The sequence below is a fragment of the Dermacentor silvarum genome, chromosome 3, assembly GCF_013339745.2.
Source record: "Dermacentor silvarum isolate Dsil-2018 chromosome 3, BIME_Dsil_1.4, whole genome shotgun sequence".
Classification (NCBI taxonomy): domain Eukaryota; kingdom Metazoa; phylum Arthropoda; class Arachnida; order Ixodida; family Ixodidae; genus Dermacentor; species Dermacentor silvarum.
In genome coordinates this window covers 217,748,436-217,988,435 of record NC_051156.1, presented here as the reverse complement: position 1 = coordinate 217,988,435, position 240,000 = coordinate 217,748,436, and the positions used below count along the sequence as shown (strand labels likewise).

The 240,000-nt window shown below is 46.2% G+C and overlaps 2 protein-coding genes and 1 pseudogene across 5 annotated transcripts; 2 read left to right on the top strand and 1 right to left on the bottom strand.

Moving 5' to 3' along the window:
• The window catches only part of LOC119446674 (lachesin-like), a 107,740-nt pseudogene extending 93,999 nt beyond the window's left edge, over positions 1 to 13,741 (top strand).
• A 25,445-nt stretch (positions 13,742 to 39,186) lies between these two features.
• On the top strand, positions 39,187 to 184,586 carry LOC119446670 (high affinity nerve growth factor receptor). Its single transcript, XM_037711166.2, has 15 exons — positions 39,187 to 40,089; positions 136,853 to 136,927; positions 143,440 to 143,511; positions 148,721 to 148,789; positions 152,489 to 152,658; positions 170,335 to 170,643; positions 171,105 to 171,302; positions 171,938 to 172,048; positions 173,002 to 173,090; positions 175,201 to 175,483; positions 177,100 to 177,406; positions 178,211 to 178,301; positions 178,401 to 178,547; positions 179,072 to 179,230; positions 182,038 to 184,586. The coding sequence occupies exons 1-15, from the start codon at positions 39,758 to 39,760 to the stop codon at positions 182,221 to 182,223; spliced, it is 2,598 nt and encodes an 865-aa protein (XP_037567094.1). The 5' UTR covers positions 39,187 to 39,757; the 3' UTR covers positions 182,224 to 184,586.
• Positions 184,587 to 192,292: 7,706 nt separating this feature from the next.
• Positions 192,293 to 220,586, bottom strand: LOC119446669 (tyrosine-protein kinase CSK). Of its 4 annotated transcripts, none has more exons than XM_037711162.2 (13): positions 220,433 to 220,586; positions 219,596 to 219,713; positions 216,879 to 216,989; positions 215,702 to 215,802; positions 213,273 to 213,492; positions 212,273 to 212,438; positions 210,509 to 210,605; positions 208,039 to 208,200; positions 206,604 to 206,703; positions 205,568 to 205,663; positions 202,536 to 202,622; positions 201,924 to 202,058; positions 192,293 to 197,887 (listed from the first exon to the last, which is right to left on the bottom strand). In XM_037711162.2, exons 2-13 carry the CDS (start codon positions 219,623 to 219,625, stop codon positions 197,837 to 197,839), a joined length of 1,356 nt encoding a protein of 451 aa, XP_037567090.1. In that variant the 5' UTR covers positions 219,626 to 219,713; positions 220,433 to 220,586; the 3' UTR covers positions 192,293 to 197,836. The 4 variants fall into 4 exon arrangements, with proteins under 4 accessions (XP_037567090.1, XP_037567092.1, XP_037567091.1 ...); XM_037711164.2 differs by lacking the exon at positions 220,433 to 220,586 and adding an exon at positions 220,242 to 220,387; XM_037711163.2 differs by lacking the exon at positions 220,433 to 220,586 and adding an exon at positions 220,164 to 220,383.
• Positions 220,587 to 240,000: the final 19,414 nt, after the last annotated feature.

Genomic DNA, 240,000 nt, shown 5'->3' with positions numbered 1-240,000 from the left:
AAATGCATCCGCGGACTTTTCTTTCCTCCTCATTTATATGCCTTGTGCCCCGTGTGCGCGCGCGCTTTCTGCGTATTGCTCTTTAATTGGCGACTCTTCCATTATGCTCATTTTATGAGAAGTCATGCTGGTATTCATATTGCCAAATGCGCCCATTTGTTCACCGCAGAGCATAAACCGGGACTTTTTTTTTTTTTTTTACTCAGTCGTTGGCTGATGGTGAACTCGCTTACGCACCCACCTTCCCGCGTTCGTCAATAACTGGGTGAGAACAGTGATCAGAACCTCCCTCAGTAATGACCTCCCTCGGTGGCAGTCAATTTTATTTCTTTCGATACGGTGGAGCGATATCGCTCGCCGTTTGAAGCTTCGTTTGCCACGAGGAACCGCAAAAAGCTTGCCCCCCTTGGTAATGTTGTTCGGACATCCAACAGCACAGCAAGTCGGCATCGTGCTGGAGCCGAGCGCGTCTTGAAAAATGTAAAAAGCCTACGCTCACGCACAGCGCACATGTGTCCCGGTGTTTCTGCGCTCACTAATGGCGCCGTTTTCCCGCGATAACGAAAGCCGCGCTGGTTATTCGTCACGTGTCAAGCCTCGTCCAATGAGAGAGCGGAAAACGGCGAAGAAGTCAGGAGATGGGTAGAGGGTGGGGAGGAAATTCCGCTTTCCTATTCGAACAATGGTTTGCGCTACTTTTGGAACATACAGGGACCTTACGGCAGCCGCGCGCGGAGGCGAAGTTGGACAAAAAATCTGCAGTTGCTGGGAAGCCTGTTAAGCAGCCAGGGATCTTTGAATGCTATCGCGTTCCATTCCTAAAGGCGCAGCTTAAGCGTTCTCAATTTTTTTTATTGCAATAGCAATTATATGGACACTTCAAGCAGATTTCTGCCGTCGGCGTCGCCGTCGCCGTGAGTTTCCCTATAAAGTCTAAGGGCGATAAAATCGTCGCCGCGCGCCGTATGTGCCAGTGAAAGCGTGCGTGGGACGCGCGCTATCACGGAGAGCGAACGCACGGCGGAAAGCAAACGCGACTTCCCTGGCGCGAAACGCCGTGGTGGTATGGGAGGGAGGGAGGGAGGGGGGGGGCGACGCTTTGCTGCGGCACCAAATGCGTATCTTGCAACCGGCCGCAAGGGGAACTGGCGACGCAATCTCCCACGCGAAATGAGCAAAGCGCGAAGGCAGCGCGGGAGAGAGAGAGAGGGGGGGGGGGGGCGGCTTCTACTCTGCCAACAAATGCGTTCATGTACTGTGCGCTTTGCGCTTGGTTATATGTTTGCGCCGGTACGGGCTGCCGGTGTTGTCGCGCGCGCCGTATCTGGCAAGCGATCTCCACACGGCTCAGACCTTTGTATGCGCTGTGCATTCGGCCGCTCAGTTTCCGTTGAAGCGATAGACCGCACAAACCTTCGCTCCCTGCTGCGGCTGCGCTTGCTCACGCCAGCGTTTTAGGGGCGAAGCTCCTTATAGCGGCACCCGTTCGTCCCCGTCGTAGTAGGTAGCCACGTCTAGTTTTATGAATTGCTCAATAGATGGCGTTGTGTGTCCGTATATGTATGTATACCCATATATACATATATATGTATACGTATAGTATAACCGGAAGCCGACTTCCGCTTCCGGTTCCGCTTCCGTTTCCACTTCCGGTTCCGCTTCCGGAAGCCAGCTTCCGGCTTTCGGAGAACGCTTCCGGCGTTTTATGAAAAAAAATTCCGAAAGTTGTGTCCGTAGCGCGGAATCGAACCAGGGACCCCTCGCTTCCGAACGCGCGGCACTCACCACTACGCCACGAAGCGCACATAGACACACGCACCACGATGGCAATAAATACCCAACATTAACGAAAGGCCGCGTTTCTAGCGCGTTTATAACGCGTTTGTGCTAGCGCGTTACGGCACGTGTAAGAAGCTGGTGTAAGACGCTGTGGCCTCTCCGCCTTACCTTCAACGCGTTTCGAACGCGCTGCCCAAGGCGGTGGCAAGTCAAGTTCAAGTCGAGGAGCGTTTATGAATACGGGGGGTATACTCTCTCAGCAGTCATGTGATGGCGTCGGCAAACGCGGTGCACGTTCCGGCATGTGTAAATGGCTGCGTAAGACGCCGTGGCCGCTCCCCCTTACTAGAGAGTACTGCACGTTTCTAACGCGTTTGTGCTAGCGTCCCCTTAAGCGGGAGATCCGATGATTCCCTCCGGAGCTTCGCCCACTCATCACCATTCACCCCGTGGATATGCTGTGATTTTTTTTACAGTGGTTGTCTGCGGTCATCGAGTTTGATCGAGTTTGATCTGCGGTCATCGAGTTTGGTCAGTGCGCACAAGCAATGTTTGCTTGTGCGCACTGACACCATGCTTGTTAATTCATTTAGTAAGCGAATGTGTCCAAGTTTATGCAGGCGATAACACTACTATCCTTACTCCGTATATATCTCTCTACTAATTTGCTATCGCAATTGATGCTTCGCCTTTCGGGCGAAACTGTGACATTTTTTTTAACTTTACGAGCATATCATTTTCAACAAGATATTGCCTTACAAATGCAACAATTTGCGACCCTTATGCCTGTGCTGAAATACGTATTGCCTCACTGTGTTTGGAAAGCTATACCTCCGTGGGAATACAAAAAGAGAATGCATGATGAATAATGCCACAAGTAAGAAGGTTAGGCGTAAGTAAGAAGGCAAAAGTGAGAAGGTTAGTCAAATCCACGTCATATTCCTCAGTCCCGTGATAGGTGAACGTTCGCAACACTCCTTCTATTAAGCTTTATTGAAAACTTTATGAAAGTAAAATAAGCACCACGTGTCTCGATGACAAACAAAGGGCACCGCCACCAATTGGCACCTCCACGCTGCGGCGGGCTTCTCCCTCCATATTTTTATTTCCCTCGGCGCGCCCCTTATCAGGCGAGCATCCGCTGGAGCTTCGTCGACGGAGGGGAATCAGCCGGTGCGTAGGCGGAGAGCGCCGCCGCCGCCGCCGGCGTCGACACGAACGGGTGTAAATAAGCGGCAGCCGTACAACTGGGTGCAAAGTGAAAAGGACATAATCCTTCGATCCACTTACGGTGCGGACCGAAGACAAGGAAGCGCTACAAGCAAGGAACTAAAGCACATTGTGTGCGAAACCGGTGCGGGAGGAAGCGAATACAAAAAATAACAAAGCGGGATGAGGTATCGGGAGACAAGCGCCGAGGAGAGCCGATTTCTTGACAGGGGCTCGACCGGCTTACACTGGCGGCCCCCGACACTCCGGATGCCGCTTTCTTCCCAGAATGCGCTTGGAAACAGCGGCCGATCCCCAGTGCTAAGAGACAATAAAATAAAAGGAAAAAAAAAAAACCGAGGGTTTCTTGGTTGGGGGGGGGGGGGGGGGAGAAAAACCTGCTGAGCTTGGGGCTGCCGTAATAGATTGCTTGCTCACCCGTTCGCCAGAAGACCCGGTGCAGGTTTCACGGTGTTTTGACCTCGGGATCACACTGAGGCTTACGCGAGATCGAGCCTCTACAGGCGGAAGGCGTCACTGTCGGTCCCTCTCTCTACTCTGCCTTACGATCGCTCTCTCTCTCTCTCTCTTTTTCTTCGCTACATTTCTTTGTAATAGGTAGCCCCGGAATCGTCTCGTTGAAAAGTGAGCGCCGGAGAAAGGAAAATTGGTTGTGTTTGCGCGGGGTCTCCGAGCGATATTGGAGCACCGCTTAGACAGCACCTGCAGCGTCGGCGTCGTGAGTTGCTCAGTGGTTGATGCCTTGTGGCCAAATTGCTGCCGGAATCATCGTTATCAGGCATAGTGAAAGAGTCGAGTATACTACAAAGAAGCTTAAGGGGGTGCGGCAAATGCGTATAATTGCCCTTTAAGCTTGCTCTTTAGTCGCATTTACCCAATGACCACAATTTTCTTGTCTCTTATTATTCGTGTTTTAATCCTGCCTATTACCCACCCGAATGTGTTTGAAATACCGCACTAACAGGACATGAACTGACAGACACCTGTAGTTATCACAGAAGTGAAAACTCCCGATGTTGCGAGTGACGTCCTTAATGTAAGGTCATCTTGTTTACTGCTGTGCATATTCCCACCACGCAGTTCAAACCTACGAAGGCGAGTTCTTGACCGTGACCCGGGTGAGCCGGGTGCACATGGGCGCCTACCTGTGCATCGCCAACAACAACGTGCCCTCGCCCGTCAGCCGAAGGATCATGCTGCACGTGCACTGTAAGTTGGCCCTCTCGTAGTGAGCCACTACGATTTTTTTATTTCATTTTTTTTTTTCAGAATGGCAATCTTCTACTAAAGGCAGACTAATTTCCGAACCCATGTGGCCTAACATTTCGATGCCGCTGAAAGATGCACGGCTCCGTCTAGTTGCGCCATCTGGACACTACAATGACGGGCAGGCAATTGGTGAAATACTCATAAAAAAAAGAAAGAAGCCGACAAGTTTGCACTCGGTCGTGCAAAGCTTAGCCACAGCGAAAGTGTCAATCCTCAAGTCTTACTGGCTGCTACTGCTAGATATTAACTTGGTTGCTGCTAGGTCTTAACTTGGTTTAACGTAACTACGCATGTAGGGAAGGTATTCTCGAGTGATCATTTTCGGAGGTTCCTTCCCTTTCGCGACATTTCGCGTGACCAGCGCTGGACGCGTCGGCGCCTACGAGCGACAGCGTTCCTGGCATGCCACAAACGCAGGCAGGCAGGCAGGCAGGCAGGAGCCGTGTCTGTGTCGGGCGAAGCGAGCGCGCACCTGCGCCGGCGGTTACTAGGCAACGAGAGGTGACGTCATCACTACTGCTTCGGCGCATGCGCGGCTAGGCAACGCGGGCGGCGTCGGCAGCAGCTCTGCGCGTTTCCTCGTCGGTGCTGCTACAATTTCGTTCTCTATCTCACTCTCATTTTCTCTTTTCCTCCCCCGAGCATTGCGGGCGCCGCGCGCATGCTCTCCTTCCCTCTCCTTAACGTCCAATGTCAAGGCAACATGTGCACGCACGGAGAGGAGGCGAGGCACTCGCCGCTCGGCGAGGTGGTTGCTAGGCAACGCAGTGACGTCGTAGCTCGGCGAGGTTTTGCGACAGCAGGCGCCACTTTTTACGGTTAGCTAAAACAGCTTCGCTGCTAAAGTCAGATGTCAATTTAGCCCAACCCAACCGTATGCAGTCCAACCCAATAAAATTGGGTTGCAGTGCATACGGCAGGCATTACCAAATCCTGACAGGGAGCTTACCACTGTCGTTGAAAAGAAAAGTGTACGATCATTGCATTCTACCGGTGCTAACATATGGGACAGAAACTTGGAGGTTAACAAAGAAGCTCGAGAACAAGTTGAGGACCGCACAAAGAGCGATGGAACGAAAAATGTTAGGACTAACGTTAAGAGACAGGAAGAGAGCGGTGTGGATCAGAGAACAAACGGGTATAGCCGATATTCTAGTTGACATTAAGCAGAAGAAATGGAGCTGGGCAGGTCATGTAATGCGCAGGATGGATAACCGGTGGACCATTAGGGTTACAGAATGGATACCAAGAGAAGGGAAGCGCAGTCGAGGTCGGCAGAAAACCAGATGGGATGATGAAGTTAGGAAATTTGCAGGCGCAAGTTGGAATACGCTAGCGCAAGACAGGGGTAATTGGAGATCGCAGGGAGAGGCCTTCGTCCTGCAGTGAACATAAACTATAGGCTGATGATGATGATGATGATGATGATGATGATGAAATTTAGCGCGCTGCAAAGGCCTGTCCAAAAGCTCTGCGATAGACCGATGTCTTCACATAGCGCCCCCGCTCATAAACACTCGTCGCGATGGCTCATCGGCCATGTCGATCTGCTGCTGAGAACGAGGTTGCGGGTTCGATTCTCGGCCGCTATTCGTTGCGGGCAGGTTAAAGCATTGCGGGCAGGTTAAAGAACTCCTGGTAGCCAAACCAAATTTGTAGTGCCTAACCACGGCGTCTATTGTATCCCACATGTTTCTCTGGGCGTTAAACGGTATTCACCCACCCCTGAATGAGTGAATTAATTAATTAATTAATTAAATAAATATTTGGGTAAATAATTAATGCTTAATGAATAATTAATTATTAACTAATTAGCTATTTGCAGAATACTTCATACATATGCCCGTACGTTCATGTAACAAATTATTTAAATACTATACACCATATGCCCCGTAACAACAATCTCATATGGTCATATAGAAGCCTGTATACAAACCCGTATAGTTCAATGTAAAGCCAAACTATCATTGTGGCACGGAAACCATGGAAGCGTTTTAGTCGGGCGTGCCTTCTCGGCTGCACAGAAGCGCGCGCACGTTGGACAGGAAACAGAAGTGCTCACGGTGACCGCGGCGCTGGCGCAGTTCCACCGGTGATCTGGATCCCGCTGCAGCTCGTGGGCGCTACCGCAGCGGGCAAACGTGACGCTGGACTGCCACAGCGAGGCGTACCCTCCGGCCGTCAACTACTGGGCCAAGGACAGCCACAAGATCTTCCTGGACAACGACAAGTACTCACTGAGCGTGCGCAAAGGCGGCTACAAGGCCCACATGCAGCTCACCGTCAGGCAGCTGCGCGAGAAGGACTTCGGCGCGTACCGCTGCCTCTCCGAGAACCTGCTCGGCTCCACCGAAGGCTCGGTCAAGCTCTACGGTGCGTTACCTGAAAGGAGTTTAAAAAAAAATCGCTGGAGTGGAAATGATGTCCCGAAGATAAAGCCTGCACCGCAGCCATCTTAGGAGGAGCACGATAAAACACTAGCTTATGGTGAAGAAGCGCTTTTCTCATACTTTTACGAGTTAATCATTTACCAGACAGATAGAAGGCTTACTTTACCAGAGAGACACTTATCTGCGTGTGTCTCTATATTACCGATTTTAGTGTGAAATCTGAACATCCCTGGAAAATTTTATTGGGGACATCGTAATCAATACTCAGAAGTTACTAATTTCGTTGGGGACAACCAGCTTTTAATTTTCTAATTAGCCTAGCATCACACTAACCGAGACAAATCACTTAATCTGTAAGTGGACATCACCCGACAAGGCTCTATAGTTCAGAGGTGAAGGAGGGGCAAGCATTGGCTTCACCTCTCCTGGTAAGAATATACGAGAGCTTCCACTCCAACAATTTTTTTCTAAACTTCCTTGGTTACCTGCTTGGTTACCTGTCACTTACGGAACCGATTGTCGTTTATTCGCGACTTGCGTCACAAGAGGCTTAAAACTGCTTCTGAGTGAGGTGATCCGCAAGCAGTGCTCTCACTGGAGAGCAGAGGAGCCCCAGCCCAACTTTCAGTCTTTGTGACAGGTCTCTGTTGGTTTCATATAAAAGAACCCAGTTCGGATACTCTGGCCTCTGAAAGCAATGTTGCAACATTGTTCCTTGAGGCAAGCACGGAGTTTGGACGAGGCGTTGGAAATACTGAGGGGACAAACTACCCTGTGTCTTAGTTCTTCTGCATCCATGTCCTATCCTATCCACCATTTTATGAATCGAAAAAATTGCGCTACCGATTAAATTTGATTGAGACAATGGCTAGTCATTATATATATATATATATATATATATATATATATATATATATATATATATATATATATATCCCCTCAGTCACGGCGTACACCGCGCACGCAGTGGTGTCAAGGAATAGATCTCTTATAGTAAAAAGCGAAGCTGTGTCACTATAGACGGCTTTGGTGAAGGCACTACCGTGTTTGACGGACGTGAAGCGGTTTGGTAGCAGCTGACTTCAGCGAATAATTAAATTGTGTATGTAATTCGAGCGGTTTACTAAATTTATTTTATGAAGAAACGTAGTATGACTATCACTAAGCAGATATTCGATAACCTACCATAATATGCACAAGGAGTCCTTCCACTACCTAGATTTGCTGCGTACCTTGGTGTAAGAAAGTCTATCATAATTCGTGTAATATATATAATATAGCATCGCGCACAATGAGTTCGATTGACTTCGGCAACTAGTACCGGTGTAAGGTCGTGTAACCAATATATTGCTGAAACCGGTGGCTGAAACATATTGCTGAAACTGTGGCTTAAACATGTTGATTTCATATTGCTGAAACAATATGAAACTAATGGTCTCCAATAACCGATATTAACCGGTAACCGGTAATTCCGATTCCGGTGACCAATATGACAACCAACAGTTCCTGCACTTGCTGCATGCGAAAATATTAGGAGCCCCAGAATATATTTACTCGATGGCATGCAGCAGAGGCCCTTAAATTTTTGAAAATGCCTCTAAATAAGCTGAACCTACAATCAAGCAGATTTACCCTAAGCGCAATAAGCCGCAACAAGAAAAGAATGGGTGATGACTATTGTAGACATAAATTAGAAGAAATAATGATTTAACAATGTTTTATAAGATTTTCCCCGTCGATTAAATCGGTTTCGATAAAAGCTTATGTGGCCATGACACTTTATGAATAAAAAAAAATGCTTCATGTATTCGACTTCTTGCGTTCAGAATTTCGCTGTATCAAGCCTACTCATTTTTCCATTCCTCGCAGAGCTTTCACCGCATTCACGGCAACAGCAAAGTTTGGATTCTCAACAAGCGGATAGGCACCCCTACGGCCGCAGTTCCTACCATGGTGAGCAACTTCGTTTTCTTTCTTTTTTTTTTTTTTCATGCATTTAATATGCTTCGCTGAAAGGCCTAGCCAGGAGAACACACTTTGCCAGCCCTAGTTGTACGCTCATCTTTATGGTGATGTCAGATCTGTCCGCACACTTCGTTTAAGAGCAGTAAGAGTATAAAGTCGGAAGCTTCTCTGCTTCCCCCCGTAACTAGTATGTGAACAAAGCAAGGCGGTCAAAGGTTACAATACAATAAGCACCACGTTTACTACTTGTTTATTGCGTGTTTACACCAAGAAATATGCACATGAAACTGAAAGGGAAACAAACATTCCGCAATTAAAATGTCCATGCTGCTTATTGAAACTGTAAAATTAATTTTAATAGCCGGTCACCCATTACGATACCCGCGTTCGATGGAGACAGTAAATGCAAGAAGATTAGCTGAATGAACCTCGCTGTTTTATATAAACATGTAATTAAGAGCCTTGCTACAGCTCAGCGAGAAAAATAATGGAAATTGACATACAGGACATACAGGAGTTTTTGTTGGTAACAGCCACGTGAAGCCCAACAGACAATGAAGCCAAGGAAAGCGTAGCTGAAGTTGGTTCATTTTCCAGTTTAAATTGAAACATATATAAGTTTGAGGCAATTAAAAGTGGGTGAAAAGATAACTTACCACACGTGGGAGCCGTACCCATGACCTCCGGCCGCATTGGGCGTGCGATGCTGTGTTGTGTTTCGTACGGCCCACTTTCTTCTCCTTCTTTCTCCCTTGGCAACAAGGGTACTCCCCAAGGCTCTGTCTTGTCCCCTCTTCTATTTAACGTCACCCTCTTCCCGCTGGCACGTGCACTACGCACTATCCCAGCTCTGTCTCATGCTTTCTACGCCGATGACATCACCCTATGGGTGACCACCGGCAATCTTGGCGACATGGAGACCACTCTCCAGGCGGGCGTGGACGCGGTGGCGACTCACGCCCGGTCTGTCGGGTTGAGCTGCTCCCCGGCCAAATCGGAGCTTTTGCTCTTTCTGCCTCGGGGGATGGCCCCCCTGTCGCCTTCTCCACTCACAGTCTCCCTTGACGGCACACCCATTCCCCTCGTCTCTACTCTCCGCATTCTCGGACTCTTTCTTCAGTCCAATGGCAAGCACACCACCCTCATCACTCGACTCACAAACACTGTACACCAGACCATCCGCCTAATACGCCGCATTGCCAACCGTCACCACGGCATGCGCGAACACGACCTCCGCCGCCTAGTCCAGGCCTTCGTTCTCAGCCGCTTCATCTATTCTCTTCCGTATATTTTCCTTTCACGCACCGAGGAAGACAAAGTCAACAGCCTCATTCGTCAGGCATATAAGTCGGCCCTGTATCTTCCCACATCTACTTCAACGGCTCGGTTACTGTCGATGAGCGTCCACAACTCCCTTACAGAGCTGACGGAGGCCCATCGCACGGCCCAGCTCCTCCGTCTCTCCCGCACTCGGCCTGGTCGCGCACTTCTCTCTACCCTTAAACTCTCCCCTCTTAGCCCTCTTCCCACCTCACTGCCCATCCCTTCCCACGTCTACTCCCTGCTAAGCGTTAATCCCCTCCCTAAGAATATGCACCCTGAACACCACCCGTCCCGTAGAGCAGCGCGAGCCTCCGCGCTCTGGCGTCAGTACGAACGGCAACCCGCCGTGGCTTACGTGGATGCCGCCCCGTACCGCCACTACCCAGCCCATGCCCTTGCAGTCACTGACAACTCTTTTCGACCCACTCTTACTGCCTCAGTATACACTTCGACCTCGGTCGAGGCCGAAGAGGCAGCTATTGCCCTTGCCATCACGCAAACCTCCGCGGAATACATTTTCAGTGATTCCAAGCCTGCAGTCTACAACTACGCGGTTGGACGGGTGGCATCCCCGGCCTCCGGTATCTTGCGTTCCGACACTGTTCCCTCTCGCCCAATCCAAATCATCTGGGTGCCCGCTCACGCGGCCCATCCTGGCAACGAGGCGGCCAATTCCATCGCTCGCGATTCGACTGACCGAGCAAGCCCGCCCCCGCCGGGAATGGATACGCGCGATGCGCTCCTCACGTACCACGATATCACCTTGCACTACCGCCTATCTCGTCTCACCTTCCCCCCACCGCACAAATCCCTTTCCCAGCACCACCAACACTTGTGGCGCCACCTTTAGGCCCACACCTTTCTTACTCCTGCACGTCTTGCCCTCTTCCACCCCGGGACGTACTCGCCGGCCTGCCGCTTATGTGACAGCTCCCGCGCCGATTACGATCACATCTTATTCTCCTGCCCGGCACACTTGCCCCCTGCCTCTTGGCACCTAACCAGTCCGCAGCAGTGGGAGGCTGCTTTGTCCAGCACCGAGCCGGATCTCCAACTCCGGCTGGTGACCTGGGCAGAGGACGTCGCGACTAGGCACGGCCTGGACGCCACAACCGGCAGCCTGAAGAGGCCGCCCACAACGCTGCTTTTTAATTTTCATTACTTCGGGCCTTCTGAATAAAAGTTTTCCACCACCACCACCTGTGTTGTGTTAAAAGGAGTGGCGATCGCCATTCTTAGGTTTCTAAATGTCTATCTCAATAAGAACCTGGTCGCCATGTATTATTCTTTTTTTTTTTTTTTTTTACTGACATCTGCGAAAACTTCGCTTTGGTTTAGTCAATGTTGAGATGTGTGTAAGCGGGATGACGGGGTTTGGAGGACAGGCGCTATAGGTCAGGCTTTCGCCGCGTTTGCATCAGTCCCCTAAGGTTGTCTGAAAAAAAAAATGCTTCAAAATATCTGCTTCTTTTACTTTAATTTCAATGAAAAAATAGAAGGCAACGGTCTTTGAAGCAAACGTGATCTACGAGATGTGTTTTGTTAGAGGCGCACACTACCTATAATTTAATGAGACGTTCAACTTTATAGCTCCCAGCTCAGATGATGGTTGCGTCAAGTGGTGCGCTCATCTGGCGCGTGTCTCAACGTGTAGTTATGGAAAACGTCAATGTGAGATCACTTTGTTCGTGGAGTCTTATTTCTGAAGGGCCAGAATACAATGGCGACCGGGGTCTAGAATTGCGAACAGATGCACTGTCGTTCCTAGATGCGTATTTTTTTTTCCCCCCTCGAGTGCCTGCGTTCTTCTCTTGGCACTTAATTCTCAACTCAACAATGCATGTCGCCTCGGATAAAGTCGCCACATAGGAAAAGAAGACTATCCATTGTACAGTGAATTTCGTTGTATTTTTTGTCGCCGTAAGTTTGTGAAAGATCACCTGTAGTCACGAATGCATGCTTAATGTCATTCGTTGTCGTTTTTTTTATTATTATTGACATGATAGGCGGAGTTATGGGCGCACAATGACGCGCCGGCGGCTCTTTGGCTCTTGCACATGCGGGGCAGTTATATATTAAGTTTTGTGTACTTTTGCGTAAGTTTTCGTAATGTCGTGGTGTTGTTTTGATTGCTATGTGATAACGTCGTTGTGTGTAAAATAAGTGTTCTGCTTTTTCTCCTAAGAAAACTATGCCATTCTGTCAATCGCCCTTCTATAGATTCTTGAAGCTCTAGGTATTTTTTCTTTCTATCTTTCTTTAGATGGGAAATATTTTGCATCCGAAGACGGCTTTTCTGAGGACGAGGACTCCCAGGATGGTATATCACAAGGCAAGTACGAGAGCGAAAATGTTTATCTTAGTAGCGGCTGGAAAGCTCGTCATTATAAGACGCAAAAGAGACAGTGCTCGAGTAAGCCTACAAAGTGAATAACCTCTACGAGCTGAAAAGTGGGATAAATTAAACCCAGCGTTTCAGGCCAATCCGGATACTTTCTCGGTGGTTAAACGGCCAGCAACTGGGAATGCAGCTTTTTAGCACTACACCGCCATTCCGCATACCATGAAAAAGGCTGTTGTTGAAGTTGTGCCACATACAGAGTACACCATACACCATATTCGGACTTTATTAGGCCCACTTAATTCTAGACCATTGTCTTAGGTGAAGATACTAGAACCGTTTCCTAGTGAGTCGTACGCTGAGAAAGAAGCGGAGGAATTGCTACACTTCTTGAAATCAAACTTGCGTGACCATAGTGTCCAGTGGAAGGCGTGATAAACAGCGTCGCTTGTGCGCATTGCTAGATCTCCCTGGTTCCCTTAATTAAGCCTGCGCATTGCGTGGAAGCTGTTCTTTTTCAAACGAAGTTGGTATTGCCTTACAAGTGTCGGCGGCGGTGGTGGTGGTGGTGGTGTCACGTTAATCCCTATCGAAAACATGTCGAATACTCGCCTCTCGTTCACTTGGTATATACCAAAATTGGCATGGAACGGTACGAATGTATGACTAACATGACTGATAGGTCATGGCATCAATAACATCACATGCTCGTCATTTAGGCCACAATTAACGGTAATAAAAAATCACCGCAGCTTCACTGACTTAGCGTCGCGAATACTGATGAAACAGGGGAGCTGGTGGCTTCAACTTGGCTTTTACTTCCCGATGAGTCTCTTCTTACTGTTGCCGCGACGCCGCCTCCCTCACTCGAAATTCGAGGTCTTCGGATCTTCGCCGTCGCTTAGCCTTGGCTTCCCTTGCTCGGAACTCTGGGTGGGCACGTCGTCGCTGGGCCCACGCTCGAGCAGCTCCCCATCGTCTCTCCTGCCGCGCCGCTTTTTCTTCCGGAGACAGTTGCTTCTGCGTCCTCGCCATACTCGTCGCCGAACGTCGGAATGCTCTGCGCCGACAGTACACGCGTTTATACTACAGCTAGACATTTTCTGTAGTAGAGTCGGCAGGAGTAGGCCACATCTAAAGGCAGGATTTGTCCAGAGAAATGACAAAATAATCACACACTCACTGTAGAGCTTCGCAATGGGAGGCCTCAATACTGCGACATACCTAGCCCCCTCACTCCCTCTGCTCAAAGGCTAATTCGCTATCCTCCTTTTTTACCAAATTAAATTTATTTTGTCTCTCTGTATCGTCTATACCTCAACTGAAAACGCTCGCATGTGTTCTTTTTCTTTTTATTGCAGACACAAGCGGCGGCATTTCTGTCTTCGACGGCGCCCGTGCGAGGCTCGTGGTCGTTCTACTGGTGCTCCTGTGCGCGAACTGAAAGAGAACGGTGTGCGTGCAAGCTGCGCGAGAGGCCCCGAGGATAGCTGTGAGCTATGTCGTCGTCGGTGCGTGGACACTATAGAGACGACGACGCTGTGTGGCGACATCTTTTGTTTTAGAGTTTATTAAAAAATATATGGAGGTGTGTTCTCTCTTGTTATCAAAGCGCGCTGTTCGCGACTCATGCGGACTGGTTCGATTTGCTGTGGAGACTCAGAAAACTGACATTGAGAAATCACTTTCAGTGTTTATTGTGCAGTTCTAATCATTTCTCGAGTCGTGACTATTTATTTATTTATTTATTTATTTATTTATTTATTTATTTATTTATTTATTTATTTATTTATTTATTTATAGTTAGACTAAACCAACACGGGGCTGCGTGCCCCCATCGCATCTTGGTGAGTATTGCGGCCGTCTTTGCTCTCGTATTCTGCACATAGGGACGGTGGCATCAAAGAATCAGTACTGTGGACTGGGCCCGTTTTCTGGAATAAATATGCGCCGGGTTTAATTTATACCAATGTAAATTGGGGAAGAGACGCTGTCTAAAACAGCACCGTGTCGTCCCTAGCACCCGTTGGCTGCGCCAGGAGCGTCGCCTCAGTGACATGATTTAACTGTTCGATGCAGCCGTACACGCGGTTTATTTAACCGTTGACAAGGGTATCTTATGTCCTACGAACCATGCGGCTGACGCATCTGGTGTAGCTCGAGGCCGAAGCATCGCGACGGCGCGATCGCACAAATTCGCAACAGAGCCGCGACGACGAGCCACTACGCGTCCTGTGCCGTTCCGGCAGCGATGGCGTTACTGTTCATCTTCTGGAACGGCTCCGTGCGCGCATACCCTTATCGTGAAATTCAGAGGTTTTACGTGTCGTAATCACGATCTGATTGTGAAGCACGCCGTAGTAAGATACTCCGGTTTAATTTTTACCACCCGTGTTCTTTAACGTGCACATATAATGCACGGTACAAAGGCGTTTTTTCCATTTCGCTGCCCTCGAAATCCAGCCGCAGAGGCCGGGATTTCATCCCGCGACATTGTGCTACCCAGCGCAAAGCCGCTTTTCAACCACGGCGGGTTAGTCTTATCGTTCTGGCTTTCGAGCAGTTTTGTGTGGTACCGAAAAAAAAAAACCACAGAAACACTCGCGCCACAGCGACGAATCTGCCACGTTTCGTACAGCTGTACGTGGCGTGACCACGGCGTCGAGCGACGCGCCTGGAACCACCCATAACACGACTGGGTGCCTTTGTGATCAAGACGTTTCGCGGTTCACACCAGTGTAAATTGATCTCTGTGAAAATGTGTTCCAGCAACCAGGCCTAGCAAGTTCGAATGGTAAGCCTTCATTTCTATGAACCATATACCTTGTTTGAAAGGCCAGTTGAGCCCTGAAGCGTCACTGGCGCCTTTACAGCTTTTCGAGCTGATTAACAGTGAGGTGTGCGCACGTGTGTGCACGTGTGATGGGAAGCGAAGGACAACAAGCCCTAATAAATGGGAGGGCGAACCTTTTGCCAATATTGCCAAAAGTACCATTCGTCGTGTCTGTTCAATGATGAAGCGTTCCCCCATCATACGCTGCGCAAATTATGGTTTTTGTGCCATCTTTGCGGCGAGCGCAGGCATCTATTGATCGCCGGGAGAAGCAGTGAAGGCTGTATTACAGTTGACGCGGTGTGTGATTATTTATGTTCTGATAAGCGACAGCGAAGTTATGTATTAATCCTGCTTTGTGGCACTCTTTTTTAGTATTCGTTTTTATCAGAGTTTTTTTCTCAGTGTGGTTCTTCTGCATATTTTAGCGAGAAGCCCTCACTTAGGATGAATGTTCACTTGCGTGCCGTAACAAGCACTTGTGCAGTGACTCATTCTTCCATCTATAAATATAAATACGTATTTGGTGCCGCAGCTAAACGTCGCCTCCCTTCCCTCCCTCCCGTCCCCCCACAGCCTTTCGCGCGACGGAAAAAGTAGCGTTTGCTCTCTATATATGGAAAGGAGGAAGGAGACGCTTAATTCTGCAGCCCTTCAGGGAGCACGGCGCAGGACGCGCGTTTGCTCTCCGACGTGCGTTCGCTCCCCGTGAAAGCGCGCGTCCCTCGCCCCCTTTCACTCGCACATACAGCGTCCCGAGCGCGGCGACGATTTCATCGCCATTGACGTCATACGGAACCTCACGGCAACGGCGACGACGACGGTGACGACGACGGCGACGGCAGAAATCTGCTTTGGAGTGTCCATATAATTGCTATCGCAATAACATGTCGCAGTTTCACCCGAAAGGCGAAACATCAATTGCGATAGCAAATTAGTAGAGTAAGGAGTAATTAGTAGAGTACGGAGTAAGGATAGTAGTTTTATTAGCTGTATAAACTTGGACATGCAGCAGCACCAGCAACACGCAGAACTGTTGTCGACGCCGTCGGCGTTTTGCCCGCGTTCGCTCCGAACGCGCGCGGCGTTGGTGACTGTTGCCGGTGCCTCTGGGGGTGGCTCGGAGATTTTTGACGAGATCAGAACGGGACACTCGTCGAGCAGCGTCCGAAGTCTCGCCTCGCAACGTTTCTATATAAATACGCATTTGGTACCGCAGCTAAACGTCGATTCCCCTCCCTCCTTCCCTCCCGTCCCCCCACAACCTTTCGCGCGACGGAATAAATCGCGTTTGCTCTCTATATATATGGTGATTGTAAAGGAGGAAATATACGCTTAATTCTGCAGCCCTTCAGGGAGTACGGCGCAGAAGGTGCATTTGTTCTTCGCCGTGCGTTCGCTCCCCGTGAAAGCGTGCGTCCCTCGCGCGCTTTCACTCGCACATACAGCATACGGCGCGCGGCGACGATTTCATCGCCGTTGACGTCATACGGAACCTCACGGCGGTGAAGGTGACGCCGACGCCGATGGTAGAAATCCGCTTTGAGTGTCCATATAATTGCTATCGCAATAAAATGATTAATGTGACTTTAGGTGACAGGAAAGTAGCAGTATAGATCAGATCAACCGCCGGCAGCGGATATGAATTTTTATGCATAGAGCAGGAAGTGCAGTGAGCAGGTCCTGTAATGAATGGAAAATGTAACCGGTAATCTATGGTGACAGTGGATTGGGTGGTGTGACGAGATTAGAAAATTTGCAGGCATACGATGTAGTCAGTTCACACAGGCCGGATGCAATGGCAGGTGGCTGGGAGAGACCTTGGTCCTGCAGCTGGTTTAAAATAGGATAATGAATATATATAGAAAAGAAAAACAAGAGAGCCAGGAAAAATGGTTCGACCAGCCTCGTTTTAAGTCTTTCTTTTCACAAGAGCTACGCCTATAAAATCCACCAGCTATCGCACTGATGTTTATTGCTAGCGAACGTAACGGAATATAGAAGATGCGCGAGCATGTTATTGGACGCTGTTTCTACGTATTGAAGAAGCGTTATTGTTAAGCTCGCGGGTCACACATGGAATGTTGGTATGCGTGCTAGCAGCAGTGAACACATTTTCTCAGGGTTCTTAAGTTAAACCTTAGCCTCGTACTAAGTTGTGCCCAAATAGATCGTTCTCGTTTTTTAACATAATTTTATTGCGAGAAGTAAAAAAAAAATAAAGGCAGTGCTTTGTTATCATGATTTGTACCTTAAGCAGGTGCATGCTTAAGTCTACAAAAACAGCCGTTCAATTCGTTACAAAAGCCGTGTGATTATCAGCAAAGTTCAGAAAGCGCTCGCAATAGCCGCAGCTTTAACAGCGAGTGACATGCGTTCAGAAAATACAAGAACTTAAGAAGAGCGATGAATTGCGTTAGTGGATGTGCATTCATTTTCGTTGTGCTATGTGCTGGAAGACACTAACAGGGACGAAACGAACACTGGTTGTAAAGAGGACACGAAGTGGGGCGGGGATATATAGGCGAAATACAGAAAGGCTTGTGTAATTCGATATAAGCGCACTTCAAAGAACATTTAGAAGAGCGATGAATTAGGTTAGTTGGTGTGCATTCATCTTCCTTGCTGGAAGACGCTAACAGGGACGAAATGAACACAGGTTGTAAAGAGGACATGAAGTGACATGGGGGTGTAGCGCAAGGAAAATTAACACGAACTTAAATCACCTTTTTGGCGGCGACTGCTTCTGTTGGGGCTCATTTTGCAAACAAAAGAAAAAATAATAAAGCACGACATAATAAACAGTTTAGAGAGACGAGTCACTCATTGGAGGTTCATATTTCGCACAACTAATCGAAATCACAAAGATTCCAGATACTCGTAGAGCGAATGACAAGCGCCTGATTACTTCGCTGCGTCGCGTTATTATTGCGATAGAAATTATATGGACACTTCAACCGGATTTCTGCCGTCGCCGTCGTCGTCGCCGTCGCCGTCGCCGTGAGGTTCCGTAGAGATAAAATCTTCACCGCGTGCAGTATGCCCGCACGGAAGCGTGCGGGGACGCGCGCTATCACGGAGAGCGAACGCACTCAATCTCTCTCCCACGCGCAAGCAACGAAGCGGGAAGCGAGCGCCGGAGGGAGCGGGGGGGGGGGGGGGGGGCACTTCTACTGTGCCAACAACCACGCTCGTCGCTCGACCGCACGGTCTCTTATCTCTCCCACGCGCAAGCAAGGAAGCGGGAAGCCAGCGCCGGAGGGAGCGGGGGGGGGGGGGGGGGGGGGCGCACTTTTCCTCTGCCAGCAACCGCGCTCGTCGCTCGCCGCACCGTCTCTTATCTCCACACGGCTCTGACCTTTATGCACTGTGCATTCGCCGCTCAGTTTCCGTTGAAGCGATAGACCGCACGTACCTTCGCCCGCTGCTTGCTGCCAGCGTTTTGACAGTCGTTGTCTGCAGTCATTCAGTGTGATCTATTCATGTTTGTTTGTGCGCCCTCACACCACGCTTGTTCATTCAGTTAGTAATAGTCGGGCCAAATTTTCCAACGCACGCTACACATGTAATGCTGCCCGGATCGGCAGTGCAGCGCTACAGGTGTGTCCCTTCGCACGCGCGCTGCCCACGGGAAGCGCTTCTCATCAACACCACCGTTTCACACGCGCCTTCTCGTGGTCATCGAGTCTCTCTTCATGTCGGTCTACTTACGCCGCAGCACACCTGCTTACTTAATCAGCTCATGTTTACTACAATTCATATTGCTACCAAAGCCGCTCACCTTACATCGTATGACATTGCTGTGTTGCTATCGCATTCATTGCTTCGCCCTTAGGGCGAAACTGTGACATTTTTTCTTTCTTCTTGGAAACTAAGACTGTTCTCCCACATCAGCCTTGCGTGGGGCGCACTGTGGCCGCATGTGGAATGGTAGGCAATTGACTTAGGCCTTATACATTCGTTTGAAAATCCACTTCCAGTGTGAAGTAAGCTTCCATTGCTTATGATGAGCGCTCCAAAATCAAATGATAAGCGTTCATTATTCAGTGCTGCCGCAAGTTATCCGCATGATAATCTCATACAATACGACTAAGGGGACAGGAGGTTGAGGGCAAAGTGGCGTGGTAGAAACGCACATTCGCAACAAAATATTGTTCTTGCAACTTGACGCCTACTTTGGTACACATATCTGGACACTTTTATTGCACAGACAGCACAGTAGACAGAGCAAATAGGCACGAACACTGAAGGGGAGTAGCCGTTTGGCCGTCTGTGTGCCTTTCTTAGGGCACTGCGGCCTGCCAGTGAATGGTTCTGCGCATTTCAATTTAGACGTTGGTTGTTTGGTGCTATAACGGTAAGTCGGCTTCGAGAGCTGTGCTTTTGGTCACTGAAAGCAATCACAACATCAGTGCCGTACTACCTAATTAAGAAGGGGAGCTGTTTCTGCATTCACAGAACTGACTTAGGATGGCATCGTCTCCAAGATACGCACAATGCATGAACTGTTTCATGATATGCGCGGAGTACTAGTGCATGTCAGGCCTAGTCTTACAAGCATGCCTGGGTTACAAGTATCCCGCAGTGGCGAATATTCAGCTGGGGAGTTATTCTAGTTGTTTCGGCGTAGGGTAGCAAACCGGATCTTCCCATCTGGTTAACCTCCCTGCCTTTGCCCTTTCTTCTGTCTCCCTCTCTCTTCGCGCCGACACCCTTATATTCGCGTGTGTTCTTTGCGGCAGGTGACGTGCGCGTGTGCAAGCCGTTTTTAACGCTCTAACGCCGGATGGGGCGCTAGTCAACGTATTGCAGGCATAAAGAGGGAAAGACACCATTTAAGTGGTTCGGTGCAAGGGCAGCTTTTAAAGGCGGAACCTCTGTGTTAGAACCCTTTTTATGTGTTACTTTTGAATTGTTTTGACCACCCTGTGGTTTTTTAACGAGGGCTCAATGATCAGTACACGCGCATATTTTTTAATTACGCCCTCATTAGAATGAAGCCACAGCAGATAATCGAGCTCGGACCCTTGTTCTTAGTGGCAGAACGGCATACAGTGCCATCATGGCTGGTGGAAGATAACAAGGGGTTAAATGTAGCATAAAGTACGATATAAATTTATCAATAAAGGTAACTCGTAAACAACTGTACATGAAGGTGTCGTAAGGCATCGTAAAATAATTAACGTCAGAGGTGGTGCTATGTCAGCACGAAGCGACAACAAGGTTCTCGTCACCGTCCTCGCACGTGGCAGCAATGCTCTTTGCACGCATGGTCGTGGTGCTAATGTTTTGAGGCAATGTTAGCCTTAAAGGCCAGTCGGAACTTGTGCCTCCCGTGCCAAATTATCGTGGACACTACGCTACCTAGCACTGACAAAGTACCGCTCTATGAAAACTTTCACCGCTGGCCGAGAGACCTGGCATCTCTAAATATAAAATGAAAAATAAAAAATAGAAGATGCTTAAGCTTCGCCTTCAAGAGTGGAGTGCGATAGCGTTCAAAGATCTCTAACTGCTTCTCAAGTTTCCCAGCAACTTCAGCTTATGCAACCGTAATGTTTACCGGGAAACCATGTCGGCGAACGCTATGCACGAAGGCGAGCTTTCTGGTAGAAACGCGGCCTTTCTCGTGGGCCGATCCCGGAGGTCGTTCACAGTCGCGCAAAAAAAAAAAAAAGCATCATTTTCAGGTTTCTGTTATTGTTTCGCAATTTTAATATTTCAGTCTGAGAATATCTAACATAAAATGCATGCGCTGTCGGTGTTTTGTTTCATGACATTTGTTTGGGGGCTCTCATTCTCAAAATTCCGAGGAATAACTTTGTCAAGAATGTAAGACAAGGTATGAGCAACTTTAGTGATAGAAGGGTGTGACAATATAACCCGCATATATCGCATGCCATAGAGCAAGGCGTGGAATATACATATACCTAAATATATACAGTAATTGTCACTCACGGGATGCCGACGCCGGCGCCGACGCCGACACGGGATTTTCTGCGATACGAGGTCCTTAACGCTGTCGCGTTAAAAAAAAGAAGAGAAACATATCGTTGCACGCGAAGAAGCGCGAGGTCCCTTTGCCAATACGATGTTTCCTGTAGTTTGTTGTTTGCTTAGTGTTTGTAGTGACTGTCGGGCCTATGACGGTGCACATTCAAACACCATTTGTGCTTTGGAGGCGTCTGCACCAAGGCAACGGAGAGAGAGAGAGAGAGAATAAACTTTATTGTACGAAGCGTGGTTGGTGTGGTTATTCTCGGGTGGAGCCCTCTTGTAGAGCCCCACTGGCCGCGGCGGCTCGCCGGGCCTGGTCCAGGGTCGCCAGTTGGCTTCCCAGTGCCAGCTCGGAAAGTCGTGCCTCCCAAGACCACGTTGTGAGTGTCTGTGATGAGCTCACCAGCCTGGATACTGCCTCGGCTGGGCGTTCCGTACACTGGTATGTAATGTGTGTCAGTGTGGCTGTGTGGTCGTTGCACCAGGGGCATACACTGGTTGTGTATACCTCTGGAAACATCGCGTGCAACCTTGATATGTGCGGGTAAGTGTTGGTTTGAAGGCGGCGCCAGTCCCTGGCTTGTTGGCTGCTTAACTTGGGATGTGGAGGAGCGTACTTTCGTCTGGTCAGGCGTTGGTCCTCCAAAATCTGCCTGCTCGTGATGGGATCTTCATGGTGGTTTGTGAGGGGCCTCGAAGGGTCTTCTGTGGCTCGGCCAGCAAGTCCGCGAGCTACACAGTCGGCCTCCTCGTTGCCTTCGAGGCCTGTGTGCCCTGGGCACCAGACGATCCCATGGTCCTCAGTCAGCGTGGGGCCCAGGATATCGGTGACGCACCTGGGAAGTGTGCCTCTAATATATAACCGACAGGCGGCCTGTGAATCCGTCAGGATATATGCGGAGCGACCTCTTCGTTCTGCTTCTTTGATTGCGAGGGCTATGGCTGCTGCCTCTGCGGTGGCGCTTGATCTGGTGCGTATAGATGCGCAGGCCACCACTTTCTTTTGGTTAGCTACTGCCGTTGCGTATGCCGGTTGTCTGGGGCCTTGTGGTGTTGTGGAGTAAAGGCTAGCGTCGGTGAAATAGGTATCAGGATCGTTCCTTCTCTGGAGGAGTTTTCGTGCTCGTGCTTGCCGGCGCTTTTGGTTGTACAGCGGATGCATGTTTTTGGGGACCGGTTCCACGATGATGCGAGCCCGTAGGTGCATCGGTACGATGACTGTGTCGTCTCCGCAGTATTGGGGGGTGAGCGGGTATCCCAATCTTTGCAGTAGTTTTCTGCCCTGGTGTGTGGTGTTGAGTCGTTCTCTTTGTGCGATTAGCGTTGCGGCTGCCAGTTCTTCATATGTGTTATTTATGCCTATCGACATGAGCCTGTCTGTGCTCGTGTAATTCGGAAGTTGGAGTGCAGCTTTGTATGCGATTCTTATGAGCTTGTCGATGTTTTCTATTTCGGTCTTGCGTGTAGCTTGGAAGGGCAGAGCGAAGGTGATTCGGGTGAGGACGAAGGCCTGTACGAGGCGAAGGCAACGATGGCGAAGGCAACGATGTCGAAGGCAACGGAAGGAGTCGGTAAGACATAATGCACAAAAAATTGGCATGATCTCCGTACCGCTTACTCCGAGTGTTTCGACTCTCGAAAACGTGCGAAAATATTGGTCATCACGAGACTGCTAGCGCCATCTCCTTGACGCGGGGTGCGATGTGGCGAAGCCTTTCCTCAGCGTTCCGCTTGTGTGCGGCAGGGGGCGCGACGATACCGGCAGCGTCAAATCGGCTTCCCTGCATTGATTGCGTGCACATACTTGGCAGATGTTTTCTCGTCGTTTAGAGTGACGTAAGAGCGTTTGTTATGCAAATAGCTCAGTGTGGAGTCGTGATTGCGTCGATAATTCTTTTCTTTGATCAGGATTTAATCTTTTCTCATCGTTTCCTGCCTCTTGCTTCCTTACGTTCCTTCCTTCATATTCTTCTCCTGCCGACTTAATGATTCCCTGGACTTAGGAGCAGCAAACACAGCCTATTGTTCTGTTGTGAACAATGAGTTACATCTTTGAAGTTTTCGGTCTTTCTATTTAGGTTATCACTCAAAAAACTCCCGCAGTGTTCTTGAGAAATCAAAAGCAAAATATATAAATGAAGATGCTATGGATATGGATTACAGGCGATATATGTTTGCGGAGACACATAGGAGCGGATAGAAGTTCCATCCTAATCTGCAGGCTCACCACATCGTCCCTATATTCCGCTCCATGCTTTTCATTACTGTTTCATTTTTTCCCATAGTTCGCAGAGGCCTTTCAGCGCACAACAATGTCAGTGGTCATTTATTTTACTCATCCTTAGGTTTCTAGCCATAGACTCGAACAAATTCGAACTGCTCTTCCCCATTGTTTTCGTTTTTACTTCTCCTGCTTCGCTGTCATCTTGAGAGAAATCTTTCCATACGAGGTGGAAGTACATAACTGCAATCGAATACATTTTTCCCGCATATCCTGTACAACAAGACTCACATTTGTTCTAGGACAATACAGCAACCTATTTGTACCACTGGTGCTGCTCAAAATATTGATCAAAATAAAAAAAAGAGAAAAAAAGAACCGCTTCGCTCATAATGCGAAGCTCTGACGGGATAGGTGGCGCAATATTATACTCAGTAAGTCTTGACCTCCTGTTTCGTTTTGTACCAGCTTCAGTAAACATTCGCACATGCGTGCGAGCAATCTGCTTTCAGAAATCTGTCTTCAATCTCGCCTTCCTTAAGGAAATTGACATTTCCAGTTAGTAGAGAACAAGCGAGGCACGGATTCTGTTTGCGTATTTTCCCTATCCTGTACTTTGCCTCCTACACCACGCTTTGTAATAATTCTTTCAGCTTGGTTCCGGTTTATAGATCAGCTGCAGAACACGGCGTCAGCCAATCATAACTCTCCGAATGCATTATTCTGAAGCGCAATAATGTGCGTCGTGTATCTTGCCCAGTGTCGTGCGGTATCGGTTGAAGTAAACATTAGCAGATGCGCCTGGAGCAATCTCCTGTCGAGAAGAAGCAGAAAAGTTCTTTCGTTTGTTGTGTGGTCAATCCACCATAGTGGGTATGCGCCTCGACCACTTAGGTCAACAACAACAACAACAACAACAACAACAACAACAACAACAACAACAACAACAACAACAACAACAACAACAACAACAACAACAACAACAACAACAACAACAACAACAACAACAACAACAACAACAACAACAACAACAACAACAACAACAACAAGAGTGGCACTCGTCGATGCAGTTGGAGGACATGGCATTATCCTTCCTCCTCTTTTCTATCCTACTTTTAGAGCTTTACCGCTAGCTTGATTAAAGCTCTTTAACCTCTGCTTCTTGATAGGTAAGGTGTAGAACGCTTTCTCAGCCACTCATATAGGCCATTTTCACGGCGATGCCATGGGTGCCGCCATGTTTGATTGCGTGGTGACGCGTCAATTGCTTGCTTCAGCTATCTCCGTTCTCTCCGTGTTTACAACGAATGTGCATGGCGCCCGGTGCAGCTCAGCAAACCAGCTCAGATTTCGGCAAATATCGCTGACGGCGACTAGGCGTGCGACACGAAGCTTTGGCCACAGTTTCAGAGGACATGTAAGGGCTTTTAGAAGTCATTAGGCCTTGTGCAAACTATGCGAGCAGCGTATACGGCGCTTGTACTAGATGCGGCCGTGGCTAGAGATGTATTTCAAGCTATACAAAATTTCAACTTATGAATTAAGTCAGGACGAGTGTGTCTTGCTCTTCGTTGTTGATTTGGCAAACACTCTGAAGCAGTGGCTTCTCATCCTTGTGACCCAGTAACGTTCCTCCGGAGGTGCGGTCACTATCTGATCGTTTATTTTCTGCTTGATCGATCGCGGGTGTGCTCAGGTGCGATAGACTTGTTCTTGATGCGCACAAGCCTTGGAATGTAGATGTTCCGCACTTTGTGATAGCTTGTGGCAAAGACGTATTAGCGCTAGTCACTGGCTTACTCTGTGGACCATCACGAAACGTTCAGCTTCGAACATTTGTGCGCTGTCGTTGTAGTCACCGTCACCCATGGTTCGGCGCATTGATTCAAGAGTGCGCCCATTCAGTTATTCCCGATACGTCGGTGATAGAGTGGGCGTAAGTTAGCGTCTGAGTTGGGCTAGATGTGTGTAGATAACGTGCAAGAAACTTACTATGCCGGGAAGCAGGGCTACTCTCTTTGTAACATGGTATAGAGCGCTATATATAGCGCTGGGAAAGATTGAGAAAGCAGTAAAATGTGGAAGCAGCATGAAATCATTGAGAAGAAAAAAAACTTGGCATAGGACAAGGCAAGATGTATGCATTGATAGATAAGCAGGGAAATATCATCACCAATTTCGATGATATAGTAAATGCCGCGGAAGAATTCTATACTGATCTGTACAGTACCCAGAGCAGCCACGCTACCTTCAATCGAAATAGTGATGAACAGGATACACAGGCTCCGTCTATAACTAGAGATGAAGTTAGAAGGGCCCTGCAAAACATGACCCGGGGAAAAACAGCTTGACAAGATTGAATAACAGTCGATTTAATCAAAGATGGAGGAAACATCATGCTTGAAAAGCCTGCGGCCTTTTATACGCTATGCCTCACGACTTCAAGTGGACCAGAGAACTGGAAGAATGGCCACATTATACTAATCCATAAGAAGAGAGACGCTAAAGAATTGAATAATTATAGGCCTATTAGCTTGCTTCCAGTATTGCATAAATTATTCACCAAGATAATTTCCAATAGAATCAGGGTAACACTTGACTTCAGTCAACCAAGAGAACAGGCTGGCTTTCCCAGGCAGGGATATTCTACAATGGATCATACCCATGTCATCAATCAGGTAATCAAGAAATTTGCGGAGTACATTCAACCTCTATATATGGCTTTCATAGATTATGAAAATGCATTTCATTCAGTATAGATACCAGCAGTCATAGATGAATTGCGTAATCAAGGAATACAGGAGGCATACATGAATATATTGGGAAATATCTACAAAGATTCCACAGCTACATTGTTTCTCCACAAGAAAAGTAGAAAGTTACCCATCAAGAAAAGGCTCATACAAGGAGACGCAATCTCTCCAATGCTATTCACTACATGCTTAGGAAAAGTGTTCAATCTAATAGACTTGGAAGGCTTAGGAGTGAGGATCAACCACGAATGTATCAGCAAAGTTCGTTTGCAGATGACAATGTCCTGTTCAGCAACACTGGGGACGAATTACAACAAATAATTGAGGACCTTAACCGAGAAAGTGTAAGAGTGGGGTTGAAGATTAATATGCAGACGACAAAAGTAATGCTCAATAGCCTGGCAAGAGAACAATAATTCAGGATCGCCAGTCAGCCTCTAGAGTCTGTAAAGGAGTAGGTTTATATAGGGACCCTAATCTCACAAGGGACCCTAATCATGAGAAGGAAATTTACCGAAGAGTAAAAGTGGGTTGGATTGCGTATGGCAGGCATTGCCAAATCCTGACTGGGAGTTTACCACTGTCGTTGAAAAGAAAAGTGTACAATCATTGCATTCTACTGGTGCTAGCACATGGCGCAGAAACTTGGAGGTTAGCAAAGAATCTCGAGAACAAGTTAAGGACCGCACAAAGAGCAATGTAACGAAAAATGTTAGGCCTAATGTTAAGAGACAGGAAGGGGACACTGTGGATCAGAGAGCGAGCGGAGATAGCCGATATTCTAATAGATATTAAGAAAAAAATGGTGTGGCTTAGCTTGGTTAACCCTGGTTGATAGCGAAACTGCCCTGACTAGGTCCATTTTCGAGCTGTGGCCGAGTTGTGGTTTCGCAATGATATACAGACATGTTTGCAATAAATAGAGCGTTTATTCATCATTTTTATGTCTATGAAGACACTGCAGTGATAAGTAAAGTTGTGAGACTTGGTTGCAACTCGCAGCCGGGCCCAACTCTACTCGGGCATTGGCGGCAATGCCTCCTTTCAAAGCTCCGTAAAGGCCTAAATATAGTCCGACGTAGTGTGAACGCGCGTACACGTTATGTCACGTTGGCGAGAACAACAGCGGCTATAGTTCGACCGATGGTTCGACGTACTGGCGCCGATAGCATCTGGCTATAAACGCGCCTTAATGCTCTCTTGTGATTCGACCTCTAGCTCTCAGGGTGAAAACTGTGAGTCGCCGACGGCTGCCCGAGGTATAGCGTAATGAAGCTTTCGCTTCAAAAATGTAACTGGGCAGGCCATGTGATGCGTAGGGTAGATAACCGATAGACCATTAGAGTTACAGAAGGGGTGCCAAGAGAAGGGAAGCGCAGTCGAAGATGGCAGAAAACTAGGTGGGATGATGAAATTAGGAAATTTGCAGGTGGAAATTGAAATCAGCTAGCTCAAGACAGGGGTGATTGGGGATCGCAGGGAGAGGCCTTCGCCCTGCAGTGAACATAAATATAGGCCGCGGCGGCGGCGGCGGCGGCTACTGCTGCTGCTGCTGCTGCTGCTGCTGCTGCTGCTGCTGCTGCTGCTGCTGCTGATGATGATGATGATGATGATGATGATGATGGAGCGCTACTGAGCGTTGCGGGATTGAAGGTCTTTTTTTGGAGGTTAGCAGTGCAACGCTGGCAGATGAGTCATTTTTTTGTATCTTCGAGGAAGGGCATGCATCGCGAAGGACCAGACACACAGGCAGTTCTTATGTAGCAGTGGTCCAAGAACTTGGCCACGCCGATTCATTTCATTCCTTATCATTCCAGTCACTGTTTGTCTTTTTTAAAGCTCAGATTTATATGTCTAGGCGAAATCATATATGGCTAGGCGAAAGCGCCTGTCTACAGAAAACTACCATCATCAGCATTGGCTCGAGCGTCGCCGCCTTTTTCCGCAGCTGGCTCGTTGGCACCCCTCGGGTTGCGCTCGTGGTCGTGCACGGCATGCGCTCGTGCCACTGCTCCCGCGTTCGTCGTCATCTTCTTCCACAGCTGGCTGCGTTATAGCGCTCATCATTCCAGCGTAGAATTTCACTTCTCTTCTGTCGTCGTAATGGGGAGGCCGCGTTTACGGGGGTATGAGCCATTGCTTATGGGGGTATGAGCCATTCATTGTCTTACGTAATATACAGATTTAATTTCGAAGCAATTTAATTTCGAAGAATGTCAAGCGGCAATGGGCGGGTGAATGCTGCGAACCATGCCGCTGAGTAAACTCGAGACATCGAACGCAAGCGACAACGGCGTACTGCGCCCATACCGTCAGTGACGTCGTTTTTTTCGTCGGAGCCGAACGTGTGTGTAACCTTATAATTGAGAAATACTCAGGAGTAACCTAATGATAAACACCGGGGCCGCATGTTTCAGCTTCGCTGGTTAAACATCTTCACGGAGTGGAAGGGCCGAAGAATTTCTTACAGCGAAGCTGTTAAGGGCTCACTCTTCGATGGTCGTGTCCGGCAATAGAAAAAAAAATCTCATTGGTCGTATGCTGTATGTGCGAGTGAAAGCGCGCGAGGGCGAGGTACGCGCGCTTTCACGGGGAGCGAACGCACGGCGGAGAGCAAACGCGACTTCCCAGTGGAAGGGGAGCGGTGGCCGAGGCACCCATCGAGACTGTGCGTGTGCGTGCCCGCTCTCCCACTGCGTCGCATGCGCGCAGCCCTGCCGGCCTCTGCCACCTGTGGCGCCGAGTCCTTCTGGGCTCTCACCCGCCTCTCCCCTAACAGTGTCGACAACGGCGTTTAGCCGTTCCTTCACGTAGTCAGCGTTTTGACAGCGGTTGTGTGCGGTCACGCAAACAACGCGCACAACTGTTGTCGACGGCGGAGGCGTTTTGCCCGCGTTCGCACCGAACGCGCGCGGCATTGGTGACGTGTTTATGAAGAACGTGCCAACCTTTGCCGTACACCCTACGGCGGTGTACCATAGCGACTATATAAGGCCATGGTCCCTGTGGTCACTAAATAAATGAAAACCTCTGGATCATTTATATTTCTCATTCTGTAATAGTTCAAATAACCAATTACACCACTAAGTCTTAATAGTCATAATTGGAAATACATAATTCCTACCATTTTACAGCTTCGCTGGTCTTACATCTCCACCTCAGTGGAAGGGCTCACAGTTTTTTTTTATTTATATTTTTCCAAAAGAGAGATATGGAGTGTACCGTATTGAACCTCTTCAGTTGGAATCACTTTAATGCCACCTACATAACAATTCGCATCATTGTAGACGCCGCAACATGTCGCTAGACTGCTGTCACAGCAAAAGTGCACGCTGATTCAAACGAAGCTGTAGATGGTTAATGGAACGTTAATGGCAGACCGTATTAAAAGCGTGTATTCACGTGGGGCGACGTGGAGTGATCCCTCATCAAAACGAATTTAGACATCGTACAGAATAACAGAATATCTGTAGACCACTTTGCATTGTTACAGACGGCCTTTTGGCTATATAAATTATCTTTGCTGTTTGTATACACTACACAAAAGCCGAGCCTGTGGTCCCCACTGACTGCTTCGGAGAGGAGTTAGTTAGTGAAAAAGCCATCCCTAATAAAGGCCCCTAATGCCCCATTACATAATCTAGCATATGAACGTATGTGGTTTATACGTCAGTGTACATGTGGGCCGTATGGGACATAAATGTTTTATTTAATTTGAATGTGAGAACGTTAGTGATATCATGTGTATCGCTGTATGGTTTTCCTGTAGATAGGGTTTAGAGGGACTATGTGGTTTCACCAAGAATTGCATGAGTTTAGAAAAATATATTTAGGGATGTCTAAAGAAATCTTATAAAAATTTTGAGGAAATTAAAGGAATTAGTAAAATATCATATTGTTATAAAGTTTAGCAAAGAAATCGTCTTAAATAAGAAGGGAAGTCCTCAATGGTTGAGCAGACATCTTAAAGATGATGATGACAATGATGTTGCTGTTCACGATGATGATGACGATGACCCAAAAGAAAAGGGCCACCTACCCACTCAGTGGAATTGGCCAAGAATCGGGCGGATTTCAGAAATGTGTTGAGAGGTTTAATGCTATAAATATCTAATTAGATTGTGAAAGTATACTCCTCATTATTCCTTTTCGTCTTCTTCTTCGACATCTTACTCGAGTGGTCTCTCGGAATAAAACGCTGAATCAGCTAACGTCTCACAACACAAGTGATTCGTTGAAAGGCCCTGCTCGTAGCTTTTGGCAGGCGCCTATTTCTTACAGAGTTGTCCACTGCAAACACTACTTGCCTCTCTTTGGTTTTCTCATACGTCTCATCTCAATGTGTTTGGGTAGACGGGATATACGCCATAGAGGGCTGCTGCTGGTGGCAGGGCTGTGTGAATACGAAGAAAAGGGTTAAGGAACCACGACTCGGTCAATACTTCCCCGTCGACTAAAGGCGCAGCAGATGCTTCGCATCCCGTCCGGATATATAAAGATGGAGCGGGCACACCACCTATCTGCTTCGTATTCGACGACAGTGATTGAACACTCCTCATCGGTCTCGTCTCCGAGAGTCCAGGCAGATAGCTTGGTAAGCCTGGCCGTTTTGTTTAGGACTGGCTGGGCTAGAGGCTTTATTCAAGTTCTCAACTCTTCACAGGGCCACGGCATGCTGCGTATACAAATACCGAACAAGGAGAATGTGTTTTAGTGTGATTCCATCAAAAGATGGCTTTTTACAGCGTAAGGTGTTATGGGCTCATTCCAATAGCCGTTTCGGTTCGCGATGGTGTCCGCCGCCGCCGCCACCGCGGCGTGAGATTGTAACCGCTATCGCCGGAAATGCGAGAAAAGTACCTGGTTCTCGCCAGGATCGAGCCCGCGCCCGCTGCTTGGGAGTCAGATACTCTACCACTGAGCCACGCAAGCGTTTGCTATCGGGCAGCGGAAAAATGCCCTATAAACGCGCCCTAGGCAGGCGCGCAGGAGCAGACGACCCGAGCCTCCGACAGTATGGTGGCGCCATCTAGGCAAGGCGCCTGCAAACGCAGCGTGCGCAGGCGCAGACGACGAGTTGCGATTCAGACGAGGCACGCATTTAACGTGATCCCGAGCTGCCAGAGCCTCTGCCAGTATGCTGGCGCCATCTAGTTAAGGTGCCTGCAAACGCAGCGTGCCCGACATGTAAGTTGCATATAGCAATTGCATGCTGCATGTAACTAGACCTGGTTCACTCAAGCAGGCCAGGTGACTATTTGTCACCAGCCCGTTTTGAAGATTCCAGTAAACAATCATGATCATCATCAACAACAACAACGTACAGTGCCACGGGTCAAGGGATGTGAGATGTGCGCCACGTATTCTGGATACCTCTTCGGTACACGTTACGGCGTCTCCTTGCAAGGTACGAATCGCTGCTGAAGAAGCGAATCGTAGAGGTATGTGCGCAGCTACAAGCAGGCTTGATCCGGCTCAACAGACTGCTGTGCAGAGAGCATTACAAGCCGCAGCTCGCCGTCGACGGAAGGCGGACAGCTCAGATCGTTCTCGTCAAAACGAGGCGAAGCAACTTCACCGCGAAGACCCTGTTGTGCGTGGTGCCAAAATTGGAGTTACCCTTGAGCCGATGCACTCGCCTGTATGCATGGATGTACGCACATCTGGCTACCGGTACAAGGAATTGGCGCATCTCATTTATTCCGCTATACCGCGAAGACCATGTTGTGCGTGGTGCCAAAATTGGAGTTACCCTTGAGCCGATGCACTCGCCTGTATGCATGGATGTACGCACATCTGGCTACCGGTACAAGGAATTGGCGCATCTCATTTATTTCCGCTATACTCAGTCTAGCAAAAGATGGACTGACTGAGCCGATCATTAGAAGACGCACTTCAGCGAAAGGCAGCATGGGATTAATGGAATGTTATCCTGTACCGTAGCAATCAATTAGTGTAAATATGACTACCCCCCCCCCCCCCACACACACACACATACACACACTTCTCTCTTTTCAGGCATTGAGCTCCAATCTGCCTATCCAAACATATTGCCGAACGCAGAAATCTCCTCATTAGGTAACAACCAGACAGGTTTGTAATTAGTGTCCGTCATATAGCCCAAGCGAAGTTATCGTGCCAATTACGACTCGCGCTAGCAAACACCCACCTTAGACTGATCGCTTCAACAAAACCGTGCATACAATCATTGAAATTGAATCAAAATCTCTACGTTGCCTAAAGGAAACGAATTCAGTATTTTAAACATGGAACTATCTTGCATCAGTTTTACATAAAAAGCAATTTGATAACTGTAATAAAAAGTTTAATAACTTTATTTCTTTGTAGTTTGGGATAGAAACTTTGTGGTACCCTAAAAGCGCGTGTTTAATGATTAATTTAATGGCAGTGGTCCTTAAGCCTCAAAAAGATCCTAGTTCATTTGCTAACATATACATTCCAAAAGCGAGATTATTCAACCTTGAGCGGTCCCAAAAGTGATACTAAGGAACTAACTCCGCTCATTAATTGTAAGCTCACTGTGTGTTTTATTTGACGCGAGTTTGTACCGCTCTGCACCCGACTTCAAGGGCCTTTCTTTGACGTTACTCCGTGATTTATTTCCTGCCCTTTCCTTAGTGAACTTATGTGACTAGTCTTTATGTTTCAGTATTAATTACGTCACCCTTTTTGCGAGCTGTCTATAGTGCAATTATGCGACTTGACTAGTTTGAGTGTGTTTTATGTGATTTTTCTATTCCTGGTGGCCTTACGATGGGTGTATTTCTTTGTGAAGAGGAGTGGCCGGCGCGACCCAAAGGCGCCAACATCCCCTGAATATCAAGTATTAAAAACGTTCTTGCACTGAAACGTTTTACCCAGCGTAGTATGGGAATATCTCGCATCTTTACATGCAGTAGTACGTTTATCTCGGCGAAATAGCCACATCTAGGGGATCCGGATAATGAGATCAAAGTCAGCAGAAGGATTAAAATGAGTGGAAGCGCATTCGGTAGGCAGCCCGAAATCGTTAACTGCGGCTTACCATTATTTGTAAAAGGGCAACTATAGTAATAATGAACAGCTCCAGTATACGATTACAAGACCCGCGGTGTCTGTTCCCTAGTACTCTTCCGCCGTCGTGCTAATTTTTGTGTATAATTATCTGGTTAATTAGAGAATACAAATATACACGACTTTAGTTTTTTTTATTTAAGGGTGTGAATGTCGAAGGTGGAGCTGCTCACCGTGTCCCCTGCGTGTTTATTATTTTTTAGGGGGCATTTTATTGGTAGCGTACGTAATACAAAACGTGCCGTGTGATTATTCAATCTCGCGCCGCGACACCAGCAGTCCCAAAAATGATCCTAAGAAACTAACTCCGCTCATTGCTCCGCTCATTGCACAGATTCTCGCTAGCTTTTTTCAATACGACAAGCGTAGCATTAATGCTTCATGACATGCCGATATCAATATCTAAATACTTGAATTTGTTATTATTTTCCTCACGAAGTGAATTTATTGCCTCTCAATTACCTGCGCATTATACTCACAGGTCTGCATTTAAGTCACTTGCCGAAGGACGAGAAAAATGTACTGTGCAATTACGTTTCAGCTGAAGCGCTGCTTACTCGATTTTCTTTACGAACGTCGCCTGGAGAGTGCCCACTTCTGTGCAGTGAAGGTTGTGCCTCGAACTGCGAACTAGAAATCCATCTTCCTAATTCGATCAAAATGGTACCTTTGAGTGCAGAGATTTATTCCACTTTTGACGTGATTGGTGCTTTATAAACCTGCTTGTAATTCCTGATTTCGCCTTGTGCTAATTTTGTTGTTTGTAATATTTTACGTTCTTTTGTAGTTAATGAGACCTGCATCTTTCTTTTCTCTTTCTTTTTCTTTTTGTTCCTGGCATGAATGTTTTCTTCCTACTTGAGCGCTCTATTTCTTGTCGCTGCTTTACTTTAGTCTTTGTAGCCTGTCATCTTGCTGTTTATTCCTCCTTTACCTGTATTCTCCCTATATTCAACTTACTTTTCTACCCCCTTCTTTCTAAAGACTAGGCAATCGTTCTGCCTCTTTCGATGGCAGTCGCCAGCTTGCTTCTTCTCTTATTTCCCTCTCTGTCGATTGTATATGTATGTTTTCACATTGATTAACGATAATGTTTTTTTTTATTTATTGAATACTGTCAACCCTCGAGTGGGAGTCACAACAGGGAGGACACACACACAGTTAAAGAAACAATAATCTATACAAAGCAGTGGACATAATAAAATAATAATCAATCATGTTTATTTAACGTGCCCAGGAACAACACTAAGCTCCGAGTGCTGGCGCACGCGTACATTACAAACCAAAAAATAAATGAATAAAAATAAAAATTGTGAAAAGAAGTAATAATAATAATCAATCAGTCAATCAATCAATCAATCAATCAATCAATCATTTATTTATCGTGCCCAGGAACAACCGTGAGGTCTGGGTGCTGGCGCACGTATACATAGAAAAAGAAATACAGCAGGGGAGTATCAGTGAAAAAAAAACAATGAATAAAAAATATCAATCTTGAAAAGAAAAGTGTACATACATGTAACCGAAGGCGCAAAATGCATACATAATAAAATGGAGAAGGGAAGTTGAACAATATGGTGAAACTAAGACACAACAACGGAAAGCTGAGAGCAGAACAAAAACAGAGAGTTGTGAAAAATATCAAGGTCATGAAAGTGGGCGTTATAAAGACTCTGTATTCTATGGACGGTTGAGTGTTGGTGGTGACAGGCAGCAACATGGAAAGGTCTGTGTTCTCTGGTGATTTTGCGCGGAATACGAAATGTGATACAACTGAGGAGTTCGGGGCACATGAGGATACCGTGAAGGAGTTTGAAAAGGAAAAGCAGGTCAGCACGATTACGGCGGCAGCGAAGTAAGGGCAATGGCAATAATCCAACAGTGCTAGAGCAGGGCCCAGAGTCCGTGTTTGCAAAGCGGTGATGATATATGCTTAGAAACTTTTTCTGGACCCGATCTATAATGTCACTGTTGGGTCTAGAAATGTCATTCCAGACGACCGACGCGTATTCGAGCTGAGGAAGACAGATTGTTGTGTACAACTTGCGGAACGGTGTAGGAGAATTGAATTCTCTCGACAGTCTGCAAACAGAGCCAAGAGTGCGCATGCCCCGCATTGCAACGCGTTTATTGTGAGCTGAAAAGTGTAAGGTTGTATCAAAAAGTACACCAAGATCATTGATCTCACGGACCTTACACAATGGTACAGAATCTACTGAATAAGAAAAAGAGATGCTTGCTGTTTTGCGGGTGAAAGTCATGACTTTGGTCTTAGCAGCATTCAAGGTGAGGTTATTATCTGTGCACCATTTAGAAAAAGAAAGCAGGTCAGACTGCAGGATGCGACAGTCATCAACAGTGTGAATTGCCTTAAAGATCTTTATGTCATCAGCATATAGGAGGAATGAAGAATGTCGAATGGCGGAAAGAACGTCATTAATAAAAATTAAAAAAAGGAGTGGTCCTAACACTGATCCTTGAGGAACGCCGCTGGTTACCATGTACGATGAAGACGTTTGGCCGTTGACGTTAACAAAACATGATCTACCAATAAGATAACTCCGCAATAGATTTACAATTGACGAGTCAACACCAAAGTGCGTAAGCTTGATGAGAAGCAGTGAGTGGCTTACCACATCAAAAGCTTTACTGAGGTCGCAATATATGGTGTCTACTTGCCCCCTTTGAAGTACCGGCGCGGAGATATGTGTCATGAAGCTTGCGAGATTTGTGATAGTAGAGCGGCCGGTGAGGAATCCATGCTGATTCGGAATCAATGTGTTCTTCACAGTACAAGACAATACGTTGTGAAGAGCAAGCTCAAAAACCTTAGACGTGGCACAGAGAAGAGAAATCGGGCGATAATTTGAGACATCGGTTTTACAGCCAGACTTAAATACAGGAAAAACACGAGCAGTTTTCCACATGTGAGGGAAGGTGGAAGTATTCAGAGAGCTATTAAATATAGATGTCAATACTGGGGCAAATATACCGCTGTACGCTTTTAAGATTGCGGAAGGGATGCCATCAGGACCGCAAGATAGGGAAGGCTTCAAGCGCTTAAGGCATTCGATGATCAGCTTTGCATCAAACAACACAGGACTAGATGTAGGAGCCGTTGTGTGCTGCTGACTGACACCAGCGTTGAAACCTGAAGGCTTATATAAGGAAGAGAAATGGGCAGCAAAACAATCCGCTACTGCTTGGACTTCTACTCCACCAGAGTCGAGCAGGCGAAAACACTCTCCGCGATTACTGGTACGCTTGCGGATATACTTCCAAAATTCCGCCGGCCAGTCGGAGGCGCTCTTCTCCAAGAATGCAATATATGCATCATGATCCCGCTTATAGAGGCTTTTGCAGAGAGTTCGAAAAAAGCGGAATTCTTCTCTCCACTCATTAGGCACAGGAATTCTGGATTTACGGTGCGCGCGATCTTTATGCTTTAGGGCAGTTATAAGTTCAGATGAGAACCAATTGGGATATTTAGAGTGCCTAGGACTGTACTGAGGAATGTATTGGCGCATACCGCTCAAAACAAGCTCTGTAAACTGATCTATTTGGTCCTCAACATTAGTTTTATCTGTGACCAGGGACCAATATCTGGTGGACAAGAAGTCGTATAAGTCAACATAATCACCCCGCTTGAAAGCAAATCGAGAAGATTCATTAATGCCAGTCGAAAAGCTCTGCTTCAAGGCTGACACAGAGGCAGTTATCTTAAGTGAGGGATGAAACTTATCGGGACGGACAAGGGAAATGTCAGAACAGGAAAGATCTATAGCTTGAGCATTAGAGAGGCAAAGGTCTAAAACGTTGCCACAGGAATTGGCGATCAAATTGTGCTGCTGAAGAGAACAGAAGGACATAAAGTCTAACAACAGGCTGCATTTGTTCTCTATGTAATGATTATAATGAGAATATGTAAGCGTGGTCCAATCAATTCCTGGTGTGTTAAAATCACCAAGAAGGATTACTCTGTGTTTGCGATGGGAGGATAAAACATTTTCAATAGAAGAGATGACCTGATCAGATAATAATAATAATAATAATAATAATAATAATAATAATAATAATAATAATAATAATAATAATAATAATAATAATAATAATAATAATAATAATAATAATAATCATTGCATTCGTGGTAATACATATCAACAGCGTGTACAAAAGCATGGACACCATCTGAAGCAACAGACCTTGGCAAGTGGTTCCGTAAATCGATTGCACATGGAACAAAAAGGAGAATCCTAATGCGTCACTACGGGTATTATACGGCTGAACAACTTAATCATGATTTATTCGCGGATTCTGTCTTCCTGGAGGGCGTACACATTTGTTTTGATCAATTTGAATTTGACCTTCGATTATGTGTTACAATCTTATTATTCGGTACTTCTATCTGCGTACTTCCAATAGGTCTAAAGTGCAAAACTGTAGCATTTGTTCCAGATTACTGGAACATATAAAACGCACGGCTAGTGTCTGAACTCCTTCTAACTTCCATTTCTTTTGATTAGAACTGCAGTCTACCAAAGCGTTCTAATACCGGTCTGACGATCATAATTTTACCATTGCATTCGCTTCTCCAAATTGTACTGGGAAAAACAATCTGCACGACAAATTGCTAAGCCCCAGCGACAAGTTATTCGATATATCAGTTGATTTAATACATTAATGGTTATATGATTAGATAATTGAAGATAAAGTTATCAAAGAAACATTACAGAAGAACGCGAAAGTATGCACCGATATTTTATTAGTTTTGTTTAACATACAAAGGAGACTTCATCATTATCTGTGGTCAATGTTCTCGAAATGTCAATAAAAAGTATAAGGCACTTTTTTGAGGGGCATAGTTCACAAATTATGGACTAGACTCACTTATGGGAGCTACAATATTAGTTCATTTTACACGTTTGATAAGCGCATAAATTCGCGCCCTCGTGCGTTTTTCCGGCCATACTGCTTGACATCCAACATAGAATAATCACGTGGAGAATAGTCGTTGCACCAAATTTATTTATCTGAACATGAAGAAGTGTATACGGCCGAGTACACTGTTTATACAGTCGCCAAAGGGAGCACTTGACTTGTATTCAAATGGGTCTATTGTTGTTGTATCTGTGCTAAAAAAATTCCTCGAACCGTACCTATGGGCGTGATCTCTACAGAGAAACTAAAGACAAACATCGCGCATTTGTTGAGAGCTTCGCTGATTATTCTGACTGATGAAGTAATGAAAAATACCCCCCGCGCTCCCCCCCCCCCTTTTTTTTTGTGATGTCTGTTGACGTCGTGAAATTTGTCTAGAACCTAGCCCACGTTGGTTTAACCATAATATCGTACCAGGGCGTCTACTATATCGCATGTCAGAATAATGTCACACCTCGCTTGTCATGTTCCCTACTTGTCCACGGCGCAAACACGGCCTTTCCGGTGGTTCCTGCATCAACGACGACAATATATGGTGGTTCATCATCCGGTAGACGACGTAGACGACAATGTTCGGAACAAAACAACGAGAGAGATCGGCCGCAACGGACGAATGCTCGCGCACAACAGCGAGCAAGAGAAACGACCTGGACACATCGCTCTGTGGATGGGCAATCGCTCGTAAAACGTGTCAACGAAGACGTGCGTCCTATATAGAGAAGCAGGGAGCACTCCGCGCTCCTCCGTGGGATACATCTCCTTCCTTTGAGTGGCACGGGTAGATAGGCACGCCGCAAAGAGAGCCCCAAAGACGCGCGCGCGTGCGCGCGCCTTCTCCTCATCTTCATGCTCTGCCGCCGACCGACGTTCCACAGGCTGTCTCCATAGCAACGGCCTCTCTTCCGCTCCGCCGCGAGCTCATCCGCTCTCGACATCTCTTGTCAGCTCAGGGAAGCGCTAGTTGCGGATACGGGCGCAGGCGTCGCTACCTGACTGCCCCTCGGCACCGCTCGTCTCCCACCTCTCCGGCCTTTGCGCGCCTCTCCCCTCTTCCGCACTGGTGTAGGCAGCGCTTGGCGAGCGCGCGCGCTCTCATCAGAGCTGACGTCCCGTCGCAACGACCGACCGGCGTGCTGCTGCCGCCGAGCTCCCAACCGAGAGACACCGACGTCCGCGTCGTCCCGCTTGTTTCGGATGTGATTCGCCGCGAGAAAGAGGCACTACCTCGCTCCCTAAAAGAGGGTGCGATCGTTCCGTGTTTCCACTTCCGTCGTCGTTTAAAATCGGCGGCGATGGCGGTCGGCCGTCACCACCGCCCGTTCATCTGTGCCGACGCCGCTGGCTCGGGTGCCCAAGCACGGGCCAGGTAAGCCCACGGCGCGGACTCCTCAGCGCCTCGGGGTCGAGCGAGAAGACGCGGCGCGATCCTTTCCTCGTTCGTGTCATCTAGGGACGTGACACTCGAGAAACACCCGTCGTCATTCGGAAAGTGTGTGTTTCGGGCTGTGCGCCGGACTCGCAACTCTCTGACAGCGCGGAGGACATGACTACCTCAGAGACGAAGGATACTCCGGCCGGTTAGGCACGTTGTCCGGAGGATACCGCGCCCGACGAGCGAACGGCGGCGCGCCGCCCTGGGACGCGATGCGGGCCGGCCTGCTCGCCGCCGTTGTGGTCGCCGCCGGTGTGCTGTGCTGTTGTTGTTCTGGCGGTATTGGACGTGTGGCGGCCGTGCCTCGCTTCCAGGGCAGCGTGCCGTCGGCTTCTTCGCACGGCGGCGACCCTCAGGGCTCCGCGCAGCCGGCCGGCCTGGCCGCCAACGCCACCCGGCGCCTGCTGCCACCCGAGCAGTTCTGTCAGAGCCTGGGCTGCTCCTGTCACCTGGAACAGAGGCTGGCCTGTCAGCTGGAGAGCGACCGCATCGCCGCCATACCGCGACTGCTCACGCAGGATCGCGCCGACAAGATCACAGACATGTGAGTTGACGCGTCCTGCTTGGCTCTGCGGAGCAGTGTATACCTCTTTCAGCACGCGACGTCACCGGTCTTTGTAGCGTCCACGTGAACCGCATTTCAATTCGGGGCTACAACCAAAGTGATTTTCTTTGGGTGAGAAAAAAAAGTCGAGAGGCTTGTGCTCTGGAATGGTTCGATGGCTGATCTAGACAGAGTGATACTAGCGGTGAAACATGATGGATGAAAACAACCAGCGACCGCAAAATATTTAGTAAGGCTAACGTATCGGCTTCCAACACAGGGCTCATAGTGCGATTAAGAAGCGACGAAACATTCGCTTAAGTATGCCGTATTACGTAGCGTACACTGGTGGCATATTACTATCGTTTTGGTTGCGTGCCCGCGTGACGCAGTCTGGATGCATACAGACTCTAGATAAAGACGCATCTTAGATTATTTGATTATTTTCTTTATCAATCACACGTGCATATACCCAGTTGATATCATACCCTGGCAAAACGCCGTGTTCAACAAGCGCGCTCGATGACACTTGTTGCTTCTTAACGTCTCGGTGCTGCTTGAACCGCCTCTCGAACTATTCGCTTTCGCCGATGTAAACATACGGACAGTTCATGGATTGAATCGCATACACCACACCAAATAACTTCTGTTAATTTAGTTTGTCCATTAGAGGAATCCTACATGAGCTCGTGCCGAAGCTATCGGTTGGTCGTACGGGCATGTCTGCAGTTTAAGAGGGGCGTAGGACGCAAACTTTCGGTTCACTTATGTCTTGGACGTAAGGAATAGAAGCCCTCTTTCTAGTTGAGCAAAGAGTATTTGTGCTAAGGAAATGCGCGGGTCTGTAGCAGCAATGATGTTACGATGTTATGGTACACCTTGCGGTTCACTTCACAGCTTTGAATCTTAAAGGGAGCTCATTATGAATCAATTAGAGAGATCGCATGGTTTCATCTCTCTGACAATGGGGTCACAGAAATAAGAAATGAATGCTCTTTATCTTTTGTGTTGCTGATTCGGTCCATGTGCACGACGCTAACATCTTCTTTGGGCGCCATTATCGGCAAGCAATTTTATTGAAAGGCTAGTAATAGCTGCGCGGAATGCGTGCAACCGTTTACCATAGCTGAAATGATTATACGCAGTAAAATCGTAAATTAAGGTAAATCAGATTCCAAGGAGAATACGGACGCAGTGAGAGAAAACGAGGCCACAGACAACGTCACTGAACATTCCTAGCCTAGCAAGCTCACACTGAGGACGCGACAAGGACCTGACAGACGCTTAATAAAATAATCAGCATGTTTACATGCGCCGAAGTTCTTGCTGCATCGACGTCAAGCTCCCATGAGTCAGCTGTCCGAAGTCCATTTTGTTTAGCCCCCTTGCCCGCTTGCCGTACGTCCTTGAATGCAGCAGAGACTGGCCAGCCAGCGCGGACATGTGGTTATCGTCGCATGCCTCTGCGCAGTCGCGATACAGAACCGCTGAGGCGCCCCGCAGGCATTCCTCACTGATTACGGTTCTTGTGGCCTTTAGCGAATTGTGCATAGAGAAAGGCATCAATTGACCAGTGCATTGCAATGACGGCTATTAAGCGCGACCGCTCCGTTATTGCATTGTGAGAGCAGACTTCTAAGGGCAGCGGAACTCTCACTAACCAGCGCAGACCGGCCATCGCCCGCGTCGCTGATAGCTCGGTGGAGGACGAGAGTGTCTGGCAGGCAGTGTGACGCGGAAAACAAAGGCCAGCAGGAGATACAAAAGCGGTTGCTCTTACTTTATTAGTGGTCTCAAAAAAAAGCCTAAAGGTGAAACAAAATGGAACACATCTAGGTCTCAACTTTCACTTCGGTGTCGGCGCATCTATATGTTTACACCACGCGACGCCGGAATCGAAGTCTATGTTCCACGTCGTTTCAGTTTAATGCCAAGGGGCATAGGAAGAACATTTAACAACGCGTGCGCCTCGCATTAAGTGATTCATACGTATCCTGCAGGTCCAAGAAGAAGAGGTGCGAAAAGTCATACTGCGAAAGTGCACCTTGTTTGACTGCGTCTTATAGTGATGTCTATATATATAAATGACGCTGAACTCGGGCTGCTTAAGCGAGCAAACGTACTTATATGCCCATATAAACAAAAAAAAAATGAACGAGCAAGCAAATAAGCGAACAATTTCTAAAATTCTAAAACAAAGCAACGCATCAAAATAAAGCTGCAGAGCTGTTTCATCGAAGTAGCAGTTTTGCAAAATTAAAATGCATCATATTAATAATGCCACTTCGGTATTCTCTATAAATTACATGACGCCTGTTTAGGAATCCGAACTCAGAAAACGAAGTGAACAAAAATAAAAACGCAGACATCTGCAAGGATCAAGTGCTCCTTAACCTGCTACGTACACATCACAGCCGTCAACAATAAAGCCTTCAAATCTATGGAGCCTGTCTAAACACACCAATTGCCAAAGCACGCGTGAACTACGATATATATAGTATACATATCTCAATGGAACGCTGATTAAGCGATTTTAAAAGCTATCAGAAGTGTTTTGGCATCATTATTTCCGAGGCCATAAACGCGATCATTGTTGTCGCGAATTGTAATTTCGCTATAGCGTCGCACATGAGTTTCCGCAGCGGGAATTCCACTGGAATGTTACCTTGTTTCGTTGGCAATCCAGGCATTCCATGAGCATATTGCATGGCGCAAGCATGTTGTTTAGTCTCTGATTTACGTTGGGTTGCTGGGTTGCGCGAGTTTGTGCGTACTCCGGTCTGGCTTGAAGTTGAAGGGCCTGTAACAAGGTTTTTTTTTATTATTATTCTTATGATTCGCTCAGGCTGCCACTCGGCATAAATTCAGAATGAAATTAAATGTAAACATGTAGGCCCACTCCATGCCGATACTGCAAAAGCGATACATATAGAATGTGTTGCCCATGAGCCTGTGTTCATAACTTTCAGGTTAGTCGCTTCTCAACGTCACACCCCGAAGTACAACTTTTGCGGACTGTGGTTGTCCCAGGACACGTCCTAAGTAGATGGCGGACAACATGTCGACGAAACTGTTTTTCTCTATTTTGTTCCTGTGCATCATGATAGCATAAATTGGTAAGTTGCACGTTGCTGTTAATATTTTCCCCATCTACAGTGCATGCTAAGGGATCCTATTTATTTAGTTTTGTTCAATAGAAGCTATACGTATATAGTTGTATAGGAGCGTTATTCGCTTGGCTATAAAGCCATGGAGCCAAGAGTTTAACGCTTCCATACAACTATATAGCTTCTATGGCAACTGTGGAGCCGAAGTTTTCTGCGGTAAATGCATTTGGGGGGCCACTGTGTGGTAGCGTTGCTACTTTACTAAGGATACTTTCTGAAAAGTATTTTTAAGTTTTTTTTTCTCACGTTGGTTTGCGCTGTCCGCAAGATTCATTTACGTCCTTAAATTACCGAGGACGATGCCATTGTGAAGTAGGAGGAGGAACAGAAGGAAAGAAAGGTAGGGAGGTCATCCAGAAGCACGTCTGGTTTGCTACCCTACACGGGGGGAAGGGGTGAATTTTCTATTGAATTTAAGAGGGAAGTTACGACATGCGTCTGCTCCACCCAACTCCAATGTAGAGTCTATTTATTTTCACCTGTCTGCCCTTTGGTCTGGAGAGGTAAGCGGTTTTCTCGTGGTACAGACAAAACACGCTTCTTACCCTAGTTGCGCCACAGCCCTTTACCGAGGACTACTGCTACCGGCATGCTTTGCGGCAGCGGTGGCGCAGTAAAACTCGTCGTGAAATCGGTCTATTAACTTTCTTCAGCTCAGGTGCAAATCGAGGTCCGAATTCGCAAGGCTTTTGGCTCGTAAGTGTTATTTGCCATTGGCCGGTCACCTTAGTTAAAGTATGTCCAACATTCGGATTGGCCGTAATTTTCTCATAGGAACATTTCTAGCGTAAGAGCTTTTCGTGAATACGGTCCATGACCGACATTACGATCGGCTGGGATCTGCTCTTAGGAACAGTTTCATTGATAAAAACTTTTTGGGGGGGAATACGGGCTCGGGTCGGTGGAAAACATAATTCATAGAAGCACTTCACTTCACCTTCTGTGACATAATTGTAGCATGTGTAGAAATTTGTTTGACAAATATGGCTACCAGAATATTGCAAATAAACAATATGAGTTTTTTAGGAGGGAGAGAGAAACAGACGAAAGAAGAGGGAAAGGTAGAAAGGTAAACTAAAACTGAAAATCCTGTTTGCTACCATACTCGCATTCTGCGGCGCCCTTAAGCTACAACAGTATTACTTCTAAGGCGATGTATGAAGCACTCTGATTCTGTATGACATTGAAACTGTGCAAAATACTGAATTCGTCATTCACTTATTATTTGTTATACGTCTGCTCTAATGAATTTGAAAGTCCCTCTCCACTGTTTTCTGCGTTCCACTTTCATGCCATCTTTTGCCAACTCGATCGTATCAGGCAGCTTACTCTTTTGCAAAGATCTCGTCCCGGTGCTTTCGATTGCGTCACAGCGTATGAACGCCGCCATTGACCACTTTTCTTGCACAGTACAATCGCAGGGCAGTGAAACAAGAGTTTCCTTGGCCTTTAACAACCGCATGTAATTGGCTTTCGCCTTCTTTGCTCTCGTTTGCGATCACGGTCAGCGAGCTAGCGTTAATGAGCAGTCTGCGTTTTGCATAAGGGTGGCGAAGGACAGCTATGTGAGTGCCGGCCCAGGTAATTAGAAAAGTCGCAGCGTGGTTACGAATACCTGGCTGGTCGCCGCAGGCGTCGCGTGTGCTGCACCGCGGAACCACTCGTGTACCGCGCAGTGTTCTTGCAAGGGACAAGCTGAAGAACGCGTCGTCAAGAAGTTGCAGCGGGGCTGACGTCAATTTCGATGCTGGTGAAAATGGTGTTCATCCGCTGGGAGGGACGTTCACGCATGCATTTCAGGGCGTAATTATAGTTCTTATGATAAGCTCTACCGGTGCGAGCTCTCTCGAAATAAATGGCTAGTACTCGCGAGAAAACTTTTCGGGTAAGAAGCGGAGCGTAAATGTAGTGGTCTGCAACTCTGGTGTGCTTGAACAGGCGCCTTTCTTTGCGCCATGCCTCGCAGCGCTCTATTTGGTTTCAAACATGCAGCTTGTCTATAGGTTTGCTTACATGAACCCGATTCGAGTGCTTTGAACCCGAACTTCGGCTGACACAGCACGACCCGGACAGCTCGACACGATCACATTTAACGAAAGTGTTTCTCGAGGGCCAAGGGACAATGCCACACAGCTTCGAGATGACCCAACCGATCATACGAAGTTGTTTCCGGTTCCAAGTCGCTTGGCGGCACACCTACAACTCGACCCACACAACCCGATCCCACTCGACTTGATCGAACACACATGGACCTTGTCAGCGCCTGCACTAAAGTAAGCCTATATATACACCATGCAGGCCTATAGGTGGAAAGTCCGAACAGTTGCTAATTCTGATTGTACGGTGTTTACATATGTTGATCCATCAAGCAAATTCCAGACGAGAAGACGACTCAATCCACTTTTGTCAAGTTGACTTCAACGACATTTATGACGAGGGCGTTGGAAAATCTTAAAAGAGACAAATGAAAACCGCACGTTCGACAAAAGTCCTTTCAGGGCCACCATTGGAGACTCATTACACGGCCGCGCAGATGACACGAAGATAAGATAACAGACAGGCAAAATCCGCTTTCTTCCGCAGGGCGCGTGCGCGAACGGATCCCTCGTGGTTCGCAACACTCAAAATGTCATCATTGCGGAACCACCGGAACGGATCGGAAGTCAGCGTTCGTGGTAAACACTTAGAGGAGCGTGTCCACTCTCCAGGGGCGAGTAATGGGCGCTTCAAACCAACGGGGCCGTTGCACGTGTTTCCGCGCAGTCAGCGTTCCATCCAGCCGCGCTGCGTGCCTTCCACCGCTGAGTGTGCCAAGAGTGCTTGCACTCCCTCCCCACCCCCTTCCATTCCTGCTGCTTTATTTCTCTCTTTCTTCTTCTCTTCAGCCCGAGGGTCCCGGCAGGCCGTAAACCGCTATCTACGGCTACAGCACGTGCCGCTGCACAAGAAAAGCATCCAACGCTGCTGCGCCCAGCAATTTCTTTTTTTTTTGTATTCTGTGTTTTCAAGTTTTTTGCTGTCCGCAGAGTGTACCTTAGCCGCAAGCATAGCCCGAGAAATAGCGCTTGATTTTTCAGTGATCGCTACAGTGTTCGTCACGTGTTTCGGTCTCGGCCCCGGCAATATTCTCCTCCTCCACGGCTTCTTTCCTCCGTTCTGTTTTGTTATCTCCTTTGTGGCATCCGAGATAAAGCGAATGCTTTTGGTGTTGCGGCAGAGACGTCTGCCGTGTCGTAATGCATGATGCCATTACCGTCGGCAGGAGCGCAGTGTGCGCCCAGGCGCTCGTTCCTCTTTTCCTCTTGAACTGAGTCTGCTGTGAAGGCACGCTTCGCATTAACTTCTTCGCCCGACGCGAACACGCAGTCGATGTTGACACTTCATGCATTGATTTCGTTCTCGTAAGGGCTGACGAAACTATAACGAAACTATACGTATAACTAAATTTGTCAGTGAGCGAAGTTTATTCATATCTGCTGAGCTTAACAAAACGCAGTCAAATGCTAAGTGCTGTATGAAAATTCGCACTTCGCACTAGCCTCTTTACAAAGCAGATGTGACGAAATCTACACTTCTCACACATAAACTTTCTGAATGATAAAATCTTCAAGGGTTGTAACTCAAACAACAACGTTCCCTGCAATAATGCTCGTTGCGCTCTTTTTCTTTGCCTGATATACTCACAGAGCACATATTTCACACCCTTTTTGTCAGTTCCATTAAGGCTATAAACTGAGGCATTAAACTTACATTACATCGGCCCCTTACTGCTCCGAACGTCTGATTGATTTATAGCAGTGGTTTCGACGACGCTCCGGTCTAACGCAGTAAGTGCGGTCAGCAGTGCGCCAAGAAGCACTTCGTCCTTTTTATCGACTCCCGCCTACACTGGCCCATCGGGGCGGACGAACACTTGGTCGGATAGGGATTGAAACTTTGCTATTACTGTTGCTATACGCTGAACGTGTGTGCGCGCCCAATCTAATCCTTTTCACCGCTGCCGAAACGGTCAATACGTGCGACCATGCGAGAAGAAAATGTATATTCGAGTGTTGCCGTTCCTCCCATGATATCGAGCTATAGGAGCAGATATAGAGTAAACACTGCCCTTCCGGTTATGGGCGGTCAATCTGATTCGCGGAAGAAAAATATTTCGTCCTCCTGGGGAGCCTCCAGCCAAATGACATCGGTCAGGCACATTATCGATTTATTTCTAGTCGGGGCGTCACAGGCCACTACAAGTAGCATTTTCACAATAGCATTTCCCATTACCAACCAAATGAGGCCCCTTTGTGTTCGTGCAGTTCGTTTATAGATTCAATGGAGCGTACATTTTTAGGCCGTTGGTACAATGATTGAAGAGTTTTGTTATGACCGAATACGATATCTGAAAACGCCCATTCATGGTGGGGGTGCGACTGAAAGCAAATTCAAATGGAAAGGCGCGACTGAAAGCAAATTCACTTGGAAAGGTGTGACAAGCAGGCAGAACAACGTTTTTTCTTTGATTTGCGGTTTTATGTATTCATGCTTCCGCAATGAACGCATGTCGACATGTCGAGATTTTCATTTTTATCAAGATGTATGCGTTCGGCATCATTTACGAGAGAGCCAATTTCGAGACACCCACGTATTTTATTAGTCGCAATTCATGGGGCATTGCGAAAGCCAGAAGTGTGTCGCTTTTCAGCGATCTATGTTTTTGGCGGATAGCATGGCGACAGTTTGAGAACTGCTACCATTCGTGACGGAATATCTACGTAAGGTCAACTGCGCGCAATGCGCAGAGGACACTGAGTCTCAGGCGCTGCTCTCTTTGGTTTCAATGATCCAGGGTACGGTGCCCTAGATCATTGAAACGAAAGAGAGCAGCGCCTGAGAGCAGCGCCTGAGTTATAGTTCAATTTTCTGCTAGAGCAGCTTTGCATCCGAACACCATAACGGTGCGAGACCTCTTTCCTCTCGTCTTCACTATCTCCGCCCCGGCAAACGCGGACGACGACAGCACGGGTATTTCACGTGGGCGGGTTTAAAAGTAGCCCACCAGTGTCAGGTCTGGACAGAAGTGGCTCGAGTTGAACGATTCGGGTCAAGTGGGCTTTGCCCGTATGACGGGCCACTGGGAGTTTATAAAAGCTTGTCGTTTGCGTCAGCAGAAAGCAGGATGCAGGCTGCATAGGCTCAAGCGCTGCGTTCGATTTGTTTTCGGCGTTCTATGCTCAACAGTTTTAACAGTTACCCTTCCAGGGTATCCTTACACTTCTGTCTTAATGCAGCACTTGCATACGCCTGGCTTCCGAAGCGCGCGTAAGACGCTTGGAATCTGGTTAATTTGAGTGCAGTAAGTAGAATCCGCTGCAAGAGCATTTATCACACGGCCGTTCGCGAATCACAGGATAACCCCTAGAAGGTTCAAGGGGGTAGGCCGGGACTGCTTCAGAGACCTATCAGCTACGAGCGTTGTCTGGGTCTGAAAGAGGAAGAAGAGCGTCTGTCGTGACATTTGCGCAATGTCTTCGTAAATGTTCATTCACAACATTGACATCAATTAAAAAGACTACATATGTGCACCGTAACCGACATGCTACATCCAGCGCCCTCATTTGAACGAGACTTAGTAATCGTCGATTCCGGCATGAATTATTTCGTCTATCACCGCTCGTGGAACACTACTGGCGCGTTGTACAATCGCGTGAGGCGCAATGTGCCTAAAACGTAATTCTTGCCTAAAACGGAATTCTGGCGGCTGCAAACGCAATTGCAACTTAAAGAGGTTTCTGCTAGATGTATGTTTATGTTTTGCACTTTTGCGAAGAGAGAGAGGAGAGAACGAAACGATGGGAAAAGAAGAGAGGTCAACCAGGTGAGCATCCGGTTTGCTACCGTTAGGAAACGGGGGAACAAAAAACGAAAGAGGGAGAGAATGAGCACTGCGCGCACAGCACGACTACAATCGGTCGCTGAAGCCGGTGTTCCTCGAAAACACCAGTAGCGCACGTTTTCTGCGCCATTCGGGGATGTGGCCAAGGTCCAAGAATTTTCATTTCAGAAATTGTTTTACTAGTGACCAGTCAGTTTAGTGCGGCCTGTAAAGAGGTGCGCTTGACATCGTAGTGAGGGAAAGTGCACAACAAATGTTAGTTTCGTCAGAACCCCAGGTGCTCCACATTAGCATATCGGCTATTCCGAGACGGAAAGAATATGCGTTCGGAAATGTCACACCAAGGCATAGGCAGTCGGGCAGGGTTGCATGGCCGCAAGAAAGGCTAGTTAGCACTTGGAGCCGTAACAAAGGATCCATGGTACGTAAGCAGCAATTAGATATGCTCGGAAGGCTCCAGAGAGCTTGTGTCGTTATGCGAGCAAGCAAACGCAGTTTTCTTGCAGCGTTCGTCCTTGTCAGGGGAGTTGAAATAGTCTGGGTGCTTCGGTGGGCAGTCCGAGCAGTACGGGCAGTCTTGTCAACGAGGCCATTACCGACAATGCCGCAATGACCCGGAAGCCACTGAAAGTTGACATCGGGTCCTTTTTGCAGAACAATTGCAGAACATGATGCTACCCTTTCTCTTATTTCAAATATCATCTGCTCATATGTACTGTGACATAAAGGCCTCAAGGGTGTCCCAGAGCCACTGTTTGGACTTGCGATATTAAACAAGTGATAACTACTGCTCTAGAAGATACTTGAGAGCAACTAGGAATGGATCGTGTGCGGAGACGGCATCAGGCTGTGTCAGCGTCGCCTAAAGAATGCAGCTCTGCGAGAATCTATCGCTGGGAGCCGCTATTTCAGATAAGAGGGGGCCCTTTTGTGTCAGATGACTGAAGGACGGCAGTTGTCTCCTTTGGCGGTACGGAAGGAAAAAGAGGTTCGCACGTCGTATTTCGACAAAAGTAGGAGGAAGAACTATGGGGGCAACAAAGCAACAAGATGTTTTCCTTTCCAGAAGTTTCTCTTCTGCTGTATACGTACGTAAGTTAGTGAATATACTATTTTGTCCACAACAGAAGCTATCATGACTTTTTTTAAATCTTTCGATGTGTCTCTACTTCCATCCAGAGAGCGCAGTGAAACTGGATACGTCCCACAATCATGGTAGCTGTTTTAATTAGTTACGAGGTCGTTTTCTAAATGTTTTTTTTTTCAACTCTGATAAAGCCCTAGAAATAATCATACAGAATCGTGGAGCAAGTATATTTTTATAACCTGATATTGCTGTTATCGCAAACGTCACTTCAATTTTTGATTATGTAAGCGACATAACCATGGCAAATTTATCCATAATAGTACGACGCACGATACGGCGCGGGGAAATTAACTCTTCGTGGTGCTTTTATCACCTGCATCACAAAGGCACTTATGTCGGATAGGTGGGTGGCCTAGAGGACCGCTGTGTTTCCCTGCAATCACTGCTGGTTTTGGCCAGGAAATTCGGAGCTCTTACAGTAGTTGTAGATCCTGCTCGTCGCAGCGAATTTTAACGCGTTTAGGGCCCCGTGTCGCAGAAAATCCGGCGTCGTTAACCGGCGTGTGGTCGCGGGTGGCGGAGAAAATCATCCAACCATATCACGCAGGCCATCCACGTGGTGCAAGGTTTTGGTGAACAAAAATTGAATTTCTCTCAGTGAAATCCGTCAGAAAAATGGTAAAGTACGACTTTACCATTCAGCATCGGATTCGCCGTCGGATTGTTTATCAGTCGGCGTCGGATTGCAATTTGAATGTACGAGAAAACCTAATTCTGCTACGAGGAAACTCACACGTTTATTTCTACCAGACCTGCGCGCGTCGGGGCAATAGCAAGCAGTTCATAAAATAATTAAAAAAGGTGCTAGGGCCTTCACATTTTAATATAAGGCCACTTATATTGCCCCTGGAAAAACGTCTTTCCAGCAATTCATTTCAGTTTAAAGGTGAAGCCGACTTTAAGGGGATCAGTGTAAGCTTGGTCTTTGTAAGCTGGCTTTCCCACGTTCAGTGTTGTAGTGAATGAAGCCTACTTGCCGTATGCGAACGATGCGATGCGAACGGGTCCCGATAACGCTATCGCGTTCTACTCTTAAAGGCGAAGCTTAAGCGTCCTCCAAGTTTTTATTTTTTCTTCCAAGACGCTTTCTTTCTTTTTCTCTTCCTCGTATTTGGCGAAAGAATCATCCTTCAGGATTAGCATTCGCAAATCTGTGTTCCTTTCTCTTCGGAATGACCAGAAGCCCCGAATGTGAAGTACCTGGGTGCAAAGAGATTTGTTTCGCATCCTCTTTGTGAATGTTCTCCTTACATCGTGCAAAGAACAGCGCTCTCTATACCACGTCCGAGAAACTTGACAACCGCCTTCTTACGTACGAGAAACAGAATACCGGGAGCCTGGTCTCAGCCGACGTTAGCCTGAGTTGCTTTAAAAGCACTGGTGTGTTTTTAAAAGCATCGTGCCTATAGAGACAGAATGTAGTCATCATTACGCGCCTATATCATGTTTCTGCGGGCAGATTCTTTTACTACTTTTTTTTCCTTATCTTTTGTACTCTTTTCCTCTTCCCCCAGTGCTGGGTAAGCAACTGGGCAGTTAATCTCGTTAACCTTGCGGCCTTTAATCTCTTATTTTGTTTCTCTCACTTTAGAAAATATTAAAAAAATATTCTTCAATCAATCAGGTAATCTTAAAGCGAAACCAACAGGTGGCTCCAAGTTAACAGGTTTGAAAAGCGATATTACTAGCAGTGAACGTACGCGTTCATTTTGTAGACAATTCGGCTACACTAAAATCGACCAAAAGGAGGCGCTAACCAAACCACACGCCTACAACTGTTTAAAACCAGTTTCCGAAATGAGAGACAACCTTGGTACCATCAGTTAACAGGGGAAATGGCTTCCTCGCTTGGCTTCGAGCTCTGCGTAAGGTTGCTATAGCAACGAGGTAATCATAGCGACAAGTCGGGACAACGCGCCATAAAAACGAGCCGTTGCAAAAGCCAGGCGAGGAACAGCTATCGCTGCTCTGAGTGGCACCGATATTCTTCTTGTGTGGTTCTCTATAATTTTCTTTCTTCGTTTTCATCGGGTTACAGTCAGTTTCTCGGTCCAAGTTCTCTCTTTTCTCGGTCCAAGTTTGCTGAATCTTCGGGCTATGCACATTGACTTGCGGTCAAGGCAGTAAAGGACGATCAATCTAGAGGACTAACTTCAAGATTACATGCATTGTTTTGTGAAAGTGTATGGGTTCTTCCCTTTTTTACCGTTTTATCTCATTTAACAGCGCACATTTGTTGGCTACAATACGAAAAGTCGATTCGCCGGCAGTTTCACGTACCGGTTAGATTACAAAGAGTATCAAGAACACCCTGATTGTGCTCTCCTACTCCTGATAAAGTTTGTCTCGTACGTTCGACTGACGGGTTTACGAGTGTCGTCTTTGTTAATTAAGAACGGGAGTGGCAGTCAAAGCCTGCAACTGTGCTGCGCGAACTGAGGGGCAATAGTTGAGTGGTGGACAGATTGCACAATCACTGCTACACCGGTGCACTCGGAGAGAACGTGTAATGAGCGGCTCGCTCTGCGACGTGTGTTTGCCATCGTAAAACTCGGATGACTGAAGCCGTTTGGCGCTGACGCCATACCAGGGGGCACATTGTTTAATCGAGCGAGCGACGAATTACGTCTTGCTAAGCTCATTGCACTTGGGCCCGTAAAGAAATGAACGTATTACCGCTGGTCAGTCGGCTGTTAGACTGCTGGTTGCACGGAGCGCTCTCAGATTACCGGGATGCAGGGTCTCTAACCTGCGTTCTCGCATTAAATGAATGAATGAATGAACGATTTTTTTTGGCTATGGTAGATTTAGCTAATCCTGCTTTGCCAATCGTCGCCGTCTTACTACAAGTGAATTTAAGTGGTCCAAATAGATAGTCTAGGGAGCCTACATGCAACGTTGCATGTAGGCTCCCTAAGCTAGTTTTCTATTCTTCGCCATCTGGTGTTCTCCTCCGATATGCGCCGCTCCTTCCTAGCGTATGCTGACTCTGATCAGCATATGATTTAGTTAACCGAACACCGGGGCTCGGATTCTAAGTATTAAATGAACTATTCCCAGGGCGCCACATAAACGGTGCAATGCTTGCTTTCCTGTGAGACTTCGCTATCAACGACATACCTTTTTTCGCGAGACACTTCGAAGCTTGCCAGACACATCGTCCACTCCGCCTGTTATCGTTTCACATTGTCGATGGTATAGAGTACGAAATTGCGATAGTTGGTTTGTGGATATCATGATGAAGAGCATAGACGAGACAAGAAAGACTGAATAGGAAGGAACACACGTGTTGTGTTACAGTGCATCTGTTCAGTCTTGTCGTCTGCCCTGTTCCCCATGATCATTATCTTCTTTCGCCGACTATTCGACTATTTCCTAATTCGGCCATTGTTTCTGAAAATATTATTTTTCACTTAGAATCGTCATTGGCCAATTCTTCTCTCAAATTGTTGGCGTTAGCGTCTTTCACGACTTGACTCTCCACGTTTTCTTAGACCTCATTTCGTTTCATCTTTCCCCAAATCATTGTTCAGTGCCTTCTCGCCGATGCAACTCTCGCCTCTCTTCATCACGTGAGAAGACCGTCCAAGTCTTCCCTTATCGAACTTGGCCCTGAAGTTCGCGACCTGACCCTTTCATCTAAGACGGTTGCTACGGGGTCGTGCACATATTCCATGGTCACTTTGTGCTTCAGTCTGAGTTTCTGGGTCCAATCGAAACTTGATTCAAAGACTTCTTCGTCAGTATTGTTATTGATTCGTATCGCTTCACCAAACGCTTGAGCACTTCTAGCTTTACAAGTGACTAGCTTCTCCGGCAACATAGGTTGAACAAGTGCCCGTAAGAAGCCCGTAATAGGTTCACATTTTATAATGACTCCTCTTATAAAGATGGTCTTGTTTATGGCGACGCTCCTTGGTCCTCTCGGTCATGCTCTGCGGCAACGCAGACCGCAGGGATGCCGGGGTGGGCGACCGACGTGGACGCTGCAGAAGCGGGCCCTCCGCGATAGCGCCCTTATCAGCCGTGCCGAGAACAAAAGACGCAGCAGCGGTAGCTGCAGGCTGCGCTGCCGCCCGACAACAGCCCCGGCGGGCTTCGCTCGCGACAACACGGCCGGCCACGCGCGCCGGCCGCCGCCGCCGCCGCCGAAGCCAAGGGCGCCCCGTGGCGCAGTATCCGCCTCGACACTGCTGCGAGCAGTGCGCGGCGGCTGCCGGTCGCATCACACGCAGTTAGACGCCTGGGCAGCTTTAGTTACACGTACGTAAACACTTTGGGTACGTGTTTCGAATCAACAGCTGTAAAACTCCTTTCTCGGTTACTCCGGGCCCTTCAGGGAACACTACGTGTCGAAAGCTTGCGTCTGAAGACTTCTCTCTCTCTCTCTCTTTTTTTTTTTTTTTTTGAGGAACTTCTTTGTTGAAACAAACGTGCTAAAAACATAAAATATGCTATGGGGGAACAATTGCCGTCCAAGTACCCCAGGTTGAAGTCGCCTGCTGCGATACTACCGCCAGCACTTTGTCTATGTTATACGCTCAATTTTGTACTCGTAGGCTTGTGCAGTATGGGTAACAATTAAGTCTTTATCGGCCTCCTAGAGAGAAAAACTGAAGGGGACCAACTGTGTTGGCTCATTAGCTGTAGCATTCTGCTGCTGAGCGCGAGGTTGCGGGTTCGGTTCCCTACCGTGGCAGCGGCATTCCGATGAGGACGCAATGCAAAAATTCTCATATATCCAGCTTCGGGCGCGCGATAAGAATCGCACTGGTCGTTGAAATCAATACTTAGTACCCTACAACTGTGTCTTCCATGGCTAAATTACGGTTTGGAGACGAAAATTCACTGTTTTAAGAAAAACAAGACGTGCTGTAAGATTAATAACAGTGAATAGCCTATCTATGCATGTATTGTACTCGCACAAGGAGGAACGCCGTGGAATAAGAAATTGAAGGTTCATTTTCAAAGAAATGAAAGCGAGATGGGGACGAGGATGCAAAAGCAGAAAACGCCACTTCGCGGTCTATTCTTGAATCCCTGTTTTCAAGATGATCCCATTCCTTTATTCCAAGCTCGCACGTGCTGTATAAAACGAAGATTGCCTAGCAGAACAAAAGGGCAATGTGCTATATGCTTTTCCCCGTTTGTACGCGACGTTTTGTCAAAAATTCGCTCAACTTGGTCTTACTAAACGCGAAAACATGTTACGAATCGCGAACAATTCTTCTCGCTCTGTTAGTTGAGGCTTTTGTAGAGTATCTATGTATTACTTATGATACTTGACGAGATATGCTGCAAAGACGCGCGAGCGGAGAAAACACGAGACAAACAAAATATGACAACGCGAACGCCTTAACAGCATGCGCACAAATGTCTAATAATATCTTTAGTATTACAGTATGAACCGACTCTATAGGATAGAAGGGTGCCTTGTTGATCAGGTAGCTGTAAACACGCGGCTGTCGGATGTTAACAGTTGACAAATATGTTACGTGGTATTTTACAGGCTGTGGCCGTTTTAAACTTCCATTGACATGACTCACACGGAAACATATACTTGGGAGGCTTAGTTTACGCTCGCGCTCTTTCACCCTCTTTTTCTCCTTCGATTCCCTTAACCGCAGTTTAATACACTGCACTGGAGTAGGATGCTCGTCGGGGTGACCTATACCTACATTTCCCTCCTTGCTCTCTCTTTTTTTCTTGCATTCAGTCAAGCCCGACGTCTCTCAAAGCACATGCGTTTGTGCCTCCAGTGTGAGAAAGTGGGTCCCGTCTTGAAAGTGCGTTACACGCATGCTAAGCCTAAATGCTAAACTCGGAGAACGCAACCTATCTAAGCCACCTGAAGCCATCCAAGAAGAACTCGCAAAAAGAAACGTCGACTCAGATGGGAAAATTATCAAAGCAATATACAGCAATTTTATATAGACAATAGCGCACTGGTGCTGACGTATATATTCGTAACAGACACGCATTCGTGTTTGTTTACTGGCTGGAAGCAGTTCTTACGTTCGTGCGATCAGGCGCATTGCTGCAAGGCCCCCACAGTATACCACTCAAACTGGTCGAGTTGCCCGTCAAACTTCCGGGAGTGAAAGAACGAGCATGAATCTAGAAAGAACAAGTGGAAGCTTTCTTTGTGGGTTCCTCGTCGTGCGGACAATGCGCTTGGCGATAAAACAGCAAAACAAGACCACGCGCACACCACAGGACCGACGTTCTTGAGCGAGCACACCATTACTGTGGTAGAAAAGGATGCAACCCGAGGCTTTCGGAAAGCGGCTCTTATCAAGCGTGCCAGCCAACGCACTCGGCATGCACCCGTGCCACAAAGGGACCGGGCACCTTCCGCGTATCGGCGCGACCTTGCGTTCCGGCCAGTTTCCCTCGACCGCCCCGGTAGTTCGCTGTTGTGGGACAACAACCCCTCTGCCGACGCCACCGCTGTGGTCTCGCGGCTTCGGGGGGCGCCGTTCGCCCTCGCCTTTACGTGTGAGTCGCCGACGCCTGCTTCCGAGGAGCAAAAATAACTGCTGCGCAAACTGTGCCTCTTCTTTTTCGGGAGCTGCCAAACTTTGTGTGTGTGTGTCGAAGGGCTCTCAGCTTCGAAGCTCCGACGAGAAAACCGTAACAATGCGGCAGCTGAACGTATTATTCATGCTCTTGTATCTTTTTCACATTCTCGTTAGTCTCCTCCTTCTCGTCATCGCTGTCATCGTCATCGTCGTCACTACCCTGACAGTTGTCATGAAAGCTTCGTGCCTAGCAATAATTACTAAAGACCTGACGTACTCCAGTTTCCTCTGCCACACCTTCTCTGTGGGAAAACAATATATCGGGTGGAACAGTTGATTTAAGTATCCTCAAAAGCGGTGCTCGGGAGGAGAGATTGCCGGCAACTTTTGCAAGGCTAGGTCCACCTGCAGTAAGCAACATACCCCCCCCCCCCCCCTCGTGAAATTGTGTGAATTGAAAGAGGATATGGTGGGGCGATGCGAAAACCGTGACGTCGGAGTACATCGATCGCTTCTTGACAGCAAATTGGTAATGGAACTTCAGTATGCTTATTTTTCATTCTCGCAGTACTTCGCACGTATAGTGGCTTAACTCCCCCCCCCCCCTTTTTTTTTTTTTTGAAGTTGCCGTATGACCATTCTCCGATGTGAACATAATATACAATACAGTAATTTATTTCTGTATATTGCACATACACTATTCAAGGAAACCAGGGAAACGGCTGGGAAACTTGACGGGTCCAGGTTTCTTACAGTGCGACCATTGACGATAGGCAGCAATAAAAATATAGTGTAAAATGCAAATATATACGCGCACATATGTGCATGTACAGAGACATTAGATCATTCATTGCGTGGTTATCATGAAGGCGATCCGAGCCATATGTTCCTTTCTCTCTTTTTTTTTTCTTTTTTGTACCTCCGTTTTTTGTGCAGTGCAATTCAGAGTAACCAAATTCATCACATTGGCTTTCTGAACACTCTTCTATAATGCAGATTATTGCATTATTTGGTATGTACACATATACACGCAAGGACACGAAGAAAATAGGGAATGGGCAAGGTGACAACTGCCACTGAGAGGGGCACAACGCCTGCCTACTCTTTCAGGAGGAGGGACTAGAGGAAATGAAAATAGGATGAAAGAAATGAGGAATTAAAGAAATGACGGATGAATGAATGAATTAAAAACTTCATTTCGTGAGCTTTTCAGCGCATGCGCCGAATGGAAGTGGTTCCCACTTTACGGGAATGCATATACTGTTCTCGCCACCTGGCTTCTGGTTACGAGCCAAAGCTGGTCTTCCAGGGCGAGGCTGGACAGAAAGATCTTCGATGGCTCTCTAAGGCGTTGGATCGGTAGGGGGATCATGTTGGGGTTATGATTGGTGAGGAGCGGTGGGTGTTGTTGGAAATGACGGAGACACAGACAGAACAAAACAAAACTGCAAACAATGTCTATAAGCGGGAGGCTAAGTCAGTATCCTTCAGAAATGTTAGCAGGGATCGATTGGCCTGGCCACGTCGAGCAGCGCACCCCCTTGGAAACAGGCAATCGTCAAGGGTGGCACATTGCAGTCCAATAAGTCTATATACCTTAATTAGCAATGCGCGCTGCGCAACGAATGCGGGACACTCTAAAACGAGATGTTCAAGTGTCTCACAAGGAGCCAAAAAACGTACACGACGGGCTGTCCACACGTCCTTGTCGGTATAGGCGTTCGCGCACCAACACAGATCCAACCCTTAACTTATATAACAGTGCTCTTGCACGACGGGGCAAGCCTCTACCACGAACACGCGGAGGGAACGATCCGTCTGCAACACGCTGGTCTGGGTGCTGTTTCTATAAGATGCTATTTCACACATTATCGCGGACAGAAAAGTTGCGACCAGGAGGATTTAAACGCGGTCGCCTTAAATCCGTATCGATAGCTATATCGTTTTTCTCGCGCGAACAAAGTCACAAATTTGATTACTAGAGATCATCGCACCATCACAATGCGGAAAAAAATGTGGAAAAAATGCACAAAGGCTTGTTTATACTTACATTCTGGTGCACGTTAATCGGTCCTAGGGTTTCAAGATTAATTGGAAGTCCTCCACTTTATCTCCCCTCATGAATCAGTTGTCTTGTGGTGTTAAGCACCACCAAAAGAAATAAAATGATATAAAAGAAAGCGTGAACGCTATAACAGAAAAAAAAACTCAAGAACGTGGGTGTACGGTTGCCAGATCATTGACGCCACCAATTTTCGAATAAGAGAGACCGCGTAATTGCAATTAACGACGCTGTCATTTCACCGATGTGTCCTACAGACTTCTGTAGAAATGCACAATTTGGGTTTCGATTTTCCGCTACCCTGCACATAGTAGCCTAATTTCCCAAGCATTGCAGAAGGGACCGACGTTTTGCTGCAGTGCACACATTCTTCGAAAGGAAATGTACATGTCTGCACGTGTATATGTAGGTTTATTGTTAGAGCCATGAGAGGAAGCGGCCATCGTGGCCATCGTAATGCATTGCTTGCCGCGATTTTGACTCAACGACTGCTTTACGAGCGCCGGGAGCATCGTTGTTGACGTGATCTACTTCAAGGATTTGCTCGAGGCTTTCCATAAACATCGGTGTTTTCCGTCAAAACTATACTCAGAGCTGTTTCGTTGGCTCGACGCTGTGCAAATCATTAAAAAAAGAAAATGATGCAAACAATAGGTGGCAACCATGAACCTCCCCATCCCGTTCTTAATTCAAACCGCACTTGTGTCTGAAATAACGGCATTATGTGTTTAGTTTTCTGCTATCGTGCGATTCTATTCCCTGGACAGCAATCCTGAGCAATAACCAGCAGTGCGAAGTTTGCCAGCTGTTGGCGCAAAAGCAGTTAAAGACAGGAGATATGAATTTTGTTGCTCATTTTTGCCCTTGTGCGTGGATGATTACATTGCTGAACGTTTCCATCTAAAAGTGGGGGGTGGCTGTCATCTCATTCTTATGACGCCCGAGCGACCCTTAGTAACAATGTTCAACAGCTTGTCCTCATTGAAACCGGCGGCAAATTCACAAAGCGTTTCGTTCGTAAATGCTCTTTTTCCATTGGTTGGACGCCTTCGATAATATTCCCTTATACACATCCCTTGTGCACTTCCGAGTCCTATAAATCCTTCGCCCTGTCACATACAAAGGACAACAAGAACTGCAGCTGTCGCCAGTATGGCTAGCGATTCAATTAGGCCCAGCTGTGAGCCTGAAAACGTTGGCCGCCTGCTCGCCAGAGGATCCGTCCACAGCCCACGTGGTGGAGCCGATGCTACACGAATAACGTGCCTAGTTCTGCGAACTGCGTCATTGTGTTATCCATTATGTTATCTACGCCGAAAAACTGCATGCGTAGATACTTCAAACTTCAGCATAATGAACCAAGCAGCCCAGCGACAAGTTTTATCAAACTGCGTTGTGACGGTGAAGCGATCCTTCGAAGAGGGCTTACTCCCGGCGTCTGTGAAGAAAGTGCGCGTGGAATCTTGTGCGTCTGTGACCGCTTATTCTGAGTTTCTTAAGTGGCGTGCCCTTGTATACGTGCGGTTTCAGACACCATGCAATGTTTCACGTGAAGCATACTGGAGAGAAATATAGCGCTCTAATATTTGTGTGAGTCGGCGACATGGTCGTTTGCTCAAGATGGAAATGAGGGTGAGTGCATGGATTTGTCTTGACCTTGTTCTGTTTCTCATGACAATCATCGCACGACAGCGATAATCTTGGTTTAATTTATGAGTGCCCTTATTAGACTTTTGTCAGAACTTTGAAGACAACTGAATTTGTTTAGAATATTAAAAAACATATTTTACCCGCTTTTATTGCTATTTTGCTAAGCTTGTCCAATTTGAGCGGTATAAATAATTTAAACGGAAAGCTTTTTATGATGTGCTGACAGTTTTGTACCGAGTGAACGGTGTGCACGGTTTCAACATGTAATTACTGCTATTTTGGCGGATAAGTGTATAGCAAGATATGGTTCCAAATAACTATAAAAGAAGCCTCATGTGAAACAACGGCGACATAAAGCTTGAAGTAAAATCCATGCACTTCATGACTCAAATCGTGACTGAGCAATTGCAGCCCTAAACTGTTTGTGTACTGATAATGTTCGCAGAAAACTTTATTCATTTAGTGAACTTCCTGAGCTCTGGCAGGCGTAGTTTGAGGTGCCCTGAAGGGATATAGTGAATGTCCATCTCGGCTCCTAGACTTGAAAATGCGGCTCGTAGGTTTGGCTCCAACCTGAAATCAAGTCCGGCGACCGGCTTGTGCCACGCAGTATCATAATAGCCGCCATGTCTAATGTCTTGCAATGAATTTATATTTTCTTTTCAATGCAGAGACGACTTCGCGTTTATCGCCAGCGCCCAGAAGCTTCACGAGTCTATATTGTCATCGCAATTTTAATAATGTCAATTTTAGAAATCTATAACAGATTGGAAAGAAGGAAGGAATCTTCGAAGCGACTTCGTGTTTTTGCATTACGATGCTATGTAAGTGAAGATTGAGAACCTAAAGTTTAATAACCTTTTCAAGAAGAACATTATTTGCGGCCGCTGAAGCTCTTTCAATTTACTTTTTCAGGCATTGTTTCTTCTCACAAGCACGAACACTGACAATAAAGCGCCTTTGTTGTGCTTGACTTGAAAAGGAAAGCTTTCTGGTCTTGCAGAACTCTTGAATTTTTCAACAAGTTTTACGTTACGAGCTTTGTGTTAAGCGTAATGAGCTATCAATTATTCAAGTCTACCGAACTGTACTGACTCACAGATGACTTCACTGTTACATATAATTCACTGGCCATTGCAAGGGCTACATCTGCTGGGGCTGTTTCAACTGCTTAACAAGGCGCTGGAACGTTGGTTACTCAAGATTTTCCTCTGAACTTTTCTGTGGAAGCACGACTGTCGCAAAAAAAGAATGGTGCATCCGATCGAACAAGTGGAAACCCGGCGAGAAACGGCATTTCATAAGCTACTGTACCGTACATATTTCTTGTAATATTTTTTTACGCAACAACTTCTTTCGCCGTACTATGACATGGCGGTTTCTTAAAGAATCTGCAGCGTGACTGCCGTCACCAATTTGACAGAATCCAATTCATTTAAAAAGTGGGATTTAATTATACGAGAGCTATATAAAGAATCATCGCTCTTCGTAGCGTCGTACCGATTTGTCTGCCTTTGTCACGACGCAGCCGAGCAGAATTTTGAAAACCTCCACGCTCTCTGTTTCTTTCCTGTTTCCTCCTTTTCTTCTTCATCGTGCGCGCCATCTTCAATTTCTAGACCGGTATTTGCTGGCTGCTTTCATATATATATATATATATATTAACGCAAGACCGCTCTTTGCAAGCCGGGATCTTCCATCAACTTCTTGTCAGAATCCTTGGGGTGTGCGGTTATTCGAAATTTCTAACGCGAAGCAAGTACACTTCTTTTTGATCATAGTATTCGATTTCAGAATTTGATAATAGAGTCCTTCGAAGATTCTATTATAGCCTATTATGCACGAGCTTACTACAATTACGAAAGACTATAAAAATATAGAAAATATCCACGTGCGTGTGCTCCACAGGCCGCCTGAAGTGTATGTCGCAAGTCAGCCAAGAATAGTGCGCGAACTCTCACTTTTCGATAATCTCATAACTGCTGCGCTGAGTACGCTGCCTGTATGGAACGAAATAACATTTATGTGTACTACTTTTGCGATGTTTATTTATTTGTCTTTGCTTTCAGAAGGAAAGAAAGAAAAGTAAGAACATACCTGGCATTTGATTAGATTAGAAAATTTTGCTATTCAAGCACCTCTTCAGGACCTGCAAGGGAAAGTGGTCACCACCAGCGGACATTTGGATTGTCTTACCCTTTTAAATTGGCACACTATATTTAGCGCGAGGTCTCCTGGAAAGCATCATCAAATAAAAAACATCTGCGTCCGCACTCTGAGGCTTCAGATACTCGAGTCAGATTTGTAAGTCGTTCAAGTCCTTAAGCGACTTCAAAGATGCCACACAATCGTTGTGGAACACACCTAGTTTGTAGCACACACGTCTGCATCGACTGTACCCCTCCCCTGTCTTCTACTTCGACCTCCACCTGGACTATCCCGACCCGAAACAATTGTATTTTGCCGATTGTGGCTTGGCGTCGCATTTACGAAGTCATTTGCTTTCCGCATCGGATGGGAGGATAGTGCTGCGTGTGACCACTGCGGCGACGAGGAAACTATCGAACACGTACTTTTATCATTGTCCTCGATACAGCGCACATATAGGCAGTCACTCGCGACCGGGCTGGCGCGTCTTGACGACCGGCCGCTTTCGGAGCAGACAGTCCTGGAATGACGGCCTACACAGTCATCACACAAGTCAGTCAAGGTACCCTTGAAGTTTTTGCGTTCGAGTGGTCTATCTGACAGACCCCTCGCTCTCACGGACGTTTCCAAACTCCTCTATTCTTTTTTTTTCTGACTGTTTTTTTTTTCACCAATATTCTTTCCGTCGTTCATTTCCCCTTAACCTTCCCCCAGTGAAGGGTAGCACACCACAATGTTTTGGGGTAACCTCCATGCCTTTCCCACCCCGTTTCTCTCTCTCTCTCTCTCTCTCTCTTTACTGTTAAATCAAATACGTTGCCTTCTTTTTTATCGGTGTGCTTCTGAAGTCACTCCATTTTGCACAGAAGAAAACTCGCGAACAGACACCTGCATGGTTACTCGTTACTGTGTGTGCTGGTCACTGGTGTACTCGTATGTTGCTTACGTGTGCATGCGTCATTCGTAATGCCACCCTCACGATCTGGACTATAGAAGGCTAGGCGCATGGTCAGGCAAACGTATACCATCATTCATTAAAGAATATTTCTCTATCTCTCGCCAATAGTATTTACCAACAAAACTTTGGTTGGCGCTAGTTGGTACATAGTATTTTAAGGTGAAAAGGTACATAGCATTTAAGGCGAGCTACCCCAAAATAATTTTTTGCAGTTTTTTAACCTTAGGCTCCAGGTCCGAGAAAGACATGTGTGTTGGGCTTACTAACCACGCGCAAAAAAGGAACTCTTGGCATTTGAGTCGGCTCATTCCAAAGTAGTAAAAAGAGGAATTGCGTCCTCGTATGGAATGGGCTTTTAAAAAATCGTGTGTGCATTAGATGCAGGATAGCTTTGACGATCACGTGCGCCGACTTTTGGCAGCAGGTTTCCTCTATGTCGCTCCTGACAGCAGTTGCCGAGGCCCTGATTCAGAAAGAAAAAAAAAACGTAAAGAGGACGGCCGCTGAACGTGAAACGTTTAGGCCTATGGTAGTACCTTATCTTCACAAGGTCACTCATCAACTCAAGAGAGTTGCTAGCAAGCATGGCGTCCCCCTGGCGTTTTCTGCGCCGAACAGGCTTGCTAAGCTGTGCTCCCGCACTTGCTGTGACAGCAGGCGTGGATGCCAAATCAGGCACGGGATCTTCTACATGCCATGCACCTCCGGTGTGGTTGATGCCTTCCCTCTCTCATGTGGAAAGAATTACATCGGGCAGACAGGGCGATGTATCAATGAGCGACTTAGGGAACATGCGCAAAAAGGTAACTAATAATGCAGACGAAGGGGCACATCTTGTTTCCCATCTTAATTCTTGCCGATTGCACAATTGTGCATCGCGATATTATGAGACGTCGATTCTCGGCAGAAGCACAAATGAACACGCGCGGCTGGCCCTGGAAGTTTTCGACATAAAGAAAAAAGCAGATGGCTATCAGGGATACTTCCTTGTCCCTATACTCGGCCGAATATAATTTAATTTCTTGTGCTCACGCCTTCCGGAACTGGCGCTGGTGTGACATGCGTTTATATATGTCATGTGTTGCGTGCGCATTCGTGGTTAAGGATATATATATATATATATATATATATATATATATATATATATATATATATATATATAGATGCGTTGTCGTAAGAAGGATAAAGCAGTTAGTCTGCGCCAGTGCTTGTCTCGCCTCTTCTTTGTGGTTTGTCCTGGGTGTTTGCGCTGTAATTTTTTTCACCTTAAAATAGTATTTACCGTCTCAAATCACGCCACCAAACCACCTCTTAACGCAACATATGTCAAATTATCGCAACGAGTGTTCCAAGGTTTCCTCACAGCACAACCTTTATCTCAAACAAGATTGCTCGGCTTTTGTTTATTTATTTATTTATTTATTTATTTATTTATTTATTTATTTATTTATTTATTTATTTATTTATTTATTTATTTATTTATTTATTTATTTATTTATTCTTTTCGACGAGTCTCTGTCTCGTCAACGCAACAAATAATATGACGAACGGAACGTAAACGTGGGAAACTCTCATTAGAGGTGGCACGTCACGGCAGAGTTCATGCTAGCGACGGACTTAACCAGTTTTCACCACCGCACGAAAATATCTTGGTGTCTATGAATTCCTGGGGCCCCTAAATGCGAACGAAGTATATTCATGCCGTTGCGGAGTATTCTCGGGTATTGCATCTCCCGTGGCCAGACACTTTTACGGCAAGAATGAGAAAAGCGCATAACCGTCTGGACGTTCCGTCGTATATATCCTGTAGATGGTGCCGGCTATAGCATTAACCCTTCCTGCCAAACTTACATAACCGCGCGTCGATCCTCCACTCTGGCATTTTCTTTTGAGGGGCCCGCTCAAACAGTGAGCGGATGCGTTTCGTCATACTGGGCGGGTGATTGTAATGGCGGTAGTGCATTGTCTATGCTTTGTGAGAGCCATAATGAGAAGTGACGAATATAAATGGGCACAAGTGAGTCTCCTCGACACGAGAACTTTGGGCGGAGCTTTAATAGCCCGGAATTCTTGTGGTCCGTTGGTGCTTTCTCTTAAAATTAGGCGCGTGAATTCACCGCTTGCTGCACCAGTTGCGCTTACTCGAGCGCAACAACAAAGTTTATTCGGTTATTTTTTTCGTTTTTTAGATGGATTCTGCTCTTTAAAACTGTGGTTTCTTCCGGTTCCTGTTACTATTATTTTTTATTGAAATAATTAATAGGAAAGGTGGGCGCCATTATGGCGGCACCGGCTACTCCTTGTCACTAAGCGAAGGAAACAAATATGCACAAAAAGAGTGAATAGTGTCACAAAATATGGCACTCAGTAGAACGACAGATGTATAAATACAATACAGTCCAACAGTGCATGAATCACAAAGTTTTGTGTATGAAATCAGTACACATGTGCATCTGTAAAGTCAAATATTTTGAATGGCCAGAACACAGAACACAAGTAATTACAAATAGTGTAAAAAACACGATCACCACATAACTCAATTTAGAAACAGAACAACATATTTATATAATTAATTTAGATTATTAGGATAAACTGGAATTTGATATTTCCCCAAAATGATTGTGTCTTCGAAAAACATTTTCAAAGCAAGAAGTGCTCTCTTCGGAACTCCTGCTGCTGGCCATTTACCAAGTATCCTTTTTAGAGTGAATGATCTTTTATGTAAAAGAAGCAAATTTGCTTGCATTACCCTTCGTGGTGAATCATATTATGTGCACTGGACGAAGAGAAGACGTACATCTTCGTCTGGATGACCACAAGAACACTGCGGACAAGAGGCGCTTTTTATCCTATATATATATATATATATATATATATATATATATATATATATATATATATATATATATATATATATATATATATATATATATAAGAAAAGTGTCGCGTAAATGCATTACCAAGCCGCAGGTGGTACTGTTATATTTCCTTAGTTCCTATAATCCTAAATATTATTTGGCTGGCATCTTTTTTCTTAAGTTCTTAAAATCTTTTATTACAAAATTTCTTAAAATCTAAAAGAACCAGCTAGCAAGACAGGCACTTGCATACTCCTCGCATCTCGTGCGAGCTGATATTCTAGCGCGTGCAGTTGCGTCTCCCCTTGCGTTCGACAGCTTTTGGTATGCCTTTTGGCATGCCACTTTTCCTCACCTTTTAGGCTAGGGTAACAAACCGGGCTCCCGTCTGGTAGACCTCCACGCTTTTCCTATCTTTCGTCCCTTGCTCTCCCTTCAAAGGGGGCTTTTCTTCACTATATGGCAATAACAACACCCCACACCAATCTCTAGCCGTGATTTAACGCGTCGCGCAAGGTTCCTATAGCTCAACTAGAGCATCGGGTACGTTAATCTAGCTCATCGGCATCACAGGAAAGGGCACTGTGTGCTGAGCCCTGTGTGTCTAGAGTGTGAGCAATACAGTCAAATGCTTGAACACTTGCTCTTAGAATATCCAAATGCCAACATTTGTCGCCCTGCGCTGCTGAGCAAGTTCCAGCAACTTGATTTTGTTTAAACTGCGCTCGACGATTTTTTTCTTCTTTGAGTGTCTCGCTGCTACTCGCTACGAAGCTCACAAAAGTGTACTGAGCTGGAATTGTTCTGAACTACAGGTCTCTAGACTCGTCTGTATTGTGTATATTGTATTGTTGTGATATGCGTTCTTTTTCTTTTCCCTATTTCTTTTTCCCACCTCCTTTCTCTTCTTTTTCCCTTCTTACTCTTTTATTAGACAAGTAGGCATGGCGTCTTTTTCAGGACACAATTGCTAGCCAACGTCTTTCTCAGTGTGTGATGCTTATATGTTTGCATGAATAATGATAATCAATCAATCAATCAATCAATCAATCAATCAATCATTTATTTATCGTGCCTAGGAACAACAGTGAGGTCTAGGTGCTGGCGCACGTGTACATAGAAAAAGAAATACAGCAGGGGAGTATTAGTAAAAAAAAACAATGAATAAAAGATAACAGTCTTGAAAAGAAAAGTGTACATACATGTAACCGATGGTGCAAAATGCATACGTAATAAAAAAGGACAAAGGAAGTTGAACAATATGTGAAACTAAGACACAACAACGGAAAGCTCAGAGCAGAACAAAGACATAGAGTTGTGAAAATATCAAGGTCATGAAAGTGGGCATTATATAGACTCTGTATTCTATAGACGGTTGAGTGTTGGTGGTGACAGGCAGCAACATAGAAAGGTCTGTGTTCTCTGGTGATCTTGCGCGGAATACGAAATGTGATACAACTGAGGAGTTCGGGGCACATGAGGATACCGTGAAGGAGTTTGAAAAGGAAAAGCAGGTCAGCACGATTACGTCGGCAGCGAAGTAAGGGCAATGGCAATAATCCAACAGTGCTAGAGCAGGGCCCAGAGTCCGTGTTAGCAAAGCGGTGATGATATATGCTTAGAAAGTTTTTCTGGACCCGATCTATAATGTCACTGTTGGATCTATAAATGCCATTCCAGACGACCGACGCGTATTCGAGTTGAGGAAGACAGATTGTTGTGTACAACTTACGGAACGGTGTAGGAGAACTGAATTCTCTCGACAGTCTGCAAACAGAGCCAAGAGTGCGCATGCCCCGCATTGCAACGCGTTTATTGTGAGCTGAAAAGTGTAAGGTTGTATCAAAAAGTACACCGAGATCATTGATCTCACGGACCTTACACAAAGGTACAGAATCTACTGAATAAGAAAAAGAAATGCTTGCTGTTTTGCGGGTGAAAGTCATGACTTCGGCCTTAGCAGCATTCAAGGTGAGGTTATTATGTGTGCACCATTTAGAAAAAGAAAGCAGGTCAGACTGCAGGATGCGACAGTCATCAACAGTGTGAATTGCCTTAAAAATCTTTATGTCATCGGCATACAGGAGGAATGAAGAATGCCGAATGGCGGAAAGAACGTCATTAATAAAAATTAAAAAGAGGAGTGGTCCTAACACTGATCCTTGAGGAACGCCGCTGGTTACCATGTACGAAGAAGACGTTTGGCCGTTGACGTTAACAAAACATGATCTACCAATAAGATAACTCCGCAAGAGATTTACAATTGACGAGTCAACACCAAAGTGCGTAAGCTTGATGAGAAGCAGGGAGTGGCTTACCACATCAAAAGCTTTACTGAGGCCGCAATATATGGTGTCTACTTGCCCCCTTTGAAGTACCAGCGCGGAGATATGTGTCATGAAGCTTGCGAGATTTGTGATAGTGGTGAGGAATCCATGCTGATTCGGAATCAATGTGTTCTTCACAGTACAAGACAATACGTTGTGAAGAGCAAGCTCAAAAACCTTAGGCGTGGCACAGAGAAGAGAAATCGGGCGATAATTTGAGACATCGGTTTACAGCCAGACGTAAATACAGGAAAAACACGAACGGTTTTTCACATGTGAGGGAAGGTGGAAGTATTCAGAGAACTGTTAAATATATATGTCAATACTGTGGCAAATATACCGCCGTACGCTTTTAAGATTGCGGAAGGGATGCCATCAGGACCGCAAGATAGGGAACGCTTCAAGCGCTTAAGGCATTCGATGATCAGCTTTGCATCAAACAACACAGGACTAGATGTAGGAGCCGTTGTGTGCTGCTGACTGACACCAGCGTTGAAATCTGAAGATTGATATAAGCAAGAGAAATGGGCAGCAGAACAATCCACGACTGCTTGGACTTCTACTCCACTAGAGTCGAGCAGGCGAAAACAGTATCCGCGATTACTGGTACGCTTGCGGATATACTTCCAAAATTCCGCCGGCCGGTCGGAGGTGCTCTTCTCCAAGAATGCAATATATGCGTCATGTTGGATTATAGAGGCGTTTGCAGAGAGTTCGAAAAAGCGGAATTCATCTCTTCACTCATTAGGCACAGGAATTCTGGATTTACGGTGCGCGCGATCTTTATGCTTTAAGGCAGTTATAAGTTCAGATGAGAACCAATGGGGATATTAGAGCGCCTAGGACTGTACTGAGGAATCTATTGGCGCATACCGCTCAAAACAAGCTGCGTGAACTGAGCTCCGAAGGCTGACACAGAGGCAGTTATCTAAAGTGAGGGGTGAAACTTATCGGGATGGACAAGGGAAATGTCAGAACGGGAAACATCTATAGCTTGAGCATTAGAGAGGCAAAGGTCTTAAACGTTGCCACACGAATTGGCAATCAAATTGTGCTTCTGAAGAGAACAGAAGGACATAAAGTCTAACAACAGGCTGCATTTGTTCTCTATGTAATGATTATAATGAGAATATGTAAGCGTGTTCCAATCAATTCCTGATGTGTTAAAATCACCAAGAAGGATTACTCTGTGTTTGCGATGGGAGGATAAGACACTTTCAATAGAAGATATGACCTGATCAAACGAAGCAGGAGAAACATTCGGTGGAACGTAGAAGGTTCCGATTAACAATTTTTCACAGCGCGCTAGGCTGACTTCAAGCCAAATAGATTCCTGTACACTTTCTATGTCGCTGCGCCTGACATGTCAGTGAGCTGTCAACGGCAATAAGTACGCCACAACCTTTTTGTTTAACTCCACTGAAGTCCCGGTCACTGCGAAAGACGTTATAATGTGGCGAAAAAAAATTCTGAGGAGCAAATTTCACTGCAGAGACAAGTTTCGGAAATAACAAAAATAGGAAAGGAAGACGAAATGACATTGGCGAAAAATTCACGTGCCTTGGTGCGAGGTCCACGAACTTTTTGGTAGAAAATGTCCAGATTACACACCAATAATAATAATAATAATAATAATAATAATAATAATAATAATAATAATAATAATAATAATAATAATAATAATAATAATAATAATAATAATAATAATAATAATAATAAGCAAAAACAACACCTGAAGCAACACTATGCATCTCTCTATCTGCTCCTGCAGCATCTGCGTTCGTTTCGGCAGCTATGCGAGAACGCCGCAGGAATTCGGCTTCCGGTGCACCGTGTTTGCGCTGCGCTTCTACCTCGGCGGAAGGTACACATTTTGGCGGCATCTGGCCAATGTACTAACTTAAACAGATCTAGCCAAGCGTTTATAAACAGCCAAGAGGAGCCCGGCGTCTTCGCTGCTTTCTCAGTCTGCATGCTCACTGGCTGCATGCGAACAAGGAACTCAAGTCACGTATCCACATGAGTCTGCGTGAACGACGACGTCGAGACTCTGTCAATTTCTAAGGCAACACTTAGTATACACGACGTGTATCCTTACAATGTACTCCTTGCATCCTCGGCCGGATTGGGGGTGCTTGAATGCAATCGTTAGTGTACCGCTGTCGTTGTAGTGTGATAGGTGGCAGCAACATCAAGCCGCAGCTGTGCGACTTGCTTTTTCTTCTTTGTCCTCAAAAAAGGTATGTGTTTACAACAATAGCGACTACGACGACAACAACACTACAACAAAAGTGAACGATTATGTACAGCCAGCACGTTATCGCGCTGTGTATATATATATTTTTTCATTGCTGTTGCTCAGAGATATCTGATGTGAAAAAAAAGTAAGTCATCAGTGTCCTAATCAGCGGTGATGCTACAAAGCGGACACCGTGACATGTATATACACTGTGGGTGGGTAGCGTGACAGAAAACATCACCGCATAAAACATGCTTCGTCAAGTTTTGTTGGCCTTACCGAAATGAACAAGCGCAACTGCATTCGCCCACCCACGCACGCACGCACATTTACACTTGCCAGGAAATTTCTGCGAAAGAAAGAAGTTTCCCGATTTCTTCAGATTTTTTTTTTGTTTTTTTATCCACGACTGCCTGCGCTGCTCGAGGCTACGAATGCGAAGGGGGCCTGCGAAATGTCCACGCGCTTTATAGCTTCCCATTATGTCGCAGTTATAGTAAACAACAACAGCGCAGTCTAGGCAAGCGTCATTTGGTTGACAGAAGCTTCTAATTAGGTTGCCGGGTAAACCCTCGCAACTGCGCTATCATGGCTGGCATATTGGCTTGACTGGATGCTTAGCAAAGCGCTCGCGGTTGGGCGAGCCGCGCAATATTGAACGCGCCGCCTGTCCGGTCGGTGTTGCGTTACGACGGGTATTTTGTGTCTCTGGAGCTTTTGTTATCGGCGCGCTGTCAAGTTCTGAATTCCAGCAGGCCGTGCGGCGGCCTCTCCGAGGCCACTCATGGCGGTGCAAGCGCGCGTGTGGTCGTCGGGGAAGTTTGCTCGCCGAGTTTGCTGCTCCCCGAAAGCTTGTTTACCGAGGAGCAACGCAGCCGACGTGCGCACACTTAACTCGTCGATGCGTTATGGTCAGCGTCGCCCTTTAACAAACACACTCTGCCCTTTCAGAGGTTTCGTAAGTTATGCGCCAATCATTTTTGGTCGTTCTAGTATACTATGTAAAATCATTCGTAAGTACAAAATTGATTGATTGATTGATTGATTGATTGATTGATTGATTGATTGACATACTGGCGACGTGTCCACAATAGTAACTTGTAAATTAAGCTGACAATATATGTACTAATGACATGGATGGCATCCATTGTAGAATGTAACTTCCTGAAGCCAGCCTGTTCTCTTGGTTGATTGAAGTCAAGTGTTGCCCAGATTCTATTGGAAATTATCTTGGTGAATATTTTATACAATACTGAAAGCAAGCTAAAGGGCCTATAATTTTTTTCAATTCCTTAACGTCTCCCTTCTTGTGGAGAGAGAGAGAAACAACTTTATTGAAATAAAGATTGTAGATTGGTATAATTTTGGCATTCTTTCAGTTCTCTGGTACACTTGAGTTCTCTTGAGCACACTTGAGTACACTTCCAGTTCTCTGGTACATCAATAAGATAATCGAGAAATTTGCGGAGTGCAATCAACCTCTTTATATAGCTTTCATAGACTATGAAAAGGCACTTGATTCAGTAGAGATACTAGCAGTCATAGAGGCATTGCGTAATCAAGGAGTGCAGGAGGCATACGTGAATATCTTGGCAAATATCTGCAAAGATTCCACAGCTACCTTGGTTCTCCACTAGAAAAGTAGAAAGTTACCTATCAAGAAAGGCGTCCGGCAACGAGCCACCATCTCTCCAATGCTATTCACTGCATGCTTGTAATACTTAAATACTTAAATACTTAAGCTATTAGACTAGGAAGGCTTAGGAGTGAGGATCAACGGAGAATATCTCAGCAACCTTCGATTTGCAGATGACATTGTCCTGTTCAGCAACAATGGGGACAAATTACAGCAAGTGATTGAGGACCTTAACCGAGAAAGTGTAAGAGTGGGGTTGAAGATTATTATGCAGAAGACAGATAATGCTCAATAGCCTGGCAAGAGAACATAAATTCAGGATCGCCAGTCAGCCTTTAGAGCCTGTAAAGGAGTACGTTTATCTAGGTCAATTAATCACAGGGGACCCTGATCATGAGACTAAAATTTACAGAAGAATAAAATTGGGTTGGAGTGCATACCGCAGGCATTACCAAATCCTGACTGGGAGCTTACCACTGTCGTTTAAAAGAAAAGTGTACAATCATTGCATTCTAGCGGTGCTAACATAGGGGGCAGAAACTTGGAAGTTAACAAAGAAGCTCGAGAACAAGTTAAGGACCACACAAAGAGCGATGGAACGAAAAAATGTCAGGCCTAACGTTAGGAGACAGGAAGAGAGCGGTGTGGATCAGAGAAGAAACGGGGATAGCCGATATTCTAGTTGACATTAAGCGGAAGAAATGGAGCTGGGCAGGCCATGTAATGCGTAGGATGGATAACCGATGGACCATTCGAGTTACAGAATGGATACCAAGAGAAAGGAAGCGCAGTCGAGGACGGCAGAAAAGTAGGTGGGGTGATAAAGTTAGGAAATTTGCAAGCGAAAATTGGAATCAGCTAGCGCAAGACAGGGGTAATTGGAGATCACAGGAAGAGGCCTTCGTCCTGCAGTGGACATAAAAATAGGCTGATGATGATGACGATATGTACTAAACTGCATTCTATCTGATGAAACAATTTTCTTAAGAAATTAAGCACAGCCGGCTATAGCTTGTTGATGTAGCGCTCGGCAAAGTAATGGATTTAGTCGTACCTTCTCCGATGATAATGCAGCACTCAGAACAAAGCTGATAAAATTACGTAAAAGGCAACTGACACTTTGTCATGCCCATGGAAGAGTGTTAGCAGTAATAAAAGTGTGACTGTCCAATGGCAAGTTCAGTACACCGGAGTACATTGGTCCTTCAAAGCGGGCTGTTTCACGTCAAAACGTGTGCCTCGTACCTTCTTTTCTCGTTTTCGTTGTTTCCCGAATACCCGAGAGGGAACGCGGCGGCGCAGCTGCGACGCGCTGTCACTCCCGGAGGTTTGCAGTGACAGCCATCTAGCCGGGTAGCGCAATAACTGCGCTCCCTTTTCCGCGTCCTCAGGCCTGCACGGTCAGATTCTCCGATTTCTCGGATCTCGATGTAACGTCAATAACGGCGGGCACTGCTCCCACTTCGCAAAGAAGGGACGCCAACAAACGCGCAAACACTCGTGGGGTGGACGGCTTCCGTCGAAATGGCGTGTTTGGTGCCGGGAACGCTGGCGTGTCTTTGTCGTATGCATTGCGGAGTAGATAGAGAATAACATACAAAGTTTACAATAGGTTGTTTGCCAAAAGGGAGTTAGGTAGGTTACCCTACAATGGAGAATTTGGGGGACCTCGGAGATGAAGCAACGGGGATTTCTTGGTGATTCGGAGACAGAGAAACAGAGAGAGATAGATATAAAGAGGTTGTTATGTAAACAATGTCGATCTATATCGCTCGTGCACCGTCATATTTAGCTTCTCTTCAAAGAGAGAGATAGATAAATGAGATGCGAAAGACAAGGAGGTTAACCGGAAGGTAGATGTCCAGTTAGCTACCGTGCACTAGGGAAGGGGTAAGGGGAGACAGAAAGATAAAGGAAAGATGCACACACGTAGAAAGAGAGGGAGATGAAAGAAAAAAAGGAAGAACACACACACGCATGAAGGAACTTCAGCAGCGCCTTCGTCGCCTTCTAGTATGAAGACCGCATTAGCCGGCATTCTAAGATCGTCTGCTCAGAAAGCGGCCAGTCGTTGAGGCGTGCCAACGCCTTCACAAGCAACTGTCTCTAGGAGCTGTAGCGGGGACAATGACACAGAATATGTTCGATTGTTTCCTCTCTGCCGAAGCTATCAGAGGCAGCACTGTCAGCCATTCCGATGTGGCAAGCAAATGCATTCGTGAAAGATACTCCAAGCCACAGTCGGCAGAGAACAGATGTCTCGATTCGGAACAGTCCAGATTGAATGCGTAGTCGGAGGGATGGGTCCAAGCGGTGCAGTCGAGTATGCCGGGAACCTGGCGTGTTCCACATGGATCGTGTGGCATCACGCGCGAGTATGCGAAGCTTTGTTGCTGCGTCGGTTCTCGATAGTGGGATGCGTTCCTTTACGTCATTTTCGTGTGCCCTCCTCGCAGCTTCATCGGCCTGTTCGTTGCCCATGATGCCACAGTGGCCTGGGAGCCACTGAAAAGTGATGTCAGGTCCTTTTTCTGCTAGTTGTTTATATAGCTGCCTTACTTCCAGCACAAGTTGGTCTTATGGTCCACGACGTAAAGCGGATAGCAGACAATGCAGGGCTCCCTTCGAATCGGTAAATATGCTCCATCTTCGTGGTAGATCTTCATGAATCATGCGAAGTGCGCTGTGAAGTGCAGTAAGCTCCGCAGCAGTCGACGTTGTCCGGTGGGTGGTTTTAAACTGTATGGTCAGGGCTTTTTCGGGGACGATCACAGCTCCTGTATACGTCTACCGTTGTCGAGCCATCTGTGTAAATGTGAAGGTGGTCCTTGTATGTCTCGTGCAGCATGAGTAGAGATAGCTGCTTGAGAGCTGGCGACGAGAATCCTGCTTTCGTTCGAATTCCTGCTACCGAGAGTCGAACTTGTGGGCGAGCCAAACACCAAGGAGGTGATAGCAGCCTCTCGGCAGGCGTATAATCTCTAGGGAGGCAGTCACGGTACGCCGATATCTCCTTGCAAAAGGAGGCACTGTGCTGGTCTTTCGGCAATGCGGCGAGGTGGAGGAAAGCGGCGCGGGCAATGTGCTTGATGTGTGCTCTGAGCACTTCTAGCTTCTCTTCAAAATTCAGCATGCGCTAGCATTGGTGACTTCATGCATCATCTTGAGGTGAAGTTGAACTCTCAACGTAATTTAATAACATATTTAGCATACTCGTATACTTACAATAGTAACATACTCATATATTTACAATAGTAAGATATTCCAATAGATTCGCACTTGTTCCCGGTAATAGAATGAAGTTTGATGAGAGCTACAAGGTGTGATTCACGAGTCTCGGCGGCCTTGTCAATATATTTCGCAACGTAGACCAAGTCCTGATTCTTATAGACTGAAAACTTTTTAACGAAGGAGCATGTGCTCCATGGGCGAACCCCATGTGAAGCCTCCCTTTGCTGGCCTCACGTTAACGCATGGAATATCTCTCGATAACGAAATATACACTCTTCTTGTAACTTCAAGCTACAAAGAGAGAGAGAGAGATAGCAACGGAGGTGAAAAAAAGCTAGGTCTTTCAAATCACTTACTACGTCAAGAACTTCAGCCAAGTATGGTTTTTGTCCATCATGTCCATATAGAAACAAGAAAAAGCATTGAATGGCATCTGTCATGTAGCTGCCTTTGTATTTTCTTCAGTTTTTAGTTTCGCGTTGAATTTCAAACATATTAAGCTAGAGATTCTTGGGATGAGGAGAGAGAGAGTAGATACAGGGAGGTTAACCAAAAGATATTTCCGCTTGGCTACCCTGTATACTGGGGAAGGGGAAAGGGGTACGAAAGATCGGAGAGAATGAACGATCTAGAACTGTCTGTGTGAGTGCTGTCACACAGTCTGTGAAGGCGCCACATAGTCATATAGATTGATAATGTCTCGTGGTGACATCTAAAGTCACACATTGCACACTTTTGGAGTGTCAAACCATTCTATGTTAACCAGAAGATCTGCGCAAAGTGAACGAGCACTCGGTCAGTTCAACGTGCACAGCCTGCGCGCTGTCGCCTCTCCATCCACGGTTAGCGCAGTTCTCGTGCACTGCATTTGTATCTTTTCTTCCTCTGAATACGTTGGGAGAGACATTACGGGGACAGGTTTGAACGTATAGGCGCACAGACTTCGAGAGTGCTCCGCCTCTCAGCTCCAATCGTCCCTGACTGCGGTTACATTAAAAAACACTTTTCGCAGCGGGCCACTTTATGTCATTCTTCTCGCACTTGCGACACTCTCGAAGTGTCGCGACCTAGCGGGTTCACTGTCCCGATGAAAGATGATGACGTCATCATCAAAGTGCAATGCACGGGTGATGACGCTTACTTACACCAAATGCGCTTCTCCAGAATTGGTGTCGAAATAATTTTTTTCTATCTGTCTTCGTATACCTGCTGACCGGTTCGCACCGCTCTACGACTTCAAAGTTAAAATTTGAGAAAAAAAATGCAAAAAAATAACAGTGGTGCTGTAGGTGCAGGAGCGCCTTATCATCATGTGGTTCGGACGCTTGTTTTGAGCTTGTTTTTTATTGAACTGAGGGCTGTTCCCTGTGTTGTATGCGTGATTCCACTGTTCGCTTCACTTTGCTGAGTGCTTGTAGCATTTGCCTTACGGGCATATGAGCCTTTGATGATGATAGTTTTCTGTCGACGTTATGCCACGAAGAAATCCCGGAATCCTAGCCATAGGCAGATTCGTTGTAAAACAGAAAAAAAAATAGGAAGTGTCAGAGTCGTATAACTAGGTCGCTTGGCTGGAGGAACTTCAGTAGTGCCTTCGTCGCCTTATGCTATGAAGACCGTATCAGCGGGAACTCCAAAATTATCGAAGGAAGATTTGCTTGATGGGAAATTTGCGTTATCTGATGCTTCTAGTGCTTTTCAAGGAGATGAAGAAAAAAAATTGAACGGGGGAATGCACTCCAGCGTACCGCCTGTGTTGTTCCTGTCGTGTTCGTTTGTAAAACAACGAAGTATGCCCTCAATGCCGCAGAGTCTGTTCTCGGTATACCTCAAGCACGAGCTCAGCGAGCTTCATTGGCAGTAATATAACGGTCGCCCTGTTGTGGCTTTTGGAAAGCAATTACTCACACCAGTCCTCATACATGACCAAGCGGACGTCGTGGGTATTAACTGTAAGATGCCTTCTGCGCAGTTTTGCGTGCATCTAGCCGTCCCATACGATGTAAGCTGTAGTGAGGAACGTGCGGCACGGGCCGGATAGACATTATTTATGGCTTCAGGCTGTCAGTAAACGTCCGTTCGATACTCTCTCAATGAATGCTTGTCCAAGTACGCAGCTGAAAATGCGTGCTTGAATTGATTGATTGATTGATTGATTGATTGATTGATTGATTGATTGATTGATTGATTGAGTGAGTGAGTGAGTGAGTGAGTGAGTGAGTGAGTGAGTGAGTGAGTGAGTGAGTGAGTGAGTGAGTGAGTGAGTGAGTGAGTGAGTGAGTGAGTGAGTGAGTGAGTGAGTGAGTGAGTGAGTGAGTGAGTGAGTGAGTGAGTGAGTGAGTGAGTGAGTGAGTGAGTGAGTGAGTGAGTGAGTGAGTGAGTGTGTTGGGGCAAAGAATTAACACCATATACTTGACCCATTTTCTCGGATAAAGTTGCATAGAGTTTTATTTAGAGCAACGACAACAACAACACCGCGACACATGCCAACCCAAATTGTTAAATTATTAACCGCCTTCACTTGCTATGACATCTTCTGCATGAAAGCGCGGAAAACATTAACGTTCAGGCAGCCGCTGCGTGTTGTAAAGGCGGACACAAGCTGTTCAAGATTACAGTTATTATTGCCGGCTGAGGCAACCACTCAGCTTCTGTTCTTCGACGAAAGAAGCAAATTAAAATTGATGTACGCAGTAACGAAGCTTCATTTGAGCAGCGGTTAGCCCTTGATATCCAGTGTTGACACATAGCTGCAGTCGCTAGGCTGTTGGCAAACGCGTGAAATGCCTTGTTCTTACCACTACTTTGGTTAAACACGGCAACTCTCTTGCTGAGACCTTGACACTTGGGGAATTCCGCGCTTCGCAAAGAAAAGGAACGCTCTGCCTCTCAGCACATTAGCCTTTGGATGACTGAAAGAAAATTAAAAACCTGCGAACCGCTTAGAGCGCGTCGTGACGGTATGGTAGGAATTTCCTGAGTAGTCGCTCTCGCTTCGAAGAGTTTCGAATGAATTCGCTGAGAGGTGGGAAAGCCACGTGGGAATGATCGTTTCTTGATTCATTGTGTTATGTCTCGCTATGTTACCATTGTGTCCGCAAGGTTTCAATTAAAGTCACTTTTTAGTAACTTCACCCTCTGTGAGGAGAGTCTAGGCAATATAACCGAACTATTCAAACCCCCAGTAATTCATAAGCATGTATGTTAAGCAGCTAATCGACGATCGTAGCGTAGCTATTTGCCCACAAATGTTGAGAACATTAAGCTTCTAAACTTTTCCCCTCTATAGATCTTCAAAAACTGTCAATGTGAGGACGTTGATTGAGATGTTAATTTTTGTTATCCAGCGACACACATATATACTTCATGAGAATACCGTTGCTGATGAAGACAGAGGTCCGAACGGCTGGCTGAGTACAAATATTGACATCGAATGTACTGAACATGTCGTGTTAACTAGAAGTAAAATATGAATAAACGGGCAGCAAGTGAAACAACTGCATGTATTAGTTTAATACTGACACTTTTTGTATTTTGTTTATGGCATAACATAATTATCACGACTGCACTGTCGATTCTTGTCTTTGCGACATATCTAACAACAAACAGTAATTTTCAAGCGCGTTTATTTAATTAAAGCTCTTCTTTTTTAGCGGGTTGTAACCTAATATAACGTCCTTGTCGATGTTGTCGCAGAATTAAAAGTAAACAACTGGAGTTGCTGTCTCTCCCGGAAAATAAATAAATAAATAGAAAATGACAAAAAAAAAAACATGAGTTGTCTTTGGACGACTGAACAATCAGTTAACGACTTGTAACCAACTTATTGATGACTCAGAACATATATACTGGTCTTTGATGGCTGCAGTCTTCTATTTCTTTGTCCTCCAGAGATATAACATTGCCTGATCAAAAATGCACTTTCCTTTTATTAGTATATACAAACATACGGTCGGTCGTAACGACAGTTGCACCTCACGATTCATTGCCACCAGTATTGTTATGACGTACGACCACGTAGTATTCGTGGCGCCTTTCACGTTGCGCGCGTCGCGTGTGCCTGAATATGCGCTTTTCGACCCAACAAATCCGTGGCTGTCGGCAAACTTGGCAGCTTCTTTCCTTTCCAGTTGATATTAAAGGCACTATATAGTTGCCCTGTCCTATAAGCTGGAACATTCGATCATTTCCACTAATGGCGCACGAGATCAACTGACCAACGTTCTCTATAAGCTGCCGCCAAAATTCTCTCACATTGAAGAGCACGCGCTATGAAAACTCAAATCGAGATGGGTAGAGCACCGCCGTCGTGTCCCTGGCCATCATAGGCAAGGCACGTAGACCATTGTCACAAGAAATGGTATTGGCATTTTTCGGGAACTCTTTCGAAATATAGGTTATACGGTGCCATTTCAGGACGCGTGGAGAGATAAGAAGCTTATGGAACGCGTCGAAAGTGAATCAGAGTGCAAACGTTTCTTTTTTTTTTAAATAGGATTATCTTTTAGCGTCTGACATCCAGCGGTCGAAAGGAGAGCGAGAAATGCTCGGGGTTCTTCGGATAGCGAATGGCAGTATTTCACGGACGACCGGCTCCGCGAAAAGCTGTACTTTCGGGTAATGCAGAAAAGCGTGCTCGCGAGCAGTTTCCGGGTGCTACTTAGTATGTAGATAGAAATAAACATAATTATCCTTCGTCCCTGAAAGGCAGGGCTGTCGCCATCTTTCTGAGCATGTGGTTATCACGCGGACCTACATCATGCACTGAAGGTTTTCATGTGGTACTCAACTTTCGGAAGAAACATCGGCCTTTGTGTGACACATTGTGACAATATACAACTGGGAGGTTTTTCGCGTGCGTGTAGACTTACTTTTTATATTTGTTTTTGCTCATATTTTAATAATATTACTCTGTTTTCGTTGCGATGTCCATGGCAGACACCTGCGTCTGGCACTGATCAGGCAATTTCTGGTACTTTTTTTTCTGTAGCTGCCAACTACATAAAAAAGGGGGCATGTACATATGTGATGTGCAACGATAAGAATTCTAACAAATTCTAATAATAAAAAAGGGTGGGTTAACAAGTTCGTTGGCGTGAGTAACTGCTTATCCCGTTTACAAGTGTTCTCGTGTCTGTTAACGTGATATGCTCACTCACATTTGGCACAGAATCTTAAGTCCTCGGTCCCACTGGAGATGTGGCACACTTACAGTATGGGCCATGCTACAATATCTTGGCGCAACCGATGGGTCCAGTGCATGTCCACTGGACCATGACTGATGCATGCTGCTCTGTTAACGATGAGCATTCATCGCACTGCTATATTTATCATATTCATCCTAGATCCCTGTTTTGCACCTTCTTCTCCTTCCTCATTGCGGAGTAGCAATTTAGAGCGCGCAGGCTGGTTGGTTGGTTAACTGGGGCAACCCATTCTGGGGATAGGCCATGAATCGGGCGGGGCTAGGGTTCATAAAGGTAATATTAAATTCGAGAAAAATGAATTGAAACAAAATTTGTGATTGGAAATTGTGAAATTAAAGATTAAATGATATAGATGTGAAGTATATAATAACTACATATTACAGTAGATAAATATGTGAATAAAAAAGAGAAAAATAAAATTTTAGCATGAAATTATTTCTGCCGACCTCTCTGCCTTTATTTCTAACAATAAAATCCTCTTTCTATTCACATTTGGCCACATTTGGAGAAAATGTACTCTGTCCGTTAGAAGTCACAGGAATAGGAGTTGAACAAAGGACAAACAGTCCAACTTGCAAAGAGGAGTTGTCAGCACCACTTTGTTTTCAGAGTGTGCAACACGGCCCACACGCGTCCCGATTTCGTTTGAACTATCGAACTCCGACTGGCTACGTTTTCTTCGAAGAGATTTCGAAAGGCAGGAGGAGGAGTAGAGAAAGAGAGAAGGCGGGGATGTTAACCAGAAATGCGTCTGGTTGGCTACCCTACTCTGGAGGACGGGAAAGAGGGAATAGAAAGATGAGATAGAGAGAAGAGGGGGTAGGAAGGACACGGTGAGCTCGCGCACGCACGCGGGTGGCCTGAGCAATTCAAAGGCGTTCACATAGCCCAGTCGCCCTCAAGAAAGACAACAGTGTCTTTACAGCTTTGTGGGCCGACGAGCGATGGGGACGGTCTTCAAGTAGCACCTGCACTGACAACGGCCGATCGTCCAGTCGTCGCTATGCGATAGATAATGTTTGTCTTTCCGACTGAAATCGATCTAAGTTACACAATAAATGTTCGATGTTCTCTTCGCTGCCGCAGACGTCGCACGCAGCAATTTCGGTCATTCCAATCAAAGCACAGTACGCCTTCGTGAAAGCCACTCCCAACCTCAGCCGGTACAGAAGCGATATCTCTCGTCGGTGAATCCCGGGTGGAGGTCGGAGTTGGAGCGAAGGGTTAAGTTCGTTGAGCCTGGTGCGCCTTATATTTGGGGTGTTCCACTCGGCTAAAGATAGCTTGCGTGCCAGTTAACCAAGCTGCCTTGTAGCGTCTGTCCTGGAAAGAGGAATGGGAACGTTGTGTTGTACTTGATGTGATTCTCGGGCAGCTTTGTCTGCGTGATCGTTTCCACTGATCCCGCAATATCCAGGTAGCCACTGGAAAATAATTTCGTGGCCTTTCTGTTTGGTGTCGTGGTTCAGTTTGACAATTTCGTACGTTAGCCGTTCGTGAGCTCCACGTCGGAGAACTGACTGCACACTGTGTAAAGCCGGTCTCTAGTCGGAAAACACGGCCCATGTACCAGGACTCTCTGCGTCAATAAATTGAAGTGCACTGCGCAAAGCCGTGAACTCTGCAGCCGTGGACGTTGTGACATGTGACGTCTTGAATCGAAGTGTTATTTCTCTCGTCGGTATAAACACAGCACCGCCAGAACTGGTCGATGTAATCGATCCGTCCGTATAGACGTGCACGTGACTACTGTATCTCTGGTACAACAGGAGTAAACTCAATTGGTTTAGTGCAGACGGTGATAGATCCGACTTTTTCTGAAGTCCTGAATTTCTGAGTTGTACTTCAGGATGGCACAAACACCATGGAGGAGGCACCGGCCTGGCCGCAGGTGCGTACCCCGATGTAAGTGAGGCACGATATGCACTGACAGCTGTGCTATATGACGTGCGGGGTCTTCCCACGGTGAATGCGGCGAGGTGGTGGCAAGGAGTCCGGGCAATGTGTCTGACATGTGCACGCATTGTCTTGATGGCGATGTGCGTTGTGATGGAATGATCTTGAGCAATGGCAATAGTTTCAGCCGTTGACGCACTGCGTGGTACTCCAAGGCATATCCTAAGAGCTTCCGCCTGAATGCTCCGAATTGTACGCGAATTAGGTTTGCAGGTGTTGGATATAACAGGTAGGCTGTACCGGAGGAACCCAACAAACAACACCCTGTATAGCTGGAACATGGATTGTGTGGACACACCCCAGTTCTTTCCTGCAAGGAACTTGAACAGATGACAAATAGCCATCAGGCGCTTTTTCACGTGGTTGACGTGAGCAGTCCAGGACAGATCTCTGTGAATCACAACTCCCAAGAACCTGTGACTCCTGCTGAACGATATCACTTGTCGGTTGACTGATATGCCGTATGCAGACATTGGCTTCCGCGTAAATGCCACCACTGCGCACTTTTCCCACCTCACCTCCAGTCCTTGTTTACGAAGGTAGCATGATGTCGATGAGGCCGCCTTCTGAAGCCGAGCGCGAAGCTGAAGCCGTGTCACCCCCGACGTCCAGATACAGATGTTGTCGGCGTAGATAGAGAGTCGGACGGTGCTTGGCAGGTTCTCGATTAGTCCAATAAGTGTCAGATTAAAGAGCGTCGGGCTTAGTACTCCGCCTTGAGGGACTCCGCGGCTACTGTACTGTGGTGTTGGGCCATCCCCGGTGAGCACGTAGAATGATCTCATCTGGAGGTAGCTGCGAACCCAGAGATATGTCTTGTCACGAAGTCCTAATTACTTCTAGCGCTTTAAGGATGGCTTCATGGGTGACGTTGTCGTAAGCCCCTTTAACGTCTAGAAACAAGGCATCAGACAAGCGTTTACAGGCATTCTGTAACTCGACGTACGTTACCAAGTCGACAACGTTGTCTATAGACGAACGGCCGCGCCTGAATCCTGTCGACGTGTCTGGGTAAATTTCATAGTGCTCTAGGTACCACTCCAGTCGCGTTAGAACCATCCGTTCCGTGACTTTTCCTACACAACTTGCAAGCGCGATCGGACGGTATGACGAAATGTCCGAAGGCGACTTGTCAGCTTTGAGGAGGGAATTCGAAAGGGAATTTCTATGCATGTCGCGGTGGTCATTTGGCCTTCCTTCTTTCGGATCACAAATGATCTTGCCGTAGAGCGCCTGCCGCGGCTGTGGGAGATAACCACGCATGAACGCAACTGGCGAGTACGCACATCAGACCCTCATCAGACCAGTGCCGCCGCATGACCTACAGCCAACCAAAAAATTAAGCAAGCTCATACTACTACATGACATTCTCACCAGACGTTAGCGCGTGAATAATTGGCTCAGAGCGACATAGCTATTGCAACTTGCAACACAACGTCCACCACATCAGTGCTGCTACCGCCGCTCTTGCAGTGGCGCAGACAACGAGATTGGTTGTCTGTGGGTTTCGTCACGTTTGATTTCTGGCCGACTGTACCTAACCTAACGCATTTCCGGTCCCCTAAGGTTCGTCTGGTTTCCGGTTCACATGAATCTCCGACGCCGCGGTGACCGCATGCGGAGAGCGCTGATACAAGTCGGCGTACAACATATCGCTTCTCTCTTGCTGCTCGTCGTCGACCAAGCGCGCAGGGATTTAGCGTCCGTGGCGTGATACCCGATGAGAACCGCCGCTGAGCACACGTTGGCGACCTTATACGGGGCGTCGTTAAGGCGCGCATCTATTACCCTGCTCGATGAAGTGTGGGCACTGCGGCATGATAAGGAGGTGGCGAAGGGCGCGGAGAGAGTCGGGTCGTTTCGTGTGTCAGACGCTCGTATAACGGCGTCTCTTCTTCCGACAACTACCGGCCCCTACTCTTCCGCGATGCAGCGGGCCGTATGCAGGAGACGCCGACGCAGACGCCTTCCTCATGCACGCCTGGTCACAGAGCCACTAAACCGCACGCCTATCCTCGAACGCCTGGTCACGCGGTCGTAGAGAACCGTGTCGCCACCGCACGGATAGGCTTAACAGCATTTTAGCACCGAAGGGGTTCACTGAACTCCGTAGGGATGCGAGCCCGATGTCTTCTTTTTTTTTTGTGGTTGCTTTTATCTGTTTCTTACGCTCATTTCTTCCCGTCGCGTGATTCGCGGAAGACGGCTCGAACAGTAGTAAATAAAACTGTTCCAGGCAGCAGTAATCAATGGCGTATTACGCCCCAAAGCAATCGCAAGCTTCCGGAGACGTTAAAGAGGAGATGCAGTAGATTTTTGCGTATATGATAAATTTGACCATATGCGACACGGGCGAGGCCTGTGTTTGAAGAGAATTAAAAGGCGCAAACGATGGGACGAATGGTGCAGACGACAGAGATAGCTATGTGCTGCTGGGTCTACACTGTTCGTGCCGCCTTTTGCGCTGTCCGATTCTCTTCAATATGCACCAACAAGCCCAGTTCGGCACACACATTCGAGATTATTAAGCAGACTTAGGAATAAGCCACAATATCAGCACAGTTTCGTATAGGCTATCTCACTGCCGTTTCTGAAAGATATTTAGCAAAGGCACCTTAATTAAGCCTCGGTAATTTGAATGGTGTCTTTGAACAAACTTGCGTGCTCTGGTCAAGGAGTGCATGTTGACGTTGATATTGCAGTGAATTCTTTAATATTATGCGGTTGTTTGTTAGTCTCCCTTACAATGCCGCCACTGGCTGTAATCTAGCGCGTGTAATACTTGGCAACTATGAGGCCTTAGCAGTTAGGAAGAATTTCTCAATTATCCACTCTCACTCAGGTCGCGTGGGATGTGCGGGTGCATGGATGCAAAGCCATCCCGTATACAATAAGACTGGTATGCATGTACAGTCTCAGCGCACCGAAGTCGTGACTATGGACTCTACCACCTACACTCCTACGGCTGATTTACATGGGCGATCATTGACTTTCCAGGGTTGTCACTCACGGTGACCGGCATCAACTGAACAATATAAACCATCAGTATGAAATCAGACCGCTGGAAATGGCTCTCTATTCTTGCCACAATTGAGACGTCCTCCATTGAAGGCATAAGCTTTTCTATGGCCAAGAAAACAAAATGCCTTGTCACCTGGAAATGTATCCTCCTCTAAGTCGCTGTGGCTGGTGATTCAGGCTACTAGGACTGTATGCGTTTTCATCTCTTGTGTCAGAATGCAAGCTGATACATTGGGGAAAAAAACGTGACTGATGGGTAACGGTAGGTTTCATGAAGGTCAACTGATACAGTTATAGGCAGGTAAAATAGAGTCTACAGAAACTTGGTTGTTAACAAAGAAGCTATAGAACAAGTTAAGAACCGCGCAAAGAGTGATGGAATGAAAAATTTTAGGCGCTATACGTTAAGAGACAGGAACAGAGCGGTGTGAATCAGAAAGCTAACGGGGATAGCCGATATTCTAGTTGACATTATGAGGAAAAAATGGAGTTGGGCAGGCCATGCAATGCCGTAGGGTAGATAGCTGGTGGACCATTAGAGGTTGCAGAATGGGCACCAGGGTAGGGAAGCGCAGTCGAGGACGACAGAAAATTAGTTGGGGTGATGAAGCTAGGAAATTTGTCGGCGCAAGTTGGAATCAAATAGCACAAGACAAGGGTAATTGGAGATCGCTAGGAAGGACCTTCATCCTGCAGTGGACCTAAAACTCGGCTGCTGCTGCTGAAATAAAGAAGCGTGTTTTACTTTTATGCATATATCTGTCATCACCATTCTTTACTCAACAAGCATAATAAGTCGCCTTCGTTTTCTGTGACATCGCTGCTTGTACGTATCGCATGGTAAATTCGCCTGAATTAGAGTTTTCGTTTCGGCATAGCTTGTGAACATTGCAGTGCGCAAACATAAAAAATTGCACGACAACAAAGTTTTGACCTTTGCGGTGGATAAACATTAATATTTCATGAGGGTATACGTTGCATAGCATGAAAGTAAACAAAAGAGCGAAACGCGGTAGCATTCAAAGATCCGTGGCTGCTTGTCAGGCTTTTTTCTCGTATATTCAAATTACAATTCGACGCTGTCATATCTGTAAGTTGTGGTTAAGTCGTACGTTACGATTTTTCTGACGGATTTTACTTTGAGAAATTCATTTTATTTTTCTTTTTTTTTCTTTTTTTTCACTAACGCCTCGTGCCGCGCGAAGGGCCTGTCCGGTCGGGGTGGTTTGAGATGATGTGGTTCGGCATGGTTATTTCCGCCAACGACGCCGGCGCTTACGCCGACGCCGACGCCGGATTTTCTGCGACATGGGACCCTTAACGCTATCGCGTTAAAATTGTAACCATCGCCGTTAGTTGTGAGGCATTTAATTGACCACTTAACTAAAGCTTCGCTTTGCATAGATTCCAACTAGTGCGTAGGATCTGCATCACTTTTGTTTCGATCTTCTATTGGCAGCTATATACCAGTGACTAAACATGTCGTTTACGTTAATTTTGTCCCGCTCCGAGTACTGGCTCTAAATCAGGCTACTCCTGAAGCAATAATCAATGGCACAAGTGGTAAAGAGAGTTCATAGTTAGGCCGGAAGGCCCGTCAACTAATGAATGTCCTTCAATTCACGCATATGAATAAAAAGACCATGCCACCACAATTATGTAAATCTACATTGCGGAACTGTCAGCTTGCAGTGACTGTGGAAAACTAAACTTCGCGCGCTCGCGTAAACAAAAGCTTCATTTTCAACGTTTCATCTTCTTCCGTGCATATACTCGGCGACGCGTAGAGCTGCTGGGCACGCCGTGCATAAACACAAGAACACATCTCTCTAAAAAATAAATAAAATGAATGTCTGCCTGAAGAATGATACTTTTACATCGCAACACAACGATACAACTAGCAGAAGGGCTCGTCTAAGTGGTTGTATCGAGTGATTTATCAGGCGCTTCTCTTTAGGGGAAAAACATTATTTCAAGACCAGCTTAGCGTAATCAGAACCTAGCAGAGAATGACAGATGGTCGGTGTGCCTCTATGCATGAAAAATGGCCCGAGTCAGTTCTGCGACCTATTTCTTGATGTCACTTCGCTCGGATTTCAGTAATATTTTTATGTGACAGACTTCTAGTTACCTCTCTTTTATGCAAATATCTCCTTTCCCTTTCTTTTATTTTTTGTACGCTTAATGTATTTTTTTTTGCATATTGCGTTCGTGAATAAAAAGTTCGGCCTGCAACTTTCAAATATTCTTAACACACGTACATACCGGACAGTCGTTACTTTCTTTTCCTTCCCATGCATGCTGCTGACGCAAGTACTATCGATGTGGATTGAAATGCCAACAAATTACATCAATAAGAGGACACAAACTTTATGTTCGGTAGGATCGTTTGTCATTGACCAGCACGTCTCCAGACAGCTCCTTCACCGCTGTCAGTGGTCACTGCCCCCTAACCCTAAACCCTAGTGTACGTATTTTTCTGAGACATAACGTGCAAGGGCTGCTTGGGCTCTTATCGCGATTTAATTTATCGAAAAATAAATTATACGAACGCTCGAGACACAGAAAGATCGCCGCTGTCGCCGTTGGCAGCGCCTTTGTTGTAATGTCGCGCTCGACGGCGCTTGCGTGGCTCTTCAAAATCGGCCCGCGGGCGGTGGGAACAGGGCCTCCAAAGATTCGGAGTGTGCTTTGCTACAAAAAAAAAAAAGAATGAAAGAAAGAAGAAAGAAAAGCACGCTATCTTTGTCTGCTGGGCTAATGTATGTATGTACTTCTCCTTGCAGAACGGCCAGTAAACGTCGAGCTAGCGTTATCGAATATTTCACTGGTTCACTGGGCGCTGCTGACTAACGCCAACGCTTTTTCCCGTTCATCTCATCTCGTCTCCATCAAGGTGCAATAGCGACTCTCATCGTAACGCCAGCGTTTCGAGACACCTGGTAGCTGACAGGGCGACGTTCCTTCTGCGCAGAAGCAGTTGCCTTTGCGTGCTGCGCCGCGCCAACATGTCGCACACGCGTATCGTTGGAACACCGTCCGAGGAGCCCAAGCAGTGCGCTTAAACCTTGCTGTCACTTTCACTGCGCAGCCCTTCAGGCAAAACTGGGATTTTTTTTTTTCACGCAGACACTATTTCACGTTTGTGCGTTCATCAAAATCGACAAGTGACGTCAATTAGGCTTTGGGAAAAAACGGGGAATGAGCTCATTCCTAGCGCACGTTCAACAGTTGCTATGACAGCGTTCTTATATCTAGCGAATTGCAGCGAATACATTTGAGGATTAAAATTGAATTAACGGGGATTTATATCCCAAAGCCATAAATCTGCCAATGAGAGACACCGTAGTAGAAAGATTGTGGAGGGTAGCGTGGGTCGAAGGGTATTTTGGCTCAACGGGACTTTGCCCGCTTGTAACATTTCGGCGTGATAAGCTGAAAATAAATATAATACAGGCGCCCGCATTAGCACCCCGGTGTTATCTTCATGTGAAACGCTAATGATGTGAAAAGCAAATGTATTCTGTGATAAGATCTTGTGGGCGAATACATCGAAAAAATTATGGTAGTTTCAGGATAGAAGCTAAGTTCTCACATGTCGAGTACAGTCTGATTTCAATTCAGCCAGGTTCAACATATTCCCTAATGTTACTAATTCAAGAAATTTATTAGCGAACATTAGGGAAATAAATAGATAATTAGTGCTTATCGCGTGTTTTCTGACGTCAGCTAACGGTAATGCCAGCCTGCTCCTCGCTTTCTCTTTCCTGTCAAATGTATACGTTTTCAAATAAATAAATGAACAAATAAATAAAGGTAATATTCTAAAAAAATGAAATAAGAACTCTTCAAACAATGAAATTCTGGTGTTTTACGTGCCAAAAGCACGACATGATTATGAGGCCCGCCATAGTGGGGAACTCCGGATAATTCCGATCCCCTTGAGTTCTTTAACGTGCCCCCAATGTAAGGTACATGGGCGTTTTCGCATTTCGCCCCCATCGAAATGCTGCCGCCGCGGCCTCGATTGGATCCCGCGACTTTGGGCTTAGCAAATAACTCTTACCTCGGCTGCACTGGTTTTAAATATGTTTTAGAGTTATCGATGAGAGAGAGAGAGAGATCCCTAGGCTCAGAGTAGGGTTTCAGGGTGCGTCAATACAACTGTTGGTGTACGATACGCAGCATTTCCGGAATATTTTCCAATTTTGACACCACGTTGATATTCTGCATCATTTTGCAAAATTTCGGCATGTGTCATAATAACTTGATGTAACACCATCAACTAACGTGCATTTCGCCCCCATCGAACAACCGCAGCAAATAACTGGTCAATGATCCCTAGGCTCAGAGTTGGTCAATACAATGCATTTTGTTTGAATGTATATTGTGAATAACAAAGCAATCGATCGATTGGTCAATCAATCAATCTCAAAAAAGAGAGGAGAATAAGATGGTAAGGCAGGCAGGTTAACCAAGACCTATGCCAAGACTGTGCCCGCCAAGCCACACTACACTAAGGCAAGGAGAAAGGGGCAAATTACAGATACCGGGGAAAAAAACAGAGGGAAACAAAGTAGAAAGGGGTAATCAGTTTGAACACACTCGAAGAAGAATGATCACTGACGGTTATGGCTGAGAAACCACGCGTGCCTTCGTTCTGGCGCCCGCCCCTTCGAAAATGCGCTCCATTTGTCAGAATCGCTGCCGATCGAGTAACCGCTGCCGAAAACCATATCGTGTTTACCACGACGCGCAAGCCCTCGGGCATGTGCCCTATTCCCAGCGTCCTGTAGGTCGTAAATTGGTCGGCACGTCTTCGCTGGAGACCTCCAGCGGAGCGATGATTTGGGCTCGGGGAGAATAGCGCATTCGTTGTTCCGGAGCGTTCGATTGGTCACGTTTCGAGTCAGATATGACCCGCACGTGGGACGATCACACGCCGCCGCTCGATGCCGTGGCTATATTTATATCGTCACGCGGATATTGCAGCTCGGGGGTCGACCACGCCATAAAGGAGATGACAACAGTTTAACGTCTAGTCGACCTTGGAGCGAATCCTGTGTTTAAAAAAAGAAGCTTGCGCGTTTATAACGCTTTTGTGGAAATAAATTACAATTGGGGAAGATTTTATTGGTGGTTTAGCCCTGCAAGCACTTGCTCTAATACTTACAAGAGAATACCAGCCCGTGTTCTGCGCTTTTGATGAGAGGTTCTCGGTAACGTGATTAAACAACCTCTTCACACTGATACATGTTTTATACGTAAATAGCCGTATAGCTTGCCCCATTTGTTGCTACCTCGCGGCTCTTATCCACACGCCCGTCATTGGATGAGGATCGAGTGTAATTTCCCATACGTTCACATTTATGCATATTTATATATCGCTCATGCTCAGTAAAAAAAAAAAAAAAAAAAAGGATGCCATGAACCACCCGCTTGGGAAGTGCCAAAACATTGCTGTTCTGACAGCGATCTAGAATTCCGACTAGCCATTGGACTTTATATAACAGAAACATGCCTGACACTTCAAGCGCCATTCAGATCGATTGTCGGCTTGCTACAGATAACGATAACCATTGTTTGTACTCCGTTTGACTCAGCCGACCAAGCGCCTGCTATATTTGTGCGCCTCGCTGAAATATCCCGGCTCATATGGCTATCCAATCGTGTGGGTGACGGGTAATCCCGTCGAGTCGGGATTTAACGTGGTGAAATAAAACAAGACACCGACTGCAATACATTTGGAAGGTTAAAATTTCGGCTGTCACACGGGAGCCTTGCCCACAAGGCTCCATTGCGGGAGGCCGAGACGTTAACCTTACTAAATATGTTGTCGGTGTGCTTCTTTATTTTATTATATGACTACTAGAGAAAAAAAAAGGGAGATATGACATAAAGGGGCACCTTACATTCTGATTGTCGCTTAGTGCTTCGCCAACTTCTTAAAATGGAGGATGTTCTACATGTTTACCGAGCGTATGAACGCTGACGACAACGACTCTGCCGGATTCGGTTGGGCGGAAATTCTGGCTTGTTGATTATGTGGAGAGGCATAAAACGCAGACGTGCAAGCTTTCTGTTTGGTGATGTCACAACTCGTGCGTTATCATTACATACGATACATGTTAATAAGTGTTACGTGTTACACTCGTAGCAATATTAGTAGGAGTACGTACTAGTTTCTTCGGTGCTCAAAAAAATTACGGCGGAAGCCATCCTCTATGACTGTCAATGCGAAGCATTTCTCCCCTGCATGTGGCGCAAAGCCCGAATGAATTCACTTCCTCCCGGGAAAACGCTCACTCGAGTACCACCACATGCGTGGGCTACGACACCCTGACGACGTATACGACCGGAACCAAAGGCGTTCACAGCCGCTACACGCCAGGCCAAATTCGTCTTCCACGGTGTGCTTTTGAAAGTACGTCTCTGTGTCCCGCAAGTGATGGTCCTGGAATGGGCACCGCTTGGCATCGTTGGCCTGTTCAGCGGTCGTTCGCTTGGCGTGCTGCTGTTCTTCGACCGTGCGTCGCTTCCCTTGTTGCTTGCGCTCCATGACCGCGCGTATATTTTCAGCCCGTCACTTCGCCTCCCGCTTCGCTACTTCGGTATCCATCGCATATCTTTGTAGTCTCTGCGGAGTCTTTGCACCCTTCCACTCCGCTTCCGCTTGATACTTTCGAGGGATCATTGTCGCAACTGCAAGTAGAGGCTTATACGCGTACCATAGCGCAGCTAGTGTAACCAAGCCACGTCTATCTGTGGCGTGGACACCCGAACCGGCGAATGGAGCAAGGAGAGGAGGCGCCAAACCAGTAGCGGTGTGCGAGCGGGCGCGTGGGAGAGCGCGCGCATGCGCGTGGACTAAGGAGGGTCCAAGCCAATAGCGGCCAGCGAGCGGGTCTATGGGGGTGCCCGCGCATCGGCGACAAACTCTGTGACCTTGGACGGCCTCGCGTTTGCCCTTGGCTCCGACTATACTCCATTATATACATTGCAGTCAACGCTGTGGGAGCTACGCAAGAAATTCGGTCAAGAAAAGTTATCACTGCTCGCGTTTTGTCTATGCTTCGTTGGTCGTTCCGTCCATGCTTCGCTGCGCGCCAAAAGCGTTCGCTCGCGCTAGCATGCAGGTGAGGTTCCTCGCGACGGGTTGCAAATAAAAAAAAACCCCGAAAAGAACAAAAATAAATAAATATAAGAATGATCTAAAACAACGCATTAGCAGCCGTTATGCAGTTCCCGAGGTAACGGCTCTCGCGCGAAAGGGTCCCTGTTCAGTTAGTTTGCACATACCTCATCGCGGACGCCATCTTTGAGTACTAGCAGGTCGAGAAGCGGCGTAAGCAAGAAACATGACAGCACGACAGGTGCGTCTTGCGTCGAACGTCAAAGCGATAACAGTGATAAAGCAGTGAAAAACAGTCGCCGTCAAAAAGCAAAACAGTGTGCGCGTATTAATACGGTGCACTGACGTCATCGTAGCCGCCAATGTTTAGGTACTAGAACGGTGAGCGCTCCCTCCGGGACGTCACGTGAAAACTATCTCACAATTGTGGTCAAAAAAACTTGCAGTGGCTTAGCTAGGCTATGCCAGGATATACGTAGCGTGATCTAAGGTTCAGGTGGTTATTCTTAGCTTCCCTGGTTGTCTAGGATTAGCTTGATTATCATGCTTACTGCTGCTTCAATAACACACACACGGTATACGCCTTGACGTCATTGACGGCGTCTTGTTGTTGCTGCTGCTGAGATGGTCGGGCACGTCGCTCAGCCTCCTGGCGACGCCGCTTTCCGAGACGTTCCTCCCTTTGCTCCGGTGTCTCCGCAGCACGTTTAGCCTTCTTCTGTTCGTTCTTCCTACGCTCAACCGCTGATTGCCAGGCAACTACTTCGGGATACGATGAGTTAAGCTTCTCCGCCCTTCTGCGCCGCTGAGCAGCAATTTCGCTCTACTTCTCCATGGCTATACCACACTGGCAAACGCCCCGCTATATGTATACCCCACTGATACCTCTGCATATGCGCACAAGATGAGAGGCTCTATCAAGCGGCTCCGGCGCAGCGTCAGATTTGGCTACTGTGCAACGGAGGCGCACAGCTGGGCTCACACCGGCGTCAGTGCGTCTGCCTAGACTATGACGTCACTCCTCTGGAATGCGCAGACCGGCGAGGCGCGCGCGGCGGCTCCGGCGCGCCAGCGGTGCGCCGTGTGACATCACTGCTCCTTGCGCATGCGCAGCACGGCTCTCCAGGAGCCACGCGAAACTGCTCAACCTCGGCCAGTGTAGCTCACGCTACAAAACATTGGACTATATTCAAGTGGGAACGAAGCCACTGCAAGAAGTTTCACTAGCCTGCAGAGCGTTGAGTGCTATGTATGGAACGGAGTATAGGCAAATAAATGCTTCGCATTATGAAGGTGAAGGTGTGACTGAGTGATGGAGCTCTAGGTCGAAGTGAGCTTCAACGTGAACATTTTATATATATATATATATATATATATATATATATATAAAAAAATGTTCACGTTGAAGCTCACTTCGACCTAGAGCTTCATCACTCAGTCACACCTTCACCTTCATAGCCATCAACAATGCAGCAGATTCGTTTACTCTGTCTCTTTTTCTCGTTTGGAACAACACATAAAGAAAGTACCAGTCCGACGCTGTAGATGTGCTTTAAAGTCGAAATAAAATTTAATTAAAGCTTAAATAAAGCCGAACCGTAAGACTTCGCTATTGAGAGCAAAGCGTTCGCATGATATGTCCAGTTCAATACATCAATTTATTCTTCGGAGAAATTGCAAATGTATGGTGAGTTTGGGCTGATCGAAAAACAGAAGCTAACATGGCTGTTCGTTTGCTCCGTGCAATGGTTGCGCGAAGCTCGCTCTGGCCTCGATTAAATGTAAGGACGCTGCGACCGCGTGGCGTGTATCATCCGCAGGCGAATGCGCAGAAAGTTGACGACATCATTTCCTATCACAGAAAAAGCAGCAGCGATGGTCGAGGCCGCGAAGCTCGCAATTTCACGCAAATGTACCAGCCGAACCTCGTTCCGCATCAACTCTGCACGTCTACACTCTTTCCTTGCGTTCCGAGAAGCCTGAGAAGCAGATGCTAGTCCTACAGGGAGAGTGAAAGAAGTGATAAGGCAACTGGCAAGGAGGCAAAACATGGTTGCCTACTCTGCAATGGGGGAGCGAGAAATTAGATTTAAGGATCAGTAGAAAGATTTACGAAAAGTGCACAGAATGCACGCGAACACCCGCACAAGCGTTCATCGTTCAGTCCGTTACAGGCAGTCATATAAGCTGGTGGACCTCAAAAAGCGCAAGATTCGTACGGTTACGAGAGTATGGGTTTACTTACAATGCGTAAGATGAAAATACGTGCGAAAGGCAGCGGCAGGAAAAATGTTCGTTTTTGTGGAAAAAAAAAACTGTACTTCATCTGTTTTCCTATTTTCTTTGCTAAGGTACACATAGAGTCAACACTTTCCACCTGTCACTTCTGCTTGGCACAGAATGCCTTGAACCATGCAATGCATAACGTTCGCGTGTGCTCGCAGGCCCGGTTTATGTCCTTCAATGAGCAGGTCCGAGTCAGCCCGGGCCCGCGGCTTCAAGCCCGATTCCGGCCTCACCGAAAAACGCTTCGAACGGCCCGGCTCGGGCTTTCGGGTCGGCCCATGCCCGTGCAGTGCTCTATTTTCTATCACTTACAAGAGCTGATTTGATTAAAGCTCGAAGCCAGTAGGGCAGGCGCCAATCGTCACCGCCAACTCTCATGCTACATCCATTTAGCGCGCGCTGAAACGGACAGTCCACTTAGTGGACCCTGACAAAATCCCCCCCCCCCCCCTCTCCTGGACTCAATGTCACCCTCGGTGACAAAGGACCTTTGACCGAGGTCACATGCTTCGTAAGCGCAGAAAGCGACACGTGCGTTGTAGCAGTTTTTCAGGTCGACAGGCGTCAGTCACCGATTGTATAGTCTATATGTGCACCTGCGGATGAAGACCACCATCAAGCTATCGCTAAAGGGCGTGAAATTATGTTTCAGTGGCTGCCTGAACATCCAAGCATTGCTGGCATGTCCAGGTATGTCCGACGAAGCCACCCGGTCTGCTCATCTGGAAGGCCGACCAGCCCAATCCCTTATGCAAGACTGCCGCTGCAGGAAAGCTTCATATCGCGGCTAAAGCTATGACACACAAATATTGGTCTTCTCTTAAACTCCCGAAGTGTCATCCTCACAAAATTGGCCAATTATTTAAGCTACAAGTGCCATCAAGCATTTCCCGCTCTGAGGCGACAGTGTTGTGCCGCCTCTGGCCCGGGGTGGCATTTACAAAGGCATACTCGTTCCGCATAGGAATGGGGGATACACCCATGTGCGACTCTTGTGGAACCAGGGAAACGATTGAGCACGTCTTATGTCTCTGTCCCCAGTTCAACGTCGAGCGTGAAGCTCTCCGGACAGCATTGAACCGGCTGCACTCTAGACCATTTTCGGAAATGAAGATCCTTGGACCATGGCCGTATGCGTCGATGGCGCAGAAATCCAGGAAAGCGTTGTTGCACTACCTCAAATCAACAGGTGCTGGCGACCGTGTGCAGACTTCGTGCGAAGCTTCAAATGTGCGCGAAACTGTGCTATCTCTATCTCCTTTCTCTCTCTTTTCATCCCTATACCCCCTTCCCCCAGTGCAGGGGAGCAAACCGGACGTGCGTCTCGTTAACCTCCCTGTCTATCCTCTCTTCTATTTCTCTCTCTCTCTCTCCGGATGAAGCACACTCAGTGTCTTTTCCTTTCTTTTCTTTCCTTTCTTTCTTTCCTTCTTTCCCTTAACCCCTTCATCGCACGTAGGATAGCAAACCGGACGTTCATCTTGTTGACAACTCTGGCTTTCGATCGTTCCCCTTGTTTTATTTCTTTCTGTGTCTGTTGTAGAGTGTTGGTTTATCAGATAGTCAATCCGGAAGCAAATAATGTGTTGCCAAAAGAAAGGAACCTTACAAATACATTATCTCTACTGTATTGTCTTCGAGAAAACATGGTCTAATTCCACCTTGAAGAAAGGTGGTTCTGCTTAAAGGCCTCAGTAGAGATCAAGAGCAAGCCCTGCACGTTCGGCGCGCATTTCTTGCGTGGCCCCAGGGTCATGTCTTTTTTTTAATATTGACGTGAAAAAAAAATAAGGAAATGTTGACACCAACGGGTAGTGCTGCTTACAAATTTGTTAAGTCACACATCGCATCACCCGCCGCGGTGGCTCAGTCAGCTAAGGCGTTGCGCTGCTGAGCACGAGATCGCGGGATCGAATCCCGGCCGCGGCGGCCGCGTTTCAATGGAGGCGAAATGCAAAAACGCCCGTGTGCTTGCGTTGTAGTGCACGTTAAAGAACCCCAGGAGGTCAAAATTAATCCGGAGCCCTCCACTACGGCGTATCTCATAATCAGAACTGGTTTGGCTCGTAAAACCCCAGAAAGAAGAAGAACACACGTCGCATCCTTGAAAGGGGTGCTAGAACAGTGGCCCCGTAGTTCCATCACCGCCGCTAAGCCTTTTCATTTCATGGAACTGCTGAGAAATCGAGGCGTGCCGTTGGAAAGTGGCGTATACAGGTCCGGCTGTCCTGGCTCAGAAAGAAAGAAAGAAAGGTAAGGTTATGTTAGGTTAGGTTAGGTTAGGTTAGGTTAGGTTAGGTAGGTAGATAGGTTAGGTACAGCACGGATGCTGTAGTTTTCGGGAAGTTCTAGACACATTCGGCCATTTTTAACGAGTGGAATACGCTCAAGCGTTTACTAAATGGCTAGCAGATGGCGCGAGTACTCGCAATAGTCGATTTCAGCTTGAAAATGGTCCCTTGTCGCTGTTGCGTGGATGTAAGCACTTCTCGATATCACTCGACATCGCAAGTCCAAGAAGTGCCTGCACCTACGCAACAGCGACAACAACAGCAAGCAACAACAACCGTGCTGGCAGGACAGTTTTCGCATGGCCGCAGTGTCGACGCACTGTAGCTTGTCCAGCAAACTCTGGTTGTTGCGGTGGCTTTATTATCTATGCTTCTAAGCACCAGATCTTTTCGCTTTTGCTGCTCGCCAGGCATAAGGGGGATCCGTTCGACCACAAGCCCAATACGCCTTCTCACGTTTTATACCCCACCACTTCGACCGACGCGAGCGCCGGCGGTGGCGGCGCTGTGAAAGAAATTAGCCGTGCTCTCATAACCCGCGGGTCAATTCTCCTGCCGGTGGCCACGTGAGGCCACGGCAGATAAGAAGTGGCACGTGTTTTATCACGTTGTTCGTGGCACCTGTCTGTGTCATGGGGAGCGTGATACGACGGCAGGGCCTAAATGGGGCGCAATTATTTCCGCGATTCGTCGACTCGGCCTCTCGCCGCGCTATAGAGTATAGAACGAAGCCAAGTGGCGAAGACGGGGTGCCGGGCTTCGAGATGTCGTGGTAAACAGTCTTTACGAGCGGGCGCAAATTCGCAACCCGACCTCACGAAACGCTCGAGCGGTGGCTGCGACAAAGCGCGCAGCTCTTATCGTCGGCCGTGTGACACTTGTTCGAGTCGGGCTTCTTTCCCAGATAGCCTCCGCGCAAGTTGTTTCGTTGTCTCCGTCGTTGTTGTCTCTTTTAAGTGTACCCGCAAGAGAGAGAACGCGACAGCTTATCGGGCACCGATAGTTATGCTTAGGCGAGACAGACAGAGGGAGATACAAAGAGGGGAACGGAGAGTGTGCGGTCCAGAGTTTGACGACGCACGTCGTAGTATATCCTAAAGTACGAAGTAGTAGTGATAGCAATCGTCCGTCTCCGTATACTCAAGTAACGCTGCAGGTGTCGCTCTGTTACGCTCAGCTTGCGCAAGACATTCTAATACCTGCGCGGACAACATGCGCATCACCCTATGGCTCCAGCAGAGACAGGTGCATGAAAGAGAGGAGAAAGGTAGGGAGGTTAATCGGAACGGAAAATCCGGTTTGCTACCCTGCACTAGGGGAGGGAGAGGTGGAAAGTTAAGAAAATAGAGAGAGAGAGACCAGTCACGTGGTCCCAGCCGGTCATGACCACCAGTGCACAGGATCACGTGCAGCATCACAAACACCAACGAGGCTAAAGCTCTTTGTGGAAGTTTATTCTCTCCTTCAGGATTGCAGCAGTGCCTTCGTCACCCTCCGCTGCGATGGCTTATGAAGTCCCCAGTACAGTGTTACATTGACCTCGGGAGAACTGGATACTCTTATTACAATCGCATATTCACTTTCTCTCAAAAAATCCCGAATGGCATTCATAGCTACACGCATAGTATTTTGATCGCGGACTTGACGAAACTTACAGAATGTGGCCGGTATTAGATTCAAAGCAAAGTTCCGTGTACCGCGCATTGGGTGCCCGGTAAAGAACCCCAGGTGGTTAAAATTAACATGGTGTTCCCATTATTTTTTTAACGCCAAAGATCCAGTCAAATATTTACGCCAAAGATCCAGTCATTGGTTTTCTATATCACGCGAATCTATGCTCTATTGCTTCTATACGTGCGCTTCTACTTTTCTCACCATATTATCATCGTCATCATCATCCCCACTTCCTTCTTTGGTTCATCTTGCCCCCAAATAACTCGCTTGAACAAAGATGTGTTCCTTTTTTTATTATTGAGATAAAAATAAACCTAAGTTATTGCCACCGTTTTCTGGCGATGGCTACCCATTTTCGCTTGATTGATTATATGATAAAAAATAAAGCAGTACAGGTCAACCTCTCATAATAAATATATATCTTACTAGGCAAGGGCTCCTTCCCTTTCCTTGATACCCTGCTCTGTAACTCGTCGTTACCATCAGTTTAATAATTGAGGTGGAAACAAGGAGGGAGGTGAATAGGCGGGAGGAAGCACGTATGTTACCCTTTGCGCTTTCAGTTTCGTTTGACCAACATATCATCAGCAGCAGCAGCAGCAGCCTATATTTATGTCCACTGCAGGACATAAATATAGGCTCCATATATAAATCTCCAATTACCCCTGTCTTGCGCTAGCTAATTCCAACTTGTGCCTGGAAATTTCCTAACTTCATCACTCCACCTAGTTTTATGCCGTCCTCAACTGCGCTTCCCTTCTCTTGGTATCCATTCTGTAACCCTAATGATCCACCGGTTATTCATTCTACGGATTGCATGGCCTGCCCAGCTTCACTTTTTCCGCTTAATGTCAACTAGAATATCGGCTATCTCCGTTTGTTCTCTGATCCATACCGCTCTCTTCTTGTCTCTTAACGTTACTCCTAAGATTTTTCGTTCCATCGCTCTTTGTGCGGTCCTGAACTTGTTCTCGAGCTTCTTTGTTAACCTCCAAGTTTCTGCCCCATATGTTAGCACCGGTAGAATGCAATGATTGTACACTTTTCTTTTCAACGACAGTGGTAAGCTCCCAGTCAGGATTTGGTAGTGCCTGCCGTATGCACTCCAACCCAATATTATTCTTCTGTAAATTTCTTTCTCGTGATCAGGGTCCCGTCTGAGTAACTGACCTAGATAAACGTACTCCTTTACAGACTCTAGAGGCTGACTGACGATCTTAAATTCTTGTTCCCTTGCCAGGCTATTGAACATTTCCTTTGTCTTCTGCATATTAAACTTCAACCCCACTCTCACACTTTCGCGGTTAAGGCCCTCAGTAATTTGTTTTAATTCGTCCCTTTTTTATTGTTGCTGAATAGGACAATATCATCTGCAAACCGAAGGTTGCTGAGATATTCGCCGTCGATCCTCACTCCTAAGCCTTCCCAGTCAAAGAGCTTGAATACTTCTAAGCATGCAGTGAATAGCATTGGAGAGATTTTGTCTCCTTGCCTGATCCCCTTCTTGACAGGTACCTTTCTACTTTTCTTGTGGAGAAACAAAGTAGCTATGGAATTCTTGTATATATTTGCCAAGATGTTCACGTATGCCTCCTGTGCTCCTTGATTACGTAATGCCTCTATGACTGCTGATATCACTACTGAATCAAATGCCTTTGGATAATCTATGAAATCCATATAGTGAGGTTGATTGTACTCCGCAGATGTCTCAATTACCTGCTTGATGACATGGAGAAGATCCATCATAGGGTATCTCTTCCTGAACATATATATATATATATATATATATATATATATATATATATATATATATATATATAACCAGAGAAAAAGCTTATTACTGCCTCGTGCACTTTATCCGGCATCACGACGGATATCCCGTCAGGCAGTGCTTGTCTTAGCACTCGTATATCGTTAGAATGTTGCGTATTTCTTTGTCCTTCGTAGATTGGTGTTTATGTCTTAATAAAGCAAAGCCGTGTTCGCGAAGTAGGTTGCAGTGTCAGTGTTTTTAAGAGAAAATCTAAAGGGGTTTCGGCACCGGTTGCGGTGCCTTCTTTTCTTCGAATTTCTATGCACTTTATTTTCGAACATTTCATCGTCGTTATTACAACAGGATGATTCTGGTTACCTGTCACCTACTAACCCAGCGACGTATGGCAATGCCATCAATGCAGCTGTAATGGCTCTGTAGTAATTACTGCTTTTAAATCACTTGGTGAACAAATATTCAGTCGCAAAAAAAAATTTTTTTATTTGGTCAAAAGAAGGTATCGGCGTCGCAAGTTCATGGAGCGAGGACATGAGAAACAGCAGAGTATTATCTCAGCCTGCATAGGCACGCAACCTTGTATTCGGAGTTCCAGACTTTACGTAAATATAATTGTTGCACCGTTTTACTGGTTGCAAACACAAACTTCGGAAGTTAAATTTTCACTGAGCTCACGGCCCGTAAACTTCTCATGCCGACTGTACATTGACTTTTTTGCGCCCTACGCATTATGTGGAGCATAAAATTGCGTCATGCCGGGCTTCAACGAAGTGATCAACGAGCACATTCTGATTAGCTAATATTGTACGTTAATCTATCTGGCAAAAAATAAAGAAAAAAAAGAAATAGGGCGTAGAGGCGAGCGGAAGAGGCTTAAACCTGAGCAAAACGATTTGCTTTCTGACTTTTTTCGTTCGAACAGCGGTGACGGCTGCCTGAAAGTGCAGATAACCACTTGTTGCAAACAAAACCAACTATACGTCCACAACACAGCTGCACCTGCGTCACCTAGCTGCGTCACCTGCGTCTCTGTTCCTGCGCAACCTGTGCTTGTTGTACTGCGGATGGCTCAGGAGAAACCGGCCAAACATAAACTGTGATCACATGGCGGCTTTGTTTCGACAACACGTGACGATGGCGCCCAACGGCGCTGCCGAGCCGCCTGCTGCCGCCTGAATATTCGCAAAACGTTGGTGCATCGGAGTCCGTGAAGCACCGGATATTCGGATCAGCGCCCCGCGATCGGCACCAGCGCGCCGGCGAACTGTTGACCCGGTTCGGGACGCGCTCCTGTATGTATACCGTCGACGCGTCCGCACATGGCTCGATCGTCGGCGGCATGCGGCAGTGTATCATCCTACCCGAGGACACACCAGGCCCCACGGAACGCCTTCCCCTGTTTCCTACTGCCACTGTGCACACTGCCACTGTGCACACTGCCACCGCGCCGTTCGTTCGTCCCGCTGAGCGACACATCGCGGAAATCGGATGGCGTCATTTTCTGCGGTGCGACCGCCTGCCGGTCGGTCGCGTCTCCTCCCCTCTTATATCCTTCGCGACTGCTGCGAAATCGATGCAGAGAGCTTTCTTTTTAAAGTTTCAAGTGCCCGCTGGTGCCACTGCCATTGTGGGACGGCTTGCGCCATTCTCGTGATGTGAGGCAGACCGTGCGCGGAATGAACGCCAGCGCTGCCCGCGTGGGTGTCTCGCTTTGTTTCTCTTGAAACTTACATACCGCAATCTACGCGAAGAAAGCAGCCGCTCTCAGGCGGCCGCGTGCAGCTCTGGCAAAGAAGATGTGAAGACAAAAGCTTGCAGATGGAGATGCGAGTCTCTGGCCGTGTGGCTGAGCGGCTGCCTGTCGTTCCATCGTCTTTGTTGCTGTCAGTTATTTAAATTAAAGTCAAAGAAGAAGCTTTGGTAGCTTTACAATGGTGCCGGCTGCTCCCTTTTGCGTAACTGCACTTAAATATGACAATTCTAAGTAAGACGAAATGCCACTTCTTCAGAAGCGCGGAGAGAGGATAAGCAAACTGTGGCTCGATTGGGCTTCAGTATTCCGCGCGCGCTCCTCCTGCTGGCTTTATACTGCGCTCCTTCGAAGCGTGGAGAGCAACAACAACAGCAAGTAGGCGGATCATCACGTGAATGCTCAAGGTTCGAGCCCCAGCACTCACGTCCGAGCCCCGCATCTTTCTTTTTTTCGTTTTATTCTGCCTTTCTCCGCTGTCTTATCACGTTTCGTATTCAAAGTGAAGTATTGGTCTTGTCGGTTCTTCTCCTTTGTGCCATTTCGCGTTAACGAGATGTTTCGTTATCCGTCGTAAGGCGCCACTCGAGTCCTATAGACACTCCTAAACTGTTATATTGTCGGGGTTCCCGTATAACACGCCTTTCTCTTATGTTGTGTCTTGCTGTCATATTCTCATGCCACAGGATGGAACCTTGCCTCGGTGCCACTGTGGCAGTCGCTGTTGATGTCACGCTCCTCAGCTCTCGACAATGTTTGAATAAACACGACGATGTTTGAATAAACATTGTCTGGGAATAAACATAAAACAGGTTTTGTTCCCAGAATGTACTACGTACTTCAGTAGTTTGCTGAGTGCTATGAGAAAGTATAAGCCGTGTCGCGCACACAAAGACCACAAGCAATACACTGCGAGAACGTACGTCGATTCTTCGTACTTTGAACGAAGGTCTGTTTGCATCTGTTCATGACATCCAGGGAAGCCTGGTTACCTGTGACGGCGAGGATAGTAACACAAAGGAACACATAGTACCAAGCTACAGCATTGTGCTTTTGTTTTGGACCAGTTGAAGCGCTAGTATTGCCTTTCAACACATTTTTCACACATGGGCTCGTGTATAGTACGTCTTCTGGAAATCGCATATTCGTTCAAGCGCTATTCGTGATCCGGGGCCTTGATTAGACGGCATTGAAACATACATATATAGAAGCCATGCGGAGCTTGCTGTGCCTGCAAGTGTTCGACATATGCTTACCCACGCATAATTGCGCGTGAACACGGCTCTGCTCGAAGACGTGCAAATCGTTTCGCGCCTCCAGCGCCGCGCCGTATAGCGCCGTTGCTGAGGACGCGCCCGAAGCGGAGCGCGCCGCATCGTTTGTTCGGCGATTTAAATATCGTCGCGCTGACGTCGTCAGTGTTGACGCCGCCGGGGCGCGTGTCGTGCGAATTTGCGGATTCTCCGAAAGAGGCGCTGCAATTCGCTGTCTCCCCAGGTATAGGGCACAGCTTTCGATTTGCAAGAATGGGGGCAGCGCGCCTGCAACCACCCCCCGATTCCCTTCATTTCACCCACATTGCGACGCAGATGGCAGCTCGCCGATTCGATAGCTTTCGCTCGTCCCCTCACCCTCACTGCATAGGGCGCACGCAGCTGCCTATGGCACGTATACGAACGAAATGCGCTTGGGGTGAAAGAAGGGTGTTCTGTTTGTCGACGGCAATATTCACCACGCCATAATTTCCCTGGCGTCATGGATACTGTTTATCGGAAGGGGGGTTCCGTGCAGCCGGCCCGCGTGTGACGTTTGGTGTCGTCGCTTTATTTCTCTGGATGCGTATGACGTTAGTGAGAACTGCTTGCGCGTAGTTATATTTCCGCTCGTTTCGCGTAGGTGTGTGTGTGCTGTTGCAGTTCCTCATATATGAGACCACGCATTCTAGAAATCGCGTTTGCTGGGGCAAAATATACCGTGGTCTCTCAAGGACACATTAGACCCGCAGCGCGATAGCTCGATCAGTGGCTATGGCATGGCGCTGATGAGCACAAGGTCGCCGATTCGATCCCAGCTGCGCCGGCGCCCGCATTTCGATGGGGGCGAAATGCAAAAACGCTGTGTCCTAAAATTTAGGTTTAGGTGCGCGTCAGAGAATCCCAGAGAGTCAAAATTAATCCGGAGTCCCCCGCCACGGCGTGCCTCATAATCAGATCGTGGTTTTGGCCCGTAAAACCCCAGAATTCAATTAATTTTAAAGACACGTTATGCTTGCGCAAGGACTCGTACGAGAGCTTTAACGTGGGCTTGCACGGAGTGATAATAACCCGTCAAGAATTATATTGATAGCCGTCAAATCACTTCAGCTGATCGAACATCCTTAGAATGATAAGTCATAGTTCCGCCTTTGGAAGGAAATATGAATTTGAACTCTCCAGCTGGGCACAATTACATTTTCTTTCTCGAGTATATACATGCGTGCCTGCTTTCCTTTGTTTTTTGTTTTTTTCTTTGTTTCCTTTAGTTTTATTCCACCGCAGTATGACACCTTTATTTGTGCGTTGTGCAGGTGCGTATGTTTATATATATATATATATCTTCCCTCTCTCACACTATTTATGCATGTGCCTTCCTTGTCCGCTTTATTTCCCTTTTCCATCTATTTACTTTTTACCCTTCCCCTTGCAAGATATACCAAACCGTACGTTCGTCTTCCGGTTAACACCCCTGTCTTTTCCATCTTATGTATAACTGTCCCGCTCATGTGCTTGATGCAAATATCGGCCTCTCGTTTAATCCTTCAAACGCAATACTGTTCCATCACTTTGAACACTCTAGCTGCTATTTATTTATTTTATTATTAGTAGTAGTGGTATTAATTTAGCACCTCTGCTATTTCGGCGCATGCGGGACGGTATAGCTCGACCAGTGACCCTTCCATCCCCTTCGTTTACGTGAAGGACACAAAAGCATAAAAAATGCCTTACACGTTCTTGTACTTCCCTCAACCTATACAAGAGCGTTGGCCAGCCTCCCCAGAGCGCGGAAATGAGATTGCACTCAACGCTAATCGATGAAGGAGGAGGAAGAGAAGGAAGTAAAGGTAGGGAGGTCAACCAGGCGCACTTCCGGTTTTCTACCCTACACGGGGGAAGGGGTTTAAAGGATGAAAAGAGAGAAAAGAGAGGGAGGGTGGGGAAAAAAGTACTCTCAGTGTGAACACGTGCAGTTCTGATCGATGAAATTCCGTACAGGGCGATAACATGCACCGCCATGTTGGATCATCGCGATTGTAGCGATGTGAGGGAGAGTGAGAGGGGCGGAACGAGAGTGCACAACAACCGCATAGCGCTTGTCAAAACAGACTTGGACATTCAATAGAGTTCTCGCGTTATACGGTCTAATTGCTTTGGACAGTCTGTAATACTACAAGTAGGCATGTATAAACATCCTTTTAAGTTGGGAAACAAATTTTTCCGGGAAAGTACGCTCGTCGCATAATTTCCGGACGTTTTTTTTTTTTATATATTTACTATATTTGCATGAAGGCGCTTCGCCAGAAATGTTTTTCGTCTAACAAGCTTATTTGTTGAATGCTGCACTGATAAAATATGGCGAGTGAATAAATGCGGGGCGTTCCCAGCCTACGCGGAGAGACCCGGCCATCAATTTATAGGTTGGCCGCTACATCCGCCACCCTATAGTGTCGCCAGCGGCCTGCAACGTTTGCAGGCTTCGAGGTGTGTGCGTGTATATATGTGTGTGTGTATGTGTGTGTGAGAGAGACAGTGTCCTAAAACAAGAGTAAAAAGGTCAAATAAGGAGCAGAAGCACGAGAGCATCAAAGAAATGGGTAGCAAAGAAAATGCAAATCACGTCAAACCTGTTTATGTGTAGGAACAATACAGTAATATTTCTCCGGAGAGCAAGGACGTCAGCTTTGACGCCTAACGAGGTCAGAGCCCCCGGACAAATAGTATACGGCCTTCAGTGAACGCGACACCAACGACCATCGTACCTGAATAATAACAAGCATATGCAATAGAACCAGTTGAAGTGAGGGGCTTGATTCTTAAAAGAACCATATAAAGCTAGCAGACATAAAGCTGAGGAAAACGTTGGTAAAAGTTATTTAAATTGTAGAAATAATTATGAATGAAGTCCTACGCGAAGTAGAATCAATGAGAAGCGAAGCTGTGGTTAAGCGGTTAAATAAATGCTTTGCAACTAAACGCGATGCGTATACTATAAAAAATATGTGTGAAAAAGCAAGGAAAAGACCGTAAATTTTCTATTTTTACTACAGAAAATTTATTTCAATCAGAGTAGCAGAGATGATTTCATTTCGAAAAACGATTTTTTTTTTCTGTTTCTGGTCAAAGACAATCTTTCTTGATTTAACAGAATTGGTCCCCATATATATACGGTAAAGTGAAAAAATCGGCATCAATGCTATGAGTAAAATGACATATTGGTTCGGATCTTTAGTATCCTCAATTAAATTTTGTCGCAGCTACACAGGCCACGCAAGTATGGGCAGGTAGATCTCATATGGCGCGAGCCTTAGTTTCTGAATACGATACAGCTGCACTCAGGGCGAGTGGCTGCCGCTCAGAACATGGCTATATCAACTCGTAGAGTGGATAATTGGATGTGTCGGATAGTGCCGGGTGCCGTGGCGGTAGATGTCTTGTCAGGGGGTGGTCACATGTCATATGTTCTACGTAGTCTTCTTACGTATACGTGTATAATCTGTCACAACCGCATCCCCAGTAGTTGACTATTACGTACTACTTGAAATCTGAAGTCATGCATGAGTAGTAAAAGTTACTCCCTTGATGCAATAAACTATCTAGCAATTGTTCTGTAATGTTATAGAAATACAATAAACAGATTATTTAGGTGAAATCACAGGAAATCAAGCTATCAGAAAACGGAGGACAGTATAAATTATGTTACGAGAATTGTCATACCTTTAATTTATATTTCTTTCACAAAAACTTTAACAGTATACAATTGTCTTAAATTTCTTATGCAACGTGTAATGTCACGCAGTGTTTACGCGCCGCACAGGCCACGAGTTTAATGTCGTGCAATGAGTTTAATGTCGTTCAATGTTTATGCACTACGACGTTCACAAGCTATGCCGAAATACAATCCCTTGTGAAGCGGGTGCGCCGTTTGAGAGGTCGGCGATGTTTGATCATTGTGGGTGGAAGAATGTTGTGGAGAGACGTATGGGCGAGAACGACACACACACACACACACACATCTTATGTCACAGTACAGATATCTAAGTGACATCGGAACATACCTGTTGTGAAGGGTTAGCCAGGAATGGTAACATACGCGATGGACCGAGATTGGGGGTAAGCTAAATAACATAAATTTTGAAGTAACTGTAGAATAGCATGCGCTATTCCATTAAGAGGTATGTGTGCTTTAGAGATGCCCATGAGGCGACGTTTTATGTGCGGGTTTTATGTCGACTTACTGTTTGATTGCGCACAACATAAGGGAGCCAGTGCACTGGCAATACTTTGGAGGCCAATATGAATGTTTTTGTAAGCCTGTGCACACCACGAATATATCCAGCGAGATACTGACAGGCTCGAAGCCGCGGTGGACTAGGCGAAGAAAGCTTCGTTTTACTAATTATAAGTGAGGGTTGAATTTTCTATAAGCGTCCTATCCCTTATTAGTTAAACGTGGAAGAGAGGACAGTTTGCTGCCGGTGGGGGCCGAACCCACAACCTCTGAACGAGACGTGCGAGGCTTTACCGATTGAACTACAACGGACTTACCCTCCATCCACATTTTTTCGGTCTGTTCACATGGGCTAAACTTGGCCACGGGAGCGTTAACCAGCGCCACTCTCGACTATGGCGGCGGTTACATACTAAGCACATAAGTACAAAATATGCACATTAAGCAACGTAAGCCTAAAACAAGGGAGATAATTTTTGACAAGCTGCACACAACACAACATCGTTAATGCCACAATTCTAGCAATCTACTGTGATAAATAATTTGATGCGCGTGCAGTCATAACAGATTAACGCCGCATGTGTGGAGGAGAGCGAGAATTTCGCAGTTCTGAAGTTTCGTCGTCAGGTACCAAGGTATGCATTTCGTACCCAACTAAAAAAAAAAAAAAAAGTGTTTACTTGCATATGTTTATTTTCGCATTGTGAAGTAAGCATTATACTTTTTAAAATTTAACAGTTGTACGACATATGGTACTCCAGTATTTGCTGTAATTTGTTCGCGATTTTCACCGCAGGCAGATACAGCAGAAGCACGCGCGGTTTCTACTCTGCCGGAACGAGGGTTGATGGATGTTTAGGGAGGATAGAAAGATATATGGATGGATGTAAAGCTTTAATGAAAGTTCTGAGGTACGCGACTCAGCGCGCAGCGAGGGAGGATTATAATAATCACTGACGCCGGAATGTCGGCTTGACGATCTGCAGTAACGCTCGCGTGATTTTTCAGCAGCAGCGATGGGCGTAGGCCGTGGTTCTAAATCCTCATTAGCAGTGCTAATGAGGACGTATTATTGTTTGAGGAACTGGAGACAGCGTTTGGTGAGCTTTCGTTGTGGTTATGCGAACGGCTGCATGTGCATCATCAACTGCTCTTCCGAAAAAAAAAAAAGAAATAAAAAACAGGAAAACAAATGGCCGTGCTCCTACAACTCTTGCAAGATGAGAAACGTAAGCGTCGTATATACATTCCTAGTGGTCTACGCCGTGAAGAAGGAAGAGCGCCAAACACAGCAACGTGAAGACGCAGGAACAGGACAGACGATTATTTGCGTTGTGCTTAGTGAACTTTTTTTTCTTGCTTCTCGCTAATTATTTCATAACATATATTCTGCTTCAACACGTTCTAGGCTAATGACTACCGGTTACATTAAGCGAGGAAAAACGTCGTCTTACTGTTAATTACGTAGCTTAAATGACAAGTTATGCGAGTATCCTACATGAACAGGGTAACATGGTCTTGGTACAGATCTTGGTACATACCTGCTGCGAATTTGCAAACAAAGTGGGATTATGAAATAGCGGACGACTACATAGACACGTCTCTTCTTCGTTGTTCCATCAATTGCCTTAGCAATTATACCTTTAAAAGATGGCCCATCTGTATTAGGTCAAATATTAGGCCTTCCCGTAGGGTTGTAAGAATAAAAATGCTCTGCCCCATCGTTGCAGTATGCCGTGCTATCCAGGTACAGTCCGCCTGCGCACTCGTTGTAATTATCCCCTCGAATCGCGAATTATGATGGACTGTCGACACATGTGTCAAACTTGCATAGCAATCTTATCCCAGGGCACTACAGACTCCCGTGAAAAAAAAAATGTAAAAATGTGCGCATTTCAGCGAGTCCTCATAATTACAGAGTAACTTAAGATTGATTTGTAGCACCGTTAAACGTTCAGCGTTTTTCTCACAAGAAGAATCGAATCCCCGGCTCCAAGCACGTCACGTAGTTAATTATTGACTGAAGACACTACGAGAGAAGCAACGTGTTCCTGTGTACCAATACTCAGCGCTTTAAGTGACATCGAGCCGCAATGAGTATTCAATTCAATTTAACCGAATATTAATGTCTGCATTCCGTTATTCTTGCCAACATTGGACAAGACTTTCAGGAACAAGCCGCGTACACAGACGTGTACATCCTGACTCGTGGATGATGTACTTCGCCACGTAATGCGGTGAAGGCACCTGGCAGAGGAGGTTTAAAAGTAACGCGACGATGCCGTATTCTATAACACTGGTATTTTGTAACCTTGCAGCATGGGGATTTTTCCAGGCTAGGTGCGTAACCTAAATACTCTCCTCAAAATAGTGTATCTTAAATACTTTCCAAAGTAACTTGGTGTCTTTTAAATACTTTGAAGACACGGCATTTTTGCTGTAACCTAAATACTTTCCAGAGTTTCCGGTACTCAGTACTGTCAGGTGCAGTATCGGCGGGCAACGAGCTCGTCGCGGCGGACGCGTCGTGCGCAGATGGCGGATCCCGGTCATTTCATCTGCCCCACAACCACCGTTCGGGGCGGCAGGCCCTTTCAGAGTAAACAGCAACAACAACAACAACAAAATGAAAGAAAGTACCGTTCTCAAGCTTGACCAGCCAAAAGTAAACACACTGTCTTCATCTTTCTTGCAGAAGGCTTACAGATGCGTGGTTCGCTTTAGAATAAGGGCGACATGTTCGTTTTACTTTCGTCTACACTTCGAACAAAAGTAATTTCTTATGTTCGAAGTAACGAAATACTTTCTTCGAGTATTTAGTACTGTATCTTAAATACATTTCTGAATTTTTGTGTTTATACTATACTAAAATACCTTTCGCGTGGTATTCAGTAACATCTTAACGACATTTTCTGAGTATCCCATACAACCTTGGACATTTCTCGTATTGCTTTCATCTTTCTATCTCCCCTTACCCCTTCCCCATCGCAGGCTAGCAAACTGGATTTTTATCTTCCGGTTAAGCTCCTCGCATTTCGCATCTCATTTATCTCTCTCTCTTCACACTCTTACACATATTCAGTCTACGAAGACACCTCGCTGGCTACTTCGAGTGTGGGACATTTTCCTCGCGCGCTAATCTCTTCACGGAAGCTTCTCTCTCTCTCTCATCTTTCTCTAGCCTCATACCCTTTCCCCTTTGTATGGCAGCCCATTTGACAGTCTTCCGGTTAAGCACACTGTTTTTCCCTGCCTATATATAGTATACAGTTCAATTATCTCGCTCCAGCGCAAAATGGAGGAGTTTGGGAACCTGTGTCGTCTCCCTTGTGTGGCGTGAAAAACCATCCTAAAATACGTGGCTGAAGCTTGACAACATAGCGAACTCATTACAAGATCATGCGTACATGTGTCGTGGCTCTTGACGCGCCCAGCTATCATGTCACTGCGTGTGACAGCTAGCAGCTGAAACCGAATGGCATGAGTGCCTGCGATGCCTTCTTCACATTCCTGCCGTACGTAGCCAGCGGCTGACGTCTGTACAAACTGATATACTAGCAAATACACGAAATACGTGCTGCTTTCACCACGATAAATTTGCTTTCTAGTACTCCAGATACGGGCAATACAAGCGAAGCATGTCATTTTAGATTTGCACTGCATCCATATTTGGACATACCACCTCAGTTAGGCCATAAATTTCGTGCTTACTTCACTAAACTTGCAATGTTTCTTCTTTCTTTCGCTATTTTTTTTATTTCCTCTTCAAGCGGGTGGACGTGGCTTCCCTTATCGGACACAATTGTCAGCCCTCATTTTTTTTATTTGTGGTGTTTGTATATGTTTACATGATTAATAATAATAATGTTTCTATGTACGTGATATTGCCACTGCGAGGATGTAGCCGTCACAAACGCAATGTGCCTAGTTCACTTGCTTTCATTTAGTTAAGAAAATGTGCCCCTACTCGCAATCTAGGTTTGACCCTGGGATTAAACTTTTCCGTGTTTGTTTTGCTTGGACATCTCACGTATTATTTTTTTTCCGTGGGCATATTGTTTAAGTATTCAGTATATTATAATGTTCGGCGATTACTCATGCGATTACTTGGCGATAACTCGGCGATTACTCATGTTTAGCCAGAACTATCCATCAAGAGAGATAAGCTTCATTGTGACGCTCTTAATCTGGGACCATGATACTGCTCACGACTAGTGTTAATCGGTGTCATCTCAAGGCGACAGCATCTGCTAGTTCAGGAAGCAAAGAAAAGCTATTTAAAAATGCAAACGTGTATCAAATCATGGTGTATACTCAGGGGTGCATATTGCGATATAAATCCTTCAGGGCTATCAAAAATCACGCAGCAACTCATAAGTGTGCATTAAGGGGCAGGCATTACATTTAAAAATATCGGCAGCATGTTACACTCGTGTAACACATGAAGGCGAAAACCTGCTGCACACGTGGTGATGCATTTAGTTATGCGATCGGAGAGGTCAGACTTCTTAAAATACATATAACGAGCCGCAGTGTGAGGTAAAAGTATGCCGCTGTAGGTCGACCTCTCAACGACACATGCCAGCACCTATTCACTACCTAAAGGTTATTTCGCTATTTCTTTCGTTCTCTCTTTCTTGCCGTCTTTCTTTCTTTCTTTCTTTCTTTCTTTCTTTCTTTCTTTCTTTCTTTCTTTCTTTCTTTCTTTCTTTCTTTGTTCATTTTCTTCATTCATAATCACCCATTGCATCTTTGATGCTTACGCGGGTATGAGCCATTCCTGATGATGATATTTCTTCCATAATATTTCTTGCATCACTGGACTAGACGTCGCTTTTTTCGGGTATGAGCCATCGCAACGAGCCACTTCAGGCTTTCGCCCTAAAACAAATTCGAAGCATGAAGGATTGCGTAAGTCAAAGAAAGGACCGTGCGAAGGTTGCAGTGTTTTCTTTATCAGTGAAAACGTTTTTCCTTGGGAACCTTGCAAGGGAGATAAACGGGCGCTTTTGTTTAGTGCACAACAAAGTCCACGGTCCAAGGATGACAACCGCAGATAGTGGGCGCCTCAGGCGAACGCACAGGGAAAACGACACAGGTGTTCCCACGGCGGATTCTCTTAGGCGAAGGCTCTCAAGTGTCGATACCTATAGAATTTGAGAAGTGTTGTTTTAGGTTTATTACCCTCAGTTTAAATATTGAAGGCGTCACGACGTTGTTATTTGGTGTTAGCCTCATTTCTAGTTCTTAAGTGTTTGTAGTTTTATTTTGTTTTTCAGATCACCCCAAATCAAGTTATTCATTGTTTTATTCGTTATTTTGCCGATGATGGGCTGCAGGCGAATGCTATTTTGTACATCAAGAAGATGAAGCTCCCATATTTTTTACACTTGCAGCAGATAAACATAGTTTGGTTGGTTTGGTGATGAAGTTGCAAACGACCATACATATAAAAACGAGAAGTTCGCAGTGTCGTAAAAATCGTGTGGACGTACCAGTTATTATTCATTAAGCATAAGTTCTTGAAGTTCCTGGTATCAGATAAGGTCAAGTTCAACTCTTGGCTGACTTCAGTTTGTGCTGTCCACAATATTGTTGTTATTATTAATCATGTAAACACGCATAGACACCACAAAGAGAAAATACCTGTTAAGCAAATAAACACAAGGAATGCGCTGACGGTGTATACTTGCAAACAATCAGGTGCGCAGAACCTTAACAGTACAATTTTCATCCGGGAAACAGAAAAAAAAATGATCATATGATGTCTAGAAAGCTGTGCACCTTGCGCGCTCCTGATTTTTGTGACAGCCTCGCGTCCAACGCTTGATTAATTAGCGAACAGTCAAATCGCTAAGCAGATGGTAACGGTTTCCAACAAGTACCAAAAATATCCTTGACCTAAACATTAAACACAACTGATAAACATGTGACCAGAGGTGCTATAACGTAAAACTATTCCAATATGTTTTTGTTATTTTTCAATCTTCTGACGTCAAACTTACGTAACCACCGATCTAAGCATCAGGCGGTGCCCTGCAGCGGTGCTTGAAAAGACTCATCGAATGCTCTACTCGTTTATAGGAGGTCTCTTTTCTTTGTTTTCAGAGCGAATAGCATCGCCTACCTTGACATGTTATTCTTATCCAATTTGCTGACAAGGGGCCAGGAACACGCAGAAGTGTAGTGGGTGTTGGTTCGGCCAAGCTCGCGCAGTGAAAGTAGTAACCGTATGAGGAGGGTGGTGCCGCCGTCTGCGATTGGCCCGCTTCTCCATCGATTGGCCCACAGCAGGTTTCCGCTGAACTATTACGTCAAACACTTGCCTTTGCTTCGAGTTGTTGATAAAGTTGATAAATTCGACTTCGCCCTGCCGTCTGCTAGCCGCCTGGTTAGCTCAGATGGTAGAGCGGCTGCCCCGGAGAGGCGGTGGTCCCGGGTTCGAGTCCCGGACCAGGACGAATTTTTCTTCAACTGCGTGGCCTTTCTTTCGAAGAACCCGTATGGGTCTCCTTTGTAGCAATTGCTGCGATTGGGTGGATGTCTCATTTTCCATTTAAGAAGGGAGACGTTAAAGAATTGAAGAATGATGAGTCCATCACCTTGCGTTCAGTATTTTATAAAATGTTCACCAAGTTAATTACCGATAGAACCAGGGCAACACTTGTTCAGTCAACCAAGAGAACAGGCTGGCTTCAGGAAGGGATATTCTACCATGGATCATATTCATGTCATCAATCAGGCAATCAAGAAATATGCGGAGTACAATTAACCTCTCCACATGGCTTTCATAGATTATGAAAAGGCATTTGATTTAGCAGAGATACCAGCAGTCATAGAGGCATTGTGTAATCAAGGAGTACAGGAGGCATACGTAAATATCTTGGGTAATATCTACAAAAATTTCACACCTACCTTGTTTCTCTACAAGAAAAGTAGAGTTACCTATCAAGAAAGGAGTCAGGCAAGGAGATACAACTCCCTCATCGGCGAATATCTCATCCCGGCGAATACAACGGCGAATATCTCAGAAAACTTCTGTTTGCAGATGACATTGTCCTGTTTAACAATACTGGGGACGAATTACAACAAATTACTGACGACATTAACCAAAAAAAGTGTAAAAGTGGTGTTGAAAATTAATATGCAGAATACAAAGCTAATGTTGAATAACCTGTCAAGCGAACAAGAATTCAGGATCGCCAGTCAGCCTTATAGTCTGTACAGGAGCACGTTTATGTAGGTCAATTGCTCACGGGGGACTCTGGTCATGAGATGGAAATTTGCAGAAGACTAAAATTGGGTTGGAGTGCATACAGCAGTCATTACTTAATTCCGACTGGGAGCTTGCCACTGCCGTTATAAAGAAAAGTGTACAAACATATTCACATACATGCTTACAAATCCACGCACCAAATCTGCTTTACCCTCTCAAGGTGTCCTGAATGGCAAATACCAATGAATTTATCGTGTAGGTATGGTGCCAGGATAAACTAAGACCAGGTTTCTCCAACTTTCCGATTCATTGGCAAAAATAAATGACGTTCCTCTCACTCTTTGTTGCGCATTCCATCGAGAGCAGTGTCCCATGTATTTATTTATGTTTGTTTGTTTGTTTGTTTGTTTGTTTGTTTGTTTGTTTGTTTGTTTGTTTGTTTGTTTGTTTGTTTGTTTGTTTGTTTGTTTGTTGTTTGTTTGTTGTTTGTTTGTTTGTTTGTTTGTTTGTTTGTTTGTTTGTAGCCATCCAAGTGTGGCGATACTTAAGATCCATGCATATCCTCCTCCTCCTATTTTTGTTCATTTCTTCCTTTCTACAGAAAATGGCAGTGATATCAAAAAAGAATTCATTCATTCATTCATTCATTCATTCATTCATTCATTCATTCATTCATTCATTCATTCATTCTTTTTTTTTTTTTCGTGCGAAGAGACACCGTATTAATTACTCCGTGAAAAGAGGCACAGTTTCTCAACATAGGTGGGCGCGGTGTCTCGCGAAATTAAAAGAACGATGTCAGAACAGTCACCCACTTTTCATTATCGCAGTACCAGCCCATAAACAGCTTCTGGGGCGCTTATTTCTGGCCTCGTTCAGGCGCGACCTCCTCCCCTTCTGACCGCACCCCCAACTTATACTGTGCCCTGTTTACAGTGTCGCGCAGCTGCCAAAAATCTTCCATGGAGAATGCCACTGAGCCGGAGCGTGGGAATGGCTTTGTATGAGTAACTCTCATTTTTGGAGCAGCCTCGACGTGGCACACATGCAGTTCACATTGTGAATGACAGTTGAAAATGTGTTTCCATCATGACTAGCGGGAAGTTTATATCTACGACTACAAAAGTTCTCAGATAGTGCGGTGAGCGCGAGAGCTTCTGTAGGCTCTCGTTGTTCTCTAGTCTTCTGCAATCGTTGTTATGCGAAGCATTTTGCATGTAGCCAGTAACGCTCTGGGTCAGAGTCATCTTCAATCGACGGGCTGTAGTCAACATCGCGCTCATTTTGGAGCTCAGACTGTCTGAGAAAAGGCTCAAGGATATATCCTGTGACTGGGAAAGTCCACAATAGGTGGTACGCATCAGTGTCTAGTACTAGGGTCGCACAGTGGGGCCGGTGACGTCGTCCTTGATGAAGCTCTTCCACTTGCAGATGACAGCGAGGGTGAGGGCTACACCAGCCTGCAACTTTAGTTACTACTTTGTGCAAGCTTCTAGCTGCATGAAGACACAAGTTTTGAGGAGTTCACCGAGCGTCTGTAATTGCCGCCTATAAGTACCATGCACTCTTTGTTACGGCTACAAATGTCATGTAGCCTCTCCCGCGGAGATACAGAGAGAGAGAGAGAGAAAAGGGAAGGAACTAAAGTGAGGTTAGCCAGTGTAAGTACCGGCTGGCTACCCTGGGCTGGTGAAATGATTATAGGAAATAAAAGGTAATAGAAGGAACAAATCAAAAGTGAAAGTGACAAAGATTAACACAATAACGCGATGCTACGCGCTACAGCTTTCAAAGCCCTTAAGAACTTGAGTGGAGCCCTTAAGGCCTTGAGTGCCGTAACCCGTCTGGACCAGTTTCCTAGAACTTTTTTCTCTGTGAAGGGGCGATCGTCTAGTTTTTCGAGCGCGGTCGCGAGCGCTTTTCTTGTCCCATTTAAACGGGGACAGTCACAGAATGCATTCAGAATGCATTCAAACTCACGTAGCCTTATATGAGCGATCAAATTGCGCACGATGGGGCAAAAGAAGGTTAAATTATTCACTTTAACAACGCTGTGTTTTCAAGATCGCTGCGCTCACGGCGCCAAACGATAAGTTATTCATGTTAACGAACCGGTGGCTTCAACATTTCAGCGTTCAGGTTTCCAGAACAGCAGTGCTTCACAGATGCGCAACGCAGAGACGAGACGCGAGAATGGCACTCGTCCGCCGATATTAAACCGACAATAGAGTGACCTTGTATGACTGGCAGACAAAGAGATTCGAAAGGTCCTTGCAGGTATACCTAGATTTAGAATAACGAAAATAATTTCACACGAGAGTGTTATGTGACGCACACGTCGCGGAATTCTCTTACAGGCTTTGCATATTCCAGCGCCGACAGTGGCGCGGGGCATCGTAGGGGCCCCTCAAAACTGTGACATTATGCATCTCCGGACGTATTTTCATCTCGCGTTCTCGCACTCTTTGAGCGCGTTTGAGTGCACTTTGAGCTCGCCGTGCACTTTTGTTTTCTTGGGGATCGAGCTCTCAAACCACCTAAAACGTCATGATGTGTCGGCAGAGCCAAACCTTGTCGATATTCGTATCCAAGAAACAAGCGGTCGCATTCAAAAACTTTTTCGTTCCCAACTACTGTTTGCCATTGACCGGTCGCCTTCAATATGTCCAACATGACGACTGGCTAGCGTCTGCTCTTGCTAACAATTTTAGCCCCAGAATTTCTTCATCAATCTAGATCAAGATTTTCATAAAGGTTGTGGAGAGTCACTGATTACTGAAAAAAAAAACATTTAAGAAAAGCATGCATACGTGCCGATCCTTTCGGACGTAGGAGAACACGACATAATTTGTATCTCGGAATGTTTACGGTATCAGCGAACGGCCTCTTTAAAGGTGCAAAAAACGGGAGGAACGAGGCGTCGTCAACGCCGGAGCAAGGCTACTCGGTCGCCATCCCGCTACAGATCCCTTGAGGAGGTCGCTCTACAATGCAAACTATACTGAGGGCAACGATCGCGTCGGAGCGCAGCCAGAGCATGGCACGCAGCCGCTCCCGACGCCGTGGCAAGCTGGAAACACTGTATAGGCAAGCACGGTCGCCGCGCATTTATCGCGCGCGGAGGACAAAAGGCCGAGTTGAAGAAGCCTCTTGTCCGATTATAGGCTCGCTATCGCGGTCTGCAGGCCCGCCTTTATCGGCGCGCATTGTTGGCGTCGATTGTCTTCGGCGAGCACTCTTGTTTTGCAAGCGCCCCTCTGCGGCATTTCCTTCCCTGTTTATTCAGCTCCTCCCCCGAAGACCACGCTTTGTTTCGAGAAAGACGCGCGTGCATCTTGGCCTTGCGATACTCTGTACAATTAATCGAATGTACACGAGAATGGATGCTGACGCCGTGGTATACTTGTCTTTTTTTCCCCTTGGCCGAGGACAAGCCCTTACCAGAGAAAAAAGGAAATAGCAAACGTTGCAACTGGGTACAGGAGGGGACAACGTCGAGGAAAGAGAGATCATTCTCACCTGGCATTTGCTGATCTTGAAAATGTTCGAGAGCTATCGTAAGCATTATTGTTATAGACGCGTGCTAGTCGGTTGCTGGATTCTCGAGTAATGTCAAGGCACAGACACCAGAAACAGAGAAACAAGCTACAAACACAGGCAGCACCTGTGTCTTCGCTTTGTGTTCCGTTTAAGTTTGCGTTGTTAACATCGATCAAGAAACGTTGAAGCGAGAGTGCTGTTGGGGCTATTCGGTAGAACAAGAACAGTTCAAACAAACGAGACACGGAAGATAAACAGCTACAGGCGCTGACTTGAGAGAAACTGAGTGTGAGTTGCAACACCGCGCTAAATGTGTTTGTTTCTTTTCCTTGTCCCGTTCGCGCTGTTTTTGTTCGATATGACAAATGTTGGTTTCTTGAACTGAAACAGTAACTAATGAGAACACCGCTATGTGAAAGGGTGTAGGCGTCATCATAAGGTGCTAAGTAGGCAGCTAAGTCTCCTTCTTTCCTTCTTTTTCCTTCACTTGAATAAAAAAATATTCTCAAAAGATATGGGCAATTGTCCAGGGGCATACGGTCTGGCTAATTGCAACCACGAGACACAGAAGAGCCTATATGCTATCGGCGTCAAACGTGCGTGATCCGAGAACAAACTCAATTAGCGCTATGGGCCTCTTGTTGCACCCTATATTTAACAGCTGCAAAAATCGGTAGGTGTACGGTATGGGAAAACGCCGGCCTACTCTTCGAGAAGTTGCAGGGAACTTACGGGCCATGTCACGTAAACCTTTGACTATACGATAGCACATCTGGCAAATGCTGGTTCGATCGTATCACGTAAGACGCGCTTAATGCTGGCGAAAGATTAGGAATACTTTCGGGGTGCAATATTACGTTAACCACGCGTGGTTATTGTGACTTGTGGCTCTGGCCCTGTAGCTTTTTTTTTTTTTTTTTTTTGTCGCAAAGGTTGTCTCCTATGCGAAATGCTCTCTATCTACGTTATTTTCGAATGTCACCGTCAAAAACGACAGCAATGACCCGTTCAGATATTTTGTCAAAGCAATAAGCTTGAATGCATAGCTCTTTCTTGCACCTACATGCTTGGGCAATATCAATTACCTCCGTATATTTGCGCCACTGAGTTTCGTTATGACACCTGCGACACATTTACGAGTGGCGAGAAACACGTGTTTGCATAACCGCGATTTACTCGTCTTGACACTTCCTTTTATCAGGCGATCATCAAACAAGAGCATTGCCTCGTTTGGTACAGTATTAGCAAAGCGATAAACTGGACGGTCCTGTTTATCTTTCACCGCGATTGTGACATAGAAACACAAGCGTCATTACACGTGCTGTTCTACGTGCGTAACATTTATCAGTGTTTGCTTGATAGCATCCCTAAATTTATGCGCACTTTTATTGTTCTTTGCTTATGCGTGCAGCAATCTCACAGCCAATTCTTGCATAGAGGAAATTACTGCCAATGTCGCATTCCTTACTTTTCCTGTGCAACCGCAAGTCAATCTCGGTGGCCCACTTGAAAGCTGCACATCTATCCATACTAACGTACCCGGCAAAATGCACGCAGTGTCTCTATGCTACCGTTACCTCGTTTGTGCATTAGCCAACTACCACATATCCTGCGATGGCTGATGTAAGAAAATATTGTGATAAATGTATCCTCCGCTGAATGCTAGACTTGCTTTCCACTCACTAAGCATCGCGTTCTGCTGTCATTATTACATAGTGTGATTACTCAGAACGTTTGACGATATACTCTGGCTCACTCTTCGTTTGTTGCCCATGATATTGCTCACATTTCTTCCAACTTGCAGACGAATCACTCACACAGCTATCCAAGATATCTTTTCGATTTTGTTTTCATAACCTTCAATCAAGCATGATTTAATAACCTTCGTCAGCAAGCATGATGTAAAGAACTCGTTTTAGCCTTTTTTAGTAGCATTTCTGCCTCGTTGCCACATAATTTATACATATTTCATATCCTATGTTCCTTTCGTGTTTGATTTTCCTTATGGGCTGTAATCAAGTCCTGTGTGTAAGGCTAACAGGCGTTGCGTAGCATGGACGGGCAATCGCCCTCCGAGTGGCGTCGGCCACTCGGTGATTTTGGACGGCAGATAACGCGGGATATGGCATGATTTCTCTTGAGCAAACGCATTCTCAAAATTACCTATGATGCAACGCGGAGACATTGGCGAGTTCGTTAATCGCGCTTAGCTTCAGCGCTCAAAGACCACGCACGAGGAAAGAGACGCGAGGTACTCTAAACGTTTCGCATGCCTTGCCCCCTTTTGAGGCACCTTCGTGTTGTAGTTCTAAGGATTCTGCGTCCGATGCCGACGTGCTTGAGCTTGTGGTGAAACAGTCGTGCACGTTTCGAATGTGCTCTTAACTTGCCCGCTTTATTCCCAGTAAGGGAGAGAAATGTGTTAGACTTTAGAGCAATGGAGAGTCCTGAGCTTTCTTTGTGAACTATTCTTGGACCATGGCCATGTCTACAAGCATTGCAGAAGGAGCATTTTGTGCTGTGCGGATTTTTCATTTCTTTTTTCGTGCCACCTTGATCAAAGGTAGTAATAGTGCACGTGCGTTCGAACTTTTGAATATTTTGGTTTAGTTTGCACTGAATGCGGGTGCATTCAAATTTTATCTCATCCCCCCCCCCCCTTTTTTTTTTCAACCTGGCGCGTCCTTGCGTGTGACGTCAAATCGTCCACCATTTGATTATTTTTCACTTTGCTCTGTTATCGGTATTTTGTCGAGTAACTTTCGTCATTCGTGGTACCGTAATATGTACAAGCGAAATAAGGTAACAGGAGGCATGTGCTTCCAAACTCTCAAACTGATCCCCTAGCTAAATCTATCATCACCCTGCGGTATATTTTTTGAGGCTAGCTTCAAACATCTCCGGTTAAGACGATTTGCATCGGGATTCCAGCAGTGACGTTACGTATGGACCGTTGGGCAACAAAGCTATTTCACGCACCGCTGTCCGAAAGTGGACGCAGCGACTGTTTGCGCATGTCTCGACGAAGAGTGAGCGTTGGCACTTTCCTTTCGGTGAGCCTCGATTTACACAACAGGGAGGGGCTCCCAAAAAAGAAAAGAATCGTCAGCGGGCGTAGAATGCGAGGACGCTTCCAGTGGTGTTCGGTTCTCACCCTTCAAGGCAACGCCAAGGCGACGCGTGCATGCTCTGAGAAATGGGCTTCCCAAAAAAAGACCGAGTCCTGACATGCTCGAAGAGGAAAAGAACCGTGCCGGCGTTATCCACGAATGGAAGAAACACGAACTACGACCGAGAAGGGAATGGCGCCACAGAGTAAACGGTTTCTGTCGACGAGAAGATTCGAGGCGCCAGCTACTCGGTCGCGCAAATCTGTTTCCCAACGCTCGGTGAAGACGCGTCGAGCTTTTGTGGCAAGCGCTCCACAGAGCTGGGGAAACGAGTGCTGCCAGATAATCGCGGTTGCGTTATGCGCGAAAACACCTGAGGAGATTTTCATTTGAGTAAATCGAAGACTTAGAACTCTTTAATAAAAGTACTTGTTACGAGAAAAAAGGGAGAGGGAGCTCCTTTGATGAATTCTGGAGATGTTTGCCTGTCGCATTGCCTAGCATGCTCCACCAGATGGTAATGATGATAAATTAAATGATATGCCCACTACACCGTCACTGACACAAACAAAACAAAAAACAAGCCACTAACTAAGATGGCTCATTTAGATCAGCAAGAATAGGGCGATGTGTACAACTCCGTAAGAATTGGTTTTGAAGGTGTACAGGCGGAAATTCCTGCGCTGTCATTTATAAATTACCATTAGCATTACAAAGGCGTAGTTGAATTTGACTGTTTCCTGTCGTTTTTTATTATCGTTATCACAAAAGAAGTGTAACTGAATTTTGTCATCACTGCACATAACGTACAATTCCAGACCGAGCAACCACTATGGCCCGTATTCACAAGAACTTGCTACGCTAGAATTGTCCGTAACAATAAATTCGAGCCAATAGTGATGTTGGACATAATATTAGCGTAGGTGGTCTGCCAGTGTCAAAGAACGCTTACGAACGAGAAGCTTCGTGAAATTGCCCCCAGCAGATTTTTAATGCGAAAGCATTATATACCCCATTACGCGAAAATCCGGCGGCGTCGGTGTGACCGAAAGAGAGTACCGAACATGTCCGACGCCGCAAAGAGTAAAAACACATCAACCTTTCTTGCTAGTGATTGCTTTTGTTTTTACTTTCGCAATGAACTCAGTGAACACTGCTTCACACTTCCCATGATATGAACGCGCAAAATTTGTGGTGACAGATTCGGTATGTAAGTGCGCGTCTGAGAAAAGTGCGCATTACTGTCTGCTCTGAACGAATATATAGTCGTTCGCTATGCAAACCTTAGGCAGTTTGTAAACGTGTTATAGACTACATATCAAGTATTCATCGACTACTTTTTCAGAATAAAATTTTCACTTCTGCCAATGCATAATATATCGACGCTATATAAAAGATACTTCGCTCAAATTTCGAGGTCGTCAGATTACGTGCTTTCTGATATGGTCTGTTGACTGTATAGACAGTTCTTCTTTTGCTTCGTTCTGTGTCATGTTGTACTATAGCGTTATTAAAACTGCTCTGTGCACGTCACAGATACAACACCACAGCACAAGCGAAGATAAAGTAGCACATCATTTCATTTTTCCTCATACATAGCTGCAGTAGCAAGCAAGACTAGGTCAACCTCTCCAAGATTCATTAAAGAGCTCTCTCTCTTCTCTTAAACATGCTTTCTTAATGCAAGCTCGCTTTACGACTCTAATTAGGACATTTATAATCATGCGCCCTCTACCATTCAACCCCTTTAGGGGCTTCCCGCAGAAGAACGTAGAATGTCAAGAATATTTTGCACACTGTGAGAGTTGCCACCAGACGCATCTGATAGAAGCGTGAAGGTGTGTCGGTACCTGATCTAAATTGGGCGGTGTAGTTTCTATTTTTGTACTCATGCAGGTGTATGACCTTCATTTTATGTTGTCGGGGCGTACAGGGAGATTCATAAATGAAGAGGTTGACGCTTTTACAACCTCAGCGATATATAGCTGACCCAGTGGCTGAGGATGTTGCTCGGGGAACCCAGTAACAGTGGCGACATTTCGTCGATATACCTGTGTTCCATTGTAGGCCAATTGCACCAGACTGCGCACTGTGCTTTGAGCCGAGTGGACGATAGGTCTTTTCTCAAACCTGAGAACCCGCCCGCGTGAAGTTTCATCTCGTCCCCCCAGAAAGTCACCTGACCAAGTCCGTAGTATTTGAGTGTCTACAAAAGAAGGGCCTTCCACATGCGTGCCTGCAACACCTTGTGTTTCCAGGCAGGTCAGCCACAGCTCCCAAGGAACGTTCGCGCCTTATTCGTGCATTTATAAGAGAGCCAGGTTTCCTGGACGTGTAATCACATGCGCCAGTGGCAATGAAAGAGACGCTCAGTCAGAGCGATTGCCTGCCTCGATCGCCAGGCTAAACGCGCCTATTGCTACAACCCATCGGTTGTAACAACATGAGCGTTACTCACACACCCAGCTTTTATCGTATCAACCAACGTGTGTGTCATACCGTAGGGTTGACATGCCTAGAACTAAGCAAATTTCTTCTACAACAAATTCATGCAAGAATTCTTATTCTTCCCTAGATCTACAAAAGAGTTAAAGCGGTTTCCTAAATAAATTATATCAATTATATCCCACAAGCTATTTGCACCATCATCATGATGTTGTTGTGTTTTGCGACTGTTTGCGGTCTGTCACAATTTCTTTCGTTGCTTTTGACTTACTTGTATTCTTCAGTCATGTTTCCACCCGCTTCCACAGTAATGTCACTAAGTGCTGTGGATAAATAAATAAATAAATAAATAAATAAATAAATAAATAAATAAATAAATAAATAAATAAATAAATAAATAAATAAAACCTAATGCCACCGTCAGAGGCAGCCGGATTTAATGCCCGACTATAAACGAGACTCGTTTACCTAGTACAGGTAATCTCTGAACTCGTGCCTCTTCTCACTATCTTTCCTTCACTTCCGTTCCAGTATAAGAAGCGAACTCTGGCATGCTTAGCCTCCCTTCCATTATTTCAGTCTTCTTTTTTATTTTATGTTATCTGTGCTCTAGAAGATGGCGGTACCTGTAAGACGGCGCCGGATACTCTTCCCTTAGCTAATCCATAGATGTGCTCCAAGACGGTTTCAAACTAAGAATACAGAACGATAGTTTCAATGTTCATATACATACACAACTTAAATTCACTAAAACATGTTTATGAATTGTTTAGTCTTGCGATGAGTCTGAAGAAGACATGGAACATATTCTACGACACAGGAAGAATTACGTAATCCTCAACGTAAGAGGCTGTCCTCGAAGATTCAATGTCGGGGTAAGAGGCCAAAATGGCTAAATAATATCATGGGCACATGGCGCTGAAAAAAACTGCAACACAGTGCCGATCGCGCATTAGCTCAGCTGTACTTGAAGAATCAAAAACGTCGAACAGTTTCTGGATCTTATTATTGCAACTTTGATCACGACGTTGTATTTGGATTTCTCAACGCTTGGGCGTATTATATTGTTCTCTTTGCCTCTATCGCTTTCTAACATATAACACTTTCCAAAATTATGACTTCTCGCACCATTTTGACGAACTTGAAACACTGTAGTTGTGCTGACCTGCTCTTGTCTTCCAGGATAGTGTTCTTTATCTCCACAGAGCGTCTCTATCACCCTATTATATGCTTTGTGCAACTTTTGCAATGCCTCATAAAAGATACAGCCCCCTTTTCTCGAGCTCCGACAATTCTCTGTACGGTGTGACTGCTATTTTAGAGATGTCCGACAATCAAAGGCGTACCCATTTCTTTACAGCTGTTCATGCGGTGCGCTCCATTCAGGCGTATTATTTTTATTTTAAAAAAACGTATGCCTCGCTTTTTGTGCTACATTACGTGATTTAATTCAATCGGTTATCACATTAATGGCTTTACTTTTCCCATGAAATAAAAAAACTAAAAAACAATTCACCGCCCGTGCTCTTCGTACAAATGGTAAACCAGCAAAGCGGGAATGTGCAGCCTCAGTATGATCCACGCGTGATTCCTTTCCTTCTTTGCTTCTTTCTTTCTTGTCCCTGGCTGTTACCCGCATATCCCTTGCTAATACCCGCATATATCTCTTGCTCATACCCGCATACCCATGCGCGTAAGTATGCGCCACACGTGATTTTATTATCGTTAATCTCGACGTAGCTGACGAGCATGTGATGTTATTGATGTCACGACCTGTCAATCATGTCAGTCACACATTTTTACCCTTCCATACCAATTTTGGTATATACCATGTGAACGAGATAGGTTTTCGATAGGTTTATTCCCGCCGGAGGGTTTCTGTGGTCTCACCACGAGTGTTTCAGCCTAGGCATATACAGCTTCGCTGTAATAATAAACGCCTACCTCCCTCTCCCCCCCCCCCCCCCCCCCCCATCCAAAAAAATAAAAAATTGTCGCGCGTTCCCTTTAGTACTGTAAAATTTAAACGGGAACAGCACCACAACAGTAGATGTATCGCTTCCCGCGAAATAATGCTACCGCGATAAACACACGTGGCTGCGTTTGTGCGCCTCGGGCGCCTCAGGGTCGAGCGTCGCGGTCGCAGTGGATCGCGGGGGCCATTCCGACCGTGTGAATAACGCAGGAGCTCGCGCCGCGCCCCTTCCAGGATGCGTTAGCATCAGCTTTTCGCGCCGTCATTGCCGCTGTTAACGATCGCCGCTCCGCCCCAGCGAGAGAGGGTGAAGACGACGCCGACAAGAACGCACGCACGCAAAAAAAAAAAAGAGAGAGAAAAGAAAACGCGCACTCCTACCACGTAATTATCTTCGTCTGGCATTGTCCTTGCCGCGTTGTCATTCGAGCTTTGCGCAGGACCGCGCATCTTTCGCGATACCATGTATTTTTCCTAATGAGCAGTCCCCCTCACAGCGCACGGCTTCCAAGTCATGCAATGCTGCGCGCATTTGCGCAGCAGCATAGGTGAGTCTCACTTATCAAGTGTCTCTCGTTACAGAATAGCTTCGGAGTGGAGTCGCTTCTTTCTTTCTTTCTTTCTTTCTTTCTTTCTTTCTTTCTTTCTTTCTTTCTTTCTTACTGGTAGAAAAAAAAAGGAGGGGAGGGGGGATGCCGGTTAACCACCCTGCCTTTAAATAGAGAGCTTTCTCTCCTTCTGTTGCTAGCTATACTATACATACCTGGAGTTGTGTTTAACCACGCTTAACCGCAAGGTCGTGCAAAATAAATGTCCAACACTTTTCCCATCAACGAGCGTGTGTTGCCCCGCCTACCCCGCCACGCGTTCGGCTTCGTGTTCCAGCGGCATCTCAGTGGCAGCGATTAGTATGCGGGGATCGAGGCAGGCGCGGAGGTCGCTTGTTATTCACGGCTAACTGATTGCACCCAAGTGGCGCACGTGCACAGGCGCTAAGCATTTAGGTCGAATGAGGATGGGAGAGAGCGAGGGGAGTGAAGAGAGGGGGGAGTACCGAGCGAGGAAGTGGAACGGCAACTCTGCGCTTGCCGTGATGAAACACGGAAGGGAGAAAAGAGAGAAAAAGGAAAACAGAAGTGACAGAGATAAAGAGTTCTTAGTGGTTATCCGCTTAACGGGAAAGAAGTCACTGAATATAGCGAGATCGACGGAGTACGTTATATAGCACACTGCGCAAAAACACAATAATAATAATAATAATAATAATAATAATAATAATAATAATAATAATAATAATAATAATAATAATAATAATAATAATAATAATAATAACAGCCAGCGCTTTTTGCTGCGGTCTGAGACAACGCCGTACTTGGTTGGTCTTCCTTTATGAGAGTTTCTCGTTTACTATGAGACAGCATTTAAGAAGTCAATAGAAGCGGAGCACAGGGCATTAGGTTTGAGATGTCTAGCATTCTTTCAGAGAATCGCAGCACCTCAGAGCGCTTTTGTTCAGAGCAGTACCGTCAGTCCCCCTTTTTTTTCTGTGGTTTTTCTTTCTTTCTTTTTTTTTTTTAAGCAAACCTGTTAAGGGCTAGTCCCCCCAGGATCGTGTCCGCGTGTAGAAAAAAACAAACAAAAAAAAAACAAAAAAACAAAAAAACGCACCAGCCCTTCCTCTGTCGAGAAAATGGGGGTAAGCGAAGCTAGGTCGTGTGTGTATCTGACCTTTGTCAGGGCAACGTAAAGTTCACGACATGTCACGGTAATATAACATAAACGTTTATTAAATGTATGCGTCGAGGGAAGGAAACGTACAACGCAATGGAAGGAAAAGTTGCACGAACGGGGAAGAAAAGTAGAAGGAAAGGGAACGAAAAATACCACGAAAGGGAACGAAAAGTAGTAGGAAAGGGAAGGGAAAGTACGTAGTAGGTCAAGTACACACACGACAACCTTTGCTTACCCCCATTTTCTCGACAGGGCAAGGACTGGTGATTTCCTTTCATTCTCTCTCTCTCTTTCTCTCTGTCTTTCTTTATTTTTTTGCGTGACTGGGTGAAGGGGTGCTACAACAACCATGTTTTCCAGATTCCAGATTTCAAACTTTAACCTTTATCGGTGTATACGCGTCGATAACCTCCTTCTCGCATCGCCTCTACCGTACGCATTACGACATGGGACATGCAAAGCGTTGCCAACTAAACGCGCATCATGATCGCTGTTTTGTTTCATTCGCGTCGACGTCAGCCCGTCGACGCGTGTTTCGCTGCGGGACGATAAACTGAAGCACTCGCATGCCTTCTCATTTTGCATAGGCATCTTGCTCGTCCTTACTAATGCATTAGAAATTATGTGGCGTGAATGTATTTAGTATAAAAAGCCGACCAGGTACAGACTGCGGCCACCCGAATATTCATTGTCTTGGGTTAGGAACGGGTTCGAACGACGCTGCCGCCGTATCGGAATTCGGGCGACCAGCGTACAAAGCCCATCTTCAGACATTCAATCGGCAGCTTTATTAGCCTGTCAGTATGCGTACCTGCAGTTTACGAAATACCGGAACGCTAGAGACGTATAGACGACCGCCGCACCTTATTGGGGCGCTTTGTTCAACCAGAAAGTGTTCGAAACGATGTTGCGTTGAACGCTGTTCTCGACGAAAGAAACAAACGTGTGTAATAATGGCTGTGTTACAGCCGACGCATTTACGCCAGCAGAGCACATCGTCTGCAATAGCAATAATGTAGCTCTGGTTAAAGTCAGCATCATAGGATCGCGCCACCGGCGCAGTTGCTAACGTGTACGCCTCCGGTATTTTGTAAGCTTCAATACCTTTTCGAACAAGCTAAAACTACCGAGAGTTCGAAATTTAAAAACAGCAAACTCTCCTGCCCAGGTTGCTTGTGCGCCTCTGCGGACGTTCATTGCATCTGATACTGTCTGAAAGATTGGTAGACTTACTACGCGTAATATAGGGGCTTTTTGTCGCTGTCATTGTTCGATGCTGTCAGCAAAACTTTTTTTTTAATTTTTTGTTAAGGTTAAGCGTTGTTCAGGTGCACCTTACTGTGGGGCCTTTTCGTCATTGACAGCTCCTGCTCCAGTTGGCAGAGTGCGACCAAGGTTGCCTGTGTCTGCGTACACGCTTGCAATTTGTTCTTGCCTCTGAGATGCAGGTTGGTGAAACGCGGATCTTCGAGTGAAACGCCCACTTACGCACCGCACCACGCATAACCTGTACTGTATGCACTGAGGACGGGTAAGGGGAGACAGTAAGATGAAAAGGAAAGCGGAGAAGGGAAGCAAACGCACTCAAATAAAAGTATACAGGCACATCTAACGCCTACATTGCAATCTATGTGAAGCGAAACTTTCGTCAAGTGGTTAATTAAAATGTTATAGAACTGTTCATCACTTGTAACGCGTTTTGCAACTAAGCGATTACGTGCCCAGATAGATTAATCCTTTAATCTATCCTTCTAAGAGAAGAAAGCTCTTATAGGTGTGCCGTTTGTTGCGTTAATAAATTTTGTTGGATTCCAGATGAATTCCCGATGAATTCCCTTGGATTCCATTGAATTTCAATTGGTTTTTGTCGCAATCGGATTAGATCGCGCATTTCCAGATACGCTCGCAATGACGCAAAGAAGCTTTTGATGCTTAAATGGCGCGACGGGGTAGTACTTGCACCGTCTCAATCGAAAATAATCTGCCCGTGCACGATGATGAGAGAGTCACAAAACCATCAAATACAAAGGAGCAACGTCTTCGTGCTAATCGTTACTTGAATGCACCGCGATGCTATATAGAATGACAACTGACAAGATACTAGAAAAACAGTCTATTTTCATCCATTTTTTTTTCGTTGTTTATTTAGTGTCGCGCTGTATAAAAGTAGTAGGAAATGTATACCAACTATCCCGAATGTCTGTTATTGAACATCGTGAAATCTGTTGCGGAGATGTTGCAAGGCTGGATGTAAAACTTGTGCTCACTATAGTGGCCTAAATGTAGTGTAGACTCTATTGCACGGTAGAGTCTTTACTAAACTGTCTAGGCTGAAAGGCTGCTCGGCCCATAGCGCTGTCAACGAAAATGCCCTTGGAATTCTCTGCTCTCGCTCTCCTGTCTGCAATGTGCGCGAACACGCACGAACCTAATCTCCGCAAATACGCAACTCAGCGATGTAGGAGCGCGCGCTGATGCGAATGCACGCATAGATTTCTATATAACTGCTTTATAGGCGAATGTGAGTTTCGGCCCTGGGTCGACATGAGCACCTTGTTTTAAAAGGACACTAATGAGCCCCAGTAAATGTATTTAGATTGAAGAAGTATCCTTTCGGAGCTTTATTCTGGTAATAGGTTGATGATATAAAGAGAAAATGAAAGTCAAAATTAATCTCTTTTTTTTAATTTGGCATCGATTCGAATTGTAACGAGTGTGGCGTCACGAATTTTATTATAAGTTTCCGTATCGAAGCATTTGTGCCCAAGTAAAAGGCTCTTCAAACGATAAGTTTCTGGCCATTTTAGGGTACAGTGTAGCCCATCTTCACAGATCAAAATATGACTAGGTCCACGTAGACGCTGTCAAAATCCATGACGTTACGGCTAGGGATTGTATTCTTTTTTTTTTTTTCACACACCAAGTATTCTCCCGTGGTAATAATGGCCCTTTCTTCTTTCTTTCTTTTTTATTGTGAAAGGTCAATTGACGAGCACAACTGACTTATTTTTCGCTTAGTGTCCCTTTAAACACACCGACATTTTTAGCGATATGAGCTCTGCTTCAGACGTGTATTACTGGTGCTCTGTGATTGGCTGTCACTGCAGCAATGATATCCTTATCGCGTAAAGAGAGAGAGAGAGAGAGAGAGAAACGCAGTGAGGTTAACCAGAACGGAAAATCCGGTTGGCTACCCTACACTTGGGAAAGGAGGAGGTAGAAAGATAAAAAAGAATAAAGAGATAGAGAGTGCACCCGCACACACACGATCACTGCCAGTCACAATCGCCGCTCATTATCACAACACAGGATGAACACCGTTTCAGGCTAGAGCCGTTGGTGCAGGTTCGTTCCCCTCAAAAACTGTGGCGATGCCTTCGTCGCCCTCTGCTGCAATGTTGTTAGCTCGGCATTCCGAAGTTTTTTGTTCAGTGCTTTGGTCTGTGAGCAAAGTGAGCTGGCGCAATGCCGAGCAGTCATGGCCGTACGCTCTAGCACGGACAGTTACACAGAACGTGCCGATTGGTCTCCTCGCCACCACAGTTCTCCTTATCGTGTAGCTCGCTATCACGATTGGCGGACACTGGAGTGGCGGCCAGTTAGAAAGCACTATTACGTAAGAGTAGGTTTATGTTTAATGTGCGGGCTAACGACTCAGAAGTTCGTTGTTTATGAGCGCCCCACAGTTTTGGGGACATTTAATCTCGCATTATGAAGCAAACCTCGACTCGACGCTGTTCCCTCACTCCATGATGGTGATTATGAGCGAAATATTGCTTTGTAACTGGGAGGCGGCAGTACCACCACGCTCCGTCCTACTACTTAAGGTAATATCAGCTTTAATGCCACTATATTTGCGCTTTAATATTTATATCCATTCCTCGCTGTTTATAGTAAACGCATGACCACACCATACGGCAGCCATTTACTAATTTCTATTAGACATCCTTCTCATTCTTCTGAACTTAATTATGCTGCACTAATCTTCCAATCAAATCTTGCTCATGTTAACCGTGCCAATGCTTACCCTCCCCATACTTATCCTCCCTAAAACTTCATCGAGATTGACCCCATTTTTATTTACTGCTGGATGGTTAATCTGACATTAAAGCAAGATATGTACAATTGCTTCCGCATTACCTTTCAACAGGTCATCTTCTTCAGTAAACCTACATATCTATCTTCGCGCTCTTAGCGTGCTTGCGAGCTTCAAAAAGAAGTACATTGCCCCTTGATTTATCATAGAACATATCCTTCTCGATCCCCTTCCTTTTTTTATATATGTTATTATCCACTGTTTCTTATTTTCCATCTACTCTTTGTGCTTTTAGGCTTCTCAGGTTGCTTTAGGTTTATTGAATATTATTTCTTTTCGTGCATAACATTTTCCTGCTTGCGAACTTTTCTGTGAAACAAGTGGCTTCAGTGAATATTTTATGGTATTAGGGCACATGTCGCCGCTGCGCAGTTGAGCCACCCAGTGCTCGAGGCATGCCCATTTCTTGACAATCATTTGGCCAGCCATACTATATGCCAAATATCATAAATACCAGCCCCAGTCACTTCCTAATATATGCCACGAGAAGGCAGTTTTGCCTGTCTGCAAACGTACTACAGTTTACGGAGTTTAGAGTTTACGGTATGCAGGATCAGAGGTGCTGGTTGCGTCAGCTTGTGACACTTTCTTCAACCACAACGCTTAAGAAACGTTCCCTGCTGTGTCAGTGTTCCCAAAGAAGGGGAACAAACAAAGAGAGATCATCTTTACGGTAATTATCGTTACTGCCGCCGCCTTCTTATCAGCAGATAGGTAGAACATATTCGTTGCAATTTCATATCTGTGTACTCGTGTTCGACGTCAGCGTCACAAGACGCGCGACCAGTAATGCTGCGCACGTCTCTTTCCAGTGTTTCGGTGTTCTGTAAACTGTAATTCCCCCATTAGGGACAAGTGTAAAAACTGCCCCCCGCACTACTTTTTCTACTACTTACGGCACTCCCCAACAGAAACACAGCATGTGCAAAAAGGTGTATCATTTCAGGCGCTTTGAGCGCTCGTCGAACGATCACCGAGGCTCCTCTCGGTGACACGCCCTCTGTCGTTACTGACCTGGAGGGGTTCTCAGCCAGCTGTAGACGCGGCACGTTCCATAGCCTGTGATGACACCCGTGACGCTAACCCCGCCACTCCTCTCGAGCGGCCATCACCTGAAGAGCACTCGGCGTTCGGCTCTCCAGCATGCCTGCTGCGCCGCTTCATTTTGCGCCACTCAACGCCTCGTCGTCGCGGAGCCTATATCGCCGCTGCGGCAATATATACGACAGTGTTGGAGCAGCTGGCCCGCTCATATGGCGGGCCCGACCACGGCAACAGCCGCTGCCCATTCGTATCGCTAGAGGTGTCGCCCTGTCCTGTGACTGCGTGTCGATTATGGCGTGCTCGCTGCCGTCGCCATTCCACGCTGTTATACGACTAGAGAGAACTGCGAGCCCACCATTAAAAGAAACCCACGGAAAGCGCGAACACTTTACGTGGACAGGCTGCTTGAGGAGCTCGAGAGTCGTCGACCATTGTCCTTGCGATGTTAAAGATCGGAGCCTGTTTTACGGGCCCCTGAAACACTTTTGGAGCTGAAGCTTGTAAACACTCCCAATATAGGCGTAGTAAAATCTTTCGGTCACACAACGCTGACCCTGTGCGCATAGGTTACAGTTTGGCCACAGGGATATCTAGGAACCATATCACGCACCTTCTTTCGTGCGTGTGCGTTGTGTGCGTGTGTGCTTTTTTTTTTTTTTTTTTTTCGTTTGACCCACGGTAGCAGGCCTTCCATGCCATCAACCTTTGCCATTTTTTTTTTAACCTTACTGCTTCTTATTCCAGGCTGCAGCACTGTTACGGTGCCTTGGCGCTTGTGATAAGATACATCTTTTTGCAAACTCGATGACTGCTATATGAAGGCTCTCTTGTCTTCCGAATGCACCATCTCCCCCGCTCCTGCTCCTCCTCAAATGGGGAAAGGAATCCTAAGCTAGATAAGCACGCACACGAAAATATTACAAATGTATCGCTGCCTTCGAGAAAACATAGAAGACATAGTATTTCAGAGTTCGATACTAAGTTTAGTGAACAACTCCATCATGGTGACATATAAGTTCGAAGCCTTGAATCGACTTGGTTCGTATCCAATAGGCTCATTTCTTTCCTACAGTATATTTCTTGGTGCCTATTACTTCTGTCAGCGATATTCAAGTCCGTAGGGCTCCTGAGAGAGGAAATAATGAGGAAAGGCTATGGTCAAAAATAGATAATATACTGGCAAGTAATGGTTTCTTGACCTCGAAACTGATAGCGTTAAGCGTTGACTGTGATGACGGCCCCGACACGTCGAGTCCAGTTGCATATCCGTCACCGAATCGAAGATAAGGTATTGGTGACGGGCTTGCTCAGCGCAGTGCACGTTGTCGACGCCGTTAATATGTCCTCGGGCGACGTCAGCGTCGTCCATGGAAGGTGCTTCAATAGCCCTTTCAGTAACCAGGTTACAGTGAGTACCGCGGCAAAATCAATTTGCGGTTGGAGCCGAAATTGGGGCAGACTCTAAGGTCGGCCGACAGGCGATGCTGACGTGTCGCCCGCGTGTACATCCTTGTGATTGTGGCAGCTCGTCTATCACTGCCACCGATGTCTTCATCTCAGAAGACGAATGAACCGAGGGTTATGGGGCTTGCAACTGGGTGCTTGTAACTCGTGTTGATTCAGAAGCAGCCAAATCTAGATTTTTTTTCTGGAATAGTATACTCTGTGTTAAGCAACCCGTACGACAATGTGAGTTACCAACGTAGCAAAGACACGAGCGGTCTCATTCTTTGTTTTCCCTTTTTTAAAAAGTACGGTTCCGACTCTAAATACCATATTTTGTAAGATAGAAGATAGCGGGCGTTTCTCTTGACAACATCACGTGCTACGTTTCAACGCAAGCATGTGCGGTCGGCACTTTGCATTTGTTTGACCGATGACCAGTTCCGGCGCTGCATGGGCGATAGGGCGACGCGGTAAAGCGAACTTCACAGTGAGCAAATCCCCCTGTTTTACGACTGACGTTGAATGAGCACTGCGGAGGCGCTTTTAAAAAAGCACGCATGCGGAACACTCTGTCACTCCAGTATGTTTGCGATATGCTCACTCGAACAAATTGTGTAAGCGTATTTGTAGTATGGAGTTTCGTAAGGAAGTGAACATTTCCGTCCACACAGTTCCTAACGACCCATTCGTTTTCGTTCTTGAAAGATAAACGGAACGATAGCCCCAATCATATGGTAAAATAAACCACGGTTTTAGCGCGGCAAAGCGTAGCCGCGGTTCTAGTTAACCGGCAAAACAGTGTTACTGCCAGCATAGGGAAAACAGGACACAGAAAAAACAGTGATTGCAATGCATCTTCTTCTCGTTTTCTTACCTTTCTCGTTGTTCTGATTGATCGATTCGCCAGACACAGAACGCGTCGACAGCGTTTTGCTTTAGCGTCGGGCCTTGCCATACAGATGCTGGAGTTTGTAATGCAGGTTCGTTTCTGTGTGTTCCTATCGCACTGCTGTGCAGTACATATTTCTTTTACCGCACGAGAAATTCGCAGCGTGTGGACCTGACCCTGATTCCGTAGCCGTTAGATAGAGTGGAAACATAGGAGAAAATGATCGGTAATATATAGTTGCGGCATGCAGAGGCGCGGAGTGATGTTGAATAGCGGAAGCGTTACTTTATAACAAATGTTCAACGCTGACTAACTTGAGCTCTCCGAACGTTTGTGAGTGTGCTAGGTCGTATTGAGCAAAAAGGAAATGCATCTACGAGTTTATATGATATTGCACCAATTTTTCTCGTCATCGCTTCTTCCTTATTGTGTGTGTGTGGATGTGTTTACACGTTTGTTTTGAAAGTGTTGGCCTATTGGTCGATGCTGGCAGCTCCTTTTCTTGTAGAATTCTAATAAAGAATAATCTGTTTTTGCTTCTGTATGCTCACTTGTTGCATATATATATATATATATATATATATATATATATATATATATATATATAAACTAGCTAAGCTGGGGTAAAATTACGTCTGTGCTGCTTCTGCTTCTGAGGCAAAGTGAAAGAACATCGATTATCCAATGGTTATGCAGCTTACTTCAACTCATGCTCTGTGGTATACCGTGAACAAAACCTCCGCTCCTGAGCGCATAAGCTTTCCAGAAATAATCGCTAAACTTAGTCGACGATACGGTGTGCAGCGAGGCGTGGGTGCATTTCGCCGTCTGATGCTCGAGTTAAGGTATGTGTGTTGTTTTATTTGCTTTGCAGAAGTATCGAGAACCAGAGAAACTTCGTGGAGCTCAACGAGACTCAGCTGCAGTGGTACCCTTCCCTGAAGACACTGTGAGTAGAACCGCCCGTCTACTTTTGCAAGAAGCGCGAACGTTTCCGTTCTTCTTCTTTTTATTTAATTGAGCGACGCGGAGTAATGAAAAAAAAAATTGAAGTCCTAGGCTGTATTCAGGTTGTTGGGTTTAAAACCAGTCAGCTTACCTTCGCAGAAATTGCTTGATCGTTAGGTAAAATTAAGGTAATGCTTATGAGTGTAGAACTTTTTGGCACGTTTTCAGAAAGCATTCACTCTATTCGCAATTCCGGGCGCCTTTTTTTACGGTCAAACATTGACATACGTACCTCTTTGTATGTTACGACATTTTCTTATTCGTCTACGTTGGGTGGTGTAAAGTGACTCACATACAGAAATATACAGTTCCCTGTCAAGTTGGAAACTCATTGTCTCGTGAACGAAGCCATGCCGCGAAACGTCGGCAACGGTCACAGCACATGTTATTGAATTTTTACGTTTGTGCATCAGCGCGTTCTTTCTGTCGATTGATAATTATTTAGCAAGGTATAATGCGTTGGGCGAGTTGGTGCATAGCTTAACGAATCAATTGTGGCGCAAGGAAATGACGAAGAAAACCAAGTAGGAGACAGTATAGGATAGGATAATTATTCGGTGCTCCTTACATCTCCTGACTAGCGGAAGGATATATATGTCTCCACGTTGCGGAACGGGAGTGAAAGTCGTCGTTTTCCTGAAAACTGTAAGAGTTAAAGCAGCATACAAAATACCCGCCGGGGTGGCTCAGTCAGCTAAGGCGTTGCGCTGCTGAGCACGAGGTCGCGGGATCGAATCCCGGCCCCGGCGGCCGCATTTCGATGGAGGCGAAATGCAAAAACGCCCGTGTGCTTGCGTTGTAGTGCACGCTAAAGAACCCCAGGTGGTCAAAATTAATCCGGAGCCCTCCACTACGGCGTGCCTCATAATCAGAACTGGTTTTGGCACGTAAAACCCCAGAAAGAAGAAGAAGAAGCAGCATACAAACGACAGTTTCTATTTTCCGTTATACATCTTGCATGCGAGCAATGTGGTAATCTGAGAGCAAGATACCGCAACGCGCACGAAAATATTTCATTAAAGCGATATTATCTCTTGTGCAGTTTCGGCTTCGAGGTGTAAAAAAAGCTGTCGCTCGACGTGCAGCCACAGGTGAAGGCTGCAACAGCTGTGGTGTCAACTGCAGTCCTTGAGAAAGAACTGTCGCTTCACCGCTCGTTGCGTAGCAGCTTACTTATCCCCAAGCCACAGTTTGTGCATTTTCTCCGACTGCGCGCATCCGGCTGCAAACGCTGTTGCTTCGGTGGTTGCGTTTAATCTAAGCTCGCTTTTGGACTTCCACGCGAGCTTTGCACACGGAGCCTGGTGATTCACGAAAGCAGGGAGCTGCTGGTCACAGAAAAAGACTGCCATTGCATTAATTCTGACAGACTGTGAGCTCCGCCTTATAGTCAGCGGTTGCAAAAGATGTAATGAAAAAAAAAGACAATGATTCAAAATTGGAAATTGTTCCCTCTGTTGCAAACTGTAATGTGTTGTCATACTGCTAAATAAAAACAAGTAAAAAGAAATTGCAACAGAACCCAACTGAAGATTAATGTTGACGTTAATGCGATTAGCATTGAAACAATTTAGCGACACATATTGTCAGTGCTGAAACGCGTCATATACGAGACGTTTATGCAGCCGGACTTCTTTCTCGCTCATCCCCTTGGACACGCAGTGTCATCTGGTGACGCCGCCTCGAAGCCCAAGCGTGACGCGTATTCAGACAAGATGGTGTGAACATAGTTATATGACCCGGGTTCTGTACAACCCAGCACTGGTTAAAGGATTTCTGTTGTCATTGAAGAACGCCACAAACCCAGTATCACATACCGCAGTGACCAAGTGAAAGAGGTTCATTGAAGAGCGACACATATAACCAGTGTAACATACTAAGTGACCAAAGTTGGTCCAACAGGTGGTGTCGAACGAGGCTCCCTCCGCACAGCAGCCCGATGTGGCTGCTGTGCAGACCCATTAGACTGTGGACTGCCCAGTGAACCAAGTTGGCGGAACACTGGTTAAAGACGTAGAAACATACCGGAAAGTCAGTGAAGTATCGTAAGCTTGCAAGCCTAGTATTAAGGAACTGTATTCCCGGCCTATTCGTGGTACATTCTCGATCATGAGCCATCAGGGTAGACCCTGCTGAAGCCTTTCTTATTATGTTGAATAAGTTTAAAAGATTTTGATGCTATAATTAGAAAAATTATTCGGAGTTAAAATGTCATCCTGCTTTGGAGAGTAAATGCGGCACAGCAATATAAAGTTAAACAATCTTGGACTGAAGAACTGAAACTTATAAAGGGATCGAAGGGTGCTCCGACTAGTGTCGCTGTAAATTCCGGGCTTGAGGTTTATATTCAGCGCACGAACCCGGCTGTTATCTCCTTGGGCTCCGCGAGTGAAAAATCACCACCTGTCAAACGCGCGCGACGTTATAACATCAGGAACGATTTGTCGGGAGACCCACCACTCTTCCCTTCAACGATGATAATCCGAGCGACAATGTTAGTGCCGTGAAAGTCGCCGAGATTTAGGCGGCAAGGTTGAAACCTCGGGTTTAGATCTGCGGGTGGAGATGCGTTGGATGCGCGGAGTGCTTGGCCTCCCGCCTTCTAAGTGCGGAGGCGCCTAAGGTCGAGGTGGGCGTCCGGCAAGGATGACGTATACGTCCCGGGGCACGTGAACAAATCGTGAAGCGTGAATTACGTTTCGCGCTATACTAATCAGCGGTGGAGCTCAGTGAACACATTCGGAGAGAAACCAAGCTTTAGGATTCACAAAAGGCGCTACAATGGCGCAGCATTTGTAAGCTCTAGAGAGAGAGAGAGGATGCATGGAAAGGCAAGGAGGTTAACCAGAGACAGTTCCGGTTGGCTACCCTGAGCGGAGGGGTATCATGAAGGCCCTTACATCTCAGGAAACTGAGTTGCGCGAATAAAGCCTTCTGCGCGTAGTTGCTTTGGAACCACTGGCATAGAACGCTTTCTTCGGATAGCGGACGATTGTCCAGTTGGCCCAGCACTGTGTTGGCCCAGCACTTGCCTCTCTGCCTTATAGCGCGGTCAGACACAGATAATGTGTGCGAGCGGCTCGTCCCAGCTGTATCTGTCGCACGTAGGCCTGTTGGCCATTCCAATGAAGAAAGCGTAGTAGTTAGTAAATTATATGCACTGGAATATATTTGAGGTTGAGTTGTTGCGGGAGCTTGCCTGCAAGCTTGGAGCAAGGGGGCGCGCGGGGTGGATAGCTCGAGTTCGTAACGATACCGAAAGCGCGTGCATTAACTCTGTTGTGCGATGGACGAAGAGACGCTGTGTTCGCGGCAAGACACGTGCTCTTTGAATTCTTGCGAACAAGGGTCACAAACATGACGGCCAACCTCGAACTGCTCACCACAACGTAGCGCTTAGAAGGGCATTCGCTGGTGCTTATATAGTTTCCACAAAGATGGGTACCCTTGCCGCCATCTACTACGAAAAATGTGATTTAATTACAAATACCTAGAGGTTACAATAATGCGCTAGCAATATGTCAGCATATTTCAGCTATGTACTCTGGGACCTCCTTCTGTACGTTCATGTACACATGCAGGTTTTTTTACGAATCGAATAAGCTGACCTTAATCCCACCGGTGCCGTCTACACGCCTGTTGTTGCTCTGTCTTACATTGCGTCACGCTCGTTTTCATGAAGAGCGCGCCGGCTATAGCCAAACAGGGTGCGCAGTTGCAAAACTTGATCGTGAATTCCTAGCCCAAATCCGTCCTAGTCACGACGTCTTCCAGGCTACCAATTATCGTCTAATCTTTTATGGGCAGAGCAGGCCCGGTTTCTACGCGGCGTTCTAACAGATAAGTATCGCGCGACAGCAGATGCAAGGCTGAAAGGCGGGCTATTCTAGCTCGGAGCACTAGATCTCTACAGGTCAGCGTAACGCAGGTATTAGGGTGGTGGTTTGTACCGAGCTCTATTGGTCGGGAAGCCCGCAATACGTCGATATCCTCGTCTTTGTTGAGAGTCCAAAGGATTAATCGCCCGGCCACTGAAAAGTGGAGCACGCGGTTCGTGGAGACGACGGGCTGGCGTCGCGAGCGTTGGAACGACGTCGCCGTGGCAGAAAGACAAGAGCAGATACCGGGACTCGAAAGAAGGAGGGGAGGGGGGGCGAACAGCTTTGTGCGTGTGAGCCGGCGGCAGTTCTTGCGAGCGGCTGTAAAGCCGAAGGACAAACGGCGACGCCGTCCTCGCAGTCTCTTTTACGACAACCAGTGCGCCAGTGAAATCTCGTCTTCTTGGTATACTGTCCGCCGCTTCGCCAGATTTTATGCGCGCCAGCACGCTCTGCAGCGGCCAGGCTGATGAATCGCTTGCCTCTGTGTCGGGACTCTTCGATGTAACGAGGAGGTCTTTAGCCGGCATGTCGCTGCGCGTGTCTTTGAGCTCTCTATCTTACGTCTTTCTCTCGTATAGTTCTTGGTACTGTTCTTACGTCTTTCTTCACGTTTGTCTTGTGTATATGTATACGTTCAGCTAAAGTCCAGTGTCGCCACCTTTCTTCGCCGCAGCTTCCGCTATGAACATGAGATCCAGGAAACATATATATGTTTTTTTTAAGTAAAATAGGCTATCTGTTTCTCTGTTCATTTTGTTTTCCTATGTATGTGTGCGCCTTGCAGAACGTCTTCGACGAAGAACTGGGCCCGCGGTTCCGTGCGCACACGGGGGTAGTCATCGTTAGCGACCGGAAAAGCACGAGCATTAAGCCCCGGCCGGAATAAGTGGGCCACTGTTCGGATTTCGTGGATTAACCTACCTGCTTTATATACGTTATTTTCTTTTGCTTTCCTTCAGTCTTCTTCTCTTGCTTTTTTTTTTTTTTTTTTTTTTTTTTCATGCGACTATAGTAGCGCGTTTCGTCGGCGTGAGCCTTTCGTTTTCCTCCGCTTGACGAGGCGACCTTGAAAGGTAAATCCTCAGCGCTGAAAACTCGCTGGGTTTTTTCCGCTCACAGTAAGGGCGTAACTTAAACATTTCCGTGGAGTACTTCCGCCAGCAAACGGAAGGGGGTGTGACAACGAGGGAAGCTTTAACTGTTTAACTAGGAAAGTTTAGTGGTGTATTTAAGCATAGTATGTAGCCCATCGACACAACCTCGACGAAAGACACTTCGCACGTCGCAGGCGTAGTGACGCCGGTGATTAGCTCCTGTGGCGTGTCTCTAAGTGTTGTTTTTGTCGGTGTGCTACGTTAAGTACTGTAGCTAGCACCAACTAACACAACAAGTTCTCCAATAGCGCGTGATCGCCCGGTGAGTAATGGTTGCTGTAGCAATGCCAACATTTAGTAAGAGATGTGGTCGATGCGCTGCTCTCGTATAGTTGAGTTCTCAGCAATGATCTCGCCTCATATCCTCATGTCGCTTCGGCAAACGTAGCAGTCAGCAACTAAAAGCGTCAAGGATCTCGGGTGAAGACATAGTGCGGCACTTACCACACTTATTTGGCCGTGGCCACGGAGAGCAGTAGGTCGACGAAGAAAGAGCTCTTTCCAACATGGCGGCGAACGTATATTGCTCCTTCGGCACGAGCCCCTAGTGCGTTCATGGCTAATGATAACAGCGCAATGAAAATGAAGTCGTAGGCACAACACAAATTTAAACGACTTGAGATAACCAGCTCAGTTTTCTTTTTCACACGGTACCACTGATGTATGTGATGTGGTTCGTCAATCGCCGCTTCAGGTGAGTACTGATGAACTTGCGCTAGCAAGGCCCAGGCTTTACGCGATGTGGTGAAAGCTCTGATTGTTTGATTATTGTCTTGCCGTTATGTTTTCTGATGTGATGCATATATTTAGTCGGGCCTGTGGGCCCCGGCTGGTAGATTAGCAGGTTCTCCGATTGCAATATCAGTTTCTCAGTCCGCACGTCGACGAACAAATGCGTTTTCGGGGGACCAGTCTTGAAACGTAACTCTGGCGAACACATTCGTGACTAATAGACACGCTGCAATTTTTTTTTTTTTTTTTTTTTTTTTTTTTAGATGAAGTGTTAGACGACGTGCAACGCTAGAAGCCCGTTCGCTCACTTGCTTGCTCAGGAAGGATTCTTGCACAGCCATTTCTTTTTCATTGTGCAAATGTTTTCTGCTACGCTTTCTATGGCTTATGGTGACGTCATTTGGGGATCGTTCTGTGACCGTCTTACTTAAGGAATTATCGAAATCAACTTCGTCACCCTATCTTGCTATGGCTCACCTCACACACCAGTGCATTACTCGTGTTCCACTGTTTAGGTAGCTTGCTATCTGTTTCTTTCGAAACTAGCACAATGAAGTAATCATATGTAGCAAGGTCCCGAATAACAAGAGGACTCGTGAATTGTGGCATAGTCACTATGATGCATTTCTTGCTTGTCGTTTATGAGATCGCCTGCATGGTGCCCTTGTTCCGTTTTTTCTTGGCAGGACTGTTCACAAGTGTGGCCTGAAATACGTCTCTCCTAAAGCCTTCCAGTACAACCAGGAAATCCAGAAAATGTAAGTGGTGCCACCGTCATCAGATCTGATAGGATGTCTCGAACTATCTCTTGGCGTATCTGTCTATCGCACTCCAAACAGTGGGTTCTTTTTTTTTTCGTTCTTTTCCTTCTTTTTTTTTTTTTTTCTTCATCCGAGAGGTCGTTCGCACCTGCCAGGCACTTTAAGCGTCGATTTTTTTCAGGGCATTTGATTGTCATATGAACAGAGCCAAACGACCTGAAGAAATAGTAAAATAGTAGAAACCGCCAAATTTTACTGCTCCCCCACGTAGTCACTTTATTTATTTACTTTACTTTAGATTTTATTTTATTTTAGAAGTCGGAAAGCAATTGGTTCATTTTATTAAATTATGGAGGTTTTACTGTGCTCTAGCATCGCTACTGACAACGTAGAATGCGCATAATTTCAGGCTGCGAAATTTCCGCGTCCATACTTCAGCCGCCGACATTTCACGATAGTATATGCAACAGTCCTCGTCGAACATTGCAATTTACAGCAGTCGAGTCAATCACTCCGCGATCAAGATAAAAAAAGACGCGAAGCCGAAATCAACCACCCTTACTGCGAAGCAGACAGGCGCGCCAAATTTAGACGGAGATATAGACGCTGTACGGCCGTTTTGACATATATGCCGCCGGGCCGCCTTCGCATTATTCTGACAGACTGTGACGTGAAGGCACTCCCCCCGCTTTCAAATACGGCTATTGCTCTCGCTCAGCGTGCAAAGCCTGACGCCTCAGAGCAAGGCCGCGCGAGATCGCAATGTGAACGAGTTAGGACGATGTTGCTGAAACATTTCACGGACACAAACTCGGCAACAAGGATAGCATTTTTTTTTCTTTACTGTCTTTCTTTATTTTGCAAGAAATTCACTCCCAGTGTCTCGTCCAATCGCCGAAAATGAAAACAGAGGATGCTGCGAAAAAAAAAATCTGGCGTCGTCGGCCGAGATCGTGGACCGTATATGAGAAAGTGCACCTGATCTCGATGTAACAAAGGGCTGTGCTTTTCCGAGACTCCATTACGCACGCTGCGCAAGCTATAAAATAAAGTCCGCGCCTCAAGATTGGAAGCGCGCCGACGGCAGAGCCCGGGTACACTGCTTCATTTTAACAAAAAGCCTGGTGCGGAAACGGATTCAAGCCTGCGACAGCGCCGCATGAACTCGCTCCCCGTCATATATTTCTGTTTCTTTTACTCTCTCCTTGTTTTTTTACTTTTTCGGGGAATCGCATATCGCTCCTGCGCCCGTCGACGCTATCTGTACGTCGCCGTCAACCTCTGCGCTGAATCTACTGGGCACTCACCCCCCGATTCCCGCTACGGGACTGCCTCCCGAAAGGTCTTTCTTTTCTACCGAAAGCATATCTCGCTCGCGAAAGCCAATTCACTCTCGGGGAAACGACAAACGAGCGGCCCCGACGCAGGGGTCATCAATTCTTACGCGACCTTGAAAATAACGCGCTCGGACCTGACAGCGACACTCCCATTTGCTCGTCGACATTGAACAACGGCGACCCGCGGACCGAGGCCGTTGTTTTCATTAATTCCGCCGTCTTCCTTAGAGGGAGGGAGAGAGAGAGGGCGTGTTAAAGAGTGAGGGGGAGCGTAGGCGATATCGAGGCGACATGGGACGACCGCCTCGCGATAGCCTCGGCGTCCGTTATTTCCACAGGGATCTCCCGCGTTCTCAATAAGCGGGGAGTTCCGAAGCGCGGACGTGCTGTGTTTGCGGCCGAACACGAAGGAAGTCGCGGCTTGCTTTGCCTTCACGCCGTCCTGCTACGAGCGAAGTCGATCTAGCTTGCTTCGGCCGCTCTATGTGCGCATGCGTTAGGGCGAGATCGTTTCGAGGAAGCTTCGCCGAAATGGTGGAAACGCGAAATGGTGGAAACGTCCTACACCTTCAGCACCCGCTGTTACGTTGCCTTCGTTTATATTGACATAAGCAGACCACACGTCACCCGGTCGTTACGCCTCGTAACCCAGGGATACTAATTCTCTAGACATAAGGATTTGTTGGCTTTAGCGAGAAGTGGGATATGGTAGCTTGGCGTGCTGCTTCTCCCTAGTGAACGACGAAATATATGAAGCAACATTTGCATACACTGATCCACCGCGGCACAAACACCGTGCGCGCACAACGCATGCGCATCAAGGCAAACGTAGTCGCACGTTCCAGACGTCACACGAAATGTCGCTCAATCCTGCTGCCCCTATAAATGCCGGAACCACCTTCGCTCGGCTCGAAGCGCGGCAAAAACGTCCGTGGGTCTAATAAGTGATCAAAGCTCGAGCCTCTGCTAAACGTCAACGTTCCGAGAGAATGAGATGAACTGGAAAGGGGATGTTCGTTTAAAGCCTAATCTGAGCAAAAATGAAGCCTCAGAAGGTGGTGAGACTGTTTCAGTGGGTGAACTTGTTTTCATCAACGCCTGTAGGATAATTGTTAGCAAACGTCTGTTATACAGCTGCACCATCCTCGTGTGACAAGGTGTAGCCAGCACAGCCCCCTGTTACCAAAGCTTCCTTACTTAATTACGTGAGTAAAGAAGCGGAGTTGTCGAAACCTCATCACAAGGTTCGAGTGTCTCATTTGTTCAGGATTAGTCGAAACAAAATCTGCACGCTTTGCCTCCCCTCGTCAATAGAGGTATCTCGTCGCATTTTTTCGTAAGCGCGAACTCACCCTATTTGCACGTTCGTGCCTCTTACGTCAGTTTCAATGCCCTTCTCCCTATAATGAGTAGAGTAAGCAATCGAATGTGTGCTTGGTTTAACTATTTCTCCTTCTCTCTCTCTCTCTCTCTCTCTCTCTCTCTCTCTCTCTCTTTCTCTGCGTTAAAAGACTTTATGGGAACACCTCTAATGCTTGCTTCATTAAAAACATTGAAGGGTGTTAATCTCAATGCCTTTGGACAGATGCTACTTCTTAGTACAAGCTGAGACCTGTTATTTTCAAACCTGTTAAAGGCGTGCCATGGTAGCTATTCCCGCCAGTTCTCACATTAGTGTAAGCGATCAAGCTCGCTGCTGAACCTCCTCTTTCAAGGTCGTCTTTAGAGCAAGACCATTTCAAATAGAGTACTCAAAGGGGTATTCAGGCCCATTCCAGGAGCGGAGCTAAGGGTGCGAAAGAGCTGTTTTTGAAAACGTTAGATCGCTGTTTCTCTCTAGCTTCGGTGCGACATGTCTCTGAAATCCATGAAGCTGCCTTGTGTTCACGCTCCGACACGTGTCGGGCAACGAAAACGGTCTCTCTTCCTAGCAGCGCAGCTGCGCTGTGTCAAAAAGCAAACTTTACGCTTGCGAGAGGGTTCTGTTGCTTTCACGGTGTCGGTTCAGATTTCGCACGACTGAATGCAAAAAAAAAAAAAAAAAGATTTAAAAAACGTTTTTCAATAAGTAGCTTTCTAGAGCGTAACTATAACCTGTGTTTAGGTCCACTTTGCGAGATAAGACTTTGTATCAGTGTTTTTCTGTTTGTCCAAATCGTGCGAACATTGCTGTGCAAAATAAAAATGCTATGTTAGACAACTTTCTTCTGAAACCAATGCTTACAAATTGTGCGATGCGTTTGCCATTACCTTACGAAAAGGTCATTCAAAAGCAATGCAAGTTTACCGAGTTGGCATGAACTAAGCGCCTTGAAAAGCTCCCGTCTCAATTGTTTTTTTTTTCCTGCTAACCATTCAAGAAGGTAGTCAAAAACTAGTAATCATCACCGAGCTTCAACTTATTATTTGAGCGGTTGTTTAGTGCGCGGGCTCGTTTACTGGAAATCCGTAAGAAACGATTATTAAATGGCCGAATTTGTTGTCACATCCCCTGTTTATTAGCGTTACAAAGATCATATATCGCAAATTGTGAATGATGTCTATTCGCTAGCTGTGCCCGCAAGGTCGTTCTTAATATGAAAGAGAATAAAGTAGAAGGGGGGGGGGTAGTGTGCGAGACTAGATTTATGCGAAACACATTAGGACGCTTACACAGACGCGCACACGAATGCACAGATAAACACAAAAAGAGGTATCCCTAATTTCGTTTCCCGCCGATATGTTAGATGTCAACTATAACGCAGATAGTGGCCATTCACTAAAGTGTTTACGCGGCACAACTAAACCATCAATAGCTTATTGATTCATATTCCATATAAACACGGATCTCTGCTCAGACTTATTTGCGCCATTTAATGGTTTGAAATTCAGGATATTTCGCGACTTGATCAAGGAATGTCACTGTGCTTCGAGCATTTTACGCAGCTTTTTTTTTATCATTCCTAAATATTTTCTGGGATTCTTCTGTTAATGTCTTTCAACTGCCTCATATTTCAGAAACAGCAAACTTAAGCAACAACGTTGTAGTTATTTGTGGCCTGGTGCTCCGAAATAATGAGGGTGCTTCGATCCGCGTGTTGATTCCTAAACGTCTTGTCAGCAATAGAAAAAAAAAATTAAAATAGAAATCACGTGAAGTACGAGTATGTTGCATGCAAAGCACCGCAAAAGGGTAAAGAACGCAGAAAGCGAAAACTGGTTCAGCCACTTCTGGCACATTTTGTGTGATTGTCTCTCGCCTCCAACCGATGAAAGGCATCGTGAACGCGAGTAAACAGTTACACTGCAGCACTGCAATAAAAGAACGTGGGGAGATATGCGAGACGACAAAGACAGAGGAGCCAACACATGCACAGGCAACGCACGCAAACTAGGTCAATCGTTCACGCTCTTCAGACAGCGAATAGCCGAAGCAGCATTCCGGCCGCATATAAATAATATGCCCCGCAGAACACATGCGCTTACATATACGCGTATATCAATATATGTCCGGTTTCACAATGTGCGCGAGGGAAGTGATGGCTTCAGCAGCCAGTTATCGCTGCTATGTAAAAGCGATGCACATTACAGCCCGCCTCGTCTTTTATCGACATTTATTGCTTGCCTGAAACATTTATTATGTGCATATCTGTCTGTGGTGTCCGACTTACCCTCACATTTGTATGTCGCATGGGTCGGAACTGCTGCGTATTTAAAGCCGAGAAAACGTCCTTTGAATGAGTCTGTTCCATAAGCAATGATGGCCTATAGACTGTGTGCTCTTTCAGAAACGTGGTATACAATGTCCGAATCATGAACACTGTTACAGATGGCTTGACACACTCCGAAACTGGGTGTGATATTTTTACTCGTCTTTGGTTCTATTTCAGCGATCTAAGGTTCAACCAAATAGAAGCGATCGCCTGGACTGCCATCGAGGGACTACAAACTATAGAGCTGTAAGTAAGGTTCCTGGCTTTTGCGCGGCCAGTTGGTGTTTAGAAGTTCAGAACTGCTTTCAGATCCTACAACTTGTCGAGGGTTTCCCAGGGCAAATACAGTCACATGCAGCTTCACTAAGCCTGAGGGCTCTTCATCACAGTGGCATATTTATAGAACTCAAACAGGCACTTGTTGAACTCTAGAATACGGCCTACAACACAAATCAGCTTACAAGAGGGTACATGGATACCAAAAAGGGCAAACACAGTTGAGCCCGTAATTTATGAAAACCAATATTACCAATTTCTCGATTTTACGAACAAACTCAAATTGCCAAAATTATTGCTATTCGGTTTAATGTGTTTACGAATTAATTTCTACGAAGACAAGTTGACCATCGCTTCCGATTTCACGAAGCCGCTCACAAATAAAAAAGAAAAAAAAAGCTAGAAGTGCCACAGAGAGAGCTACGCAAACTGCAGCTGTGTTTTTGCTTTTCTAGAAATGAAAACAAAAACACAGCCGCACTTAAATCAGCCCGTCTATTCTCACTTAATTTATTGTAGAGTAAATAGTGCATACATCACCACCGCGACTGCTTGAGGGTGATGACGCACTCGTGAGCTCCTGCAGGGCAGCTGTAAATGTGATTACGGCATACTGTAGCAGTACCTAGTAAGTTTCTTTCTTTTTTTTTTCGTTGGCTTTGTAGCTAACCAGAAACTTGTTTGGTAGATATGGGATTCACGATTTTACGAAAGCTTGACCATTCCGCGTCGACTTCGAAAAATTGGAGTATATATATGCACAATAACGGAAGTAACCGTCGAAATTGTCAGTGTTGACTGAGGAACACATGTGCAATCTTATATCAGTTACAATCGTTACATATTCAAACACGCGGTATACACATGATTTTTCACCTTAACTGCAGCGCATAAACGGAATTAAAGGAATAAATTGATGACACTGGCTTGAGCGTATATTATTTCATTTTTTTTTAAGGGGAAGACTTTTCTAAGAGCTCAGATCAAGAGTTGCGTTCTTACAAGTTGCCGGTATTATTTCATTAAAACAATAGTGGTTTGAGGTTAGATGCGACTAAACTGTACGTCAGTGACAAGGTAGAAGCATAAAAAATGTCAAAATCATTAACAGTACTTTATGGAGACCAGAGGTCTATGACGCCATCATAACAAGCTGGATGCTCGTAGTGAAATGACCTCAATATGATAAGCTTAACTATAAAGCGGTTCGATTGATGGCGATGTTATTGTCAAAGGCCTATTACTTCTCTCAATGGGGTCAAGCTTTCTTCAGTCGCACTATTTTTAACACGAAAGTGTTTTATGCCGGGGTCCACCAAGACTTCACTGACGTATTTCCGTCACGGAAATACGTCATAGAACATAATACAAAGAAAGAAACCAGAAGAAAAAGTTCCACAAACATGCAAAATTTGGAAATCGAACCCACGATCTCTCGGTCCGCGACGATAGATCGCCGAGCGTTTAACCCATTGCGCCACAAACGCATTTGCAGAGAGCTACACAGACGCGCCTTATATATCTAACACTCCTCCGTGTACCCGCGCTCTTGCTCGGGGCGGTGCCGCCGCCTACGAGCAGAAAAGAGAAGTACTGCATTATGACACTAACGCGCACCGACAGTGAACGCTTCGGTGGTCTCAGCACTACGACGCCTCGATGCCAGCATTCGAAGGGACGCTGGCATCAAGAAGCACTACCAACGCCACCTAGGTGGCGTTCACCGTACTCAGCACAGCGGAGCGTGGCCTCCGAAATTAGCTCTGAAAATGTTTCTGAAGTTGATCGCGGAGGCTGCAATTACGACGCGCTGTACGCGCTGATTTGACTCGGTGACGATTCAGGTACGTGCTTTGTCTTGCGCGTTGTATTAGTGTGTCAGTTACGTGCTTCGTCTTTCGCGTTGTGCTAGCGTGTGCAGCGTAGTGCAGCTTCCATATGCACGACGGTTGCTCATGGTCATCGACGTTGGTAGTCGTGATGGAGGAGACGTGCCACCAGGCGTCAGCGTGGGTGCATCAACGCCTAAGGGCGCTTTAGCCACAAAACACCAATAGACATTATATATCAATGTGCAATAAACATTACACTACTTCTGTGAAGACACGTTTCACTTTCGTGTTCTATACCGATTCCTATATAAGAGGGATCAACCACATTTTTTTTTTGTCACAAATTTATTCATAATTTAGAAGAATGACATCTGCTTGCAAAGTGTACTTCACGCGTAAAATGCTATGATTGTAACACGATGTGGTTGTTAACATGTTGTCTCAAGTGCGGCCAAAGTAAGTATGGATTTTTTCTTTTTTTTTTTTTTGCAATAAACGAATACAATTCTCCATTCAGTTTTAACTGTTGTCTTCAGCGCTTTAAGGGAAGCTCGAACGGTTACTTTTCAAGATGTGCTTTCTGTGTCTGCCTACACGCCATCGTCTTGCTTTTGATCACCTTGCTAAAGAATGCGCTGCATCATGTCCTTCGACCAGATCAGATGCGGGCAAGATATGGTCCAAGAGCCAACTTCGACTCTCCATCTGAGCCCCAGCCGGACCACCGAGCCCAATCCGTTTCCTCTAAATCTATCCGCCTACTGATTTAAAGCAACATATTACACATCTCATGACCCTCTCACTTCTACACGTGTCAACAAAAAAGTAACAAGAAACAATTAGCATAAATACGAAACAAAATAAGTTAACTCACCTCATTATAGCGGATAGCATCTTCCTCGGCAACTTGGCCCGGGCCTCTAGACCAACCCCTGTGCCTCATGCGGGCCCTCTAGAACAAGAATTTCCCAAGCGTGGGCTAGATCAAACAATGGTGAAAGTAATTAGCTCATCTGCGCACCCCACATCCTCCCCGACGTCCCTGCGTTCTTCGTTTCCCCGTGATTCAGCGTTGAAAAGCATTTATCTGGCAATAACTTCAATTAAGGAAACCCATTGTTCTGTGGTACAGGAAGTACAGCGTTCCTCATCTAAATTACAGGTTCCTCCAGGGATAGTGCAATTTCTCGGACGGGTTAATTCCACTCAATGAGCACTCGCGCCGGACCGGGGCAGAGGTTTCGCTGATTAGGTACCTGCTTTATTAGACCTTAGAGTCCTTTTCGTCGCATGCTGTCGCGGTCTACTTGATTACTAAAGTATGTAATACACAAAAAAATATCGAGGTGCCTACAACGCACTTGTATAATCTCGCTTTCTGTCATTGCCCGTATAAGAAGTGTTTCCTTTAGCTATAAGTAAACCTAAACGCGGTATACCAGCGCGCCAACTAAATAGTTGCAGGTGCATTTCAAACAACGGAAACAAAATAGAAATGTTGGTCTGTCCTAAATGAACCGCTGACAACCCAATCACTGCTGAGATATTTCTAAATATCATTGAGTGGAGAGAGAAAGGAGAAATTATGTGCAGGGGGTAAACAACAAGAAGGGGCACGACAAGAATAAAGACAAACTGATAGGCACGACAGCATGTACTTGAGATTGAGTTGCATCGAAAGGCATTTCCTCAAGAGTCCTCCTCCTCACCCACCCTGAGCTGTTTTTTATTATTATTGTTATTATTCGGCACATTCCGTCTCGGCAGCGGTTCTTAGCGACGAAGTATTCGCAATCACCGCGTTTCACGTGGTTCGCCTCCTGTTCCACCCCCGCAGGCTGATCAGCGACAACAGGCTGTCGTGCAACTGCAGCAGCAAGTGGATCCAGCAGCAGATCGCGCGCAACAGCAGCATCTTCGGGCCTCTGGGCAACAAGATCGAGTGCTGGCCGCCAGATGGCAGCGCGCAGCCGCTGCTCCTGGCCACTTACCCCATCACCGGATGCGGTAAGTGCACGCGACACACTGTAGCACTCGGCCTTGCTCCTTCTCCTTGCTCCTTCTCCTTGCTCCTTCTCCTTGCTCCTTCTCCTTGCTCCTTCTCCCATAGGAGGAAGCACCACGTCAGGGTCTCTCTACACTCGAACACACTGGAACGAAGAAACTGCATTGCTCGGAACTCGCCTAGTCCATTTTGATTGCGTTTGCTGCATTTGACGGAAGCGCACTTTTGTTTGTTTTGTTTATGATCAAGGCCGAAGGGCACTGTTCAAGATCATTGCCGGCAGACGGCGAGCGTAAGGAGAAGAGAAGGAAGAAGAGTAACGGCACGAGCAATAGAATAAAAAGATGGAGTGCTTGGGCTAGGGCTCGGGTCTTTATTACGTGACATTTCTTTTGGTGCCGGTATTACGGAGGTGTGGTGAAGCGGGAGGCATAACTGCAAGAGAGAGACATGAGGTGGGGAAGGCAGGGAGGTTAACCTGAAGAGAAGCTTGTGGTTTGCTACCCTACACTGAGGTAGGCTAAACGAAGAAGTGGCTGTGATCTTGCGTTGCTGAGCTTGATATCACGGGTTCAATACCGACCGAATTTCTATGGAGGCGAAATGAAAAAAAAAAAAAAAAACGCTCGTATACGTAGTTTCAGGTCCATCTTAAGAACCTCAGGTGATCAAAATTATTCTGAAGTACCCGACTGTGGCCTACCTCGTAAACAGATTGTAGTATTGGCAGATAATTTAAATTTAATAAGATATTAATAATTCCTAATTGTGTAATGTTAGCTGATGCCTTGCGAAAGAGTTTGTAATCAACAATGGCGGCTCTGTCTCTAAGAAAATGGCTCCATTCCTACAATGTTCTGAGAAAAAAAACTAAGACTGACTGAAAGTGTCAGCATTGTCAGTTCAATTTCTACCCTGGCGCGATGATGGATGCGACGCGAACGTAATCAGGTTGAATAATGGTGTCACTTAAAAGGGAAGAACGGTGATACAAAGTGGCGAAACCGGGTCAAACGTGCAGTTGTTATACGTGGTGCAAGTGGTGGAAGCACTAGATTAACTTTCTTTGAGGTTATGCTAGCAGCAAGGTAAAAAATTGAAATAATTCAGATTATCTGCACTGAATTACTTTGAACACACGCCAGCGGAAAAAAAATTGACTTTTCATGATAGGGGTCCTACATGGTTTAAGCATAATCTATTTTGGGCACACTAATAATTTTGCAAACTAATAATGTTAAAGATGATGACAGCTTCAAAGATAATAAATAGTGCTTTTAGAATTATTTAATTTTTCTTTGTCGGGAAGTATATTTTAGAAGAGTTAACGAAAACCAAAAAAAAAAAAAAAAAACAGGAAGCAGGACCTTTACGACCCTCTAACTTCGAAACAAACACATATCAATAGAGTAAACTGCATCAATTAGGACGTATGAAGCAAAAAAGATTGGGATATTATGCAAAACTATCAAATATACTACTAATTTTTTAACAGAGCTTGTGCAGAGCTTGTGGAAATTGTGTATTAATTGCGTGTAAGCTGTAACCCAATATACGGTGTATGTCCGCTTTGAACGATCTGATATATAAGCTTGTAGAATTAAGGTAGCTGTTTTCGGTGCGGATTTGCGAATATTTCAACTCCGTGCTTGATTTTTTTTTTTATTTAGGACTTTGTCACACGTTTCGTGCAATATTTTACGCGATACAGAGAAAATTTTCTTTCTAACAGGCTTTAGAATTGAACTATTTCCCTTAAATGCAAGAAATGTGTTCAGATGCATTCAGTAATTTTCTAGTGAGGGCATGTCTGTCTTGCCCGACGTCTCTCATAATCCCTGGTTCCACTATTGCAATAAATAAGAAATGGGTGATGAGAAAGACTGTTTTATTGTAGCGCTTTCTCGTATAATCTCTTGTTCTTTAACCATTCAGTAATTAATTTTTATGGTAAGGCCCGTGACAAAATAGGTACCAAGATTTATACTTTGTGTATTTTAACTTCAGAAATGACATAACGTTTCTTTTTTTTAATCGTTGCTTCTCCTATGATTATCGTTTCGAGCGGAATTGTCATGTCAGAGCAGAGGCTGGTCACCCTATTCTTACAGTTACTAAAAAAAATATCTCCAATCACATCGAAATAAATCAATCGAAATCCAGAAAAACGCTTTTATTTGGAAACCGATGATCTAATATTTTATTAAAACTTTAAAACATTAGTCTTCACTACAAAACAAATGAAACAAACAGCGCCTACTGAAACAAATTCCTTTCCTGTTGCGCATGAGTACTGGTCCCCGCCAGTTCTAGGACGCCCCGTTTGTGTATGCACTAGATGTTGTTTCAGTTGCATAATGTGGCTCGTAAAAACATTCATTAGTTTAACGGCACAACGTGACGAAGGAAGGATATTTTTTTTCGAACTCGTCTTCTGAAAAGACAGAAAAACGCTTTTTTTTTCTCGCAAGTTCTCTCGATAAAGAGAATTCTTTCCACATTTCTCCCAGATTTCTCCCAGATTTCGCGAAGAAACCTCGTAAATGGAAGGCTCGTACAACGAAAGCAATAATCTTGGAAACTTTTGCAAGGCTCGGTCCGCCTGCAGCAAGCAACACCCCTCCTCCTCCTCCTCCTTCTCCTCGGTCAAACCTAAGTTTTAAGCCGGGTGACACGACAGTGGTGCAGGTTACGATGTCTGTTAATAGCTCTTATTTTTATTTATAACGGAGTCTCAAATCATTGCTTTCTTCTAACTATTGCAGAGCTACGCCCTGTGTAAACTTCCTTAGGCAGATCTCGCATGTGGAAGTAGGTCGTAAGTATCATTTTACAAAATCACGTGTGTCGCTCTAAAGTGTCTTGAAAGCTGGGAAAACCTAGAGAGCAACGTGCTGCTGGCAGATCTCCGAACAGAATACCAGACAATGATGCACTACCGTTTATTCTGGTGTATAAGCAACCGACAGAACGAGCGCGGCCTAGAGGGTAGGAAGGATGCTTCCGTGTGCTTCGGCTAAATCTGGGCCATCTTCCATCATCTCAAACCGCGGCGTGCCGAGATACTGCTCAACCAATCTGGCGCGTTTTGTTCTGCTTTCACTTTTTCATCGTACGTTGCGCAACTAACGGAGAGGCTGGTTCGCGTCAGACTCACGTCACGTGGTGACCCGAGGGAGTGACAACGCGTTAAATAGCTAGACCGGAGCAACGAAAAGACAACCAAGGACATTGCGCTCTACCTCCTGGAATGCTTCGAGCACCAGGCGGAATGAGGTTTTCTTAGCGTATGTCACGTTAGCTTTTACCGAATCGACAAGCCAAAGTTGTCACGTGCAATCGAAAGTAACGCAAGAGGCCACTGCGCGGCGAGCCGCCCGCCCAACTTGTTTGCATAACAGGTAAGTACCCTTTACAGACTTGCGGAACCGCAGTAGCCTTGAGCACATCACTTCCATTTAATCGCCGGCGAAGGGTTCCAGCGCGAGTTGGAGAAGCCGCCAGGCTTGGTTGAAATCCTTCATGCCAGCCCACTGACGGTGCACACTAGCTGTGCCAAGCTATAGGTATATCGCGTCGTACGTCAGCGATGATTTACCGCCATGCTTATTTTGCTGCTCGCTTTCTGCTTAAGTACACACGAAAGAAAAACAAAACTCTCCCCGGCTATTCTAAGCACCGGTTGCAACTACGGATGCCGGACTGGCAGTCGCTAGCGGTAACGCAACGCGCGGCACACAGGTTAACTCGCGCGTGTTTATTTTACCGAACGGCCGTCGCCATTTGTATATGTAGGCTGCACGCTGCGTTGTGGATTGGCTCTCCTTGGCCGCTTTCGCCCGTGGACCGTGCAGTCGGCGGGAACAGCGTCCGCAGTCAAGTTGAGAGGCCGACTTCAAAGGGCGTCGCAGCTGTTCACTGGACACGACGACAACGGCTCTCTCACGAAAGGACGCTGTAAAGACACGCGCGTTTGCAAAAAGAAACAAAAAGGAATAGAAGAAGCACTGAATGCTAAACAGTAGTTTACCACTTAGCCAAGGCGTCCGATTTCGCAAAAGCCTTTAGTTTAGACAGGGCTCAGTAAGGACTCGTTCTAAGCCACGCTTTCGCAACGTGGTTACGGTTTGTTTCATTTCTTCGTGTCTTACATATGGCTAAAAATCCACCTTTATCAGGCCCGACAGTTTACCCTGCTACCACTGCATGCGTGTGTCCTTCCGTTTGTCCGCATATCTGTGCGTGAGTGCATGGTTGTTTCGTTCGTGCCTAAAAATTATGGCATTCTTATTGTTTGCGTCCTAAATATTTCCTCGAAGGAACGGTTGAAGAGTAATCACTGAAAACTGAGTACAGGGCGCATAATATATAATTTGTTTCCGAAGCTAGTTTTGGCGGCAGACATGTAAAGTAAAAACAATGCTTTATGCGTGCGTGCGTGCGTGCGCGTGCGCGTGTGCGTGTGTGTGTGTGTGTGTGTGTGTGTGTGTGTGTGCGTGCGTGCGTGCGTGCGTGCGTGCGTGCGTGCGTGCGTGCGTGTGTGTGTGTGTGTGTGTGTGTGTGTGTGTGTGTGTGTGTGTGTGTGTGTGTGTGTGTGTGTGTGTGTGTGTGTGTGTGTGTGTGTGTGTGTGTGTGTGTGTGTGTGTGTGTGTGTGTGTGTGTGTTTTAGTACCGAAAGAGGTACAAGATTGGGAGATATAAAGAGATATGTGCCAAAATGGCTCAATACTCACGCAGAGCTCAAAATTACCTAATTAAAATTGATAATGTAGACTACTATTACAAGACAAAAAAATAATAACACCGATCGACTGAATACTAGGACAACAGGGACAAAGGACACCCTTCCATCACAATCTACAAAGCGCGTCCTGACCACGACACCATGAATGGAATGTGTTGTACTACTTGGTGAGGTTCTGCCGGCAACATTGCTATCCACACTGAATTAGGCCGGCGCTCGTAGCTGCGTGGTGCAGTTACACTGTAAGTGTGGAACTCCACAATTTTCTAAATGTAGCAGTGTGACTTTGGACGAGCACATAAACCGAAAACCAGACAAGTACAATCGCTGACTTTAAACTGGATTTTCCGTGGATAAGCACTTTCAGTCGACGATCATAAGCAAACAAGTACGCTTGCCCTTGTCACATTTTGAATCACGCAGAACAAACTAGACCAATCATTGATGTTACTAAGCCGCAACTTAATTTGGGCTCGCACGTGTGGCAGTTATCACATACGAAATTTCTTTAAACCCTGGTATTACTAAACAGACATTGACCCGAAGAATTTCCTCGAATAGTAAATAAAAAATATAAATCAGTGCTGAAAGTGGGTCGGTGTGTCCTGCAAGCGCCCTGAAACTGTAATCGCAGAGAGAGATGCGTTGAGCTGAACTGATTCATATTTTACATGCAAGTATACACGTGCACGTGATGTGCAAAGGAAAACAGAAAAAGAAATGTGTATTGACACGCAGCTTGACTGGCCCCTCTTCTTCATAACTTTAGCAGAACAGACGACATCTACTGAAAATTTTACTTTACAAACGTAGGGCACACCAGTGACAACAGTGCAGCATTATGTAAAGGAACATTACGATTTCAAGATACATTGGTAACTTACATAAATATCAACAGAGAAATGACACCAAGATATGGCGTTGTGCTGCACAGCGCTAGGACGCAGGTTCGATGCCCGGCCGCGGCTGCCGCATTCAGAAGGGGGCGGGATGGAAGGACGCTAGTGTACCGTGCTTTGGGTGCAGGTTTCAAAAGCCCAGGTGGTCAGAATTGATGCGGAGTTTAACCACGACGTCTCTCATAATCTACCGGACAGTTTGGGTGACTTAAATACGAAAACTCTAAAATAAATAGTTAAGTAATATGTTTCAAAACAAATCGCGTAAGAAAAACCGTAACTATATTATACTAGCGTACTGTAGAAAGAAAGTTCTTTAGCTTACTATAGAAAGCAATGTTTGCAGCTCTCTTTCACTGATATCGAAGTTCTTTAGTGTAGCCGCAGGGCAATCTGTAAGCCGTAGTTAGAAAAATTTACACAAGAGACACCAAGCGTGGAGCATTCGTTCCGCGGCCTCTGGGATATTCCGATTCACGTCGTTCATTCCGCCGCCGGTCGATGTGGCCATTGACCGGCGCGAGAAAAATGAGGGCGCCGACGACGACAACAGCGACAACATCCGGAAAGACTCGGACGGAATCGACTTCCGGACGCGATGTCGCCGGACTCGGCCCGTTGGACGACCGCCAACGGAACGGTACCTTTCCCGCGGGCGGTTTAGGGCCCAAACGTGGCTCCGGCACTCTCTCTAAACAAGCGGAACACATGTCGACGCGGCGCCGACCACGGCGTGAGGCCGCGGGCGCATTTAGCACTCCGCGAAAGAACTGCGCACTCCTTGCCTTGCGAGACTGGGTCAATCGACGCGTCCTGTCGGGCACTGCCGGTTGTGTAAACAAGACACGCGATACGAGAGAGCTCGATCACGTTGCACTATACATGGATTTACTTCTGGGAAGTTGATACTTTATTCCTTTGTCGAGGCTTATATATGAGTTGCGACAACGTGTGAAACTTCATTTCACTTCAGTTTATTCCATGCTCTAAAGATATGGGACTGAGAGAAAAAACTGCAGTTTCGTCCATAATGCGAAGCTGTGACGCGATAGGTGGCGCAGTATTAGCGCTGTAGGTGTTGCACTATTTCGTGCGGTGTCAGTTGGAGTAAGCATTCGCAGATGCGCGCGAACAATCTCCTTTCGAGAAGAAAACGAAAGCCTTATTCGATTGCGACGTGCCGTATGCAAAAGACAACAGCAGCAACGACAACGGCGACCGCTCTACAGGGAGTCCCAACTATCATGCACCAAGATTTAAAAATATGTATACGTAAATGCCACGTAGCTGGACAGAACCGAGGTAATGTTGTTTGCCGTCGTTTATAAATAATCAGATTATTTTTTGCATTCCGCTTAATTACATAATTAGTCTTAAGAGGAAATTTTAGCTCGGGCTCAACTCTGATGCGGCCTATTCAAATACATGTAAAACGCGGAAACGCTTTTCTGAGATAACCACTGGCCCGATTTTAATGAGATTTGTTGCATTTGAGAGATGAAATTAAATTCCGGTGACTGTTGAAGCGGTATTTTGATTTAGGCCCTGGTTTTTTTTTTTTAAGAATATTGAAAAAATCGAAAGTTCGAAAAAAAAAATAGAAGCACGAAGTTTACAAATTAATAGCTCTACATCAATAACAGCTATCACGGTTCTGTAAGCGGCGTCCATTAGATCGTTCAAAGTGGACAAATTCGATTTGTCAATTTATATCTCGCGTGAATTCGTTACGTTGTGTAGAAGGGTTCTGCAAAAGCTGTATTTCCATATTACTAAATGTTTTTTTTTATATTCATGGGTAATATATTAATTTTGTCCGCTTTAGATGTACTATTAGATTCAATGCACATAATTGTGATATCATTTTTTATTGCTCACTTACAGAGTTATAAACGGGATAGTTTCGTTTTCTGAAAATTTGCGATTTTGCCAATTTTTATAAAACATTGACGACCTAAATAAAAAATTCCAAACCAACAGTCACCAAGCTTTAAGTTTTTCTTTTAAATGCAACAAACTTCGTCAAATTTGGTGCCGTGGTTGCAGAGGAAAACGAATTCTCCTTTTACGTGTATTTAGATAGGAGTACCCGAGCTAAAGATTCCTCTTAATAAATAATCTACTTCTCAAATATTATATTTATATGAAAAGTGTCAATGAGAAAATAGTAGAGCAACATGAAAACTCCAGATACAGCTTTCTGTTTCTCAATGCGTGCTCCATAAAAGTGTTTTTCCGAGCCTGAAAGATGCCCGTGAATACACGCAAAGTGTCTCGAGCGGCCAGTCGCGCGGCAATTTTGCGTGTATTGGCGGGCTTCTTTCACGCTCGGAAAAAAACACTTTTATATAGCACGTATTGAGCAACACAAAACTGTATCGTGAGTTTTTCATGTTTCTCTATAATTAGTGACATTAGTCACTAATAATATTCATTCATTCATGGAGGACGTGCTGCCGCACTGGCACGTAGTGCCTAAGAAATAGCCCGCACGACGTCACCGGTCACTTCCGACTCCCACAGTGGGGCAACAGCAGTCCGGCCTTCGAGATTATTGCGCGACGCACTGTTGCAACAACCTCCTGGGCTGCAACAGAGAAAAGCCGCAATCTCGTGTGCTAAGCAAAACCTGATGCAAACACGAAAATTCTTCGCTGCGTTACGAGGCCGGATCGCACTAAATTGTGTTTACTGTGTTTATACATTACCTTTTTCGGGATGAGGCCAGCACACGCTTTCCGCAAAGAACTTCGCGTTTTTCGCGCACCGAAGAGAACGGCCGATTATGGAACGGCCCTCCTTTCGGTCGCCGTGTTAGGGAGGGGCCCGTGAGCTTCGTCTCGTCCACCTTATTCGCGCTGACGAGAACGCGGTGCCCGAGGGGTCCTTCACCCTGCGGCGACGCGAAGGAGCGCCGGAAGCCCTCGCTTGTCGCGACCAAAGTGCCGCGTCACGTACGCGCATCGCGATTCCGCTCCGAACGTGACAGGCGGCTGCTCGGCCGGAGTCCCAGCCGGAGGCCAACGCCTTCCTGCAGGCAGAGACGGGCTCGGTACGGCTTCGCTCGATGTTTGCAGCGCCACTAGGAACTTCGACCTTGCCCTCGTGAACTCTGCCTATATCGTAGCAAACATCATGACGCTCTGTTAAGAAAATTTAGACGAGACACGTCTGGTCGAAAAATGAGAAGGCCAACAAACGTTTTCACAATGTTTCGTTGTATCGTTTATTTTCTGTTTGATTTTTCTTTCACTTGGGTTTCTCGAACAGGCATCTCAATGGACAGTATGATGCCGCTGTTGACTGCTTCAACGTATGTCGTGAAGCAACTTGGAGGTGAAGGGCCGACCATGGAAAAAAAAAAAGAAAGACATGGTTGATCCCTCTTTCATAGGAGTCGGTAGAACACGAAACATGTCTTCACAGAAGCTGTTGCGTGTCTGCTACGTGAACTCACGGTCCGTTGCAACAAAAGGTGCACGACTTGCGGGTCGACGACCGTACTGCAGGTTTGCTTGGCGCACGGCGTCCTGTTGAACACGTGAGGCAGAACGCGCGAAGGCGTTCTAGTTTACAAGTTTTAGATCTGGGTACCTTATGTGAAGAGAAAGCATAATTCACGCGTTCGTGCCGGCGTCACATCCTTTACAGGAAGTTGATGGTGTACACCGGCATAAAACACTTTCCTGTTAAAAACAGCATCGCTGAACTGATCCAAGAAAAAAGAAACAGTGTAGCGCTGCTCGCGATGTATAATGGTACTGCGTATAAAATGTAACCAATACAGAATAATATATTTCGTCCTTTACTTACTCAACGCAACAGCATATCGAAAGTGCTAGTGAGGATTGGTTTGTGAATGCGAAAAGGGCCACCTCATTCGGTCGCCACTGTTCAACTTCTGCCACTTCTGCCAACTTCTGCCAACTTCTGCCAACACAACCACTTTGAGGGCGAATCTGCAGTTTAAACTTACCGCTCGAGCTTTAACCTGAACTGTGTCCGTATAGAGTCTGTACACGCCGTGTTCGTTTGCCAACCCTTCGGGGTTTCTCCAACTCGCTTCTCTCACTCAGCTTGCGTACATGACCATTCATTTTCCTATCTCTCCTCCTCATCCTCCCTCTCGACTCGGCACATCCATCCCGGTGCTCCAAATGAACTCGTTTGCTGCATCGCAGTTCGCGTGAAAGGGACCTGTAGCTGGGAGGGAAGGGCCTGTGGAGAAGTCCCCAGCTGGCCCCGTCGCCATGTTTCCGGCCGCTTCGCTCCGCCACCGTCGATCACCTCTCGTCCAGTGAAAAAAGGTTCCACTCTGCTGCCCCCGAGGCGACGCGTCGCGAACGTTGGCGCGTTAGCGTGAAGCCCACCGTCGCCGACTGTCAAGAGCGGTGCGCGCACCATTAGCGACAGCGTGCCTGCCTGCCTGCTTGCCTTCTGGCGTTTTCACGCCGGGTGCATCGCTTCTGTGGAGTGATGGCTGCGTCTCACGGCAGGCCACCGCCTGCTCGGCCAACTGCTCGCGTGGCCCGGTCCTGGCCTCGGGCATCCGTTCTTTCGGTCTTTCCACGCTCCTCACTTTATGCTCTCCAAGAGACCGTTGTGCGCTCTCAAGGTTAGCCGCGTAGGGCGCCACCTTAAAGGCTGCATTCTCGGAAATGCAGCGCCAGAGAAGCCTCCAGAAGTCGTGCTCGTTCTTTGCCTTGCTCTATTCAGAGTGTATACGCTTATCAAAAGCGAGTGCTATATATATCTTGTTCGAACTGCCCCGAGGAACCATGACAACGCTGTCCTTTCTTGTTGCCAAGAGGGATTATTTAGGTAACATCTTGAAGAACAAGAAGGAAAAAAATTAGGCAGACATTCTCCACGGAGGAATTGTCATATGGTGCGTAGCAATATTCTTTCTAATCATTACTTATGAAGCCTATACTCTACCCTTGAAGCCATGAATGCTGTATCTTAAGAGAGAAGCAGCTCCAAAGAATACCACACACACTTTGGCAACCTCCCCAGTAAACTCGTTTTTGACACCAATTTTGTGTTTAGTAAATGAAAGAAATGTTCTTGTAGTGTTTTTTTTTTTTTTTCCTCGCGCAATTTGCCCGTCGTCACACTTGCCTTCGTTCCAACGCGTCCTCTTCAGAAGCTTCTTCTAATGAGTCATGAGTATGCATGAAGTTTAGTATCGGGAGGCGCCTGTTTTAGTTTATGTTTATCTAAGAATACAAAGCTTTTGGAATGAGGCAGTACATATATTGGAGACATGATAATTCCAACTTAGGTTGTTAGTTATTGTAACACCCAAATATTTATATTCGTTAACTTCAACAACAGGATGAGTAGGAATACTGTAAGGAAACATCAACTAATTGCTCTTCTTGGTTATCTCCACGTAAAGTTTTTTTTTTTTTTTCTTCATTAAGCCTCATGTGCCATTTTTCACAGCATGAGTAAATGTTGTTAAGGTTAATGTCAAAAGTTCCTGATCCTCTCGGCGAACAATCTTGTCATACAAAATGCAGTCGTCTACAAGTAAAATAATTTTTACTGGCGCTTTATTAACATTAACGATATCATTAATGTAAAGCAGCAACAGGAGTGGTCCCAGCGCACTACCTTGCGGTATTCCGGAAGTAACCGGTAAATGTGGCGAGTAGTGAGCATTAACGGAAAACATTTCATGAGCAAAATGTGGAATGCGCAAGAAAAAGCGTGACTATTCGTCAGGGTTCATCGGCTGCCTGACTCCTCTAATATTGAGAACAGAATCGTTCCCAATGTGTCCATCAATTTACGGTCTCTGAAGAAGACAAGTAGCCAGTTATAGAATTTGGTACTTCCCATAGATACAAGACGCGTGTCGCTTCCCGCGTACTGTTTGTATATGTTGTTGGGGGGCTTCGTTCTCTGCCGAAGAGTCGCACACACCATAGGGCAGGTTGCGCCGCATAGACTGGGCCACAAACTGAACGTCGCACTCATTGGATGCCTCTCCATCTGTGCACAAAGCGCTCCTTGAGCCTCTTCTACAGTTTATTTGCTCCTGTAACATTTTATTACCTTTTTCTTTACCCCGACAGAAGATGGCCATGGAAGCCAAGTTGTGCTGCACGCATCTAACGAAACACACAAGATGAAAACACGATCAGACATACGAGATGACGCGGAAATCGTGTGTGGGATCGTGTTTTCTTCTAGTGTGTTTCGTTAAATCTTTAAGCACCAACTACCTTACACATAAACGTTGAAATGATAGCCAATGGGAGATCTTATGTGGTTAACCTCCCTGTCTTTCCCCTTGTTCACTCTCTCTCTTTCAAACCAGCGAGGTTGAATAGATGCATATGCTTTTCAAGATGTTGTTCGAGTGTGCAGCGTATAGTCGCAGCTGTCGTTCCTCCTCCATAGTGGCTTCCCCTGCTAGATATTTGTGCTTGTTTGTCGGAGCATTGCCATTTATACACGTGCGTGCCTGCATATACGTCTTTGTAATGTCTTTGTACTGTTATACACGTATACCGTTGTTTTTTTATAAACCTTCTCGACCCGATCTTGCCGCGGCATTTTTATTCAACGAAAACAACATGATGTCACCATGACGCAGGTGGTTGGAGAGTCAATTTTCAGAGAGAAAGAATCCACGTTCGAGGAAACGCTGTCGAGGTGCTTGCTTTTCTTATAAACATCTATGAATATGCAATCTTCTCGTCAACAAGCAGACATGCTGACAATGATGATTACCGAGGAGCTACAATGGCGGCAACATACGGCGACGAAGCGAATGCAGCTGCAAAATCCCGATAACAACGATCGCTGTAATAAACTCAGATATCCTTAGCACTGATAAACCCTTGGCGCAATAAGCGGGGATACCAGTCGTAGCGTGCCTGCCAGCCAGACGTCTTATAGCGATAACTGATATGGTCTCTTCGAAGTTATGGAACATCCTGGCCCATGAGCGTCACAACTGAGACCAGGCACGAACCAATTCCCGGCATGAAGATTTTTTGAACCGCCGTCGACATTACGGCGCGAGATTTTTGCCATCGTGGCACCCTGCTCAGTTTAGAAATAACGCGCCAACGACGGGGTGCGCCGACGAAAACGCGTCGAAGATACGTTGCTCGCGGCCACGGCCAGGAAGGTAAAACACGGAATTCCTTACTTATCACGGGTCTCGCCGAGGAGCCTTTTCCAGTGATAACGGTGGTGCGGTGGCGCGCCAGCCAATGACGAAGGGCGAAAAGCATGAAAAATGAAACAGATCGTTGGAAAATAAGATCTGCCGGTATTTTCTGAAGATACATATCATTTCACTTCTTTTCTTTCTTTCTTTTTTTTTTCCTCCCCTTCGTCATCGACTCGGAAACTACCGCGACGCCGTTATCGCAGGAACAGGCCATTCGGCGATAAGAACAGAAGAATATCAGAATGCAAAGGAATATTACAAATTGCCGTTCCTGGGCCGGTATTTTGTAGCGATGCCTTTAAAGTAATGATGTCTTTTCGCGCTTATCGCGCTTTGTCAATGGTCAGAGCGACGGTCCGCTCGCGTTATCAACGTCGATATCGTGAGCGGGCCGTCGCTCTGACCACTGACAAAGCGCGATAAGCGCGAAAAGGCATTATTACTTTAAAGGCATCGCTACAAAATACCGGCCCTGGGCCGGTATTTGGTAGCGATGCCTTATGACTTATTCTATACTAGTCTTATCATCCACCGCTCACGGCCGGCTGATCCCGTTGATAACGCGAGCGGACCGTCACTCTGACCGCTGACAAAGCGCGATAAGCGCGAAAAGGCATTAGCACCGGAAAGGCATCTCTACAAAATACCGGCCTGGTTGCTGTTTCTTTATTTATTATTTAGAAGAATACTGCAGGCCTGAAAAGGGTCCTTCCAAAAAAATTCGGAAACTACCGCGACGCCGTTATCGCAGGAACAGGCCATTCGGCGATAAGAACAGAAGAATATCAGAATGCAAAGGAATATTACAAATTGCCGTTCCTGGGCCGGTATTTTGTAGCGATGCCTTATGACTTATTCTATACTAGTCTTATCATCCACCACTCAAGGCCGGCTGATCCCGTTGATAACGCGAGCGGACCGTCACTCTGACCACTGACAAAGCGCGATAAGGCATTACCACCGGAAAGGCATCGCTATATATACAAAATACCGGCCTGGTTGTTGTTTCTGTATTTATTTAGAAGAATACTGCAGGCCTGAAAAGGGTCCTTGGAAAAAAATTAAATTATAGGGTTTTACGTGCCAAAACCACGATCTGATTATGAGGCACGCCGTAGTGGGGGACTCCGGAAATTGGACCACCTGGGGTTCTTTAACGTGCACCTAAATCTAAGTACACGGGTGTTTTCGCATTTCGCCCCCATTGAAATGCGGCCGCCGTGGCCGGGATTTGATCCCGCGACCTCGTGCTCAGCAGCCCAACACCATAGCCACTAAGCAACCACGGCGGGTGGGGGCCCTTGCAGGAGCGGCATCTAGTAGGAGAAATGCCAATAACATAAATATTGACAGTCAAAATAGAATAGTTATACAAAGCTAAGCAAGCAAACAAACACACTATGAAAACCGTAAACAAATACGGAGTCTTTAGTAACGCTTTGTATAATAAGACAATAAACAAACATCGTGACTCGATACAAAAACATTTTAACAGTAAAACGTTAAGACTTAATTTGTGCAATATAGTTAGTGCTGTGCAGTGTTGTCAGAGGTAAAATGTTCCATTCAGAGATGGTGCGAGGGATGGATGAATATACAGAATTGGTTTTGGTGCTGAAAGGAGTTAATGATTCTACATGGCGATGTCTTGTTAGCCCCTCTCTCAGTGGTGTCAGATATGATTCAGTGCGAAGAGACAATTTGTTATAGGTATTTAATTTTAAAAAAGAAGCTTTAGTCCTTGATTTTTTTCGTCGTAGTTTTGTCGTTGAACGTTTTGGTTTTCACCCACTCCACCAGTACGCGGCACAATGTGAGTTTTAGAATTCTCAATTTCTGTGATGACACAACCAGTGACGTAAGGTACCACGTGTTGCCAATCACTTAAGCGAGCCTAACTGTGGCGAAAAAAAAAACAAAAAAAAAAAAACAAAGAAAGTCTAAGGCTCGCGCTGGAATCAAACCAGCAAACTCACGTTAATCTTGTTAGCTAGTTTAAACACCGCTTGCCAAAACCACTCTGCCACGGGTCATGTATTATTTTTCTTTAGTTTATGGAAATTTTATCAGTAATGTCGAGCGAGCATTATTTATATTACATTTAGACACACACGAAAAACAACGCGCGCACATGCTACACAGTCCAATAAAAGTTCAAAAATGAGGCAAACAAATACATGCGTCCAGATGCAAGAGCCGCTCAGGAACGGTATCGAAGGTTTCGACCACGCTACGCATTTTTAGCCGCCTCTTCTCCAAAGACCGACCTTGTCGAGCGAGGTAGCCATATGCGCGTGTTGGTTATCAGGAAGCTATATCTAAAACATTGCGTTTGATTCTGCGACGCTTATGATGACAGCAATTTTGGAAGAATGCATTGGTCGTTTTGAGACTCGCTCTTTCAATGAGCTGAAATCAGAGTGTCTGAACTTTTTAAAATTCATTAACCAGTCCGATTGACACCTTAATTTCTTCGACCTTTGTTTTCTTTTTCTTCATAATACCTCTTAATTCGTTCGAGTTCCACGGATTCCCGAGCTGCAAACCTCTCACTGAATTTGAAACAAATTTTCGTCAATTTCGGCTAAATTTTAGCTATTTACTCCGGACATGTTTTGATGACAGCCTCTGCAGTCAGTGATTCGCAAGAAATGGTTATTTCCCATAGAAACCAAGGCCGGTATTTTGTAGCGATGCCTTTCCGGTAATAATGCCTTTTCGCGCTTATCGCGCTGTCAGTGGTCGGAGCGACGGTCCGCTCACGTTATCAACGGGATCAGCCGGCCGTGAGCAGTGGATGATAACACTAGAGTAGCATAAGTCATAATGCCTCCCTACAAAATCGCGGCCCAAGTGTGTTTCCAGCTCGCATACACTAGGGAAGCTGGTTGTTGATGTTATTACTTCTTGGACTTTAACTCCTGAGCCGGTATAACTTAAGAATTTCTTTCGACCAAATTGTTTTCCTTTTTTAATGTACACCACTCACGACCGACCGATCCTGGCGATTATGTAGGCGAGGCACCGCTTACGCCATTCGCGAAGCGCGATAAGAAATAGCAGTGGAATGGAAATCATTACATTATGCCAGCCCTGGTAATCTCGCACCTTGTCGCTGATCAAGTTCGGCGAGTGGTTGAGCGATAGTGTACGTCATCGTTTGCGTCATCGTGAGAATTTCGAAATCAGGACCGGGATAATACAGTGATTCTGTTCCATAATGTAGCAATCCTGTTCCAGTCCTATTCCTTTCCGCACTTCGCTACAGTGGTCGCAGAATCGAGCAAAATGAATCTTTACATCATATTGCGCCAGACACTTGATGGAATATAACCATCAAGTGCACTTTTGCCCTATCGAAAAACTACATCTGTGAGCGCGAAATTATACGGTCGTCGTATGGCTTCGCTCTTTCCAACGCGGGCAGCTGCTTCGTATCAATGCTTCCGTATGCGGGCTCCACTTCCTGGACTACAGTTTAATTCGTTGCCTCTGTAATTAGTCCTTCGCTAGAAACAGTGTTCGGCGCCCATTTACAGCTCGTCGCAGAATGCTATAGGCGCTGGTTGTTCGTGTCCGTAAGTACTGTCCTTAAAGACACCTTGGGTATGCCACATACGGATAGAGAATGAGAATAAGCATCTCTATTGAATACCTACTACGCTCCGTTCTCGCTTTAAGACGGCGTTGAAGCGTAACACCAGAGAGATAGAGAGAGGTACACTGTGCTCTGTGGAAGAGATACGAGGAATAAAAGGAATGATGAGTGATAAAGAGGATGAGGTATACGTATACACAAGTCCGCTTTAAACGTTGCGGCATCTCTATAGCCATGTGTCAGTCGGCAAGCGAATTAATGGAATCCGATTACATAAAAAAGTTGGACAGCGCATGAATTGGTGATACGTCAATACAGCTGAGTTTAGATTCTTTGAATGTTTGTCCCGTAAGGTGTAAATGATGCCTTCTGCGTATGGGCGGCCATGTGCATATTTATGCTCGGGTTTGTATCCGTAATGAGTGTGGTGGAAGTGTCGCCCGTGTGGTCAAGGCTGTTTTCTTGCGTGTCTGTGGTTTGTGTGCATCCTCTCAGTGGCAATTATGTCCCAGCGCAAGTACCAACTAGGCCAACAAGAAGTTGTTCCGATGTCTGTAGCCCAGTAGCTCGTAAAAAGGTCATAGTTATCCTTATAATCACGGCTACGTTGTTTACGTCAGGTAAAGGACACGAAGCAAACTCTTCAGATACTCGTCTGTTATGGACGCGTGCGATCGAAAAAAAAAACGTTTCTGCTGTTCTCGCGCGTGTGTGTAAATGTTTATGGCACCTGACAGCGTTCACAATTTGGCCCAGTGTCTCTGCTACCTATGAGGTGTTTATTGTGACTGGTGAAAGCGACACGAAGTCGAATACAGTCCACCATACTTGTTTGGTTGCGTTTGGGCTTCTGAAGCATACGGATCTTCATTATTTGTCCCACTTATACAAACGCCTGTGGCGTCGATCTTGTTAGGCCCATGAAACCAAATGGGGTGTTCATGTCAGTTCGTGAGAACGCATTGTATGCTTCAGAACGGAATACCATAATTTTCATAGAAGGTTAGAAAGACAGAGGGAGAGCAGGACAGGGAGTGTACGTGCAGGTTGATGTGCGTGTGATGAAGGCGGCAAGGTATTTTCGACAGGAAAGCTTTGAGAGGAACGCCTGTGAGTGGTCAATGTGATACTGTCATGATCGAGTTAACCGCGACAGTGCGCGCGCTGTGGGTGCCCCGCGCTCTACTAAACATAATGGACAAAATCAGAAGACAGGAGGAATAGCGCGATTTGGCGTCTGCGCAGATGTGCCCGAGGTGGAGGTGGTCAACTCGAGCGCCGTGGTGTACGAGCGCGAGCGCGTGACGCTGACGTGCCGTGGCTGGGGCCAGCCGCCGCCCAAAGTGCACTGGAACACGACGAGGGTCGAGGCGGCGCCATTCGATGTCGCCAACACGGTCTCCGAGGAGGTCGGTCCCGACGGTCGCCTCGTCCAGGTTAAGACGGCCGAACTGATCCTGCACAGCGTGGACGGAACAGCCAGCGGAATGCTGCGATGCTACGCGGACAACGTCGTAGGCCGCTCCAAGGCGGAAGTCAGCCTCACCATCTTCAGTGAGTATATGACTTCTTCCGTCACCCTGTCACCAATCTCTTGATTGACAGTTTGCGTAATATATCGTCCGACTACTTCCACCGAGATGATAGTCAAGGCTCATGCTCGCTGCCGAGCCAGAGAACGCATCGCTGTAAGTGCACTTTAGTAGATGACTCTGTGTATATCAGACGGGGTTGCAGCCAACAGTGCTCTTCGTATTAACAACTCATGTTGGACTGGGACATTGATCAGTGCTAAATAAAGACATGACGACGGAAGAAGTGCGCGAGACAAGCTCTGGGTAACATCCATATATCTCTTTGTAGAGTCTATGTTGTTCGCTGCTTCATTGCTTGATCATATTTGCATAGTTTAACCACCAAATGGTTGAGATATTTTCTAGCGTTCAAGGTAACTGTTTTGCTATCCAAAAATTGATCGATCGATTGATTTATTTATTGATTGATTGATTCCCCAGCACCGCCCCGCTTCTTGTCCATGAGCTTGAGCAAGGGCTACTACCAACACATCAAATACGAAGCGGTGGGTTATCCGGCGTACAACTTCACCTGGTACTTCAACAACCAGCCACTGGTCTTTGACGACAAGAACGATAAGAACGAGAAGAACAAGTACAGCGCCGTCAACGTCAAGACCGACGCTGCCATCTACAGAGGTACGCATTGGAACCTCGAAGGAGTCAGCCAAGAGAAACGCGAGTAAGTGTGGTGGTAATGGGCAGCGCACTCTGTATGGTAACTCCACCGCACTACAGTAGTCGGCATTTCGGCGTAGAGCTTTTTTATTGCACGCTCTTCTCAGCGAGTGTAAATAAATGCCGTGAAATAAGCCAACGCTGCCTCTCTAGCAAAAAATAAGCATGATGTTCTGCTGTTATCTCAACAGAAAGGCTATTGAAGGCAATAAAGTCAATCGAAACAACAGAATTTTCATACTCACTCCCGTGCGAGCTGCCCTACATATCAAAATCCTTTGGAAGCAGAAACTGTCACCCTTTAATAATTTTTTGTTGTTGTTGTTAGAATGAAAAGGAGAAATTAGAAGTTTGAGGAAAACCAGGACAGTTGAACTATAGCGGACAAAGCTAACATTTAGTAAATTTACGGCGACAAAATTCACTAACACATAAATAAATAGCAATCTGAAAGTGTAATGAAAGGTACGACGTAGCACGAATGGCAATGGGCATATGTCTGTGTTAAGTTTTTTCTATTTGTGCGTTATTTCGTGGTAGCTATTGTACGTTATAAGAGTTCTTGGCGAATGAAGTGGCGCAACGGGGGGACACAGGTTACCTGGAGTTCCAGACAGACCTTCCTTCCAATGAGGGCATCTACACTCTGGTCATCGAGAACGAGTACGGCGTCGCCAACAAAAGCGTCGAGGTGTCCTTCACGCCATGTGAGTACGCTTTAGGGAAGCCGTCCGACAGCGAAACGAGCTCCTGAAGTTCTTAACATGAATTCTCACTTCCGGAGCTTCTGTTCAATGGAGACATTGTTGTAAGCGGTATCCACTGAACCGATTTTGATAAGTTTTGCTGCATTTTAGGGAGAAAAAAGCTAGAATCTGCCGACTTTTTGGAGCAGATTTCTCAATAAATCTTCTTAATTTTTCGTTCTGCACTATGTGCCGAAAATAAAAATAAAGGTTCTACAATATCAACACGCTTTCAAATGCAGCTCATCAATCAGGGGAGATTTAACGCAATAAAAGCGGAGGTTGTTGATTGTGATGGATGTCAGTAATGTATGTATACACAACAGTGCGCGCGCGGACCGTTAACGTAATGCTAACACATTTCTTCCACACTTACCGCTGAATCACCACTGATTTCTTTTTTTTTTCCTTTTTCACTATGCTCACATAAATTCGTGTGTGTGCTTTCATCTGCTTTGACCCAATGATTCAATTTCTTCTCTTTTTTTTTTTTTTGCAAAGAAAAAAAGCATTCAAATAATTATTTTCAAGTGGATATGCGCTGCAGTCTCGCCGGCTACAATGTGTAAATTGCAATGTGCCATACCGTAATTAGTTAAAAAGCAATATTAGTTAATTTAAGCAATCAGTCAATTATGCATTTTGATTTATCGTGCAAATTATGTCCGTCTTTTTTAGCAATCCAACCCAAGAATTATAATTGTGCTATCTGCCACAGGTGATGTTTAAAAATTGCTATAAATCTTTGCAGAAACACCCTAAGAAACACACACGTAATTGTCAAATAAAGAAAATAAAAAAAACTCGAAAATTGCACCAAGTAATCGTGGCGGATGCAAGCTTATACGCTGCTGATAGTAGCGCCACGCTGGCAGCGGCTGTTGCGCATTGCTAATCAAAATACATGTTCCCAGTTCCGCAGAACGGACACAAGCTTCCGAGAATGCCGGTGCCTTCCGGAAAGCCCCGTGTCCAGGAGAGGGAAATGACAGACGCCGAGCAGGTCAGTATATACGTGCGCCATCGCGAATAGGAGAGCTTTGGCATTGCGGACACGTGCAGTCGATTAGACGCGTAGATTGCTCGCACTGACGTCATCGCGGCCGCCATACTTACGATCCATCTGCACGGTGAATGGCTGCTCATCTGATTTTCTTGCTATTTTTGGCCTCACTCCTGCAGATAAGTGGTTTACCAACACGGCAGTCGGTGACGTGGGGCGCGATAAGCACACGGGAAGGTAGGTATAGAACGCGAGCAGCAGCGCTGCAGGGAACCTACACGATATCGCTCTAGAGATCACTTGTTACTTCCCCGCACCTTTTTTTTTTAAATCTCCGCTGCCCGTAAAGGAAACTTGGGACGACGCTTTACAGTCAAGCAGTCAGTAGTTGCAAGCAAACTTTCCGTCTTATTTCACTGATAAACGGCCGGGGCTCCGAATCATTTGATCATTCCGCACATATTTTTCCCCCGACGTGTCACGGCGCAGTGTGGTTTTGTAGCACCCTTGCTGTTCATTCAGGAAGCAAGATATATTTCACAATGTAACAAACCCACTGTAACCTAATCGCCAGAAGCGAATAAAAACGACCGCCAGCCTGTCATGTGGCACAGACACATGCCAGCGTACTCTCTCCATGGATTTTGTGTCGAAGTTGTCGCCACAGTTAAGCGCATGGACACTACGAAGTGCGCGTACTTTACTATAGTCGTCTTCGTGTTCTCGCCTCAACTCCTTCAGTCCTGGAAACTCACATGACGCTCCCGAAATTTTACCCTTTCCTCCATGTTGTCGCCCTGTTCCTTTCATGGCAGTAGCGAGGGAACGCGAGCACCTGCGTTCAGATGCGGCAATGTTCTCAAACGAGTGGGAGTTTTTAGCGAGGATGTTGAGTATCAGAAGTGGACGAATGCGCACATAAGACGATCAGGCGCGGCCACTGTGTCTTTCCACCCTTGCGCACAACATGCCCTTCGCTCAAGAACGTGATCAAATGCTAGTTTCGATGTCCTTTTTGAGTGGGAGCTTTTTTCTCCGCACTACTCTTGGAACTGCATTAGTTCTGACCATGCACACACACACGAGCTTGTCCCATGGGCAGGCACCCGTTCTGAGAGTGTCTCGCTCAGAGAAATGCGCTGCATACGAGGCACCCACACGAGTGCTACATGCGATGCCTCTGGTTTTGGTCAATAAATTTGATCTGATGTGGCAAAAAGAAGTTGGTTCCAAAGCAGTCACCATTATCATCAGATTACAGTCATGACAACTTATCACATTAACAAAGGCATTTTTAAAACACGACACCGTAACGAAACAAAAGACTATGCACCGTTCCCGGCGTTTCAGTTGTGTTGAAAAAAAAAAAAAAAGAAAACAAGCAGGATTTGATTTTGTGACGTCGCAGACACCCTCAGTACGTTAATGATGCACAGCTGATAACTCGAGTCTATCGCCGCGGTTGGTAAAGAAACTAGTGTTCCAGCGCTTTAGAAATGCGTCCACACCATTTGCATCGACTAGATACGGCCAAATAATATGCTTAATGTTGTGAAGAGCCGGGAAAGCCGCACGTCATGTTTGTCGGTCGGCGTCTTTCTACTAGACAGCGACGTCGCTAAAGCACATAAAGGGAGTAATCTGTTCGTCTGTGACAGCCGCTTTTGACACCAAAGGTACGCTCAACGATGTGCCAAACACGACACTTTCGAAGAGCACATCGCGAATCGTCTCTCATATCCCGCAGTTGCCGCAGAAACAGTAAGTTCCACACAGGCATCTCACTTACCATCGCTATCTGCTTACCCCATCCTCTTTTCTCTCTCTCTCTTTGCTCTTTCCTTTTCTTTGTAACATCTCTTTTCTATTTTCTTTTATTCCCCTTACCCCATTTTCCCAGCACATGGTAGCCAGCCGGTCTGAGAAATGGCTAACCTCCCTGTCTTTCCGTCTATTCCTATTCCTCCTCCTCCACCCATACTTGAATTCTGCAATCCTCATACACCTTAATGGGACCTATTGCACCAGTGAGCGTTAAGGCGCCTGTCTTGTCGATGCATATATTATGCAACACTGTCATTCACTCAATCCTTCTCCGCCCCGCGAGCAGCACCAGCTTCCGATGATCGTGGCGCTGAGCGTGCTGTTGGTGCTGGTGGCGGTAGGCGGCGTGCTCGTGATGCTGCGCTGGTGCCAGTTCCGGCAAGACTACGCGGCCGACGGCACCCGCTTCTCGGCCTGGCTCTGGGACTCGCTGCGACCGGGTGGTCGGCGCTGCTTCGACCGCAAGAGGGTCGTGGGCCGAGAGCGCATCCCGCTCAACACGGCACGCATGGTCGAGAACCCAAACTACCCCGTCTACCACCAGGACACACTCAAGGGCGGAAAAAACGGTGCGCCGACTCTTGGCTTCATTTGTGGGAGAGCGTTCTGTTTCATCATAACGAGTGCAACTGGTCTCGAGATGGCGTAACGAACTACATGTAATTAATTACTTGTATTCAATTACATTTTTGGTGGTCTTGTAATTAAACAATTACTTTGTTTACTCGGTGCCACTCACTGTCATTCAATTACTTTTTTAAGTAACCAATTACATGTAACCAGTTACTTTCTGGCGAAACAAGCTTCGAGCAGTTGGATTTGGCGGGAACTACAGTGTAATGGCTCGTATTATGCAAGTCACATCGTTCAAAGTGACGAAAACGTGTACGTACATGGGTTATCTCCTTCCCACAATATAACTTTCCATTAGCATCCTGCAGCTATGCCTCGATCACCTGGACATGGCAGGCTTGCAGGTTTCCACACATATCTTGGAAGCGCTTTTAGCGGCCTTCATAGGTGGTAAAACCAGCTGCTCATGTCTCCTTTGCTTCGCGCAGTCTATGAAGCTTCTCCGATACAGACAGAATTTTTCGGCTGTTATACGTACATGTTCCTATCTGTGTGGCACGTGACTCACATACACCTCGTTTCGAGGTTATAACCCACGGGCATTCTCTAAGGGCTGAATAATATGCAGTTATATTTGAAAGCGAAGCATTCTTTGCGAACCCTCACGGACTTCCCCGACCGTGGCTGCTGGGTTTTGCTGCTCTCTTGACGAATGGCTCATCCGCACGACAGCACCACCATGTTTACTACCCTTACAGGTGTCCTGGCTGCTGGCCTTGCTTTCTGCGGAATCACGCAGTGATAAACAAGTGATACCTAAATATTATCACTGCAACAAGTCATACAGAGCGCATTTTTTTTTAATAAAGCAACCCTAAATGTCTGTTTCTTCTTTCCCATGGTTTGGGCGTTGGCGCATCTGCGTGGGCGGTCTTTCGCTGAGTAAAGTGCAGTTTCCTATTGCATTATCGCCATGGGAGGGAAATGTGGTGGAGTATTCTGTAAGGATCCACCTAGTGGACTGTCCATTTCCATTTCGTATGCTTTGCTGAAGTAGTGCTGGCTGGTACCAGTGAGTAACCGATTACATTTTAGTAATTGCTCAATTGCTTTACTGGGGCAGTAATTGGTCGCATTTTTGAATGAAGTAACTAATTGTGATCGACTACCTTTTCTTTTCTTTTTTTCTTTTTCTTTCTTTTTTTTCTGTAATGTGTACGAGTCTGAAGCACTAAATGGAAAAAGCTCATCCAACTCCACGGGAGGTATCTGACGGAAGAAGTCCGTGAACTGCTCGATTTGAAGGAGTACTGACGTGGCACTTTTCATTTTTTGAGTTATATGAAGGCCTTCGATCTCGAAACCTTAGAAAAGAAATACTGGCGAGCCTCACCAAAGCAAATATTGAACGACGGGGGACGCGGGCTCGTTTCATGCTCAACTTCGTCAGCGCAGACGAGGTACCGGCATTTCTCGGGGCAGTTGACATCACGGTTGAGCAATTTTGTTTCTTTTTTTTTTAGCACGGAGGGCAGGCGCAGTGATGTTTGTGAGAATATTTTGTACTGAATGTTTAGGTTTTGCGCCGGTGATCGTTCACGTCTCTGTGCAGCTGTGCGACACATCGCGCGGGAGAAGATCAGCTTCATCCAGTCGCTGGGCGAAGGTGCATTCGGACGCGTGTTCCTGGGCACCGTGGACTACCTGACCCCCGACGAGCCGACGACGCTGGTTGCCGTGAAGACGCTCAAGGACGCGGCGGGCGAAGAGGCACGTGTGGACTTCGAACGCGAGGCCGAACTGCTCACCAATCTGCATCACGCAAACATCGTGCGCTTCTACGGCGTCTCCACCGACGGGGATCCGCTCATGATCCTCTTCGAGTACATGGAATACGGGGATCTCAACAATTTTCTCAGGTGAGTGATCCCTTTCAGGAAGTGGTAGCCACCCCGACTGTCTGAGAAGTTGAGCGCTCCCCTGTCGGCCCCTTTGAATTCGCTCGCATTGGACGTTGCGCTTTCGGCTTTGTCCGTATACCTCGTTGCACTGTCATTCGTGCTTATAAACGCTTTCCTGTCATCAGAACCTTCAGCTCTCTCTTTCTCTCTCCTTGCCCTGCGAACGATCCTCTTGCTCAACTGCCTAAATTTGTCCTCCTAAATCTACACGGCCTGAATTGTGACTACCTGACCTATTCATTGGAGATATGCGCAGGCATAGATTACGTGTCACTTTTGACTCAACACTCATTCCTATAGTCTTAAATGGCGCGCCATTTCGCACCTTGCTTGTGTTCGAGGCACACGAGCCTCACAACGTTCCTTAGCGACCTCGAGCGTTTGTTCGGAAATTCCACAGAGCTTTGGAGCACAGTGATAGCGAAAACTGCTTCTCTGAATCAGTTGAGCTTCGAAGCAGTGAAAGTGCCACAGGCCTAACCTGCTAAGCGACAGCCGCGGCTACGTGCACTATGGCTTCTAAACATTGTTGCGCGAGTTGGGACATAACCTGTTGCGGTACCGTTTCTCTCGGTCCAGTTCGTGCCCAATATCCTTTTTTTTTTTCATTTGAAAAAAAAAAAAAAAACTACAGACTGTCCGACCTGACAAAACGTCTGTGAAAACAAATGCCACTCTTTAGGCAAGCGACATCACGTTGTTTCGAGTGATCCTGCAATGCTTCCTAAACAATCTCAGTCAAGCGCAATATCCTTTCTGTAGGGACCGTGGCCCGGATCGGTCGGTGCTTGATCCAGGCGCCAAGGCTGTTGCACCTCTGACAAGGGCTGACCTACTGAAGATATCGGTCCAAGTACGTTTTTTTTTTTTTTTTTTTCAACTTTCGGCAACGCTCTTGGTGACGAGCATCGCGGAGCGCTTCCTTTACTAACGTCACCGCTTTCTGGTCCAGGTGGCAGCCGGCATGGAGTACCTGGCGTCGCAGCACTTCGTGCACAGAGATCTCGCGACACGCAACTGTCTCGTCGGCGACATGTTGGTCATCAAAATAGGCGACTTCGGAATGTCGCGGGACGTCTACAGCACAGATTACTACAGGGTGAGCTTCTCAATAGTAACATACGTGCGCACCGCAACCGCGCATCCCGACCTGGTACGTAGCAGTGCTCAAACGTGGTAACCAGCTATACACCATCTGACCAATCCCGCGCACTGTAGCCAAGGCTACGGGTCGCGTCAGCCAACCATACACGAGAACCAGAATAAGGGCTCCTCCAATGTTCACTTCGATCGCTACTGAACGTTAGCTTCACGGAAGGATAAGCAGCGAACACAGAGCGAGCCCTCACCACTTCTTTGGAACACGCAGCCGGCAGTCGTCACTGATTTGTTAATATGAACCCTAGTTGGCGAGTTCGGACTCTGCCAACAGATTCTCACCAGCCCGGCCGCACTAAACCGCAAATCAGTTTTAACGCTTTCTTGTCTAAATTTCGCCCCAACAGCAACGTTTACGCATATATAGCGTACGGATTCGTAGGTGCTTTCTGATGTAACATATGGTCACCGGCTGCCTTGTCCGCCAAATTTTACGATGTACTAAGACCCCCTCAATGTACGCAGGTGGGAAGACACACCATGTTGCCCATCCGGTGGATGCCTCCGGAGAGCATCCTATACCGCAAGTTCACTGTCGAGTCGGACGTCTGGAGCTTCGGCGTCGTGCTCTGGGAAATATTCGCGTTCGGCAAGCAACCCTGGTACGAGCTGTCAAACCATGAGGTAGGCATCTCTTTTCCAGCTTGCATGTATACAAATGCTATGTAAACCACGCTTCGCAAAAGTAATGCACCATTCAGACCCGGAAACGATAGTTGATCGGTAGTTTAAAACACCCTAGCCACATCACTGTCCTCATCACTTTGCTAATATTTATACAGCATCAGCTTTAGGTCTGATGGACTTGCAGTAACCACACTTTTCTCTAAACGAGTTCAAATTAAAATGCGCATACGTTGATCCGGCGCTTACCATAAGAACATAGGTAATTGATGCTCCGCTATTGAATGATCGCGTATCTCATCACCTTCATATCACACCTCATGGGCTTTCGTAGGCAGGGTGCGCGTTTGTGGACAAAAACTGTCGCAGTTTCACCCGGAAGGCGAAGCATCAATTGCGATAGCAAATTAGTAGAGAGCTATTCGGAGTAAGGGTAGTAGTTTCATTAGCTGTATAAACTTGGACATGCAGCAGCACCAGCAAAGCGCAGAACTGTTGTCGACACCGTCCGCGTTTTGCCCGGGTTCGCACCGAACGCGCGCGGCGTTGGTGACTGTTGCCGGTGCCTGTGGGGGCGGCTCGGGGGTTTTCGACGAGATCAGCACGGGACACTCGTCGAGCAGCATCGGAAGTCTTTACCACCTTCTCGCCTCGCAACGTTTTTATATAAATAGGCATTTGGTGCCGCAGCTAAACGTCGCCTCCCCTCCCTCCCTCCCGTCTGCCCACGGCCTTTCGCGCGACCGAAGAAGTCGCGTTTGCTTTCCGCCGTGCATTCGCTCCCCGTGACAGCGCGCGTCCCTCATTAAAATACGCATTTGGTGCCGAAGCTAAATGTCACCTCCCCTCCATCCCGTCCCCCATGGCCTTTCGCGCGACGGAATAAGTCGCGTTTGCTTTTCGCCATGCGTTCAGTCCCTGTGAAAGCGCGCGTCCCTCGCGCGCTTTCACTCGCACATACAGCATACGGCGCGCGGCGACGATTTCATCGCCGTTGGACTTCATACGGAACCTCATGGCGACGGTGACAGCGACGCCGACGCCGACGGCAGAAATCCGCTTGGAGTGTCCATATAATTGCTATCGCAATAAAAAAATGTCGCAGTTTCGCCCGAAAGGCGAAGCATCGATTGCGATAGCAAATTAGTAGAGCGCTATTCGGAGTAGGGATAGTAGTTTTATCGGCTGCATAAACTTGGACACATTGGCTTACTAACTGAATTAACAATCGCGGTGTCAGCGCGAACAAGCAAACATGACTAGATCACACTGAATGACCGCAGCCAACGACTGTCAAAACGCTGGCAGCAAGCGCAAGTTCGCGCGGTCTATCGCTTCAACGGAAACTGAGCGGCAAATGCACAGCCCATACAAAGGTCAGAGCCGTGTGGAGATAAGAGACGGTGCGGGCGACCGCCGGGCAGAGAAGTTGTTGGCAGAGGAGAAGCTGCCCCCCCTCCCCCCCTCTTCTCGTTACTTGCTTTCGCGTGGGGAGATTGAGTGGCAAGATACGCCTTTGGCGCCGGAGCACAGCGCCGCCCCGCCTCCCTCCCATAATCCAACGGCCTTTCGCGGGACGGTCGCGTTTGCTTTCCGCCGTGCGTTCGCCCTCCGTGATAGCGCGCGTCCCCCGCGCGCTTTCGCTCGCGCATACGGCGCGCGGCGACGATTTTATCGCCCTTGGAATTTATACGGAACCTCACGGCGACGACGACGGCAGAAATCCGGTTGAAGTGTCCATATAATTGCTATCGCAATAATATATGCACATCCATGCATGATGCCTAAGAGAACCTGATAAGGTGAAACAGTTGCGTAGGCAAGAGCAGCGAATGAATACAATGACTGTTCGCTTCACATTCTCTCTACGCTCCTTTGTACGATATTAATTGGCAGAAAACTTGAGAAATTGACCTGTATATTCAACTTGTCTTTCCGAAAAAATCTTACGTTTGGGTATCATCTCGTATCGCGCTAGATGTTCACACCCGCAAACATATTCTTGGAAGTCGTGGAACGGCCACCTCTCTTGCCCACACCGAATTACGATTTCTTGCTTGCACCGAAACTAACGGCAGCGCCGCTGTATTTTATTGCGATAGCAATTATATGGACACTCCAAAGCGGATTTCTGCCGTCGGCGTCGTCGTCGGCGTGAGGTTCCGTGTGACGTCAACGGCGATGAAATCGTCGCCGCGCTCCGGACGCACGCTTTCACGGGGAGCGAACGCTCGTCGGAGAGCAAACGCGCGTTCTGCGCCGTTCTCCCTGAAGGGTTGCAGAATTAAGCGTCTCTTTCCTCCTTTACAATCACCATATATAGAGAGCAAACGCGACTTCTTCCATCGCGCGAAAGGCCGTGGGGGGTACGGGAGGGAGGGAGGTGAGGCGACGTTTAGCTGCAGAACCAAATGCGTATTTATACAAAAACGTGGGTAAGATTCCCGACGCTGCTCGACGAGTGTCCCATTCTGATCTCATCAAAAACCTCCAAGCCGCCCCCAGAGGCACCGGCAAAAAAGTCACCAACGCCGCGCGCGTTCGGTGCGAACGCGGGCAAAACGCCGACGGCGTCGACAACAGTTCTGCGCGTTGCTGGTGCTGCTGCATATCCAAGTTTATACAGCTGATAAAACTACTATCTTTACTCCGTATAGCTCTCTACTAATTTGCTATCGCAATTGATGCTTCGCCTTTCGGGTGAAACTGCGACAATTTTTTTTTTTGTTACCTAACGTTATGCAGCGTATTGTCTATGGCGCCGCGTGATAGCAAGCTTTAAAAACACTTCACAAATCTTCACGCAGGTGATCCAGCAAGTGACAAGCGGCAAGCTCCTGACCAAGCCCGACGGGTGCCCCGAGGAAATCTATCAGATGATGCTGACCTGTTGGAAGATGCAGCCGCAGGACAGGTGTCCCATCAAGGAGCTGCACTCACAACTGGAGCACTTCTCTAAGGCCGAGTCGGAGTACATGCCCGTCATCGAGTGATCACCGCACCGGCGCTGCTGTGACGACAGGGCTGCACCACACCCTGCCTGCTCTCAACCATGCTCGGGACGCACAAGATGGCAGTCCTAACCTGCGCGCTCTCTCCAACGTGCAAATAGCTGAACAGCTCACGCTATCCGTTGTGCAGACCGTGCAGCCCTGTCTACCTCCCACGTGTAGGGAGCTTCGAGCTTTCGTTTCATAGAACAGAAATTGGGCACGACGACAGAAAGTGAACACCACAGTGAAATCCGGTTGAAACACTCGATGACACACAGGCGCGAATCCTAATTCGACTCAATATCTTGCACTAGAGCTTCGTCAAGTTCGTCAGCCGTTGCATAAAAAAAAAAGATGATGTAGGTCTGCGCAACTGGACGCTCCGTTAACTGCCCTGATTTCAGAAACGACCGGTATCGTCTCTTGACGAATGTCATCCACCGATATCAAATCGGCGTTCACTGTGACTGTTATGATTGCGAGTGCGGCCGACATCCAACGGCAAAAACGTCCTACCCCACAACAGGGTCTCCAAGATCAGCGAAGGGGTGCGAAAACTTCCAAGGATAGTTCTTGAAGACAGAACCCTTTTTGGCAAAAGTCACAATGAAGACACCGCCAAGCAGCGAGACGAAATGCATCACGTGATCAACCTTCCCTAACAAGCAAGGCACTACATGTTGCGAAGTTCCTTCTGTAGAGAGCGGATAAGTGGATTCGGTGCTGAAACAAGGAAGGCATGCGTTTCTCTGCTTCGGTACCTTGCGCTTGGTGTCACAAGAATTGTGGACCAACTGGCTCGATGCTTCTATTTTTGTGCATTGCGATTTCAGTACGTAAGTTTATCGTCGTAGTATAGCTGTAACGGAATGTGTCACTGTCATCTTGCAGTGCAGAACACCCCATAGTAAGCGTACGGATGCTGTTATCGGTGCCACCAAATTCGCAGCAGGGCAGGTTAATGCACGACCACTAGCGCCAAGCAAGTTCTCGACCACTGTGCCTGCAGCCATGGTCAACAGGCGATGTAGAACATCAAATTAGCTCAGATATTGTACTAAAGCCATAAGCCTGGCATCAGTTTATAATTATTGACAAATAATACAGGCTCAATTATTTCGCGCATCATAAGTGGACTCCCAAGGCACCAAGGCTTTGGCAGCTTCTGCAGGAGGGCACCTACAACTATAACCGGAGGCCTGGAATGCGTGGTGTCTTCTGTTGCGGTTCACGCTTTAATAAAATCAACGATAAATCAGAATAGCAACCAAAGGTTAAGGTAGAGCTTGATTAAGGTTCGCTCGGCCGGCTGAGGCCACAAATCGAGGAACAAGATGAAGCGAAAAGCAGACTTCGCAGGTCGACCTGGTGTCGGCCTGGAAACGCCACTGCTAGCTATCGAAGGTAGCGTGATCTAAATTAGTCAGGGTCACCAGAAAGCGAAGTTTTGTCATCATAACATTGTTTTATAGGAGTGGTAGCCAGGTCCCCTTTGACTTTGAGGTCACGCTGGTAGATCACGCCAACACCAGCGAAAACTGTGGAGGTGAAAAATTAAAGAAAAGCGAGTGTTTTTCCATATTTTATATGGAGCACTGATATATGGGCGAGTTGGGACTCGGCGGCACAAATAGCCAACAAAAGAGCGCATTCACCTCCTAGCACAGCACCTTTCTGGACGACTACAAAACCAAATTCCTAACGCCAAATTAGGTCCCTGTAGTTTATTACAAAGCATCCGCAAACGTGGAAACGTAAGCAGAAGCTCATCGAGTCCACCGCAAAGCGTCGCAAGCGCAGTTCACAAGATTGCGTGCGTTACTACAGCATCGTCGCACAGTGTGTGCCATCGAGCGCGCGGGAAGCCGTCATCGATTCGTAACAAGTCATCGAAAGCACACGGAGCCCGCATCAAGCCTGCCAAGGCCGTGTGCGCAACAGTGCTTCACTTGGGACCCTTTGTGTGTGCTTGAGCGCGTCACAATGAAGCTGCGTGATGTACTGTGTCCTCGCATAACTCAGCTTCGTCAGAATTAACTTTTACTACCAGCATCGACACACCACGCGTTCCACCGTCATTCCTCGTTCTGTTCCGTGATTCAATGGCGCTTCTGAACGGTGCCAGAGAGGTGGACACCATCTTATGCGCGGAAGTGTGTTCGTGTACGCGCCCACGTGCTAGCTGCGTCGAAGAGAATGTGCCGCGCGCGGGGACGTTGTTAAATATGTGCTTTTATTATGTGACCCGCCGTCCGGCGCATTAAGAACCTCACCGTGCTTACGTGGGACAAAAGCGGTACGAAGAGATGTTTACGTTGTTTACGCTTCTGGTGTACACACATAAATGTACAAAATGTGCTTTCCATGATAAGTTCGTGTTGCAATGTGGCGACGACGTATTCCGTCGCCTCGACGTACCGAGCCAGTGCGGGCATGGTATCGGTAAGTATATAAATTATGTACCACGGCCGTGTATATGTACTGCTCGGGAAAACGCCTCGTTAGCATTCAACCATATTCAACACTCACACAGTTTAAATCTGGCGCGAACACTTGCAGGCTTCTTGCTGTCCTGCTATCAACGACGCATGCGCGGCCCGCGCTAGGAGGGTTAGAAGGCCTCCAGGGACGCGAAGTGTGTTTCGCTCCAAAAGCGATGAAGCCGAGTGGACGCACCGTCGCACGCCGCTCAATCGGCTCTGCCTGAGCCAGGGCGCTGTCCTGGCTTCCACTGCTGGGGTGAGCGTTGTACGCACACTCGTTTAGGCTGAGCAGCTGTGTGCACACCACACTGTGGTCGACGTCAAGCTAAATTTATGTCATTCTTTCTTTGGACGCTGACCAACGCCGACAGTTTTACTTCGGTCTCATCTCGAGCACCATCGAGCTCCAACACATGCAGCGTCGCTGGCAAGCTCATCACACCAGTGTTCTGCGACATCTTTAGCACAGTGCTAAAACCTTGCTATCGTCTTTCAATGCTGACAATTTAAATGCGAAGCACTTCTTGGCAAACATTTACCACGTTGTGAGTATCTATCTATCTATCTATCTATCTAGCCGCCTACGTCTTGGTGCTCTCATGGTCGTTTCACTAACTTTGGTATGTACCAAAATTGGCATAGTATAACAAGAGTGTATGACGAACATAAATGATAGGTCATGACATGAATGTCATGACATGCATGTCATGTAGGTGATGAAATAACCGCCTACATCTTGGTGCTCTCATGGTCGTGAAACAGCTGCCTACGTCTTGGTGCTCTCATGGTCGTTTCGTTAACTTGGTAGGCTCCCCGCACACTGCTTCGCATAACATCGATTCCCACAGGGCGTGGAATCTGCCGGCTTTTTTGTTCTCACGGCAATGCATTAGGAGTGACCGCAATTGAGGTTATTTAGATTTATAGCCAGTGACCCAGTGAAAGCCAGTGAAAAAAAGCCTTGATCAACGCTCTTCCGAACAGCTGCTGGTCGGCGGAAAACGTCATGGAGGGGCTTAAGAGAGCCAACGCAGCAGAAATCCGATCGCAGCTTCATCGCCTTGCTCTGCTAATGTGAGCTCTAGGCTAACTGGAAAATAATTGGAGAGCCAACGCAGCAGAAATCCGATAGCAGCTTTATCACTTTGCTCTGCTAATGTGAGCTATGGGCTAATTGGAAAATAAAAGCTCATTGTTTCAGGATAAAATATTATCTTTGCCTGAGTATTGATATCAGGACCACCCATAAAATTCTCTCAGATGGTCAGGGTTTCAACATAAAACCAGTGACACAAAGAGAGATTTGTCCTAGAACCAGCGACACGCAAAAAGAAGGGATCTGTGTGGAGGAAAGAGCCGTTTTAAACAAGAATTGCTTGACGCCACAACCATAAGCGAATCTAAATGACTGCCGCATTTATGCAAATTGTGTTTGAGTAAATGACAAGCCGTTCCTCAGAGACACACTTTAATAAGTGACCAAGGATTCGTATTCGTAAAGCGTAAAACTATTCCAATCTGTTTTTGTTCCAAATCCGTCATTAGCCCTCCGTGACAGGTCAGAATGGTTCGAGTTCCGCCCATATGGGCAGGCGTCACGCCCAAATAGCAGAGCTTGAGCCATTTTGACCCATCACGGATGGCTAATGGTGGATTTGGAATAAAAAAATTGTCGCAGTTTCGCCCGAAAGGCGAAGCATCAATTGCGATAGTAAATTAGTAGAGAGCTATACCGAGTAAGGATAGTAGTTTTATCAGCTGTATAAACTTGGACATGCAGCAGCACCAGCAACGCGCCGAACTGTTGTCGACACCGTTGGCGTTTTGCCCGCGTTCGCACTGAACGCGCGCAGCGTTGGCGACTGTTGCCGGTGCCTCTGGGGGCCGCTCAGAGGTTTTCGACGAGATCAGAACGGGACACTCGTTGAGCAGCATCGGAAGTCTTTACCACCTTCTCGCCTCGCAACGTTTTTATATAAATAGGCATTTGGTGCCGCAGCTAAACGTCGCCTCCCCTCCCTCCCTGCCGTCCCCCCACGGCCTTTCGCGCGACGGAAGAAGTCGCGTTTGCTCTCCGCCGTGCGTTCGCTCCCCGTAAAAGCGCGCGTCCTATGTGGCATTCGGGAGGTCGCCTTAGTTCCACACGTGTAGTTCCCATTGAGGCTTGTTATGTCTTGGAAGAAGTCTAACACCGATTGTATAACTCAGTGCATTACCAATATGTCTTACAAAGAAGTCTAACCACGATTGTATAACTTCATGTATTACCAAATATGCAGCATGCTTTCGCCTTCTTGTGTTACAAGGGTGTAACACCTGCCAAACTCCCAGCCACGGCGGCCGCATTTTTGATTGGGGCAAAATGCAGAAAACACCCGTGTACTTAGATTTAGGTGCACGTTAAAGAGCCCCAGATGGTCGAAATTAATCCGGAATCCCCGACTACAGCGTGCCTCATAATCAGATGGTGGTTTTGGCACGTACAACCCAATAATTATTATTACCTGCCAAACTGTATTATCCCGTTCTATATTTTTGCTGTACTTTTGCGCAAAGAGCGATGGAACGAAAAATGTTAGGCCTAACGATAAGAGACAGGAAGAGAGCGGTGTGTATCAGAGAGCAAACGGGGATAGCCGATATTCTGGTTGCCATTAAGAGGGAAAAAAGGAGCTGGGCAGGCGATGTAATGCATAGGATGGATAAGTGGTGGACCATTAGAGTTACAGAATGGATACCAAGAGAAGGGAAGCGCAGTTGCGGACGGCAGAAGATTAGGTGGTGTGATGAAGTTGGGGAATTTGCAGGTGCAAATTGCAATCAGGTTGCACAAGACAGGGCTAATTGGAGATCGCAGGGAGAGGCCTTAGTCCTGCATTGTACATAAAAATAGGCTGATGATGATGGTGATGATCAATATATCTTATCGAACAAATAGATATTTGTTCGATTCTCGGCTGCGGCGACGGGAATCGAATCTGTGACCTCGTGCTTAGACCATTGACGCCATAGCCGCTATAAGTCACTGCGGCGGGTAGCGTTATGAGAAGCACTGTGTGATGACAACACGACGCATTGCCTATATTCAATGACACCGGATTTCACCTCTTTTACCATCGCAGTGTCAGGCCAATGCGACGTCTGTGCGATCGATACCATCTTCTCGGTTTTAACTCCGCTTGTACGTCTTTCTCCATGCGTGAGTGGAGATACCGACATTCAGCTTGCCGTTTTTGCTCGAGGTGACGTTCCGCAACCATTTTCGCTGCATGACGGAATCGTGCTTGGTCTGCGCTTTTTCCGTTCTTCTAACCATGTTGCAGTCGTGCACTCTGCAGCAATCCACGCAATCACGAATGCTCCTTCGCTCCATTTTATAATGAGATGCGCGACACCTTTAGTGACGTCGGTTGCGCATTTGTTGCTGATGGTTTCAAAATGACATCCCCTTCGCGCTCTTCTAGAGTGTCGCAGAGTCGTGCGCACTAGCTCAGGTCGACCTCTCTGCCTTTCCTATCAAGGAAATCTCTCACTCCGAATGGAACAGCGGGAGGGGGAGGACACCCCGGCTGATGATGACTTCTATTGCTATCACCTTCGAAACGGGCCGCCAGCAAACTGTTGTGACCTAGCCTGCTTGAGCTAATCAGGTTTTAACTCTATCAGGTCTGCAACTATTGCAGTCTAGCATTTTGCCTATCTCTACTTGATATTAGTGACCCGAGCATCGAGTGACACTCTTGTTTCTTACACAGCACTTTCAGTTCACCTCCTGAGACGACTGGGGACGAAATTAGAAATAAATCAGAAAAAAATGAAAAAAAAAAAAAATAGTACAGTACAAAATTCATGGGTTTCATTATAGATGCGATATCAGAGCATGAGTTTTGTTACAAGTTGGGCTACTGAAGTGTCTGGAATAATCGGAATTAATTAGCTAAGACGACCGGGGACGAAATTCAAAATAAATCAGAAAAAAAAAATAGTACAGTACAATGCTCATGGGTTTCAATATAGATATGATATCAGAGCATAAGTTTAGTTAGAAGTTGAGTTACTGAAGTGTCTATAATAATAATTAATTAGAAATCACTGATTACCGCACACCAAAGCACAGAATCGGACTTTAAAGACCCGCCACATGAGCACGACTTTGGCGAAATTCCTGGAAACCTAAACAACACCAACACCGAGGTGCGAGTGCCACTACGAGACACCTGGGTCAAAGATTAGGGTCGCCTACCGTTTTTTTCCCCTCTTCATTAAAACATCTATCGCTATAATAATAATGCTGTGCCGCTTAAGCACTGTTGCACTTGTACTATCGCAATGAAAAGAAACGCGAAAAGAAACCACTGACAGGTGCTCATGTGCACGTCCGGTTTGATCGCGCTGTGCGATGATGCACCCCCTATACTGCGATATTTTTGTTTCTGCTCTGCTTCTCTTTTATTTGAAAACGAGAAAAGGTGACGGCGTAGTAATGATGACAGCGCAAACTGTACTGCATCATCGCACAGCGCAATCAAAGTGGACGTGCGCGCCTGTCAATGGTGATGACTGGACGGCGCGCACTTCAGTTATGCTGTGGCCATGCGCTCCGCTGTTTGCGTTTCTTTTCATCGCGATAGTACGTTGTACAATTACCTATGCCTGTAAAGACCCCGGCTCTATCGACCTATTCCCTTTTTGTTTTTCACCAATACTCTAAACGTTTGTTTATCTCGACTGCTGACTAGTTAATGCTTCCGTCTGCTTTTAATACTAGCATTTCTGGAAAGTGGACATTCCCATATGGTTCTTGCTGGGTGAATATCTTCGCATTCCATTACGATGTGTTGAATCATCTCCCGACTTTTGCTGCAGCAGGCACATGCCTCACCCTGCAGAGACTTTTAGACGCAGCTCTTGAACACCCGTTCTGCGTTGAGCGTCGGCATAACCGAGCGAACAAACGAGAACGAAAGACAGCGAGAGGAGGAAAGCGGAAGAGGAGAGTATGACGAAAGGATGAGGAGGAAAGCGTAGTGCCGCGCAAGACCTGATCTGCGGCGACGATCGCTACGAGATAGCGCCAGAGTAGTGCACGTCGTTTGTTCACCGATAATGCATGCGGCGAGCGCGTCCTTCCTTCCTCCATGCCACATACGGAAACAAAGCGCTGCATGAGCGGAGGTCTGTCTGTGGCGGCTGCTGTGAATCGCGCCCACTCGACACCCACGCGCGCCTTTCGCGATCTCCCGATTATCGAGGCAGTCGTGCCACACTTCGCTCCATTTGCAACGTGCCGCACGAGACAGATTGTCCGCGCCAGCCAATATATCACGAAATGAAAGCACGTTAGAGCTGCGCTCAAATTTCGCATTAGGTATAGTATCGCAACCATCAGTGATATATTTTTTTTTCTTCGGTATGTTTTGCCTTCAGGCAACCAACTCAAGCCTCAAAGAGCAAGGCACGGCCTTTTCTGTTATCGTACAGATTTTCCCACCCGCTTTATTGCATGCCGTATTTTAAATCTCCATAGTTTTTTTTTTTGTAACATCTTTTGCATATAATTTACCACCTGTTTCTCCCACTTTCATTTTGATGACTCCTACTCCTGCTTGTCTATTTGAACCTTCATTTACCCTGTACTTGATTGCCGGCTGTCTTCACCTCTTCTTTTCCATGTTCTTATTTTTGAGGTATGGACACATATGTGCAATTTAGCCGCACATTTCTATTCATCCGGATGGATGGATGGATGCTATGAGCGTCCCCTTCGGAATGGGGCAGTGGGTTGTGCCACCAAGCTTCGTTAGTATATTGCCTATTGTCCTACCTGTCATTACAATTTTTTTTAAAAACACGGAGAATTCCCATCACCGAACTTTCTGAACCCCTATTGGGAACTTTGTTTTTGTACACCTGCGTCGTCATTTCCCTACTTTTGTTCCACCAATCTTCCAATCGCCTCTATTCTCTATTGCAGACGTTTACTTTCCCCTTGCTCTCACTGAACCCAAAGGCTTCAAGGAGGCCAGAGGTGCCTAAATTGACCGCTAGGCAGATACCTTCACATTTTAATAGAACATGCTCCATCGTTTCCCTAGCTTTACCACAGCAAGCACATGCTTCTTCCTTATTGTAACTCGCTTTATAAGTGCACGTTCTAAGGCATCCGGCAATCTCGCTTCGAAAAGTAAAGAACTTCTCCGAGTTATTGTAGATTGTTTCTTTTCCTTATTTCATTTTTTTTCTCTTATGTAGTTACTCATAGAAAGTTTATTTTCCATTGCCGCCATCTACGAGATTGTCTCAGTCTCTCAGAGTTTGCGCTTGACATTCTTTGTTGCCATGTTACTATACCAGTCGCGTATTGCTGGTAAGCTTCCCAGTTCTTTTCCTCCACTGTGAATCAATGTTCTTCCTGTACAATTATCTGAACACTCTCCCAGCCCATTTATTTTCTTCCATATTCATCAGTCGTCGTTCATAATCAATTTTACTGTGAGCTTACCTGATTTCAAAACTTGCCCAACCCATATTACTCTGCACAGCTTCATTTGTAGTCTTCCCATGAGTGCTCAATGCGAGGCGTCCCACTGAGTTTTGGTTGCCATCGTCCTGATTGCATCCCTCACTTCAACCAAAGAACTGCATTTCCAAATGCAAGTCCTGGAACCATTACACCTTTCCACATACCGCGAAGTACCTCGTATCTATTGTATCCCCATAGCACTCCGTGTTTCATTATGGCCGCATTTCTCTTCCCCTTTGCTATTGTTGTTTTTGCCCGAGTTTCCATATATCTATTGCCTTCGTTTAGCCATATAGCAAGGTATTTATACTCCTTTACCTGAGGTATTTCCTGGCCCTCTATTGACGCTGTCTATTCACTGTTTTCATAGAATATCATAACACCCGATTTTTAAGGCTAAATTTCAGATCTAAATTCTCACCTTCCTGTCCACAGATATTAGCCAGACGTTGCATATCACTTTGCATGTTAGCTAGCAACACAATGTCGTCCGCATAAAAAACAAACCTGGAAACTCCTGCTCTACTATTGTACCCGCCTGTTTGTATGAGGGATTAAACCCGATATTGCTTCCCTATAGTGCCCTTTATATCCTTACCATGTACATCATAAACAGTAGAGGCAATAGAGGGCACCCCTGCCTCAGTCCCTTGTTGATATCAACTTGCTCCTCATCCCTTCCCATTCAACGCAAACTGTATTTTCTAGGTAAATCTCCCTCAAAAACTGTATACAGTCATTGCCTATGCCTTCCCCATCCAGAATATCCCGCAATATGTTGCGGTTTACGCTGTCATATGCTCCCGTAATTTCCCCGAAAGCCACATATAGCAGTCTCTTTTCTTCTCTGGCATCTGGTAGCATTGAGCTGAACTAAACACCCCTTCACAAATATCAGCATAGTACGTGAGAGAGCTGGCCTACCACCGCTAGCAGAAAAATGCAATAATGTGGCAAAGAATGCTTCGCATTAAAATAAGATTCCCAGCCTCGACTATTATGGTCAGAAAGCACACATGCCGGATATAACATGTGCTATCAAAGTGATATTCCCAGCATGGTATACAAGCCTGCATCCTGGCAGGAAGTGAAAAGCCTTTAATGTCTCATATTTCAAGACCAGACCAAAAGTTCACAACTGCACAAAGAGCATGTAACAGCCTCACTCATGGCTCACACACCAGTTCCTTGAGCAGCAAACCAATTTCAAAAGAGTCAACTCAAGTGTGAAACAATACACCTTGCGCTCCTCAAAGGCACTGTACTTATCAGAACAGCAAAGTTGGACAAAACTCTTGCCATTAAGCAAATTTGCAGAGAAAAATTACCCCCGCACTTCGTGTTAACTGAGCACATACACAGAAATGGGCAGACAGTAGCCAAACACAGCACAGGAACACAACTCCAGTGATTGTCATAGATTTAAGGACAAAATATCCATTAAAAATGTCACTTTGGGTTCGTGCACACTTTTAAGCCATGAGGAGCATATCTTTTAAAGCTGGCTCATACACAGTCATGCACAATCACGACATAACAATAGGAAATATTCTCCCTCGACCAACACAGCGCTCTAGGCTAATAGCAGTAAAAAATTTTTGGTGGTAGAAGTTCATTGAAATATTTATGCTCTAAATTTTTTTTTCATTATATAAAACTGCCCTGTTATTATGGTAGGGAAGATAGCACACAGATGTTGAAGAGTGTCATGCACTTGGTGAAGGGATTAGTTATGGCATAGGATCTCTGCTTTGTCCGCAGGGAAGTCAGCACTTATTAAAGGGTTCTTTGTGCTGGTACAGTGAGATCGAACACAAAAGCAAAGAAATAGGTTAGGCATATATCAAGAACACTGCTGCAAGTAAATACTTGCTAAGCAACCTCAAATAAATAACAATGCAACATCGCAACTGCACAAACTTAGCCCAACACTATGTTTCTTCAGAAATATGTAAAAGAAAAGAGACATCCCATATCCGCAGGCTCATGAAGCACTGAGGGAACCTCCACTTTGGTCAAACAGAAAGAGCAAGGCCAGCACAGTGTAGACTCATTTCATCAGACTACCACTTCGGACCGGCCGATTCTGGTAATAACGTAAGAGAGGCACTGCTTGGACCAGTAATGAAGCACGAAACTGAATAGAACTGGAATAAGAATGTTACATTACTTCCGCCTAGAACCTTGACACAAATATGTTGAAGACTGCCACACATGCTGGGCTTTCGGAAAGTACCTGCTGCCAAAACAAGTGCCTTGACAAAGGACAGCAATGACCAGCATTCTCCTCTAAGAGGTGTGTAGAGTGCTGCTCAAAGGATGATGACAGCTGTGCAGCAACAAACCAACTTGATGAAAAGACTGGAGCGGCTTCTATTTGCAAGAGCCAGAAACTTGGCATGCCCAGCTCTATATTCATAGCACAATGGCAGATCCTTAAAACCCTGCCTGTCACTACTTTGTCAGATAGTTTAAGTATGATTAGCTGAAAACTATGAGCTCCTTTAAGCCCGTGTGCCTTTACTGGAGGCTTTTCTCTGGGTCCTCTGATCAGCTTGTGATAAAAGCAGCTAAAATTAATGTTAATACTCGTAAAACCAAAGCTGTTATAAACTTACCACTTAATCAAGGAAATAAAGATCTTGTGATGTGCAACAATGCAATACTTAAGTTATTATAACCTACAAAGGCGCCCACACAACACAGTCATTAAACACTTTAGAACATAAAACTGGATGTGGTAATACCTAATTAAGAACAATAAAATTTGCAATCATCAATATATAGCTACTACAACGATCGCTAGCATCTCTATCAACTGGGTGCACTCCAACAAACTCTTTCAAGCTAGTAATGTGACCGTAAAAGAGTGCATGTCAAATATAAAATCAAAATGCTGGCCTAAATATAAATGCTGCTCCATTATTTGAGAGTTTCACTTGGGCTGCGAAGTATAAATTGACTTGTAAAGTGTAAAGGCACAAAATTTTTCGCAATGTTCACTGCTAGTAAACCCGCTTATTAACTTTTCACTGACATCTTCCTTAGTATCAATAACACCTGGCTCTATACCACTGCCTTCAATGAACATTGGGAAAACAAATACAGCCCTCTATTGAAATTGCCCAGTTCCTAGGCAGCACACATCTACTTGAAGCTATAGCATTTAAGTACGTCCCCTGTTCCTTATTGTTTCTTCATCCATGCCCACTATGCTCAACTCCATTACCCCATGGAGAGTGCGCACAGGCAAAAATGAACCATCAAAGGATTGCTCGCAGCTTCATAAGCAAGAAAACGAGCTTGTCGAAACAACCTTTTAAACTACTATTGAGGCATTCCTAATGAAACCTCCGTGCAGGAAGCTCTACATAACAGCTTTTTGTGCACCTGTTATGTTTGTTTTGTGGCAGACAGAGACAACAGTTTACTGAACTTGGCTGTGTACTAGTTTGCCAAAAATTGTGCATAAACAATTTTCCTGCATGTCACTAAGTCTGTGAGTGCTTTTTCATTAAGGGACGCTGAAGGCAAAAAATTAAGTTAAGCTAAGCTGACAGATCAGTGTCCTCAAACAATAAATGTACAACTGCTGCCAAGAACATACCTTACATAAGCGAGAAAGTAATGGGATGAACGCCCAATGCCACCACTTTGAAACTAATTCCCTCGGACACTAGCGCTGGCAATGATGCATGAAGAATAGTTATTCATGGTGGACAATACAGAGGCAAGTCACGAATCAAGAGGCTGTGATTGAAACATGTTCATGCTTCATGGACAGTTAAAATCGAGAGAGACTTGCCATCTTCAACTGACTACTCTTCTCTTTAAAAAAAATTGACGAGTTTTCAGGAATGTGATCTGTCACTCTAGCTAGACTCAATTTCACCTTTAGTGCCCCTTTAAATCAAACATGCGGCGCCACATACTAATATAAGCAAAAGATCAGATTCCGGTCAGGAGACGGCGCGCATCTTGAAAACATTGGGCGGTGAATAATATAAATATCTTTGCTGTGGCACATTGTGGCGCTAGATTAATGCATCTCTGACATGCCAAAGACATCTTTATGATAACATTGCAGCTTGTACACTGGCCATACCTCATATGACAGGCAGTACATTTAGAAAGCTTCAGCGCTGACAGCTAAGAATGGCAGCGACTGTAAAGAGAAGCGAAAGTGGCCTACACGAAAAGCAGCATCACAAAACACAAATGCAATGTAAGAACTGAAAGAAGGGACACAGCCAGGTGTTACGAACGACCAAGCACAGCCAAACGCCGGCCTTGCGCAAAGGCCGAAAATTGGCTGGCGCCGAAAAGAGAAAAGTGTTTAAGAACTCGCAAATTACACCCCTTGCTACAATGCAAATGGATAATGCATCACCAGGGAAGGAACGATTTTTGGCATTTTCACAATAACTTGGCCACATTTCTCATGCCTAAGACAGGCTTATCCCACAGTAAGAAATAGAGCAGTTCTGTTCACTTTAAGCGGAGCTTCTATCCTTGATGTATTATTGTAACAAAACTGCCTCCCATAAAGAGGCTCTCATTTTATATGCTGGGTCAGTTTAGTGATTTCTTTCACATGGTTCTATTATCTTCATGATCACATAAAGCTCACAAGTGGCCGATCCTGGTGATCTAATAGGTCATACTTTGTTTGAACCACTGACAAACAGTGAAAAGGAAAAGAATTGGGATAAAATTGTTACATTATCCCAGGTAAGATGCCACAAAATGTGACTAATTCGAGGTCAACAGCTGGCAGACAAGAATTTGCCATGTCATGCAGTAAAAACAGTTTATAGAGGGCAGCATGAAGCTACAGCAATTACTTAGCAGTTGTGGTGGCCAGTTGTTAGGTTAGCTAGTATGGGCTTTTTGTTGCATCGCATAGCTTTCTTAGCTCTGCAGTTTCACAGTGCATTGTGCACCAACATCACAAAAGTGATTTGCAAGTCCCCTTCATCAAGCACAACTGCTGTTCACTTTGGCACAGCTAAGAATGGAGAAAATGAAACACGCAATTATGGAAAAGCTTTCACACCAAGTTTCTCAATAGATGCCTACAGAAAAGGCAGAAAATGGACAGAACTCTGCTTTCACCTTAATGCGTCTGCTGGGCCCGACACACACAACCACAAAAAAGGCCGCCATTTGTTTTTGCTTACATGGAAGTTAAAAAGTGTGTGCGAGCTGGAAGTTGCAAAAGAGAAAATATATATATGGCCTGCTCTCATCGTACAGACCTTACCAACTTCAGGAAGAAAATGGGGGGATAAATCCAAACTCTGCGTAGAAGAATGCAAGAACAGAAGAAGGTAACAGCAATATTGTTTCTTGGAAGCGTTATTCCATTCGAATGAACACATTGCAACTCATCATGATACAGGACTCGGCCATCTATTTACCTTAGCAGTGCACATGATACCAAACAACAGAAGCTTTAACAGCATAGGAGACTTTCTAAAAAGAAATAAACAAACAAAGAGCTTCAATGCTAACTGCAGAAGTTGCTTCACAACAGTAGAGGAAAATTTCTGGCAGTAATATTACACATACAGACCATCAAAAAAAAAACTTAAATCATTCTGATTGGGTATATTAATTGTTGCTGTTACAAGAAGATATGCATACTTCTCACTCTATCATCTGGCCACGCTGCACTGACTATAACTTATAAAGAAGCCAGTCCATCACGTGCCATTACATTTTGGGTGGGTTCAATAAGAAATTGGTACAGTAACTCCACGTTGGACGATATCACGTTTCTCTGAGCAATACACACTTTGCATGCACTAAAGCGCATGTCCAGCAGAAGTGAAGCAGAAAACAGTGCTCAGCACAGATCTCGGCACAAGGCAATGCATGTACAAACACCTGTATCCAAACTGAGTATCGCTCAAATTGATAAAATAGAAATAAGATGACTGCTCCTGCCCAGAGCAAGCAGGTGTCACAGGGTAAGAAAGAAAAAACGAAAAACCACAACAGAAAAACGAAACCTCGACGCAGAACAGTTGCTCGGCGTGGTCCAGACTTATATAAGAGTGGCACTGAGCATCACCTATGGAGGGATCTGGGTCTGAAGGTAGGCTGTCACCAAGAGTGCAAAGGCACCCGCCACGGAAACCCGCGTTCGGTGCTCTCCTAGGCTGCTCGATGATGGCTTGTGTGCAGTGCTCAAAGCACCACTGCCGCCGCTCCACGCCTTACAGGGGGCAGCCACCTCGGCGGGCCCTGTTTCTGCCCCACCACCGACTGACTCTTGCAGCAGAGTTCTTTCATGCAGACACACATCCGGAACAGGCATTTCTGCATTCAAGAGCAGTGTGCCATTTGAATCCTCAGGTATACTTTGTTCAGCATTCACTGCAGCGTCCTCCACCGCAGTGCTGCTTGCAGCTGCAACACTGACAACAGGAGCGACTGGTACACCGCATTTCAGTCCTTGTGTCTGTTCGAGAGTCAATTCACTGGCAAGAGAGCGGCGCTTGTCAGCTGTCTGGTCCTGCCCACTAGAAGATGGCAAGTGTGCACATGCGTCTGCTGAGCAAGAAGCCGTCGCCACCTCTGGGGCGTCGCTCGTGGGATGCTGTCAGATGGCATTCTGAGCTTCAAGTTTCAAACCCTGCAGTTTGCGTAGCACCTGCACAGCAAGACATCAAGCTGCCTTGTTACAAGTGTTGTCAGGCTCTGCATATCCAAGATGACTGGAAATAAAATCTCCTTGATGGACACCTAGCTATCAGCTTTCATGAAGCACACTCATCAAACATGGTTTGCCATTTAACCCCTGCCTTTAGGTGCTGAGTGCACAATTGTGCATGCCAAGATACAGTCCACGCCTGTTACAACGGATCCACATATGTGCAACATACTTTTGGATATAACAAACAGGGGTGATTGGAGATCACAGGGAGAGGCCTTCGTCCTGCAGTGGACACAAATATAGGCTGATGATGATAGTATTATCAATGTAACCAATTCTGCTTTTAGCAGACCCGGTTATAACGGACTATTGGCTACAACGGACAAATGTTTGGGCAGACTTTGTCTACATGATGTAAAATACAATGCACAGCTATTTGTTGCATGCAACTATTTTTGCCCACATGCGGAATTTGGAAAAATACATTTTTTCTTAAGGAACGAATACACTAGCAGCAAGTTCGTGCTACAGATTTGACAGCAGTTGTCGCTTGTCGCGAAAAATAAAATTAAGACATTGGTTTATACTAATAGCCACTGATTTGTGTGAGGAACAAACTGTATCCGTCGTTTGTGTCATCGGCAGAGGCGACGTGCTCGGGCCAGGCAGATGGCACAACAGCACTGGCTGGCCGGCTCCCCACCATTGTGCCAACCATTAATCTTGCCGTTGCGCGGATGTATAATGCTCTAGTATGGGAAACTGCCATTTGTCAGCAACCTGCGTCTGGAAACCAGCGAACAGAAAGACTCCGTGCCTTATGGTTGTACGGTCACCGCACATGCTGTTTACGTATTTAGTTTAATTTTAATGTTCTTATTGTTTCTGATTTCGCTTAGGGGTCAGACTGTGGTACTAGTATATGCAAAGTTTCACCATCTCACATACCACATCCGCAATTTTGGATAGAACAAACTTCAGGTATAACGGACCTTTCTCGCTGGATTATCACGGTCCGTTGTAACGCGCGTCGACTGTTGTGCATAAAAAGCAAGAGCACTGATAAAATATTAATATTTAAAATATGTCACATACATCTCTAAACACTCCTGGACAATTGGACCTGTGCTGCAAGTTTGAGTAATGTGCAAAATGTTTTAGCAAAAGCGAGTTGGAAGGTAAAGGGCTGGGTGTTTGCTCTCGGTGTCAGTACTTTTATCGTTTTTCACGTTTTACAGCAGGCATATTTTCAAGTGGTTAGATATAGGTGCTTTCCAATTATGCTAGACTTAAGATAGTTGATACCATATCCGATGTTCTTGAAAGAGTTCTCACGGGCAGTTCACATTCTGTAAACTTGACAAAAGTCACTGAATTTAAAATTCTTATTCTAGTATGCAGCTCTGCAGTTTTCATGATTGTGAAGATGCAAGAGGTATAGTGAAACTTGTTGTTAATTTTCAATGCACCAAATTAATTGGCACCGGAAGGGGTTTATAACTCAACACCAAAGTGCAATAAAAAGCATCTCTACAAAGAAACATACAGTTGCCGACCAATTTCTCGGACTTTGTGGGGACCGAAAAATAGTCAGAAAAATTGAACAGTCTGAAAAACTCGTTCACCCTAAAAAATAAAATTTATTAGGCTTAGAGTGGCATTAAAAAAATCTTTAATAATGCCCTGCCTTATACTACGCTTGGAGGCGATCAGATTTGCTTGGACTTGCGCAGTACTGACGTCGTCTCCGCATACAGTCAACAAAAGCGTCACCGCACTAACGGAGATCACCATGCAGATACAAGAAACGAGCCCCATTATTACCGCTCTGCCGGCAGCGCGCTGTTCGCTCCGGCAGTCCCATTCGGCGGGTGGCCTTGCGGAGATGTGTAATCTTGCTAACTCTGTAACGGGTCAGCAGCGGCGCGCTGCCGGAGCTGATCGCGGAGGCTACGCTTCACACCACTTAGCTTATGCGAAGGCACAAAAGGTGGCGCCGATCACACAAATGCGAAGCCGCAAACGTCTCCGAGGCACACACACCAAATGTGAAATAGCAACCGAAACTTACAAATAATAAGTAAGGAAAACGGATTTCGCAAACTGATTATGACGATAGTGCTGACTGAAAAAAGAAAGTGCCGTCCCCTAGAGCGTTTTGTCAGCTAAGGAAGAGCGGGCATGGCCTCAGAGACAGAAAGATGGCGCACGCTCTGCGTGCCTCTTCTTATCTTGGAGGCTATACAGCGGGCCATTGGAAGCCAAGCCTGGGCAAGCCAGCGGAAACTCCAATATGGCGGCCTTAAAGAACGCATGAAGGAAGGAAAAAGATAAAAGGGACTGCAACGCGACTGACGCTGACTGTGGTGGCCCAACACGTGGTGAAAACGTCAGAGCACGGAGGATACATCAGAGCGTGAGGTAGGTATTAGTACTCCCGGCTAACTTTTTTTCAATACCCATTCGAAACCATTTGAAACTCTCGAAATAAACAAAAACAAAACCAAGGAAAAATCTTTTTCCTTCCTGCATGTGAGCAGCTGCCGGCCGAATGCGCACCAAATAAAAACTACCGGTAAGCAAACGTGTCGGCAAATCTCGATTCTCCGTGACCTCGACGCAAGAGGTCACGTGTTGGGCCACCACTGCTGGCTACACGACGCGTTTGCTTGCCAAGGCTGGCTGCATGACGTAATGTTCTCTACTATATTTTTCCTTCCTAAATGCAAGAATGGGTCGCGTGAGGGGGAATACTCGTCTTGACAGATAATAATGCTTGGTGATCTCATTATACGTGATCAATGGTTCCCCGCGGGGTAGGGGGGCTGCGGAGGCGGCGCGGTCAGTGAGTCCTCGTGCGGCGTCGTGCGCGCTCTCGTTAGGGTTAGAGGGAGAGCCCTCAGTCGACCCCAAGTGAGCAGGAAACCAAATGAGAGAATGCGGAGAGATACTTTTCAAGCTTTGGAGAATGTGAAGGGCCTGAGAGGAGAACATCCCGGTTTGGTAGGCCTTAATGGCCACCTTAGAATCGCTATATATTGCCTCTCTGCGACCATCGAGCAAAGCCAGCACGATTGCAACCTGTTCGGCTACTAAGGGCTTTGAAGTGCATACTGTAGCGCAGCATTTTATTGTGATAGCAATCTTATGGACGCTCCAGGTGCATTTCTGCCGTGGTAGTAGTTGTCACTTTGAGGTCACGTATAAAGTCCAAACACGATAACATCGTCGCCGCGCGCTGTATGCTGTATGTGCGAGTGAAAGCTTGCAAGGGTCAGCCGACGTTTGTGGCTCAATCCAATCTTGCGCGTGCGAGGAAGAAAGGCGGGGCGGAGGGCACCTATCTTGAAAGCAATCTGCAACGTGGAGAAAGTGCGCATTCGCGCGGGCCTTGTTTTCAAAGCGATCTGCGATGTGAACAAAGTGCAACTAGCATCGGTAGCTTCGTGTGCGCTGTGCTTTCGGCTTTTCGGTCGCGTTAACGGCACGGAGGTCAATTCGCTCGCTGCTCTTGCTGCGCCTCCTGACTCCAATGTTGTGACATCCAAGTTTCCGCGGTCATCGAGAGAGATGTGTTCATATTTACCTGTGCACGCTTTACACCGTGCTTGTTCACTAGGTTAGTAAGCGAATGTTAACAACTTTATACGACCAATAAAACTACTATCCTTAGTTCATATAGATGTCTACTAATTTGCAATCGCAATCGATGCTTCGCCTATCGGGTGAAACTGCGACATTTTTTTTTTCATTCCGCCAGTGTGCTTGCGGTCGTGGTGTTGTCGTAGTGTTCTGTTCGAAGATGCCGTCGTCGCGCCAAGTGAAGATAACCAATTTTTTGCTGCCTACCCGCAAATAAAGCCTGTCTGAGAGTGTATGTTTGAGAGCATTGACGTAATTCTTTTCCGGCCGGTAAGTAGCCGCTCAAGTGACATTGGCAGTTAATCCGTACATCGTTTAGTACATACCTATACGTCGTTCCCGGCCGACTACGTATTAACGAGGTTTGACTGTAACTATGTGTGTATAGTACCTGCGCAAAGGTGGGTCTCTCCTGGGGTTCCTCCTGCCAGGCAGCACGCATGAGCTCGTACACTTCACTAGGACAGCCCTCGGGCGATTCCATGCGGTAGCCCTTGCTCACGTGACGCACCACATCTGCAAGGGGCTGCAAGCATGCACAACACGTCACTGCAGCTCGTTTCCCCCTTGTCATCACAAAGCTGCTCTTGCACTATGCATAATGACTGTGTCCAATTGCTTCTTGAATCTGATGATTACAGCAAGCTTTTAGGGCAACAGCACACTCACTGCATTCAGTTTACATTGCAACAGTGCCCATAGATATTACTGATTGTTTGCATGATTCATGGGTTTTGATGTCCCAAAGCAACAATGAAGCTATGAGAGAGGCCGTAGTGGAGGTCGGTGCTGGAGGGAAAGAGAAAAAAAGTATATACAGAGAAAAGGGATGTGAAATATTTTAAGAAGTCAAATAGACACAAGGAAAAGCAGGTTACTTGGTCACAGCTCTTCGTGCAAGTTCATTGACTTCAAGATGCGCAGGCAGGGTGAAGCAAATTTCCTGTTATCATGCGAAAGAGTGAAAAAAAAAACAACAAAAAAACTGACTGCTGCAACTCACAATTCGAGGGTAGGGTACCCGGCCGAACGAGTAGATCTCCCATAGCAGAATGCCAAAACTCCACATGTCTGACTTGTTGGAGAATTTCTGCACAGAAGAGTTCGAATGGCAGCAGTTGGGGGAGGGCAATAATCGACACACCACATCCAATGCTCACAGGTCACTTGTGAATGTTGTTGCCAATATATTAACATAATTACCAAGCAATACATCCAGCAGAGCCACATGCATGGACTTGCACTAAACTTTTCTTGCAAGCACAGCAGTGCAGGTATTCACTCTCAGTATGGCAACATCAAAGCACATACAGATGCTGACTGATAATTTTGACCCAGCAGGAACTATGTAAAACTCCTAATAGCCGAAAGTACAACAATCGCAAGAAAATAAGTGTCTTATTACACAAGACCGAAAAAGCCTGTAACACATTGCTGCACGCATGTACGCTTGCTTGTGACCTGGTCAGTGTGTATTTCAACCAATGTGATGCTGCAGCTACAGGTAGACGAAAGTACTGTCATAGCATGCACCAAATCTCCATCTGCTGGGAGCCTGAACAGAGATTGACTGCATTCTGTCATTGACTCGTAATGTCAGAGATTGACTTGCAACAGTCATTTTCCAGCACTTTTCTCACTTTATCACTGCCCTTGTCAACACCAACATTGAGCGTTGGCACCATTTGAAGCTGATTGACAATTCTGAGGGACAAAGTTTTGTAACAGCAGACAACGAAGTTGCCCGTGACCATGTTGTTACTTAAAGGGACACTAAAAGGAAACAATCAGTTTAGATAAAGTATTCTTTCAAAACTTAAATTCTTGCTAATTTCGCAGTAGTAGGTCAGTTAGTAAAGGGTCCCTGAAACAGTAAAACATTCATGCCACAATTTAACTCTGTCCGTACCACGCCCATTGGGCATGGTTAGCCCTCTATCGACAGTTTGAAATGCCGCTTTCGAGACCTTCCACGCCGCTCACAGACATACTGCACTATCGGACATGAAGGAGAACTATACTTTAGTTTTCTAAGCAGTTCGCTTTTTCCCCGCGAGGTGATGATTTTTAAAAGCGCTCCAAAGTTTCGCGATCGTCAAAGGAGAAAAAAAAAATGGCCGCCCACTATCAATGGTTTGAAACACCGCTTTCGAGACCTTCCGGGCTGCTCAAGGACACACTGCGCCATCGAACGTGAAAGAGGAGAAACTATATTTTTGTTTTCTAAGCAGTTCACTTTTTTCCCATAAAGCGGTGATATTTAAATGCACTCAGAAGCTTCACGATCGTCAAAGCAGAATGTAAAAATGTCCGGCATCGGAAACGGCACGCGTGCTTTGGGAGATTGCAGATATTACGATTCCGCTGCCTCTGCGGCTGAGCGAGTCAGAGGAGGCTGAATTTTCGTCGAACTTTGAATCTGAAAGCAACGACGACGCAAACCACCCTGAAACGCCTAACTGCAGTGCTTGCAGTTAAATTTTTGTACCGAAATACCTGCTCAACGAAAATTTTCATTTTTTCGGAGATAGTGCATAATAGTAGACGGCAGTACATTTTATTTATCTCATAACTTTCGTAAAATTTTTTTTCCTAGTAGATACAAGCATGTGCCATTCGCTCCCTTCCTCTGGACGATTTCTTGCTCAAGCTTGACTGTTATTGATTTATTTTTTGTGTTGTTTGTTCTTGCTTCGTGCTGCTTATATTTGCAATTTGTGTACGCTCTACAGCTGTATAATTCCCCACTCCTGCCATAGCCCTAACAGGGCTGCAGTATGTAAAAATAAATAAAAAATAAATAAAATAAATGTCTTTACAAACTATTCCAACTCATCCTCTGGTCCTGGTAAGCTGTATGCATTAGTATTTCATGGCATCAAGCTCTCGTTAATACGGACTGGGCAGGCCATGTAATGCGTAGGATGGATAACCAGTGGACCATTAGGGTTACAGAATACGAAGAGAAGGGAAGCGCAGTCGAGGTCGGCAGAAAACCAGATGGGATGATGAAGTTAGGAAATTTGCAGGCGCAAGTTGGAAAATGCTAGCGCAAGACAGGGGTAATTGGAGATCGCAGGGAGAGGCCTTCGTCCTGCAGTGGACATAAAATATAGGCTGATGATGATGATGATATGGCTGCACATCAATTAAATAGGACAACCTTTAGAGCGCAGCGAGCATGCAGCACTGCAGATGTGTGTCGCAAAAAAGCAAAAGCGGCACTAGTGCCCAAGTTGTGGAGGTCTCGTGTCTTACAGGAGTATCGACCATTGTGGGTTCGGGCTCAGCAGCCACAGGGCCACATCAGCGGTCGCCTTGAATAATCTATTGCGCTGCTAGATCACCCTGTGCCAAGAGCGAAAAATACAGAAGGGGGCGCCGCTAGCACGTCGCTGTGAGAGGATGGCTCTCCAGGACACACTGCTAGGGAAAAGTCCCCCACTGGTACAGTCGCCAACTGATTTTCCGGACTTCGCGCGGACCGAAAAATAGTCCGAAAAATCGAACAGTACAAAAAACTCGTTCACCATAAAAAAACGAAATTTATTGGGCTTAGATTGGCATAAAAAAATGTTTAATAATTCCCTGCCTCATACTACGCTTGCAGGCGATCACATTTGCTTGGATTTGCGCAAGACTGATGTCGTATCCACATACAGTCGACAAGAGCGTCATGGCATTGGCGATCTCTCTTAGCAGAGATCGCCACGGAGGTCGAAGAAAGAGCCCCATTACTTCGCACGTGGCCTCCGCTCGGATCCGAAGTAACGGATCCGAGCGGAGTAACGAAGTAACGAGGTTTTACTATATGCACATTCGCTCATGTACCTGCTCTGGTTGCATATCTGTTCAAATTCAACTGGATGTATACATCTGTTCGAGAAATGAGGCTTCAGCATGTTCTGGACCGAAAACTAATGCACCGAAAAATCACTGGTCCCTAGGAAACTTTGATAACGTTTATTGATTGTGTTCCCAATGAGGTATAATAAATTTCCTCTGTCAAAGCACACAACTAGTTTCACCACTTACGTTGCACTTGAGGGCTTCGGGGGCAGTCCATTTGATAGGAAACTTGCCACCCTCTAGATTGTCACTTTCGTCTTTTGCCAGGCCAAAGTCGGACACCTGCAAACAAAAAAGGAATTCATTCTATTGCAATAGCAATCATACAGACACTCCAGGCGAATTTTTGGCATCGTTGCCCCACCAAGTACGATAGTAGCGTGCCTTGCGTGCCTTTTATTGTGGTTGAGAGGAAAAGCGTTCGAGGGTGAACCAAGACAGATGGTGGTTTGACGTGCACCATCCTACCATGTCCCCTATGCAGGAGGTCACATGACCAAACGCGTACTAGAGAGGGGGGGAGGAGGGCAGAGGGCAGGTGAGTGGCCATCTCCTCCTCTACCTTGGTGGTGGCTGTGCATGGCTGTCCGTGTGGCTGAGAGGTTCACATGCGCTGTCTTCCGATGTGCCTAGTATTGAAGGTCCCGCAATCTCAAATGTTCGACATGTTTCAAGTTAGAGGCAGCCCGACGTGTTCATTACCCGACGCCAGCGCTCTTCATCACGCCAGCATTGTGACAGCGAGTGTTTGCGGTCATCGAGTGAGAGCTGTTCATGTTTGCTTGTGCATGCATGACACCATGCTTGTTAATTGCATTAGTAGCTGATTGTTTACTGTAATTTACACGGCCGATAAACTACGAACCGTACTTTATGTATTTGTCTAATACTTTGCTATCACTATAAATGCTTCGCCTTTCGGGCGAAACTGCAAATTTTACAGCACTTAACTGTAATGGCACCAAAACAGCCAGACAAACAAGAAAATAAGACCTTGGATGCTATCCTGGATATTGTCAAATTCTGCCATATCAAATTCGCCATGTTGTCAGCCATGATTGACTCGGAGGGCTGCTACGGCATCTATGATTGGCTCAAAATGCCACCATTAGAGAATTTGCCGATGTCCAGAATACTGCCACACGTAACAAAAAATAACCTGAAGTGCATGTTGCACAAGGAGCTGAGCTAACAGGACATTCGAGTTTCAGAGCATGCACACCTTGGCCAGGCAGTCATCCGAGATGAGCACGTTCCGAGCAGCCAGGTCTCGATGCACCACGTGCTTGGACTCCAGGTACGCCATGCCCGCACATGTGTCACTGCAGTCGAGAGGTTTGTAACAAAATAGACAGCACAGACAATACAAAAATTAATACAGCACCACCAAAATGAAAAAGTACACTGAGCGTTCCAAGCACAAAAGGGGCTTGGAAACAATTCTTAAATGCATGATACAAATCTTCCAGATTGTTATACAGTCACATCTCGATAACTCGAACTCGAAGGAGCCCAAAAATTTGGTCGAATTAAAAGAAGGGCTTATTTTTGAAGTATTAGTGCACGATAGCACGCTGCACGAACGGTGCGAGTCATGAAATATCGTGGCGCGCAAGCACACAGCGAGCGAGGACCACGAAACTGCCCACGCCGGCCAACGCTCGCTTCCCGATAATGGCAGAAAACGGAACTTCAAGGAGTGGGCTAAGTTGGCTCCGGGCCGGCGGGGCTGACGCACACCGAGACCATCCAAGGTGGGGGAGGAGGGCGAGACGGAAGCGGATTTGGCCTCGCAACTCCACCGCTTCGGTGACAGTGGCTTAGGTGGCTCCCCTCGCCCTCCCTCGTAACTCCCTAACCTTCGACTGTCTCCGTGCGCGCCCGCAACAGTGCAGGCGCCAGCTTAACCCACTCCCTGAAGTTTCGTTCTCCGCCGTTGTCGGGAAGCGAGCGTTGGCCGGCGTGGGTAGTTTCGTTGGCTGGACTGGGCCTCCACTGCTGCTTTCCTCTGCGCCGCAGCATGCGTGATTGAAACGTAGGCACATACACTTGGAATTTCACTATCCTGTTCCTGCAAATACTTGACATTCCGCTACACATGAGCCCACGTGCAAATCAAATAGGTTAAATGGCTTTTGGCCTACAATGTCATAAATGACAAAGAAATTATACGGACCAGAGTGGTTGAGTATGGCAAATGAACACCTGATCAGAATGCCTGAACTGGCAGCAGCCCATTGAGAAGAACAGAGGAAAGTGTCGCACATTGAGGCCTTTAATGGACACAGCAGTTTAAACATCCGCTTGCACCTGTGAGCTGACATTCATACAACAAAACATTCCTACAACACTCACTTCCCTTCCTCACAAAAGGCTTTATCTTGCACAGTATGCCTCACCAAAGTACCGTATTTATTTGATTATAAGGTGGTCATGATTATAAGGCGAGGGTTCACGAAGTGAAACCTCGCTGTCATTTTTTTAAATCGCTTACCGAATGAACAGGTGCATCTTATATACGTTTTTATAAGAAAACTGCAGTTTTTAGGGGGGTGCGACTTATAGACCGGTAAATACAGTAGTATCTAGAGTAAAAAGTGAAAAGCTGCATTGCAGCCGCATTTTGTGCATTACAAATTCGAACCATGGCTACTCACGTGGCAAAGTTGATCTGATCGACGCGCGTGACATGGAGCCGTCCCCGGGAACGCAAGTAGTCCACCAGGGAACCTTTGGCCATATACTCAGTGACAATTTGCAGCGAGTTCTCCTCAATGACCAGGCCAAGAAGCTGGACGAGGTTTGGGTGACGTAGGGACCTGCAATGTTTTTCACAGCAGTGACTATTTGGGCATTCTCCTGGCAGCGGCAGCCAGAACTTGCTACACAATTTAGCAGAGGCAGGGGAAAATCTTGAAATCATGACAAAAACAAGCAGATGCATGCTGCAAACTAAATATGCAGCACAGTGGACTGAAGTCATTTTGCTGCCAATGCATATACAAAGAAATCTTAGACAAGAAAGCTTAAAGCACTACTTTGCTATGTCTTACTATTATTCTTCCAACATGGTGAGCAGCGCAAATGACAGGACAAGAGTGAATGCATGAATGCACAAGACAGATTTGCTGCCCCTTGTCCCATTGTCTGCACAGTTTGCTATGTTGAACGAGAACCAACCAGCTCAGCTTAGGTTTCTAGTGCAGTCCATTTTTCCTACACGTTTTATTTTTTTTTAAAGAGAACTTCATGTTGGGCAAGTTGGTATATATTCATTATAACTATCTTAAGGTGCCAAAAAACGCCATATCCACTAAGCCACCACATAGTCTGTACTGTTAATCACGCCAACAGTTGCTCAAAAGGCAAAGATGTAGACAAAAGCTGTAGAGGTGGCTAGGGTTACTCTTATGATGCACAGAAATGCCATCAGCAGGCATCCACTTCATTGGTACTTAAAATAAAGAAAAAGTTCTTGGCACTCTTTCTTCTGACTTGTTTTTGTTTTTTCTTTTTTAAAAAGACTGTATATCTCAGCATGTTGCTTGGGAGCCATGACCATCAATGAAAAAGAAAAGTGCATAAGGTGCATACAAGTACATAAATGAGTATAAAACAAGGCAAGGAGATTTTAGACCTTGTACCATACTTATTCGAATATAAGCTGAGGTTTTTCCACAGAATCCTAAGCCCTGAAATAAGCCCCTGCCTTATATGTGAGGCTGATAGTTACTGTTTCAATATGGCTATCCAGATTCTAGATGGCAGCACAAACTGTAACAACTAATAAATCTTGGTAGATGAGGTAGCACCACTTTGTTGCACGTATAACCCACACTGAGAATTTCTTTAATTTAACGGTAAGGCGGGGTGCGGGTTGCAGTGAATGACCGATTTTTTGGACATGCCTGATAATTCGGACACCCTTGCAGCATCGCCGCACATCCCATAGAGCAACATATGTGGACGTCTGAAATTTGAAATTTCAGATGCTGAAACCCTTTTTTGTCCGATTTTGGCCGTGACCGCAGGATCAAAACGATGTTAATCAAAGCCTTCCCTGATGTCATTTGAATTATTTTGCAGGCTCAAACCAGCACTCCCGCATGCCGATCTGCTGGCAGCCGTGCCCACCATGTGCTCTGCAAAACTAGGCTTAACTGCCTTGACGTTCGCTACTGAGCTTCCAGCGGTTCAGTGCAGTGTTTTTCATTGCAAGGATTTGCCGCTGTTAACAATGCCGCCTTCATCATCCTGGCCAGTGGCTTCGAAGCGCAAGGGCCTAAAAAGAGTTGCGTAGTTTTGGTTTCAAAAAGTCAGCTTCACCGCAATACAGTAGAGTTAACGGTCAAGCATACACAATGTATTGCGGTGAAGTATACGATGAGTAGGCCACTGTTAAGGGGCACAGTATGGGTTCCTTAATTTTACATGTGTGCTCCCGCCATCTCCTGTCACAGTACGAGCACCGAAACGGCTAATAAGTGTACTGGCAGGATTTTAGAGCTACTTCAGACATGGCTGTGGCAATGTAAGGCCTTGGGGGCAATAAAAGGCATGAATTTTTTTTTTTTTTTTTTTTTTTTTTGGGGGGGGGGCTGCTTGATTTTTTACACATTTTCGCGGTCCCTAGGGAGTCCGAAAAATTGGACGTTGACTGTATATGTGAAATTCGCATACAACCCGCACTGGTTATTCCAGGGCTTGCAATTATTCAGTATTTCGGGCAATCCTCGCCAAGTCTGAATAATCAGTCTGTCTGCTACTCTACATTGCATAATATTAGTGTGCATATTTAAGTTTTTCCTCAGGTTCCCCAACTGCACCGTTGCCTTATAATCGAATAAATACAGTATGTCCTCACATATAAACCCAAAATGACGAGACGCAAAAGTTGCCATGAGTTGGCATTCGCAATGACTGTGCTCCAACCCACCCCTTAGGAGGAAATATTCTGAGGGCAAATACCGGACACATTTAGCCTTTCATTATTTTGTGAGCTTTTTCCAGCACATCTCTCTAAACGTTATAGAATGACAACAAGGCTATCAGGCATGACTCATGTAAAAAGAAATGTCTAGAAACATCAAGAAAAGCCAAGCTGGAAATATTACAAAAGTCCCTTACGTCATAAGTGATGCCTCAGCGATGAGCATATTCTTGCCAGACTCCTTGATCTTTTTTACTGCTACCTTCTGGCCTTTGTAGTTTGCAAGCAAGACATCTGTGGACAAGAAAGACAAAGAAGAAAGAAGCATTCGAACCACCTGCAAGAAAAAGTGGTGCTGTGAACAGAAGTAACCCTTGGAAGATGTCACTCCCTCTCTATGGATGGTTAAAAAAAAAGTCGCAGTTTTGCCCGAAAGGTGAAGCATTGATTGCGATAGCAAATTAGTGGACAGCTATACAAAGTAAGAATAGTAGTTTTATCGGTCATATAAACTTGTAAACATAGGCACACTAAATTAATAAACATGGTGTCTCGCACGCACAAGCAAACATGAACACATCTCACTCGATGAACATGGAAACACTGTCAAAACACTGGAGTCAGCGCGGCAGCAGCAGCAAGCGAATGGAACTTTATGCCGGCGCTCGCATCAGGGCGATCTTAGCCGTGAAAACGGAGGGAGGGCGGTCTCTACCCCAGCCACAGATGCTTTTCAAGATACAGCCACCCGAGCGCAACCGCGCAGCGCAATACATGGCCTCCCCCTCCCCCCTCTCCCCCCCCCCCCCCCCTCCTCTGGAGCCTTCCGGCCTGACGGGACTGCGCGGCCGCAGTCGAGCGCGGTCTCTCTATCTGCCCACCCTCCCCCTGGAGCTTTCCGGCCCGGCGGGAGCATGCGGCCACTGTAAAGCGAGGCCCCTCCACCTGCCTACCCTCCATCCGGAGCGTTGTGCATGAATGGAATACTGTGCACTTCATTCCCGCCCTTGCCGGCTCACTGTCGCACGCTTTTACTCACACATAAAGTGCACGGCGCGCGGCGATGTTTTTATCACCTGTGGACTTTATACGGAATCTCACGGCAACAAAGATGGCAGGAATGCGCCTGGAGTGTCCATATAATTGCTTATATCGCAATAAAATATGAGGGAACAGCATTCTAATCAGCAGGTGCATGGTAAAGAAAAAAAAAAGAATAAGAAGAGGGGAGGGAGGGGGCAACGAGCTTTTATTTTAAACCATCCCACAGCTCATATGGATTGTAGATATATGTATGTGCCTTTTGGAACAACATGACATTTTTCTAAAGCAAAAGTTCAGACGACTGAAGGAATGAATTTGCAAAAGCTCTAGATGCAAGAAAATGTGCAATGTGCTCATTTTTCAGTAGTGGCCATAAGTGACAAGACCACGATTTCAACATCCATCTACATACAGACTTCCCAACACCCCGGCTTGCCAACTGTCTTGCACTTGGGCTGACTGACAGAAGCTGTTATGCCCCCAAAGGCACGTTGGCATTGGGAGCATGCAAAAATGCATACAAACTTTCACATGCACTTGCTCTAGTTCACACTGCTTTACATATACACAAATACAGTCACATTGGCCCATAGTGAAGCTCTTGAAACTGGTGACAAAGGAAGGCAGCTGCACAGGTCTACAAGCAGTGGCTCATGCACATTACCTTCACAGTGGATGCACTTTGACCCAGGAACCACCCACAACTGTAATCTGCTATTTAAAGCCCCTTATGACCAATAAAGATGCTTAGAAATTGTGCCACAACCAGCTTTGTGGGTTCACTACATTATTCGGCCTACCTCAGTTAAGTGCTTTTTTACCCTTCACAGCTTTGCATGCACAACAGTGGTTTGATCAAGACAGCACTGATAGGCAATGAGAGAGGTAAGAGCTGAGAAATACAACAGCAAGCTCACCTCCAAACTCGCCCTTGCCAATGTTCTCGATCACTTGTAAGTCCTGCTTCTTGATTGCCCAGCCAGCCATCTCGAAGGCTCGGTGGTCGATTGCCAGCTCACCACCTTGCTTGGGCACCGAACGCGACAGACGTGTGCACAGCCCATCCGCATCTTGCTCATAATGCTAGTTTCAAGAAAATAAGATGAAATTTCAAGATTCATTGCAGTGTTCTGCATGCAAAGTGACTAGCAGACTTAGACAACAAGCAGACAAAACATGCCCACAGTAAAATAAAATAATTACTGGGCCAGTTGAAGTGAAAACATGATGAAAATGAAACATGATGAAAATGTAGCACATTGGTGAGTAGTCTTCATCAAGAACAGGCACCAGGAAAATCCGTTAGCTTAGGAACGAAATATTATTTAATAATTCAACCTTTCAAACAAGGTGAACTGCACAGCATCAGAAATTAAGCTTCAAGTCTGCGTAAACTTGGTGATAGTGGCAATCAGCCTCGAGCACTTCAGTTAAATTCGCCCAGGCAGGGTGCACAGCACACGCACGTGCCACGGTGGCCCGATGCAGACTTCCCCTTGATCGGAAGTGCTGTCGACTTATAAAGCCTTGGCCTGACATGCGCCAACGTGCACAGAAAACCGCATGACTAGTTTGCCACCATCACAGCTGTAGCGCAATGTAGAGGTGGTTGCATGTTGATTGTTGTGGCAAACAATCAATGGGATCTCGGCAATCCCCACACGCCAAAGCATGGAACACAATAGGAGAGAAACAGAGACACAATGACATGTGTCACTGCCTTCACTGTTGTGTCCCTTGTTTTAGCACTATACCTTTCCCCATGTCTACACAAAATGCAACAGGCACGCACATTCCATAGATCAGTATGCGTGCCGCCACTGCAGCACCGACAAACACCTACTGCGAGATAGTACAGCGGCCAGCTGCAAAAATTCACTAGATGAATTAGGCCATGCATAGCATTGCACCACACACCTCAATGAGCTGCGGCAGCCCTTCAAAGTACTCCTCCTCATCAATTGTGAGCTTGCCCATGCGGTAGATGACACGATAGTGCTCCACCTTAGACCGGAAGCAGACACACAGCGTGTAGTCACCAGGGTAGTTGGTGCTTTCGCGCACCAGGAAGAGCCCGTCTTCCCGAGGCTGCAGCAACATCTCTGCTCGCTCACGGCTAATCTTTCCATGAAACCATCTGGGCAAAAAGAAAGGAATAGAGGTTAACGAGCACTCACTTACAACTACACATGACCAACAAGCACTCGTAAGATTTATTGCAAGAAAGCATCACAATAAACAAAAATTTCAGTTCGTCAATCTGGCCCAACTAGTTTCAATTAGTAAAGCTGAATTTTACCAATTAATAACAAAATAAATATCATAAGAGACTTATTGACCATGGCTGTGCAGACTACCATTGAAACATGAGTGCCCTGTTGAAGAGAAAATTATCGTAAATTAAGAATCTGGACCCATGTAGTAGCATTAGGCACAGGACAGCAGTGACCTTGCTGTGCCTGCAGCCTGAAGGACGGGTGGCTATGCAGTCGTGAGCAGAAGTATGAAGACCACAGATGTCACACGAAAAACAAAAATTTTCATTGTAGCCTAGGCCACAGTTTAAAATATATATACACTTTAGGTACACTTTATGTACACTTCTCGGCTTGCTTGTGAGACGTGACTGATCAGATCAAGTAGAAACGGTATGCGTTTATCGGCCTGGTGACGTCAGTGGATAACTATTGGCTCGACGACGCAACTTTAGTTAGAATGCGGGCGAGAGCTTGCATAGACAAGGAATGCGCGCATAACACAAGCAACGAGAGAATGGTGTCTGCGCATGGCGTCGTGGCGCCGCATCTGCTCTGTCGAGGCGATTCCCTCTCCCCCACGCTTTCCCCCTCACCACGGTGACCTACTTTCACGTGCCACTCAATCATTTTGGATTTCCCGCGAAGCGCCGGTTGCTATACTGACAGGAGATAAAACCAATAAAACCTTTTCTGTCTTAAAGTTGCATCACACTGCCGATCGGTATCAGTCCGTTCCGTTCGGATCCCTGTATGCATACGGTGTGGTATGCACACAGCTGCTCAGCAGGAACGCTGGTGTTTGTGTGCACAACATTCATACGAGCAGTGGAACACAAAACGCTTAACTGGCTCCGGTGCACAGCCAATTGAGCGAAGCATGAGGGTACACCCTGTGGGCTTCCACATTTTTGCAGCTAAATGTACTGTATGTCTCTCTAACCCTCCCAAGAGCGGGCTGTGCATACGCTTCGATACCATGACAACACAAAGATTCCACCGCTGACAGCACAAATTTGTCTCGAGCATCAGTACGATTGCTATCGTAATAAGACAAATATATGTTTCAGAAGACATGCTAAGGTTGAAGACTGGGTGTGTTGGTTTAGCTTCTAGATGTTTGGATTGTGCAACATTTTGACAGGACACACAGAAGAGAAACACACAATGGAGTGCTTGTGTGTGTTTCGGAGAAGACACCACAGTTACCTCACAAGAACACAGCAGGCTTTTTAATTTGTTTTTAGACATTAGTAAAATTTTACATACAAAACAAGAAACCTTCCCTTTTTACCTTATTGTAACATAATTTGGTAGCAAGAACAGGTGCCACAAAAATGCTTTAGCTGTTGTGAAGTGTCAATGGCAAAGTTGACCTCTTGAAGGTTTCTAACATACCACTTTACAGCTTCTATCCACAGCTGACTCCAAGCTACTTCGGCGGATAACTTGTGTAAATATTTGCAGTTTCGCTTTGCTTGCACCTTCCAGCTCAATCCACAGTGATACTAATTCTTGGAATTATGTTAAACAGCATATACCATCCAATCAGAGCCACAACATCATGCGAGTAATGCGCTCTTTTGCTCGTCTTCGAACAACACTATATAAAACAGTGCAACCATATATCTGTGATGTTTCGCTCTGCAGCTCACCTATATGAATAAAGGTGTGAATTCTAACTAGTAGTCAAGGAACATCTTAGACAGGAGCAGCACAAATGATATGACAAACAAGTGGCAAAGAGCACTCTGTATGTTTACCACTCGCTTGTAACTTCTTTTGCACTGTTCCCATCAAAGGTGAACAAAGGCTACTCCTTCATTCATCAAGCAGATGAGTACTGTTGACGACACAATACTATAAGGATTAAGATAGGATGTGTAATGGCTAAAACGACACAAAAGGTATTGTATGTCGAATTGAAGGTTCTCCAGTACATGGGATATCACGACGTCACAAGTAATGACTGAAAGGTATAAACTCTATTTCAAACAATGTTTCATTATGCACCTTTGTTTCCACTCCCTCGCTTGGCACAATTCACAGGGTGGGAAAAGCTCTGCGAGTGTGCAACAAGGTCCTACTCACGGCATAGAATTGAGCTTGACCTCTGCCCTGCGGAGGATGTAGTTGAGTGGTATAAGGCCTTCACGCCCATCACTATGCCTTGCCCGGAACCAATTGCAGTCCTGGAAAAGCGAGAGCAGACATTACATCCACAAGCCGACATTATGACCACCAAGTGACTTGTTGCATGAACAAAAGAACAGAATTTAATGTGAAATCAAAATGAAGTGCTTAATGGTCAGATAATGGTGGTATACAACGTGAGGAAGAAAGGAATAGCAGATCGTAGTTTGCTTTCATCGCCCTACTATACTTGCTTTAGGAAGACTTCTGGGTCAATTCATGGGAGCACGAGGCTCCGGATATCACTGCCCTGCCAGAATAGACCATTGATTTTTAACAGCAAAGCTGTTTAAGCCAGCCGTCATTTGTGCGTGTGCCACAAAATTATCATCATCAGCATTGGCTTGAGCTTCGTCGTCATCCTCTTCCGCAGTTTAAGCCAGCCGTAATTTGTGCGTGTAGCACGAAACTGCCATGCCGTAGCCATGGCAACCAGGCGACGCCACACAGACACGGCTCTGCCGAGCTCCTGCCAACTGCGCGCTACTGCGCATGCGCCGTGACGTCAACCTGGCGGGCCTGCGCTTGCCGCCCGAGAATAAATAAATAAATAAAACAAAATGACTGTTCTTTGCAAGGCACAATTCGAACCTGGATACCCACGGTTCGAAGGTGAGCGTCATAACCACTGCGCTATACACCCATGCTTGCAGAATGTGCATTTATGGGAACCATATGGTTGCATTGTACTGACAATTGCAACACAATTTCCTTTGGGAGAGAGAAAGAGAAAATGAGAGAGAGATAGAAAGAGAAAGAAGGAGAGAGAGAAAGAAAGAGAAAGGAGGATAGAGAGAAAAGGAAATAAAGAGAGAGAGAAAGAAAGCGAGGGAGAGAGAACCTAGCTACAACCAAGAGACGTAATCAATCGGCAAGCTTCACTGTGTCTTGAGCTTTGCAAGGCCTAGTGCAAGCTTTCGCCTATTTTTCAGCAGGTTCTGTTCCTATGCAACGGACAACCCAAGAACAGCTGTGTCAAGTTAAACTAATCCAATATATAAATGTGTTCATGGCCTGATACATAACACCCACCCCTGGAGTACAAGCACTATGGTAACACAGTAGTCTCTCTCACCGGAGTCTCAGAGACGATGGTCATGATATCCCCTTTGGTAAAAGACAGGTCCTCGCTAGACTTGCCATTGAAGTTGTAGCGGGCAACCACTTCTGTACCTGACGGCAACATCTGTGCACAAAATTGCCACTCATGAGCCTACGTCATCACGTTCAAGAAAAGCACTGAGCATTAGAAGTGACTCATGCTAATTGGATATTCAGATTACAAGAGCTGAGGTTCCTAAGGCAGCTTCTTAGGTGAGGAGAAAGTAATACACAATGGCAGTACAAATATATTCGAAAATTTTTCATAGATAGTCATAGACGTGATATTTGATTTGGCCCTCAAATCAAATGGCTGCTTTTCTACATTTCAAATATTTAAATGGCTTTCGAAAATTCGAACTCAGATCAGATGACTGACAAGCAGATCTGAAACAATTTCACAGCACTTCTTGCTGAAAACACAATTCACTAGGCCAGGAACATAAGCCAGTCAGCATAATTACAGAACTATCTGTAAGCTTTGTGTTGGTGCTTAGAAACTACTCAAAAATTATTGAAGAACTATTTGTTTCAGCATCATCAATATTTGAATTATATTCAATTTGGTGTTATCACAATTTGCTGTCTCATTCACTTCTGCTCCAAAAATCAATATTTGTCAACTTTACTGCACCACTACTAAAGTAAAATGTGTATATATATATATATATATATATATATATATATATATATATATATATATACACACACATACATGTTCAAATATATAGTCTTTGCACTGCTTGGAAGTGCCATCAAAAAGCAACCCTAGTAACAGGAAAGGTGCCCAAAACTCTCCATCACCATTCATCATGACACTCAAGTAATAACCAAGACGTGTTCGAACTATGCTTCACACTAATTGACAAACCAAGTATTGATAGAGCTTATCTATAACTGCACTGCTTTCCTATTGCCTCACTACTTTTATCACAATTGGTGCACCCATATCACACCAGCTGCAAGCTATCGAGTCTGTAGTGGCCTTTGTTACGTTCGGTTTTTGACCTCGCAGCTTTATTAGTTCCAACAATGCTGGCATAACTCACATGTCTGCAATCACCAAAACGTGGGTCAATCTTTCAACTGATACGACCATTCATACATCTGGAGCATCGAAGCACACTAATGGCATATTCGGGTGGTCGTGTTAGCGCGCTCTGGTAGCGCTACGAAGGTCATGTAAAACAGTTACTAAGCGTTACCGTTTGCATAAACGGGTTCCTCTAATGATGACGAAGCAGGATCATCCCTTCCATACTCGGTTATTGTCGTAATAGAGCTTTAAAGTTGTTTTTCACCACTTTTGTAGCATGGCCAGAGCGCTCTGAAACGACCACTCGAATATGCCATTAGAGTTCTATTTAGATTTCTTCTTGACTCCAGTGTTTGAAGTCACTACTACCAGAAAAAATATATTGCGTTTCCTGTATGCCGCAAGCTACTTTACTCAGTTCCTTTATATTTATAGAAGGCATCCTCCAAATAGGCAGGAGAACTGCTCCTGAAGTAAGATCCTGTTTACATCAATGGAAGCATGGATCATGAATTGTAGTCAAACAGGCTCCAATGCTTCTAAGGACGGTGTAGTTCTAAATTAGAACTACACTTAAAATAGTTAAAACTGTGCAATTACTAGTACATGTGTAAGTGCTTAATCTATTTACACTAACACAGCTGTAAGCTATTGAGAAAAGCACTAATATTGCCAATTCTCAATCTTTCTTTAGTGACCTACCAAGGTGAACGATTCTCATGGTTGTGTGACATGTACTCCTTACACGAACGACTTGACTTTTCTTCGATAAATAATGCACCTGTCACAAAGGCACTACTGAGCATGCTTGAGCCAACATAAATCAAACTTGAAGACTAAGCATTACTATGTCCTTTTTACGTACCCTTGAATTTAATCTTGCTATATCCATACAGACTGCACATATCGAATGCACACAAAAACCCCAATGATGATTCATTTCAAAGCCAGTCGAAATTGCCCATGCTACAAGGACATAAAATTTGTAAAGCTTTGCAAGAAAAGGTCATGTCTGTGAGGGGAATTCAGATTTCCAGAATTGGACTTTTAGGTGCAGTAGATTGGTAATCACATATTTTGAACTGCCTTTTTTTTTTTAATGTTGAAACAAGCACAACACAAAGCTGCTACAATATATGGCTGGCATCCCAGGGCTGTCTGATGCTACTGCTTCCGTTCTGCATTCTTACTTTACTCGCTTCTTTCTTTAGACCGGGACTCGTTGCAGGCAACAGCAGTGAAAATGTTCATGCCTGTTCAAGATCAGAAACTAACAGTGACTGACATGGTCTTTTGAACACATTATCTGGATGTTTATGGTTAAAATAAAAATGCCCAAATGCTCAAGCATGAGGCCACGAACAAGAAGTGTGACTGCTTTGAAGAACGACAAAATAATTGGCTGCTGTTGGCTACTCAGAAGCAACTTAGCGCAATATGTTGCAAAGCAGCACTATAAAGCAGCAGTAAGCACTGAGTTATGCAGAAGTCTGATCATTTGATATTTTGTTCTGGTTTCTAAGACCTGTGAACCCTCGCCCGAATGCAAAGAGGCGCGATAAACAACTACGGAGCACCACACACCCGTGTACGCAGTTTGCAGTTCATAACCGACACCGGAATCTCGCTGACACGGGTATGTGCTGTAAACTCACTTTGTCATCAACTCGCTGACAGCATGTCATAGGCGCTCAGCCATCGGTGGCAAGGACACGGTTGCGCTCACTTGCCGTCAGCTCCGGGGCAGGACATTCCACAGCACGGGCGATTTTCCTGCACGCATCCGACAGAGTGCGATTCGAACTCCGTGGGTCTGCAACCCGACACCACGGAAACGCGGCACGCACATTCTGCACGGCCGTGAACTTGCAGAGTGCATTGCGTTGTTAGGGCAGTGCGCAGACCCATGCAAGCGGGCGACGTAAAACACTCGCGTAAGTTCTACACCTGAAAGCGCCCGAGCCGAAGCGTCAACAGCCAGAAATGATTAATCACATAGGGCGTGTGGCACGATCTCTTGAGCACACACATACCGTCATGTCGCAGGCGGTGCAGCCGTGGTTATCAGTGCTTACTTTACAAGGCATGTGCCCGACCATACAAAAACACACGGTTGCTTCACATGCACGCTTACCTCGGCGTAGTCATAACCGAACATCAGGACCTCGCAATTAGGGGAGCGCAAGAACGCCGAAATAAGCAAAATAGTTGAGAAGCACACACCGCTCAAGTCAACACAAGCGAAGCGTGAGGTTATCGATCCCTGCGCGAGTACCACGAACGTGCTACACACAATCTTACCATATTGGCAGACTTTTGCAACATTACGTATAGTGCAAAAAATTACGCTACAAACATCTCCAAAGGAAAGTACACGACTGATGCAAAAGCCGCTCGACAGCGCCTACTGCACGTCCTACGCGCGGATGATTGATACGAACGCGGAACGCTAAACAAGAATTAGGCTTACAGACTGTGAATCAAATACTCACCGAGCTTGCATAAAGGGTGCCTAGGTTTATAAAATCCCACATGTGTCTAAACAACACCATAAATGTGACATTCTCACACTGCAGTGTTGACTCGGTGTCACCCATAAAATTCTGCCATTGCACCTGGCAGCTATTTGTTTCCTTTCTTTTGCTCTACGGTAAGTCTCTGACCACCTCGAAGAGATGGCGCCACGAGCCCTAGCGGTTTCAAGACTGACGCTTGAACCGATTCATTCAGCAACGATTGCACACGCATTGAAGTGGAACAAGCGGGCTGTTCGATGGAAACGAGAAAAGAAGACCTCTGAAATATCTTTCAATGTATTCTTTTAGAAATCCTGTTTTATTTTGGTATGAGCTGGCTCGCCACTATGCCACCGACTACCCACCGTCTGTCATGGGTCATGGTGAGGTCGTGGGGACCGGTCAGGACAGATTGATGGAGTCCGTGTTTCCCGACTGCACATCTTCGACATAATTATTTTGTCCGTGAACAGCAATACCAACACATGAAGCCGTGGCTACCCGAACGCGATTCACACTGAATATACTAGTCAAATTAAAAAGTTGCAACGCCTGGCGCCATCTCTTGGTTGAGTTGCAAGATAATTTTTGCATGGTGTTTGCGTTGGAATGAAGATAGCAAGATCAAAAAGAACCGAGAATCTCTTACCACATGATAAATTAGTAATACTAGTGAGTTTATTTACATGACTTCAAAAAGTAATAAATTATTGTTGTTACGTGGTTGTTACTGGTTGTTACTTTCTTATTTTACATTGTCTTTCAGGTTTTACAGATTCACACATTCAACATTGTACTTTCATAGAGTTAATATAACTGACTCAGTAGTATATATATACTGACTCAGTATGTATATATACAGTATTTATATACTGACTCACTACAGTAGTTAATATACTGTATATTAACTCTATGTGTACTTTAGTTCGTCGCAGGTTTTCTGTGGTTGTAGGTCGCGCATAGAGAAAGAAATTGTTCTCGTGTCGGAGCGGTGGGAGCAGCGCCTGCTGGTCGGAGTAAACAGTAAACTTAAACTGCCGTATTCGTGCGATGTGTTTCGTTGGTCGTGTAGTCGTGTCAATGGTCGTGGGCGTTATCTGTGTCGTCTAGCTAATCTGTCGTTAAGTCATCTGCTCACTGTCCATGCTGCATTTAAACTGCACTGCAATGCCGACCTACATGTTTCATGTGGTTACACCACAGAACACACGTCGGAAACTCCGTGGTGCGTATTTCGTGCATAGTAGTAGCCTGCATAGCCATTTAAACTTGTAAAAGCACAAGACAGGACAGAAATATGAATTGCCAGCTCGCCCAAATTCACTTCCCTGCGTAGCTGACTCACTAAAACAGTTGCACGCTACAAGAACAGATCGCCAATCTTGAATGCTCAGGCTTCGGCCCCATGCTGGAAATGTTTTTTGTGGCTGTCACTTACACGTCGGCGTGGCTTTGCTCGGCATCGTGGCCCGAAATGAGTGTATTTGTTCGTTTGAAAACGTCTTTATAGTGCGCGGTATGCACACTGGACACGCGCCAGGTTTGCTCACTGTACCGTAGTAGGTATAATTTATCAAACCCAAACTGGTGCTCATCAGCAGTTCTAAGGACTACACGAATTTCACGCTTGCTCGGCTACGGCCCGCCTGCATTCGACACGTAGGGTCCACAAATGGAGTGTAGAGAATCGGGCAGCCAGACACGGAGATATGGAACATCTTTGACCACTGCGGAATGTGTCTGTCTTCATAGGGAGCAAAGGAACGTCAACCATCTGCGATAGCGGCGCGCTTGAACGTGCAGGGTAGAGTTACTGTATATACAGTAACTCTAGTGCAGGGCATTCTCTGGCGCCACCAGTAGGGGTGTCATTAATTTACCCTATATATAGTATAGTGCTACATGCATTCTGCACAACAATTGGGCCCACTACAAATAAGAAGCGAGCACGATTGTAAAATTATACCGTAGGACCGCCACTAACTGTAAATTAGGTTAGGCATGTAAGCTTTCCAATGCGTGAATAAATGTAATTTGTGTATTTGGCTACGTCATTTCTGTACCCTATAGTGCCCACAAACCCCCTGCAGCACGCACAAGACGTTTCACGTATCCAACTGCGGTTGCGTCCGTGCTTCTCATCTATTTTTCTTTTTTTTTCTTTTTTATTGCGATAGCAATTATATGGACACTCAAAAGCAGATTTCTGCCGTCGCCGTCGCCGTGAGGTTCCGTATGACGTCAATGGAGATGAAATCGTCGCCGATGATAAGTGGTTCGTGAGGGAAAGGGAAAGGTTGGCGCTTTCTTCTGCAGCCCTTGAGGGAGCACGGCTCAGCGCCAAATCGTCGCCGCGCGCCGAACGCTGTATGTGCGAGTGAAAGGGCACGAGGGGCGCGCGCTTTCACGGGGAGTGAACGCACGGCGGAGAACAAACGCGCGTTCTGCTCCGTGCTCGCTTAAGGGCGGCAGAAGTAGGCGTCTCTTTCCTCCTTTACAATCATCATATATGTAGAGCAAACGCGCCTTTTCCGACGCGCTAGAGGCCGTGGGGGAGGGGGGGGAGTTTTGTCTGCCTGAAAACCGGCGGGAGAAAATAATGTTCTCGCAGTTGTTTACAGTTGTAGTAGAATAAAAAGTAGTTATAGTGGGGAGAATAAAAAGCCATACCACACTTAATGTATGTAAATAGAACTTTTACATTGGGCTATACGGAGGCGTTATCTTCCGAGCGCGAAACTTTCACATGTTATAGGGGACACAACCACGAATTCTATCCGAGAAGTTTGCGCAGTACGTATAAAACAATATTAATAATTTCACAAACTTGCACATACATTAATGTGGTCACCTTCAAAATAGACCCCATTAGGCACAACACACTGGTTCCACCTCTTCCTTGGAAGTCCTGTTCTGGTAAGCGCTTCAGCAGCGATATGTCGTTTCCTTTTGAACTGTCGTCGCATTCTCGAAATGCCGCCCTCGGAACAAAATAAGTAGCAGGCGGCTAAATCCGGCGAGTACACTCTTAAAATAGTTTGCACCCTTAAAAGTGAATAAGGGGGTCAGTTGATCTATGACTCGCACCCTTACACCGTTTTTGAGTGTAAAGGTGTGTGTTATAGACCGATTCACACCGTTATCCACTTTTAAGGGTGTAAATTATTTGCAGTGTAGGAAGGGTGTTCCAGCACAATGATGGAATTGCGTGCCAAAAAACGCGCCCCGCACATTTATGCGTAAGTGTCAAATGACCCATTGAGCGAAATGCTCAATGGGTCATTTGACACTTACGCATAATAACCTCCCCAGGTTTCCCCGCATAACCTCCCCAGGTTTCACGTTAGTGAAACCTGGGGAGGTTCGAAGCATGCAGTGATGCACCGCTAATGAATGGCCTCATACTGCCTTAAGCAATGGCTCATAACCCCGTAAACGCGGCCTCCCCATTACGACGACAGAAGAGAAGTGAAAATTCTACGCTGGAATGATGAGCGGCAACGCAGCCAGTTGTGGAAGACGACGACGAAGGCGGGAGCAGTGGCACGAGCGCGTGCCGAGCGCGAGAACGAGCTGCTTGCTTACCGTGACAACGACGATTACGACAGGAGACGCCGACAGCCCGGGCGCATAAGGTGCTTCGCACCTAAACCCATGCACGCACTGTCAATGCAAAGTGCGCAGGGGCATTATCGTGTTGCAAAATCCAGCAACCCTCTTTCGACCAGTTTGGTCGCACGCGCCGCATGCACGTGATCTCTCAGATGCTTTAGGACCTCCGCGTAGAAAGTTGCATTGACAGTTTGACCTTCAGGTATAAATTCGAGGTGCGAAATTCCACACTCTTAAAAATAAACTTAGTAAATAGCTAGTAAATGCACGTTTTTACTAGGTTACTGTGCATTTTACTACCTTCTGACTAGTTCTGTACTAGCCAGTGGTTAGTAAAGCTAGTAAGTGCTGCCTTTACTAACCAGAAATGCTTCTTAGTAGTTTTTACTAAGTAACTACTAAGCAACTACTAACTTGTCTGGCCTTAGCCTATTTTGCTGTGATTGTAACAGTCTTATGCGAAATTGAGATTAACTGTAGTGCTGTTCATTATGCTGGATTAACAGTTATATGCGACGTCCTATCATACATATGTACAGACAGTAGGCTTTAGACATTTCAGCACATAGCTTTGATTATTTAACCAAATACATAGGTGCTCACCGGTGCCACATGTGCTCCCTAAAACTAGGCCTATAAATACTGGTGAAGTTGCTCTTTTAGTAAGTGTTGCGTAGCACCTTGGTCGTTCTCTATACGTTTTCTTGCTTGTCGTTGCTTGTTGGACATTCTTACCCGGAGTCAGTGCGGCTTCATTTCCTTGGCAAATTTACATTACGTATATGTATGTGCCACCAATTAATGCCTTAATATATATAGCAATAGGACGCGGTTCCTTCCATGTATATTTATTATATTACTTTTTTATGCTTTTACAATACCATCGACTTCATAGGACAATGCAAGCGGCACTTATAAATCGAATAGGGCCCATTGTATTGTTGGTAATTATATTTCAGTTGTGTTAGTAACTGCACTACCGAGGTAGTATTTAGTTACTACTAAGTTAGTGCTTTTTACTAGCTTCAGCAGCTAGTGAAAAGTACTAACCATCATTTTACTACCTGCACTTACTAAGAAGGTAGTGCTTTTTGGGACTAGTAACGTGTTAGTATTTACTTAGTGAATATGACGACCTTTTTTTTAAGAGTGCATGTCGTCAGTCAAAACACACGATCTTTGTTCTTCCGCGGTCTTTTTTATTTATTTATTTATTCTTTTTGGCTCATCTTTAATTTTCCCCTCCTTGTGCTGCTATTTCAGCTCGTATTTGTCAATCCAAGTTTCGCCGCCGGCGACGCAAGAGTTCATCGCTGTCGTCTGAAGTTTTCCAGTCAATGCAACATTCTTGTCGCAACTTTTGCTCAGGAGTCAGCAGTTTCGGCATCGTGCATCTTGGCGCAAACCTTTTTTCTTTCCCAATTTTCAGTCAATATCATACGAGCGGACGACGGCCTCGGTGGTCACTGAGCACAAGAGAACGCATATACGATCAATGTTTTCATCTTCGCACGAGGTCCACTGTCCTGATCTTGCATCATCCTCGGGTTCTCACGGCCTTCTCAAAAACGCTGGACCCACTTGAACACAATTCTTCCCTCTGGGGTATCCTTTCTTTATGCCTTTCGCAACATTTCATGAATTTCTGCACCATTATTGACCAATGTCACAAGAAATTTGATATTGCATCATTTCTTTTGTTTGTTTGTCGATCTCCATATCGGCAAAGGCTAAAAACAGGTTGCACAATAAGTGCACTCTTAAAATTCTGCCTTCTCATACAGCAGCCCGGCTCGTACTGGAGGTCAAACGGGTGCTTCCGAGTGGAGAGAGCGAGAGAGAGCAGCGCAGCGCCACACCCTCCCCCACTTTCTTGGTGTCTCACTGCATGCACTTTTGGGGACAGACCTCGTACATGTTCTAGTAAAAGCAGAGATGCTGAAAGTATGCTCACAAAGGAAAATTTCTATATACGAGGGTCATCCCGAAAATAAAAAAAAGACCGTTTAGTTATAGAAAATGAAAATTACAATATTTATTAGAAAAAAAAACTATTTTGTTACACACATGAAGCTTCCTGAACTTCTACAAATAATCACCTCCTACATTTAAATATTTGTCGTATCTGGTCACGGGCTACGAAATTCCCATGCTGTGTTCGTCCATTGTTGAACATTTCACACCATTTTCTCGCATTTCTTTCGTTCGTTACATTATCACCATATACTGCTTTCAGTTGCCGGCACATTTCTGCCGGTTTCACCTTTTGAGCATCCAGAAATTGAATAACACTCCTTACCTCACAGTCGGCGGGATTTTCAATCACGCAGTTCATTTAGACCATAACACCAACTGCACAAGGGCGACTTCTTGCAACCTCCACTCACAGCGTTATGGGCACTGCTGCATGTTACGGAAGCCAGTTGAACCTCAAATGAGAAAGGATGTATGTAACAGAATTGTTATTTTTTTCAAAAAATATTGTGCTTTTCATATTGTATAACTAAACGGTCTATATTTTCTGGATGGCCCTCGTACCTTGCAGCGGCAACGAAAGCACATATTGTATAAACACAGGTTCACTGAGGAAGGGTCACGCTAATACGTCTCCCATTTCGTTTAAGCCATTCTTCTGGGAGCGCCCCGACGACGAGGTATGAGGGATAACTTGGCGTGCTCCTCATAGTTAGGCTACCGGCTCTGAATTGAAACATCGTGTAGGTGGCTTCCTGAGCATTTGTGTAAGTACCCTCGAAATGGAGGAAGTTGTTCACAGCCAAATGTATGATACTGGGAAGATAGAAAACGCAGAACGCTTTACAGACGCCGTGTCTTCACAAAATACAGTGTACGCTCACTGTGAGGTGGTCACAATTGGAGCACACAAGCCCGGCTTCTTGCATAAAAGAAGTAATCGCCGAGAAAATGCTTGGAGAATACAATGTGATATTTAATTGCGTTGTATGTAGTCTGTGCAACCGAAGCCAGTGACGTCTCAATGTAGCGATCGTAGAGATTCGCAGCCAGCGATTGCACGCCCGCATGTATGCCAGCGTGCGATGTTTCGCTTTGGCTGCGAGCATAAATAAAGAGTATATAACGCTTGTCTTTAGACCGTTCCGTGAGCTTTAGGTCGCCGCGTACGAGCATTCGACAGGACACAAGCATTAATCTTTGCGTGAACATTTTTGGGGCTGTTCGAAACTACTTTCATTATTCAACTGCAGGGACTTCATCGCCCACGGGGACACGCGACATCCTTTTGCAACGATTCAACGTTTTTCTGAATCCTTCGATGTGTCATTACTTATGCATATTTGCCCACTTGCTCCACGGCCTATACGTGTATTGGCAGTGCTGGTGCACATGCGTGACTCGCATCATTGATCGAGTCAATAAAGCCAGGCATAATCCTAACATTTACGCGTAACTAACATGCGCTCGCTGCCCCATAGGCATGGAGCGTAGATAGAGAGACTTGGCGTGTTCCTCGTAGTTTACGTCTCCCATTTGTGCATTGCAACTATAATCCCACCAGGAAAGTAGGTACAGATGTGAATACTTGGAGTTAGGCACATATCACTCTGGGCAATTGGCCTATAACCAGGTAGTTCGCAATAAAATAAGAAACGTAAGAAATAAGCAAGCAGAATATTAGGATACGTATGTTAGAATCAAGAGATATAGATTGGAGGAAATTCATGCTCACGCACAACTTCGTCATCTTTTAAGCGCATCGTCTTTGCGCATGCTTCTTTCCTCCATGCCTCTGCGTCTGATGCATGCGTGCTTCGTTGGCAAAAAAAAAAAAAAAAAAAAAAAATTCTGACTATTATAAAACACAGTACGCATGAGGTAAGTTGTTCCGCAACGTTTACCAGGTTTAACGTGCTGTGCACTTCGACCTAGCTAACATCACTGCACAACTAAGGCTAGCGTGGATTTGCGAAACACGTTTGTTCGCAACCCGCTCCTGTCCTATGCTTCCGACACGGCAGGCGCGGCTGTCATGTTCATGCGATCCGTCATGTCACGTCACGCCGACGGCAGTTAAGTTGTTTATCCACTGGTGGCGCTCGTCCCCGAGGGGCTTTCATATGCTGCGGTTGATTGGTACCCGTAAGAAACGCATTAAGCATAAGTGCGAAGAGACGTGTCGTAGGGTGTATCGGAATAAAAAGGACAGGTGAGAATGAGTATAAGGATATTCCAACTGGCATCAGGAGAGAAACTGATGCCGTTTCCTTACCATCTTCTTTCCAGCCACTGCTCGATCGTTCCGAACGAGGTATAAAGAGCTGACTCGTCAATAACCGCAACAGCTGACGCAGCAGCAAAATACATGGAGTTTGTTCCTATTTCGCAGGGCTGCAAGATGGTTCTGCCTTCCTCACTGTTACAGAACGTGATTAAGCTAACAGCTCTTTATGAGACGTCGGGGGTCGCCATGGTAACTCCTCATGGACTTCGGGGTGGTTCAACAAGTAGTAAAGGGGTGCATCAGGTACAGCTCGTTTGCCTGGAGAACATGAAGATTGACGAAGAAGGGCGCGCTGCTTCAAACAGCAGATATTAGTTTTATGATTAGTTTTAGACCGGACGTGCACAATGTATTGTCAACAAGTTGCAGGTATCGACAGGATCAAGCTACACCACATGAGTCGGGACTGACGTCGCAAAATAGCTTATGGGGTTGACGGGCTGGAGTAGATGGTGATTATGAGGATGACCATGAGGCCGTACCCTTTATAACTGGCAGGCACATTTCTTCGTCCAGTCGAACATAGAAAAGAGGGGGAAAAATAAAAATAAAAAACGACGTTTGATTGCATTGTGGCGCAACCTGGTGGCGAGCAAAGAAATTGACTGGGTAGTACATAAGACACCGCGCCATATTAGTAACATGTGTCTCGCTCGTTTTCTGCGGACTTTTGAGTTCTGCGCCTAGTTTCTCGGAGCTCGAAAAATGCTTAAAACGTAGTTACGTACACATGAACTTGTATGCTACAGCCTGTAACACAGGTCTTGGAAAACGGGCGCTCTCTGCTCCGACAAACCATACCGAAAGCGGGCGGACCCGGGGACTACGGCGAGCAGCGCGCGTTGCCCAATCAACGAAGTTGGCTGCGTAGTACAAGTCGCAGCTCCGCATTGAGGCATTGAGTTGCGCTGTCATCGGGCTGTACAGCCGGTCTCGCTTACTTGGTTTGTTCAGGCTACACTTCTTACTTCATTTGAGTGTTTACTATACCGGAAAAGGTACCTTCGCTCGCTGACAGTACGCTGTGTCTCACCTTCTAGAGAGTGCGCCTAGTGCTTCGCTTAATCATTCAAAAAGCTGGAGCAAAAATGCAGTCGAGTTTCTGAAGCCACGTGTGGTGGTGTTTTTTAAATTATTATTATTTAAGAACTGTCATGCACAGGAATTTACAGGTCTTAAGGAAATTTCCGATGGTGACGTGGCCCAGGTATATTAAAGGAAAGCTCATAGATCGGTAGAAATTGCTGCAGAACACGTTGCTGAGAGGACATGCGAAACAGTATCGGCTGACGTTGTACATACAGCTAGTCACATAATGAAGTTAGGGGAACGTAGATAAACAGCGGTGTTTACAAATATGTTGTCACGTTATACGCTGTCTTTGTTAAACAAATGGTTGACAAATAAACGAAACAGTTGAGGCCACACCGTTTTGTCTCTAACGCAAAGCTTAGGAAGATAACCGCTCGATTTACGGATGGCCACTGCCGGGAAATGTGCATTTTCCACCTGATCGTGTTTTTGTCCGGCAGTCCAACGGCAACCAGCGTCGACACGCACCATGCAGAACCGGTCTGACAGCTTATTTATTATTTTATTAGCTGGTTACATGATTGTTAAGGGGCCACGATTCTGAGTTGACGGGCGTTAAGCGAATAGACACACATTGCATCAGTCTGCCGTTGCACCTTGACATCGTGTGACTTGAGCGGTACATACTCGAAAGTGGCAGCGCAGCGAAAATGCGTCTACGGCTTCTCGTGTGCAGTGCATGTCTCCGGCACAGCACTTCTTTTTTTCTTGCTTCTTTCTCGGCGGAAGGAATCATACAAAGCCTCCCATGCACGAATGTTTCCAAATTCCCACCGCGGCGCAGCTCAGACAAGCGGATATACCGCGGCGCCTTGCATTATCAGCAGGGCCTTGCGTATTGTGCTACCCGAAAAAGTAAGCGTGGCATGGAGGGCGCTGTTGACCGGTGTTTCCGCAGCGCCGCCTGGGCACGCCCATGATGCAGGGACAAAGACACCGCTGTCCAACCGAAAGATAATTTGTATAGATGAGTGAGCCAATTACGTTCGCTCATTTTCGTGACGTCCCGGTGACGACTAACTGTTTTCAACTATGAGTTTAGGAGCGTGGAGGGGCAGATGGAGTGCGGTTTCGTGGACGACAGACACCACCAAATATAGACAAGCTGGATAGTATAATACACAGAGGGTGCGCTGTGATGCGAGTTGTAGTAAGGACTCTGATTCTGCATCTCTCCGTGAAGGTGCAAACACACTTTGTGAACCAATATGGCGGCGACATGGAAAATAATGTCGCAGAAGGTGACATAATTGCTACACAAGAAACTCTTTGCGCGATTTCTAAGTTTCAGTGACTTTTCTTAGTCGCAGAAGTTTCATCAGTGGTTTTCTTTGTCACCACGATAATGGCTCACAGCAGTGGTCCTCAAGACGCCCTGCCTTCACAGAGCAGCGGCCACGGAGCAAGAAAGATTATTTAGGAGTAGAAACTCCCGTCAGAGCGGGCGCTCGCGTGCGACCAGATAACGTCACATTATTATGCGCCGACGGGGGCGCATGCAGTGGCGGCGCCTTGCGGCACGTCATGCAAGCAGCAGCCCGGCGGATCGGTGGTGCCGCTCGGGCGCGTTCTCTTCGGCGGCGCCCGTGTCTCCCGCGCTCAAAGTAGACGACACAGGCGTTCGGCGTTCGCTTCAGCGTGCACGCCGTAGCGTTGTTTTTGTGGGCCTTTAAGTTAAACAGTAACTGTTCTTGTCGATGTCTGTTCGAGGGCCGTAATACTAACAGCGCTGATACGTGCAGTGTACCCTTGTTCGGAAATTGCTAGCCTAAGATGGGATGCAGGTGGGATGCGTGAGTGCCCTCAGTAGAAGTGAGGCGCGCGGCCGAACGGGAGCAACGCGCGCGCGGCCGCGAACGAGAGAAACACACGTGACCGGTTGCCTTGGCAACCAAGACGGCGGTAATTTCTTTCTCGGCCGCCAGGTGCCGCCAGCATGATAGTGGCTCCGCGGGCTTGTGACATTATCTGGTCGCCGCAACTGGCGGAGTTTCCACTCCTAAAGGTTTCTTGCTCCGTGGCAGCGGCGTAACGTGTATACAATAATAGCAAACCGACATGTATACCCTGCGCTTGTTCTTCGCTGTACGCAGCCTTATAGTATATGGCATTCTGCAGAAGAAAAAAGAAAGCTTACGGAAAATTTGTCCCACCAAAGATTCGTCTTGCTTTTCGAGACACCGCTATCCACGGGAACTTGTCAACTCGATACGCGCAAAATATCACTTGCGAATTAAGGCAGCGAAGCTGGTCTTACTTCTTCTAATTTTCCTAGTGCAGCGCACATAACCACTCGCACTCTTCTCGCTTTTTCTCATACAATACCTACAGAGAGTCAGGAGGAGCTTGTTCACGCCATGGTAACATATGACTCGCGAATAAGGCGAAATCGATGCTGGATGTGCACAATGCGCGAAAAGGCGCGCAGCTCGCTGTTTGATTAACTGAAGAGATTGAGATACAAAAAGACTATATATATATAGAAAAAAACAACTTTTTACTCGAATAGAGTTCGAGCCGCCTACACCATTGTTATACATAACGGAAACATGTGTCCTCGTTCTCGCATGCCCCCGCAAGACTCGCGTCCTCCCACCGGGACAGCTTCCCCGAGGGACAAAGGGCGCAGCTTCTGGGAGAGACTCGGACCACGGGCGACGGTATTTTTCAGTCGCGGAGAGCGGGCATACATTCTGTATAGCGCATATAGCGTGAGCAAAAGTGGCGGTCACTGATGCAGCGCGCAAGCCTCGGCTCGCCCAAGCGGAGAGCGCTAAAGGGGGGAAGGGGGGCATCGGAGACCGGAAGCCCAATCAGCCGGAAAGGCCGGAGGGCTGGCCGCGCGCGACGGCAACTATTACCAGATTAAAACTGCCCCGCGGCGAGTAATTAATAGCCCTCCGGGAACGAGGTTCGGAGCGCGAGCGAACGCACTCGGGGTCTAGGCTTGGGCTGCTACACCTTTTCGATCCGAAGCCACGCACGCGGGTGTCTTTGTTTTGCCCCGAAGTGCGCCGGCACTCGAGTGTGAGTGTGTGTGAACGCCTTACGGCAGGTGAAGAGCGAAGAGTGATCGAAGAGCGCCGGCTCAGAGGTGACCTTCAGAAACAGAGCGACGAACACACACACACACACACACACACACACACACACACACACACACACACACACACACACACACACACACACACACACACACACACACACACACACACACACACACACACACACACACACACACACACACACACACACACACACACACACACACACATATATATATATATATATATATATATATATATATATATATATATATATATAAGGGCAGAGCATCGCCAAAAGCACACCAAGGGCTGCTCGCGCAGATAACTAATCTGTAAGGTAAACGGGCATCAGTAATCGACGCTAACAGAGGCACCAGAAAAATAGTGACAGACACTTAAGTATCCTTACGTGATTTTAATGCGAAAGCATTACGACTTCTCTAATTCATTGGTTACGTCCGTGATAGGTGACGTCATACATTGGCACGTGTCCTTCACGTGCCTTAATACACCTGAGTACACATTATTCTACTTTAATTCAGCTTCATTCACTTTACCTTAATTCAGTTTACTCCACCTTAAGTTACCTTACTCTAACTTGTTCTAATTCCGTATTACTACTGACGTCATACAAGACGCTGATGACGTCACTGATGACGATTATCTTTGGTACCATTCATTGCCTGCAACACTGGCTTTTCTATCTCATGGGACATATAGTGCTTTCGCAGTAATAAGCATCTTGAAGTGAAGCTTCCTTCGCCTATATATACACCTCCCCGGGATTTGGCGTGGTTCGGTTCTGCCTGCTCGATTTCTCGCCGAGAGAACAATACATATGCGTATTGATGCGTCGGGTTTACGCATCATGCTGACGCCAGAACATGTTTTACACAAGCTATAGCTGTCGCCTAAAGAAGAAACTGGATGTCCGGAGTAGGAATTTGAACCAGGGACCCTCAGCGCAACAGTTCGGTGCTCTGCCCATTATAATGGGCAGACCACAGAGGCTTGCAAGTGACACCGGAGCTTCGTGCCACCACAGTGACACGACCGTTTCGTGCAAGTCGTGCGGCATCATTTATCGAGTGACGCAGGTATATGTGCCTTGCGCAAGCGATGCTCCTTTCTCATCCCGCTGTTTACAGCAAGAGGTCTTTGGCTATTGGTCGCGGCGGGTCCAAACCGATGAAGGTGAAATGTAAAGGCGTTCATGTACCTCGTTTTGGATGCACCTTATAAAAGGAATTCAAGATGATAAGAAATTATCCCAGCTATGGTGTCGAACCCAAGCCTTATAAATTTGATTCACACTTTTATGTCCAACTGATTTGACCCCGTTATCACCGAGCTCCTTGCGTAGCTTCGGAGTACATTATTGTTGACATAATCGTTGATTTCGATGTAAGCAATGCCTTTTACATTTATAATGGTCGCACAGTTCCCTTTGTTGGATGTATAAGCATAATGCCACGTGGAAAACCAAGCGAAAAAAAAAAAATAACCATAATCTGCGGTATCCAAATGTGTTGTAAAGGAGTTCTGCTGTTTTCAATGACCACTGAGATTATAGTAATGCGGGGCCTAATTAACCAAGCTTCTTGGGTCAAATTCACAAAGCTCTCTGTTCGTGAGAACTCTCTGCCAGTGGCCGACCGCCTACGCTATAATAGCATGTCGGACATAGGATTGGTTGAAATTTTCTCTTACGAATAAGTCTAGCGCAAGGGCTTTTTGTTAACACGGGCCGTGGACATCCGAGTGTCACATAGTTGGTTGCCATCCAGTGACAGAGAAGCAAGGACTTCGGTATCTATAACGCGCGACTTCGCCGGTGCTGTCACGGCTCGTGGTGCAAGCGTGAAAGCCTGTCGTCACGTGTCTTTCGTTGCAGCTGGCCTCGCGCGTCAGGCAGCAGCTGAGTGCAGCGAGGCGCCGGTCGCTTTCAATTGGCGGAGCTCTTGCTAAGGCGTGTCGAAGTAAGGTACGGGCGTGACTGACTCTGGGTTGTAGTTGCACACGCAGAAGTATATATACGCAGTGTTCGTATATACATCGGCGGCACGTACGGCGCGCGTGGCACTTTCGCCAGCCGCAGCCGCCACTGCAATTCGCCGCTAATCACGGGGCATCCGCGATCGGCGTCACGCTTTACTGCCGCCCCCGTACACAGCGCGCGCTCTGATGATGGAGCGAGGCGCTTGCGGCGGGACGCGCGCACGCTCTTTCGAGAAAGATGATCGCCCGCTATACGGTCAAACGAGGTGATGCTAATTATAACCGCGGAACCGCAACACGGCTAATTTTACATCAGGTGTGGGCCGCAGAAGGCGTCGTGTTTGTTGTATAGCGCGTTCGTCGAGGTATATATGTCTTCATGCAACGCGTTCGGACCGCGGCTGATGAAGCAATTTTCGCTCGGAGCCGTACCCTCGCCTGGTTATGCGTCAGTGTCGTTGCCAGAACCTTTTCTCTCTCCCTCTATCTCGTATCTTCACGAAAAGAACACAAAAAGGCTGACGATATATGGCGAAGTACTCACAGGTGTACTCAATTGAGAACAGGTAAGGGGAAACTAAAGCGGGTGTTTTTGCAGGGTTGATCTTACTTCAGGAGAAAGAAAAAGTGTGTGTGCGTGTGTGTGTGTGTGTGTGTGTGTGTGTGTGTGTGTGTGTGTGTGTGCGTGTGTGTGTGTGTGTGTGTGTGTGTGTGTGTGTGTGTGTGTGTGCGTGCGTGTGTGTGTGTGTGTGTGTGTGTGTGTGTGTGTGGGCGTGCGTGCGTGCGTGCGTGCGTGTGTGTGGTGTGTGTGTGTGTGTGTGTGTGTGTGTGTGTGTGTGTGTGTGTGTGTGTGTGTGTGTGTGTGTGTGTGTGTGTGTGTGTGTGTGTGTGTGTGTGTGTGTGTGTGTGTGTGTGTGTGTGTGTGTGTGTGTGTGTGTGTGTGTGTTGTGTGTGTGTGTGCGTAGAGGGGGGGGGGGGGGGCTAGCTTGAACCAGCACTTTTGGGGGATGTTACCTGATCCGGGTTACCCACCCTATTCCTCCTCGCTTGACCCCTGCTGGGCGGCTGCCTAGCAGTGCTTCGGAGCTACTTTGTGGGTGCCGCAGTCAATACAATACAAGCGCGCAGATGTTTCCGCGCTTCAAAGCCGCCATCTCGCAATGAAGCAACGAAGGCACTGCGAGAGAGAGAGAGAGGTGGGGGGGGGGGGGGGTTATTAAATCTGCTACTCCAGATGGAAACGATGAGGGATGAAATTTCTCCGTTCTTAACTGTTTGAACGTTATGTACCGTGCAAACAAAGCTCTGCAAATGCTACAGTGCAAGCGCTACGAAAGGAATCTTCCGTTTCCCGTAGATTTTGCTATTACATAATGAACTGCACTGTTGCCTGTAGCAGCGCGTCACTGCGAACGTCTGGTCCCCGCCTTCTATTTCTAGATCACGAACACGGGTTGCTATGCTTGCAAGGACGTGCGAAATCATACTAAAGCACGGCATCGACTTCATTTGCGGGCATTGACTGCACTATTTACGCGAACAGCAGCAGCCTCAAGAGTATAGCGCTTGCATCTTTGCGGTTTAAGCCTATCACGATACTCGGGACGCGTGTTCGCCCGTGTGCGTGTGGCCGCCGCTCAGTTCTGCACGCCGGCAGCTGCATGCAGCGACGTGGCGCGGGCCATGCCACGCCGGTCAAGCCACGCTTGGCCGAGGCAGCGGCACTTTGGCGCCACCTTTGACCTGGCTTGACCAGCAGACCGTACGCAACCGCTGTTTTGCGGCAATCAGTGGCAGTCACATGGTCACGCGCGCGGCGCACGCACTGCGGAAGGCTTTGCGAGTGCTGGCGCAAGCACTCGATGCATGTGTAAACGTGGAAGTATACAATATTTTAGACTGTTTTCTAGGTGGGATATGTCTTCAACAAATAAGTTCCACGGAAATCCGCAAAATGAAAGAAGATTCAAGCAAGGAAAAAGCAAATCACGATATTTCCGTGATACCTCCTGTTCTGAAATCATTCACTGTAAGCAACCACAGGCTATCACAACAGGTACCACAGACTCCTCAAGAACAACTACTACTTTGCTATGCATACAACATTCTCCTCGTTGGCCCCTGTATTGTCTGTTGTGACTTTAATGAAATACATGCAAAGTATTGTTGGAGTCAGTGTGGGCGCGCAACCCAGCACAAATTACCAAGTACTAAAGCTGGTAAACATTTGGGGTAGTTCGTGGGTCATTCTATAAATGTGCTTACAGCACATTGCAAGGTTAACAGTTTTTATCAGCTGTGTGCACGCATGCGCAAAGAGGTCGAACACGTGACTGCTTTGCTTGTCTACTATATAGTACATATGGGTGGGTCAATTATATTTGCACTAATGTTGTATATTTCTTTCTTTACGTCGCGGGACGAGTTGAACCTTAACGTGTTCAGGGCGTTTACCTGCCTTTCATGTATTGCGTTTCCTGTTGCAAATGCGCATTTACCTTTGGCGTTCGCGCTTTGTGCAATAATGATTTAGTTGCAAATTAGCACTGTCCGTGTGTGCTTCTCTGTTGTCCTTGTTCTTTTAGCATTGAAAAAAATGTTGGAAGTTGAAACACGACCAACTAGCCTGAGTTTCGGTTCTCTTATATATAGATAGAGACAACAAGGCCAGCAAAACCTTAGTGGCATGAGTAAGTTTGTTTGTTCTCCAAAGGTATATTGTGAATTACTGTATAAGAATGAGTTAATGAGGGATTGATGTGTATATAACAGGGTCGTTAGTTTTCGGGTTTTATATTTTTTGATATTCAAAGGGTCTTATTTTGAAACAAAAAAAAATACCTAAGAAAGTATCCTAAGAATGCGAACGCATTAAAATAGGGGGTTTTAATGCGTTAGCATTAGCCAGGTTAGCTACCTGGCAGCCCAAAGTACAGGATTTTTCCGGTAACTTTTACAAACGATCGACACACGCAATGCCTCCTTCCCGACAAAAGACGTCCTAGTTAAACAAGCGGAATCACTCACAAGAACATGTAATGGCAAAGAGAGCTACTCGCAAATCACGTGACGAACCCATCTCTACATATCCTCGTTGTTGGGCATTATTAATACATTTAAATAAAAACACTTTAACAAGAATATCAGAGAAGGGTTTGGCGATCCCCTTCTTACGTTGTTCTCTACAATTTTTAACAAAGGAAGAAAGTATGAAAAGTACCGCCCGCGGGTATTCCTCGCAGGAGGTGTAATGATTTCTCTTATCCTACAAGAACGTACATTACCATAAGCATTGTAAACATCTTGGTCCATCTTTGTCCATCTTGGACCATGGAGTCGCGCCTTTCCTTCTTGGCTGTTGTCGTCCTGTTTTACTGGTTCCGAATATACGCTCTTGCAACCAAATGATAATGGGATACGTACCAACTAGAATCGGCCACCCTTATTTGAACGTAACGTAGTTAGGTAAACGTCCTCTCAGCATCACAACTACCGTTCGCAGTGCAGAGCAACGTCAGCGCCACGGTAATTCGCTTCCTATAGTGTATTACTGCCATTTGCATCAATGCGATGCGCCATTGCCGCATAACGCCCCTGCTAAGAAAAGAAACAGCAAGCTTTCGTTGACTCAAGGCCGGCAGGCACTGAATATATTATATTTTTCATAGATGCCGGTTTTCACTTGAGTGTTGGAGCGAAAACGAGGCCCCTATATACGTTATTCAGATTTTAGTAATATTAATGAACGACGACGAAGTGTCTTCATTGGGCGGTCTCGGCGCGTGCTCTGGCGTTCGGAAGCGTTCGCTGTGGCTCCTGTCTCTTGGCCAGGTTTTGGGTGATATTAGGCTTTACTAATCTTATTTATTGAGGTATCACTTACTCTAACATCAGCTTCATCCTAGGCTAATGTCCAAGAACTCCCCCGGCGGGGGTTTTTCCCCTTGGACGGCCTCTACTCCAACGGATGAATTACCTCTAGATTTGTTCATCCGCAGGGGTGTGAGCAGCATCCCGGTGGCTCTGGTTCCTTCAAATGGAGGCTCTATACGTCTGACCAACCCCCAGGCGATCCAGAAAGCTCTGCAGGCTGCTACATCTTCATACCAGACCATCACGGAAGTGAGGCAGTTCGGCCGCGGCGGTATCGTGTGTCGATCGCCAGACCAGTCCTGTGTCGCGGATTTGCTTAGGTGTTCATCTTTCGCGTCATTACCGGTGAGTGCCTACATCCCTGCTCACCTCGCCTGCACTAAGGGAATAGTCAGAGGTGTCGATGCTGATCTTTCTCCTGCTGAAACACTAGAGAGGTTGTCTGGGACTGGAGTAATTGCTGTTTACCGATGCAATCGAATGGTAGACAATAAGCGGGTCCCAACAGAATCGGTGATTGCAACTTTTGCTGGAACTTCCTGCCCATCAGAACTAAAGGTGTGGCCCCTTGTATTCAGAGTTGAACCCCTGGCATCGCGTCCGCTCCAATGCCGTAATTGCTGGCGGTACGGCCATAGTATGGCAGGGTGTAAGTCTAAACAACGTTGTTGCGCATGTGGGGACGAACACGCTCAAAGTGATTGTAGTGCCCAAGAAGAGCGATGCTGTCTCTGTGATGGAAATCACCCAGCCGATTATTCTAACTGTTCTGTTAGGGCTCAAGAATTACAAGTTATTGAAATAATAGACCGACGACGCTGCTCTAGGATGGAGGCAATAAACATTGTGAAAGAAAGGGCATCTGGCTATGCGGGGATTATAGGCAGACAAAATCTTACCGCGGACCTATCACTTACTGCAACTATAGAGGCCGCTGTGGAAAAGGCAGTTACCAAAGCTATGGAGCGGTTGGCAATGAGCCTGGGTGAATGTATCTCACAAGCTATCTCTAGTCATTTGTCTCATTTGATGCAAACTACCTGCCCAACTCCTGTGACAACGCAAACAGTTGATCCTGAGCACCAAGCTAGTCATAAAAGCTCAGATACCATTCCTTCCAATGATGATATTGAACCTTCGACTTCATCTTCCAAGGGCCCTACAACTGGTAATCTGATTAACACAGATTTGGAAATGACAGAGGTGGAACTAAATTCTCGAGCATATAAAGAACCATGTCTTCTATCAATGAAGACTCTTCCCCCGGTCCTCACTCAAAAGCTAAGAAAAGTCAGTCCAGTGCTGTGCTAAAGCAAAGCATTCTACAGAAGGCAGTTTCGGCTGCTGCACTTTCCAAAACATAGGATCGCTAAAAGTGCTTCAGTGGAACTGCCGCTCTTTATACTCTGCTTCAGTAGATTTATCTTGTCTAACTTCTCAACTTAATCCTGATTTAATTATGTTACAAGAAACGTGGCTAAATTCTGCGAAATCTTTTCAAATAAAATTCTACAGATCATTTCGTTTAGACCGTCCTACAAGAGGTGGCGGATTAATTACACTCATTTCATCTAGAATTTGCCATAAGGCTAAAATTTCATTTCAAGTTTCTACTCCAGAGTGTGAAATCCTAGCGATAGAGCTATTTCTTCCTGGATGTT

Bases quoted from the DNA above. Each gene is read 5' to 3' on its own strand.
- LOC119446670 (XM_037711166.2), top strand. From the start codon at position 39,758: ATGCGGGCCGGCCTGCTCGCCGCCGTTGTGGTCGCCGCCGGTGTGCTG. The intron at 172,049-173,001 runs GTGAGTACGCTT...ACATGTTCCCAG, and splicing joins CGAGGTGTCCTTCACGCCAT to TTCCGCAGAACGGACACAAG. The intron at 177,407-178,210 runs GTGAGTGATCCC...TCCTTTCTGTAG, and splicing joins GATCTCAACAATTTTCTCAG to GGACCGTGGCCCGGATCGGT.
- LOC119446669 (XM_037711162.2), bottom strand. From the start codon at position 219,625: ATGACATGCTGTCAGCGAGTTGATGACAAA. The intron at 216,990-219,595 runs GTGAGTTTACAG...TTTTGTGCACAG, and splicing joins GTCAGCGAGTTGATGACAAA to ATGTTGCCGTCAGGTACAGA. The intron at 208,201-210,508 runs GTAAGGGACTTT...AAAACATTGCAG, and splicing joins GCTGAGGCATCACTTATGAC to GTCCCTACGTCACCCAAACC.